The 288,358-nt window shown below is 42.0% G+C and overlaps 1 protein-coding gene and 1 pseudogene across 5 annotated transcripts; one reads left to right on the forward strand and one right to left on the reverse strand.

Moving 5' to 3' along the window:
- Positions 1-17,851: 17,851 nt before the first annotated feature.
- On the forward strand, positions 17,852-232,714 carry LOC126458335 (uncharacterized). Of its 5 annotated transcripts, none has more exons than XM_050095295.1 (5): positions 17,852-17,984; positions 117,887-121,658; positions 150,014-150,316; positions 209,408-209,606; positions 231,323-232,714. In XM_050095295.1, the coding sequence occupies exons 2-5, from the start codon at positions 117,977-117,979 to the stop codon at positions 232,365-232,367; spliced, it is 5,229 nt and encodes a 1,742-aa protein (XP_049951252.1). In that variant the 5' UTR covers positions 17,852-17,984; positions 117,887-117,976; the 3' UTR covers positions 232,368-232,714. The 5 variants fall into 5 exon arrangements, with proteins under 5 accessions (XP_049951252.1, XP_049951257.1, XP_049951256.1 ...); XM_050095300.1 differs by having other exon boundaries at positions 209,411-209,606; XM_050095299.1 differs by lacking the exon at positions 17,852-17,984 and adding an exon at positions 18,029-18,045.
- Positions 38,544-38,660, reverse strand: LOC126458944 (5S ribosomal RNA; annotated as a pseudogene).
- Positions 232,715-288,358: the final 55,644 nt, after the last annotated feature.

A 288,358-nucleotide genomic window follows, 5' to 3' on the forward strand; every position in this document is an offset into this window, starting at 1 on the left:
CGTCTCAAAAATGAGATCGACAGGGAGTGCAAAATGGCTAAGCAGGGATAGTTAGTGGATAAATGTGAGGATGTAGAGGCTTATCTCACTAGGGGTAATACAGACACTGCCTACAGGAAAATTAAAGAGACCTTTGGTGAAAAGAGAACCACTTGTATGAATATTAAGAGCTCAGATGCAAACCCAGTTCTAAGCAAAGACGGGAAAGCAGAAAGGTGGAAGAAGTATATGGAGGGTCTATACAAGGGCGGTGCACTTGAGGACAATATTATGAAAATGGAAGAGGATGTAGATGAAGATGAAATGGGAGATATGATACTGCGTGTAGAGTTTGACAGAGCACTGAATGACCTGAGTCGAAACAAGGTTCAAATGGTTCAAATGGCTCTGAGCACTATGGGACTCAACATCTTAGGTCATAAGTCCCCTAGAACTTAGAACTACTTAAACCTAACTAACCTAAGGACATCACACACACCCATGCCCGAGGCAGGATTCGAACCTGCGACCGTAGCAGTCCCGCGGTTCCGGACTGCAGCGCCAGAACCGCTAGACCACCGCGGCCGGCTCGAAACAAGGCCCCGGGAGTAGACAACATTCCATTAGAACTACTGACGTCCTTGGGAGAGCCAGTACTGACAAAATTCTACCAACTGGTGAGCAAGATGTATGAGACAGGCGAAATACCCTCAGAATTCAAGGAGAATATAATAATTCCAATCCCAAAGAAAGCAGTTGTTGACAGATGTGAAAATTACCGAACTATCAGTTTACTAACTCACGGCTGCAAAATACTAACGCGAATTCTTTACAGACGAATGGAAAAACTAGTAGAAGCCGACCTAGGGGAAGATCAGTTTGGATTCCGTAGAAATATTGGAACACTTGAGGCAATACTGACCTTACGACTTATCTTAGAAGCTAGCTTAAGAAAAGGCAAACCTACGTTTCTAGCATTTGTAGACTTAGAGAAAGCTTTTGACAATGTTGACTGGAATACTCTCTTTCAAATTCTGAAGGTGGCAGGGGTAAAATATAGGGAGCGAAAGGCTATTTACAATTTGTATAGAATCCAAATGGCAGTTATAAGAGTTGAGGGGCATGAAAGGGAAGCAGTGGTTCGGAAGGGAGTGAGACAGGGTTGTAGCCTCTCCCCGACGTTATTCATTCTGTATATTGAGCAAGAAGTGAAGGAAACAAAAGAAAAATTCGGAGTAGGTATTAAAATCCATGGAGAAGAAATAAAAACTTTGAGGTTCACCGATGACATTGTAATTCTGTCAGAGACAGCAAAGGGCTTGGAAGAGCAGTTGAATGGAATGGATAGTGTCTTGAAAGGAGGACATAAGATGAACATCAACAAAAGCAAAACGAGGATAATGGAATGTAGTCGAATGAAGCCGGGTGATGCTGAGGGTATTACATTAGGAAATGAGACACTTAAAGTAGTAAAGGAGTTTTGCTGTTTTGGGAGCAAAATAACTGATGATGGTCGAAGTAGAGAGAATATAAAATGTAGACTGGCAATGGGAAGGAAAGCGTTTCTCAAGAAGAGAAATTTGTTAACATCGAGTATAGATTTAAGTGTCAGGATGTTGTTTCTGAAAGTATTTGTATGGAGTGTAGCCATGTATGGAAATGAAACATGCACGATAAATAGTTTAGACAAGAAGAGAATAGAAGCTTTCGAAATGTGGTGCCACAGAAGAATGCTGAAGATTAGATGGGTAGATCACATAACTAATGAGGAGGTGTTGAGTAGGATTGGGGAGAAGAGAAGTGTGTGGCACAACTTGACCAGAAGAAGGGGTCAGTTGGTAGGACATGTTCTGAAGCATCAAGGGACCACCAATTTAGTATTGGAGGGCAGAGTGGAGGGTAAAACTCGTAGAGGGAGACCAAGAGATGAATACACCAAGCAGATTCAGAAGGATGTAGGTTGCAGTAGGTACTGGGTGATGAAGAAGCTTGCACAGGATAGAGTAGCATGGAGAGCTGCATCAAACCAGTCTCAGGACTGAAGACCACAACAACAACAACAGTTAACTGCAAATACCATCATTGACACAACGAACATACCATTTGTACAGTTTCTAACAAAATGTGCTGAAACTGAAAACCATCAACCTCAATACAAGCATGGCATCGGCGAACAAGATTAAGACACACTCTTACAAATATTTCGAATCACATCGCAGGCAGCTACAATTCTGGCAACTAAGTCCATTTCCGTATCCACTGGGACCTCATACACAAGCGACTTCACATGTCCTCATAAGAAATAATCGAGAGGATTCAGGTTAGGTGACCTCGCAGGCCATGAAATAGGACCTCCCCTTCCAATGCAGAGCCAGCGACCAGGAAATACTGTACCGGTACTACTCCACCGTTCTGTACTGTATGTCTCTGAATAGCACTGAGTAATGAATGTGTCTATCTACATCTACATGATTACTCTGCAAATCGCATTTAAGTGCCTGCCAGATTCGTGGATTCATAGCACGTTCTGTCATGGAACAATGTAAAAACGATACAACAGGCCACCTATGGACAAGGAAAGTGAACAAAACCTGCATCATGACTTCCGGGCAACCAGGCTCGTCCTTGCAGAAAATAACGAATGTACAGTCGTGGACAAAACGAGCGAGACCCCTCGCCTTTTCGTTATGCTGATCCGCACAGCTTTAAAGTCTGCTACACAGCATAACAGGCAAGGCGACGAAGTGCGCCCAACATACTATGTACAGACGTGAAATTGACGAACTATCCAAACTTTGTCAGACTGCTTCCAATCATATGTAAGACTATACGAGGGTTGGAACTTAGATAGTGGCAACTATTTATCCACAACCGATACAAAAGAGTTACATGTTTGCACCTGTTATTGTCCTTCAAAGTAGTCACCAGCGTTGTATAGAACCTGCTGCCGTTACTCGCTAATAACAGTATTTTGTTATTTCGGTAAACATCCCGAATGATTGTCACATAAGCGGTGACATAAAAGTAGAAAATTCATGTTTTAGAATCCAGAAAACTCTATGCAACAGAAACTGAAGATCATTTTGCCATTTTCATTGCGAAACTGCCGGCTTACTGATGTCTGGGGTAATAATAGAGGGCTGTTTGCCTGGGTTGTCTGCTAGCATAGTGAAAGGTGTTTGCTACTGCAAGGGAGGTCTGGTTTGTTTTCGGTTCTAATCTCGATGGAGGCAAATATACTACCAGTTAATCAATTTTAATAAATTCTCGCGCCCCCAATACGTTTTATTGCTACATTTATTCTGTATTGGCGCCCTGTGGATATCAATATGAGACTCTTGTAGAATTTCGTACTTGTTGCTGCCTTCCTTTTTCCGATTCTGTCAATAATTGAATTGACTTCCGTGTGGCACTGAATGATATTTAACTGAATTTCGTAATGAATCTTCACGGATTGCTAAATTTGCACACTTTCATTGTAGGTCAGCAACAGTAATCCACTATGACGGGTCTGAAAATTGACACAAAACTTTTCGCGGCCGAATGCGCATAATATTTTGCTAATTCGTAACGATCTGGGGTGCTTTGTCTTACTAGAACAGTTGTGTTATCTCGATAAGCTGAAATTCATTTTTATTAGTACAGTTCATAATAATTAGCGTTTCTTCTTTCATTTATATCTTATATTTACGTGTTGTGTTTAACACACTAATGAGCATTAAAATAGTCTTACACATGATTGAAAACAGTCTGACAAAGTTTGGACAGTTTGTCTATTTCACGCCTGTGCATAGTATGTTGGTAGCACTTCGTCGCCTTGCCTGTTATGCCGTGTAGCAGACTTTAAAGCTGTGCGGATCAGCATAACGAAAAGGCGAGGGGTCTCGCTCGTTTTGTCCACGACTGTACATGTAAATAAACAGCACAGTATGTGTAAACTAAACTTATACGTATTTTATTTGCAAATAAGCTGGAAAACAGAAATGCTAGACAAAGCAGTAGACAAATTTATTTGCCGACCGCTGTTCTAGGCGCTACAGTCCGGAACCGCGCGACTTCTACGGTCACAGGTTCGAATCCTGCCTCGGGCATGGATGTGTGTGATGTCCTTAGGTTAGTTAGGTTTAAGTAGTTCTAAGTTCTAGGGGACTGATGACCTTAGATATTAAGTCCCATAGTGCTCAGAGCCATTTGAACCATTTTTGAACAAATTTACTTCTGTATCTTCTTAAGCCGGCTTCTCCGACACCAAGTTCCCTGTTCAGTAGAGCATACAAAGGGGCAAAGCAAGCAATAGAAATCAGTAGATTGACCACAGTCACAAAGGCGGAGACGCAACAATCATCTGGCCTAAGTGACGCTGAGTGACTTTTGGGCCTGCCGTGTGTTTTACTGGTAGATTATGGTCATAAGGAGCAGACCGTCAGAGGAGCATCGTATGGGTGATTGTCCAGACCGAGGGCACCCAAATTTTTCCTGGACAGAACGCTTTGGGACTCCTGGTACTTTGATGAAACGCCATATTTATTTGGAAGGTTTTTTTTTTAAAATGAGGAAATACTTCTCATACTTAGCGACTAGCTGAAAAACCCGGCATTTGCAGGGTATTTACTTTGCCAGCATTCTGTTAGAAACGAAAACAAAAAAGGGATGTGTTTGTTTAAAAGTATCGAAAAAATATCATTTCCACGTATTCATGAAAGCACCTTTGAAATTGTCCTGGATATTCCATTGTTAATTATTGTCACGTAGAAGAAGGTGTAATTAGATGAATGACGAACACTAACTTCACTTAACGAAGATTTATTCACCACTTGCACATACAAGAGCGCAGAGCGAACTGTCTCCGGCCAGAACACATACGGTATATATACAGTTACGTAACATTCCAGTACAATGATTTTTGACATTTGTGGATACTTCTAGAATGGTCTCGAACCGAATACAGAAATTAAAATTTTGCAGTTTAGTTGAGTTTTGAACTCACGAATCTTCTATGCAATACTCTCGTATCATAACCACTACACCACGATAACTGCGCTACGCAGCTTCTTCTGCGACATTGCTCCCTCCTTAAGAGAACAGTGTCTCGGAGTTACGTCGTCCTAGTCCGGGAACGAGTCATCGGTCCTGCATACTCCGACTCCCGATGACTGATGTTCGCCCTGGAGGTGATCTTCTTAGAACTTCCTTTGCCGCTACGCTCTTCGTCACCTTTCCGCTTGTTGCCTGTCGCTGGAGCTTCGAATTTACCCTGGATTGCAGGATCCTTATAGGGCTTCATTCGAAGGACGTGGACCGTATCTTTGATATTTCGTCGTCTTGTGTCGGGGTCGAAATCTTCAACTTCATAAGTAACATCAGACAACTGTTTTACAACCTTATAAGGTCCAAAGTAGCGCCAGAGGAGCTTCTCAGAGAGACCAACCTTCCGAACTGGAGTGAAGATCCAGATGAGGTCACCACTCTGGTAGACAACAGGGCCGTGGCTGGCGTCATACATTCGGTGATCGTTTTCTTGAGCCTGCAGCGTGCGGAGTCGAGCTAACTGCCGAGCTTCCTCAGCTCTGGTTAACACCTGGCCGGTGTAATCGTCGCCCATGTCATCAGGATGTAACGGAAACATAGTGTTCATTGTCGTAGTCGCCTCACGCCCATGCACCAGGAAACATGGCGTAAGTCCTGTGGTGTCTTGTTTGGCCGTGTTGTGGGCAAACGTCACGAAAGGTAGCACCTCATCACAGTTGCTCTGCTCAACACTGACGAACGTTGATAGCATGTCGGCCAAGATCTTAATAAAGCGTTCAGTAAGCCCGTTAGTTTGCGGATGGTAGGCAGTCGTCAAGTGATGAGTAATGTTGCACTGATGGTTTATCTCTGTCACAAAATTCGATTGAAAAACTTTCCCTCGATCAGTAATTAACGACCTTGGGGCACCGTTTTTTAATACGATGTCTTCCACGATGAATTTGGCTACCTCGAATGCTTCGGCTGTTTTCACAGCTTTTGTAGTGGCATAGCGTGTCAGATAATCAGTGCAAACAATAATCCATCTATTGCCTCTAGCAGACTTTGGAAATCGTCCGAGGAGGCCAATCCCAACACGCTGGAAAGGCTTTATGGCTGGTGGAATTGGTATGAGTCGGCCAGGTGGTTTCTGAGAAACTGCCTTTCTCCTCTGGCACTCTCGACGGTGCGACACATAGTGACGGACACTCCTAAATAAACCTGGTCGGAAAAATCTCTTTCGGATTCTATGGTATGTCTTAATAAATCCCAAATGTCCGGCCTCAGGTGTCTCATGGAATTTCTGTAGGGCATCTAAGCGCATGTGTTTAGGAATCACTGGTACCCACCTGTTTCCAAATGGATCAAGTTTTTCTTGCAAAGTAATCCATTAACTACCTTAAATTGTCCTTTCACATTCTCTGACCGATTTAAGGCAATCATAATTTGTGATAACTTGGCGTCCTTCTTCTGCTCAGCAGAGAGATCCTGGAGTGCAGCGAGATAGTCACTATCTTCATCAAAGTCTTGCACAGGGGTTCTTGAGAGACAATCGGCATCTTGGTGTTTTCTTCCACTTTTGTGCACTACGGTAATGACATACTCTTGAAAACGTAGTGCCCACCTGGCGAGTCACCCTGATGGATCCTCAAGACCTGTCAACTAACAAAGTGAATGATAGTCTGTAACAACTGTGAATGGCCTTCCATAGAGACAGTCGAAATTTGCACATTGCTCAGATCACAGCAAGACATTCTCTTTCTGTAGTTTAGTAGTTTCTCTCGGCTTTTGTAAGTGTCATAGAAGCATAGGTTATAACCTTCTCTTTTCCATCCGAAATTTGCACCAGAACAGCACCGATCCCATACCCACTGGCGTCTGTGTGTAGTTCTGTAGGTACTCTCTCATCATACAGACCAAGTACAGGGTCAGTCGTCCGAACTTTTCGCAGCACATCAAAAGAATCTGGTTGAGCACCACCCCAGATAAATTTAGCATCGGCTTTTAACAACTCTTGGAGTGGCCTGGCTGTGATACAGAAGTCTTTGATAAAACGACGGTAATAAGAACATAATCCGAGGAAGCTTCTCACATTTCTAATACTTTTAGGAATAGGAAATTCCGTAACAGATCTCACCTTTTCTGGGTCTGTCCGCACACCTTCGTTTGACACAAGGTGTCCAAGTATTCTGATTTCTTTTGCTCCAAAGAGGCACTTTCTTGGATTAAGTTTCAGTCCGCCTTGTTGGAGACACTTAAGAACGGCCCTCAGTCTTTTCATGTGTTCATCAAATGTCTCTGAGAACATTGTAATGTCATCTCAATAACAAAGACACATCGTCCACTTCAGGTGACATAGAAGATTATCCATCATCCGTTCAAACGTTGCTGGTGCATTACACAAACCAAACGGCATTACCTAAAACTCATACAGGCCCTCAGGGATGATGACTGCAGTTTTCTCACGATCAGCCACATCTTCTTCGGTTTGCCAGTATCCCGAGTACATGTCCTTGGTTGAGAAAAACTTAGACCCCTTCAGACAATCTAGTGTATCGTCAATTCGTGGAAGGGGGTAAACGTCCTTTTTAGTTATTTTATTAAGCTTTCTGTAATCAACACAAAAGCGCCAACTGCCATCCTTCTTCCTGATGAGAACCACTGGTGACGACCGTGGGCTCTGCGAAGGCTGAATGATGTCATTCTTCATCATTTTCTCTATCTCGTCGCGAATTATTCGACGTTCCGTTGCTGACACACGTTAGGCTCTCTGGCTTATTGGTTGATGGTCTCCAGTGCTAAACCGGTGCTTCACCGTCGATTTGTCTAATTTGTTCTTCACCTATGGTTTGAAGCATTCAGAAAACTACTGAAGAATGGCAAGTAGCTTCCTCTGTTGTTCTTTAGTGAGATCTGGTGATAGTCCAGCTAGAAGACCTTGTCTCGTAGTGGTAGCGCCAATTTCGCCCACAGACTCGGCGTGGGACGTTTCTATGACGCTCAGCTGTTCGACAATTAACGACCCAGCGTTTGCTATGCAGATGCGTCTTGGAAGGATCTGCGGTTCTCGGCGACAGTTAACTATCCACAATTCACCGAATCCGTTCTTAAACGAGACGACAGAGGTTGAGATGATCAAGTTATGCTTCAGTGGTATGCTTCTCTTACATTCTACTACAAAATCTATGGGTTGATGCATGGCATGACACATGACAGTTACTTTTCTAGCTCTGACTGCAGGAATGATCACTTCATCCAGCATACATAGTCTCCACACACTCGGTTGCGCATCTTCCTGTCCACAGTATCTCATCTCATCTAGTATAATCTACGAGGGACCACAATCTATCTTTGCCTGAGAAGCTTTCAAAACGTGCCATCCGAGAATGACGTCATGACTACACTCTTGTAAGATGATGAATTCTAAGGGCTGTGTATGGCCACTTATACCCAAACGAATAACACATCTTCCTGTAGGTTTTACATATTTCCCATTAGCCACCTTCAACAGAGATATTTTGCTGTCGACGAATACGGTTTTCTGCAACTGGCGACGGTTCTTCTCCGAAATGACTGAATATGATGCTCCAGAGTCCACAAGAACTTGGGCTGATCGGCCATTTTTGAGGATATCGATGTAATTTCCTATCATTTTTGTAGTAATCGACGGTGGAGGATTTTTCTCTTCGGCGGCCTCACCTCCAAGGAAGGTCGCACTCTTTAATTTTCGAGGTTGCAGTGGCTAGGTGATCGGCTGGGGCTTCTAAACGGCGATGGAGACCTTGATCGGCGTGCTGGGTAGCGCCCTCTCCAGCGGCTAGCTTGCGGCGATGGTGACCTTCGTCGTCCTGCACCCACATCTTCTTATTCATCTTCGTCGTCCCGGAGTTGGAGTCGGCTAAGATAGGTCTACTGTCTTCTGGCGCGGGCGTCATCAAATATCCGCCGCATTTGTCGACAATAGCACACCACATGTCCCGGTCGTCCGCAGTGATAACATACTGGTTGGTTATCCTGGGTCTTCCAGACGTCAGCCTTCCTAGGTGCCCAAACAGGTTCGTCATGCGGCATTGTAGGAACGTAACTTCACCTGGGTCTCGACTTTTTCATCGTTTTAAAGGGAAACGAAGGACGAGAGATTGGTTTCAATGTCTGTTCCACTTCCTCCCTTATGACCTCTTGAAGCATCTCGGTTTTTTTGCTCGCCGTGCAATCCAAGTGCCATCTGAACTTTCTCTCTCACTATCTGACGAAGAACACTTTTGAAATCAGTTCCTTCCTCCATCACAGACATCAATACGACGTTTGGAAGCCTTTCAAACTTCTTGCGTGTAATTATTTTTTGATGCATTTTCTCGATATACCCTCGCCATTTTATGAAGTCGTCTGCTGTCGAAACCTCCTTCAGAAGTAGGGCTTGATACATGTCCTCAACAACACCCTTCATGAGATGTGGAACCTCATGTTCCTCCTTCATTCTAGGATCCACTATTTTACACAGCTCCAAGACGTCTTGATTGTTGGATGCTGTAGTTTCTCCTGGACGGTGTGCCCTGCACTTTAATTTATCTTCAGCCTTGCACTTCTGTCCTTGTCTGTTGCCGAAATACTTGCGCAGTTCCGCCTGGAATATTTCCCAGCTTGTGAACTTCTCCTCGTTGCTCTCATACCATCTCTTGGCAGTGCCCTCCAAGCAGAAAAATACGTTACCCAAACACACGGTGCCATTCCATTTTTTAAATCTGATACCTTGAGCCACTTGTTTGGGTCTTGGCCATCGTCACCAGAGAACCCGGATGGATGTGTCATGTGGTGACACACAGTTGCTGTCATCGTAACGTCCTTCTCTTCTTCTGTCTCCGATAGATTGCGATCTGTTGAATATAGCTCGTACTCGGATTTCTCGCAACGTAAACGGCGGCTCTGTCGTGGCTTAATGGGAGCCGCTGTGTCGCCGATAACGTGCGCTACCACAAGTTCCAATACCCAGCGTCTCCACCAGAATAATGTCACATAGAAGAAGATGTAATTAGAGGAATGACAAACACTAACTTCACTTAACGAAGGTTTATTCAGCACTTGCACGTACAAGAGCGCGTAGCGAACTGCCTCCAGCCAGAACACATATGGTATATATACAGTTACATAACATTCCAGTACAATGATTCTTGACGTTTGTGGGTACTTCTAGAATGTACTCGAACCGAATATAGAAATTAAAATTTTGCAGTTTAGGTGAATTTCGAACTCACGACTCTGTATGCACTAGTCCAGTATCATAATCACTACACCACTTTGACTGTGCTACTCAGCTTCTGCGACAGTATTGTTACGATCCATCCTGAATTTTCCATTGAAATAATGAAACGGTCTTAGAAAGAAATATGCATAATGTACAAATATAAAAGTGCAGTATCCAAATTAAGAGACATGATCCCGGACAGTTTCTGTACGCTGGATGCCTCTGCTTGGCGTGTCTACAACGCTATTTCGTAAACGTCTCTCATGCCAGTGCCTCTTCGTCCTTCTATAGACGACTATCGTTTTCGCCTACAGCCGTTTGCACTTCGCAGTTGAAAGCTGTCAAATGCGCTGCCAGTATACTGCTGTGTTTATGCATTTCGTTAGTACGGTTACCTTCCAAAGTCATGTGTGTTGTACTGGAATTCATGGCATGCTCCACATATGAGACGTGGCCGTTATTCATGAAATGACAGGTGTGATGATGTGACTTACACTGCTTTAACTTTAATCCGTGAAGATGGTCAGTGACCGAAAACGGTCGATATTTGGGTTTTAAATAAAGTAAACAGCTGAAGGTCAAACATGTTGTTGTGGTCTTTAGTCCTGAGACTGGTTTGATGCAGCTCTCCATGCTACTCTATCCTGTGCAAGCTTCTTCATCTCCCAGTACTACTGCAACCTACATCCTTCTGAATCTGCTTAGAGTATTCATCTCTTGGTCTCCCTCTACGATTTTTACCCTCCACGCAGCCCTCCAATACTAAATTGGCGATCCCTTGATGCCTCAGAACATGTCCTACCAACCGGTCCCTTCTTCTTGTCAAGTTGTGCCACAAACTCCTCTTCTCCCCAATTCTATTCAATACCTCCTCATTAGTTATGTGATCTACCCATATAATCTTTAGCACTCTTCTGTAGCACCACATTTCGAAAGCTTCTATTCTCCTCTTATCCAAACTATTTGTCGTCCATATTTCACTTCCATACAGGGCTACACTCCATACAAATACTTTTAGAAAGGACTTCCTGACACGTAAATCTATACTCGATGTTAACAAATTTCTCTTCTTCAGAAACGCTTTCCTTGCCATTGCCAGTCTACATTTTGTATCCTCTCTACTTCGACCATCATCAGTTATTTTACTCCCCAAATAGCGAAACTCTTTTACTACTTTAAGTGTCTCATTTCCTAATCTAATTCCCTCAGAATCACCCGACTTACTTCGAGTACATTTCATTATCCTCATTTTGCTTTTGTTGATTCCTCCTTTCGAGACACTGTCCTTTCCGTTCAACTGCTCTTCCAAGTCCTTTGCTGTCTCTGACAGAATTACAATGTCGTCGGCGAACCTCAAAGTTTTTATTTTTTCTCCATCGATTTTAATACCTACTCCGAATTTTTCTTTTGTTTCCTTTACTGCTTTCTCAATATACAGAATGAATAACGTCGGGGAGAGGCTATAACCCTGTCTCACTCCCTTCCCAACCACTGCTTCCCTTTCATGCCCCTCGATTCGTATAACTGCCATCTGGTTTCTGTACAAATTGTAAATAGCCTTTCGCTCCCTGTCTTTTACCCCTACCACCTTCAGAATTTGAAAGAGAGTATTCCAGTCAACATCGTCAAAAGGTTTCTCTAAGTCTAAAAAATGCTACAAACGTAGGTTTGCCTTTCCATAATCTAGCTTCTAAGATAAGTCGTAAGGTCAGTATTGCCCCACGTGTTCCAACATTTCTACGGAATCCAAACTGATCTTCCCCTAGGTCGGCTTCTACTAGTTTTTCCATTCGTCTGTAAAGAATTCGCGTTAATATTTTGCAGCTGTGACTTATTAAACTGATAGTTCGGTAATTTTCACATCTGTCAACACTTGCTTTCTTTGTGACTGGAATTATTATATTCTTCTTGAAGTCTGAGGGTATTTCGCCTGTCTCATACATCTTGCTCACCAGATGGTAGGGTTTTGTCAGGACTGGCTCTCCCAAGGCTGTCAGTAGTTCCAATGGAATGTTGTCTACTCTCGGGGCCTTGTTTCGACTCAGGTCTTTCAGTGCTTTGTCAAACTCTTCACGCAGTATCGTATCTCCCATTTCATCTTCATCTACATCCTCTTCCATTTCCAAAATATTGTCTTCAAGTACATCGCCCATGTATAGACCCTCTATATACTCCTTCCACCTTTCTGCTTTCCCTTCTTTGGTTAGTACTGGGTTTGCATCTGAGCTCTTGATATTGATAAGAGTGGTTCTCTGTTCTCCAAAGGTCTCTTTAATTTTCCTGTAGGCAGTATCTATCTTACCCCCTAGTGAGATAAGCCTCTACATCCTTACATTTTTCCTCTAGCCATCCCTGCTTCGCCTTTTTGCACTTAATGTCGTACTCATTTTGAGACGTTTGTATTCCTTTTTGCCTGCATCATTTACTGCGTTTTTATATTTTCTCCTTTCATCAATTAAATTCAATATTTCTTCCGTTACCCAAGGATTTATACTAGCTCTCGTCTTTTTACCTACTTGATCCTCTGCTGCCTTCACTACTTCATCCCTCAGAGCTAGCCATTCTTCTTCTACTGTATTTCTTTCCCCCATTCCTGTCAATTGGTCCCTTATGCTCGCCCTGAAACTCTGTACAACCTCTGGTTTAGTCAGTTTATCCAGGTCCCATCTCCTTAAATTCCCACCTTTTTGCAGTTTCTTCAGTTTTAATCTATCTACAGTTTATAAATTACTTGGCACCTGTTAATAGTCACCTTCCAAAAATGATATTTCCTTGAAGTTGAGTCGACCTGAAGAGTGGTTCAAATGGTTATGGGTAGTGTGGGACTTAACATCTGAGGTCATCAGTCCCCTAGAACTTAGAACTACTTAAACCCAGTTAACCTAAGGACATCAGACACATCCATGCCCGAGGCAGGATTCGAACCTGCGACCGTAGCGGTCGCTCGGTTCCAGACTGAAGCCACACCGGTCGGCGACTGTAAGAGTGTTTTAGTAGTAAAGAAAAATGTACTACAACTTTGTGCATGATTCGGCATTTTTTCCACGTATCTCAGTGTTTATGACGTAATATGTCTTGAACTATGCCTCGTACAATGGCATAATTTTGTAGGTACATTCAGCCGCATAACAGATCAGTGATACCCGTCATCCACTGCACTATTGTCAAGCTATCTAACAATACACAGGAAGAGCTATTTCGCCAGGACTCAACTACTGGAGAGAACACCTGAACGGTACTGCAATCGCCAGATGGAAGAGTAAGCTGCCGCCGGATATTCTTGCAAAGGAAACAACCTGCCGCATCTTGCGTGGACATCACCCAATCGTCTTAAAGTGCATTTACACCTGTTCAATCTTCCGTGCGTATTAGGTTCATGAGATCGTCGCACGAACTGGAAAGAGGGCGCAAGGCCAAGTGCAAGGTCACCCATACCTCCGACTTCGGCCGACGGGCTGCCCTGCGCAGGCGCAAGAGTCTCCCCATAGCAGACACGGAGATACGTGCAACAGTCATGCACCTGTTTGCTGTTTTCTCCTGTTTGTGCTTTGTTTTACTACGTCTCACTGATACAAGATGTACGTATTCGCGCTTTATCTTTACGTAAGTACTTTGGCCAAGTGGAATCTGGACAGTATTATCATGCACCTTCTTCTGTCTGACTGGTCTGTTTCATGGGTTATAATAACTGAGTCAAACTTATCAACTACCTACAGTTCCTCGCAAATAAGAACAACCTGGAAGCAAGATAGGGAAACATGAACAAAATAAAAAGCCTTCGTTCGTACTTCAGATGACTACTTTTTAAAGAAGAGGAGTTACTCTGATACTTTTGATTAGTCGAAGTCATCTTGGACCCTTTACAAGCCGGTTTGATTCGTAAATAGTTATCGAGCAAATAATAATAATAATAAATCTCTTGCAGAAAAACTCATCCATGAAATACGTTTTTATTTGGAAATGAAATCGGAAACCCAAAGTCTAACGTTTGGCATTTCTTCATTAGCTGGCAGCCAGTCCTCATGTTTTGCAGATCAATAGACTGCAGAAACTTCTCCCCTAAGGGGAGCGCACGTGGCTTAGCTAGCGAATCGGCGTCAACATACCAACAATAACATGTCCAGACGCTTCAGAGGCTTCCAATTGTTTTATTCTTTGAGCTCATCAAGCGAAGAAAAGAATATGCATTTGTAATGTATACTGGGCATATTTGCTGTGAGTGATTGTTACTTCTTTCCTTAATATGAAGTTTTCTAGTATTTCGAATTCGTCATTTCAGTTACACAGCAATGGTCGCAGGTTCGAATCCTGCCTCGGGCATGGATGTGTGTGATGTCCTTAGGTTAGTTAGGTTTAAGTAGTTTTAAATTCTAGGGGACTGATGACTTCAGATGTTAAATCCCATAGTGCTCAGAGCCATTTGAACCATTTTTTAGTTACACGTTTTGCGAGATAAATAAAATACACCCACTAGCACATTTTGCGAAGTAAATAAAATACACACACTAGCACATTCTTCTATTTAGTGTAAATGATGAGACTATACATTGCAAGTGCTTTCTTTCCCACAGTAAGAAATATAAGTAATACACACATAAAAAAAAAAGTTTTGCATCACTGCTGCTCCGGGAGTTCCGAAACCTGTACAGAAAATTGGAAACATTGAATTGTACAAACATCAGTTCCGCCCTTTTTATTACCCATGAAAATCACACATTGCATGTTGTACCACCATACGGTGAGACCTTCAGAGGTAGTGATCCACACTGCTGTACACACCGGTACCTCTAGTGCCCAGTAGCACGTCCTCTTACATTGATGCATGCCTGTACTCGTCGTGGCTTAGTATCCACAAGTTCATCAAGCCACTGTTGGTCCAGATTGCCAGATTGTCCCACTCCTCAACGACTATTCGGCCTAGATCCCTCAGAGTGGTCGGTGGGTCACGTCGTCCATAAACAGCCCTTTTCAATCTATCCCAGGCATGTTCGATAGGGTTCATGTCTGGAGAACATGCTGGCCACTCTAGTCGAGCGATATCGTTATCTTGAAGGAAGTCATTCACAAGATGTGTACTTTGGGGGCGCGAATTGTCATCCATGAAGACGAATGCCTCGCCAGTATGCTGCCGTTATGGTTGCACTATCGGTCGGAGGATGGCATTCACGTATCGTACAGCCGTTACGGCGCCTACCATGACCACCAGAGGCGTACGTCGGCCCCACATAAAGCCACCCCAAAACATCAGGGAACCTCCACGTTCCTGCCCTCGCTGGACAGAGTGTCCAAGGTGTTCAGCCTGACCGGGTTGCCTCCAAACACGTCTCCGAAGATTGTTTGGTTGAAGGCATATGCGACACTCATCGGTGAAGAGAACGTGATGCCAATCCTGAGCGGTCCATTCGGCATGTTGTTGGGCCCATCTGTACCGCGCTGCATGGTGTCATGGTTGCAAAGATGGACCTCGCCATGGACGGCGAGAATGAAGTTGCGCATATTGCAGCCTATTGCGCACAGTGTGAATCGTAATATGATGTCCTGTGGCTGCACGAAAAGCATTGTTCAACAGGGTGGCTTTGCTGTCCTCGGAGCATTAATCCGTAGGTAGCTGTCATCCAATGCAGTAGTAGCCCTTGGGCGGCCTGAACGAGGCATGTCATCGTCAGTTCCCGTTTCTCTGTTTCTCCTCCATGTCCGAACAACATCGCTTTGGTTCACTCAGAGACACATGGACACTTTCTTTGTTGAGAGCCCTTCCTGGCACAAAGTAAATGGGGACGCGATCGAACCGCGGTATTGACCGTCTAGGCATGGTTGAACTATAGACAACACGAGCCGTGTATCCCCTTCCTGATGGAATGACTGGAACTGATCGGCTGTTGGACCTCCTCTGTCCAATAAGCGCTGCTCATGCATGGTTATTTATATCTTTTGGCGATTTTAGTGACATCTCTGAACGGTCAAAGGGACTGTCTCTGTGATACAATATCCACAGTCAACGTATATCTTCAGGAGTTCTGGGAACTGGGGTGATGCAAAACTGTTTTTGTTATGTGTATTTGGTGATCCTCAGTCAGCCTGTAGGGGACACGTCTATGTTGCAGACTCGCTTGTGCACTTCGTCAGCTCATCTGGCTGGCTCTGATAAACAAAGCGACTGCCCACTTGCCAGCCACACAGGCGCATTTGGGCCAGCAAGTGCAGCTTCATAACTAGAGTGGCGTGCGTGTTTCTCCCCATGTGTGAATGGAATCACTCATGCGCACATGTTGACAAAGAGCCTCTACTTGCATTGTGGGCTGGGCGTTCCCCGTTGCAAGACAAACATGCAAAAACGGGGCAGCCTTACAGCTAATGTGAACGAGTCTTGCGTGTGTGGAACAACGCAAGATCTGGGTCACTTGCTGGTATGTCCTCTACTGGAAGAGCCGCAAGGCAGGACTTGATTGGGGCAAATGACAAGGTCATCAGAAAAGCTGACTCGACACGGAAATGAATGAATGGACGCAACTTGATTTTTTTCGAGATGATAACTAATATAAGATAAACATCAACAAAAGCAAACCGAGGATAATGGAATGTAGTCGAATTAAATCGGGTGATGCTGAGGGTATTAGATTAAGATATGAGACGCTTAAAGTAGTAAATGAGTTTTGCTGTTTGGGGAGCGAAATAACTAATGATGGTCGAAGTAGAGAGGATATGAATGTAGACTGGCAATGACAAGGAAAGAGTTTCTGAAGAAAAGAAATTTGTTAACATCGAGTACAGATTTAACTGTCAGGAAGTCTTTTCTGAAAGTATTTGTATGGAGTGTAGCCATGTAGTGAAACGTGGACGATAAATAATTTACAGAAAAAGAGAATAGAAACTTTCGAAATGTGGTGCTACAGAACAATGCTGAAGATTAGATGGGTAGATCACATAACTAATTAGGAGGTGTTGAATAGAATTGGGAAGAAGAGAAATTTGTGGCACAACTTGACTAGAAGAAGCGATCGATTGGTAGGACGTATTCTGAGGCATCAAGGGTTCACCAGTTTAGTATCGGAGGGCAGCGTGGAGTGTAAAAATCGTAGAGGGAGACAAAGAGATAGAAGAAGCGATCGATTGGTAGGACGTATTCTGAGGCATCAAGGGATCACCAGTTTAGTATTGGAGGGCAGCGTGGAGGGTAAAAATCGCAGAGAGAGACCAAGAGATGAATACACTAAACAGATTCAGAAGGATGTAGGTTACAGTAGGTACTGGGAGATGAAGAAGCTTGCACAGGGTATAGTAGCATGGAGAGTTGCATCAAACGAGTCTCTGGACTGAAGACCACAACAAAAACACGACTAAAACCTTGTGACTACCCCTCGTACGAGCAGAAGCGAGTTGGGCCCAGAATAGCGACCGCCGGTAAGCTGTATTCAGCGTCCACTCACTAGCCACGAGTAGTCAACTGAGAGCAGAAATTCGTCCGCCTAATAGGGGCCTAGCAAGAGGCCGCACAGAGCCAGCGAGCAGCAGCAATCTACGCTGCGCGCACTGAGGAGGCGCCTTATCAGCTCCGGATGCTGTGGACCGGCGCGCGTTGCTCAATGCGTAATCCGTGACGCCGACTGGAGAGGCACACACATCTCTGCCTGCGCCAGTCGTACGGCGCCGCGGGGAGGCGAGAGGAGCCGAAGCATCGCAGCCCGCCAACAACTCTGCTTCTCCGTGTGGGCGGCGCTGTCTGTCACGTGGCCCGCGTGACGTCATCACCACTGCTGTACGTACCAAAGTGATCCAGTCGTACACCGTCGCGGCTGCTATTGTGGCTGTCCGCTTCGGTAAGAGTGAACTTAAGGGTATCCGTGGCCTTGTCCGTTTCGTACTGCTGTTTGGAAACGGTTCACTTGATGGATGATAGGAACAGAACACGGCCGCAGGCGGTTGATACGCGTAGCCAACAACATTGCCCGTTCGTAATTTTCTGTGTTTCGTAAATGAAGCTAGCTTGTATTTTGTTTCACTTGTAGCTTTTTAAGATGGCCAGTTAGGTCCCAGCCTAACCAAAAATTCGGAAATCATCACATATTTGGAAAAAAGAAACAGCCAAATGTTCGTGACAACTAAGATTATAAATAGAGGGTATTGAAAAGAAGTATCCATATTTTCAGAGCTGGTAATATGGACCAAAACAAGAAAAAAATGTCCAGTAAACACGGGGTGAGCTGTGAGCTCTACATCGTCTTGGCTACAGTGAAAACCATCTCTTCTACTGGGGGGCCTGTGCTTTCCACATTTTGCGAAGTGGTATTATGGATCAAAACAAAAAAAGTCCGGTAAACACGGGCTCTTAAATGCATTATCTTAAGAGCTATGAGTTCTCATTCATTAGAAGAAATGTGTTTCGCAGTAGCGAAGATGAACAAGTGTTCAGAGATCTTAAAGTGTACATTTAAGATCCAGATTTACATTGGTCATTATTTTTTGTTTTGGTCCATTCAACCACCTCTCAAAATATGAATTACTTTTGTGCCACCCTGCATTATTGCAGCTCGTGAATGTACTATCAGGCTACAACCTACAAACAACATCAAAAATCGTGCAATATTCGGAAAAAATAGTCAAATATTTGTGCCAGCCAAGATTACAAGATTGAGTGTTTCTCATTGGCTACCGTATACCGTGACCTGATTGGCTGCGAACAACGATAACGAACTGCCAACAGCAGCACGCAGCGGAAGGGCAACTGACACCGTAAGTGCACTTTAACCACCGCTTCAGTAACTTTTTGTTTATTTCTTCCATGACAGCAACCCTTGTTTTTCATTTTAACTCAGGAGTCACGCAGCAAAGGAGGCATACATTATTTCGATGTATTCTCGAAGCGTGATAGTTGGTGATGGTAGTGGCATACAAAAGAAATATGGAGAGGGGGGTGGGGAGGCCGGTAGAGGGGAGTAGATAAGTATTTCCTTGGACATGTTTCATGCGCAGTGAAGGTTAATTTTATCTTGTTTTTGTTGGATGCTGTAATTGGAATTACACGTTAAGAATACATGTGACGTAAGAATGACACCAAATATCTTTTTTACTTTGTTGCCTTTTCATAAACAGTATAAAATATACCAATGGACGCACGACTACTGATATTTTTGCAAATTATGTCATTATTTTCATAGAGGGATAATGTCTATGGACTGAGCATTTAGTTGTACAGAATGAAACTTTCTTCTTTTTCTGCCAATCTAGGGTTACACCTTCCTGCCTCTTGTGGCATGACCATCTCTTCATCGGGCTTTCCGCACTCCTCCTTCCAGTAGGATTGTATTCCATTGTTTGTCGAGGTGTTCACTGAGTTAACATACGATGAACATGCTCTTTCCAATCTTGCTTTCGTTGTAGCACTTTTTCAGTTAATGGCTGAACCCCCCTGTTCTTTGCTGATTTCTTCATTCCGTATTTTGTCTTCTATTGTGCAGCTATGGACGGATCTAACTGAACTTGATTTCTGATCTTTGAAATTATCTTGGATCTTTTGACCTTAATTTCCAACTTTCTATTCCTTATAGCTCTGTGGTTACTGCCATGACTTCATAAAATTTCGTATGCGTTTCTCCTTCCGTTTTACCCTTTAAGGTTCTTCTTACCATGTCACATTTATGTTGATGTGTGTTAATTTTTTACTCACGTGTTTCTCTTCTTAAAATGAAAATCGTGGGGTGTACGTAATACATAACTGATGCATCAATAGCCCATCTCCTTACTATAACTCTACTTAATGTCTGATGCTCGACATTCATCTAGTATTCTGTAATGCTTCTGCCCCAAGTTTTTCATTTATAGCTATTAGAAATCCGCACTCACAAATGTTCAGGACTATCCGTATGGAGTATAGACTCTATATGATGCCAGGAAAAATAATTTTATACTTTTCAGTCTGATTTAAAAACATGCTACTTTACAAATAAGTTTTTATTCAAACAATTATTTTACGGTGTGCTTATTACTCAGAAAGAAACTAGCAGTGATGCTGCACATCATTTGTGGAATACGTGATGATAAAATCTGTGCTACGAAATGTACATTGGCGTCAAATAAAATAGCTGCTTTAAGTCAGCTACTATACCGTGGACGTTCTCACAATAGCTCACTCAAGTAAATATGACTGTTACTCTTGTTGCTTGTTTTTCAGCGAAATAGATACTCCCGATTTGTTCACAGTATTAGTTTTGATAAGGAAAAGGGGAGGAAGACAAGGGATTGAGGAATGCCAAAGAACTTGCGATGTGACGCTCTAGCTATCTGGTAGCTACACAGGTTGCAATTAAAACTGCAACATGTCACTTATTGCGCATGCAGTGTACATGACAGATTCGTGTACGTAGCGTTGTAAAATTACAGTAGGCTACCGTAACACTACCAAAAGAGTAGACTATGGTAATTTTCCTAATAACTTTTGTCAGTTAAGGTCATGTCCGCATTAGCTGTACGACGTGTGTGTTACATACCTATCGGGCGTTACCTTGTAACGATCGTTTTCTTCACATATAAGATCAGTGTCTTACGAGATTTCCCTAAAAACCGAAAACGGTGAATCGTCTAGAAACAGAGTGAGGATATATAAAGAACTGGGCAGTCTACAGAACATATTTGTTCTAGATAGTTATCCTCATGTCTATTGTATTGTATTGTATGTTAACCGGGGGCCTAGAAACGTCGGAGAGGCTCCGTCCCCGCCGCAGCCGCAGTGGTCCACAACTCACGAAGACTACCGCAGTCCACTTCACCCCTCCGCTGCCCCACAACGAACCCAGTGTCATTGTGCGGTTCGGTCGCCGGTGGACCCCCGCCCCCCCCCCTCCCACCCACCTGGGAATGTCTCACACTGGACGACTGTAGCCTCTATGTTGGCGTGGTAGAGTAATGGTGGTGTACGCGTACGTGGAGATGGTAATGGCTCTGAGCACTATGGGACTTAACAGCTGATGTCATCAGTCCCCTAGAACTTAGAACTACTTAAACCTAACTAACCTAAGGACAGCACACACAACCATGCCCGAGGCAGGATTCTAACCTGCGACCATAGCGGTCGCGCGGTTCCAGACTGAAGCGCCTAGAACCGCTCGGCCACTCCGGCCGGCCGTACGTGGAGAACTTGTTTGGGCATCAATCGCCGACATAGTGTAGCTCAGGCGGAATAAAGGGAACCATCCCGCATTCGCCTAAAAACCATCCACAGACTTGTCGGCTCACCGGACCTCGACACAAGGCTGCCGGGCAGATTCGTGCCGGGGACCAGCAGCTCCTTCCCGCCCGAAAAGCTGTGCGTTAGACCGCACGGCCAACCGGGCGGGGCCTCATGTCTGGACTCAAGAATAAACAGTGTATGCAGAAAAACTGAAATTATCAATGTTGCATTCAGGTTTTATTTGAAAATTGTTGAATTCAACGTGCATCAGAGTGATGTCGTAGTAACAATAAAAAAAAACCAAGAGAGATTTATCATATAGCGCTGGAAGATGGAATTTCCCCAACAAAAATTAAAAAAAAAAAAAAAAAACGCAAAACAAAAATATATCAAACATCATTTCACTACTTCGTCGAACTTATATAAAACATATTTCTGTTATTCAGAATTAACTTACGCGTTTATCAATAATAGCAGAAATTCTTGCCTTTGATCATGATGAGCAATGTTTTATAGAGTACTGAATAACAACAGTAATTATATATACTTATTTATGTTTATGCATGCAAACTGTACTTGCATCAAAAGTAATTGCTTTGGTTACATGAAAGTGCAGAAGTTATGCGATCAACTAATTTTTACTATAAAACGCCATTTTAAAGTACGCAATGGCCTAACACTGAAAGATGTGAGGGTCTAATTATTTGCAAAACGAACAAACAAACAGAAACAAAGAGAGGGTGCCGACTCCCAGTTTCTTTATTAGACATTCGTTTTTGTTTCCTTCCCTATCAACTATACTAATATTACCGGTAATCCTACCATTTCTTGCGTCCTTTGTGTAGTGTACCAAAGCTACCGAACGGTAGTTCTGGTAGAGTGAAGCTCTACATGTACGTTCGTCCCATGGTGCTTCCACTCTGCGCCAGCGTTCATCCATCATAATGTCAGTCTCTCGTTAATCCATCACCTTTCTGTGGCTAGAGATCTGGAGAACACTCTGGCTAGGGCAGCCACCAACAGTTCTCAAACGCGATGTATCAAGACAGTACAGGGAATATGCGGTCTTGCTTAATCGTGTTGAAAGATAGCATTAAAAAAACATCGAAGCCATCGGTCTTAACAAGTCCTACATTTGTTTCTTAGTGTCACAAATTATCGGTTATGTGAACCAGAGATTATCGTATTGTGCATCCGATGGCGCCTCTTCAGTCACGCCACGTGCTGGGTCCGTTTGAGGACGGTGATAACAATCTGCCGAAATTACTTGTACTCTGAGCCTCCACTCGTGGTTATGCTCATCGTGATGCTGTTTACAGGACAGAGAATAGTGTGAAGAAGAGGATGTGTCGCTCCAGTGTTGCCGTTTGGCGATGTACTGTCGCCATCTCTCTCTCTCTCTCTCTCTCTCCCTCTCTGCTGACGCATCAAATGAAGCCACAACAAAGGAGCCTAGCTGACAGTCCGTGGCGCTGCTGAGGTTGTCTCACTGTCTGTGTGGACACATTTTGAGTTGCAAACAAGCCTGTTATCTGCCCTCAAGGTCTTGTACACGACTTCGTACTCAGCGGTAAGGAGAGCTGGGCTACAGAGCAATGTGGTAGCTGTCGTCGTAGGAAAGCTGGAAAAGAACGGAAATGACTGACGAATAAGATAATACAACAAACAGAAGATTTATTTATGCAACTTGTATTCTCCAACCTTACGAAGACTCATTGCAAATAATGATGTAAGAATTAGAGTTCACCTATCACAAGGACGAAGCACAAATGAAGGTGAAGTAGCATAGTGCTCCAAGTGCCAGTGGGCTCAGCAGCGTCACCGGCTGTCCTAAATTATAGCAGCAGACGTGGCTTGTGGTGCAGAGCTGCTGCAAGTGTGGCTCAGTGGATGCGCACCATTGGGTCCAATATGACTGCTATCGGCGTGAGACAAAAATTTGCCATTCTGTACCAACCTTGATATGCCGTGGGGCGGTATCAATAAGTGATACCAAACGAGCAATATGACGTGGCTGTACAGCCTTGAATGGCTGACCGAACAATACGACTGTCGCATGGAACCGTTGAGATCCTGCGTGGCGCTGTTGATCCTATCAACTCCATAATTGACAGTCGTGGGACTCAATCAGTTCCAGCAAGAATATGACGAGACGATAAACTGTAGCTTCAACACGTCAAGATCCTGCTACTGTTCAATCCGACACCTGGTGACATGTGTTTCTTCTTCCTACAGCAGACATAACACCTTCTTATAAACATTCAAATGCGATTTCTGCCGCCTGATCTGTCCTTATAAACAGAATGAACATGATATAATTGCGTAGGCTTCCGCGACCAGAGTCAGTCGACATAAAAGTTTTCTGGGTTTGGTACCGCGTCATAATGTAAAAACTACTGCTGCTATAGAAAAGCCAACGTTTCGGCCACGATTGCAGCGGCCTTCTTCTGGGTCTAATGGCGCGTTCTAGCTATGCAGTGTCCTTTATATTTTGTTGTTAGTGTTCACTGCGCATGCCATTACGTCATAATTTCAAAAAGGTAGTTGGTTTATTGGTCGCTTAAGGAAGAAGGAGAGGGAAGTTTATTTTAATAGATTATTGCGGTGGAGGGACAACGTGACCTATGTTGTCTATTGGCTCTTGTGTTATGTACCATGATTGGTGGTCACCGTCGAATGAGAAGTTTGCTGCTGTTTACCAGCTGCTGGACGTCGGCCGCGCGGCGGCAGTTACTCGCCGGTAGTGCTCGTGCCTCGTGTTGACAGTGCGGTCTGTTGGGCTCTGATTGCTGGCAGCCAAGATGGGGCAAGCCTGAGCCCATCCTCCCTGTTCATGTTGTTAGGGTGTTTAAGTATTTCGATGGCCTCTGATTATCACATAGGCGGAGGAGGTGGAGATTAGTGTTTAACGTCCCATCGACAACGAGGCCATTAGAGTCGGAGCACAAGCTCGGGTTAGGGAAGGATGAGGAAGGAAATCGGCCGTGCCCTTTCAAAGGAACCATCCCGGCATTTGCCTGAAGTGATATAGGGAAATCACGGAAAACCTAAATCAGGATGGCCGGACGCGGGATTGAACCGTCGTCCTTCCGAGTGCGAGTCCAGTGTGCTAACCACTGCGCCACCTCGCTCGGTATCACATAGGCGCTGAGCACGGATTGCCAAAGAGCGGATGCCAGAGTTCTTCTGCGCTGGGTGGTGGTAGGATTGGGCGTGCAGATACATGTCAGTATGTGTGGGCTTACGATATACTCTGTGCCCCAGTGTGCCCTCCGTTCTCCTGTTCACTTCGACGTCTAGAAATGGGATAGTACCATTCTTTTCTACTTCCGCAGTGGCAGAACATTACCATGACTGCGGAAAAGAAATAAAATTCAACGAAGCCTGTGTGTTGGCCAAGCAGCCAATTATGACGAAAAGCAAGATGAGAGAGGCTATCGAAATACTTAAACACCCTAACAACATGAACAGGGAGGATGGACTCAGGCATGCCCCGTCTTGGCTGCCAGCAATCAGAGCCCAACAGACCGCACTGTTAACACGAGGCACGAGCACTACCGGCGAGTAACTGCCGCCGCGCGGCCGACGTCCAGCAGTTGGTAAACAGCAGCTAACTTCTCATTCGACGGTGGCCACCAATCATGGTACATAACACAAGCGCCAATGGACAACAAAGGTCACGTTCTCCCTCCACCGCAACAACCTATTAAAATAAAGTTCCCTCTCCTTCTTCCTTAAGTGACCAATAAACCAACTACCTATTTAAAATTATGACGTGATGGCATGCGCCGTGAACACTAACAACCAAATATAAAGGACACTGCATAGCTAGAACGCGCCATTAGACCCAGAAGAAGGCCGTTGCAATCGTGGTCGAAACGTTGACTTTTCTATAACAGCAGTAATTTTTACAATATGACGCGGTACCAAACCCAGAAAACTTTTATGTAGAATGACCATGATGTTACTCCTTTCTAGGTTGTACGTTTAGACTTAAGTACGCATCATTTGCATGTCAAAGCATGAACGCTTCGAGCCAGTCTGACACTTGTTACACGCCGTCTTCATGATGTTGCAGTTTAAGTGGCCAGAAGTGTAGCAGTCTCACTGTGTTTGTGTGCTTACGTTGGTCACGATGCTATACGCGTGACCGCGAGTATTGAGTAATACACAGCCTGACGTCATCTGACATGTCGGTTGCTGGCGCATCAGAGGCAACTAGGAAACCACAGAATGATTATGCAAAAGCGCCTGGCTGCCTCTCCCTCTCGCAGTGGATCCTTCAGCGCCGATAACACCGCAGTGCTTAACGAAGCCTGTTCGCAGCTTGCGGTGACCACTGGAAGAAGGAACGGAGTTGGTGATTTAGCGTCACGTCGACTACGGTGCCATTTGAGACTAATATGCAGTTTCAGATTACACAAGAATGGGAATCGGCCGTAGTATTTTCTACACGTATACTTCGCAAGCTAAGTTTCCGGGTGTGGCGGAGCGTACTTCTGGTGCACTTCGCCTGTTCTCTGTTCCACTCGGGAAAAGCGCATGGGAAGAACAGCTGCCAATAAACCTCCATACGGTCTCCGAATTCTTTGATTTTCGAATGCTTAGTTCGTTAGGCATATGTGGGAGGAAGCAATATGTTGTCCGACTCATCTCGGGATTTCAAAAGTAAACATCTCCGTGATACACAACGCATCGCTTGTGGCATCTGCCGATGGAGTTTGCTGATGTTCTCAGAAACGCAAACAGACGATCCAGTGACGAAACGCGCCGCTCTTAGTTCTCTATCCATGCCATTAACTCAATTTGGAAGGATTACTGACTGATGACAAATACTCAACAGCTATCCGAACAAGTGTTTTGCTCCTCAGTATACAGAAGACGAATAATATACAATATTTCAAAAATATAATAGCCATTGCTGAAAAATAATGACAATTTAATAATCCGTTTCACCCTTCTGATGCATCATCAGATTATATACAAGGAAATGGAATAATAAAAATTAATATGGAAAAGCAGGAAGGGGTCCTATCATGCCCCTCTACAATGAGTAATTAAGTAATTTAAAAATAGTCGTAAGGGAAAACTTACGTAGTATGCTGTAAATAAGCGTTTGTCAAAACGTACGAGATAGGCCTTGAAGCTATAAGTCAAATATCGCGGTAATAAGTTTCGAAAGAACAGGCAAAAGGAGCAAAAAAACGCTAGGAAGCCAGGGCAGACATTGCAAATTTTACCTTAAATACACCAACCAGCACCCAGAGACGTAGAAGCACAGAGCTAGGATCACGCTTATAAATCCGTAAATATCTGGCGTCATCTGTATACATAGCAGTAGTTTCCTTAAGACAAACATGTAACCATATACGTCAAACCAGAGGAAAACTGTACTCCGCGTGACGTTTAGTAACGGAAAAAATGGTTCAAATGGCTCTGAGCACTATGCGACTTAACTTCTGAGGTCATCAGTAGCCTAGAACTAATTAAACATAACTAACCTAAGGACATCACACACATCCATGCCCAAGGCAGGATTCGAACCTGCGACCGAAGCGGTCGCTCGGCTCCAGACTGTAGCGCCTAGAACCGCACGGCCACTCCGGCCGGCAGTAACGGAAACCCCAGCTAGGTGGCGTTGATACACGTAAAATAGAAATTACTGCATTTAAGATATGATGAACAGTTATAATACACAACAACAACAAAAATTACAAACGTATAGAAACGAATTACAAACAATGGCAGAAAAGATGATAAAAGTAAAAAGTACTGACGTGCAGCTTGAATGTATGGAAAAAGTGCTGCCCTAGAATTAGCAGCGGACAGCCTACGCACTAATATGTACAACCAGATACGGTATAATTATCATGATAGGGCCATGCTCCCTTTTCGTATTAATATTTTCCTATTTTCCCCTTTCTTTTTTAGGTAATCTGGCGATGCCCAAAAAGGGTGAAACGCGTTATTAAATAATCGTTATTCTACAACCAAGGCTGTTTTATTTTTGAAATACTTGGTAACGGTTGCTGTACAGCCAGCCAATGCAGTGAAAAGGTTTTAATATACAAAAGTACGAGAAACAAGAAGAATACGTGCTAATGGAAGGCTAAGAAGGTAGTACTCGGATTAGAAAGACGGGGATGTAGCCCTGCCCCCCCCCCCCCCCCTTATTCTTCAGACTATAAACTGAAGAAGCAATGACGGAAATAAGTGAAAGGCTCAAGAGTGGGATTAAATTTCGGGGTGAAATAATGTAAATGACAAGATTCACTGATGATATTGCTGTCCTTAGTGAATGCGAGGAAGCGCTGCAGGTCTTGTTGAATGGAATGAACAGTCTACTGGGCACATACACTGAGGATTGAGAGTAAACCGAGGAAATACGGATCTAATGAGGACCAGCACAAATGGCACCAACTTAACATCAAAATTAAAACTAAATTCCTCCTAAACAGGCAATGAAGGCCCAACAGCACCGACCGCCAGCCGTGTCATCCTCAGCCCAAAGGTGTCACTGGAGGCGGATATAGAGGGGCATGGGGTGAGCACACCGCTCTCCCGGCCGTATGTCAATTTACGAGATCGGATCTCAATCAAGTAGCTTCTCAGCTACCCCCTCTTGCCAACAGCGCTCGGCAGATCGGATGGTCACCGATCGAAGTGTTAGCCAAGCCCAACAGTGTTTAACTTCGGTGACCTGGCGGGAACCGGTGTTACCACTGCGGCAAAGCCGTTGGCTTAACATCAAAATTGGAGACCACAAAGTAGACAAAAGGGCTACCTTGAAAGCAAAATAATACATGATGGACAAAACAAGAAGAATATAAACAGCAGGCTAGTACAGGAAACGACGGCGTTGTTGATCAAAAGAAGTCTACAAGGAACTTCTGAGAATGTACGTTTGGAGCACGACACTTTATATAAGTGAATCACGGACAATAACCAGAGCAGCAGAGAATAGAAGCATTTGAGACGTGGTGCTATAGAAGGTTTTTGAAAATAGGGTAAAGTGATAAGGTAAGAAATGAGAACGATCTCTGACGAATAGACGAGGTGTAGAACGTGTGGCAAACATTGACAAGAAGGGACAGGTTGATACTTGTGTTAAGACGCCAAAGAATATCTACCACGATACTTGAGGACGCAATAGAGGGTAAAAATATTTAGGGGAAGACAGAGATCTGAATATATCCGACAAACAACTCAGAACGTTGAGTGCAAATGCAATTCTGAGACGAAGAGGTTGGCACAGGAGAGGAATTTGTGACGGTTAGAATATCCATGATGCAAAAAAAAGAAAAGAGATATTCTTCCAAGGATCACAGCCTGGCATCTGCATTTGCTACAGTTAGTATTTTGTGGTCATTCAACTTTAGGTCGATCCGAACGATTCGTGCTAAAGATCATACGGTAGCTACTGTCTCCAATACCATCATGCTTCGTGACACCCACGCCAAATCAGAATCTGAGTGGCCAATTTTGGCTTTGAACTACTCTGTGCAAGTAGTGCTGTTCTGGAATGCTTGTACTGAAATACTGCATAATGCGCACGTAGATGGTAAACAAAAAATTCAACAGTATTAAAAACTTACATTCGTGAAGATCTGTGTGTGTGAGATTTACGAGATATATCTCGATTAAAGTAACGCCATTTAACGCTTTACAGAAGTTTACAACAGCCGGGGATGGTGAATCCAAAGGCGAAATACTTCGGCCGAAAGACGCTTCCAGTATTACAAAGCAGAATGAAAACTGCGCTCAGAGAAAAAGAAAACCAAGAGGCTGCAAGTTATCTGCAAGAAACAAAGTCCAAGGATGGCGTGGAATAGCTGAACCATTACATAGGAATAATGTGTAGCATTTCAAGGAGAACGCGCTGGATAAGTACCATGCCGCAAATAGAGTAAAAACCTTAATTTTTAGCATACAAAGTTTCCAAATAGCCAACTTATGTTAAAGTTTGCGTTGACATGACCTTCAAAACGAGTTACATTTGGCGAATGTGATATTTTGGTGTAAGTGTAACAGATAAATGCGTGCATGATTCCGGCGCTGAGATAAAATGTTTAGGTCACCCCAACGATAAAACCGCAAAAATTTGCGAGGTTGCCGACAAGAATATTTTTAAATGTGCTACGGCTTTAGTCGCACATCCACTCTTAGTATCGGCCAGGCGAAAAACTGAAGGGTGAGACTAGCTGGTGCAGTGGTTAACACGCTGGCCTTCTCTTCCAGAGAACCTGAATTCAGTTCCTTGTCCGTCAGAATTTAAATCTTGACACCTGGTCAAGTTCCTTTCGATAGAATTCCGACTATTTCGTTCTTGTTTCTAACTGGACGTTAAACTCTGAATTTATTTCTTTTTTTCCTTGAATCACTAACCAAGGGTGGCAGCCCATTCTACTATGAGAGCAGGTACCGATGCGAGTCTCAACTTTCTGATACGTTGGCTTTTCAGAATAGGCCATGAATGTTCTTTCGCATCTACTTCTCGTATTCAGTAATAGCACCTAATTATTTGCAAGAACCGACATACAGTCCTCGGAGAATATCCGCAATCACTCGCTGTAAAATTGATTTTTTCTGACCGTCTAGATTGTTTTGAAATTTTTAGATGACTGGTTTCGTTTCTACAGGAACCATTCTTGGATCTATACATAAATATAAAATAAAAATAGACATATACTCTACGATTTAAAGCCGTGTGTTATACCGTATTATCAGACATCAAATGTACTAGAACATACATGACTGTCTCCGTTACAAGAGAAATCGGTCCAGCTTGTAACCAAAATATGCATGCTACGTCACAGGATGAAAAAGTAGTTTGCTAGAATCCTCGTTATTCATGTAGCCCGCAAGGTAACTGCCAATACGTGGCATCTGGTAAATTAGACAGATGTGAATGACAAATACATTTTAAATTAATGTTATCTTGTTGCTGCTGAAGTTCTCGGAAGTACTTGATTGAGTCTTATGATCTGTCACCTGTAAAAACATTATGAAAACTTCACAAAAACATGCAATTTGAACGGCAGATGGCTCCTGCCAAACCACAAGTTGTAATCAATTCAAGAAGAGTATTCTCAACAATAAAACCTTGTTATTAGTTTTATTTTCGATGTATTTTTCTTTCGTACGTGACAACGGGGATTCTATGATTTTTTTTTAGAAATAATTTTTTCTCCTACCAGTCATGATTTTCTTTTATTTATATCTTACACGACGCCTATAGAGAAATGACTCCCATTTTCAAGTGCGTTTTTGTCAATGTACTGTGCCATACACAAAGAAAAACGACTCGGAAACGGGAATCATTTCCCTATACGCATCATCTAAAATACAAATAAAAGAAAATCGTGATTGGTAGCAGAAAATTTATTTATAAGCAAACCGATTGTTTCCACAGTCGGAGGTTTTCATTAACTATCCATAATGGATCAAATCAAACGTGGATTCTACCAGACCGCTAATTTAGCCTGCGACGTAGCATCTCAGGTGACCTTGTTGCTGTTTGATGGAGGCTGTCCTCCATATATTAACGTTCGAATAAGTGCCTTGTTGTTTCAATGGCTGTCCCGGCAAATTGTTCTGCATCAAAAAAAAAAAAAAAAAAAAACCAAACAAAGAGATGAAGAGGTGATTCGTACTAATTGTTCGATTCTATAATTTAATTTCGTACACCGCTTGCAGATTGGTCCTTTGTGTTACATTCTCTTCTAAAGCCGGCTTGTTCCTCTAGGTAATTAAATTTTAAGGTGTTTCTTTCGTGGTTGGTGATGACATTAATGAATATCTGGTAAATTTCTCACAGTGACCAGAGATTTCTTGACAGTCTTGTCAAGTAGAATAATTTGTGTTTTGTTCCAGTATGGATGAATCGCCCTTCTCCTCAGACATTGTGTGTTCAGGTTTGGATGTTTGTATTATTTGGCTTCCACGTTCATCAATTTCTAACAAAACTTCATTGTTTCCGTTCGCCTTCAGTTTCGCTACGCTCAGTTGGCTTTATGCATCTCATCAGACAGTACAACCGTAATGCTACTTTTTACTTTGTTAATTCTCTGTGTTTGTTGTTCATCTCTTCAACTACGCGAAGAAATCTCCAAACGCTTGTACTTAATTCTCACAGCCTTTACTTCCGTGTCGTATGGTATCTTAGCCGATGTAACAGGGTCGCTTCCAGTTCTATTAAATCGTGAAGAGGTTGGGCGTGGGCCATCGTCGAATGACGACTGTTAAGTTTGCCGCACATTCATTTCTACCGTTCGTTACACACTGTGTGAAACGTGAAACTGCTGAAAATTACCTTCTGAATATTCGGAAGTTCCTGACGGCACTGCAGCACTCCATCGCTAACGAAAGACAGTAGCAGAAGACGTTCAACTTCCTAACGACGCCTTGCATACAAGGATATGATACTGTAGTCAACAAAAACTGCACGAGTGCCACACTCCTGCTGGGTTCGTTGTATTACATTTGTTTCATTTAACTTCGCATTTCTAATGTTAAATATTATAGTCGCATTTTACCGGATTACAGAACTGTTCAGTAGCTTGTAAACCGCTGTACGTCTGTTTCTCTCTGCGGCTGCTTACTCCACCAATACGTTCTGACCACTCCCTGCTTTCATATAGCACAGTTTAAATGGAACACTGAACGACGTTGACGTCAGACATCGTTTCTGTCCACACTGCTGCTAACTTTTGCCTTTTGGTCCTTCTGCCTCCATCTCACTACCGCCACTTTCTTTCTGAAAACGTCTTACGATTACGAACAGGTTTTCTCCATTCTGATCGGTGAATTTGTTTCTTTTTTCTTTGCTAATCAATGCAAACTGTGTACTGCTTCTTCTTGAATTACCACTACCTTTTCTGCGCTTTAACATTTTCCTGAATCGAACCTTAACTCTCCTAACATTACCGCAGTTAATATTTTACGTGCATCAAATAGCACAAACATAGGTTTTATCTCTTGGCTTTTTTCGTTAATGTTGCTACGGAGACACATTTATTAGGCATCATTGTTAATACCTAATGGTTCATAATCTTCACACAATAATTGCGTTCACTGTATATCACGTCTGCAGCTGTTGAAGTCTCCGCAGATGATTCACAAATCCCACGCATTTTACTGTTCTTTTTATTTTAATATCTGCTTCATGAGGAGCATGACGTGATTGTCTTCGTCATCAGACTCTATTATGTGTATGAAAACATTCGGGGCAAATTTTTATTGCGTATTAACTTGGCCCTGCTTTGCTGTGACTCAGTCTACTTAAATACAAAAGAAAGAAGATAGAAAGCGCGCGTTTCCGATGTATATGGGAGTTGGATATACGTCCTGATCTCTTTCCTTCTCCTCTCTCTGTCCATCACCCCTCCTCCTTTCCTTGTTGTCCGTCTTCTCTTGCTCCCACCTCCTCTCTCTCTCAGTCCGTCACTTCCTCCCCACTTTCTCTGCCCATTTCCTCCCACCCGTCTGTCCATTTCTTCTCTCCCTCTCCCTGACCTATACATATATAAAGTATGTATTGTAGTCGTTTATTAGTAGAATGTAAAATTTAAAGTAACTCGTACATTTTGAGATTTTTGGTAATAATGTTTTCCATTTATATACGTCCATATATTACAGAATTAGGTACCTGAAAACATGCCCACATTAGAATTCAACGTTTCGTCAAAATTTCAAAGCAATCAGCGAAAGTCATCAGAAGATCAAAACCAACTGAAAAACGATTTAGAAAGGATATCAGAATGGTACGAAAATTGGCAATTGACCCTAAATAATGAAAAGTGTGAGGTCATCCACACAAATCATCATCATCATCATTTAACAGTTCCAGTTTCCCAGGTACTGGTAATGAGCCTCTTCCACTTCGTTCTGTCCAAATACACGTGTTCACGGAGCACATCATCCACCGTCCGTCCTCTGGTCACTAGGTTAGCCGTAATCAAGTCCATCCATCGGGTTCGAGGTCTTCCTTGAGGTCTTTTCCCATCCACCTGTCTTTTCAAATTTATTTTTGGCTGTTCTAGTTGGCTCCATTCTCATCACATGCCCGTGATGTAACACATCTACTAAAGAGAATGCCTACACTACGCTTGTCCGTTTTCTTTTGTAGTACTGCTGCGCGGTCTGAGCTCCTTACCAAATAGGATTAACGGAGTATGTCGAGAAAGTTCAAAGAAGAGCAGCATGTTTTGTATTATGGCGAAACAGGGGAGAGAGTGTCCCGTACATGATGCAGGATTCGGGATGGACACCATTAAAACGAAGTCGTTTTCCGTTGCGGCGGAATCTTTTGACGAAATTTGAATAATCAGCTTTCTCCATAGAATGCAAAATGTTTTGTTAACGCCGACCTACAAAGGGAGAAATGATCATCATAATAAAATCAGGGAAATCAGAGCTCGCACGGAAAGATATAGGTTTCGTTTTTCACGCGCGCTGTACGAGAGTGAAATAATGGATAATTATTGTGAAGGTGATTCGATGAATCCCTCTGGCAGGCAGTTTAATGTGATTTGCGGAGTATCAATGTAGATGTAGATGTAGGAGATTTTTCGGAAATTTGAGACGTTGAAGAAACGAACATCTACATTTGTACATATACAGAAACTGTAAATGTTACTAATCGCAAATTTCCGAAAGTTTTTGACCGAACGCTTTGTAATTTTGAAACAACGTTGCACTGAAATACGCTTTCGTTTTATATACCTATTTTTTAATATATGTAACAATTTTTTGTAAATTTAATATTAGGAAATAGTTGTTACAAAAATCTCAAAAAGTTATACTCAGACACGCGTATGTATTAAAGAAATAGGCCTAGGTACCTAAAAACACGCCTGAAAGAGACTGAAACGTGTCAAATTTTCAAAACAAGCGGTCAAGAACTTTCGGAGACAAATTATTTTGAACAAACGAACATTTACATTTTTATTTATATAGATTTTGTGAAGGCTGTCGTATTGTCTTTTGAAGGTACAGCAACTGTTAATGGCTTATGAGTGATTATCAGTTTCATTCAGAGCGATATGTCCTCTAGTGCTTATTATGTCGGTAAATATTTGTCCTTTAACTCTTCCTCGTCGGATTTGCCACATCTTGTGTTGTGTGCAGAGCAGCGCCGCGCCGTCTGCGTCTGCTGCCGCCGTGCAGCAGCGCTAGGCGGCCGCTGCTGGACTACCCGTTAATCTCTGTATTTTGCGGGCCCTGTTAGTAAATGTCGTTAAACCCAATGTCGTACTAGACTAATCTGGGACCGCTCTGTAGAATGAACTCATAAAATTCCACATTAAAAAAGTTTTATTTTTAATGATAAGAAAAATATGTTTTCCGTTGCATCTGCACAATGCAAAAATGGAATTACAAACATCTGTCAAAATATTTTACGAAATATTTTATGTTCGAGCGAATATTAACTTACTTTCGCGGTCACTCGCCACCAAGCACACCGACGACCAACATCAAACTTTAGCCTGTACTTTTTCTTTGGAACTAAAAATATTCAAAAATAATTTATCAGGAAACTTAAGAAAGCAAATTTATTAAACCCTAGAATACTAAACTGGGGGGGAAAATGTTACACTGTTACAAAATCATCGTAAATTTTACTGTGAGTACTCTATATTTTATTCAAAGGAAGTCATAATTTATAGTTTATGCACTTGTCAATGACAATACCACATTTTGTATACCACATACAAAATACGTACAAAATGTCCTGTTTTACACCCTATACTGACAATACCAGTTGGGCACGAACCGCGAATGGGTACCAACTGCTATCGTAAATTTTACGAGAGTATAGTAATCTAAGGTTAAATGGCTCAACGAATGCATGAGACTAATAAATTCTTTTCTATCGATTTTGAAGTAGATCCTTTCGACGAATACTTCAGAATTTATCAATACATTAAGAATTAACTGCTAGCACGGAAGGAAACACTTTATAGCTTTTGGACACACTTTGTAACTAAATATTAAACTTGTGCAACAGACACTTGAAGAGTTGGTTGAGTTTTCCAGAGAAGTAGATAAAAAAAAGACGTAACCGGAAACATGCGATAGTAATGATTTCACAATGCAAAAAGGCTTTCGGTGAAAAGGAGTAAGCACTAATATTCCAATAATAAACTTTTAAACTGAAAAATGGTTCACGAAGAACTATGTTTGCAGACCGCAGCTATATACCGGTTCAAACCATGAATACTGGGAAAGACAGAAATGAAACGATTTGTGGCCTCTGAAATACCTCACTGGAACTCTGTCTGTACAGGCTGTTCTTTTATATTGAAATAAACACTTTCCTCCATTATTAGCGGTTAGCTATTCGCACCCTAGGTCATTATCATGCTACATCAAAATATAGACTGTTAAGCTGCAGCACACAACGGTGCAGGGAAAAGCAATATGCCAGCGCCGTCCCTAATAAGAGTTTCGTACAATTACAGTAGCTACTGGCACAATTATCACAGATATCAAGTCCATTTGTAAAACAAAAAAACAGACAAAAAGTATTATTCGTAAGAAGTTGTACCTACTTAAAACATATAGGCCATTGTATAAAAAGTAAAGAAAGTGACAGAGAACATACCACTGAAATTTGCTTACAGTGAGTAACTCGTCTCATGTAGTGCAGACACTTACTCTGCTGTGAAAATTGCTCTGTGTTCTATGGTGCTAGATATTTAAGATAGAGACAAACGCGTGTATGCTGGAGGGCACAATAGGATGCACAGTCACTCGATTAAATTTATCGTGTAAGAAACCGAAGAAAATACACAGAAAGAATGTTGGAATTTTAACTGAGGGTAGATGATAAATTTCACAACCGATAATCACGAAATGAAAAATAATTTGACATATAAAGCACAAGATAAAAAGGAACAGAGTTCATTGGAGCAAGGGGGTTAGTTTTCTTCAGGGAAACAAAACATGGAAGTGCAACTTGCAACAACACGGCTCTTATTTGCTAGAGGAAACGGTAGTCTTCAGCATCAAAAAGCAGTCTCAAGAACAGATTTTAAATGAACAGTATAAGTTTATCTAGAAGAAACATTTCTAAGAAATTACGTTAGTGATATATTTTAACGCCGTGTTTTACAATATGGAGCATTAAAGTTTAGCACAAGAATGATTCTGACACATACTGCCTCTTCAGTGAATTAACCGGCGGTGTAACGTTTCATCTCAATCCTTCTGCATCCCGTAAAAGTTATTTCTTATTTTGTAGTTATTGGTTGTGGATACTTCTTACTAACCTCAGTTAAACTTGCAATGCATTTTTCTGTGAATTTAATTTCATATTTTATGCGATAAACTTAATAATGTAATTGCCTATACCGCTGCGCCCTGTAGCAGATGTGCGTTTGTCTCTGTTTGAAATAGTAATATCAGAGAACACAGAAAAAAAATTTCTTCCACTCCATTAGACCGTCTGGTACAGCAACCGTATGTAGAATACTTGAATTAAAAATAGTCTTGGTTGCAACCTATTCTTTTATAAACAACGCGTTTCGCCTTCGTGGGGTACCTTCAGATTATCCTTAAGGACAACAAAACAAGCAAAACTTGGCGTACGGTCGCAGTTTGCACGATTCTAGATGTGAATAAGGAAATATTACTGGCCTTACAATTTTCCCTTCACAACATTTTAAAAACTCATAACACGGCTCTGCGCTAGACTAAAGCACACGTCGAATCACATGAACCCGCAGAGACCCACTCAAAAACAACTAATATAATATCGTGTAACCGCGGGATACAATTCTAAATTTCTATACATAAAAGGCAATGTTCTGACTGACTGACCCACTATTCATCGCCCAGCCCAAACCTCTAAGGATAGAGACTTAAAAGTTTGTAGAGGGTGTGGATCTTGTACTGTAGGCTTCTTTTAAGAAGGGATTGTTTTTAAATTCCGCTCTTAAGGGGGTGAAATAGGAGATGAAAGCCTATTTGAAAGTATGTTGCTATTAAAGGAATTTTGAAACTAGAATTACGAAAACTGGTATTTGGTTTCTCAATCAGAAAACAAAAAATCCGTGTTTCAGCATCTTTGGAAAATCAACCGCTAAGGGAGTAAAATAGTGGGTGAAAGTTTTCTTAAAATAAGTAATTACCGAAGAACTACTAAACGATTTTTAAGGCTACATCTATGGAAATTGGCATTTGACTTCTCGGTTAGAAACGAAAAAAAGAAAAAAAAAAAACAACGTGTTTCAATGCTTCTGGAAATTCAGCCCGTAAGGAAAAGAAATAGGAGATGAAAATTGTTAAGAAAATATTTTGTTACATTGGAAACATTTTAAAGTTATGTTTATGAAAATTGGTATTTTACTTCTTGGTTAGTTATAAAGAAATATTTGTTAGTGAATAAAAGTTGCTATGGAAATATCTTTGCAAGAAAGGAAAAGGCGTAGGTAACAAAAACTTTTGATTCCAGCTAAAAGCATCGGTTTTCGATCAGAAGTACATTCGGAAAAGACCGTGCTTATATGACCTTAATTCGCATGAAATTAGAAGGTGTTGCAGTTTGTGAACAACATAAAATTTCGATTAAATAGTAACAAAAAAAAGTGTTTGCAGGCCATACAGTCTACACGAACGAAGCAGCGAATGCTAAAGTAGTAAGTAAATCAACTGAACGAGACATGCGGCATTAAAGTCGTACCATCAGACTAAAATTGGGCAATGTAGGACTACAGTCACAAAGACGTGTGCACATTTAAGTACAGGACACAGAGCTGCCGCCATAGCTTCACGGCAGAAGCGACAAGTGGCTACACAAGGGAGCAATGGCATGAGGCTGGTATACATCCTGTCGTGCCGGTATGACTTCAAGAAGGGACAGCATGACAATCATTGAACTATATGAAAAAAAAACGTAAATTAGTTACAAACTACAGCCTTCACACACTTTATTCGGCATGTGCACTGCACTCCGTCTTCAGGCCACAAGTGGCCCATCGGGACCATCCGACCGCCGTGTCATCCTCAGTTGAGGATGCGGATAGGAGGGGCGTGTGGTCAGCACACCGGTCTCCCGGTCGTTATGATGGTTTTCTTTGACCGGAGCCGCTACTATTCGGTCGAGTAGCTCCTCAATCGGCATCACGAGGCTGAGTGCACCCCGAAAAATTGCAACAGCACATGGCGACTGGATGGTCACCCATCCAAGTGCCGACCACGCCCGACAGCGCTTAACTTCGGTGATCTCACGGGAACCGGTGTATCCACTGCGGCAAGGCCGTTGCCATTTCGGCATGTAGACGTCACTATATATATTTGGATTTTGGTTATGATATGTTCGACATGCCTTCCATCATTGAAGATGATGTGGCGCAGACGAATAACGAAATTCTATATGACCCGCTTAAGTGTCGGAACATCGATATTGACGATGACCTCCAGAATAGCTGTTTTCAGCTCAGCAATGGTTTTGGGTTTTTTGCTGTACCATTGTGTTTAATATAGTCCCACAAAAAGGTGTCGCATGTGTTCAGATCCGGAGAATATGGCGGCCAATCGAGGCCCATGCAAGTGGCCTCTGCGTATCCCACAGCCCGAATGCGGTCCCCATGGTGCTCCTCCAGGACGTCAAACACTCTCCTGCTTTAATGGGATCGAGATCCGTCTTACATGAACCGCATCTTGTCGAAATAAGGGTCTCTTTGTACAATGGGGATGCAATCATCTTCCAAAACCTTTACTTACCGTCCGGTAGTCACCGTGGCATCAGGAATATGACACCGATTATTCCGTGACCGGACTTTGCACACCAAACAGTCACCCGTTGAGGGTGAAGAAACATCTCGATGGCGAAATGTGGCTACTTAGTCCCCAAATGCGCTGCACCGTGACATTTTCACGTGCAAATGGCCGTCAACAACAAGGCGCATGCGCATCGTAATTCCTATCATGCCCCGTGCAGTTTGAAAGTCCTAATACAAACCTTTCAGAAGTTGCGACGATTTCACAGGGTATTTCAAAATAAATATACGGGTTTTAAGGCTTTGTAGCACGTATTACATTCACCATATAGTTATAAATAATACACCAAATGAAAGAGAAACACGAACAGTTTTTTCTTAAAATTATTCAGTGTTAACACCGATCACACATCGATTCGATAGGCGAGTTGTTCCGAAACCTTGATCAATGTGTCAGGAGTAACTCTTGCAATAACACTGTTTCTAAAGTCGGATAGGTTAGCTGGTATCGGAGGTACACTCACATGATCGCGTCAGATCGTGTGTGAACATGGAGCTCATGCATAAAGTGCTGTGTCAACAGGCCCTTTGCGCCCAATCCAACAGTCGGATACCACATTGTGTCGCGTACTGAGTTATGCCAGCGAGGCGGCGCACCGTCTTGCTCCCAAATACAGATGTGTTGTTGAGCTTCGTTCCATTGAGGCACTAGCCATAGCTGTAGCACATCAAGATAAGAAACATCAGTTACAGTTGATCTACCGAAAAATAAAGGCGGGGATATTTCTTGGGGCTAAGAGTGAAAGATTTGCACTCGTTCGACACGTTTTTTAAGTCACTCCTTGTCATTCCATACTCTCCCCATTGCGCACAGGTATGCAAACAAAACTGTTTGAATTGCTCTTTCATTTGCTGTATTATTTACAATTGTAAGTTGAACGTAACAAATGCTACAACGAGTTAAAAACGGTATGTTAATTTTGAAACACCCTGTGTTTATATAGTTCAACAATTGTTACCCTCTATGTCTTGTCCAGTTTATTTATTTAGAATTCTATTCCGCGGTTACCAGATATTACATTAGTTGTTTTTGACTTGGTCTGTGCGGGTTCACCTGTTTCGACACATGTTTGATTCTAGCACAGAGCCGATTTATGGCTTTTAAAATGGTGGAGAAGGAAAATTTTAAGGTCAGTGTGGGTTCATCTGATTCGATGGATGCTTCAGCCTAGCGCAGAGCCGTTATACGGGTTTTTAAAATATTGCAAATGGAAACTTTTACGAAAGCGATCCGATAAGTAAGGTCACCAATTTATTAAAAAATATACAGAAACCTTTATTTACAATAAATTTTACGTCGTTTTGAAGCTTGAACATTTATCGATTTTTCCACAAATGTTCAAATCTGTGTGAATTCGTAAGGGACCAAACTGCTGAGGTCATCGGTTCCCCTACGTACACACTACTTAAACTAACTTTAAATTATGGCAAGAACAACAGACACACCCACGTCCGAGGGAGGACTCGAACCTCCGACGGGAGGGGCCGCGCAGTCCGTGACATGGCGCCTTTAACCGCGCGGCCACTCCGCGCGACGATTTCTCCACTTAATCGCCATTGCGATCGATGCATTTCTGTAAATGCTGTAGCAGTTTTTGAATGCTCCTGTCATTCCAGCCCGCCGTCATGCTATTAAAGAAGCGTCGGAACTCTACTTTCACCTTGTCGTCGTCGCTGAAGCGCCTTCCTGCCAAGTGTTCTTTCATCTTGGGAAACAAGTGGTAGTTCCTGAGCACTAAGTCCGGATTATGGGGTAGATGGGTGATGATGTCCCACCCAAAGTGTTGCAGAAGATCGACGGTTTGACGACCGACTGTCGTGGAGAAGGCTTATACCCTTGCTCAACATTCCTCTTCTTCGATTCTATATCGACTGTCTGAGTTTTTTTAAATGTCTGACAATAACCGTCGGCGTTTATTGTCATCCAAGGAACCGTGAAGTCGACAAAGAATATTCTCCTTTCGATCCCAAAAGACACCAGTAGATTGTGTTCTTTTGAATTTTCGCGGCTTTGGTGAATCGGAATCCCGCCACTCACGTGATTATTATTTGGTCTCAGGTGTGAAGTGGAAAGTCCAGGTTTCATCAACTGTGACAACTGAATGCAAAAGGTTGTCCTTTTCATCTGTATAGAGTTGCAGAAATTGGCGAGAAGTCTCAACGCGTTGCTTTTTGTGGTCTTCTGTCAGCATTCCCGGGATCCATCTTGCGCACACCTTCGAAATTTCAACACTTCAGCCAAAGTCCAGTGAATGGAGCTTCGAGAAACCTCAGGAACAACATTGCAGAGCTCATTGAGAGTGATCCGTCGATCTCGAAGCACGAGTTGTTCAATCTTCGCGATTGTCTGCTAGCGAATTGGCGGTCTCCCGCTTCTTTGGTCGTCATGAATTTCAGTACGGCTACCTACAAGCCTTCCATACCACTTGCGGACGTTTTTGACATCCATACACGACTCTCCATACACTTCCGTCAACTGTCGATGAATGTCGAATCGAATAACTGCTCTAACTTCACACAAGGCGGTAGTGTCTAACAACTGACTAACCCACTGAAAGCTCCAGCGAATGTGTAGTGATTTCTGTACAGAATGGAGAGGGCAAAGGAAAAAGCAGCCACTAGCCACACAAACAGTTTTCCTGCGGCCTCAGCGCTTTGGAGACCTTACTTTTAGGATTACCATCGTTAAGGTCAGTGAAAATTCGTTATCCACTTTTAGCATCATGCAGGCTACGACCGTACCCTAATTTTTGCTTATTTATTATTCTTATAGATAATCTGTACATCTCCCACGAAGGCGTAATACGTTGTTAATAAAAGAATAAATAACAACCAAGATTGTTTTTAATTCGAAAGAGCGCAGAATAAATTACAACCAAGATTTTTTTTAATTCAAAAGAACGCTGATTAGTTTTAATAACACAGTTGGCGTTTGTACTACACGTGACGGGTTACGCATTGTAACGGAATTTTAATGGTATGTACCCTTTCACCTTCTTTTCTTTTTATACAGTAGGGGAAAGTATCGCGCCTTGGAACGTTTTTCAGACTTTCGCCTAGGCCAGCTCTGCAATAGGAGTTTAGTAAATGTTTTTCATTCCATGTTTAAATGATTGCATTCGCTTTATACGTGCTGCAGCGTTTTTTCTGGAGTTTCAAAAACTTCTCTGGAAAATTAAGGTTTTTCCAAATAAGAAACATGTTGCAATGTGCAACACGTTCATGTATGTAGGTAAAAATATACTATTGAAATTTAAAGGCATTATAATCGAGAAAATCTTCTCATAGATGTATTCAGTCTTTTATCCGTTTCATTTTTACTCTACAACAAACCAACAATCAGACTCAAATCAAATAAAGGAGACATATTATCAAAAGCCAGTTACAAGTTTAATTACTACTGAAGTCGAAGCTATTGGAAACTAACTCATAATTCTATTAAAACCGAGACAGTACAATTCAGTCGCTAATAATCTGTTTATTGCCGATATACCCATATTACAACCAATGAAATACTGTTATGAATGGTCTAGTAGGGGCTACTTGTATAGGCAAGCGATAATGATGTTTTGTTTTATATCTAACCGCACTGATGATACCCATACACTGGTTAAAATGGGAATAGGTTATTAGCGATTGATTGCTATACATTTGTCAATTGTAGTAAACACAGTAGTTGAGCACACCGGTTCCATATGGAATCGAACCTGACAAATTACCATTTTCAAGACGGGTGAAATTTTTAAGACATTAACGAAAATCAGTTAACTTGCGAATATCTCGTCTTCCGTGGTATAACACCTTCTTCTCTTTCAAGGTACAAGAGATGCACTCCTTGCGAAGTATGATTACTCCGTTCATACGTTATACAACTAGTTTTAGAAAAACGCAGAAGTCTACTTGCAGCAAAGATGTATGACTGAAGAATTAATTGTATATTGGAAATAACTTTAATATACTATACAGCACTTAAATGTGTAGAACTCGAAATGTATACACGATCTGAACAAAACACAACGTCATCTCTAACAACTGTAGAAAATGGCAGTCGCTGCTCATGGCGATCTCTAATAAACGTAAGTCATTACACTGAAGACCAAAAAATATCATGTGCTCCTAGGTACACTGTCCTCAAAATATTGTAAGTAGGTTGAACTTCAGACATATAATATTTTTCCGTCTATTTGAGTCTGAAGGTGACTGCTCGATCAATCGAAACCGGCATTTATTTTATAAATGTGAGACCAAGACAAATTTTGTGTATTAAAATAAGTTTATGTAATTGCTGAAGTAGAAACATAGAGGGCGTCGTCAATGTTTTAAAATCCAAAAACGACCTTTAAAATGTGGTGTTTCAGGACAATGGAATGTCAGATGGATTGACCGAGTATGGGATGAAAATGTCCTACAATGAGTGGATGAGAAAAAATGTCTAATAAGGTGGACGAATCAAAGAGTAGGAATGGTTGAGCACATGTTACGGAACGTGTGTTTGCTGAAAGTTGTAACTGAAGGAATCGTGTAAGGAACGAATCACAGGAAATGTCTTAGATCTGAGTAGGCAAGACAGATCGTCCATGATGCAGGATTCAGTAATTATGCTGAAATGTGGACAAGTGACAGGAATCGAGAAGAGTATCAAACCGGCTATTGGGTTCACGACCGAAACAAACAGCTCTTCAGACCATGCATGGATGCTGCTATAATTTGGAAAATATATTCTGGAAGGAAGAAAGTGAGTGATTTAATAATAAAATTTTCAGGCAGTGAACTCTTGTACTGGAAAAGTGTGGAGTTGAGTTAGGTCATGGTAGAGTATTTACGTGGACAAATAGCACAGCTCTGAGAACATTTTTCACCAATAGCTGTGTCGTCGTTGTTCGTTGCGTAGAGACGATGGAGAAGGACTACAGTGCGTCAGTATTGTTTTTGCGGTAGCGTTGCTTAGTACGGTTATTGCGATGACACACTCGACTTTCGTGTGAATTACTTCACATACTCGCTATTTTTTGCTGTTGGTGTGACAGTGACGTAATTTACAGAAACTGGAGTACCAGCTATCCTGTGCAAATTCCTCATTTCTGTGTACATAATTATCAGTGGCCAACGAATAAGGGAACCAGAAATGTGCTAGTAATTGTTCCCCACAGTTTTCCTCAAACTCATTCTCCATCGCACTACTATGCACTTAATATCAGATCATTTTTGTTTCTCCCCTGCCCCTCCCACCTACTCACTACACAAAATTTAAACTCCATCACCACTTTTTCACTTCTCTTGCAGAGTACATAAATACACAGTAACATGATTAAATAGAATAACAAATATAATGAAGTACAGAGAGCAAATATATATATATATATATATATATATATATATATATATATATATATATATATATATAGATGACAATGTTAGCAACGCCACAGAACATGATACGCACTTAAAAATATACAGATAAACAGTGAAAATTATGCTGTGTTAAGCATCAAAAGCGCATAGTTCTGCAAAGCAGAGTAAAATTAGACCACAATTACCGGTGCTTAACGAAGAAAGGAACCAAAAACGTGCTAGCAGACGACATTTGCTTATGTAGGCGAAACACCAAGCAGCAATGGCCGTAAGTAAAAACCAACAATTTGTTAACTAACAGTTTTTCAATTTAGAAAACAAATCAGATTGTAACTATCTTCAATTACAGACCACTGATGATGCTTTACATCAATAAAGCGAAACAGTTCTGGTGAGAAAAAGGCAGATTTTCATATAGCTGTATTGACGGACCAAAAATACCCTCAGATGTTATATGCAAGTCTCTTCATCTCTACACACCGACTCATCCCACATCCGCTAGAACCTGCTTACCGCACTTAAGCCTTGCTCTCCATAAGCAATTTTTATCCTCTATATTTCCCACAATTATCACACGGATGAGTCCTTAATGCTTCAGGATATGTACTATTAACCAAACTATTACTTACTCGAGTTGCGCCACAAATTTCTTTTCTGTCTTATTTGATTCAGTGCGTTGTCATCAGGTATTCGATCCACTCACGAAATCCTCAACATTCTTCTGTAACAACACATTTCAAAATTCTCTATTCTCTGCTTTCCTGGAGAGTTTATCGTCCACATTTCGCTCCGTGAAGGGCGACATTCCAGACAAATACCTGCGCAGAAGACTTCGTAACACATAAACTATCATTCTTTGGTAACTAATTTCTCTTGCTCAGAACAGCTATTCTAGCTATTGCCAGTGTACCTTCCATCGGGATTTATTTTGCAGCACAGAGAGCAAAAATCATCTACTATTTCCTTTGTCGCGTTTCCTAATCTAAATCGCTTAGGATCGTCCGATTTGATTCGAGTTCATTCCATTAAACTTGTTTTAGTTTTATTGACAGTCGCCTTATAACCCTTTTTTCAGACACTACCCATTCCGTTAAACTGGTGTTCCTGGTGCTTTGCTTCCTCTGACTGAATTAAAATATTATCCATGACCGCTTCGAGAACATTTTAGCACAGAAGCGACATATTATATGCCTCCTCCCCCCCCCCCTCCCGCCCACCATCCCACCTCCTCCTCGGAAATTTGGCTCCACTGAACCACCCCCTTCCTCAGACATTAGTGCTTTTCCTTGGGCTCTCTGTAAGACCTTTAAAACTTTTTCTTTTAAAATCCTCTTCTATAATACAATCAAATTTTTGAATGTTATTGTATTGCTTAATATTAAAAGAAGAGATAACTCATTTCGATTTAAAGCAGTTGCCGATATCTTTGAAATCTTTTAGTGAAACAACTACACCTACACCTATTCTATTTTTCTTGCTTCAATCAAAAGATGATATCTATTAAACAGAGTGGAAAGGAAGAAATACAAAATTTCTGCTATTTTTATTTTAACATTACATCTTTTTAATTCCGTAATTTACAAATTATTTCGCTTATCGTCGGAAAATATGAGACAGAAACACGGAAAAAGAAATCTAACTTGATATTGAGTGTTAAACGTAAGACACTGACGAAATGCATAAGTAGTGTTTTCCATGTGAAGAAAACTCACTAGTAAGTAGTTAAATTTTAGAAAATTCAGCATTAAATTATTTCAAAACTAATAAATATGGTCAAAATTTTTATGTATGCAAACTGACGAGGAAAACACAAAGTCAGACGGTCCATAAGTAAAAATTATTGATATACCGTAATAAGGAAACCACAAATTTGGATGTGATACGAAACAGAAATATTTTATTAATGAAGTCATGTATAATTCTTCGAGTTATGTAATATACGTACTGACAATTTTCCCCTTGGTTAAAAATCTTTCAGAGGACAGTCTAAGTCTCACGATTTGAAGGTATGGTTTCAGTGACTAAAGCTGACATTCCACATAAGCGTTCTTGAAAAAGTGTTGAACTAGGGTATGAAATTTAAACTTCAGTTTTGAAAACCTCCTTCCACCCAGACCCACGCGTCATGGATCAATTTTAAGAAATACTAAAGATCCAAAGAAGAGCAGCACGTTTCGTTACAGAATCGTTTAGTAAGCTCGATAGCTTCGCGGAAATGATCAGCCAACTCCATCGGCAGACGCTGCAAGATGCTCGTTGTGCACCACGGTGTGGTCTACTGTAAAAAGTTCCGAGAACGTGCATTCCTAACAGAATCAACCAATGTATTGTTTCCTCCTACGTATATATATCTTCCGAAAAGACAATAGAGATGAAATTAGAGAAATTCTAGCCCATCCTGAGGCTTAGTAGCAATCGTTCTTCTCGCGAATCATACACAAGGGGAAAAGGAAAAGTGATAACTGACAATGGTATACAAAGTACCCTCCACCAAACACCGTAAGTAGCTTGCGGAGTGAAGATATATGTAGGTGTAATCAGATATGGACATAGTTAAAAAGTGCACATCTCAAATACATTTTTACTCACTAGGACAATATTTGATACCGAAACCAGGGGCGGGTCGTAAACACACATTCGCATTTTTTACTGGAACGTTTTCTCTTCTGCTATCGTATACTTTCTGCCGTGTCAATTTCCGCTACTAATGGAAGACCGAGAATACAAATTCTGCACCTGGGCGCACCTTTCAGCTTGGCGCCTGTGTCGCTTGCAACTTAAGCTGTCCCTAATGTCGTCGGCAAACCTCAAAGCTTCCATTTCTCCTGCCCGAAATTTAATTCCCTATTCATCTCTTTGTTTTTCTTTATCACATGCCAAATATACATACTGAACAGTACCGAAGATTAGCTGCACCACTTTTCTCACTTCTTTCTCAGCTGTCTTCGTATATATCCTTAGCATAGTGATGGAACAACCGGCTGTTTTTAACACCGATTGGCCAGTCGATTGTCTTTTCGTTCCGTCGGTTTTTTCAGTCGAATGAATTAGCCGAATGATACTAGTCCCTGCGACCAAGTCAGCTACAGTATATGAATGTTCTTATTCACTCAGCGGGCTTTAGTGGTTTCATTCAGTGCGAGACAACCGACTGAAACAGGTGTTCGTTGGTTTGCGGCCGTTATATGCAAGTGTTCACTTAATTACCGTGTTTTGAGTGGTTTCATTCAACGCGAGACAACCAACAGAAAATTTTCTGTCGATTTGCCGCCGTTGTATGAATGTTTTCTCTCTGCCTCCAGATTTGAGTGATTTTATTTATATACTTTTTCAGCTTTTTCGGTTATAAATGAACGATTACTAGGACTGACAACTTTTTAGAGACAAATCAAGTATTTTATTCCAAGGACATGTGAATAAAAATTGTATTAACAATCAAATTTTAACACTATTTATTATGTCGGTTTCTTGTCTGTATTTTCGGTAAAAATTTTGCGCTTGATTTTAAACTAACTTCCAGATGTTGAAACTTTCAACATAACTCAGAAAAGAACAACATTGCAACATTAACTCTCTTTCCACACTGATGTTTGGCGGAGGGTACTTTGTTTTTCTGTCTGTCTGTTCGGTATAAAATTTGCAACTGATTTTAAACTCACTTTCCGATAAGCTAAAGGCGTGAAACTTTCTACGTAGCTCGGAACTGTACGACAATGTAATATTAACTCGCTTTCTTTTCTGGTGTGTGGCGGACTGTATTGGTGTAGCATTGCTATTTCCCTGTTTTCCCGTTCTAGTCGCAAATGTTTCGCATTTAAGAACGATTGGTACTAAGCTTCCGTGTGAGCTCGACCCTCTCCAACTTTTGAAGTCGGGTTCCTTTTGCGAGATATACGTAGAAGTGAGCAGCATATTGGTTGATTCAGTAGAAGAAGAACCGAAATAAACCGGAAATGCACCACATGGTTCTGCTGTAATCTCATCAAAGTATTAGAAATAAAAAATTTCACACACACAAGACTAAAAGGCAGAAAATAACTGTTTAATTAAAAAACATTTTGACTTGAAAAGAAGGAATGAATAATTCAGTCAATGTGCAAAGCTACAGCGGTGTCGAATGCTTTCATTCAATTGCTTCCACAGACTGCGTTCACTCGAAAAAAGTAAATGAGTAATAGTCCAAACGAAATGTAAAACTACCACCGGGGAATCGATTGTTTTCGTCCGGGTGCCCTCAAGGACTAGTTTCACTCAAAAGAATGAAAAAAATCAACCGATACGTAAAACTACGAAAAACCGAATGAGTCGATTATTTCCCGAATCAATCGATTGTTTACAAAAAATTGGTTCAAATGGCTCTGAGCACTATGGGACTTAACATCTGAGGTCCAGTCCCTTAGAACTTAGAACTACTTAAACCTAACTAACCTTAGGACAACATACACATCCATGCCCGAGGCAGGATTCGAACCTGCGACCGTAGCGGTCGCGCGGTTCCAGACTGAAGCGCCTAGAACCGCTCGAACACATTGGCCGGCTCGATTGTTTACATTCGGTTGTTCCCGTCACTACGCTTAGCTGCTCGATATTCGACTGAAGCAGTCGAGGTGCTCGGTCGGCCCGGATAAAATTCCCCAATGGACGGATATGCTCCCAGGGACCCGGGTCCCGAGCTCAAGACTGGCTGCGACACTTGTGGAGGAGGGGATAAGGGTCCGCGGCCATTTTAACGCTGCGATAGCGTACAGATAAACCGACGAGTTGACGACGGCGCCTGCCTCGCCGAGTTCCGACATAAACATTGGCCTGGCCGTCTGCCAACTCGTTACTGACGACAGGGAGACTTCCGCGTTCCGAAACGCAGATAGCCCACCCAGCGGCGGACTCATCGAAGCGGAGAGTCGGCTCACCGCAACCCCGCAGGTAGTACATGCACTTCGGTACTGCTTAAAGGCCACCTAATGTGGATGCGCGCCGCTTCTACATAAGGTTTTCTGAATAAGGTTTCATTCAAATAATGAAATGAAACACAATGAATATTTGTCTGTGCGATATAAAATATTATTTACCTTGATAGCAAATTTGTGTAAGGCTGATCGGGCAATCTCCTTTGGACCATTGAAATGTACATGGTCGTTCTACATTCGACGAGTTACCCACTGTAACGAAATTTTAATGAATGAAATCGTTGTCCTGCGCATGTTGTTGGTATTCATAAGTAATCATTCCGTTTCACGATTTGGCGATTTAGCTATTAGCTTGGAAAGGATCTAATTTTCTCAATTTATAACGGACCTTCCTGCCACAAATAGTACCTAGTGCAATCATCTTATTTTATACTGTACCTTCCTGCCAGAAAGCATACGATACAATTTTTTAAATACCGGTATATTTTCATATACGTGGGGACCATTCTAGGTTTTCTGTATTGTTTTCAAACCTATACTCTTGCTTCTGCATTTTGCTTTTTATTTGCACTGTAAAACCATTAATTTGCGTCATGCCTGTGCAGCGTCCCTATCTATTGGCCTCACTGGCTGTGGAAGTATTGCATACAGTCGCCTGTCAAGCCAGCAGAAGACTTGGAAGACATTCGTTTCACACCTTTATGATAACCGCTTCGTGACAGAAACAAGTTCTAGGATGCTCTTTATTGTGATTTGGCTGGCAATTTGCTCCCCATGCATGTAATAAAAACCTTGAACACTCCTCATCCTCCCTTATCTGTATGCTTCAGATGTCTCGTATACGAGATTCTGTGCAAAACTTTCGGATTAAGCATATGTAGTAATGTCTTTCACCAAGTGTGTGTTTCTCTTCCTGTAAGTTTTTATATATCTTTGACAGCACAGTCGTGCTGTTAAATTCGCTGACATGCAAGCCTTTTGACTTTAAGCTATTGACTACTTCATGCGTAATGTCATTTTAAGTTTTACATTATTTTAATGTGTAGAACGAAGGCACCGTCGAAAACTCGACATAAGGGACGCGTTTTTCTCTTTCTACATACGGATTTCATGTCTGCTTAAGTTGTAATGTCATTTGACGGCAACGTCACTTCAGATTCATATTAAATTCATATTTTTAGTGAATTATGTTAAAGAATGTTGCATATACAGGTTCTGCTCCTAACTACCACGGTCGTGAAGAATCGTTATTGAGGACGCTGGTATATGTTACTTCCTTCGCACAGATGAGTGCAATGTAAGACGCTTTATGATTACAGTTTTGTTACTATGATGCAAATGAGAGACGTGTGTAAATTTTTATGTATCCATATTTTTTATTTTCTTTCTTGTTTCTGCTTGAAGCCGCTGTAAATTTTCATATTCTTTCTACCATATCACTTGAAAATGCCAAAAGGAGGCAAAAATAGCTAATAGCAAAATCGCTGAATGATGAAATACATTGATTATTCCAAAATAAAAACAACCTTACGCAGGAAAAAGACTTCCCCAAGCATCACACAGCGGTTGTATATATACACAAAAATATTGAGATTTCAATGATTTCAAGATGATTTCCTGATCAATCAAAACTGATTATCTTAGTATATTTTTGGAGTCAAGATGGATACAATTTAACATTAAAAATTAAGACCTAGCTCCCAGTAAATTTCACAATGTCAAATCTTATTAAATTTTTCTGTACTCTATAAATTCTTACAGGTCTAAGAAACTCATTGTAAAGAATAAAAACTATATATTCTCTTATCATTAACCTTCAGTCAGCTGTGTGTATTATTTTTTTAGTCGTTTACGGTAAATTTCTAAGCACTAAGGCGATACCAGATGATGCTAGATTCCGTTTACCCAATACATTTGCTCGTCTATACGATATCGAATATCATCCTAATTTTCCTGGAAAGGAACCTTAGAACTTTACAATCGATTGTAAATCTTCTTCTCCTTCCTCCTTGCACACGTTAGGCCTGTTGTTCTGTTATGCTCTCGTCGAGAAGTTCTCCTGCCGGCTGTTCATTATCGACCTAACGATCTTATACCGTAGGCGGTGGCACTGTAGCAAGTATTTTGGGATGCTCTTTGAGCTTATTCGTTGTAGATGCTTTCTCCGATTATTTTGGTAGTTCTGTGTATGATGTGTGATAGGATCCATTTTAAATTCCTTCATCGTATCTTCATTCCTTTTTTGATTCCAGTTGGTGTAACCATCTATTCCTCTCAAGAATTTCATCTTATAGCCTTTCAGCCTATTCGAATCCTTTGCTTTTATTGTCCAGGCATCGGTGTCATAGTACAGCACAGACCTCGCTAAGGTCTTACAAAGGTGCGCCTCCCCTATGATTTCATTACATTATTAATGACACCTGCTGCTTTTGTATCCCTGGTGACTTTATTAGTTATGTTTGTTTCTTCCAGAAAGGATAGTTTACGGCCTAAATATGTGAATGAGGTCACTCCTTCCAGAATTTCATTTTGCTGACAAATCTTTCTTTGCGCTGGGTATTTCCCACGGAAGGTCGCAGTTTTTGTTTGATGGCAAATATTTAATAATAATAAAAAATAACTGCTGATAGGAGATAACATTAAGAGTATAAATAGATTTTACTCATAATAATAAGATAGTTAGCAACTTAAGTCACTAATTCTTGCAACACAACGGAATCAACAAGATTATGCAGAAACTATTTTGTTATTCAATCCTAGAATCGAATTTTTTAACGATACCTCATTTCTTCCGAAAATAAAATGGAGTTTTGTATTTTTAAAACTTAGTATTATCCTTTTTGCATTTATTCCAGGGCTATGACTATTGTCACTTCCTGTACAAATCAAAGAAACTGTTTAAATCGCTAATAGTATTTATTGTAAAATCTCATCGCGAAGTAGATTACCACATCTAGGTTACTGACATGCGAGCGATGTCGATTTTACGGTAACTTATAAGAAACATTGCGAAGTCACAGCAGGCACAGTCACAAATTAGTCGCTTGTGAAAAATATTACGTGTGTACCTACTGTGCCTTAACCACTTTTCCTCTAACTATTTGTACATAAAATGTGAGAAATATTACGTTAAATTAATAAGTAGTATCGATTCTCAATGACAGTAATTATTTACTCAATTTTGTTAATGTGATATTACGTACCGCAGGTGAAACATTCGTAAACTGCCATAAAATTACACTGTATGGCTCTCAATGACGTAAACGTGACCTTCCTTCTGCAAATGGGAGGTTAAAACTGTTGAAATGCTTTGTGGATAAAATAGATATATTTCCTATTTTGTAAATCGTGTTTTACTTTTAATTAACGTTTAATATATTTTAGAGTCATTTTATGCATAATAATTACCCGAGGGAGTGATAAATGTTTGTGAGCATAAAAGACACCTTTGGTCTTGTGACCCCTTCTTCAGAGCCATGTTTCCGGTGACATTTCACATACCGTATTCGCATATTTCAAAACATGAAAAAACCTACATGATAAATACTTATTGTTTGAATAGCTATATAATCATATACCTTCATTACAACCATTACCTTACTCCCACCGATCGTGATTTTCTATTATTTATCCTTGTTTATTCACTACTTTTCCTATGCTACTGAGCTATATAAAGCTTTTCAGTATGTTTCTTGCCCTACAGTGCCACAGCTTAGCGGACATAGTCAGCCTCGAAACCTACCGGGATACCCCCGATTTTGATCACCCCTTGGAGGTGACTGACTGAACGCGATAGTTTGTTGACTCAGTGTTTATGCATCAACACAGAGACCTAATAAATATAGTTTTACAAGAAAAGTTGTATATTCTCAAATACGTTGCAATGCCTGCTTTAAATCTAATACAGAGTGCGAGCGACATTGGCAGGGATATAACGCCGAAAGGTAATACAGCAGTACCGTTTTGTAAAAATTCCCATGAAATGCGACAGATATAAGGGCGAAATTTTTCCGTCAGATGCAATTCCTGTCCTCTCCTCCTGGTAAAAACAGGCCGAGTTTGGTCTTCAGATTGATCAGAATAACAAAATCCTCTTTGTAAGAGATAGAGTGCCGTTACAAAATATTCTTCGTTTCAATAAAAAAATCTTGTTGCATAAGAAATTTACGATTATTAACCTCATAACACACTCTCCGCTTAGGGTGCTCTTGCGGAAAATGTAGTTTTTATACCCTGTAACGTTTAAGAGCTAACATTATGGATGCCCGATGTTACGTTTGATAGTCTGTCTAGCGATGACCGTACTGTAGTCTGGGGAACGTTCTCTTAATTATTACACCACTATTTTTTAATGTCATTTGTCATCGATAATAACAGTTAGGAATGAAATATAATATGATATTCACACACAAGAAGTAAAAAATATATATATATTTCGCAGACTTGTATATGGTCTGTGTTAAAAGTCTTTAACATTCTTTTGTTTGATATAAAGCAAAATTTGAGAACCTTTAGAAATTTAAAAATAAGTGCCTTCTCTATCACTGTATTCACAAATTAACTGAACGTCTGTTACAGGATTATAAATATGCACTGTAACTCTACCTAGTGTAATGTATGTAGAGAGATTAATCCGTAGTCTTACACCACATAAATGAAATACTTTAAATCAATTACAGTCATTGTGCTTACACGCAGCGGCAGACAAACTACAGAAGAATTAATGTACACTAAAAACAGCAGTCTTGTTTTTGAAGTAGCGCATTTTCTCCTAAGTAAACTGTTCATTTACAAACACTTTATACAAATAAAGTTGACACTTATTATATTAATAATGAGAATAAATTAACATAAATTAACATAAATAACAGTTATTTGTCCCAGAAGCAGTTTTTATTTATTCATTTTGCAATTACTTCTCTCAGCTAAATGCCTTTGACTCATGCCAAATCTCTGAAGCCTTGTTGGCCTTGAAGCCCAGTTGGAGGAACTGTCTGAAGGAACTCAGCAGTTCCACTAAGTTCCAGTTTGCAAAACATGTAATGTAACAGACGCATTTACCTAATGGCAGATTCGAAACTGTACGTTAATAATTGTTGATCTCGAAGGATCTTTCCAGAAATCTCTGTATTTTTGACCAGACATTTCGATTCATTTGTCTCTTATGCTGCTTGTTGCTGATGGTAAATATATATATTCACGCTAATTGGAAAGCACATATGACTCTTTTTATTGCTCAGACGGAATTCTAATACTTTCTAAACATGCAGTCTGCAGATGTAAGTCGTGGTTTTGCCGACCGTATATGCAGAATTTACAAATACGTTTTACTGATTCGAGAAGTAAATATTTCTTATGTACACATCAGACAAACTAAAGAGAGAATATTAATACGTTCTAACAGTAATAAAGTATATAATGTAATTTAATTCTTTGTGGGAAACGAGAGAAAAAAGAAAATTAATTCCTGTAAATATTCTTTAGCATACGCTACGACTAACATTCGTGACAAGAAAGTGTTCTGTGCCAATTGATATTAATTTGGCAAATTACTAATATTTTAGAACGCTTAGCTGTTTAATTTAATTGCATCATTTCCAATACAAACATTCTTGTTATATTTGGTCCTTTTTCTGGAGCTATGGCTATCCAGATGCAAACCTGTACGTCGTTATAAACAGCAGGAAAATCCCAACAAATATTAAACATGAAGAATTTTCCTTTTGTATTTTCTTTGTTTGAAATTATTTGGTCTTAAATTCAATCTCCGAGTATTTGTGGCTCTCAATCAGGGCGCCGGCGCGGCTATAATATTATCGGAATACGGGTTTGAATCTGTCAGTCAAACAATCTACAGCACAATGTAACTTGTGTAGGGTTTGTGCTTCAGAAAATTCTTTGCAAGTAAAGGAAAACGTAAAAATGCATGAAATATAATTTCGAAAAAGTACCCGTTCATTGTACGCAAATATAGATGGTACAGGGACGATATTGGCATAACAATATAATTTGTTTCAGGTATAATACATAATCCTGAAAGTAATGGGGAACCAAAGAAATTTGATAGTCCTGATTAACTTGGTGTCACTGCTTGAATATTTAATTAAAAAACAGTAATCGTGTTAAGGTTTAAATTTGACTTTGACGGTGCGCAAAATTTCCAGTGCCTAAAACAACGCTAAGACAGAAATTACCTACTAATATCTGCTTCTTAAGAGGTCACAGTAAGAGCAGCAGATGAAATTTCCTCGAAGCTTCAGAATTTCTATTCCAAGCGAAGAAAATGCAGACACCTTAGCAACAAGAGTCAGAAAACCGTCAGAAAACATATGAAACCTCCCCTTAGAAAATTTTAAATGTCTGTGTTGATAAACCTCTTACGCTATTTGATTTTCAAACAGCTGAGTAAAACTGAACGTACTCAGACATTTCTCTCTTTACTTATTCTGATCATCACTAAACTGACACACAATATTTTTAGCGCAACGCAATCTGACTTTCAATAATCCCTACAAAAGAATCGCCGTGACTGACAATAACGTATACCTTTCATGAATCACTTACCTCACAAAAATCTTCGTCACTCGAACTACGGCAATACAGCGAGCGCCAGTACTGCCACCTAAATAAAGGATTCTAACTACTGAAGGCACTAACTACGGATAGGCATAGTTAGCAAATGAAAGATTTTGATAGAGAACAAACAATGTATTTACCTAAATAGGGTTTCAATTCTTGCAGAAGCGTCTTGGAAATGTGTGACGCAGAACAAACCCCCCTCGTCCGATCCGTAACAACTGTGAACGTACATAATATTTCTAACCCCATACAGACAGACTTGAAAATTTTTGCTTGTGGATTTTTGGACAGCTATGAAAATACTTCTAAGATCAATAATGAAAAACGTGGATTGCATGCTCCACATAACTAATGCATAAATAGCTCACCTACATGTTATACTAAAACTTTATTTTTCTACAAATGATTATTTTGCGCTTTTTAACCTTGTGTGTGTGTGAAATTTCTGAACGGATATATATATATATATATATATATATATATATATATATATATATATACAGGGTGGTCCATTTTATAGTGACCGGGCCAAATACCTCACGAAATAAGCATCATACGAAAAAACTTGTCTAGCTTGAAGGGGGAAACCAGATGGCGTTATAGTTGGCCCGCTAGATGGCGCTGCCATAGGTCAAACGGATATCAACTGCGTTTTTAAAATAGGAAGCCCCATTTTTATTACATATTCGTGTAGTACGTAAAGAAATATGAATGTTTTGGTTGGACCACTTTTTTCGGTTTGTGATAGATGGCGCTGTAGTAGTCACAAAGTATAAGTACGTGGTATCACGTAACATTCCGCCAGTGCGGACGGTATTTGCTTCGTGATACATTACCCGTGTTAAAATGGACCGTTTACCAATTGCGGAAAAGGTCGATATCTTGTTGATGTATGGCTATTGTGATCAAAATGCCCAACGGGCGTGTGGTATATATGCTGCTCGGTATTCTAGACGACATCATCCAAGTGTACGGACCGTTCGCCGGATAGTTACGTTATTTAAGGAAACAGGAAGTGTTCAGCCACATTTAAAACGTCAAACACGACCTGCAACAAACGATGATGCCCAATTAGGTGTTTTAGCTGCTGTCGCGGCTAATCCACACATCAGTGGCAGACAAATTGCGCGAGAATCGGGAATCTCAAAAACGTCGGTGTTGAGAATGCTACATCAACATCGACTGCACCCGTACCATATTTCTGTGCACCAGGAATTGCATGGCGACGACTTCGAACGTCGTGTACAGTTCCGCTACTTGGCACAAGAGAAATTACCGACGATGACAGTTTTTTTGCACGCACTCTATTTAGCGACGAAGCGTCATTCACCAACAGCGGTAACGTAAACCGGCATAGTATGCACTATTGGGTACCGGAAAATCCACGATGGCTGCGACAAGTGGAACATCAGCTACCTTGGCGGGTTAATGTATGGTGCGGCATTATGGGAGGAAGGATAATTGGCCTTCATTTTATCGATGGCAATCTAAATGGTGCAATGTATGCTGATTTCCTGCGTAATGTTCTACCGATGTTATTACAAGATGTTTCACTGCATGACAGAATGGCGATATACTTCCAACACGATGGATGTCCGGCACACAGCTTGCGTGCGGTTGAAGCGGTATTGAATAGCATATTTCATGACTGGTGGATTGGTCGTCGAAGCACCATACCATGGCCCGCACCTTTACCGAATCTGACGTCCCCGGATTTCTTTCTGTGGGGAAAGTTGAAGGATATTTGCTATCGTGATCCACCGACAACGCCTGACAACATGGTTCAAATGGCTCTGAGCACTATGGGACTTAACAGCTGTGGTCATCAGTCCCCTAGAACTTAGGACTACTTAAACCTAACTAACCTTAGGACATCACACACATCCATGCCCGAGGCAGGATTCGAACCTGCGACCGTAGCAGTCGCGCGGTTCCGGACTGCGCGCCTAGAACCGCGAGACCACCGCGGCCGGCTGACAACATGCATCAGCGCATTGTCAATCATGTGTGAACATTACGGAAGGCGAACTACTCGCTGTTGAGAGAAATGTCGTTACACGTATTGCCAAATGCATTGAGGTTGACGGGCATCATTTTGAGCATTTATTTCATTAATGTGGTATTTACAGGTAATCACGCTGTAACAGCATGCGTTCTCAGAAATAAGTTCACAAAGGTACATGTATCACATTGGAAGAACCGAAATAAAATGTTCAAACATACCTACGTTCTGTATTTAAATTTAAAAAACCTACCTGTTACCAACTGTTCGTCTAAAATTGTGAGCCATATGTTTGTGACTATTACAGCGCCATCTATCACAAAGCGAAAAAAGTGGTCCAACTAAAACATTTATATTTCTTTGCGTACTACACGAACATGTAATAAAAATGGCGGTTCCTATATTAAAAAAAACGCAGTTGATATCCGTGTGACCTATGGCAGCGCCATCTAACGGGTCAACCATAGCGGCCATCTGGTTTCACCCTTAAAGCTAGACAAGTTTCGCCCTTTGTAGTTTTTTCGTTTGATGCTTATTTCGTGAGATATTTGGCCCGGTCACGATCAATGGACCACCCTTATATACAGGGTGTTACAAAAAGGTACGGCCAAACTTTCAGGAAACATTCCTCACACACAAATAAAGAAAAGATGTTATGTGGGCATGTGTCCGGAAACGCTTAATTTCCATGTTAGAGCTGATTTTAGTTTCTTCCACCTACGCTCAATGGAGCACGTTATCATGATTTCATACGGGATACTCTACCTGTGCTGCTAGAACCTGTGCCTTTACAAGTACGACACAACATGTGGTTCATGCACGATGGAGCTCCTGCACATTTCAGTCGAAATGTTCGTACGATTCTCAACAACAGATTCGGTGACCGATGGATTGGTAGAGGCGGACCAATTCCATGGCCTCCACGCTCTCCTGACCTCAACCCCCTTGACTTTCATTTATGGGGGCATTTGAAAGCTCTTGTCTACGCAACCCCGGTACCAAATGTAGAGACTCTTCGTGCTCGTATTGTGGACGGCTGTGATACAATACGCCATTCTCCAGGGCTGCTTCCATACGACGGAGGGTGGATGCATGTATCCTCGCCAACGGAGGACATTTTGAACATTTCCTCTAACAAAGTGTTTGAAGTCACGCTGGTACGTTCTGTTGCTGTGTGTTTCCATTCCATGATTACTGTGATTTGAAGAGAAGTAATAAAATGAGCTCTAACATGGAAAGTAAGCGTTTCCAGACACATGTCCACATAACATATTTTCTTTCTTTGTGTGCGATGAATGTTTCCTGAAAATTTGGCCGTACCTTTTTGTAACACCCTGTATATATCCATCGGCTTCCCCTGTGTACGGGTATGTCACACATATTGTATGTCACACATACTGCACAAATTTCTTCCTCCCCCTCTGTCTACCCATCGTCTCTTACCGCTCTGCTCAATCGTGCCGTACTCTCACGTATCGCCTGGAACACATTATGATGCTGCCTACACAACACATTGATCCAGCAGGGCATCCAGCATGTCAGGTGTAACCAACCTTTCTCACCCCCCCCCCCCCCACCCACCCACAGACTGACAAGAGAGCGATTTAACACTGCAGTGTCATACAGTTCTGAACTATATTTAAAATTTCATGTGGCTAGCCCATTAGGGAGCTAGTTTAAAACCAATTGCAAAATTTTTACAGTCAAACAGACAAGATGGTACCCCAATAAAACACATTAATAAAATAGATTACTGTGAAAGTTGAAGGTTCATCAGCTTATTAAATAATAGCTTAGTAGTGTTTGGTGAATTGAATCCACTTTCTCCATAAGGCTTCTCATTTATTTTGAATTAGAGAAAACTTATGTCGGACATATCACTTATCATGTTACCAGCGGAAGAATATGGATACCTAACAGATTCCACTAACGGCTCCAGTAAAAGGGTTCATGTTCTCTGCCTCACGTATCCACGTCGATCCTGCTTGTTATTTATTCAAATTTTATTAGATTGTTGCTTCAATCCATCTCTTAGTTATAATTTCCATCGTCCATCTGCCGTCCGTTCGCCTCCCTACATGCACAGCCTTCTCGCATCCACTTAATTTCCCTTACGGCCATAATTACTCCTTATACACCTTTATATTCCATGATTCAGTGTGTTTGTTTGTAAAAAAAACTTTTTCTAGTACCACTAAAGATTTTCTCTATGTGTATCTTTAGCACGACTCGTTTCGGGAAATGCTTTCCATTTTCAAGAGCATTTTTGTGTGCTACGCCATTTATTCGTCATGTTTTCGATGCAAGAGGTGCTGCACTGCTCTGTTATCTTTGCTGGTAAATACCATGATCTTTGATCTATGTGATTTCTTCATAAGTGGACGACTCCGGAAGTAGAAATTTTTCCCAAATTCACCGTTAACTATATGTAAAGATCGACCATTCATTACAAAATTACGCAGGCAACACAGCAATGGGGCATCTCACACATCACGAATAAATGGCATAATAAACGAAAAATCACTTGAACATGGGAGTCATTTCTCTAAATATGTCGTGCAAAAGCTAAATAAAAACATAATCGTGACTTGTAGCAGAAAAAATTATTTTATAAAGAAACCCACTGGTTTTTCAATCGCAGACGTTCACCAGTTATTTCCAACGGATAAAATCGAATTCACTGCTACATTTTTTTCGTTTTCTGGCCTATCTAGTAATTCCCAACTTACGTAGCACCATTGCATGCTGAACAACCATCTGGTTTCTAACGTTTTTCACTCTGGAACTCTGTGGCCCCCTATTATGAGTCGAAAGTAGTAATACACGTTGATAGTAATTTTTCCGTTTCAGAAACGTCGCGAGCTTACTTTTGAAAACCTTTTGCATTCTACCAAAACCACTTCAGATAGGCCTATTTTTTAATATTCTCTTTCTATTTGTTGTCTTAATCTGCCATAAATACAAACTCACCATCAACTCGTTCTGTCAGTACACGTCAATTTGTACCCCTTTAAGCTAAGGTGCACCTGTATTGTCGGGAGTTTTCATTATGTTCTGTTGTTGCCAATTCGTTATCCTTGGTCGCAGCCAATCAGATAATAGCATACGGTAGCCAACGAGAATCACTCCGTTAAGTTCTTCCATTAGTTGCTGAAACCTACCTGCACTTCCACCTTTTTAGCTATGAATTTACAACTTTATTCCTTGCATATGTTATTTACGCTTTAATTATGTTGTTGTCTTGAAACCGAATACAGCCTCCTCCAGATGAGCAGTCACGGAAGCAGCAAACATATGACTGTCAGAGATGGACTGATTATTACTACTGTACATATCCTATTCCATTCATAATTAACCTGAACGTAAAATAGAAGAGGCAGTTCTTTGTATCAGAGGCACTTTGAATTTTCTGTATTTTCCTTATTACGTCATTCATGGTGTACTATATTGTTTCTTCTTATTTCCATAGCTGCCGCTGCAATAATACCGATGTAATGAATGAAAAATACCACCTGGATCACTATTTTTTTATTAGTAAAGACCGGTTTCGATGTGACTAGCAGATCATCTTCAGATCTAAATTGAGAAAAGGAAAAATAAGGGATACACCAGTGTAACACTATAAATGCCACCGACAATGGTACTACAAATAACATTAAAACGTGAAGAAATTGTTCATATCTAGTGCTGAAAGGTGCAGTTTGTTAGTAGCGGCGTGAACGTAACATGAATCTACGTTCCGTACAACAAATACAGTCATACAAAAAACTGGTGTAGCAATTGAACAGGAGTCACTAAACAGAACGCTCCAAATTTTTGGTGAACATATTAATGTAAACTCGAACCGGAAAAAGCATATTGATGACCTGTTGAAACAATTAAGTTTAGCTACCTTTCCTATTCGTAAAATTTCGAGTCTTTGAAATAAGTGAATCAAGCTCCTAACAAAATGCAGGAGAGGTAATAAAGCAAGTTTTAAATCTAAACTAAAATCTTTTCTTGAACTCAACTCCCTCTATTCCATGGATGAATTAGTAGTTTCTAAAAAAATGTTACACTAGTAGGACTGAACGATAATAAGTTAAGAACGCTATATCTGGGCCTGGGCTGCGGAGTTTTTGAATGGCCATCATGTACCCATTCACGGAACTTAATAATACAGTATAATATCTCGTTAGCTTGCCGGCCGCGGTGGTCTAGCGGTTCTAGGCACTCAGTCCGGAACCGCGCAACTACTACGGTCGCAGGTTCGAATCCTGCCTCGGGCATGGATGTGTGTGATGTCCTTAGGTTAGTTAGGTTTAAGTAGTTCTAAGTTCTAGGTGACTGATGACTACAGATGTTAAGTCCCATAGTGCTCAGAGCCATTTGAACCATTTTTGTAAATTGTGGAAGCAGAAGGAAATGCTTGGGGGCCTTTTAACAATTAATACAATAGCTGAGTAAGTTTTTACCACAGTTGTGTTGCATCGAATAACTACTATCAAACTACCAGTGCTAAATCCACTTCTATCATCTTTGTGCAGCAAGCAACTACAGGATTAAGGATAGGACCGTAGTTAATGGAACGACAGTAACGAAGAGATTTAGTATAGATAACTTTGCTGAAAGGCGTCGAACGGTCACTTAAGTCTACATACGCACTCCTCAAATCACAATTAAGAGCACAAGGCACTATTCATTTTGCTATATTTATTAAGGCTGAGTCCATGACTATGCTACACTTTATTTCAAACTACATCAAATTTTAGTTCGTAAACATAGCTCTCTGGGATACCAGAACGTGGCAATTTCTCGTTGAATTGGACTTCTCGTTGAATTTCAACATTTTTATAGAAACTTAATTCTTACAAAGAAATGTTATATCAGTATCTGTAGTTGCGTCCCTATTTTGCTGTGTATGTACGCAGCGTTACAGTAAAAGAAGCACATGTTTGTGAGAAATGTGATACTTATTAAACGTCGTAACAGTACTGATTTCTTGAGATCTATGCCGACGAATGAAAATCCGAGTCTCTGACTTGCAGATGAAGCTCAAGCTTCGATGTGCGACGTGACGTAAGTAAATATGCAAATTTTAGTGCCTAATTACAGAGTACTTTTTTGAATTCGCGTGTTAATATTTCATAAACTTCTGTGATATAGTTAGGTGAAGCATTTATCGAGACACTTGGACTCGCATTCTCGAAGACGGCGATTCAAACTCTGGACCTGTCATTTGATTTAGGCTTTGCGTGGTTTCCACAAACTGCTTATGGTGAAATGCCAGGACCGTTTCGTTAACAATGACACGGGCGAGTTCTTTTCACATTCATAGGCTATCTGTTCCGAGCTTGTGTATCGTCAATAAAGTCCTTCTGCAAGACCGAACGTTATGCTCAGTCCTTATTACTGTTTTCAGTTCAGTTCTAGAATGAAACGTAGGATGATGTCTTTTTGCCAGCTGATATTAATTTCATCTTCACGGTCTATAGTGTGTGACGCGTAGGGGAGTGAAGAATATTTGTGAATTTTGCTTTGAAAATGAGCTCTGACAAGATAGTAAGGTATATTTATTCAATTGCATACCAATTCAAAAAATTCGATGTTTCTGCTGCATTTCTTCCAATCACATTAGACTCTACGCGTCTGCATTGTCCTTACTTGCGCGTGGACGAAGTGCGATGGAGGGACATTGGTACGTTGGAGGGAAATCCCAACAGCACACAGGCAACCAGCTGCTTACATGTTCGTCTGTCCGCTATTCACAGACTGTGCTAATGGTTTCTAACCACGCGTTTGATTTGCAGGAGGTTTATCCAACGACTGCCAAAGCCTGCGACGCACATCGATGACAAATATTTGCTGTTCGGCGTTATACCCATTCCTATTACGATGTACTGTTGGTGCACCGACGATAAACGTGGTTCGCACTTTCGATACGCGTAGGCACACTTCGCAATGTAGCGCTGACTGGTCCCATTTTGCCTCTTTGGCAGTTAAACCTCTAGAAATTAAATGATACGTCATTACTCATTACCACAATTATACATCCTCACTCGATAAAACATATGTATTGCTGCAAAACAATGGCCGGGGTGAAAATTTATTAACGAACATGAGAATTACGGAGACAAGATACTGTAGATAAGCAGGCAGCACCAATACACGGTCATGAACCGCGGGTAAAAAGGCATGACACATATTCGAAAAAACACAATTTTAATAGCTAAACAACAAACTATGTATGTGACGACAATATTAATTTCGTATGACTCAATGGCCCGATCAAGACCGTCAGCTAGACGCCACTTCAACAACTATCGTGTACGTAACCCAACCAGGGAAAGGTGACCCACAGTTTAGCGTGGCACACGAATCAATTTTCGTACCTGGCGACTTTTCACTTCATTGAGAGGCCGAAGCTAGGTTAAAGGCAGAATAAAAGTTTCCATAGTTAGGCCAGGTTTCCAGGCAAGCGCTTAGAGATTATACCACTAGGACCGACATACCAACATCTATAGTCCGCAAACCATTCTGAAGTGCACGGCAGAGAATACTTTCCATCTTGCCAGTTATTACGGCTTCTTTCCGTTCCATTCAGTCACATGATGATACAGTGCGTCAAAAACCACTGAGTTATAAGTTTCTTCTTCAGTATTTTATCCTTCTCAGCAACTGTAGTTGTATATATCAAAATAATGAGCAACCAGCTGTACCTGTCACATTATTTGCGAGCGTCAACAGTAAGATGCATACAACAAAATGATGTGGCCATGTGGTTCATAGTGCCTGTACAAAAATGATAAAAAGAAGCCAAACAACAAGTGCAGATATCATGCCAGAACTGGTTCAGATTGTTTCAGTAGTACATTTATTTACCAGTTTTGCTGTGCCCTTAATTTAACCTAAGATAAAAATGGTAGTAGGAATCTAGTTACAGACAGTCATACACTTTAGCAATAATATTACTACATATAAAGGTTCTGCAAGATAAGAGAGTGAGGAAACATAGTAATCAGAATATTTAGTTCATTTCGCATTTTATGTCTTACAAAATACACAAACGTACACGAAAATGTACGATGTACAATTTACTATGTAGTTAGTAACTACACTTGCATTTTTAGTTTTATCTTCTAACACATCATACCCACTAAAATTTCACTCAATAGAGGAAAGTCCACTGGACCTGACGGGATACCAATTCGATTCTACACAGTGTACGCGAAAGAACTTGCCCCCCTTCTAACAGCCGTGTACCGCAAGTCTCTAGACGAACGGAGGGTTCCAAATGATTGGAAAAGAGCACAGGTAGTCCCAGTCTTCAAGAAGGGTCGTCGAGCAGATGCGCAAAACTATAGACCTATATCTCTGACGTCGATCTGTTGTAGAATTTTAGAACATGTTTTTTGCTCGAGTATCATGTCGTTTTTGGAAACCCAGAATCTACTATGTAGGAATCAACATGGATTCCGGAAACAGCGATCGTGTGAGACCCAACTCGCTTTATTTGTTCATGAGACCCAGAAAATATTAGATACAGGCTCCCAGGTAGATGCTATTTTTCTTGACTTCCGGAAGGCGTTCGATACAGTTCCGCACTGTCACCTGATAAACAAAGAGCCTACGGAATATCAGACCAGCTGTGTGGCTGGATTGAAGAGTTCTTAGCAAACAGAACACAGCATGTTGTTATCAATGGAGAGACGTCTACAGACGTTAAAGTAACCTCTGGCGTGCCACAGGGGAGTGTTATGGGACCATTGCTTTTCACAATATATATAAAAGACCTAGTAGATAGTGTCGGAAGTTCCATGCGGCTTTTCGCGGATGATGCTGTAGTATACAGAGAAGTTGCAGCATTAGAAAATTGTAGCGAAATGCAGGAAGATCTGCAGCGGATAGGCACTTGGTGTAGGGAGCGGCAACTGACCCTTAACATAGACAAATGTAATGTATTGCGAATACATAGAAAGAAGGATCCTTTATTGTATGATTATATGATAGCGGAACAAACACTGGTAGCAGTTACTTCTGTAAAATATCTGGGAGTACGCGCGCGGAACGATTTGAAGTGGAATGATCATATAAAATTAATTGTTGGTAAGGCGGGTACCAGGTTGAGGTTCATTGGGAGAGTGCTTGGAAAATGTGGTCCATCAACAACGGAGATGGCTTACAAAACACTCGTTCGACCTATACTTGAGTATTGCTCATCAGTGTGGAATCCGTACCAGATCGGTTTGACGGAGGAAATAGAGAAGATCCAAAGAAGAGCGGCGCGTTTCGTCACAGGGTTATTTGGTAACCGTGATAGCGTTACGGAGATGTTTAATAAACTCAAGTGGCAGACTCTGCAAGAGAGGCGCTCTGCATCGCGGTGTAGATTGCTCGCCAGGTTTCGAGAGGGTGCGTTTCTGGATGAGGTATCGAATATATTGCTTCCCCCTACTTATACCTCCCGAGGAGATCACGAATGTAAAATTAGAGAGATTAGAGCGCGCACGGAGGCTTTCAGACAGTCGTTCTTCCCGCGAACCATACGCGACTGGAACAGGAAAGGGAGGTAATGACAATGGCACGTAAAGTGCCCTCCGCCACACACCGTTGGGTGGCTTGCGGAGTATAAATGTAGATGTAGATGTAGATATTATGTTAACTTTTTTATTTTAATCATTTTATTTACTCTATGACAGAGTAATCTTCTGTATATCGTATAATTGTACTGGTCACTGATGTGAGTAGGCTGACTTGTGCACATGTCACACGAAGCCTCGCCCAGTGCATTCTCTTTGTGTTTACTCAGAATTCAGGGAGTCCATTTTCAAAGAACCAACTAACAATTCCTTGAGAAACTTCATTAACAGCTTATTCCGTTGCTTTATCTCAAAAGGGAATTTATAAAATTACAATATCGTCTGCAAAAAACGCCACTTACGATTTTTGAACGTTAGTTAGAAGGTCATTCACGTACACAGTGAATAGAACTAGACCCAAAATTGAACACCATGGTACGCCATTCGTCATTTCTCCCCAATCACAACAATTTTCTCTTACTCCAAAATCGTTTGAATAATCCAGCTTAACTTTTTTATTACCTTTGTTAGGTGCTATTCAAACTAATTGTTTGTAAAGCCTTTAATTCCGTTAAAGGTTTCTCTATGAACTATGGTGTCCTCAGCTGGATTCCAAGAAATAAGAAAAAAATATTATAGTAGGGTGGTGGATGACATTAGAAAACATAAAGGAGCATAATGAAACTGTATCTTTTTAGGTGACAGTGTGTGGAGAAACCCAAGATCTTTATACAGCAACCATTGTCATTTTCATCGACCACATGGTATCCAATGCCGGATAATGATCTTGTCTAGAATTTTCTGTGCATTATGGTCTTCATCTGTGTTGTGTCGGTAGCTGGGCCGACACCGTGAAGTTGAGATGGCTGAAAAGGCAAGCTAGACTAACGCAGACGGGCGTGAAGTACTGGAACAGGATACGTAATTAATGTTAGGAAGACAAGTACGTAGCTTGATTAATACTTATCTTTAATATCATTGTGGTACATCGATCTTGACGATACACAGAAGACTTTAAGTACAATCACTGTATGGCTAATGGCGCCTTGCTAGTTCGTAGCCATTAACTTAGCTGATGGCTATTCTGTCTCTCGGCTAATGAGAGAGAAAGGCTTCGTACATCTGGTCGGTAGCTAGGTTCTCGTACAACTGGGGCGAGTGCTCTCTCGTATCACGAGACCTGCCTTGGTGGTGGCGCTAGGTCTGCGATTACACAGTGGCGACACGCGGGTCCGACATGTACTAAATGGACCGCGGCCGATTTAAGCTACCACCTAGCAAGTGTGGTGTCTGGCGGTGACACCACAATCTGTACGCATTTGTGTCGCTCCTGTATGTTCTCTAATGTCATCTACTACATTACATTAGGCTGCATCTTGATCCTTAATGTTAGAATCTTGTAAAAGAACTTGTTTAGTCCATGTGCCACTTGTTCACCCGGTTGCATTACCGGCCGTCTCCATCGTTTTCTCTATCGTGATCACAATTAAGTCTTACACTCCGGTCTGTTTCCTGATTCATTTGTTTCCCAATCTCTCCCAATAATTTCCAACATTACCCTCTCCATTGTTCGCTGATTATCCCCCAATTTTTAATGATTTTCGAATTTGAAGTTCCTGTCTCACTGCTGTGAGTCAAAACTTTAATGCTCACTAGTGTAGATCAAAAGAACTGGAAGCTTCGTATTACTTTGCACACAAAGAGCACTCTAGATCATTTTCGATCTTCTTTTAATTTCTTTTTCTGTTCACCCAGTCTTCATCTTCAAATGTTCTGAAGATAGAAAGTTGTTCACTGCTTCCAAAACTTCATTTTCTTTTGGATATGTTTATTATACATCAGTTTAGTTTTATTGCAATTGATTTTAAATCATTTATTCGAGCTTACTTTAATATGGCCTTACATTTGTTGTTAAAGTTTATGTGCACCACACTAGTGGTAAACAGCACTACATTATCAACAAAAGAAAACCAGTTCAACGTTGTTGCATTAATACCTATTATTTCTCCGTTGCATCAGTTTCAGTATCTGTGAAAGTCTTCTAGGACTGCTAAGAACAGTTTTAATGATATGGAATATCCTTGCTGTCTCCTCAACCAGTTCTGAATTGGAAGCTTTAACCTTTGTGTAAGTTTTCTTCGGTATTTTAACAGAGACTGAATCATTGCTTTAATTCACAAAGGTTGTTGAAACTGAGTCGAAAGCGTTCTCAAATTCTACGAATCCGACATAAAGCAGAAACACTCACTGCAATATTCTATAGTTTCATTGTTGACTTGCATATGGCATGTGTGCTCTAACCACTTCTAAATGTAGCTTGTTTCTGATTAATGTCTTCATATTCTAGATCATAATTTTAGTGAATATGACGTATCTCTTATTGACTTTGATATGGGGGTCTTCAACCGACGTTTGTTTAATGATTTTTTTCTTATTTCGTGCACCCTTAGCTGGCATTGTTGAAAACTCACCCTCCATTGGTCGGTACCAGCAGAGGAGGCTGAAACTTTGACAGTTCGAGCGATTCGTGCTGGCGAAATGTCAGAGAAAACATTAGATAAACATGACCCAAGATCCCCAAATGCAAGCCATCAGGCAGTACATCAGCAACTGACCACGGAAGCCTTAGCATTTTTGTGAATATCTTGTCCAATACAGTGATCACTTCTACGGTTTTTTATCTTAATCTGTTCCTCTTCCTGTGAAACGTTTCGAGTTTTGGAAAACAGTCTCCTTTCGCGAAGATTATGAGAAGAATTTGTATAGCGTTTTCAGCTGTTTAATCATTTCTTTTAAAGCACGACTATTCCTCGACGATTTCCCTTTGTTCATATCTCGAAGGAATTTATAAATCTCGTCTGACATTACTTCTGGAACAGTGGTTCCTATCTGGGTGTAGTTACCGCCTGATGGTAAAACGAAATTTTGTAAGGGTCAAAACAAGGAGCTTCAATTGTGTTCCGTTACTATTATCGTTATTTCGTTACACTGTAACACTGGTTAAATAAGTTACCAATAATTACACTTTTTTCACATAAATGGTGCGTGGAACACTGTTGTGGAGGTTAGAGATTATGGAACGAAAGTGTGAACAATACCTTGCTCACATTCTTTGTACTTTGTATCATGCATCTATGACAGTAAAACTGTGACATATACACCACATATGCTTAAATAACTCACGACAATGCGTTCTCCAAATTGTAGGTAGTTCCATAAATATTATTGCGTTACTCATGTCACTGCAATACGTCCTGTTGTGCACATTATTATTATTATTATTATTATTATTATTATTAGCAGTGGTTAGATGCAAACTGTTGGCAGGCTGAAGTCTTCCAGCTGCTGAAACTCAGAACTAAAGTGTCAAGCAACCGTGTGATTTACAAATAATAAGTTCGTACGAGCCGATGCGTGCAAATAATTCGCATTCTATCCTGATTAGTCACTGATAGGTAACATGGTAATGGGTGAATAAGTAAATGCAAGTATTCATGAGTAAAAGGTACCATATTTTGAATAGCAGTCACAAATATTAGTCTCACTGTAAGAATCCATATTATTCTGTACAGTATGTTTAACTGTGAAATATATAAAAAACCAATATTGTCTTTGACAGCTTAATTTTATATTTTAAAATTTCTTAATTTTATAAAACTTCTTTGGTGGTATGTGTATTTAGTACACACATGAATATCACTCTGACTTTGTGCTCTATTAAGAGTCAGAGCAAAGGCTACTTTTATTGGACATTATTCTCTTTCATTTTCTCACAGTACACAACGCTTGCTCAAGAAATGTGAACAACTTAGACACAACAGTAAAATCAGATTATCAATAGATGGCGCCTTCTAAATTCCTTACATCGACGTGTATGACTGAACTCTCGTGATAGACTGCGCTTGGGTCAATAATCTGGACAACTGTAACACTTTTTGTCCATGTTTGTTAAACAGATTGTCAGGAGATGGCATCGTCTACAATGTTTTCATAAAAATGTTTTCAAAATAAAGTTTTTTAACGAAAAATGTAACTGTATTTGTGTATTTTTCGTCATTAGTAGTGAATGAAATCTTGAAAATGAAGTTTCAATCATTAATTTTAGTTAATAGGGAGATATGGCACACCAAGAAAAAAATTCACCATTGAGAAATAAAATATCTGACAGCGAATAAAATTTGATTTTAAATGAGGGAGCAGGGAGTTTTTTAAATAAGTATCGCTAGGGAGAGGAGGGGCAGAGAGGAAGCAAGATCTGTAACAAGTGTCTACCCTTTTATCGGAGAAGAAACTATTGGTTGCCCTTGCGATGTACTTAGAATTGCTTCAACATTCTAAAAAATGTTTTTAAAAATTTGCAGCACCAACTGCCTCGTTAGTTTGTGGTTTAGTAAAAATTTTAAAAAGTCTAATACCATCTATCTCTCATCAATTGAAAATGAAGTTTTCAAACGAAGTTATGTTTCCTTCTAAAGTTGCACTCTAATGTTAATGATGGTAGGGGAAAGACGGGGTAGGTACTAGCTATTATCTGACTTCACTCAGGGGTAATAGCATCAGGAAAATTGGTAACCACTGTAGATTCCCATTATCGGGTAATGGTGGATGTTCAGTAGCGGATGATGAGGAACACACAGAGACCAGTGTGCTGTCTGTCCACTTTATTAACAGTCGTCACGGCCTGTGCAAACCAGATATTTCTCTGCCAGTGGTAATCACTGTGTAACAAGAATGCTAGTCAGCAAGAGGAGGAGCGGATAAGAGGAGAAAGGGAAGTCACGTCCTCATCCGGAGCAAAGTGTCGACAAGGCACGGAGGAAACGGAACGGGAAACTTGTAGGCGGCGGCGGAAAGCGACTTCCTCGCCAGGAGGCAACCTTGTGGCTGAGTCTCAGTGCACCCCAGAGCTGCAGCCAGCCACCAGCCACCAGCGGCGCAGGTACGAAGCGAGTCCTGGCACGGTCGCCACTTAACCAACTGCAGTATTGCTATGGCGGTCTGCCAGTCTCTGGTATCTACTTCTCTCAATAAGCAATAGTATGCAATCGTTGCCTATTGCTTTCTGTACTCCTGACGGGTCTTAGGCAGCACTGGGTGTGGATCTGAGAGGAGCGTGTTTCAAACCCCTAATTTAGGTAGTTTTTGTAAAATTCTAAAGTTAAAACCGTTACATACTTTACACTTGTCCAGTCCTAGCTTGCATTCCAGGTTAATGAGATGTGAATACGCTATACTTGAATGTACCTCCTTTTTTGGGTTTCTGGTTTCTTATTAGGACCAGATTATCGTCATCTACACTCCAAGTAGCAACTATACCGTGGTACAGTACCTATCCTTTCTTAGTCTGCTCCTATTTCTTTAACCTATTACTTTTCTATATTTTATTTTGAGAACTAGCCTGTAATTACTCAAGTCCAAAATGTATCCGTTCCAGCTTCTTTGATTAAGGTGCATTCTATTTATTGGGTCTTAAATGATAAGTTATTTTTCCAGCATCATTACTTCTCACTCTTATCAGAGCAGAACCATTGTTTGATTAATTTACTAAGTATGACTGTTTACATATGTGACTCTCTTGTCACTTGCTTTGCTCTGTATATATTATTGGAAGCCATTATTTTAAAGACTGGAGACACATTTGTTAAGATAAGGAATTATTATTCTGCTTTACGAGAATTGCTTCACATATCGATTTTTCTTTCTCCATATAATCTAAAACCTGGAAATCTTTCAGTCATATTCGATAATGATATTTCAAGCTAAATAGTTAAAATAAGTCTCTGATTTTGTTATTTATTGACAATTATTTTTATACTTAAATGTCTCACGTCTCTTGTAGTGGCCATTTCTTTGAAACAACTGCAATTTAAAATGTCTCGTTGAAATTCTGTGTCTAGTTATGGCCATGCTATTTGTTGGCGAAATATCTGCAGGCAGTCGTCTATGCATGAACACATCGTGTCACTGGACATAAATCTTAAAGCAGTAAGTCACATTAGATGTCCCGATGTACCATCTTCTGCACAACAGTCCACAAGATTTTGTTCTTAGAATTATAATTTTGTTAATCTCTATCAGGACTTCTACATCGTGAAAAAATCCATTAGTCGCTCATAATCGCCTAACAATCTTTTCGATATCACACACAAATGTTTATTACAAATTCTGGTTTTAAATTTGTGTTTCCAAATGAAAGCATCGTCTTAAACAGTTTACATTTATTGTAGGTTAAATCAACTGAATACTGGCAGCACTTTCTTCTGATAATGTGATGCTGAAATCACATTTAATGCCTTTCACTTTAAAATTGAGCTTCGTTCTTCTTAACCATTTTATTACAATCGCTAGCTCTGCATCACTGTACATGTATTCTGCAGGTAAGTTAAGGGGAACGTAAAAAGTTCTTCGCTCACAAATATTTATCCTCTAAGAATTATAATTTTGTATGTTTCTGGGTGCAGTTTTTCCACAAACCGTGGTTTCATAGTCCGCAGCTATTGTGACATATGTTTGATAAACGCAGAGCACGCTGTTTATGGACAAGAGCGGTTTGGTATTTACTGTAGTACAAAAAGCAAATATATATATACACACACACACACACACACACATATATATATATATATATATATATATATATATATATATATATATATATATATATATTGTACTCTTACTATCCACTTTCGTGCAATCATATTGTATTTCGAAGTGATAAGCTGCATCGAAAATTAGGTCATAGGACATTATTGAGTAGAATGGTGCAAAACAGGTTTTAGGAGACTGATTCTTTTGTTGCCAAGTCTAGCAATTATGCAAAGAACAAAAACACCTGAATTTAGCTGTTTGAGTGGCTAAGTAATGTTTCTTCCAGTTTGAGTTTCCAACAGTATGTACACCCAAAAATTTAGAAGAATTTACTCTGTTTGCTGATTGTTATTCGCTTGCTACTTCAGCTGTTGGTATGGCTCTATTTTTTGTACAGAACTGAATATACTGTGATTTCTCAGAACTAAGGAAAAGGCTACTCTTCGGGCAACCACTAAATAATTCTTTCAAAAACTTCATTAACAATTTATTCCGTTTGTTTCTCTCTAATTGTTTGCAAAAAGTGCTAAATCTGCTTGATGGATGTTAAGTGGAAGGTCATTCACATATTCCTTCAACGGTCCTTCGACGCACAAGCTGAACAACGGATATGATTATCTGCAATGCTGCCTTACATCCATTTTCATGCAAACTTGTCTTCTTGATTAGCTACTTATATTACTCTCGATGGGTTTGATTCATCGATTAGGTTATTGATCTGCCTCCGTATTTAAGCCCTTATCTTCTCACTCTCTTACCACGTTTCGGCCAAGATTAACCGATTTTCCTCAGGGACTTTGCTGGAGGCTATTGCAACGTGCCCAGCACGGATTCAAAAAATATATTTCGTGTGAAAGATAATTGACTGTTTATTCAGACGAAGAAAAGGGTGCTATTGACAGGAGATCTAAAGTTGATTCTATTTTTCTAGGTTTCCAGAACTGTTTTGACACCGCTCCTCACAATCGACCTCTAATCAAATTGCTTGCCTATGGGTCATCGCCACAGTTGCGCTCCTGGATTCGTGACCTCCTGTCAGAAAGGTCACATTTCCTACTGGTTGACTGAAACTTATCGAGTGAAACAGAACTGGTTTCTGGGGTTCCCCAAGGAAGTCTTATAGGTTCTCTACTGTTCTTAACCAATTTAAACAATTTAGGAGACGATGTGAGCCGCTCTGTCATATGATGCTGTCATTTACCGTCAATTAAACTCGTCAGAAATTCAATACGAATTGCAAAACGACTTAAACATGATATCTTTAAAGCACAAAAAGTGGCAATTGACCATTAACAGTAGAAAGCATGTGGCCTTCCGCTTGAGTACTAAAAAGGACGCGTTAAATTTAGATGACGCGATGTATAATACAAATATAAAGGCATAAAGGCAGTCAGTTCTACTAAATACTTAGGAATAACAATCACGAACAACTTAAACCGGAACGAACACAAATTCGAGAGAGAGCGAATCAAAGACTGCATTCTAAGACTGCATTCTATTTGGAGAACACTTGGAAGATGCAACAAATCTACTAAAGAGAATGTCTATAATACGCTTGTCCGTCCTCTTCTAAGGTACTGCTGTGCAGTATGGGATCCTTACCAGATAGGATTGACGGAGGACATTGAAAAGGCTCAAAAGGAGGGCAGATCTTTTCACCTACATCTATATCTACGTGGATACTCTGCAAATCACACTTAAGTGCCTGGCAGTAGGTTCATCGAAACACCTTCACAATAATTCTCTGTTATTCCACTGTCGAATAGCGCGCTAAGGAACGAACACCTATATTTTTCCGTGCGAGCTCAGATTTCCCTTATTTTGTTATGATGATCGTTTCTTCCTATATAGGCCGTCGTCAACAAACTATTGTCACATTCGGAGGAGAAAGTTGGTGACTAAAATTTCAAGAGAAGATTCTGCCGCAACTAGAAATGCCTTTGTTTTAATGACGTCCACCCCTCGTTCTGTACGTATCCGTGACTCTCTCTGTCCTATTCCTCGATAATACAATCCGTGCTACTCTTCTTTGAACTTTTTCGATGTACTCCGTCAAATCCTATCTGGTAAGGATCCCACTCCACGCAGCAGTACTCCAAAAGAGGACGGACAAGCGTACTGCAGTCAGTCTCCTTAGTAGATTTGTTGCTTCTTCTAAATATTCTGCCAATAAATAGCAGTGTTTGGTTCGCCTTCCCCACAACGTTAACAATATGTTTTTTCCAGTGTAAGTTGTTCGTAATTGTAATTCCTAGGTATTTAGTTGAATTTACGGCCTTTAGATTTGATTAATTTATCGTGTAACTGAAGTTTAACAGATTGCTCTTAGCACTCATGTGGATGACCTCACGCTTTTCATTATTTAGGGTCAATTGCCAATTTTCACACAATACAGATATCTTTTCTAAATCTTTGTGCTATTTGTTTTGATTTTCTGATGGCTTTACTAGACAATAAACGGTAGCGTCATCTGCAAACAACCTAAGAGGGCTGCTCAGATCGTCTCCAACATCGTTTACGTATATAAGGAACAACAGAGGGCCTATAAAACTACCTTGTGGAACGCCAGAAATCACTTCTGTTTTAATGGATGACTTTCCGTCACTTACGAGGAACTGCGACCTCTCTGACAGGAAATCACGAATCCAGTCGCTTAACTGAGGCGATATTCCATACGCACACAATCTATTACAAGCCGCTTTTAACGTGCAGCATCAAAAGCCTTCTGGATATCTGGAATTACGGAATCAATTTGGAATCATTTGACAACACCAATGAACACTTCGTGTGAGTAAAAAGCTAGTTGTGTTTCGCAAGAGCGATGTTTTATAAATCTGTGCTGGCTGTGTGTCTATACATCGTTCTCTTCGACGTATTTTTTAGTGTTCGAACACAATACATGTTGCAAAATCCTGCTGCATATCGACGTTAATGATATGGGCCTGTAATTTAGTGGATTACTCCTATCGCCTTCGTTGAATATTGGTGTGACCTGTGCAACTTTCCGGTCTGTGGGTACGGATCTTTCGTTTTGTATTGTAATAGGGGAGGATGTGTCACGAACACGATAAGCGACTTAGAGGGGCAGTCATTGAAACAAAGGCGTTTTCACTGTGGCAAGATCGTCTCTCGAAAATTCCATCACCGTCTTTCTCCTCAGAATACAAAGATATTTTGCTGACTCCGAAGTATATAGGGAGAAATAACCGCGTCATAAAGGAAATGACGGCTCTGACAGAAAGATTTAGGTGCTGCATAGGCAGAAATGAGCACCGTCATAAGAGAAATCAAGGCTCTAACAGGAAGATTTTGATGTTCATTTTTACCACGTTCTGTTCGAGGGTGGAACGTTAGGGAAGTAGTCTGAAAGCGGTTCTATGAATCGTCTGCCAGCACTTAAGTGTGAATTGCGAAGTAGTCACGTAGATGTAGATGTAGGTACTTCCTCGTAATGGGTTTCTACCGGTGACATAAAACTACCAATATTAATGCTTTAACTTTAACTGGTCGTAAAATGTCTCCGGTTGGTCTTGGAGGGAGGGGATTTCAAAACTTACTGATAAATGGTAGCCCACCGAGAATCGGCGACAGGCTTTTGAGCGCCGTGTGTTTTCCTGCTGATAGTCGAGGAATGCGGCGCCAGTTCTGCCTGTGCAGTTTGCCTAGACGGTCGCCGCTATGTGCGACGAGGTCAATGCTACACGTCCGCTCGTGCCCTGCCGTGCTGGGACGTCGGGAGCCTGTAGTTGTCTTCTCGCTTGACGCTGTCAGGACTGCAGATGCCATTCCTATTTTGTTTGTGGACGTCCGCTGATGCCCCGCAAGTACTCGGAATTACCTGGACTTTTATCGGCTACCGACACTCACGATGGTACTCCTTTCGCAATAGACCTGTTGTGCTATCCCACTTAAATGAAGCGTTCGTATTCTGCTGTGTGGGTGCTAGCTAAGAGGCCTTCCTGTTTCCTGTATTTTGAGGGATCACACTCAGAAACGTCTCCTAAACGCCTGCAGTACTGAGACCGCTCACGGCAACTTTTGTGGCTCCTGCTAAACACGGGATCCTGCGTCCACTGCAGAAAATTGGTTTCGATCCGCCTCCGCATAAAAAAAAGAGCCTTATAGCTGACGCCCTTGACGCGAGGTAAGTCTGTTTCTAGGAGTTATTCCTCTGTTTCATGAGCTCTGTCTTCCTATCTGTGGATTTTGTATCTCTAGCTCTCCCTCTCTCTCTCCCCCCCCCCCCCCCCAACTGCCTCCTTCCCTCTCCCTCTCCCTCTCCCTCCCCCTCTCCCTCATTCCTTCTCCCTCTCTCTCCCCCCTTAGCACTCTCCCTTCCCTCCCCCCTCCCCCCCCCTCTCTCTCTACATCTGTATCAACATCTACATCGATACGCCGCAAAACACCGTACGGTGCATGAGGAGGATACCCTCTACTACTACTAGTCATTTCCTAATTTCCTTTACTCTTCCACCTGCAGATAGTGTGAGGAAAAAACGACTGTCTGTATGCCTCCTTATGAGCCCTAATTTCTCGTATCTTATCTTCGTGGTCCTTACGCACAATGTATGTTGGCGGCAGTAGAACCGTTCGGCAGTCAGCTTCAAATGCCGGTTCTCTTAATTTTCCCAATAGTGTTTCTCGAGAAGAACGCCAGCTTCCCTTCAGGGGTTCCCATCTGAGTTCCCGATGCATCTCTTTAATATTTAACCTATTGCTCGAACCCACTGGCAACAAATCTAGCAGCCCGCCTCTGAATTGATGTGATGTCTTCCTTCAGTCCGACCTGGAACGCAACCCAAACACTCGAAGAATACTCAAGAATAGGTCGCAACAAGGGCCTGTATGAGGTCTCCTTTACAGGTGAACCATTCTTTCCTAAAATTCTCCCAATAATCCGAAGTCGACTATTCGCCTTCCCTACCACAGTTCTCATATACTAGTTCCACTTCATATCGCTTCGCAACATTACGCCCAGCTATTTAAACGACTTGACTTAACCATATCCCTCCCCCTCTCTATCTGTGCCATTCCCCTCCTCCCCCCTTTCGCGCTCTCTCTTTCTCTCTGCCTTCCCGTCATATTCCCTGTTCTCCCACTCTCTCTCCTTTCTCCATCCTTCTCTTCCTCCCTCCCCCTTCCTTCTCTTGCTCACTTTCTCTCTCTTTCCCTCGCAGTCCTCGCTCTCCCAATCCTCCCTTTTCTGTCTTTATGTCTTATGTATTGGCACAGAATATACTATGTATTTCTCTCATTTCTTGTTTGGTATGCAGTGGATTGGAGCAGTCAACGCGCGCACTTCCAACACAGATGATGGTGGGATTCACCATGTACCATGGGTTAGGTTGTCCTTCATTATTCTCATTGTCAGTATCCCGTCAGGATTTCTGAATACCTTCACGTTCATGGACTAAAACACGCCATTCCTGTTCGGATACTAACTGTCTGATGGCGCTGCAGAGAACTCTGATTTTTAATAAAATCTCCCGTACCAGTTGTGTTCGTATGAAAGTAGCCTAACGCTCTTTCCACAGATGTTACCTCCTCCACTACACCAGAATTTTAACGAACGCAGATTGTCTCACTTTAGTATTCGTTTTTTACAGCTGATGACATATTCGCCTCCGCGGAAGTTATTTGGGCTTAAACTCACTAACAAACAAGTTTTCAGTGTTTAGCCAACTTGCTAGGAAGGAGGTGGAAGTAAAAAGCAAGCTGACGAAACGAATGCTAGACGGTATCTAAGTGGGCATCCCGTATCAAGGCAAACATTTGCAGAGCTCTCTTATCGGACTATGACTGGCGTTCCAAAACGTGAAAGGAAAAATGTATGCGTTTCATGAAAAAATGATTTGACTTACACGTTCCGAGATTAACAAGGGATGCCAACAGCCTGCCCCTACACTTCCCCTTACGAAAAAAAAAAGAAAACAAGGCCACAGGATCGGTTTCGGACCAGATAGAATCGACAAAACACTCAGAACAGATACATTTTGTTTCACTTGTCAGGTATGTAACCCAAGTATCTCCATCGTCAGCCCAGCCGTTCGACACCCAGTAATGGATAAAGGTCACCTCTACTTTTTCAATCTTCTGCATTCAGCCGTTCGAAACCCAGTAATGGATAAAGGTCACCTCTACTTTTTCAATGTTCTGCATTCAGCAATATACATACGTGTTTTGTAATGTAATCTACTCACCCTCCGATAAGTCATCGCTTCTCTTCTCTGTTGGAATCCAACAACGATTTTGTAATCCATCTACTCTTCACTCTCGTTTCTACCTGTCCGGCCCATGTCTTCTTCATTTTCATTGCGCCCTCTGTTCCAATCTGTTGCCTGATCCGTATGTTTTTGTCGTTTCTCTCCTAATAATATCCGACACAGATGTGTCCGTTGCTCGTTGAGTCACAATCAGTTTATGAATGATTTTCGCATAAATCGAAACTGGAAATTCAAACTGATCATGAACTTCCCTTTTCAGTCAAATCGGAAACATTTTTTTCGAAGTTAGATTTAGTGTATCAAATGTAATCCAACCCAGTTTTATTCTTCTCTTTATTGATTGTCCGAACAATATTGGCAGTTCATCTCCACGGGAGCAAAGAGTAAAATGCTATCAGCAAAAGTAAGACGATTCGAGTATGTCCACCCAACACGTGTTATTTTCTTGTTTCCGCAACTGAAGGAGCTAAAGGCTATTCTTCTAGTGGTCCTTGTAGTAAGGGTATAAGACAATCCGTGTAGTAAGGGTACAAGACAAGAATGAAGTCTTTCGCCCTCTACTACTCAATCTACACACTTGTGTAACTTCGTACCAGGGTACGACTTAACTAATGCCTACTTTGAATTGTCAATACAAAGTGTAATCTGCAATACAACGTTTCCAGTGTTGTGATGTCTATATGGGCACGTTCTCAAAGCCAATAAAAAAAGTATAATCGTACCCATGCATACACCTCTCTGTACAATGGAAATCGACGGTGACGAATGCCTTTCTTCAGACTCCAAAAATTTGGAAATCTCATGGGAAGAGATCATGAATGTATGGAGGAAACAAACTTGGCAACATGTGGGCCTTCACATGCTTTTCGACTAACGCTGCATAAGTTTCGCTGCAAAACCCTCACACATCCTCCGTACATTCCCGATCCCTACGCATCCGATTTCCAAACTTTCGGATCCCTGGAGAAGGACATTCGTGGCCGTCAATTTGCTTTGAACGAAGAGGTCCTCGCCTGGATACAATTATGGTCCTGCAAGCGCAAACTTTTTTCCACGAAGGCACTGACCGTCTTGTCTCACTGTGGAATAAACTTATTAACAATTATGACGATTACTTTTGAAATAATGAACAGTTTACTTACTTTTTTACGGTTCCGTGCCTCACTCGGTAAAAAAAAGGAACGATTACAGGGCCACTTTGTTGTCCTTCTGCCTGTACGACTGTTAAAAACCCTTTTTGTCAGGAAAAGATGGACATATTAAGTTGTAATTTACATAGTAAGATCTGTAGTCCCTTGGTGGCACAATAAATGTAAGATTCTAAATCAGTACAGTCAAAAGATATGGCTATTTATGTCGTGTATTTTGATAGTGGCGGATTCGCACATCAAAATCAATAGGGGTCCTCCCGTTGACTTTAATCATGAAATTTGGCGATAAGCAAAGTTTCACAGTAAAACTAAAGGAAAAGAAATAAGAGTATTGTTAATCTATAATTACAAACACAAAAATATTTCTTTTGTCACTTATTATCCGACTTAAAATTAAAATCTGATAGAATTAAATTTTCCTCGAGACATTTTAGTCTCAGCTTTGCCTATGATAATGATGGAAGGTCAAGAAATGAATTAAAATTTTTGCTGTTACTGGGACTTGAACCCAGCTGTCCATACTTTGCTAGGTAGGTGCGCTAGTCGGAAGAGCGCCACAACACTAAGGCTGCACGGACTAGACTAGTCTATTACCCTCCCTAACACAACCTTCAGTTCATATCTAAAGCTTCTTTTCTCCTTCTTTGATCGTCACTACTGCCGAGGCTCTCGGGTATTGGAATAGCATCCCAGAGTTGTATGTAATTTAATTCTATCAAATCTATAATCATTCTTTAAAGATTTTTTTTTAAAGAATGGAAGGGCTACAGGCATTGGAGGTATTCCTGCAGAATTATTAAAATTAGGAACAAAGAAATTAATGGAATTGTTAAGAAACCTTTTCGAAAGATGTTTAAATGGGGAAGATGTCCCAAATGATTTGAAAGTAGGATATATTTCAGTGATACATAAAAAAGGAGCGAAAGATGAGTGTAAAAATTATAGGGGATTAACAGTGACGAATACCTTCAGTAGATTATATGGAAGAATTATTAAATATTTGTTAGAACAAGAATACAAAGAAAAGGAGGCTGAAGAACAAACAGGTTTTAGAGCTGGAAGATCAACAATTGATCATATCTTTTGCCTACAACAAATTATTGAAAAAAAAATGGTTCGGGTACAACCTATACATTTAGTATTCATAGATATAGAAAAAGCCTATGATAGTGTGCCTTTATCCAGTTTATGGAAAGCTTTAATATCAATAGGAATAAATCCAAGAATAATTAAAGCAATTCAAAATTTATATAAAAATTCTATTTCAAAAATAAAAATTGGTAAATATCTATCACATGGATTCCAAGTCACAAAAGGATTATGTCGAGGATGTAGCATCTCACCTACATTGTATAAAATATATACAGAAGTAACTTTACAGAATTGGAAGAAAAAATGTCACGCTATGGGAATTCCAATAAATGATAGAACAATATACTCGTTACAATTTGCAGATGACCAACTGATTATAGCCCAAGACTATGAGGACATATGATGGGAAACAGGACAAAGAAATTAGATCAAGAATAAATTCTGGAAAGACGACAATCTCTTTATTGAATGGAATTCTCTGGGACAAACACATAACAACTGATAACAAAATAAGGATTTTTAAAACAATAGTTAGGAGCATTATTACATATGGTTCAGAAGTGTGGACAACAAAATGGCAACTGAAATCAAAATTATTAGCCACAGAAATGGATTTCTGGAGACGTTCAGCAGGAATATCAAGACGAGAAAGAATAAGAAATGAAGTAATCAGAGACAAGATGAAATGTAAAAATTCAATTATTGATTTCATCGAGCACAAACAACTTAAATGGTATGGACACATCAGACGAATGGAACAGGAAAGGCTACCAAAATGCATAATCGACTGGGTACCAATTGGAAGAAGAAAAAGGGGACGACCACCTGATACATGGATACAGGGAGTTCAGTCAGCAATGAGGAAGAACAACATTCCTGAAGATTTATGGACAAATAGAGAAGAGTGGAGAACAATAATTAGTGACTTACTGTAATCTAGAATAGGTGCTGGAAAAATGTACTCATATTGTAAATCCAGAATAATAAAAATAAAAAATCTATAATCACCTATACCTGAGGTACAGGCAGGATGTCCCCATTACATCCAATGCTGGGATGCTACTCCAACACCGGAGAGCCTCAGCAATAGTATGACTGTCTGAGAAGGGCATAATAAGTGAAGATGTGAATTAGAGTTTGTGCTATGGAGGGCACTGGACTAGTCCATGCAGCTGTGTCAGATATAGCGCTGTGGTGCTCTGATGGCTAGTGTACCTGCTTAGTGAACAAAGAGATCAGGGTTGAAGCCCTGGCCATGACAAAAATTTATTTCATTTCCTCAACTTCCATCATTACCGAAGTTAAAGTTACAACATTCTCGAGAGTCTTGGGATTCCCAGGGACAATATCTTCCCAGTATCAATGTCGGTAACAGGCAGTGAACAAAGAGATCAGGGTTGAAGCCCTGGCCATGACAAAAATTTATTTCATTTCCTCAACTTCCATCATTACCGAAGTTAAAGTTACAACATTCTCGAGAGTCTTGGGATTCCCAGGGACAATATCTTCCCAGTATCAATGTCGGTAACAGGCAGTGAACAAAGAGATCAGGGTTGAAGCCCTGGCCATGACAAAAATTTATTTCATTTCCTCAACTTCCATCATTACCGAAGTTAAAGTTACAACATTCTCGAGAGTCTTGGGATTCCCAGGGACAATATCTTCCCAGTATCAATGTCGGTAACAGGCAGTGAACAAAGAGATCAGGGTTGAAGCCCTGGCCATGACAAAAATTTATTTCATTTCCTCAACTTCCATCATTACCGAAGTTAAAGTTACAACATTCTCGAGAGTCTTGGGATTCCCAGGGACAATATCTTCCCAGTATCAATGTCGGTAACAGGCAGTGAACAAAGAGATCAGGGTTGAAGCCCTGGCCATGACAAAAATTTATTTCATTTCCTCAACTTCCATCATTACCGAAGTTAAAGTTACAACATTCTCGAGAGTCTTGGGATTCCCAGGGACAATATCTTCCCAGTATCAATGTCGGTAACAGGCAGTGAACAAAGAGATCAGGGTTGAAGCCCTGGCCATGACAAAAATTTATTTCATTTCCTCAACTTCCATCATTACCGAAGTTAAAGTTACAACATTCTCGAGAGTCTTGGGATTCCCAGGGACAATATCTTCCCAGTATCAATGTCGGTAACAGGCAGTGAACAAAGAGATCAGGGTTGAAGCCCTGGCCATGACAAAAATTTATTTCATTTCCTCAACTTCCATCATTACCGAAGTTAAAGTTACAACATTCTCGAGAGTCTTGGGATTCCCAGGGACAATATCTTCCCAGTATCAATGTCGGTAACAGGCAGTGAACAAAGAGATCAGGGTTGAAGCCCTGGCCATGACAAAAATTTATTTCATTTCCTCAACTTCCATCATTACCGAAGTTAAAGTTACAACATTCTCGAGAGTCTTGGGATTCCCAGGGACAATATCTTCCCAGTATCAATGTCGGTAACAGGCAGTGAACAAAGAGATCAGGGTTGAAGCCCTGGCCATGACAAAAATTTATTTCATTTCCTCAACTTCCATCATTACCGAAGTTAAAGTTACAACATTCTCGAGAGTCTTGGGATTCCCAGGGACAATATCTTCCCAGTATCAATGTCGGTAACAGGCAGTGAACAAAGAGATCAGGGTTGAAGCCCTGGCCATGACAAAAATTTATTTCATTTCCTCAACTTCCATCATTACCGAAGTTAAAGTTACAACATTCTCGAGAGTCTTGGGATTCCCAGGGACAATATCTTCCCAGTATCAATGTCGGTAACAGGCAGTGAACAAAGAGATCAGGGTTGAAGCCCTGGCCATGACAAAAATTTATTTCATTTCCTCAACTTCCATCATTACCGAAGTTAAAGTTACAACATTCTCGAGAGTCTTGGGATTCCCAGGGACAATATCTTCCCAGTATCAATGTCGGTAACAGGCAGTGAACAAAGAGATCAGGGTTGAAGCCCTGGCCATGACAAAAATTTATTTCATTTCCTCAACTTCCATCATTACCGAAGTTAAAGTTACAACATTCTCGAGAGTCTTGGGATTCCCAGGGACAATATCTTCCCAGTATCAATGTCGGTAACAGGCAGTGAACAAAGAGATCAGGGTTGAAGCCCTGGCCATGACAAAAATTTATTTCATTTCCTCAACTTCCATCATTACCGAAGTTAAAGTTACAACATTCTCGAGAGTCTTGGGATTCCCAGGGACAATATCTTCCCAGTATCAATGTCGGTAACAGGCAGTGAACAAAGAGATCAGGGTTGAAGCCCTGGCCATGACAAAAATTTATTTCATTTCCTCAACTTCCATCATTACCGAAGTTAAAGTTACAACATTCTCGAGAGTCTTGGGATTCCCAGGGACAATATCTTCCCAGTATCAATGTCGGTAACAGGCAGTGAACAAAGAGATCAGGGTTGAAGCCCTGGCCATGACAAAAATTTATTTCATTTCCTCAACTTCCATCATTACCGAAGTTAAAGTTACAACATTCTCGAGAGTCTTGGGATTCCCAGGGACAATATCTTCCCAGTATCAATGTCGGTAACAGGCAGTGAACAAAGAGATCAGGGTTGAAGCCCTGGCCATGACAAAAATTTATTTCATTTCCTCAACTTCCATCATTACCGAAGTTAAAGTTACAACATTCTCGAGAGTCTTGGGATTCCCAGGGACAATATCTTCCCAGTATCAATGTCGGTAACAGGCAGTGAACAAAGAGATCAGGGTTGAAGCCCTGGCCATGACAAAAATTTATTTCATTTCCTCAACTTCCATCATTACCGAAGTTAAAGTTACAACATTCTCGAGAGTCTTGGGATTCCCAGGGACAATATCTTCCCAGTATCAATGTCGGTAACAGGCAGTGAACAAAGAGATCAGGGTTGAAGCCCTGGCCATGACAAAAATTTATTTCATTTCCTCAACTTCCATCATTACCGAAGTTAAAGTTACAACATTCTCGAGAGTCTTGGGATTCCCAGGGACAATATCTTCCCAGTATCAATGTCGGTAACAGGCAGTGAACAAAGAGATCAGGGTTGAAGCCCTGGCCATGACAAAAATTTATTTCATTTCCTCAACTTCCATCATTACCGAAGTTAAAGTTACAACATTCTCGAGAGTCTTGGGATTCCCAGGGACAATATCTTCCCAGTATCAATGTCGGTAACAGGCAGTGAACAAAGAGATCAGGGTTGAAGCCCTGGCCATGACAAAAATTTATTTCATTTCCTCAACTTCCATCATTACCGAAGTTAAAGTTACAACATTCTCGAGAGTCTTGGGATTCCCAGGGACAATATCTTCCCAGTATCAATGTCGGTAACAGGCAGTGAACAAAGAGATCAGGGTTGAAGCCCTGGCCATGACAAAAATTTATTTCATTTCCTCAACTTCCATCATTACCGAAGTTAAAGTTACAACATTCTCGAGAGTCTTGGGATTCCCAGGGACAATATCTTCCCAGTATCAATGTCGGTAACAGGCAGTGAACAAAGAGATCAGGGTTGAAGCCCTGGCCATGACAAAAATTTATTTCATTTCCTCAACTTCCATCATTACCGAAGTTAAAGTTACAACATTCTCGAGAGTCTTGGGATTCCCAGGGACAATATCTTCCCAGTATCAATGTCGGTAACAGGCAGTGAACAAAGAGATCAGGGTTGAAGCCCTGGCCATGACAAAAATTTATTTCATTTCCTCAACTTCCATCATTACCGAAGTTAAAGTTACAACATTCTCGAGAGTCTTGGGATTCCCAGGGACAATATCTTCCCAGTATCAATGTCGGTAACAGGCAGTGAACAAAGAGATCAGGGTTGAAGCCCTGGCCATGACAAAAATTTATTTCATTTCCTCAACTTCCATCATTACCGAAGTTAAAGTTACAACATTCTCGAGAGTCTTGGGATTCCCAGGGACAATATCTTCCCAGTATCAATGTCGGTAACAGGCAGTGAACAAAGAGATCAGGGTTGAAGCCCTGGCCATGACAAAAATTTATTTCATTTCCTCAACTTCCATCATTACCGAAGTTAAAGTTACAACATTCTCGAGAGTCTTGGGATTCCCAGGGACAATATCTTCCCAGTATCAATGTCGGTAACAGGCAGTGAACAAAGAGATCAGGGTTGAAGCCCTGGCCATGACAAAAATTTATTTCATTTCCTCAACTTCCATCATTACCGAAGTTAAAGTTACAACATTCTCGAGAGTCTTGGGATTCCCAGGGACAATATCTTCCCAGTATCAATGTCGGTAACAGGCAGTGAACAAAGAGATCAGGGTTGAAGCCCTGGCCATGACAAAAATTTATTTCATTTCCTCAACTTCCATCATTACCGAAGTTAAAGTTACAACATTCTCGAGAGTCTTGGGATTCCCAGGGACAATATCTTCCCAGTATCAATGTCGGTAACAGGCAGTGAACAAAGAGATCAGGGTTGAAGCCCTGGCCATGACAAAAATTTATTTCATTTCCTCAACTTCCATCATTACCGAAGTTAAAGTTACAACATTCTCGAGAGTCTTGGGATTCCCAGGGACAATATCTTCCCAGTATCAATGTCGGTAACAGGCAGTGAACAAAGAGATCAGGGTTGAAGCCCTGGCCATGACAAAAATTTATTTCATTTCCTCAACTTCCATCATTACCGAAGTTAAAGTTACAACATTCTCGAGAGTCTTGGGATTCCCAGGGACAATATCTTCCCAGTATCAATGTCGGTAACAGGCAGTGAACAAAGAGATCAGGGTTGAAGCCCTGGCCATGACAAAAATTTATTTCATTTCCTCAACTTCCATCATTACCGAAGTTAAAGTTACAACATTCTCGAGAGTCTTGGGATTCCCAGGGACAATATCTTCCCAGTATCAATGTCGGTAACAGGCAGTGAACAAAGAGATCAGGGTTGAAGCCCTGGCCATGACAAAAATTTATTTCATTTCCTCAACTTCCATCATTACCGAAGTTAAAGTTACAACATTCTCGAGAGTCTTGGGATTCCCAGGGACAATATCTTCCCAGTATCAATGTCGGTAACAGGCAGTGAACAAAGAGATCAGGGTTGAAGCCCTGGCCATGACAAAAATTTATTTCATTTCCTCAACTTCCATCATTACCGAAGTTAAAGTTACAACATTCTCGAGAGTCTTGGGATTCCCAGGGACAATATCTTCCCAGTATCAATGTCGGTAACAGGCAGTGAACAAAGAGATCAGGGTTGAAGCCCTGGCCATGACAAAAATTTATTTCATTTCCTCAACTTCCATCATTACCGAAGTTAAAGTTACAACATTCTCGAGAGTCTTGGGATTCCCAGGGACAATATCTTCCCAGTATCAATGTCGGTAACAGGCAGTGAACAAAGAGATCAGGGTTGAAGCCCTGGCCATGACAAAAATTTATTTCATTTCCTCAACTTCCATCATTACCGAAGTTAAAGTTACAACATTCTCGAGAGTCTTGGGATTCCCAGGGACAATATCTTCCCAGTATCAATGTCGGTAACAGGCAGTGAACAAAGAGATCAGGGTTGAAGCCCTGGCCATGACAAAAATTTATTTCATTTCCTCAACTTCCATCATTACCGAAGTTAAAGTTACAACATTCTCGAGAGTCTTGGGATTCCCAGGGACAATATCTTCCCAGTATCAATGTCGGTAACAGGCAGTGAACAAAGAGATCAGGGTTGAAGCCCTGGCCATGACAAAAATTTATTTCATTTCCTCAACTTCCATCATTACCGAAGTTAAAGTTACAACATTCTCGAGAGTCTTGGGATTCCCAGGGACAATATCTTCCCAGTATCAATGTCGGTAACAGGCAGTGAACAAAGAGATCAGGGTTGAAGCCCTGGCCATGACAAAAATTTATTTCATTTCCTCAACTTCCATCATTACCGAAGTTAAAGTTACAACATTCTCGAGAGTCTTGGGATTCCCAGGGACAATATCTTCCCAGTATCAATGTCGGTAACAGGCAGTGAACAAAGAGATCAGGGTTGAAGCCCTGGCCATGACAAAAATTTATTTCATTTCCTCAACTTCCATCATTACCGAAGTTAAAGTTACAACATTCTCGAGAGTCTTGGGATTCCCAGGGACAATATCTTCCCAGTATCAATGTCGGTAACAGGCAGTGAACAAAGAGATCAGGGTTGAAGCCCTGGCCATGACAAAAATTTATTTCATTTCCTCAACTTCCATCATTACCGAAGTTAAAGTTACAACATTCTCGAGAGTCTTGGGATTCCCAGGGACAATATCTTCCCAGTATCAATGTCGGTAACAGGCAGTGAACAAAGAGATCAGGGTTGAAGCCCTGGCCATGACAAAAATTTATTTCATTTCCTCAACTTCCATCATTACCGAAGTTAAAGTTACAACATTCTCGAGAGTCTTGGGATTCCCAGGGACAATATCTTCCCAGTATCAATGTCGGTAACAGGCAGTGAACAAAGAGATCAGGGTTGAAGCCCTGGCCATGACAAAAATTTATTTCATTTCCTCAACTTCCATCATTACCGAAGTTAAAGTTACAACATTCTCGAGAGTCTTGGGATTCCCAGGGACAATATCTTCCCAGTATCAATGTCGGTAACAGGCAGTGAACAAAGAGATCAGGGTTGAAGCCCTGGCCATGACAAAAATTTATTTCATTTCCTCAACTTCCATCATTACCGAAGTTAAAGTTACAACATTCTCGAGAGTCTTGGGATTCCCAGGGACAATATCTTCCCAGTATCAATGTCGGTAACAGGCAGTGAACAAAGAGATCAGGGTTGAAGCCCTGGCCATGACAAAAATTTATTTCATTTCCTCAACTTCCATCATTACCGAAGTTAAAGTTACAACATTCTCGAGAGTCTTGGGATTCCCAGGGACAATATCTTCCCAGTATCAATGTCGGTAACAGGCAGTGAACAAAGAGATCAGGGTTGAAGCCCTGGCCATGACAAAAATTTATTTCATTTCCTCAACTTCCATCATTACCGAAGTTAAAGTTACAACATTCTCGAGAGTCTTGGGATTCCCAGGGACAATATCTTCCCAGTATCAATGTCGGTAACAGGCAGTGAACAAAGAGATCAGGGTTGAAGCCCTGGCCATGACAAAAATTTATTTCATTTCCTCAACTTCCATCATTACCGAAGTTAAAGTTACAACATTCTCGAGAGTCTTGGGATTCCCAGGGACAATATCTTCCCAGTATCAATGTCGGTAACAGGCAGTGAACAAAGAGATCAGGGTTGAAGCCCTGGCCATGACAAAAATTTATTTCATTTCCTCAACTTCCATCATTACCGAAGTTAAAGTTACAACATTCTCGAGAGTCTTGGGATTCCCAGGGACAATATCTTCCCAGTATCAATGTCGGTAACAGGCAGTGAACAAAGAGATCAGGGTTGAAGCCCTGGCCATGACAAAAATTTATTTCATTTCCTCAACTTCCATCATTACCGAAGTTAAAGTTACAACATTCTCGAGAGTCTTGGGATTCCCAGGGACAATATCTTCCCAGTATCAATGTCGGTAACAGGCAGTGAACAAAGAGATCAGGGTTGAAGCCCTGGCCATGACAAAAATTTATTTCATTTCCTCAACTTCCATCATTACCGAAGTTAAAGCTACAACATTGTCGAGAGTCTTGGTATTCCCAGGGACAATATCTTCCCAGTATCAATGTCGGTAACAGGCAAAAATAGTCGAGATTCCCTGTTCCCAGGATGGATGAGCTGTCTGTATACATAATTACGTTTGTACGGAGCCGTAAGAGCGCGGGTCGTACCCGCACCAGGCCAATTTTTTCCGTCTATTTCATTTTCATTTGACTGCCGCTTGTAGTGCCAAACCTAGGCCGTAATCTGAGGAACAAATTTGTGAGCATGTATGTCTGGAGAATCGAAGTGTTGGAAATGTGGTGCTGTAGAAGGGTTTTTTAAAAAAAGTCTACGTACTCCACAATCCATCAAATAGTAGAGTCATATTGTATCTTCCCATATATCGCTGCATCATCAGCAGACAGTCGCAGACTGTGCTTGAGGAGGTTTATGTGGCAAGTAACTTTACAAAATGAATGCTGGCCTATATCTCAAGTCAGCACCCTGTGTCACGGTAAATATTTGCACAGCTCTCTTATCTGAATCTGCTGGCATTCCAAAATACGCTATGAAGGATGTGCGTAGTACACGAAAAAATGATCTGAGTTAGGCATTTAGAGTATGAGAACCAACGCCAGAAGTCTGTGACCCATTTATTTCAACAGACTGAACACAGTAATCATGATGCACCCAAAAGTAAGTTGTGTAAAAGTGTTGCTGTTATTACACTTCCTTAAAAATGTAGGCCAAAGTTCATTACATAGGATCCGCTTCAAAACACATGGGATCGACAGAAAACTAAAATCAAAGAAAATTTACTTATATATCAAGCCTGTGACCATCATCATCATCGATGCGACATCCCGTGAGAGGTAAAGGTCTGCTTTACACGTTTTAATGCACCATGGTCAGCGACATACGTTCTTGTTGTTATATCATGTTTTCCCAATGTCTGCGTCACATCTTCTGTCACGTCAACATCTTGTTCTTTTCTTATCTCTTTAATTATGGTACGGAACGTTCTTGAATCTTATATATGCTTTTGGCTTGCTACATTCCCCACACACCTGTTCATTCTCATTACGTCTGCTACTCTCCTCTATCCGCTAGTACTTGTTTCCTACTAGTATAAGTGACGATCAAAAATTTCGCTTTGAGGGCTTCGCTGCAGCGTATACGCAACGATGCGCAACTCCGGTACGGTTATATAAGCACCGATATGTGGGCACGAGTTTAGTGTGGTATTCGTGTCTTTCTGGCGTGCGCGCAGTAAACGCCGAAACGCAGCCTACTGCAACCTTGTTACGAAATGTATCCAAACGGGCCCAACGTGCTGTTAGTCTTTCCTTGGCTGCCGAAGGAAAATAAACGGGAGACATTCACCAGAGAAAAATAACATGCATGGGGCAACACATATGTCGAAAAACGCCGTCTTGGGATGGTGCGGCAGGCTCCGTGCTGTTCCCGATTCGACAGCGGGCGCCAGTCGACCTTGGAGTCACACAGAAGTTACGCCAACTCAAGTGGGATACAATCGAGCAGCCCCGATCTCTCCCCAAGCGATTATCATGTCATCGATCCCCTAAAAAAGACCTTGAATGGTCGACCATTCCTGTATACCAGGATGTGCAGCAGGCGGTTGCGCAGAAGGGCATAGTGTTTTACCAAACAGGTACCTTGAACAGGCACCTGGTGCGTTGATGGCATGATTGGCTCACGGCGATTTTGCCTCGTGATTCTCAATCCAACATGTAATGGAAGAGATATGTATTAACCATGGGAGACTGGAACATTCTAGTAGGGGAAGGAAGAGAAGATAGAATTGCAGAAGAGTGTGGACTTGGTAGAAGGAATGAGAGAGGTGCAAGACTGAATGAGTTCTGCGATAAATTTCAGGTAGTAATAGCGAATATAGAGTTTAAAAATCACAAGAGGGAGAGGTGTACTTGGAAAAGACCCGGAGATACTCGAAAATTCCAGCTGGATTACATCATGGTCAGACGGGGGCTATTGGGTTACGAGTATAAGGCGTACCCAAGAGCAGTTCACGGAAATTGTACAGATAAATATAGACAAAGAAGATAACCGCAATGAAAATCTTGGGTTATCATCAAGAGTTTACTGCTATGTTAGCGAGTCATTTGAGTTTCCATTTTCTGCAAACCAATAATGTTGCTGCATGCCCTAGCCTCCAGTAGATCACAATTTAGCTGTGATGAGGAGACTGCAGTTTTTTAGAGAATCGTCCGGAAGAGTCACTGTAGAAACATGAGGGGTACTGGAGCACTGAGGAATGATGATGTCCGTCTGAAGTTATCTAAGACTGAAAAATACTTAAACCTAACTAACCTAAGGACATTACACACAACCATGCCCGCGACAGGATTCGAACCTGCGACCGTAGCAGCAGCGCGGTTCCGGACTGAAGCGCCTAGAATCGCTCGGTCACAGCTGCCGGCTCTAATCCTGAAGATACTGCGATAGTGAATACCACAATAGTCGTTTCAGGTGGAGAGGAACAGACCTATGTAAAAACAGCAATCACGGAAATTGTACAGATAAATATAGACAAAGAAAATAATTGCATTGAAAATCTCGGGTTATCATCAAGAGTTTACTGCTATGTTAGCAAGTCATTTGAGTTTCCATTTTCTGCCATCCATTAATGTTGCTGTTACCGTCCAGCGTGCCAGCCAGACCCTAAAATTTCTTTCTCTTTTCCTCTGCTTCCCTTCCACATATCGCTCTACGACTTTTCTTATAAGCTTCCCCTTTTTTCTTACTGCATGTCAATTTTGCTTCTTTTTATTGCGTACATTCAGTAATTGTCTTTGATCTCCCACTTTACTCAATACCTCTTCACTTTTCACTCTATCCATCTAACTTTTACTTTCAGTCCTCCTCCTATCCGCATCTCAACAGCCCCTCTTTCTATCTTAATGTCCATGTTTCAATACCCCTGTAGGTGGATACACTACACAAAACATTTTATTAGTCTTTTCTTCATATCTCTGTCCATACTGATCGAGAAAACCCTCTTTTTCTTACAAAATGTCTCTTTCGCTATTGATATCCTAATTTCAGTTCTATTGTTGCTCTTAGTTTTGTAACGGAAATAATACTTCACTTCATCGGAGAAAGAAGGAAGTCCAAAAATGTTCAGGAGAAGTTAAGGGGTAAAGCGATATACGTCACTTAAATAAATAGGAACTGCGAGGAAGCGAAGGCGAAATGGCTGCAGTAAAAATGCGAAATAGTTAAATGGTAATGGCCGTTGGAAGGATTGATTCAGCATATAGAAACGTCAAAGCAATTTTCGGTGGAATAAAAAAAGAACTCGTCAACATTTTGATTGCAATAGAAATTCCACTGTTAAGTGCAGAAAAGAGCGCAGATGGGTGGAAAGGGTACACTGAAGGCCTCTACGAGGGCGAGAAACTGTGACGAAAAAGACATGTCGATATGGACGACATAGGGACCGGATATTAAGACTTTAACAGAGTTTTTGAAGGCTTGCGACCAAATAAGGCGGAAGGCATAGATAATATTCCTTCGGAGTTTCTAAAGCCATTGAGGGAATTAGCCACCAAATGGCTGTTCAAATTGATTTGTAAAATCCATGAGTCTGGAGACAAATAGTCAAACTTTCGGAAAACATGACCCCGAAGTTTGTCAGGGAAGATAAATGATTGAAGTGTATCAAAATCACGAGAATAGAAAAGAAAATTGAGGATCTGTTACATGACTATTAGGCTTTAGAAAAGGTAAAGCCTCAGCGAATTGTCGACGTAGAAAAAGCGTTTGACATGTAAAGTGGTACACGATGTACGAAAAGCCGAAGAAAATAGGTTAAGCTATAGAGACAGAGAAGTAATATGCAATATGTACAACAAGCAAAAAGGAAAAAGTAAGAATGGCAGACGAAGAACGAAGTTCTGTGATTAGGAAGGATATGGGAGATAGTGTTCGAAGTATGAGTCGAACAAGCAATGCCGGGAATAAAGGAAAGCTTCATGAGTGGTATGAAATTTCGAGGTGTAGGGATATCAATGACTGAGATTGCCATCCTCATTGAAAATGAGGAAGAACTGCAACACATGCTGAATAAAGCCGGCCGCTGTGATCGAGCGGTTCTAGGCGCTTCAGTCCAGAACCACGAGGCTGCTACGGTCGCAGGTTCGAATCCTGCCTCGGGCATGGATGTGTGTGATGTCCTTAGGTTATTTAGATTTAAGCAGTTGTAAGTCTAAGGGACTGATGACCTCAAATGTTAAGTTCCATAGTGCTTAGAGCCATTTGAACCATTTTTTGCTGAATAAAATTAGTAGACTAACGACCACACCCTGAAGTTAGTAAATAAACGAAAAAAGATCAACTGAAGGAGTTTCACCACCTTGGAAGAAAAATATCAAATGATGAAAGAGACAAAGAGGACTTAAAAGGCAGACTAACATAGGCAAAGAGGGCATTCCTGGCCAAATGAAGTCTACTAGTATCAAACAACCTCCTTAACCAGCGGAAGAAATATCTGAGAGTGTACCTTTGGAACACAGCATTGTCTGGTAGTGAAACATGGACTTCGGGAAAAACGAAAAAGAAGAGAATCGAAGATCTGAGATTTGGTGCTATGTATGAATGTTGAAAATTAGATGAACTGATGACAATAGGCGATTAAAAGGGAGTGTGGAAAACGCTGACTAAAAGAACGCACACAATGATGGGACATGTGTTAAGACATCAGGGCATAACATCCCTGCTACTAGAGGTAGCTGCAGAAGCTAAAACGATAGGGGAAGACAGAGATAGGAATAAAGGAGGAGCAGATTTAGTGTTTAACGCCCCGTCGACAACGAGGTCATTAGAGACGGAGCGCAAGCTCGGGTTAGGGAAGGATGGGGAAGGAAATCGGCCTTGCCCTTTCAAAGGATCCATCCCGGCATTTGCCTTAAGCGATTTAGGGAAATCACGGAAAATCTAAATCAGGATGGCCGGAGACGGGACTGAACCGTCGTCCTCCCGAATGCGAGTCCAGTGTTCTAACCACTGCGCCACCTCGCTCGGTCAGATAGGAATACATCCAAGAAATAATTGAGGACGTTGGATGCAAGTGCCACTCTGAGATGACGAGGTTAGCGCTGAAGAGGAATTCGTGGCGGGTAGCTTCAAATTAGTCAGAGGACCGATGAGTAAGAAATTTAATACAAGGAAAAATTCTTGCAAACTAAAATTTTGAACGAAGTCTGAAAACCTTTCGCGATATGTACATAGCATTTTCTTTTCTTTTTTTTTCTTTTTGGACAAGGCGAGGTTAAATACAATATAAGCTGGAACGATCATGTAAAGGTACAAAGATTAGAATTCGAATATCACCTAGACGATTGAGGGTGAAGAGCAAGTGTAAGCCAACGTGATGAATACTATGTAAGTGATATGTCGGATAGAGAACAACAGACTCATTGGGGATTACTTGTAAGGGAAGGTGTCGTCGTTGATTGACTGTTGGATTCAGTATAATTTGGAAGAAATTTGTATCAGGTCTTATGAATGGCAGATTGCTTTCAGTGTGGATACATGGAAGTTAAAGCGAATGGGGAAGAAACATTCTCGTAACGTCCCAATGACATTCGTCATAAATAATCTATCACAGCCGGCAACTGTGGCCGAGCTGTTCTAGGCGCTTCAATCCGGAACCGCGCTGCTGCTATGGTCGCAGGTTCGAATCCTGCCTCGGGCATGGATGTTTGTGCTGTTCTTATGTTAGTTGGGTTTAAGCAGTTCTTAGTCTAGGGGACTGATGACCTCAGATGTTAAGTCCCATAGTGCTTAGAGCCATTTGAACCAATCTATCACAATTTTAGAAGAACAGTGATGGTCATACCTACAACACTAGAAGCAAAAAATGAACTTTATTACCTATTGTTAAAGCTGACTCAGAAAGGAAGTCAAGTGGCTCAGAAAGGAATTGAATATACAACTACAAAAATTCTTGATCGTTTGCCAAATAACATGTCTGACAGGAGCGAATCAAGTTTTAAATCTAAGGACTACAAATATTGAAGTGTAAATGAATATTAACACTAATCATGAATAAATATCTTGTAAACTGACTCGTTCAACATCATTTCGATAAAAGAATCGTTCAAATGATATGTGGAACATGTAAATAACTAATTAATCAATATAATATTAATGTTTTGTTGTTCGACTCTGCCAAATCGATTAAATATCTAGGCTGAACGAGCACGTCTATTCTGCCGCAGGTACGACGAATGGGCGATCACAGTATTTACTGGGGGAGTTCTGATAAAGTGTAGCCCATCTACAAAGGATGACCGCGTATAGTACGCTTGTACGACCTATTCTTGAGATCTGCTCGAGTGTTTATGATCCCTAGCAGGACGGACTGAAGAAAGATCATCAAACTAATTGACAGGCGTGTTGATAAACATGTCACTGGTCGATTCACTCAGTACGCAAGTGTTAGAGAAATACTTCTTGAGGTTAGATGGGAATCAATGGAGGGGAAAAAAGACATCTGAGGAAATTTAAAAAACCACCATTTGCAACAGACTGCAAAGGAACCCATTATTATACGATAAAACTATTGGCCATGAATCACTGGAAACAGTAAAAATTGTAAAGTATGTAGCAGTAACCGCCTGGAGCGTCCCAATGTGGAGTGGCCACACAAAACCAGCAGTAGGTAAAGCACAGTACAGGATAAGATCATGGCCCGAATCAAGGAAATCCACGAAAGAGTCGGCTCACAAAACACTTCTTCGACAGACGATTGAGTATTGTCCGTCAATTTGGAACACTTACGACGCTGGATCAACAGAAGATATACACAGGACCCAACGAAGAGCGGTACGTCTCGCCACGGGGCAGTTTAGATGCTTAACAAACTTCGGTGTCAGGCGTTACAAGAGAGGAGTAGTGCATCACAGAGTGGTTTACTGTTGAAATTCCAAGTTAGTACACTCCACGAAGAGTGGGACAACGTATTTACGTTCTCCCAACTACGTCTCGCGAAATGACCACGACGCGAAAATCAGTGAAAACAGAGATCGTACGGTGGTTCATCAACAGTCGATCTTCACGCGTCCCATTCGCAAGTGGAATAAGCAAGGAAAACGATGGCGGCAAATGACGGTGGTACCACAAGTATCCTCCGTTATACACCGGAGTGTGGCTTGCGTGAGTGTAGACGTAGAATCGAAAGCAGGTGCTGTATGACAGGCGTAATGCAGACAATTTGAAGGAAAGAGAACATTTATGCCATGAAAGCGTGAATAATGAGAATTTCGTTGTTAACGCGACTGTTCACAAATAACCATGACATCAGAGTTCGAAAGCCGTTCTACCACATATCTTCGTTAGTGAGGACATAATCATATCATAGCAAGTATTGCTTTTGTAAATTGATTTCAGTGCCACATGTCGTGCCATTACAGTACAGTGATTTCATCTCCATTCACTTAATGTCGGTGATATTAATTTAAAGGGTAAATGAATGTGAGTTTTAGAGCAGGACATTTAGGTGAAGCTAGACAGTGATTCACGGTAATGGATGAAGTAAAGAAAATAAGAGCAAATTGCAGTTTCATCCTCAGTTGAATTACTGTGAAGCGCAGGTATTCAATTGGCAAACATCTACATCTACATCTATACTCCGCGAACCACCTTACGGTGTCTGGCGGAGGGTACTTATTGTACCACTATCTGATCCCCCCTTCCCTGTTCCATTCACGAATTGTGCGTGGAAAGAACGACTGCTTGTAAGTCTCCGTATTTGCTCTAATTTCTCGGATCTTTTCGTTGTGATCATTACGCGAGATATATGTGGGCGGTAGTAATATGTTGCCCATCTCTTCCCGGAATGTGCTCTCTCGTAATTTCGATAATAAACCTCTCCGTATTGCGTAACGCCTTTCTTGAAGTGTCCGCCACTGGAGCTTGTTCAGCATCTCCGTAACGCTCTCGCGCTGACTAAATGTCCCCATGACGAATCGCGCTGCTTTTCGCTGGATCATGTCTATCTCTTCTATTAATCCAACCTGGTAAGGGTCCCATACTGATGAGCAATACTCAAGAATCGGACGAACAAGCGTTTTGTAAGCTACTCCTTTCGTCGATGAGTCACATTTTCTTAGAATTCTTCCTATGAATCTCAACCTGGCGCCTGCTTTTCCCACTATTTGTTTTATGTGATCATTCCACTTCAGATCGCTCCGGATAGTAACTCCTAAGTATTTTACGGTCGTTACCGCTTCCAATGATTTACCACCTATGGCATAATCGTACTGGAATGGATTTCTGCCCCTATGTATGCGCATTATATTACATTTATCTACGTTTAGGGAAAGCTGCCAGCTGTCGCACCATGCATTAATCCTCTGCAGGTCCTCCTGGAGTACGTACGAGTCTTCTGATGTTGCTACTTTCTTGTAGACAACCGTGTCATCTGCAAATAGCCTCATGGAGCTACCGATGTTGTCAACTAAGTCATTTATGTATATTGTAAACAATAAAGGTCCTATCACGCTTCCCTGCGGTACTCCCGAAATTACCTCTACATCTGCAGATTTTGAACCGTTAAGAATGACATGTTGTGTCATTTAGTTGAATCATTAGTGTTTTAACCGAATCTTTGCCAACTGACTGCAATAATTCGTAGGTAATAGATCTGAGGATGACCTAAAAAGGCTCGAAACAGGTTATCCAATAAAATAAAAAAGTGACCGAGGCAGTGCTTGTCTTTCTATATATTGGAAGTCTTCATCGTGCTCTATGGACATTATGTCTTCAATGGTATGTCAAGAGAGGGAGTCTGAAAAATAAGCGGCGTAAGTTTTCTACCGGGCGAGGTGACGCAGACGTTAAGACACTGGACACTCATTCGGGAAGCATGCTGACCAACTAAAGCCTTGCGATGAAGCAATGCCTCTGAAATACCTCATGATGGAGCGGCGAAATTTTCTGGCACGATCAGAATTATTTAAAGTCACTAACAGTGCCAAGCATACACATTGTCTCTTCTACTTTGCAGGCGCATTTTCGTTTACCACTGGACATTTTGTCTGAAATGAAATGCATTTTTAAACCGCCTTCACAGATTTTCTCATGGTAATTCAGCCAGTTTGATAATAAATCAGCAAGTGCTCAGTTTATTCGAACGTTAAGAAGGAAGGCCGTTGTTGAGTTCTAGGAATAGCTGGGCGCGACCCCAGAGCGATATCGTGTGTTTGATCTTCATTTAATTTCCATGGAAATTTTCAACCGATCTTTTTTTATTTTTTTTTGCGGCATCTGTGTACAACGAGGTTTGGAAAATGGAAAATGATATCTAATTTCAGCAGTCTTCGTCGTTGAGCGGTAGACCGGAGTCACAGTTTCTTAAATATTTGCTGCGCGGTGTGTTATTACTGTTCGAGGCTTTATCACGACCATTTTCGTAATAAGAAGCGTTCTCAGTACTTCTCCTTCAAACAGGTTAGACCTCATTATTCCAGTTTGTACGACTGTCTGAGATTAGTGGAAAACAGTACATTTGTGATTCATTATCAAAGTAAAACCTCTACCTTGATTTCTACCTGTTCCATGAAATGCAGACAAGGTGTTAGATAGTTACGCGGATGGCAGACAACAGATCCGTGGATACGGGTTGGAATCCCAGCTTGGTTCTAACAATTTTTTACTGTCACCGATACTTTACCTGCAGTAATATCATTGTTGTTGTTGTTGTTGTGGTCTTCAGTCCTGAGACTGGTTTGATGCAGCTCTCCATGCTACTCTATCCTGTGCAAGCTTCTTCATCTCCCAGTACCCACTGCAACCTACATCCTTCTGAATCTGCTTAGTGTATTGATCTCTTGGTCTCCCTCTACGATTTTTACCCTCCACGCTGCCCTCCAATGCTAAATTTGTGATCCCTTGATGCCTCAAAACATGTCCTACCAACCGATCACTTCTTCTAGTCAAGTTGTGCCACAAACTTCTCTTCTCCCCAATCCTATTCAATACCTCCTCATTAGTTACGTGATCTACCCACCTTATCTTCAGCATTCTTCTGTAGCACCACATTTCGAAAGCTTCTATTCTCTTCTTGTCCAAACTGGTTATCGTCCATGTTTCACTTCCATACATGGCTACACTCCATACAAATACTTTCAGAAACAACTTCCTGACACTTAAATCTATACTCGATGTTAACAAATTTCTCTTCTTCAGAAACGCTTTCCTTGCAATTGCCAGTCTACATTTTATATCCTCTCTACTTCGACCATCATCAGTTATTTTGCTCCCTAAATAGCAAAACTCCTTTACTACTTTAAGTGTCTCATTTCCTAATCTAATCCCCTCAGCATCACCCGATTTAATTTGACTACATTCCAGTATCCTCGTTTTGCTTTTGTTGATGTTCATCTTATATCCTTCTTTCAAGACACTGTCCATTCCGTTCAACTGCTCTTCCAAGTCCTTTGCTGTCTCTGACAGAATTACAATGTCATCGGCGAACCTCAAAGTTTTTACTTCTTCTCGATGAATTTTAATACCTACTCCGAATTTTTCTTTTGTTTCCTTTACTGCTTGCTCAATATACAGATTGAATAACATCGGGGAGAGGCTACAACCCTGTCTCACTCCTTTCCCAACCACTGCTTCCCTTTCATGCCGCTCGAGTCTTATAACTGCCATCTGGTTTCTGTACAAATTGTAAATAGCCTTTCGCTCCCTGTATTTTACCCCTGCCACCTTCAGAATTTGAAAGAGAGTATTCCAGTTAACGTTGTCAAAAGCTTTCTCTAAGTCTACAAATGCTAGAAACGTAGGTTTGCCTTTTCTTAATCTTTCTTCTAAGATAAGTCGTAAGGTTAGTATTACCTCACGTGTTCCAACATTTCTACGGAATCCCAACTGATCTTCCCCGAGGTCCACTTCTACCAATTTTTCCATTCGTCTGCAAAGAATTCGCGTTAGTATTTTGCAGCTGTGACTTATTAAACTGATAGTTCGGTAATTTTCACATCTGTCAACACCTGCTTTCTTTGGGATTGGAATTATTATATTCTTCTGGAAGTCTGTGGGTATTTCGCCTGTCTCATACATCTTGCTCACCAGATGGTAGAGTTTTGTCATGACTGGCTCTCCCAAGGCCATCAGTAGTTCTAATGGAATGTTGTCTACTCCCGGGGCCTTGTTTCGAATCAGGTCTTTCAGTGCTCTGTCAAACTCTTCACGCAGTATCTTATCTCCCATTTCATCTTCATCTACATCCTCTTCCATTTCCGTAATATTGTCCTCAAGTACATCGCCCTTGTATAAACCCTCTATATACTCCTTCCACCTTTCTGCCTTCCCTTCTTTGCTTAGAACTGGGTAGCCATCTGAGCTCTTGATATTCATACAAGTGTTTCTCTTCTCTCCAAAGGTCTCTTTAATTTTCCTGTAGGCAGTATCTATCTTACCCCTATTGAGACAAGCCTCTACATCCTTACATTTGTCCTCTAGCCATCATTACTATGTGATAAAAAGTACTTCTGCACGCTTATTGTAAGAGACGATTTTTGTATGGTTAAGACAACCTCGTCTTTGTGGGAACTCCGTTAAGTAGACAGCTTGTAAGGTACCCGTTATTTGCGGATAGAGAGCATTTTACTTTATTTCCAGTGTTGCTATTTCACATACATGAAGTGAATGTATCAGCGCCGAAGTACGTACGGAGTAGGGAGCAATCGGTAGGTTCCGACGCTGTCTAGCAAAGGCCGTTGGCCATCTGGCGCATTCAGAACCAGTAGGATGAGGTGCCAAGGCAGAAATCGCTCGTGACGTCAGCAAAGAGCTACGTAGGAAAAGTACGTTCATTCTGGTGGGAGTCAAGTATCTGTTCTTGATCAATATTTGCTAAAAAAGTTACTTTTTGCCACTCAGACATTAGGAGGAATCTACGGGTCACAATTTTACGACGCCAGTAAACGTTGGTATTAATAAATAGATGAATAACTTTGGCATATCCGAAGACGTACGATCTTATACGAAATATACCGATTGTACGCTCAAGTTAAGACTGTGCGCCATATTCTGCATCGTCGATAGGATGCCTTTCGACCTAGTCATGCAGTAGACCATGCTCTCGTGCGGTTAATAATTAGCTTATACTCAGTACGAACAAGTTCATTTTGCTGTGTTTCTTATACAGACGCACTTTAATGGCATCCTGTGTAAAAATCATTTGCACAAAAAAAAAAAAAAATTCTTTCCGCTTCATTACGTAAAACGTAGACAGTAGTATTGCACTTTCAGAAGCCGACGGCGCTGCTACGGCTCTGCAAGAGGATATAAAACTACGAGAGAATCTCGGCTCACTAAGTCAACTAGAGACCGGACTGGCATAATCGTCTCAAAACCCGTCTGGAAAATCGTGCCCAGTTATACTGCACGCCCGTTAAATCAGTGTCTACGGACTCACCGGCTAAACTGAGACGTTTCTGGAGGTCTGAGTACGACTGGGGGGTTGTTGCATGCTGCAGTAAAATTGGAATCGGTTCTTATAATGTGCTTCATTAGCAGCATGATGTGGATGTTGATAGACGTACTGAAACGAGGAGACCTCCAACAAAGATCTTGCGAACCTCAACTCGCCCTGTTCACTCATGAGATAAAGAGCGCCGTAGACAAAGTCGTTCAGGTTGGTACTGTGTTGATTTCCAGGTGGCACTCGATACAGTTCCGCACTTCCGCTTGGTTAACAAAATGAGCTTGCCAAGTATCGGATTAGATTTATGATTTTATACAGGACTTCCTTGCAGATAGAACTGAACACGGCGTTCTTAACCGCACAGAACCGACAAATGTGAAAGTTATGTAGGGAGTGCGCCACGGGAATGTTATGTTATAGCAGCTCCACATTCTGACCATGATGGGCCAGTAGGGACCGACCGACCGCCGTGTCATCCTCTGCCAAATGCGTCGTGCAGCTGCGGTATGGAGCAGCATGGGTTTAGCATATCACTCTCCCGGTTTATATAGAGCAGATCCAGAGAAGAGAAGCGTGTTTCGTCATAGGATGGGCGGTTACTTTCTCCCACATGTCTTCCAAAATGACCACGACGAGAAAATGAGAGAAATTTGAGGAGGTCGTCGAAGCCGTGGGGAGAGGTTTCTAGGCCCGAAGCTTGTTTTCAGTAAGTGTAGACCAATTGGCATGCCACAGCGATAAAATGCACTGACAAATGACCCTGCTAAAATCAGATGAAGGCACACAACAAGAAGTTGTCCGAGGCTGGAGGACCGCAGCCTTGGCCGCGGCATCTGCAGCTTCGTTCCCTGGGATACCGACATGGCCAGGGACCCACATAAAGGTAACCGGAAAACCGTCGTCTGCCAGCTGCTGATGAGAGCGTTGTATCCGTGCACGAATGGGTGAACCGGATACGGATCACTGAGGCTCTGGATGGCGCTCAGGGAATCAGAGCAGATGACATAAGCAGAATGTCGGTGGCGGCGGATGTAAAGAACAGCCTGATAGAGGGCAAATAGCTTAGCTGTGAAGACCGAACAATGGCCATGGAGCCGGTATTTGAAACTGTGTGCCCCGACAATAAAAGAACACCCGACACCGTCATTGGTCATAGAGCCATCTGTATAAATGAAGATCGTATTAATGAACTTCGAAGTCCGACAAACCGCGAGCGGTATACCGAAGCTGGGGTAACCTCCTTTGGGAGCGAGCTGAGGTGAAGGTGAACGCGAACCTGAGCCTGGAGCCAAGGTGGCGTTTGGCTTTCGCCCACTCTAAAGGTTGCAGGGAGTGAAAAATCAAGGTGCTGAAGGAGGCGACGAAAGCGAACTCCAGGGGGTAGCAGGGCAGATACATACAACCCGTACTGACAGTCGAGAGAGTCATCAAAAACGGAACGATAAGACCGGTGGTCGGGCATTGATAATAGCCGACAGGCATGCCGACAAAGCAGTATATCGCGCCGGTAGGTTAGTGGCAATTCACTGGCTTCGGCTCCCATAATCCAGCACTGCTATACTAGCAAAAAATGGTTCAAATGGCTCTGAGCACTATGGGACGTAACATCTGAGGTCATCAGTCCCCTAGAACTTAGAACTACTTAAACATAACTAACCTAAAGACATCACACACATCCATGTCCGAGGCAGGATTCAAACCTGCGACCGCAGCAGCAGCGCGGTTCCGGATTGAAGCGCCTAGAACAGCTCGGCCACAGCGACTGGGAGAGGGAGATTGTAGTACCAGAATTACGCTCCTCCACAAAGCGTAGCGTGGCTTGTGGTGTATAGATATAGATGTAGACCAATGAACAAGCTTTCGTGTTATGAGTTACACGTGCTGGGAATTACAAACCAGCATAATATTCTTCTGAACTGATGAGACATAGTGCCAGACTGGTTAGTCGTGTTGTTTAAAATATAAGAGCAGTCGTCTTGTTTGATTCTAGATAGCGTTCGGAGTTTCTTGTCGCACAGGGAAATTTTTCTCTCTGTTTTATACGAGCAACAGATTCTGGAAATCACAACATTCAACGTACAATGGTGGTTCAAGTCAGCGAGCTAATTTTGTCACTGTCGTCCTTCAGTTTCGTTCTTTCTTTCGTTGTCATAAGTAGATGTAAGAACACACTATCTGTGCTAAATGAACAAGTCCTGTTTTTTCCGCGCCCCTATTAATTGATTTACGAAGGTCGGGTACGATTTACCACATCAGCTCAACCGAAAACACATTTTATTACGTTCACAATGTGGAAAAATGTAGGGAGGGTTGTGATGCAAACACTACACAGTTTGGTTGGTTGATCTGGGGGAGGGGACGAAACAGCGACGTCATCGGTCCTATCGGATTAGGAAAGGATAGGGAGGAAAGACGGTCGTATCCTTTCAAAGGAACCGTCCCCATACTGGCCTGAAGCGATTTAGGGAAATCAAGGAACACCTAAATCAGGAATGGCCGGATGCGGGTTTGAACCGTCGTCATCCTGAATGCGAGTCCAATTTGTTAACACCTGCGCCACCTCGCTCGCTACTCGTTTAATTCCAGTAAGAATTCCTACACATACTGTAACATTTCTCTTGTTAAATGAGAATGCTTGCTGTACTCTGTACATTAAGAAATACAACGCCAAACTTGTTTTCTTCATTTGCAGTATCTCGTCACCAGTAAATTCGACGTGAAAATGCTTAGAGGCTGTTAATCGCTACCAGTAATTAAACACGCCAAAACAGCTAAAGGCGACGTTCTCGGAAAGGTTTGGATCACTGTGTCTTAATGGTCATTATAAGGAGGGAGCACGCGAAACGTATTACCGATTATTGTAACAATAGAACCAGGGCGGCGAGGCGACAATATCGCACCCGGTTTCCGCGGAAACGGCCGCTCAACAGAGCCGCAGTGGCTATATAAGGCGACGCGCTGTCCCTGAAATTCAGTCGAGTCCGGCGGCAGGAGAGGGCAACACGGGGTGGCGGTCTCTGCGAGTTGTCATCTGAGTTCAGCCAAGTCTGCGACTCCACAGGTTCGTCGGCGAACCCGCGCCTGCGGCTCTTCACATCTAAGGCTCACACGACTGCACGTTGTCGACTTACCGCGTCGGTGGTCGACACATCTGTTTGGGACCTCTCTTCCGTCACTTCTATATGTGTGGCACAGTGCGTCTGGGACTACCATTTGTGCTACAGAGTTCTGACATAGAAATATTTTGTGACTGCTTATCTAAGACTCCTACGTTCCTGAACTCTACTTGTCTGTGAACCAAGTCGTTGAGGACTAAGCTGAGCGTTTCAGAATCTTCGCCAGCTGTCTGCGGTCTGTGAGTCTGTACTATGCATCCACAAGTCTATGTACCCGCGACTCTGGACCACGCGTCCGCGAGTTTACGCTGCGCATCCTAGAGCCTGCGATAACGTCCACGAGTCTACACTGTGTGTCCACGAGCTTACGTGATGCTTCGGTCAGGAGAACACTGCGCGAGAGGACAGAAGGCGTAGTTCGTGGACGTGTAGCGTAGGCTGCGTAGCGTAGGCTGCGTAGCGTAGATTCACGGACCTTTAGTGGAGAGTCGTGGACGCTTAGACTTGTTGATGCATCGTACAGACTTGCAGATCGCGGACTGGTAGCTGAGATTCTCTGACGCGGAGCATAACATCCCCAACGACTCGAATCATCGATGTGTAGAGCAGACATGGAGGAGGATTCGGTGTGTGGTCCTAAATGTGAGTCACAACCCTGTAGGCAAAACTTGTGTCCCAGATGTACCGCTCCAGACATGTAGGAGTCAGAAGAGCAGTCCCAGACAGATGTGTTGAGCCACAGGCGCGTAAAGTCGCCAACGCATAGTCATGCAGTTGTGTGAGCTGCAGATGTGAAGAGTCACAGACACGAATCCATCGACGAATCTGTGGAGTCACAGGCTTGTCTACACCCAGATGAAAATTCGCAGTTGCCATCACCATGTGTTGCTCTCTTCTGCTGCTGGACTGGATTAACTTTCAGGGGGCAGCGCGATACTACACTACGGGTCAGTGGCAGTCTGGTACGCATCGACCACTCTGCGGGACACCTCATCGACTCTGCGGGACACCTCATCGACTCTGCGGGACACCTCATCGACTCTGCGGGACACCTCATCGACTCTGTGGGACACCTCATCGACTCTGCGGGACACCTCATCGACTCTGCGGGACACCTCATCGACTCTGCGGGACACCTCATCGACTCTGCGGGACACCTCATCGACTCTGCGGGACACCTCATCGACTCTGCGGGACACCTCATCGACTCTGCGAGACACCTCATCGACACCACGCGACATCTGCTCAGCGACGCTGCCCCCTGCAGTGCCACGAGATGTCTACGGGCAGCTGGGCCCTCAGTTCCGACCAAGGTTTTTGGGAGGTTTTCCTTGGTTGTAAGGCGAATGCCGGAACTGTATACCCCCTCCCATCGACACAAAAAAGTGGAAAAATAAATTCTAAAATCTTACTTCCTCTTGTCTTTTTATTCAATTTTGATGTAAATAGAGCAATAAGTGACACCATTTAAGTGACACAATTTACTGTACCTGTAATTGCAGTGTATAGCTAGCTGACTGCATCGCTGAAGATGTAGTATGTAAAAGAGATCAGTGGACACACTGCAGTTGCGAGAGTACAGTGGCACACAGATTTCAGTTCAAACACACACACACACACACACACACACACACACACACACACACACACACACAGAGAGAGAGAGAGAGAGAGAGAGAGAGAGAGAGAGAGAGAGAGAGAGCTTTCAGAAAGGTCGAACAAAAGGGACAGAAAATTGTCTTTTTCTGCCTAATATCTTTCCCGCTGCTGCTTGATACCCTTTCTTATGATACAGTATGAATATTAATAAAATCAACAAACAGCAGACGGATTCCAGTCCTGACTGGCAATGGATGGAAAAAGGTCCTATGAACCCGGAAATGCATCGTGGCGACGGTAGATGTTCCTCCGACCAACTTGCCGCGTGTTCCTTGTGTGTTCCAGGCTGTGCGACTGACGCAGCGTACTGTAAGCAGCAGAACGGTCTGGCATTTATGTCGGGAAATCAAACCGTGATGGAGTTTGTGTACGGCCATGCAGATGCAAACGGTCAAGAGGCGGTAATGTGATAACAAAACAAGAGTCCTCACAGACACGAAGCACGTCACAAAACATTTGAAGCCCTTTTTGGGCGTTAGGGCTTTGTATGTTCATTTCAGAAAGACGAACCTGCAGGGAGGCGGTGGACTGTGCGTCACCAGATTTGGAGGACCAGGTTGTACACGATATTGAGACAAACCACAGTACACGCTCCAGGCCACTGCCCCACCAACTTGGTGTAAGCTAAAGAGCGATTATGTGTATCCTGCATGACAACCACTACCATCCCTATCACGTACAGCTACTGCAAGGATTACCAGCAACGGATTTCCCTCCATAGGAAGGATTCTGTGAATGGGTTTTGCACCAGACCATCGCAATTATGGGATTTCTGTCATCAGTCCTCTTACCGACGAAGCAACCTTTACCAGAACTGGCATCAGTCTGCATAGTCATCTGTGGGCTGCAGACAGGGTAAGTGACCAAAGGAACTTTCATTCGTCAGCGCCATCTACCGCGATAATGATACATTTCCGGAAACATGTTCATAGGAGTACTTTTCCTCCGTATCCAGTCAGGAATCCGTCCCTGCAGTTTGTCGATTTAAAATTATTGTTCACTCTGTATATTCAGCGAATGCTTTTCGTAATATTCCACTGTTCAGAGCTCATCGAAGCGTCAGATTTTATCTCTGGACTACAGCAATCTCTGGAAATCCAGCTTTTACTGGTGTACCTTAAAAGAGTTTCCTGTGTGTTTCACAGTAACCATTCACTTTTACCGAGAGAAATGGTACGGCGCGTGTAGATTCTTACTGGAACCAAGCTGATGTGCTAAATCGTATTCAGCCATCATAAAGCAATAGCCTGTGGCGCTCTGAAAAATAGAAATAGGTCCATTTAGTTTAGCGTCCCCTTATGCAGGGTGCGGCAGCGTTCCTAGTAGGATATTAAAAACACACCATCAGGCAGTAACTGTAATTTATTTATTACATGAAAGGTCAGGTAAGAGAGGCGGCCAGGAAATGTCATCAAAACGGGAAATTAATCTACTGGGATATGTCTGTCGCAAGAAACTCATGCAAATTCTGGCCACCATCCCTGAGTTGGATCGCATCAGAAGTGCCGTCGGTAGTGGCCAAGGGAATACGTTACGCCGAGTTATGGAAAGCTTCCAACAACGCCTAGATGAATGTGTCGTGCAGAGGGGGCATCATTTGACGGGAGTCATATTCAAAAAGTAATTCACGTAATGGACAGTGACTTACACATTAATAAATGGCATACCTTTAACTATTAATTGACATAAGAGGTAATAAATAAATTACAGTTACTGCCTGATGGTGTGTTTTTAATATTACACTAAGAATGCTGCCGCACCCTGTATTTACTTGTCACCGTAATCGAGGCCGCTAACGCATGCTTATGCGATGGCGCTCGACTCTGAGAGCCGTCGGTTCGAACCCTGGTGGTGTAAAATTTTCACTGCCAGTATTTGGCTGGTAAGAGGAAGAGAGAGATGGTGTAAAGTTCCTGAACGCCAGTCCATGCGGCAGAGTCTCATGAAGTAGGGCCACGTAAACCTGTTGATGGTATTCCGTCCGTCGAATACGGAAGTTAAGCTGGGCGCCCCCTTTTGGAGCTATTCTACGTATCAACACCGGGTTCCACCCTCTCCCTTCGCTTCGTCCATGACAACACAAACCGCACCACTGTACATACAATCATCACTCCCCTAGATATATTCTCTGAGTATGGGACTTTATGTCACGTAGGCGCCTTACATTTACTTACGACAGGGGGCTTTATGTTATGTATGTGTCTTACATTTACTTGTGACAGTGAGAAATGATTAAAAGATAACACACACTGCGACATGTGAAACACAGTCAGTGGACAGCTATCGTATGCAGTACCGAGGTGACTGTCGTGAAACATTATTCGAATGTCCAGTTACAGAATCAACTGCTCGTATAGTGCCGTGTGAAAATTTTGCCCCGCGAGACAAGAAAATAACTCCCCATCTCGAATCAAATAGGTGCGTCGTATTATCGGCCGCTGCCCTTGTATTTTAACCAGTATTGTACTTGATTGCGATCCCTAAGACATAAAATTGATACGAAAGGCTTATTTATCGGTCTAGCTGTAAGTCTATGTCTACACTCCGCAGATCATCTTACGGTGTGGGGCGGGGGTATCCCTAACATTTCCTAATATTTGGCGTTGTATTTCTTAATGTACAGAGTACAGCAAGCGTTCTCATTTAACAACAGAAATGTTACTGTATGTGTGCTTCTAAAATCCTTGTCCTCTGTATATTTCGCATGGAAACGAAATACATCATTCGATTCGTAATATTTCTGAAATGAAAGACCTTATTGTTTTTAAGAATGTTCGTACAAGTTTTCATTTCGTTGTCTCCAAAATAAGCACATTACTTACATTCGAGTAGATACTTAGAAGTTCATACTACATTACAGGGCGAACACACAACAAACAAAATGCGGATTTTTGTCTAAGCTTTCGAAACGTTTTCAGCAATTTCGGTGTGTGAGATGAAACGAATTCGCGTAGATAATACACTACTGGCCATTATTGCTACACCAAGAAGAACTGCAGATGATCAACGGGTATCCATTGGAGAAATATATTATACTAGAACTGACATGTGATTATATTTTCACGAAATTTGGCTGCATAGATCCTGAGAAAGCAGTACCCATAACAACCACCTCTGGCCATAATAAAGGCCTTGATAAGCCTGGGCATTGAGTCAAACACAGCTTGGATGACGTGTACAGGTACAGCTGCCCATGCAGCTTCAACACACTACAGTTCATCAAGAGTAGGGACTGGCGTATTGTGACCAGCCAGTTGCTCGGCCACCATTGACCAGACGTTTTCAATTGGTGAGAGATCTGGAGAATGTGCTGGCCAGGGCAGCAGTCGAACATTTTCTGTATCCAGAAAGGCCCGTACAGGACCTGCAACATGCGGTCGTGCACTATCCTGCTGAAATGTAGGATTTCGCAGGGATCGAATGAAGGGTAGAGCCACGGGTCGTAACACATCTGAAATGTAACGTCCCCTGTTCAAAGTGCCGTCAATGCGAACAAGAGGTGACCGAGACGTGTAACCAATGGCACCCCATACCATCACGCCGGGTAATACGCCAGTATGGCGATGATAAATACACACTTCCAATGTGCGTCCACCGCGATGTCGCAAACACGGATGCGATCATCATGATGTTGTAAACAGACCCTGGATTCATCCGAAAAAATGACGTTTTGCCATTCGTGCACCCAGGTTCGTCGTTGAGTACACCATCGCAGGCGCTCCTGTCTGTGATGCAGCGTCAAGGGTAAACGCAGCCATGGTCTCCGAGATGATAGTCCATGCTGCTGCAAACGTCGTCGAACTGTTCGTGCAGATGGTTGTTGTCTTGCAAACGTCCCCATCTGTTGACTCAGGTATCGAGACGTGGCTGCACGATCCGTTACAGCCATGCGGATAAGATGCCTGTCATCTCGACTGTTAGTGATACGAGGCCGTTGGGATCCAGCACGCCGTTCCGTATCACCCTCCTGAACACAACGATTCCATATTCTGCTAACAGTCATTGGATCTCGACCAACGCGAGCAGCAATGTCGCGATACGATAAACCGCAATCGCTATAGGCTACAATCCGACCTTTATCAAAGTCGGAAACGTGATGGTACACATTTCTCCTCATTACACGAGGCATCACAACAACGTTTCACCAGGCAACGCCGGTCAACTGCTGTCTGTGTATGAGAAATCGGTTGGAAGCTTTCCTCATGTCAGCACGTTGTAGGTGTCGCCACCGGCGGCAACGTTGTGTGAATGCTCTGAAAAGCTAATCATTTGCGTATCACAGCATCTTCTTCCTGTCGTTAAATTTCGCGTCTGTAGCACGTCATCTTCGTGGTGTAGCAATTTTAATGGCCAGTAGTGTAGATACTTAGAAGTTCACATGGCGAACACACAGCAAACAAAATGCGGATTTTTGTCTAAGCTTTCGAAACGTTTGCAGCAATTTCGGTGTGTGAGATGATGATCGTGTAATAAGTCAGAACATGAAGTCCAATGCTTTACCACTGAAACTAATTCGCGTAGATAATGTACAGGCAATATGACGTAGCACAATAACAGTATGATCTGTCTTTGGTAGCAAACTGGATCAGTAGGAACAGGTCCTCTGGGTCAGTTTATTGTGTTGCTAATAAATTCTGGAGGCACAGCGACATGTTGGAAAACGGTTGATTTATATCCATAGGATACATCAGCTCCGGGATGGGTGCATGGAAACATTGTGCGTAGTTGTAACAGCGCAGAACGGTGCGTAATCAACAAAAGACTAGAATGAGATTTTCACTCTGCAGCGGAGTGTGCGCTGATATGAAACTTCCTGGCAGATTAAAACTGTGTGCCCGACCGAGACTCGAACTCGGGACCTTTTCCTTTCGCGGGCAAGTGCTCTACCATCTGAGCAACCGAAGCACGACTCACGCCCGGTACTCACAGCTTTACTTCTGCCAGTACCTCGTCTCCTACCTTCCAAACTTCACAGAAGCTCTCCTGCGAACCATGCAGAACTAACACTCCTGAAAGAAAGGATATTGCGGAGACATGGCTTAGCCACAGCCTGGGGGATGTTTCCAGAATGAGATTTTCACTCTGCAGCGGAGTGTGCGCTGATATGAAACTTCCTGGCAGATTAAAACTGTGTGCCCGACCGAGACTCGAACTCGGGACCTTTGCCTTTCGCGGGCAAGTGCTCTAGAGCACTTGCCCGCGAAAGGCAAAGGTCCCGAGTTCGAGTCTCGGTCGGGCACATAGTTTTAATCTGCCAGGAAGTTTCAACAAAAGACTAGATTTAAATCGAATGCGTGGTCATGGAGAAAGCAGTCTCCTTGGTTTCCCCCAGGGGAAAAAGTTGAATGTTAGATTGTTACAGAGTAACGACTTCACGCTGTACAGAATTTAACAAAAACAATATATTTAAATGCTGCATTTAAAAAAATAAAAATGAGAAATAACAGGTTCGGCGGATGTAATCATCTATGAACCTCCCATACAGGAAGATACTTACAGTTTTTGTAAAATAATGTTTCACTCATAGAGAAAGGTATCACGTCATGACCAATTTCAGCCATTTGACATCCACTAAGATCTTCTGCTACGTGCGCCCGCATTGTCCATACCTGTTTTCTAATATCATCTACCTACATTTTGTTATGTTGTAGTCTTGGACTTTTCTTGCATCTTTGAATCAGTCCACCAGAGAAATTCCTTGGTCTAACTTCCAACTATTCGCCAGACTAAATGCCTGTATCCACATTATTATCTTTACAGTCATAATTATCTTTTCCATTTCAGTCAGTGCAACGATCCACTCGTCCGTAGTAACCCCAAACACGCGTCTGTCCATTTTTCTCCGAGCATCTCACATATTTTGAATGGATTACATGTCAGAGCCATAAATCGAAACTGACAAGACCTAGTGTTTCTAAATTTTCAGTTTCAGGCACATAACGCGTCTCTTCGCGTGGTTTGCAGTTGCATATATGACTGGCACAACGGCATAAAATTGTACCTAAGGCAATGAAGACCTGCACGTCATCTACGCTCTGTGCAAGGACTGGAAACTGATCCTCGGAATAAATAAATATTAAGCATTGCGCGTAAATGGACAGAGTGATTTAATGTGGACCAGCGACATAAAACTAGATGTAGGAATGGTGGATGCTGCGTTAATTAATCGAAAGGCTTCTTAGGGTCATGTCGTTCATCTCTAAAACGATCTTGATTATTAAACTGTGGTGTGCAAACTGAACACCAGGTTGATTTCCGGAAAGTATGTGACTCGGTGCCGCACTGCTGACTGTTAACAAAAATGCGAGCATATGGAATAAGTTTGATGATGTGTGACTAGCTCTAAATCATTTTAACGTAATAGTAACGAGACAACTGAGTCGTTGGGAGTGTCCCAGGGAAGTGCGATGGGACCGCTCTTGCTCGCTATATACAATTTTACTATAGTGATCATTCCTTCCTTCGCAGGTGAGCGCCAACAAAATGTTTTCATACTCCAAGGAGAAAGTTGGTGATTGCAATTTTATGAGGAGGTCCTGCCGCAGCGAAAAACATCTTTGTTTTTATGACTGGAGTCCCAATTTGTGTGTCATATCCCAGGCACTATCTCCCCTATTTCATGATAAGACAAAACGAGCTTCCCTTCTTCGATCTTTTCCGATGCCTCGGTCAGTCTTATCTGGTGCGGATCCCACAACGCGCAGCAGTACTCCAGAAGAGGGCGGACAAGCTTAGTGTAAACAGTTTCTTTAGTAAATTTGCTTTCCCATTACATTATCTTTGACATCGTTCCAATGTACGTTATTCGTAACTGTAATCTCTAAGTATTTAGTTGAGTTTACAGCCGTTAGATTTGTGTGATTTATCGTGTAACTGAAATTTAGCGGATCCTTTTTGTGCTCATGTGGATAACTTTACACCTTTCATGTTTGGGAATCAGTTGCCACTTTTTGCACCGTACAGATACCTTGTATAAATCATTTTGCTATTAGTTTCGATCATTTGATGACATTACATGACGGTAAATGACAGTATCATCTGCAAACAATCTAAGAGGACTGCTCAGACTGTCTTGTAAATGATTTATCTAGATCAGGAACAATAGGCCTGTAACACTTCCTTGGGGAACGCCAGATATTACTTCTGTTTTACTCTATGACTTTCGGTCAGTTATTACGAGCTATGATCTTTCTCACAGGAAATCACGAAGCCAGTCACACTATTGAGACGACACTCCATAGGCACGCAATTTGATTAGGAGTCGTTTGTGAGGAACTGTGTCAGAAGCCTTATGGAAATCTAAAAATACAGAATCACTCTGACGTCCCCTGTCGATAGAACTCATTGCTTCGTGAAAATAAAGAGTTAGTTGTGTTTCATAAGGACGATATTTTATGAATCAGTGCTGGCTATTTGTTAACAGTTAGTTTTCTTCGAGGCTATTTTTTATGTTCGTGCACAGTATATGTTCCACGATCCTACTGCGGAATCGAAGTTAGTGATATGGGTCTGTAATTCAGTAGATTACTCCTGTTTCCTTCCTTGGGTATTAATGTGACATGTGCAGCTTTCCATCCTTTAGGTACGGAACTTTCGATGACGGAGCGGTTGTATATGACTGTTAAGTATGGGGCTATTGTATCAGCATACCGTGAAAGGAACATGATTGGTGTACCAATCTGGGCAGGAAGCCTTGCCTTTCTTAAGTGTTTTAAGCTGCTTCACTATACCAAGCACATCTACTTTTAAGGAATTTCAAAAAACAGTTTTTAGTAACTTTGCTTCAGAGTAGCTGTCGTCAATAACGTCACGATTTTTATCGTGCAGTAATGGTATTTATTGCGTCTTGATCTGGTATATTATATACATATGACCATAATCTCTTTAGGTTTTCTGTCAGATTTCCAGACAGAGTTTCCTTGTGGAAACTATTAAAAGCATCTCGCACTGAAATTTTCGCTAAATTTCGAGCTTCTGCAAAACTTCGAGAATCTTGGAGATTTTGCGTTCTTTTAAATTTGGCAGGCTTTTTTCGTCGCTTCTGCAATAGTATTCTGACCTGCTTTGTGTGTCATGGGAGACCAGTACCATCTCTTATTAATTTATTTGATATACTGTTTCTTTGAATTAAAACCACATCTGGTCATCGCTTGCATAGTCAGATTAGATGGAGTGGTGACTGTATCTTAGGAAGGTGTCAAGCGAATTTTTATCTGCTTTCTTAAATTTCCGTTTATTTTTGGTAAGTTTGCATATTACGATATTCACTCTAGCTTCAACAACCTTATGGCTACTAATCCCAGTATCTGTCATTATGCTCATTATTTGGTCAGGATTATTTATTGCTAAGAGGTCCAAATATGTTTCCACAACAATTTACTCTTAGAGTTATTCAAAACAATAGTCTGAGAAAGTATTCAGTACGATTTCGGACGACGTTTCATGCCTACAACCGAGTTCAAACACGTATTTTCCCCAACATATCGAGGGTAGACTGAATTCACCACCAACTATAATTGTAGGAGTGAGGTACCTATTTGAAATGACGCTCAAATTTCTTTGAACTGTTCAGCAACTGTATTATCTGAGTCGAGGGGTCGAGAAAAGAAACCAATTAGTAATTTATTCCAGTTGTCAAGTATAACCTCTACCGATCTAAATCACAGGAATTACCTTCGTCAATTTCACTGCAAGTTAAACTGTTTCTGATAGCAATAAACACTCCACCACCAACTGTATTTCACGTATACTTTCTAAACATGGTTAGTTTCTTTGTAAAAATTTCTGCTGAACATATTTCCGGCTTTAGCCAGCTTTCCATTCCTTTAACGATTTGAGATTCAGTGCTTTTTATTAGCGTTTGGAGCTCTGTTTTTTTTATTTTCCAACATAGCTACGACAGTTTACAACTGAATTATTGATTGTTCCCATGTCGACCCTCTTACTGTGGTCGTCCTACACCCATTGAGACAGAAGCCCTTTCTACTCTTTCCCAACATCCTCTAACCTAAAAAACCACCCATTCCCTTCCACGCAGCCCCTACTTCCTGTGTATCCGCTTCCTGCGTGTAGTGGACCTCTAACTAATTTAGCGGAACTCAGAAACCCTCCACCGTATGGCACCTACACCATCGCAGAACCGTCTGAGCCTCTGATTGAGAACCTCCACCCGGCTCTGTACTAAAGGACTGCAATCTATTTTGTCAACGATACTACAGATGGTGAGCTTCGCCTTCATCTCGCCAGCAAGACTGGCTATCTTCTACCTGAGCTAGCCATCCGAAACCAGAGAGAATTTCTTCCGAACCGTGACACACTGCCTCTGTTTCTTTAGAAGTTTCTCTACAGTGACTGTTTACCATGAGGTGTCAATGGGTCTCGGTTTTTTGTGTATTTCGGCAAATAGACCACCTCCATTTACCAATAGCCAAACTTAAGGTATATATTTTTACATTGTCCCTAAAAATCTCACTGCTGTCAATTTCGGGATGTAAACAATTTTCTGCACTTTGTATTTTGTGAGCTCCACTGTTTTGTAGGAGCACTTGAAACTCTGGAAATTTGTTGCGAATGCTTCGGGAATTAATTGCCTGAATTTTAATAGTGTCGCCGGGTCCAGAGCTATATGTACAGTAGAGAGAAATTTTTTAGTTAGATATGTTTGGATGGTTGCGGGGATGCAAGTATTTAACGATTAAAAGAATTAAAAAACTGGCTTTCTGGCTACCCACGTAATTTATTTGATGTTTCATCACATAATCTTTTTGGCTCCTCCGACAGATTTTGCATCCTAATTATAGTGTAAATTTGTAATTTCTACTTGTTGATACGTATAACATACTTGTCAGGGATGTGTTTTCTCATATCATCCTTGTATTAGATGTTTCGCATTGTAATACAGACAAAATTGTGTTTTCTTGTTCTTGCTTAGGATGGTTTTAATGTGTATAATCAGTTCGACGCTGGAATGTATATTCCGAAACCGATCATACATGTTGTACGAACAATTAACATCAATATGTTATCTTGTAGATACGAGATATTTCGTCTTTTACAACAAAAGTTTTTTTTTACTTCTGATCAAACGTTTCGCCTCTTCCTGCTAGCAGTCATTAGTGGTTCTCATTTTTCGATTCTTTTCATGTTTCCATCCGTTTTTCTGTAGGCACTAGATGCCCACAGTACGCGTTTCCAGTTCATCGTAGGTCACATTTACATAATTCACTAATCTAATCTTTTGAATGGCTGCAAATATTAAGAATAATATCCATAAAATGCAGCCTTTCTTTCACATAATAAGACCTCATAGGCTTAGTGTACTTTGGTTAGGTTAATTTTATATATTGGGTAATTTTGGGCAACTAAATGACACACACTTCATTTCTTGTTGCAGAGAAGCATGCCTTGGACGATGATCGCCCGCTGGTGCTAGGGAATATGGTCTCTCAACGCCAGTGCAACGGATATTTGTACAGTTACACAGATGCTTCCATTGTCACCAGAGTCACCGCTTGATGCAAGAGAGACAATGGATTCAGTGCCAGAAGCAATGAATCTGGTGAAATCTGGTAGGAACGGCGCCGGATCCCCTGCTAATGACACCCTGCGTGGTTCCACAGCAGTGGAGGGCAACGGAGAACTGTCTGTGACAGTTGTAACGCGTTCGAGAGAAGACGTTCAAGTCACAGAGGGGTTCAAGCAGAGCTCGATCACACACGTTGCAGTAACTGCCACTAGTACTAATGGCCAGACTAATCGACAGGGGATTAAGAGATATCTCTTCCGCGAGCCTCCACAGTTACAACCGCAGTCAGGCGCCGAAAGGAGAGTTTCTCAGGGTGAGATTGTCGGGACTGAAGACCAGGTTTCTCAGAAGACAGCCGCAGATGGTGGGAAACTTAGGGCAATGGAGAATGGCCGATGGATGGAGATGTCTGCTGCTCGTCCCGACGGAACTGACGTCCGAGTGTCGGCCACGAACATGACCCGGGACACCAACAGTGACGACGAATACATCGATGTCGAAACTTTCGACCCAGTCGAGGATCGACGCCAATGGCTGCTGGAGCAGAGTAGGAGGCTGGTCGCATCCAACCGGGTCCAGTACGAAGACATCACTCCACATCCTGAAATACCCTCTTCTGCTGAACAGATCAGTAGAGACACCACTGAAGCAGGAGGAGAGCACACTGCTATAGATGATGACCGCGTCCCTTCGCTGGACAGTGGCTGTTATTCTGATGAGGAAGTCAGAGTCAGGATGAGGGTATCCAGTTCTGACTGGAGCGACTCAGTTGGCGAAGCACACAGGAATAAAGAGAGTGGAACAGGAAAGCTTTCTTCTTCCAGTGTGACACCTGAGGATGCTGACAAATCTCACAGGCATAGCTACCGAGGGGTGTATTCTGTGAATGACGACAAGATGGCATTTTCACCTCCAGAGCCGACTAGTAGCTCAGACCGGCCAGCACCTAATCACGAACTTCGGCAAGTAGCGACTTTGAAACACAATGGAAACTCCACAATACATTCTCCCATCCACGTCCCGTACGTCAAGTCGTGTGGTGGATACACACTATATATTCCTGGAAAAGTCCTGCCGCCTGAGAAGGATATTTCTGTATCCAGCAATGGCAACGTGAGAGTTTCTGACACACTAAGTGGCCCAGTAAGTCGCAACAGTACCGAAGTGGTGTACACAATGGATACTTCTGCAGTGAGGATGTCTACCAGCACATCATCAGCAATTGACTCACATGTACTCCTTGACAACGTGAAATATGCTGCGGCAGTAGTTCAGCGCAAAAGCGTAGTGGTATCGACAGGTGATGATAGTACTCCACAACGAGAGCTCAACAGGTGTACTCCAGAAGAAGCTAGAGGGCATGATGAAATTCTAAGAACGAAATCTGTTGACAGGGCTAATGTACAGTTGTTACCTAACAACAGAGATGAGGCGCCGAATCGATATTTACAACAATTTAGCAGTTACAATCCAAATCGTGCAGTAATTATTCCAATTCCGAGTGAAAAATCAGCTTTCGTAAACACTTCACATAGTAGCGTGCACAGTGGATTAAAAGCTGTGGTCGCCCCGGGAAGGTATCTTCGTGTGGAAGGAAGTGTGTCTGAGACTAGAAATTCCAGGGACAGGAATGCTGTGGACTTTGAAAAAATGGCACCACCCCTGGAGACAGTGCACAGATATATTCCCAGTGGAACATTTATTCCTCGCGGTTACATTACTCCCCCACCTAGAATGGTAGTGAAGAACCCAGTAAGTAGTCGAGCTGATTTTAACGCAGCAGTGATAGGAGGTACAACACACCCAAATGGCGTCAACAGCAGCAATGCGCGCCGTAGATCTGATGCCAGAATGACACCTGATAATTCAAGAGATAGCGAGTATGCATACCACCACAGCAAACCCATAAGGGTTGTTTACACCCCAATAAGTGACATAGCTGACGACGAACCTCCAAGAAAAGTGTCCAGGTTTTCTTACGGCAACGAAAGGCTGTTATCAATTGCCGAAATCGAGCACGAATCTCAAACTGCTGTGCGACATGCTCGCTATCTGACGACAGAAGCCATGACTGTCGGAGCGCAATCGCGAGATGCTGAACTAAGATCGATTAATCATTGGCCAGTCGCATATGGTTCTCATATCCTGAAGACTTACCTAAGAGGGCAGGATGCGCTCGGCCAGGAATCGGTGCACCGCTCTAATAGTCCCGCATCTAGAGATGCAGTACCCGATTCGGAAACCAGCTCTGTCAGGCAGTGGCGCATGAGATTTGGGGATCGCCTACGTGCAGAAGAGGAATTTAATCCAGTTGACAGGAAGGAACGGATTTCAAGACCAGAAATTGAGAGCGTCACTTACGAAGGTAGTTGTAGGAAGCCATTGAACGACTATAATTCTAAGGGCGATGTGAATGGCACGCTCGACCTAAGTAAGAAAGATCTAGTCCAACAGAGGGACGGGGCTGTGTCTGCGAAGGAAGCGGTCCATTTTGAACGTGGGGAGTCACGATACGTTAGTTCTGACGAGCGTTGTTCGCCAACTGAACGGAACCCAAAATCACACAGGGACCCGGTGGTGACTCCCGCCAGTGTGATAGTGACAAGTGGGGCGGGAGGCAGTGGAAAAGGAGTCCACTCTGGTGGAGAGCACTCGAGACAAGTCGTCAGGACAGTTATAGTTTCAGCTGACAGTCGGAAGGTCGGTAGTGGGCAGAAGTCGTCGCCACTCCAGCCCGAGGTGGAAACTGAGCGGTTTAGAGAAGTGAGGTCCGAGGGTCGCACCGCGGAACCTTCTACGGTGTTGGCTCCAGAACCGGGTGGACAGAGGAGTAGGTACATGATAACGAGAGAGGGAGACGGAAACAGGTTCGTAATCCGTGAGGTCGGAAGTGATGTGAGGACAGCAGCAGGACAGCTGATTGCGATTAAGGAAAGGATAGAGAGTGAATTGGGTGGAAGTCCAACTGGTGCGGTGCAGGGGAGGCGCGTGCTGAAAGATGTGAACAGGGGTGAGGTGGGTGCCGTCCGTTCCTCAAAGAGTCCGCCAGACGACCGGCACCGCCCTCCAGCCTCGGTCATCAGGACGGCACCCCGCGCACCGTCTCGGGAGAGTCGACCGGAGCAGCAGAGACCGACCGAGGGAGACCTGTCGGACGACGAGGTGGTGGAACTGTACCGCGTGCGACGGGTCCTCCCCGGCGGGATGCCGCACTTCGAGCCCACGGCCGGCGAGTGCGCGTGGGCGGACGCCGAGTGGGCGTCCGGCGGGGGCAGGGTCGAGGACGAGTCGGTGTACGGCCCGTCGGACAGCGACGAGGACCGCGCGCTGCGGCTGCGGGTGTCGGTGATCCTGTGGGCGCTGCTGGGCGGCGAGCGGCTGCGCGCCGTGGGCTGGCCGCGGCAGGCGGCGCGGCGCGTGCTGTGGCGCACCGTCGACGTGTGCTGCGCCGTGGCCGGCGCCAAGAGCCCGGCCGCCGTGCCGCTGCCCGCCGACCACGACTGCGGCGCCGACATGGCCTGCTTCCGCGACCACGCGCACCGCTTCCTCGAGGTGTGCGCGCCGACGCGCGACCACTGGAAGCGCTACGGCTGGGCCTCGCTCACCATCGACGCCGTCGTCGCCAAGGTCTACAGGGAAGGTGAGCCAAGCGCGAGCGCACACAGACTCCAGGAAGGCATTAGTCACGTATTCCTTTCCTTACCCTTAGGTTCACAGACGAATGGGAAAACTGGTAGAAGCCGACCTCGGGGAAGATCAGTTTGGATTTCATAGATATATTGGAACACGTGAGGCAATACTGACCCTACGACTTATCTTACAAGGGAACCCCCCCATCGCATCCCCCTCAGATTTAGTTATTAGTTGGCACAGTGGATAGGCCTTGAAAAACTGAACAAAGATCAATCGAGAAAACAGGAAGAAGTTGTGTGGAACTATGAAAAAAATTAGTAAAATATACAAACTGAGTAGTCCATGCGAAGATAGGCAACATCAAGGACAAAAGGAGTCAAGGAGCGCAGTTTGAATGCGCCGCGACAGCGGCTCGTTCGTTCGTAGCGCAGCTCTGCACCACGAATAATATTTAAAGAGCTGAAAATGTTTTAAAAGGATGGGATAAAATACCAGGCAAGCTTATTACAAATCATAATGCAAGTTCTCACTAAGTAGCTCTATTCAAAACATTTAGACAGATTAAATTATTACACATCTTTACGAATCAGTACCCAATGGCGTCCTTCTCTCAATCTTGACAAAAGAATGCTACACAAGCATACAATATAGCGTCACAGGCTCTTCTTACTCACGTAACTCCAAGAAGACGACAGAGAAATTAATTCTCGATCACTACTATTTATACTTGTTATGACATATTCTCACCTTTGTTTGATATTTAATAAGTATCGTCTGTGGCGGTTTCAGTACTCGCTGACACAGATATCTTTAAAAAAATCGTTACGTAATTCTATACAAGTATAAAACATGGCACATAATGGTTTTCTTTATTACATAAAGTTCACACAATCGTTGTCCACGCAATTACAATCATCCAGTTCAATTATTCTTTTCTCCTTTATTACCACATATAATATGTGTTTTGCTAGGAGAAGTTACATTATGTAAGAAAAAACATACAACAGTGACGTACACTGCACCTCCACCCCACACTCACTCCTCACCAGATAGGTTTTCCAGTATTTAATTAGTGGCACTCCTTCCAACCACAGTACAAGAATTTCCGACTATATGAAATATTCCAGAAATCTGACCTTTTTTGATCGCTATTGACTGGGCTGTGATGCCAACAGCACAGTCGGCTATTTCTTTAACATTATTAATTTAAACGTGCCTGTGACTTTTGTAAATGTTACCCTAAAACTGATTACGTTGACAATTTGATCCAGACATAACCCTAATAAGCAAAGCAGTTTCGTAGTGAAGGCTTGACGAGTACAACTGTGTACAGTTTTGTGAATTTCACACAAACGTCAATTTTTACAGGTTAGGAGTGCTCGTCTAAGCCGGTGGCGTAACAACGGCAGTCAGTAAAGACCAAAGGATGTCGAAAGTTGGAAACCATTCGTACAGTCGCAAATTTTTTGTGCAGTGGTAGGACAAAGTGCCATTGAAAACATAGTAGAAATCCTGACCGGTGGGGAGCTGAGAGTGGGAGTGGAGGTGCGTTTGGAGGTCACTTTCGTACTTTTTTCTTGAATAACTGGGAAAGTACAATTTCTAACGAGAAATTTCCCCAAGAAAAAGTCGTTTAATTTTTTCTGTAGGACTAAAAGACTGCACGTAGCCAGCGAGAGAATACGAAAATCCCACACGTGTTTTATGAAGGCCAGATGTAATATTTCGGGTTGCATAACACGACAGTGGTAGGGGACGTGGAATCACCCTTTGTTCGTACATTACGCGTATTCCCAGACTTTATTCATCTGGTATTTGAGAACAATATCACTTAGTTACCTGCAAAAAAATTTACGTATAATTTTAAACCTTTATGAAACTTTTTCTTGCTGAAATCCTCCACAACAAGAAACACGTGAATTGCTTACTACAACATTTTTGTTGTTCATGCGTTAAAGCTGCCGCATCCGACATGATGTTTAAATTTATTACTTATTTGCTACTAACTATATTCGCAATACATTACGTAGACAGCGGGCCGGAGTGGCCGAGTGGTTCTAGGCGCTACGGTCTGGAGCTGCGCGACCGCTACGGTCGTAGGTTCGAACCCTGCCTCGGGCATGGGTGTGTGTGATGTCCTTAGGTTAGTCAGGTTTAAGTAGTTCTAAGTTCTAGGGGACTGATGACCTCAGAAGTTAAGCCCCATAGTGCTCAGAGCCATTTGAACCATTACGTAGACAGTATCAACATATGCCGCTGAATGTACCTGTCATATCATTATACGACAAAATGGTTCAAATGGCTCTGAGCACTATGCGACTTAACTTCTGAAGTCATCAGTCGCCTAGAACTTAGAACTAAATGAACCTAACTAATCTCTGGACATCACACGCATCCATGCCCGAGGCAGGATTCGAACCTGCGACCGTAGCGGGCGCTCGGTTCCAGACTGTAGCGCCTAGAACCGCACGGCCACTCCGGCGGCCATTATACGACAAATATTTCAGGAGATGTGACGTCAAAAACATTGAACTACGTGAAAACGCAACTGCAGGACGAATTCGCTAGCTATAGAAGTGAAATGAATGTACAAGTACCAGTGAAATATGTTGAATATATTTGAAAATATGTGACATGAGGTTATGCAAGAGCAAAGCCCCGGATAAAGTACTTCTCCTAAACTCCTGGATGATTTCGCCCAAAAGCTGGTATACATATTTTTACAATCTGGAAAGAAACACTGTGAGAGACACAAGTAGCAACCTGTTATTACAGTTGAAGTGGTATCGGAAAGAGGACAGGGGAGGAGGTGATGGACAGACAAAGAGGGGGCAGGAGGAAATGGACCCAGACATAAGGGAGGAGGAGGAAATGACAGAGAAAGGGAAGAGGCGGAGATGCAGAGAGAGAGGACTGGGGAGGAGATGAACAAAGAGTGAGAGGAAGAGGAGATAGAGATGGCGCGGACGAGATAGAGGGAACAGAAGGAGATGAAGGAGGAGTAGATTGAGAGAGGAGAAAGAGCACACGGACAGAGGGGGACGAAGACTAGGTGCTCCGAGAGAATGGGGAGGAGGAGATGGAGCCGGCCGAATTGGCCGTGCGGTTAAAGGCGCTGCAGTCTGGAATCGCGAGACCGCTACGGTCGCAGGTTTGAATCCTGCCTTGGGCATGGCTGTTTGTGATGTCCTTAGGTTAGTTAGGTTTAACTAGTTCTAAGTTCTAGGGGACTAATGACCTCAGCAGTTGAGTCCCATAGTGCTCAGAGCCATTTGAACCATTTTTGAGGAGATGGACAGAGAGTGTGGGAGTAGCAGATGGCCAGAGAGGGGGGGTAGAAGGGGATGGACGGCGGATGAGGGGTGGAGGAGGTGGAGAAAGAGAGAAGGGAGAAGGACAGAAATAGGGCCGGAGGAGATTGACAGATAGAGCAGGAAAAGGGGGATGGACTAACAGAACTGAAATAAATTCATACCCAGGCATTGCCGAGTATTCACCTAATCTCGAATAAAACACATTGTTCCATTGAAGCTGTCTTGTTGGTCTTCAGTCTGAAGACCGGTTTGATATAGCTTTCCCCGTTACTGTAACCTGTGCTATCCTCTTCATCTTTGAGTAACTACTGCAATCTATATCCTATTGAACGTGTTTACTTACTCATCTCTTGGTCTCCCTCTATAATAACCTTTAATTCTGTTGCGCAGTGCAGTTGTGACTTAATAAAGCAATGAAGTACAGCTGAGAAACAGTTATATCGTGAGATATTCCTGAGCTCGTTATAGACGTAATTGATTGGAAGTGCATATGTTTTTACCGTGAACTTAGGACAGAATGCCCTATACCAATCGAAAGCTGTTACAAGTTCGTTCAAAATAGTTCAAATGGCTCTAAGCACTGTGGGACTTAACATCTGAGGTCGTCAGTCCCCTAGATTTGAACTATTTAAACCTAACTAACCTAAGGACATCACACACATCCATGTCCGAGGCAGGATTTGAACATGCGACCGTAGCAGCAACGCCGTTCCGGACTGAAGCGCCTAGAACCGCTTGGCCACAGCGGCTGGCTACAAGTTCGTACTAAAAATATATAGTGAACTGTATTTTATTCAGCTGTAGGGATATAATATTTTTCAACGAAATATATTGAAGTAGAATCATGTATTCCATTGTCTACGTTAATGTATACAGAACCATTTTCTGAAACTTAGGATGAAATTTTCCTTTCTTTCTGAATGTCTATGGCAACAGCGTGCTGAAACGAGTAACGTGAATATATTCTAATAATTAGTGATCCTGATGTAATAAAAATGACAAAGGGGGCAGCATGATTCGCTACTGACATTATGTCTGTCTTTATGTAAAATTAGGACGTGGACAAAGAAGCTGATGTACTGCTGCGTATTTGGTTTGGACCAGACTTCAGCTTTAAATTCTCTAACTCCTTCCTTCTACGTCATTTTGGACGTTCCATCTTAGTTGGAACATACTAATTATTTCAAACATAACAGAAAACGTCAGAATTGTTTCGTTAAAATAACACGTGTGTAGTCTTTTGATTCTACACGGAGATGCTGTAATATGATTAGTTTATATCAGGGACGTTTAAGTCGTCTGACTTGTTCACTTCCACCTTTAATTAGTTTGATGGAGGTCGATCTTCTGGCCTCCTTGCCTGTCTTGCGCTCTGCTGCCCTGGCAGCGCTTATTTACTTACTGATAATGTATTAAAAACTATTGACGTTAATAAATATTGGGGTTATCTGGCCACCCATTACGGGGCAGTTAACGTTCTCATTGTTCCCGCTGGAATGACATGTGAGTACGATACGTTAACTTGCTGACGTCATAACACAAATGTCGAGGTTCCGCAGAGTCTGTCTCCTTCAAATAAAATATTATATTCGTCATTACTGACCAATTTCGACTATTTGCTCATAATCATCTCCCATGTAGAGCATATCTTTTGACACATATGTACTGATAATGTATAACAATGTTTATATGCCACACGTAAAGTGTACCAGGGTTGGACAAAAATATGGAAGCAACACGATAAATTCATACTTGAACATAAACGCAGACGCTAGACAAGTCTGCAGATGGCGCTGATGTATTTGCAACGAACGGGACCTGTGCGACGCCTTCAATTCGTTGTAGATGTCAGTCACATTCAGGACAGTGTTCTGTGTAGTTGTGAGTGCATTATATCACAGCTGAGTGAATTCGAACATGCGATGGTGCTCTTATGGTGTGTGCTTCCTAACCAGGGGAGCCTAAGTGTTTGGTGTTTCAAGGAGCACCACATCAAACATTTTTACCGCATGCAAGGAAAGCGGAGAAACTTCAATCCCTGTCAGAATTCGGACGAAAGTGTGTGTTGAGTGATCGTGATAGAGGGTCATTGAAAAGCAATGTTCCGGGAATAAGAGGACGATAGCTGCAAACGTCACTGAAGAACTTGAAACTTCTTAGTGCTTTCTTAAACTGCTGAGTGCAACTGCTGCTACTGAGTGAAACTTCTGGTCTTTACCGCCAGATGAAACTTCTGGTGAACCTACTGAGTGAAACTGAACCTACTGTCTCGTTACTTATTTTTAACATTTCAACACTGACCTACGGAATTTTCCCTGACAAAGACATCACAAACGTAACCTGTTCATTCATTAGCCACAATATACAAGCCCAACATAATCTGACTGCTATAGAATAACAACATGGCTTCAAATAATTAACACAAAAGAATGGCTCTGAATTGGAAGCAATCCTAACAATAACCCATACTTTTCTTAAGTCACTTACCTCACAGAAAATCTTCATAACACGACCTAAAGCAATTACAGCAAGCATCAACTACAGCCAGCTAAATAAAAATATTCTAACTACTATAGGCTCTACCAACTAGGAGGCATGCTGTTGTTGTTGTGGTCTTCAGTCCTGAGACTGGTTTGATGCAGCTCTCCATGCTACTCTATCCTGTGCAAGCTGCTTCATCTCCCGGTACGTACTGCAGCCTACATCCTGAATCTGCTTAGTGTATTCATCTCTTGGTCCCCCCCTACGATTTTTACCCTCCACGCTGCCCTTCAATACTAAACTGGTGATCCCTTGATGCCTCACAACATGTCCTACCAACCGATTCCTTCTTCTAGTCAAGTTGTGCCACAAACTCCTCTTCTCCCCAATTCTATTCAATACCTCCTCATCAGTTATGTGATATACCCATCTAATCTTCAGCATTCTTCTGTAACACCACATTTCGAAAGCTTCTGTTTTCTTCTTGTCCAAACTATTTATCGTCCACGTTTCACTTCCATACATGGCTACACTCCATACAAATACTTTCAGAAACTGACACTTAAATCTATACTTGATGTTAATAGATTTCTCTTCTTCAGAAACGCTTTCCTTGCCATTGCCAGTCTACATTTTATATCCTCTCTACTTCGACCATCATCAGTTATTTTGCTCCCCAAATAGCAAAACTCCTTTACTACTTTAAGTGTCTCATTTCCTAATCTAATCCTCTCAGCATCACCCGATTTAATTCAGCTACTAGAAGGCATATGATTAGCAAAAGAAAGAGTTTGTTGAAGAGCAAACAATGTATTTAGCGGATTTTATCTTATTCATGTGACATCCAGTTCCAAAAATTATATAGTCGTCAATAATTCCACTACCCAAACATTACCAACTACATCCATCCTCATTTTACAATGCATGTCCTACCAACACTGAGTCTCCGCGAAGGACTCATGTTCAAGCCGTCCGTTCACTAACTGCTAACTGCTAGTCCGTCTAACCACAGAGTCTTTTACCGAGAGCGCAGAGCGCTGTCAGCGATGTTAATACAGTCTGCAGGGCTGCCAACATACACACATATAAACAGACTGCTTACAAAATGAATGTTGGACTCGCGAGCCCTGTCAGCACCAAACCAACATGAAAGCGGCTCCATAATTTGGGAACTGCCGGGCGAGCTAGAATTCCAAGTCCACACATCAGTGATGCAAAAACCCTCAACAGGAAAACGTGATTTTGAAGCCATGAAACCTGGACTGCAGAGTCATGGAAGGAGCTCATTTAGTCGGATGATTTTTATATCGAACCGTTTCCAGGTTCTGATTGGCTTTTCTTCCAATGAGCGAAACATGGCGGGTGTTCGGTGAGGGTCTGGACAGTCATATCGTGGTATTTCACGATCCCCTTAGATACTCTCCAAAGTCGCATTACTGTCAAGGATTACGTCGCGTCTCCCCAGGCCACCTACGTCACCAGTTCTTAGTGTTACTGAGCGTTTGTCGTCCACCGTAGAACGAAGGATGCATGGTCGTTAACTACCTCCATCACCAATCCTCGAACTTGCTACTATTTTGTAAGAAGAATGATACAAGATTCCCTCGAAAACCATAAACAAACTATATTTATCCATTCCTATACGACTGGAGCCGTTGTGAATGCCAGCGGTTTTCGTACACTGTATTAGTCGCGGTAATGTTTTAAGTTTCTGGTGTTTTCCTATTTTCGTCCAGCTCCTGTAACTGTTGTCAGTTGCACTGCAGGTATCGCCTGATGACGACCCTGAGGTCACAGATACCAGAGGAATAAAGACGTTTCAACAGCAGCAGCGGTGCAGAAAAATTGTATGATTTATAAATTTTTTTGTAGCTGTGGAGTATAAAAGGCATGAGACATATTCGTTCATTACGACAAATGCAATGTCTCCTTTCACCTACCTAGTGTAGCGCAGATTCGTCTTCGCCGTTCACGTCGCCTTCTGTAGTACTTCGGAAAAGGCTCTGGTGCCCGCATTGATTGCTGTACTTAGAAAGCTCGCTGTAGGCACAGGGATAACCACTGTACCATTCGATCTTATCTGAAAATAAAGAGGGTATGTCACAGTAAGACAAACAAAGAGATGCGTTTCATACCAATGTTAACATGATTACTGGAGGGTAGCTTTTAGACAATTCAGCTCATGTGATTCGCTGTGGATTCACACAACACGTGAATAGTGGCCAAAAAAATACGAGGTCAGTTGACATGCGATGCAGTATTTAAGTATCCTGACCAACGAAAATAATCGAAATATCGAGGATCACTCACAAAGTAACTATCGAATTTCCTTGAAACTGCTGAATAGCCCGCCACAGAGTTGAGCCAATTTTCTTTTCATAGGATGCATGTAATCCTTGATTTACTGACTTTGAAGTCTAGGGATCGACTGCCGATGACAGTCTCAGTATTTTATGGGGTGAGAAGTAACGGGAATTCTGCAACATAGCACGTTGTATTCGCCAGATTCGCGGCATTTTTTCCATTGTTCTGTTAGTAAACATGTCCGAAAAGTGCCTATACAGTTTTAGCTATATTCTGTATTTATATGTTGTTAGCTGTCGACAATGTTACATGTGCTTTTGCGGTACTCGCGATTATATATCTCTATATATAAAAGACAATGTCCTGAATTACTGGCTCTTCATCCCCTAGCCCATACTTCATCTACATCTACATCTACATTGATACTCCGCAAGCCACCCAACGGTGTGTGGCGGAGGGCACTTTACGTGCCACTGTCATTACCTCCCTTTCCTGTTCCAGTCGCGTATGGTTCGCGGGAAGAACGACTGTCTGAAAGCCTCCGTGCGCGCTCTAATCTCTCTAATTTTACATTCGTGATCTCCTCGGGAAGTATAAGTAGGGGGAAGCAATATATTCGATACCTCATCCAGAAACGCACCCTCTCGAAACCTGGCGAGCAAGCTACACCGCGATGCAGAGCGCCTCTCTTGCAGAGTCTGCCACTTGAGTTTATTAAACATCTCCGTAACGCTATCACGGTTACCAAATAACCCAGTGACGAAACGCGCCGCTCTTCTTTGGATCTTCTCTATCTCCTCCGTCAACCCGACCTGGTACGGATCCCACACTGATGAGCAATACTCAAGTATAGGTCGAACGAGTGTTTTGTAAGCCACCTCCTTTGTTGATGGACTACATTTTCTAAGCACTCTCCCAATGAATCTCAACCTGGTACCCGCCTTACCAACAATTAGTTTTATATGATCATTCCACTTCAAATCGTTCCGTACGCATACTCCCAGATATTTTACAGAAGTAACTGCTACCAGTGTTTGTTCCGCTATCATATAATCATACAATAAAGGATCCTTCTTTCTATGTATTCGCAATACATTACATTTGTCTATGTTAAGGGTCAGTTGCCACTCCCTGCACCAAGTGCCTATCCGCTGCAGATCTTCCTGTATTTCGCTACAATTTTCTAATGCAGCAACTTCTCTGTATACTACAGCATCATCCGCGAAAAGCCGCATGGAACTTCCGACACTATCCACTAAGTCATTTATATATATTGTGAAAAGCAATGGTCCCATAACACTCCCCTGTGGCACGCCAGAGGTTACTTTAACGTCTGTAGACGTCTCTCCATTGATAACAACATGCTGTGTTCTGTTTGCTAAAAACTCTTCAATCCAGCCACACAGCTGGTCTGATATTCCGTAGGCTCTTACTTTGTTTATCAGGCGACAGTGCGGAACTGTATCGAACGCCTTCCGGAAGTCAAGAAAAATAGCATCTACCTGGGAGCCTGTACGCTACAGACGTCGCTGAAGAAGGGATTTTCCGAAATTCAGTCTCTAAAGGGGTGAAATATAGGATGACGGGTTGATTTAAAAATGTCGCTATTAAGGCAATTTTGAATCTGGACCCACGAAAATTGGTATTTGCTTTCTCAATCAGCAATAAAGAAATACATGTTGCAGCATTTTTTGGAAATTTTATCCTATGGGGGTGAAATAGTGAGTCAAAGCTATCTTTGAAAATATAACATTATTAACGAACTACCAATGTATTTTTAAAGCTTCATTATGAACACTGGTATTTGACTTCTCGGTTATAAATATAAAAAAATACATGTTCAGTGTTTTTGGAAATTGACCCCTAAGGGGGTTAAATAGGGGATGAGATATTTTATGAAAATATTTTATTATGAAAGAATTTTTAAAGCTAAATCTATGAAAATTTGAATTTTGCTTCTCAGTTGGAAATAAAAAAAACTCGTGTTTCACTGTTTTTGGAAATGCAGTCCCTATGCGGGTGAAACGGGGGATGAAAGTTTTTATGGAACTATTTCATTGTGCAAGCATTTCTGAAGGAAAATCTAAGAAAATTTGTATTTGGCTTCGTGTCACCGTTTTCGGAAATTCAACTCCTAAGGGGCTGAAATAGGGTTACACTGATTTACTGACTCATCATCGCTCAACCCAAACCGCTAAGAACAGAAACTTGAAGTTTAGAGAGGGTGTGGATCTTATACTGTAGGCATCGTTTAAGAAGGGATTGTTCGAAACTACGCTCCTAAAGAGCTGAGACAGGAGATGAAAGGATTTTTGAAAATATGTCACTATTAAGGCAATTTTTAAGCTAGACTTGCGAAAATAGGTATTTGGTTTCCCAGTCAGAAAATAAAAAAAATCGCGTTTCAACATTTTTGGATATTCAGCTAAGGGAATAAAATAGTAGACGAAAGATGTTTTGAAAACAAGTAATTACTGAGGAGGTGCTAAACGATTTTTAAGGCTACATCTATGAAAACTGATATTTGACTTCTCGGTTAGAAATAAAAATAGACGCATTTCAGTGTTTCTAGAAATTCAACCCCTAAGGGAGTGCAATAGCGGATGAAAATTTTTAAGAAAATATTTCGTTACATTGAAAAAACTTTAAAGCTAAATTTATGAAAATTGGTATTTCACTTCTCGGTTTTAAAGCTAAATTTATGAAAATTGGTATTTCACTTCTCGGTTAGGTATAAAGAAATTATTTTCAGGGGATGTTAGTTGCTAAGGAAATATATCCACAAAAGCGCAAAAAGCATAACTTCGGGCTCCAGCTACCAGAATCGCTTTTTGGTCAGAACAGCAGTCTGAAAAGACGGCCATAATTAGCGTAAAAAAGCTTAGAATGTGTTGAAGTTTGTGAACAGCATTAAAATCGATTAAATAAAGAAGCAGCGGTCGCTAAGCTAGTTTTGTATAAAAATGAATCAGAGAATTTATACTAATTTTGATGTAATAGCGAAGTAAAGTGCAGCAACCTCTGAAATATGTTAAATATTGTGAAAGTTAAATACTGCTTTTGCCTAGTTTGCCGTGAGTGACTTGTTTACGAGTGGTGTCAGCCCTTTAAAGAAGGCTGTGAAGTCGTTGAAAATGCCAGCGCACCATGGACTTCCTAGCACATTATCAATCAAGTGAAAGAAATGATTATGAACAATCTCCGAATCATAGTCTCAGTAGTCAGTGATGACGTTGGCATACCAGCTGGTTCAGGCCATGAAGGTTTTCGGGATGCTTTAGGCATGAAACGTGTGACAGGGAAGTTTCTTATAAATTTGTAGAATTCCGAACCAAAACGCCCAACTGTTCAAGTGAAAGCATTCTATATAACGCCACAGAAGCTCGATACATGCTGTCACATATGAAGTTCATGCTCACTGTATTCCTCAGTTTTAACGAAATAACGCACGACGAGTTCTTGCCACAACGTCGAACGATCAGTAAGGAGTATTACAACTTAATGCCGTTTGCGTGAAGCGGTTTGACAAAAATGCTAGGATTTGTGGCTTTAGCAATTCGTTAATACACCCGGCTAACACCTCGTTGCTTGTCGTGATTTTTTTTAACTGCAATGATACTCAAGTCTCCATATTCGCCAGACATGCCCCATGAAACTTTTTTCTGTTTCAGAAAATAAAGAAAATCTTAAAGAGCCGTTATTTCAGAAGCATAGACATTAAAAACGAGTCGCTGAGAGAGCTAGAAGCTATACGAAAGATCCAGTTCCAGAAGTTTTTCGGGGCTTGGAAAAAGTGTATAATTTACCAAGACTACTTCTAGACCCTCGAAGTTTCTCGGTATCCTTTTCTGTTCATAGTGCATCGGGAACTTGGGTTAGGTTGAGTAAATTATGTTAGCTTATATAAAATTTTCTAGAGCCACAAAATTGTTCACCTGCATTGAAAACTAAGAAAACGGTGCTCCAAAGATAACTTCTGTCGAAGAACACACGTAATCTCTATAAATATGGAAATATTTGAGTTACACGATAAAATTAAATGAATTTTATGAGTAGAAATTATTCGCACAATAAATTCCTCTCTAGTATGCGGTGTCCAAAATCAATATTGAAAGCATAAACATCGACTAGTGGGTACCTTTTTCTTGCGTATAAACTCTGCTTGTGTATATCGTCTCAGTTCTAACTTGAGATTGTCTCACTCCTCCATTGCTTATACGGCCTAGCCATGAGACTTCTACCACCTCTCAAAGAAATCTCATTGCGGTTATTTGAATTCTGCTTCTGTCTTTAGATGTCGTGTTCCGTGTCTCACTTCCATAGGTGATTGTTTGTAATGTCACGATGAAATCTACTAAATTTATATCAGAAGCCTGCAAGATTTAATTACGCTTGTGGGTCAAACGAAAAAAATCCAGAAAAAAATGAAGTCAGTCAATACACACAAATAAATGCTGATAAATGGTACAATACGCCAGTCACTACACTTGATGAACTGTGGTATCGTGTTGAAGCTGCATGGGCGGCTATACCTGTACACACCATCCAAGCTCTGTTTGACTCAATGCCCAGGCGTTTCAAGGCCGTTATTACGGCCAGAGGTGGTTGTTCTATGTACTGATTTCTCAGGATCTATGCAACGAAGTTCAGTGAAAATGTAATCACATGCCAGTTCTAGTATAATATATTTGTCCAATGAATACCCGTTTATTATCTGCATTTCTTCTTGGTGTAGCAATTTTAATGGCCAGTAGTGTATTTGAGTACGAACCGCACCTGTGGAAAGTCCTCAATAAATTGCAAGAGTCAGTCGCGGTCAGCACAGTGTAGGTGTGAGTGAATTACGACGAAGCTAAGTGAATCTTAAGGTGGGAATATTGTTGTTACTCGTATGGTAGGCGCTGCCGTAGCCAGGGGAGCCGAAGTGTGCTCGATGATGATGTTGGCAGCCTTATTTTGGTGTTCCATGGGCCCCATGATTACTCTGTAAGGTCGCATTACTACCAACGATTATGTGACCATTTTGGCTGATCAGATTCCTTGGTATAATGTTTCTTATCCAATGGTGAGGCTGTGTTCCAAAACACCTGGTCACCTGTTGACACAGCTTGCGTCGTCCAGTACTGGTTTTGTGAACACGAAGGTGAATTGCCGCACCTCCCGTGGGCCACCTCAGTCTCCAGATCTCAGCATCATTGGGCCTTTGTTGTCAATATGGAGAGAGGGGTGCTTGTTTGCTATCAACCTGCTTCATCATTACCTGATTTTCTCACCATTTTGCGGGAAGAATGGTTTAAGATCCCCTTGAAAACGGTAGAGGAACTGTATTTATCCATTCTGAGATGGCTGGAAGATGTTTTGAATGCCAAAGGTTTGTCTATAGTCTACAACGTATTAGGCATGATAATGTGTTGAGTTTCTGGTGTTCCCATTTTTTGTTCAACCCCTGTGTGCCGACAGGCACTCATAAACAGTAAGTTAGAGGCAAGAAGTGTGCACAGTTTTCTTTTTTATAGTTAGTACTCCACTATGCTACATACTTCAACTTCGAGTTTGAGGGCAGTTGGCCATAGAGGTACAAGAGGGAGGCGGTTGGAATCCTGTCGATGAAACGCATTTCAATCACAACGACTTGGTCAGCGAGCGAACAAGCGCTGGCGTATACACTACTGGCCATTAAAATTTTCAAGCAGTTTGGGTGCATAGATCCTGAGAAATCAGAACCCAGAACAACCACCTCGGGCCGTAATAACGGCCTTGATACGCCTGGGTATTGAGTCAAACAGAGCTTGGATGGCGTGTACAGGTACAGCTGCCCATGCAGCTTCAACACGATACCACAGTTCATCAAGAGTAATGACTGGCGTATTGTGACGAGCCAGTTGCTCGGCCACCATTGACCACACTTTTTTAATTGGTGAGAGATCTGGAGAATGTGCTAGCCATGGCAGCAGTCGAACATTTTCTGTATCCAGAAAGGCCCGTACAGGACCTGCAACATGCGGTCGTGCATTATCCTGCTGATATGTAGGGTTTCGCAGGGATCGAATCAATGGTAGAGCCACGGGTCGTAAAATATTTGAAATGTAACGTCCACTGTTCAAAGTGCCGTCAGTGCGAACAAGAGGTGACCGAGACGTGTAACCAATGGCACCCCATACCATCACACCAGGTGATACGCCAGTATGGCGATGACGAATACACGCTTCCAATGTGCGTTCACCGCTAAACATGGGTGCGACCATGATGATGCTGTAAACAGAACCTGGATTCATCCAAAAAAATGACGTTTTGCAATTCGTGAACTCAGATTCGTCGTTGAGTACACCATCGCAGGCGCTCCTGTCTGTGATGCAACGTCAAGGGTAGCCGCAGCCATGGTCTCCGAGCTGATAGTCCATGCTGCTGCAAACGTCGTCGAACTGTTCGTGCAGACGGTTGTTGTCTTGGAAAAGTCCCCATCTGTTGACTCAGGGATCGAGACGTGCTTGCACAATCCATTACAGCCATGCGGATAAGATGCCTGTCATCTCGACTGCTAGTGATACGAGGCTGTTGGGATCCAGCACGGCGTTCCGTATTACCCCCCTGAACCCACCGATTCCATATTCTGCTAACAGTCATTGGGTCTTGACCAACGCGTGTAGCAATGTCGCGATTCGATAAACCGCAATCGCGATAGGCTACAATCCGACCTTTATCAAAGTCGGAAACGTGATGATACGCATTTCTCCTCCTTACACGAGGCATCACAACAACGTTTCACCAGGCAACGCCGGTCAACTGCTGTTTGTGTATGAGAAATCGGTTGGAAACATCCTCATGTCAGCATGTTGTAGGTGTCGCCACCGGCGCCAACCTTGTGTGAATGCTCTGAGAAGCTAATCATTTGCATATCACAGCATCTTCTTCCTGTCGGTAATATTTCGTGTCTGTAGCACGTCATCTTCGTGGTGTAGAAATTTTAATGGCCAGTAGTGTAGTTTGCAGCATCCCTCGGCTCCTATACATATCGATAATAAGTCGTGAACCGTATGTTCCTTAAACATGTATTTACACGCAACCGATCAGCGACGCGAACTCTAGTTAAAAGGTGGATATGCTGAGAAAACCTATTTTACATATAATTACTTCAGAATCATTCTTTATCCTCAGCCTAGGCTCATTCGTGCCCATTCGTCCCTTGATATGTCCTTACAGTGGCTAGCACGTTGTGTACAGTGGATTTTGCAGGTGTAGACGAATGTGATGATAAAACCATCACTTTTAGCCACATTCTCATCGTAAATATTTTAGTATAGGTACTAAATTCCTGGAAAGAATAATCCAACCTCCAAATAGAACATGAACTGATACTGAAGCCACGTGTCGGCAACCTCCGTAGGAAAAGAGAGAAAGAGGAAAAGGAAGTTGTGTTATAGGAACAAAGACTCAAGGTGCTGTGTAGGAAATATGCAAACATTGTTCGATGGCGCGGAACTGTAGTGAACGCAGCAGACACCAACAAAATCCCAGGCAACCTTCTGAATACAGTGTCATGAAGAGCTGATAAATTGCCGGCCGGGATGGCCAAGCGGTTAAAGGCGCTACAGTCTGGAACCGCGTGACCGCTACGGTCGCAGGTTCGAATCCTGCTTCGGGCGTGGATGTGTGTGATGTCCTTAGGTTAGTTAGGTTTAAGTAGTTCTAAGTTCTAGGGGACTGATGACCTTAGAAGTTAAGTCCCATAGTGCTCAGAGCCATTTGAACCGTTTTTTTTTTTTTTTTTTTTTTTTTTTTTTTTTTTTTTTTTTTTGCTGATAAATTGCGCAGTTGTTTACTGGACTCCTGCAATAGCTTGCGGAAGAGAGGCCTTTATCTGCGGGCAACTTTTCCTCGTCAGATACACCGCACGACCACCAGTCGGCCACAAGGAAACAACCAGCGCTAAGTGTTGATAAACAAGCGCGCGTGTTTGTACCGATAAAGTTTCTACGACGGGAGTCCTGCTAGGGAATCAGATAGCACAAGGAAGCAGATAGACGCCACCCGAAGAAGCAATTAAAAGGGTGTGGCGTGCATTATGTAGATACTGTGTGCGGTTACGAATATAACTTGCACTCAGCTCCTGAGTTCTACGCTGCAGATATTTTGAGCTGGTAGATCATATTGCTGGAGGCGGAACAAAGTGACATCGCCAGTGTTGCGTTGAAAACGGTAGCAGAGGTGTGACGTACAGATCTATTTATGTTAATAAAATTTGTATTAATAAAAAACCTCAAGAGTTTTCACATAAAATATTTGGAGGCATTACTTTTCAGTATGTCCGTGGAAAGGCTGAAACTGAATAAAAATTATTTTAAAATATAGAAATGTGTTTGTTCTACAATACTTTAAGGTTATTTACCTGGAAAACTTTGCCCTTGTGTGCAATTGATGTTTAAACATTAACGAATCTGTAATGAAACATGTCCACATATTGTCTTTATCAAGAGTTTGTATCGTTGCGTTCCGCTGTATTATAATCATTGAAACTCCACATTTTCACGTCGAAGACGAATAAGATGAGAATGTACAAAAATACAGCAACTTTTATTTTGCGAAATACACTGCCTGACAATAAAACAGAAGCACCCGGAAGACACTGGCGGATGTCAATGTAAGGAGTTCAATATTGATGCAGCAACAAAAATTTTTGATCATTTCCCCATCAACATAAAATGTCTGACAGGTAGCAAAACAAGTTTTAAATCTAACTTAAAATCTTTTGTGCTGGACAACTGCTTCTGTTCCATTGACAAATTTCTACTTAAACACTGCCAGACAGAGAAAAAGGAAATATTATTTCTAAGTGAAGTTGCATGAGTAGGCTCATTAATGTCAACACAAATCATGAACAAATATCGTGTAAAATGACACTCACCACATCATTTTGATAAAAGAACCGTTCAGGTGATCTATGGAACATGTAAACTAACTAACTAGCGCCGGCCGGGGTGGCCGAGCGGTTCTAGGCGCTACAGTCTGGAGCCGCGCGACCTCTACGGTCGCAGGTTCGAATCCTGCCTCGGGTATACATATGTGTGATGTCTTTAGGTTAGTTAGGTTTAAGTAGTTCTAAGTTCTAGGGGACTGATGACCTCAGCAGTTAAGTCCCTTAGTACTCAGAGCCATTTGAACCATCTGAACTAACTACCGTCGTACACATACGTGCCATCAGAGAGTATGTTAAGTGATTTAGAGTTACAGCTCTCTGTGACAGGTGGAACAGCCACCAGAGTGCACTAATGTTGCGGTACCTAATGTTGTTACGAGACCTGGCAGGGCATACAAGGGGCTGAACAGCTTCTGATGTTGAGTGATCGCCTTGCGATGCCTCGTACACGTGTGAGACAGCGTTATCAGCACTTGAGAAAGTTGGAAAGGGCCCTCATTGTTGATCACCATTTGGCCGGCTGGTCGAAAGATACAATATCAAGATTTGTGAGGCAATCAGATGTGACGTCAGCCCGATACTGAAGTGTGGAAGGAACGAGAGGGGAGACATACTCGTCATCAAGGTTCCGGACGACCACGTCTGGCCACCAGAAAGAAGGATCACTGTATTGTGCACCAGTCACAACGTAACCCTTTCTTATTTGCCATGCGAGAACAGGCAGTGGAGTCCCTGCAACATTCTGGGCCATCCGTCGGCATTGGTTGGAGACTAGCAGCATACGGACTAGGAAATTACCATCCTGCTCATGGACTGCGGTTAACACCACAACAGAAACAGCTGCATTTGGAGCAGCGCCGTGGCTGAGAAGCGCGGGCTACTGGTGAATGGTATCATATTGTCCTCAGGGATGAATCACGGTTCTGCGTCACTTGGATAACTACCGTCGGCTAGCATGGTGGCGATGTGGAGGGAGATACTATTATTCCAATGTTTTGGAGAGGCAGAGTGGTGATACTCCTGGCGTTATGGTGTGGGGATCCATTGTTTGGTTGGTTGATTTGGGGGAGGGGACAAACAGCGAGATTATCGGTCCCATCTGGTTAGGGAAGCACGGGGAAGGAAGTCGGCCGTGCCTTTTCAAAGGAACCATCCCGGCATTTGCCTGGAGCGATATAGGGAAGTCACAGAAAACCTAAATCAGGATGGCCGGACGCGGGTTTGAACCGTCATCCTCCCGAATGCGAGTCCAGTGTGCCAACCACTACGCCACCTCGCTCGGTGGGGAGCCATTGGGTATGACTTCAGGTCACGGGTGACAGTGATTTAGGGAACTATGACGGCATATGTTGAGAAGTCCTGCATCCTCATATGTTAACTCTCAAGCGTTCTGTCACTTTACAACAGAACAATCCTCGTCCACACATAGCATGAATCTGTATGAACCGCCCGCGTGATGTTGAAATATTCTTGTTAGCAGCAGGATCTCTAGATTTATCCTCGATAGAATATGTTATCAACATCTGCATTATTCCTATCAGTTTGCCGGCCGGGGTGGCCGAGCGGTTCTAGGCGCTACAGTCTGGAACCGGCTGACGGCTACGGTCGCAGGTTCGAATCCTGCCTCGGGCATGGGTGTGTGTGATGTCCTTAGGTTAGTTACGTTTAAATAGTTCTAAGTTCTAGGGGACTGATGACCTCAGAAGTTAAGTCCCATAGTGCTCAGAGCCATTTGCACCAACCTATCGGTTTGTCTACGCAAAATCTGTGTCTCTCTAGCTCTTCGTCTTTCATGCCGACCCGTTAATGTTCTTCTTCGAGGCATAGCCTAAATCAAACGTAGTTTCCTTATAGGATGGGACGTTGTAGCAACTCAAGGTGAAGATACTGAAAACTAGGAACACTCTGAATTTTGTGGTGACGGCAGAAAACAAACACAGAGTTAGTTCCGTTTAACAAAGTAAGTGAAAAACGACGATAATAAACAATGTTTGTTGTCCACGGCGGCTTCGTTACTAAGTTTCGTTTTCCACTGTTGACAACATCAGTGACATAGCAGTTGCTGCATTATAGCTGCCCGGTATGCGAGTGTTAATGCAGATCAACCATCTGCAACATTTAAACATGAACGTCCCTTCAATGCAACTTCACGAAACCTTGTTACCTCCGTGTGTTGTTTCTACCATAACACCCGGCCGTTACGCGTGATAGAGGTTGGTAGCAATGTCAGAGGCCCGCGAACCTCCCCCTCATGTGTATATGTCTACTTCCTTCTACTTCTCCTTATGGCTATGCATGCACATGATTTTTTCTTTTGTGCACATCTGCGTCAAGCTTCCATTCAATCTTCATTCGCCTCCTTGTATAATTAATGTTAAAAATCGGTTCTTCAATTTTCGATGCTCACATATTAATATTATGGTAATTAAATAAAACAGATGAATTATCGTTGTGAATGTCCATCTTGGTATTTCTCTACGCAAAAATTTTGTCTGTCTAGCTCTTCGTCTTTCACTCTGACCTGTTAGCATTCTCCTTCTCGGCATACCCTAAAACAAATTTACTTTCACCATAATAAATGAAGTCGGAAGACGTAGTTAGTCAAAATGAAGAAATTAAATATTAGGAACTTACTTAAATTTTCTGGTAATGGCAGCAAATGGCCGCCCAGTTACTCTTATAGGAAAGTAATCGAAATGGCGACGCCAATATACAACGTTATTTACAGACTTCGTTACTACAGTATGTTCACTGTTACTGCTCGCAACATCATCGACTTAGCAGTTGTCGCATTGTAGCTGCCCGATATGCACTATTTACTGAAAATGAACCATGTAAACAAGAAAGCCCCAAGAATGCGATTTGTTTCTTTCATGTGTCATTTCTATCACAGCACCTGATCGGTGTGCGGAGCAGAGGTTGGTAGCTCTTCAATCTTCGATGTTCAGGCATTAGAGATTGTAATGTGTGATAATGTAACATCAGTGTTATGAATATGAAAGCTTCTACTTCCTTTTATCACTCTTAAATGCTACATACCCATTATTTTTTCTTTGTGCACATCTATGACAGAGTACGTTGCGAATTATGTAAGGATTATTGGCAATTAATCATCCGCAGTTAGTATTAAAAATCAGTACTTCAATTTTCGTGTTCACGTATTAATAGTATGATGCCCTCTCAACTAGTGAGGTTTCATTTCGTTTCCTCGTCGCCCTGTGGATGCTTCACTTTTTTCACTTTTGTGGTGTTGCAGTACCGCATATGTTAACGGTTTAGCTTTTAGCGAAGTAATATCTTATTTACGACTCTTGAATCTGCTATTCATAAGTAATTTTACAGATGAAGGGCTTATATTTGTGGAAGAAGATACACATCTTGGTATTTTAAAATAACTTTTGTTCCAAATTCAAATGGTTCTAATGGCTCTGAGCACTATGGGACTTAACATCTATGGTAATCAGTCCCCTAGAACTTAGAACTACTTAAACCTAACTAACCTAAGGACATGACACACATCCATGCCCGAGGCAGGATTCGAACCTGCGACCGTAGCAGTCGCGCGGCTCCGGACTGAGCGCTTAGAACCGCTAGACTACTGCGGCCGGCAACTTTTGTTCCGTTTTAGCCGTTAGAGCTAGAGTATTTCTCAGGTAAGGCCGAACATTCTGATGCTCCTGGAGGAAAGTAAATTCTCTCAAAGATTCGGCGCGGATTCGGGATGACCCACTCGCGTAAAAACAAAAGTTTTTCGACATTTAAAGAAAGTTGCCGATCTTACCGCAATTTTTATGAATGATGGAGCAGTTTTTTTCAGATAGTACTTCCTTATAGATAACTGCATCATCTGCAAAAAAGGCTGAGGCTACTGTTAATACCGTCTGCCTGGTCATTAACATGCGACATGAACATTAAGGATTGGAACACGCTTTCCTGGAGGATACCTGCACTCTGAATAATTCTCTGTCAAAGATAACATGCTGCGTCCTCACTAACAATAAATCCCTCAACCCAGCCGCAAATTTCGTTTGGTATCCCAAATGATCGTACTATCGTTAGTAAGCAGGAGTTGGGTCCCTTGTGAATGGTGTTTCCGGAATCGCTGCTCTTTTGTAGGCTCTCGCTCTCGGGTTCGGCTGATTCTCACTCTTTCAGCGGATCTTGAAAGGAAGTTACAGCGTTCGCCACATCGGTGCTCGGTTCGGTGTGAACAGTACTGAGAACAATCACTTTGTGCTTTACAGATTTTCACACGCGAACTACCTTTGATTTTCGACGTAAATCGTATGGGCGATGGAGCAGTCGGAGGAGAATGTAATAGAGGTCAGACGTAATGTCTTTCTATGATTACAAATATTTATTTCTAAGGAACTATTCTAGATACGGCTAACAGCTTCTTGCAAGTCGTAGCTTAACTCAAAAAGCTTTTTATGCATACACCTACAGATATCTATGAGACTGGAGTGCCTGTGTTATTTACGATGCATAGCTCCTTCGCACATCGTAATTCAGAATAAGAAAAATGGCTCTGACAAGGGAACCTCCCCATCGCACCCCCCTCAGATTTAGTTATAAGTTGGCACAGTGGATAGTCCTTGAAAAACTGAACACAGATCAATTGAGAAAACAGGAAGAAGTTGTGTAGAACTGTGAAAAAATACGCAAAATATACAAACTGAGTAGTTCAAGGGAAGATAAGCAACAATAAGGACGACAGGAACGCAGGAGCGCCGTGGTCTCGTGGTAACGTGAGCAGCTGCGGAACGAAAGGTCCTAGGTTCAAATCTTCCATCAAGTGTGAATTTTAATTTTTTATTTTCAGTTTATGTGACAAACTCATCACTTTTTTGGGAGTGACTATCACATCCACAAGAAAACCTAAATCGGGCAAGGTAGAAGAATCTTTTTACCCATTCGCCAAGTGTACAAGTTAGGTGGGTCGACAACATATTCCTGTCATGTGACGCACATGCCGTCACCAGTGTCGTATAGAATATATCAGATGTGTTTTCCTGTGGAGGAATCGGTTGACCTATGACCTTACGATCAAATGTTTTCTGTTCCCATTGGAGAGGCATGTCCTTTCGTCTACTAATCGCACGGTTTTGCAGTGCGGTCGCAAAACACAGACACTAAACTTATTACAGTGAACAGAGATGTCAATGAACGAACGGACAGATAATAACTATGCAAAAATAAAGAAAGTAAAATTTTCAGTCAAGGGAAGACTTGAACCAAGTATCTTTCGTTCAGCAGCTGCTCACGCTACCACGGGACCACGGCGCTTCTAAACACACTTCGTCCATGATGTTGCTTATGTGGCCCATGGACTACTCAGTTTGTATATTTTGCTTATTTTTTCACAGTTCCACACAACTTCTTCCTGTTTTCTCAATTGATCTGCGTTCAGTTTATCAAGGCCTATCCACTGTGCCAACTTATATCTAAATCTGAGGGGGGTACGATGGGGAGGTTCCCTTGTGAGCACTATGGGACTTACCATCTATGGTCATCAGCCCCCTAGAACTTGGAACTACTTAAACCTAACTAATCTAAGGACAGCACACAACACCCAGTTATCACCAGGCAGAGAAAATCCCTGACCGGGCCGGGAATCGAACCCGGGAACCCGGGCGCAGGAAGCGAGAACGCTACCGCACGACCACGAGCTGCGGACTCAGAAAGAGAGGCACTGCAGTATCGTATTTATATGCCGACACTGGGCAAGCGAATTTCAAGTGAAATGTGTTACCTGTACGGGAATATACGTGATGGATATACGGGTACAGGCTGAAGACGCATGGATGACGACATATGGAAGTTAGGGGCTGGCCGTGAGTCGCGCATGGATAGCCAAATGGTAGCCGGCACGGTAGCTCAGCGTGTTCGGTCAGAGGGCTGCGTGCTCTCTGTAATAGAAAAACTGAGTCAAAGAATCAGCTATCAACTTGAACGGACGTCTTGTGACGTCCGCCCAGGAGCGCAGACCAAACGCAACGAACTATATAGAAATATAGAAAAAAAGATGGTAAGGCGACCGCTCGCAATGAGCGGGAAATCCGGGCTCGAGTCCCCGTACGGTAAAAATTCAGTTCTACAGCTGACGGTTGTCCAATTGCGAATACATTTAGTGAATTCCTAGTGTATGCATGGTCTATTTCAATGAGCCTACTATTACCGCACCAGCGGCCTTGCCGCAGTGGTAACACCGGTCCCCATCAGATCATAGGAGTTAAGCGCTGTCGGGCTGGGCTAGCACTTGGATGGGTGACCATCCGGTCTGCCGGGAACTGTTGGCAAGCGGGGTGCACTCAGCCCTTGTGAGGCAAACTGAGGAGCTACCTGATTGAGAAGTAGCGGCTCCGGTAAACTGACAAAACGGCCGGGAGAGCGGTGTATTGACCTCATGACCCTTCATATCCGCATCCAGTGACGCCTGTGGGCTGAGGATGACACGGCGGCCGGTCGGTACCGGTGGGCTGTCCACGGCCTGTTGGGACGGAGTTTAGTTTAGTTTTACTGTTACGGCAACGTTTTACCTGGACAAGTTGGAACTTGAAATTGCACCTCAGTTACCAGAATTTAAACAATTCAAACTAGTTTCTACAAGGTGCTGCACAGACAATTTATGTTTGCAAATTTTTCGATGAAACGTTTCCGGAAAGGTAGACCACAAAGACGGTAAAACACAATAGAACCGCGTTCATCAAAGGCAACCTCTCTTAACTTTTTTGTGGGGTTGCCTTAAGGATAAAGTGTTCAGTTGAGCAGTCCCTGGTGGTGCAGACTCTTACAGCAGGAATACGGGAAGCCGTAGAGGCGGTGACGGAAGAGATGTTGACAAAGACATGAAAAGAGATTGAGTATCACCCAGACGTTCAAAACGCAACAAACGGAGTGCATGTGGAAGTGCATCTATAAAAGACTTTGTGATTTCAGCTACCATTTGCAACAAACGGCATAGCTGTATCCAACAAAGTTCCTTAGAAATAAATTTTTGTGATCAGCGCTGGACTTCAAGCTCAACCTCTAGAATATAAGAGATGTTTCTGCCAGCCAAGACACCTACAGCACAAGACAGAAAACAAATAATAATAATAATAGTAACAGTAATAGTAAAAGTTCCAACTGAGGAAAAGAAGAGGGAGTAAACTAAGTATTTGCCTACGTGAGGCGGGACAGACTAAAGAGGGCAAAGGCCAGGCAATAGTCACTACGAAATAATACTTAAGACTAGTATGAATGTCACTGGAGAATGCTAAAAATCCGTTAGTGCTTTCTCCACCTGATATTCTCTGTCGGTAGTTTGTATTCAATTCCGAAATTAACTCCTCAACTGAACTGAGCAACGAGTGATATACCTGTAAAGTTTTGATTGGTTGGTTGGTACATTTGGGTGAGAGGACCAAATAGCAAGGTCATCGGTCCCATCGGATGAGGGAAGGAAGTCGGCCACGCATTTTGAAAGGAATCATCCTGGCATTTGCCTGAAGCGGCAATCTAAATCAGGACGGCCGGACGCTGGATTGAACCGTCGTCTTCCCGAATGCGAGTAGCGTGCTAACCACTGCGCCACCTCGCTCGGCGCAAAGTTTTGGAATAAGGCTATATAGAAGGCTGAAGCTGCAATTAAGTTGTCAGTGCCCTGCCAAAAAATGCTTCAAATTTCATACATCCTGCTGTTACTTTTCCTACGACACTTTGCTTCCTTGATCCACTAGGACTGCTCAGCGGATCGGGTTAACTGGTAAGAAAAACGGAGTGTACGACTAGTGCGCGCCTTGCGGCTATCCCCGATACTACCGCACGGGGGCGACGGACGAGTCGCAGACCGGCGAATGGGGCAGTCATTTGAGCGGAGTGTGGCTGCGGTTCGATCGGATTATCCGACAGCTTATCTACAGTGCTATCATAGATTGCGATGAGGAAATGACTGAGGCTGCCATTTGATGAAGGGCAGCGGGTGGACCACGTCACAAAGAGGTGCAGGTATGATGAGTTTTACAAAGACACTAGCGCTTTACCTGATAATACTGTAGAATACTGCAGCACATGTGTACATTTGTTTGTTGATGGGGTACATAGATAAATACAAAGTGCATAAATATCTTTTTGACGTGATTCCAAGGTTACTAACATTTTTCTGAATGATTCCATGCCATCTGCAAGTGTCAATTTTTATTTTATTTTGTTTTCTATACTCTTACTCAGTTGTAGACTTACGCCATTTTCAAGCAGATTGTTGGAAACTTTTTTTAATGTAAACAACGATGGATATTCAGTATGTTATTTTTTAGTTAAAGTTAAAAGCAATGATTAGCCGTCATTTGCTTGGCTTTGATGCATTTATAGTACACTTTACCCCGTGCCTGATGGGGCAGTGATTTAATAATTTTCTTTGAATGTAGGTTCATAGCATCCACGAATTTTTCAATGACTGCATGCTGTCTGCAACTGTAAACTTTTAGTTTATTTTCGCTACCGTATTGCAGAATTTCTGCTGGTATAGCATTTCTTTTTTACAAAAAAGCCGTGTAATGGTGCACTTTAAAACGTCGAAACTCAGCAGTGGCACAAAAAACAAGATAAATATTAGCAGTTACCGATAGCAGGGAAACATTTAAAAAAATAAAAAAATAAAAAAAAACGTGTCGGCTCTTCGGGTGAATAACATTTTTGCTACACTTGGTCGAGGGTCGTCTTCACAAACGCCGTCATCGAGGTGAACGGATGCTCGAAACGTGCAGTGCGTTACGGACGCAGGATGTTGGGAGCAGTGTTATTCTGTGGGAAACATTTTCCTGCGCTTGCATGGGACCTGTGCTAGTAATGGAAGACAAACTGACAACTGCAAACCACAAGCATATCTGAGCCAGAACCGTGCTACAGTGGTTTGAGGAACATTATAGTGAACTCTCGGCGACCAAATTTGCCTGATTTAAATCCTATGGAACCCATTTGGGTCGCTATCGGGCGCCATCACCGCGTACGCAAATCGGCGGCTCGTTATTTATGGGATTTACATCTAATGCCACATAACTCCACAAGCCTGCCAGCGAACTGTCGGATCCCTGATACGCAGAATCAGTGACGTATTTTGTTCCAAGGACGGACAAACAACCTATTAAGCAGGTGGTCATAATGTTTTGGCTCATGAGTGTATCAGAGTTCCCTTCACAATATTCGCTCGGAAACCGGTTGATAATGGCCTGCATTCACTGACACCAGAAATTTATGTCGTGTTTGTAAACGATTTTCGTTAACAAGGCGTGACACTCGTTTCCGTTTCCTGTCGATTAGGATATTTTTTATAATCACTTTTATTACGACATATTTCATGTGGGACATCATTGTTTGCAGACGCGCTGGCAGTCGTCACTGATACAGCAATAAACTGTGCGGCTTGATTCACGGTGTGGTCACGACCAAGTTCAGTCACGACAGCTATTTCACCCATTCTGGCCCGTCTTTACCTAAATCCGCCTTAATAGCCTACAGTCACATAGACACCATATCAGTGCCATGACTTACGTTAGTGTCGAGGGTCAGTTTAACACAGCCGGCCGAAGTAGCCGTGCGGTTAAAGGCGCTGCAGTCTGGAACCGCAAGACCGCTACGGTCGCAGGTTCGAATCCTGCCTCGGGCATGGATGTTTGTGATGTCATTAGGTTAGTTAGGTTTAACTAGTTCTAAGTTCTAGGGGACTAATGACCTCAGCAGTTGAGTCCCATAGTGCTCAGAGCCATTTGAACCATTTTTTTTTATCAGTTTAACATCAGTTCTGGATCATTTACAACGCTATAAAGTGCCACTTTCTGTACAGGATGTTTAAAAACAACGTATTCTATTTCGCTACATATAGTAGTATTGGTCAAAACACGAAGAAAAGCTCCCATAATGAATGTCCGGAAACCAGTACCTGTTGAGTTATTGGCCAATCTATCTTCTCGTTGTTATCCATCTGTTACGTAGAAGTAGACACTACAGGCTTTGCTGCATGTGGTTCGCTTACACATTGTTAAGCCCTTCTTTGCAGTGAATCACACACTCTTCACATATAGGTGGCTGCATTCGGATTGTGTCATATGCAATGGTCACGCGCTCCTGTTACCTCCATATGTGGTCGCAAGAAACAACAACAGAACTTCTGCTTCAAGGCACGAATAATTCCGTACACTTGCACAAAGACGACTATGGTTTATGCATGACGAGGACCCACCATATTTTCTACGGATCGTGCGACAGTACTTCACCGAAATATTTCATGGACGATGGATTGGTCCGTTCAGTTTCTGACTAGGGAGACACACAAGGCATTGGTATCAGCCGAACCAGTCGACAATAACAGATGTTACAAGGTGGTGGTGGTTAGTGTTTAACGTCCCGTCGACAACGAGGTCATTAGAGACGGAGCGCAAGCTCGGGTTAGGGAAGGATTTGGAAGGAAATCGTCCGTGCCCTTTCAAAGGAACCATCCCGGCATTTGCCTGAAACGATTTAGGGAAATCACGGAAAACCTAAATCAGGATGGCTGGAGAAGGGATTGAACCGTCGTCCTCCCGAATGCGAGTCCAGTGTGCTAACCACTGCGCCACCTCGCTCGGTGGATGTCAGAAGAGCGTGTGACGAGTGCATGTGATGTAGTCTGAATGGATAGTGTATTTGAAAGAGTCCATCTGCGAAGAAAGGCTGTGTCAGGACGTGTGGTAACCAAGTTGCAGCACTGCCTATAATGTTTGCATTTATGTGACTGATGGGAATGAGAGGATAGACTGAACAGTATCTGAACAGGCATTGGTTTCCAGTCATATCATTATAGGAACTTTTCTTCTGATTTCGACCAAAATCACCTCCTGTAGAAATATGTTAGACTTTTTTCATTGTAACTTGTCCTGCAATAGAATCGGTGGCTTCACGAGAAAGCAAAATTTATAAAATGGTGGTTTGAGGGTGAAACTACTGGTACTCAGAGAGTTAAGCATGAGTAATATTTTATCCTGTGAGCCAATTACTTCCTCCTACATACTTCTCGTCCAGTGACCACATCGAGAAAATTAGAGCGACCAGCAGAATTTTTCTGCGAGTGTTCATTCGCTTGTGATGGCACGCAAGCAGTGTGTTACGGAACAGTCCAGTGAGGTCATGTATCAGTGATCATCATAATCTTCGGAAACCGAGTCCTCGATAAGGTCCACGTTCACGTACTCATCCACGCCTAGTCTGAGGACACGTGTTCTCTATTCGTCTCCTAGATAGGGTGTTAGTCGCTATCTGCAGGGCGATGAAACTACAGGCAGCACCTGTTGCTAAGACGGCGTGTTTTATAGCGCGCGGTGCGTGTGTTCGCAGACATCGCGCCGTGGTTGCGGACGCTGCCGGACGAGGTGGTCCCTGCAGCGGTACGCAGCTGCGTGCGGCAGCTGCAGGCGATGCGCGCCACCGACTCGCCGCCGCAGGCCACGCCCCCTCCGGCGCTGCCGACGCCGCCTCGCGACGCCACCCCCGCCGCCTCCGCCACCCCCACAGCGGCCGGCCAGTTGCAGAGCCCGACGCTGGGTCTGTCCCCGGCCGTCGCCGCAGCGTCTGAGGCGACGCAGGACGCCAGGAAGAAGCGGGGCCGCCCGGCCAAGCCTGCCTCCAAGGCCGATGCAGGTATGTGCACAGCCACAGTACTTTCTGATCTTGCTACACTGCGCTGAAACTCATATCTAGTCAGAACTCTTTTTGTTGGACCAGCAGGAGAGGAGTGATTCTTCAATTTCTCCAGGCGTATTTTATGACGAAATAAATCTCGGGTGAACAGCCTGGTATGAATGTGCATATGACACAATATTTCGGAAATCGACTACGTTGTCATCATCAGGTGCGCTGATGTACTGACTCCCGCGTTGGCAAGGTATCTGATAAATCCCTGATTTACGTAGACCAAGGTTGTCCTTGACACTATCAAGAAGGCCCTTGGTTTTCCTCCAGCAATGCGGGAGTGTATACATAGGTCAGACCATTCATACCATTGAGGACCGATGGCGAGAACATCAACGGCACACTAGACTGCAACAGCCCAGTAAGTCGGCAATCGCTGAGCATTGCCTGTCGGAGTTCCACAGCATGGATTATGACCAAACCAAAGTCCTGACACAGACTTCCAACAAAGAAGTCATAGAGATTAGAGTAAGGGAGCTACAGCTAAATCGTGACAGCGGTTACATCCTTAGCAAGGCGTGGGAACCCGCGATCACCCGGATTAAGAAGAAAAAGGATATTTCCCAGAGTGTACCGACTTCGGGGGGGGGGGGGGGGGGAGGGAAGAATAACGACAGCGGTGCCGGCAGACCCTCCTGAATGAGGAGACCTAGGACGCAGCGCCCAGACGGCGGGAGAACGGACGCTGTACCTGGACCGCGCGCGGGGCGCGGACTGCACCGACTCATAGGAAGCGCTTGAGCGAGGACGGGGATTGTCCTGTATATACCTGGCGCCGGCCCACCGCTGCAGTACATCAGCGCACCTGATGATGGCAACGTGGTCGGTTGCCGAAATATTGTGTCCTATGCACACTCATACCAGGCTGTTCACCCCAGATTTATTTCGTCAGGAGGAGAGGAATTGGGAGAGAAAGTCCTCTGTTTTCTGACTGGTTTGATGCAGCCCATCACGACTTCCTTCTAAACACTTCATCTCATAGAATCACCTATTCCCAACGTCCTTAGTTATTTCTTTGCTATTTTTCAGTCTCCATCGTCCCCTGCAGTTTTTGCTCTCTCTCGTTCTGTCAAGTACCATTGGAACTTATTTCATCTTAGCTCACTTCCTACCATGCTGGTTGATGATAAAATCTACTAATACATTTGGCCACATCAAACCTCTCCACTGCCCAACGTTTCTATCCCTCTGTTGGAATCTTCTTCAGGATTCGACTGGGGTCTCTGGATCGCTGAACACTGTCTATCCACGGGTTTTCGATCCCTCTGTTGGAATCTTCTTCAGGTTCGATTGGGATGCCTGGATGGCAGAACACTGTCCATTCAGAGGTTTTGCATCTTCTCAGGGCTCCACTGGGGTCCCTGGACAGCTGAACACTGTCCTTCTAGGGGTTTTATATCCATCTGCTGAAATATACTACTGGCTTCCACTGGGGTCCCTGGATGGCTGAACACTGTCGATCCAGGGACGCTAGAGGAATTCTGAAGAATACCTCAGCAGCGGTTCGAAACGCCGAAAAGTGAAGAACTTTGAAGACGAATGTTATGTGGCCTTAAGATTCATTAATGACAAAGGCCACAAAAGCGTGAAGGGTATATCATATCGCCCTATACATTCTTCTACTCAGTGAGATCCTTTTATCGTCAGTTCTGTGGATAACCTCATTTTTTACCTTATCATTCCACTTCATTTCGCGCATTCTGCTGTAAACCACTTTCCAAACGCTTCGATTTTCTTCTTTTCTTGTTTTTATACCCCAGGATCCACTTTGGTACACTGGTCGGATATAAATGTCAGAAATTTCTTCCCCAAATTAACGCCTATGTCCGATTTAGCTCAACGGACAAAACAATAGTTTCCCTCTTAACAGAGCACATTTGTCATTTTGGAGCGCTGTAGATGCTGCAGAACTGGTACCTGCAACTAAGACAGACCTCACCGCTGGTGTTGGTCATGGTAGTAAAATGTTGTTTACGCGCCAGTTGGTTGTATGGAATCAGCGTATTAAAATGGTTCTATGTGGAGACGTAACAGAACTGCGGAAATACCATGTTTTGACGTGCCTATGGACGCATCATGAATGAAGTCCCTCGATTTGTTGGTATTTCACTGTGGACTGTCCAACACGTCTGCAGGGAATGGTGTTGCACTAGAAGCTATATAACACAACGTAAAAACAATGGTCGTAAAGAGATACTATCCGACAGGTATCGAGGTTGAGTGTCACTCATTGTCAATAACAGTCAACTCATAACCATGCAGAAACTGCTGTTATCAATTAATGCAGGCCCATCTCAGTCAGCTTCCGAGCGAATACTGCGAAGAAAAGTGCATACAACGGTCATTAATACTCAAGTACCTTGCGAAATGCATTTGTCTTCGCGATTTTATAATGACAAAAAGCGAGGTACGAACCATAGGTACAATGAAGCGTGAGTGGAGGATGTAGTTTATGACGAAGGTCTTTCAGTGATGTTTTGGCGGTGTTTTATGCACCACAACTTAGGCCACTCACTTAGCTTTCCATGACCATGAACCAGGATGTTTATTTCAACATTCTCGGAGACGAAGGCTTAGCCTTCACTCTGTGTCTGCATAATGGATATGCTATTGACACTGCCGTTCTCCAAGGTGATAGTAGTCTTTGTCACATGCGACACGTGTATGCTGTTGGTTTGATAAAATCTTAGGCACGATGTCGCATCTCGACTGTCCTGATAAATCAATCAATCATAATCCCATAGAAAATGTTGAGTGTTTGGAAGATCGGATAAAACGTATCGACTGGTAACGCATTTTATTATGATAAAACGATGTGTTTTCATGCAGCCAGTCAGTGATTCCTCTCTTGTGCCAACGTTTCACTTATACCCAACGTCCTCAATTATTTTTGGGGTGTGTTCCAGTCTCTGTCTTCCCCTATAATTTTGACGTTCTGCAAGTCCCTTAAGTACCATGGATGTTAGCCCTGACGTCCTAACACATGTTCTACGTGCTGTTCCTTCCTCTTGTGAGTGTTTAACACATGGTTCTCTCCTCAATGATTCTGCGCAAAACATTTTCTAAATATCCTCCACGACGTTGTCTTCTAAAACGTTAGAGGAGGCTAAGAAACTAAAAGAAAATGAACCTTCCATTATAAATGTAGCTAAAAGGCTTGGATGTAATGAATTCACATTACGTAAAAGATTTAAAGAAGGCTATGGAATGTCATTATTGGGACGTTTAAGGAGAGTTTTTTTCTGAGTCAGAGGAAACAGAATTGGTGGTACACTGTGTCAGTCTGGATTGTATGTTCTATGGCCTTACCTTTAAATCCTTCCGACATTTAGTACATTATTTGCGGAAAGTAGTGGTGCAAGCCACCCGTTTAAAGTGAGTTCGCTCATTGATCGCTCATCATAATTTGAGTTTAAGCCACCGGAGAAAATCCTCCATCTGGAGGGTAACGGAACTTTTTTCCAGCAACTTGGAAACTTTGGAGTCTAACCATAATTTTCCATCCCATCGAGTCTATAATGAAGACGAAGCAGGAATCGAGTGTACTGGGAAAACTGCAGAAAAGTGTGGCAAGAAAAGGCCAAATAATAATATTACAATGTGTTTTCTTGTTTTAAAATATTTTGTATTTAAATTAGTGATACGTTATGTCATGTTTCGATGTTGAACGCGATCAAAACGATGGGAACAGTGATGATGATGATGATTGTGATGATGGTGTTGATTTTGATGCAGTACAACATTATACAAGTGAATAATGCCAGTAATTGGCAAATACTGTAATTCTCCTGTAGTCTGTTATAATTATAATAATTTTTTTGTGTTGAATTTTGTCCTGTAACAATAAGATGTTTACCCGAGATGTCTAGTTTCTTCATTTGTAACATTTTGTGAAATATAACTTTAATACATCATACAAATAGTCTAGAACTTGTCGTGTCGTGTAAAGTATGATCCTAGGAATATTGCGTAAAATGTTCATTGTCGGTAGAATGGAAAAGTAGAAAAGCATTAAGTATGCACCTTTGGCCTCAGCCTACCCTAACCCAAAACGAATGACTTTGGGTCTCTACTTTCATTTAATCATTTTCCTACTGATAATAAACAAAAAAGCAACCACGCACCCAACCAGTGCTCACCGCTATATTCCACGTAAAAGAAAGTATATTTTTCGGTTTCTCAGAAGACGCTTCATCAAATGTACAAGATGGGTCGTAAGACTGTTTGAATATGAAGACTGTGTAATTTGGTGCTCATGGGTAAAAACTGCAAGTTACAGACACTTTCACCACATTTCACCGGCCACTGTGGCATAGCCGTTCCAGGTGCTTCAGTGCGGAACCGCGCTGCTGCTACGGTTGCAGGTTCGAATCCTGTCTCGGGCATGGGTGTGTGTGATGTCCTTAGGTTAGTTATATTTAAGCAGTTCAAAGTCTAGGGGACTGATGACCTCAGATGTTAAGTCCCATAGTGCTTAGAGCCATTTGAACCATTTTTTGAACCAACATTTCATTTCGCAGTCAGATTACATCATATAAAGAGGTAGACATTTCAAACACATATAGACCCATCATTTTTGTTAAAAAACAATCCAGATCGCAATTTTTTTAATTTTTAAGTCTGGTTACCTGTTTTGGTCTATAAGATCATCGACAGATCAAAACTCCAGATGAAGTGAGGAGCTAGTGATCGGAGCCATTGTGTAGTACCAACTTGTACCCATCGCCAAACTGCAGGGAATGCTTTTTATTAAAAATATTTTGTCCAGTCGCTGTTCTTGAAAATGTTATGAAATAAGAGCGACTGTGAAACTCGAAATTACGAAGAATTGTCCGTTGCTGGACTTCCTCCTTTTACATGTCCACCAGTTGTATTTTGTTTAAAATGTCGTCACAATAATTTAAAAGTTCACCAATACGCAACTGAAAGACAGCTGTTTCTTTCGTCATTGTTTGAGATGAACTAGTAGCATATTTCATATCCTTCCTATAGTGAAATTTTGCACAGTTTGCTTCAGGCAGGTAAAAGCATCAGGCCAAGTCACTTCTCTCATTTCTGAAGACATGCATCGGCCAGTTGAGGAAGTTGTTACTGATGCCAAACAAACGCGTCGTGACTCCCCAGGCACAGTGTCTGTACCCAGCTCTGCCACGACTTTCGTAGCCCTTCTAAACTTCAGTAATACTACCGATTATTAAAGCACGGTAAGATATCGCACCTGTTGAGCAGCAATGAACTGACGAGTGACTGCCCTGTCTATTCCTTATTACAGTCCACGAGACTTATAGTGATCCTCCCATGGCTGGTGTCCATGGCCGTAGACTTTTTGCCTGAACCGAGGTACTCCTGGCAAACCATTAAAACACTGGCACGTAAAAAGAACAATACCTGCAAGAATCAGTGTCCCATGCATCGAGCACCTATATCCTGATCATCATTAAAGATGACGATATTGTGCGTGTCGCTCATCCTGCGCCGTACTGTCATGAAAACGGACAGTACAATGTCAGTAGACACCTCTGCCGAATGACATACCACAATGATTCATTAGCTGTAACAACAGGAATCGAAGTCAAACGGCAGTTTGCTAATGGGTATGACTCTCATATCACTCCGTTTCCCACACAATTTGGAAGTGCTCAGCTGTACATTCTTGATGGTAATTGCTCAAGGTCAGTGCTTCTTATTTCGCAAGAATTTAGAATTGTTGTGTTCCAGTGTCATTACACTACATCTCACTGATTAACCAATAAACATGATTTACGATCATAATATATACTGCCTGACAAAAAGGAGGAAGAAGGAAGCGAAATGAAACCACTGGTTCAGACGGTATGTTGTGTTACTTCATTCATTACAAATACGAGGTGCATTCAAGTTCTAAGGCCTCCGATTTGTTTTCTAATTAACTACTCACCCGAAATCGTGAAACTGGCTTTACTTCTCGACGTATTCGCCCTGCAGACCTACACATTTTTCACAACGCTGACGCCATGATTCCATGGCAGCGGCGAAGGCTTCTTTAGGAGTCTGTTTTGACCACTGGAAAATCGCTGAGGCAATAGCAGCACGGCTGGTGAATGTGCGGCCACGGAGAGTGTCCTTCATTGTTGGAAAAAGCCAAAAGTCACTAGGAGCCAGGTCAGGTGAGTAGGGAGCATGAGGAATCACTTCAAAGTTGTTATCACGAAGAAACTGTTGCGTAACGTTAGCTCGATGTGTGGGTGCGTTGTCTTGGTGAAACAGCACACGCACAGCCCTTCCCAGACGTTTTTATTGCAGTGCAGGAAGGAATTTGTTCTTCAAAACATTTTCGTAGGATGCACCTGTTACCATAGTGCCCTTTGGAACGCAATGGGTAAGGATTACGGCCTCGCTGTCCCAGAACATGGACACCATCATTTTTTCAGCACTGGCGGTTACCCTAAATTTTTTTGGTGGCGGTGAATCTGTGTGCTTCCATTGAGCTGACTGGCGCTTTGTTTCTGGATTGAAAAATGGCATCCACGTCTCATCCATTGTCACAACCGACGAAAAGGAAGTCCCATTCGTGCTGTCGTTGCACGTCAACATTGCTTGGCAACATGCCACACGGGCAGCCATGTGGTCGTCCGTCAGCATTCGTGGCACCCACTTGGATGACACTTTTCACATTTTCAGGTCGTCATGCAGGATTGTGTGCACAGAGCCCACAGAAATGCCAACTCTGGAGGCGATCTGTTCAACAGTCATTCGGCAATCCCCCAAAACAATTCTCTCCACTTTCTCGATCATGTCGTCAGACCGGCTTGTGCGAGCCCGAGGTTGTTTCGGTTTGTTGTCACATGATGCTCTGCCTTCATTAAACTGTCACACCCACGAACGCACTTTCGACACATCCATAACTCCATCACCACATGTCTCCTTCAACTGTCGATGAATTTCAATTGGTTTCACACCACGCAAATTCAGAAAACGAATGATTGTACGCTGTTCAAGTAAGGAAAACGTCGCCATTTTAAGTATTTAAAACAGTTCTCATTCTCGCCGCTGGCAGTAAAATTCCATCTGCCGTACGGTGCTGCCATCTCTGGGACGTATTGACAATGAACGCGGCCTCATTTTAAAACAATGCGCATGTTTCTATCTCTTTCCACTCTGGAGAAAAAAAATCGGAGGCCTTAGAACTTGAATGCACCTCGTATAGTCAAATTTACAGAACACTTGGCACTATGAGTCCACTTATCAGTATAATGTTGAACCTCCACCCCTTATAGCCTGAGTGAGAGCAATGATACTGTTGGCAAGGCTCTCATAAACCCGTTGTACCCTCCGCTGGCTGGTGAGTGTTGCAACAAGTCCTTCACATCCTGGATTCTGACACCGGGCAAAGACGACGTATGAGCTGATGCCACACATGTTCAGTCAGGGACAGATCTGGTGATCCTACTGGACAGAGGAATACCTCAATGTCACGCATAGGTTCATAGAGAAATGTGCCATGTGTGTACGAGAACTGCCCTGTTAAAAATGTCACCACATTTCTGTCACATGAGTCGTAATGCATGAGGACGTATTACGTCCTTGGCATACGATTGTGCCAATAGAGTTCCTTCAGTGACTACTAGCCATGACCTGAAATCATAGCCGATGGCTCCCCACAACATAACGCTGTGAATAAATCCGGAGGAAAGACTGCCCAAATCAGTAGAAAGGGACGTTTATCAGGTCTCTGATATACTGCCCGACGAACGTTGACAGTGGTGGTGGTAGAGAGCCGTGATTTATCGTTTAACATAATGTGATGTCGAATAAAAATTTCTCGGTTCGCTTGTTGAGTCAAATTCGGATAAAATTCTAAGCTTTCGATTATATCTACAGGCATATTCGTCAGGGACCAAATCTGACTGTTGTGAACAGGCAAGGTTCCGCTATTATGTCCAAAGAATGGCATCTGACTGGCTGGATTACGTCATGATAGCGCGTACAGTGGTGGTGCGCTCTACGTTCAAAAATTTTTGCTTGCGCTCTCTACCTATCGTTGATTGCAGCGCAGTCCATCGTATGAGGCGGTTAACTGCGAGAAGTATTCCTCTGTGTCTTTTCCTTGTCTAGTGCACGTTTCCATGCAATACTAAATCCATAGCCAGTGTCTCTGTTGAAAGCGTTCTCACAAACTCTGCTTTCAACAGCTTCTCTGATCACAGAGAACCAATACTTCCAAGCGTAAGCAATTATTCTCTTTAGTTAAGAGAAAATGTTGTGCTGATTTTACAGGTTGTGCTCTGCCGTCGCTGGTTAATCCAGATGCTGTATTTCAGGTGACATTGATGCTCGACTCAGCGATCTCGTAGTTTCTGTAAGATGAAGCTGAACTAGTCTTATTAATACTTAATCACTCTGTGTGAAACAGCGAACAATAAATTAACGTCAATTAATAATGTAAATAAATCTATGCATTTAGTGATCAAACCGAAGAAACAAAAGACAAATGTTTTGGGGCAAAGGTATGCATGCGGTTTGTAGGATCTTTGCCTCATGACACTGGTTTCTGAGCTTCTGGTATCAGCTGCCATATATGGCAACTTGTTGAACTAACAAGTAAGCTTAATGTGCGAGCTAGATTGTGTACTTAGATACAAAATATTGGTAAATCTTTGTTTTTTCTTTTTGTTTTTTTTTTTAAGCAGACAGATAGCTATCAATTACATGGTAAATTTTTACATCCGAAAATTCCAAAAAACTAAGTCACATCACCTCTCGAAAACTTCAAAGCGCAAACTATTAACACAACACGCCTGATTCTTCCACCACACAAGCTCTCAAATGAGGGTGCAGGGATGCCACACCACGCCTACAAGTAGGAGAAACAGTAGATTCGGATATTTCCCCTGTGCGCACCTTTCCTCTGCCCACTGTATCGATTATTATTTCCACTTTTCGGCGGCACCAACTGTAAACATACAGAACTAACACCGATTAAACGACATCGATTTCTCATTTTCTACACTTTATCGAACAGAACTTGCTCATTACCTTACGTGCAATACTCACACATTTCTTACGCCCTCGATATTCTACCCCAATTTTAATTTTACCTATGTTTTTCATGCATTTCCACGTCATCCATCGGCGATTCCTCCAGTGCTACGGACCGGCTCGCCCGGCGACGCCGCTCCCTCTGCTCTGGCTGGGGAGGTCTCCACTTAACGCCGCACGCCGCGATCACGTGAACAGCCCTTAGGGGCTAACGACAACAACAAAACATGTGCCTTTTACGTGACTGCCAGAAGAACGCGACACTCTTCTGGTCAACAGTTTCTTTCCTGTACGGTACATTTATAATAAAATAACTACATTAAAAGGGATACTTAGTCCGGGGCCTAGTTTAAATATTCATTAACATATTAATGTTATCTTACAATGTCAGTACGACCAATAATTCGACACATGTAGACGTTCAAAGTCAATAGTTTCTCAATAGAGCACAAAAAAAGAAAATTCATGTAAACAAAGGACCAAACGAAGCAACGTAAGACTGAGAATGCTCTGTGGTAAACAAAAAAGTGGTAAAATGTAATATAGATGACAACATTGCTTCCTACGATACTGACCGTATAAAATAAAGGTGTATCACGTGGGAATTGTGTGTCAGTTCCCTGTAGCCTGTTCCGAAATACTACATAAAAATAAAAATATATTCTACTTCTTCTGCTTCTTTCTGAAGTAATAAAGCACTGCAAGTACTTGTAGCTGTATTTCCCCGTTTTTCTTCTTTATGTTCTTTACCGAGCGTCTGGAATAGTTAGCAGTTCCTGCAATTGGTGAATCTCCCCAGCTGTACGCTCAAGGTCCACGAAACTTTTTCGTTCAGGAGTCACCAGAATCAGCAGCATGTATAAACATCGCAGCTCTGGACAAGTCAGGAAGGATAAGACTTCATGGGCCACTGTCACACAAACCGATGGACTCACCAGGAGCTAAGGTGTCTGCTCCTGGTTAGTTCCTGCAACCCTTTCAGGCATAGTTTTCAATGAAATTTTTGTTTCTCTCGTCTGCCTTTTCCGGTGAACACATGCCGCATAAGAGAGAAGTTCCTCAGCACCTATGATGCACACAGACTGGTCAAAAGTATCTGGGCACCTATTAGTAAAGACGTTAAGATGGAATATGTTCACCCTTCACCTTTATCAAGACTTGAACGCTGCTGGGACACTTTTAATGGTACGCCTGAATGGCTGTGGGGGGATGGCAGCACATTTTTGCTCAAGAGCCGAAACCAGGGAAGGTAGTGATGCGGGTCGCTGAAGTCTCGAGCGTATCAGAGGTTTTAACTCATTCCAAAGGAGTTCCACTGGATTAGATTGGGACTAGTGGCAGGCGAGTCCATTTCTTGAATGTAATTGTCCACAACCCATTACGTCACACATGGTGCTTTATGACAGGGTGCATTCTCACTCTAATACAGCCATCATCTCCGAACTGTTCCCTACTGTACGCAGTACACAACAATTAGAAAATGCGTTCATATCCTTCCGCGTTTAGCGTTTTCTTAAGCGCAATAAGGGGACCACAGCCTAACCACGAAAAACGTCCGCACATCGTAACACCACCTCCTCTTTACTTTTCTGTTGGCACTACACACGATGGTAGATGGCGTTCTCCAAATATTCGCCAAACCCAAACCCATCCATCGAATTGCCGCTCCCAGTTACTCATGTCCAGTCATTCACCGTCTAGCGGCCTCAGTCTACACCACCGCAAGCAACATTTTGTACTGACTACATAAACGTGTGGCGCATGAAGTTATGAGCAGCTGCACGGCCATTGCACCACACCCTTTTTGACTCTCTGCCCCCAGTCACTGTGCCAGCTGGATTTCTGGTAGCTGACCGTTGTGGCCGAGCGGTTCTAGGCACTTCAGTCTGGAACTGCGCTTTTGCTGCAGTCGCAGGTTCGAATCCTGCCTCGGCCACGGATGTGTGTGATGTACTTCGGTTAGTTAGGTTTAAATAGTTCTAAGTCTAGGGGACTGATGTTAAGTCCCATAGTGCTTAGAGCCATTTGAACCATTTTGATTGCTGGTACCACTTTGGAACTCAAGACTGATTCATTCCGCGAATGTCATGCGACTTTTTACAACCACCCTCCACCATTTGTGACGTTTCCTGTTCGTCGGTACATGAGGTCTGTTTAGTCAACCACATCACCAACTGGGCAACTTCAGAAGAGCTTAAATATCTCTGATGGATGTTGATCAGGTGACGTGCAATGACTACTACACGTTAGAAATCACTGAGCTCTTCTGACCCACTCAGTCTGCTACTACTGCTCTCTGTATTTTTTTACGGCACGATATCTTCGTCTCCTTTTGTACTGGCGTGTTCGCTTTTTATGACATCTAATGGAGAATTCCGCATTATACAGTTGTGTCTGAATGCTTTGGATGACGTACTGTATGCACGAGGACTGTTCAACACAGAATGATCATAATTTTTTTGACAACATACCTTTATTCATCTCATAATTTTGATGGTCCTTTTCAATGTAGTCTCCCATGAATGCGGTGCACTTGTTCCAGCATTTCTGCCAGTCTTCAGACACATGCTGAAACAATTTTTTGAGAGGTCCTTCAAAATCGCCTCCGCAGCCTTCACCACTGCTTCTGATTATTAATACTGCCTCCCAAGAAGGCGTTTCTTCATGTTAGGGAATAGGAAAACGTCACATGGGGCTAAATCCGGACTATATGGAGAGTGAAGGATGCACTTCACGTTAATTTTTGCAAGATATTCAGCAACAACATTGACAATATGCGACCGCACATTATCGTGGTGCAGCATCCAGCATGCTTCACGGAAATGTGGTCTTTTGCGACTGATGTGGACTTGCAATGTTTTCAGGACATCCCTGTAGTATTGTCCAGTTACTGATGTGTGTGCAGGTACAACATTCTGATAAACCGTTCCACGAATATCAAAGAATGAGATGACCATAACATTCCAAGCAGAAGCTACCACTTAACCTCTTTTAGGGGGTCGGTGATGAATATTTCCACACTGAGCTTTACTGTTTGCTCACAGGCTCAAACTGGTGTAGCCAAGTTTCATCAGCAGTGATTACATCTGAAATAAACTCGGGATCTTCCTTTAACATCAACTTTAATTGCATGCAGACCTTCATGCGAATGTCCTTTTGTTCGGGAATCAACAGTCTTGGAGCCCATCGCACACAAACACGTGTCATGTGTAATTTCTCTGTCACCAACGTGTGCGTAGCACCCGATGAAATGTTCAGTATTTCAGAAAGTGATCTTAAGGTAATTCGTCAATCCTCTCTCACAATGACAGCAGCAGTGGTGATGTTTTCTTCCGTAAGAGCACTCACTGGAGCACCGGGTCCACATTCCTTTGAAACTGATTGTCTCCCCTATTTAAACATTTTAAACCACCTTCGAGCTGTGCTGTAGGGAAGAACAGACTCTCCGTAGGCCTCCTGTAACATTGTGTAGGCCTCAGATGAAGATTTGTTGAGACGAAAGCAGAATTTCAAAGCCGCGTATTGTTCCTCGCGTGTTACCTCTATTGCAGCGGTAGGCGATACTGAACATGTCTGACCTTGCCTACCTCTCACAGGCGGGAACCAGGAGTCCCAACAATGAAACTACTAAGGCGTGTTTCATGCACATAAGCTAACAGAATATCATAAGATTAAATTTCAGCACAAGAAATTAAGGCCATAAAAATTGTGATCATTCTTTATTGATGAGCCTTCGTATATATGAAGAAAGATATTTGAGAGTAGGACTGTCAGAAAGACAATGGGTGCAAAAAAAAGCTACGGATAGTTGTAAATTAGAAATAATGAAGAGGTGCTGAATAATGTGCAGAAAATGTCAGAAATAATGGCAAAGCCAAGGTTAATCTTCATCTAGACATCCCTATCGAATGAATAAGAACAGGCTTACAAAATAAATATTTGTGTATTTCTGGAAAAATAAATCGACAGTAGCATAGCGTGCAGAAATAAGAAAAGAACTAAAATAGTACAACTTCAAAGAATCGGCAATAATACAAAAAAAATCTTTTAAGGAATAAAATAATAAATTTAGAAGGCTTTCAAGAAAGAAGAAATCGGGAACAACATGAACAGAAAAAAGGGAAAGACGGCAAGGGGAACAGAGTAAGGAGCACAAGAAAATAAGAAGCGTAGGAACTGAAGTTGTTGATTTAAGAACATTCCGAATTTTTCAGATGTCTTTCGGCCAATAAAGTAGTGTGAGAACTAAGAGTATTGGAAATAGCAAGAAATTAAAAAAAAATAATTACAAGTTTCGTTTGACACAGGATACCTCCTAGTTGCTTTCTGGAATACAAGCCGATGAGAGTTGGTTTGCGACCTAAATGGTGAAAAAACACATTCGAGCCAGGAAAAAGGATCCCATCCACAGATTACTGCATAAAGAGTGTAACAAAATGACATTTCAAAAATTTGGGAGGTTGTAGAGGCTGAAATTTTGAACATTTTGATGCAAGAAGCCTGTAGTCTTAATATGTGAAATAATGTTTCCAGAGTACAACGAACTCTTTCTCCGCATTTGGTAGGCTAAGTGAATCACCAGAATAGTGTGGCTTGGAAAATGTTTATTGAGAGTAGAGTACAATTAAATAATGCAAACCGAATCGGTGATTTCTCTGCTGTAGAGTAAATGCTCAATGCGACGACTACGAACTTCGTTACAACAAAGTGTAACGACGAACCATGTTTCATTTGATTCTCTGAAAGATTCCTCGCTCTCATCTGATGGCATCAAACGCTGTAAACATACACTCGATAAGCTCAGGTACTGCCCCTGCTGGTGTTGAGTTCGCAAAGGACTTTATGTAACCGCAGAAGAAGAAGTCAAGAGGAGGGAGGTCAGGAGAGCGCGCAGGCCAGGGGACTGAGCGTCCCCTTACAGTTAGTCTCTCCCTGAAGCTGTTTGTGAGATAGGCCCTGGCCCGACGATCAAAGTGCGCTGGAACACCATCGTTCTGAACCCACAGACCAGTGTGTAGTGTAAGTGAACTGCTTCCAGAAGCTCAGTCTAGGCATTGTCCAGAACGTTCAAATACCATGCATCATTAAAACGATCTGGTACGATGAGTGGACCACTAAGATGACCTCCAAGAATTTCAGCCCAAAGTTTCACTGACAATCTCACCTGGTAACTGCTCGTACAGGAAGTGCGTGGCTTTTCAACAGCCCTGTGATGGCTGTAGAAACTTTACTTCACATTTCCGGCTATAGGTCCCTTAAATCAAAACGTTCAAAATTTCTTTCTCTGAAATCTTCCAAATTTTTAAAACGTCTATCTGTTACACCGGTACAGCATTACCCACATGTACACACTCGATCTTACTGCTAAGTCAAATACTGATATTTCTGAGTGTATATTTTGATTTCATGCCTCGCAAATTACGACGCAGTCAAATTTGTGTTAGTTCGTTGCTGTTTTCGTTATTAAGTCACTTGCGTCGCATAGGTACTTTTCAAATTTTGACGAAATGCTTTTCACCGAATTTCAACTTCTTGGTACTTATGAGAAAGCGCTGTAGTAATTACTAATTTAAACAAGTAATCATTGTGGTATTAAAATATCTAACAAAAAAAAGGTGAAGCACCAGAAGACATGGTCGGATGTCAACCAAACTTTGTGCACGTATACATTATCAGGTGGTATTTAAACGGTTAGAATTACAACTGTCTCTGTTGCAGGTGTGATTATGACGATTAACGTTTTAGTGCGCTAAACGGTGAGGCCATCAGAATCCTATGTGACAGGTAGAATGGCCACCAACGTTTATTCTATTGTTCGTGTTTAGTGTTGTTACCAAGCCAAATAAGGTACACAAAGCACGTCGGACGGGGTGTAGAGTCGTACTTATTGTTGGGCACATATTACCATGTTCTTTGTAAATTTGACTGGATTTAGTGACCACGGTAACAGCATCACATAGCACCTCACCCTGCAAAATTTTATTTACTTTTCTCGTCCACTTCTCGCTGCCTCACTTCTTTTGTCAGGCAATGTATTTTATATTGGAAATTTGTGGTAAGGACTATGTGACCAAACTGCTGAGGTCATCGGTCCCTAGGATTACACACTACTTTAACTTACACTAAGGACAACACACACACCCATGCCCGAGGGAGGACTCGAATCTCCGACGGGGGAAGCCGCGCGAACCGTGACGTGACGCCCTTAGACCGCACGGCTACCCCGCGCGGCCGTATTTTGTATGTTTCATTAGTATCAGTACTAAAGTCTTAGGCATGTGTGACTAATTAAAAGTTACGTGTGACAGTAAGTTATATTTGAATTTGGGGTGTGGGGGCAGGGAAGGAGGAAAAATAGTAACACAACTATCAATTGAGGATAGAATCCTGAGATCCGTCTGAGGAACCTACTGTTGTATCATATTGCATCTATTTGTTGGCCTGCAGCACCCTTCTCGAGCTTGTACCTTCAGAAAGTTAATGTACTACCCTGTCGGTCTCAGAATGTAGCAGAATGGTTTCAGAAACTCAACGAAAATGAAGGTATTAGGTAAAATCTTCTAGGTTGTTGGACTACGTCATATTCCCTTCCAGTTTCTTCATCGCGATCAATATTTCGATCCCACTGCTCTGATCTTCTTCAGCAAGTTGTTGTGTTCACAGCTAGCTCAATACAAAGGATCCTGACGAAGATTCCAAAAGTAGGATCGAAATGTCAGTCGTGAGGAAGAGAACAGATGCTTTTGAAATGTGGGGCTACAGAAGAATGCTGAAGATTAGATGGGTATATCACGTAACTAATGAGGAGGTACTGAGCACAAACGGGGAGAAAAAATATTTATGGCACAATCTGATTAGAAGAACGGAAGCGGAACATAATGCGGCCTTACAACCTAGAAGATTTTACGTAGAATGACAACGACCACGAAAGCCTGTAGACTTACGTGGGTTGAGTGCCCCCTTCCCTTTCCACATCACATGGCCTCATTCCTAGTAAGGAAGTCTGTTGTTGTTTTTGTTGTTGTTGAGGGCTTCAGACCAAAGACTGATTTAATGCAGGTCTCCATGCTACTTTATTTATCCTGTGCAAGCCTCTTCATCTCAGAGTAACTACTGCAACCTACATCCTTCTGAATCTGCGTACTGTATCCACCTCTTGGACTCCCTCTACGATTTTTACCCGCCACGCTTCCCTCCAGTAGTAAATTGGTGATACCTTTGATGTCTCAGAATACTTCCTACCAACCTATCAGTTCTTCTAATCAGATTGTGCCATAAATATTTTTATCTCCCCGTTTCTGCTCAGTACCCCCTCATTAGTTACGTGATATACCCATCTAATCTTCAGCATTCTTCTGTAGCCCCACATTTCAACAGCATCTGTTCTCTTCGTGTCTAAACTGTTTATCGGCCATGTTTCACTTCCATACATGGCGACACTCCACAGAAATACTTCCAAAAAAGACTTCCTGACACTTAAATCTGTTCTTGATGTTAACAAATCTCTCTTCTTCAGAATCGTCCTTCTTGCCATTGCCAGGATTCCAAGGTGCCATTTATCGAATGCCTTGGAACCATCTCCGACAAATCTCCTCAGGTTTTGGGCAGAATCTTATCGTTCATGAATGTCGATAGCTCTCCAACGCTTTCAGTCCTTCACCTTCAGGCCATCTGACAACGCCTCTGTGCCGCCATCAGGGCGATTGGGGTCCTACACGTTACTAGGAAGGTGTCTCTAAATCAATCACTCGCTCGTCTATCTAGGAGAATGCCCGTAGATACAGTGGAAAAGCAGCTATTTAGATAAACCTATCTCCTGTCCTGTGGAATATTTCATCACTCCTCCGAATGACGGCGTTATCTCGAAGAGGAATTGTCTCCACTTGTTTTAAGGCCTTCTTATCTCCAGACCAAACTCGAGCTCTATCTCTTATCGCGTCGGCTCTGGCGCCTCGCCAGATATAATATAGGTGTCTCTTACCAGCTTCTCCATCTCATCAAGTTTTTAACGAAGAAATGTTCTGAGGTTCTAGGGTCTTCTTCATATTTTGTATTTTTCCAACCTGTGGTTTAGCAACCCATTCGGCAAATCGAAATATTTTCCTCGATAGTCAGCACTCTTAAAAATGGGACGTCCCCTTTTATCAGTGCTTTGAAGTTTTCCTCTTACCCATCAGGCGGACACATAAAAGATGGCTACAAAAAGTGAGTTTCGCATGTCGCCCTACTCTGAGACCATTGCGAAACAACAGCGACGCAGTGTCAGAAGAGGGTACATGTTCCGGGTTTCGTACAAACACAGTTGTACTGCGATACGTGTAACAGGTGCATCACACGAAGTGCGTGAATGAAACGGAGTGGCAGCTTGAAACTTTCTCCAAAGCTATTCGTAGTAGCCTACAACCAACCGACACACATACGGCACTTCTTGATGTGTGCCACACTTCTATGACTCTGTCTTGCCATGAAGACATAGCAATATTTTTTTTAATGTCCTACTCTCTTTTTATTACTAGTCCGTTACGATGGTACAAATACAAACGCATAGTTTATTGTGGAGCATGTCTTCATAACCTGTGCTCTGTGGATCAGAAGATGGAAGCTTAGTCCTGCCGAAATTATTAATTAATCCAATGTACATAACGCCGTCAAGGCAATAAAAAAGTTCATATCGGAAGTTTTCTTTACATGGAATTAATTGATCGCCCTCCAACCGACAACCGACAATGTCAGGAGTTTCTTCTCCTGCCAGAATAATGTGTAACCTACACTTTTAGGTCGCCTCGTACATGACAGACATGCAGTTGTGCCATGGGTTTATGGTTTTCCTTTGCAAAATGTGCTTCTCAAAGACACTATCAATCTGGGAAATCCCTGCAGTAAATCGTGATAAGGTAAAATAGTCTGCCATGACACAAATAAATCGTAAGATTTCCTGGTCCGAATCACACTTTTCACTAACACAAACTGACACTTTTATTGTTAACGAGTAGTACGTAGTAATAAATTATCTGTTTCCTGGTTATTTTATATCTATTACTAACTGTAAGATCCAACTCGGGGAACGTGACAGACATTACTGTTACTTTTTGTGCCGCCTGTCAAAAGAACATCACTCAGCCATAAGTTTGTGCACAAAAAGAACGTAATTGTCTTAGCTCGACAGATTTATGACCAGCTTAAAATGGCACTGCGAGATAAAAAAAAAAGAAAAAAAGAAAAAGAAATCGCTTAGTGGAATACAATATTTAAAGAATGATATCATGGATCCACCAAAAGATGTTGCGTACTTATTCACAGAAAGATAGTTCCGGACAAACGACCATATTCTAGTCACAAACTAACATCACATCAAGGTAAAAGAAGGTTCCTTCGCGTTAATACGAAATTGTTTTGAGCTGCAGCACCTGTTACACGTACATCTACAGTCTCATAGGCATGTGACTGACGCAGGCAATGAAACACTCACGTTTTTGACGCCTCTAGCTTGGTGTAGTGTTAATCCGTGACTTGAAAATCACCACCTGCTGAACTCGTTGTATGTGGGTAAATGTAATTACTTTTGGTGGTTCAATGACGCCGTTCTTTAAATACGTTGACTCTGTGTACACTATTCACAGTCAATATTTTGGAGTGAAATAATTCGCAATATTAAGCGCTGTCTTGGAGACAATAAATCACACACATAACGCAAAAGCTAATGCTTTCCGTGACCATGACAAGGCCTTGTTTATAAGGATAACATGGCTACACTCAAATTCCTGAGCCAAGATTTTTCTGCACTGTATGGTATACATAAACTAAAGCAGTAAAATAGGAACGAACGTTTTTCGTTAGTTACAAAACACGGTCTTATTCGAGAGGGCTATACCTTGCCTTGCTCTGAATTTTCAAATGATGTATCCATGTAGGACCAACGGTTTAACACGAAAGACGAGCCAAGGCAGAAAGTGGCATTTTTCGCAAACCCAAAACATTGTCAAAAGTGAGAGGCATTACCGGCACACGAGTCTCGTACCTTAACTGCTCAGCTGCCAGTATGTAACCAGAAAAAAAGGGTTGTTAGATCCCACCGATATAAAAAAAGACTAGGAAACATAAAATGCTCAGATTCCTTATCAGACTATCATAAAAACATTCTTAAAAGGGTACCAAAATGAAGTCCGATCAGAACTACATATCACTAACAGCAAACTATTATATACATGAATTAGTCTACCGGCAGTGGAGTTTGAACAATTTCCGCAGATTTATCAAGAAAATTATGTGATAACGGATACCACCGACCAGGGAAAAAAACATTATGAAGGGAGTAATGAAGTAGCAACGAAATAAGCATGCTCTAAATTTAGAAATAGACGAAGAGATCGCAGAATCGGTTAACCTTGATGCTGAAAGAATGCAACAGACACTACGTCGATAGGTACCCTTTCACAGTTTTTCTAATTAATAAACAGTAGGCACTAAATTCATGTATATTCGTCTTAGAGTTGTGGTCAACACAGAAACCATGCAAGCAATGCATCACTACTGATTTTCTTCTCGAGTTATTACACTATTCGTGCGTTTTGCACATGGCAGTTATCGTATTACTGCAACAATCCACTTATTACTGCCGTCAACGCGTTAGACGCATACCAGTCTCAATCTTCAGGCTCTGTACGCAGCAGAAGAGTAAGAAACTTGGCTCCTCCAGCGAAAAATAGGATACACATGCATTGATCAATGACACTGATTGGAGCGAAAATCTGCAAATACGTCCACACGGTGCATCCACTAGGTCAGTTACAAGCGGCGGACTGTACTGGTGGGAACTAACAATTGGTTAATCACTTCTGTCACTAGGAGTGGAGAAGCGTGGTGGGAGGGACTTTCCCTCGAGAATCAGAGATAACGCTGGGCAGAGTGCTGTAGCTCGTTGCCAGCGCTACCTGTGGGCGAACACGCAGAATCAATAGTCCATCGCATTTCTTACGAAACTCACCTGTGTCGAGATAACTGGGTATTTGTGTTGTCCTCGTCATTTCATCATCACTCACGAAAGTGGCGAGATTGGGCTGAGCAAAGGTTGGGAATTTGTACGGGCGCTGATAACCGCGCAGTTGAGCGCCCCACAAACCAAACATCATCATCATAATCATCATCATCATCATATCATCATCATCATCATCTTATGAAACATTCAGTAGATTTATTGCGTGACCACAGTCCAACTGTTTACCTGTGGAAGCTTGTCAGATATCATCATGATGTTTTTAATGTCTACAGTTAAAAAAAAACTCTTCGGATATAGCTCTTTCTTCACTCTAGCCAACAATTACAGGTGCAAATGGATACTATATTCCCCGAATACTTCACTGTACCCCACTCTTTACTTTCTGATAAAACCAGTTGTTGTTCAGAATACATCTTTATAATATCTAGATAGTTACTGTAGGACAGGCCACATGCAGATCCTTCCTCCACATAGATTACTGTCTCATTGATCACATTTTTCGTATATAACCAGCTAACTAACCTACCAAAATACCTCAGAGTAGCTCTTGACCCTAAATTATCATCGAAAGGCCACGTACTAAACACTAATCTGAGACCCCACAACTTATTGAAGCTGCAGTCTCACGTGTTTACGTTCCGCAAAATCAGTCCCTCCAAATCCTCAAACGCCATTAACTTTACCTAGTTTTCCATATCTACCTACCTTACTTACATGGATTTTTTATATTTATAAATCAGAAGCACAACAGTGTGAAGTTTCTATAGTATGTATTTATTTAGTTAATCGATTTTCGGCTTGAAAGGACAAGAAAATCTGCATGTACAGCCGTACTCTGCAAAGCACTGTGATATGCGTAGTAGTGGGTACTTTCTATTGTGCCAGTTACTAAGGCTTTCTGGCGTTCCATTCACGTATGGGGCGCGATAAGGATGGTTGTTTAAATGCCTCCGTGCTTGCTGTCGTTAATCTAATCTTGACCTACACGAGCAATACTTCTGAAATGTAGTATATTTCTTGACTCGTCATTTAAAGACGATTCCTGAAACTTCGTAAATAGGCTTTCTAAGGATAGTTCGCATCTATCTCCAAGAGTCTGCCAATTCAAGTCCTTTAGTATCTATACGACAGTCTCCCACGGGTCAAACAAACCTGTGACCATTCGTGCAGCCCTTCTCTGTATACGTTTAGCGTTTAGCAAGGGGCCCCTCACTCTTCAGTAACATTCTAGTGAGTGATTTGTAACCAATCTTCTTTTTGGATTCATTACATTTCCCTAGCCCTCACCGAGCGAGGTGGCGCAGTGGTTAGACACTGGACTCGCATTCGGGAGGACGACTGTTCAATCCCGCGTCCGGCCATCCTGATTTAGGTTTTCTGTGATTTCCCTAAATCGCTCCAGGCAAATGCCGGGATGGTTCCTATCAAAGGGCACGGCCGGCTTCCTTCCCCGTCCTTCCCTAATCCGATGAGACCGATGACACGCTGTCTGGTCTCCTTCCCCAAACAACCCTACCCAATCCCTAGCCCTCTACCTATAAACCGAAGTATTTCTCCTACTTCCCAAGTGATAGTTCCTTTTCATATCTCTGCGACTTGTTACACTCAAAAACTCGATGAGCTGATCGATTCCAGCTGTGAGTCGTTGATATTGTAGTCAGAGGACACTACGATTTTTAGATTTAAAGCAAGGAGCCAATATTTGCACTGCCTTGAAATCTTATCTATATCTAACAGAATATTTGTGCAGCTTTTTTCAAACAGTAATTCGTTATAGAGAACTGCATAATCTGCGAGAAGTCTGATTTTACCATTAATATTGTCTGCAAAGTCATTAATATACATCATTAACATCAGGGGTAACAATATGCTCTGTCATCCATATTAAAAAAATCTTCAAATTACTCACAAATTTTGCTTGACATTCCATAAGATCTACTTTTGATAATGAGCGTAGATGTGCAACGGAGTCATATGCTTTTCGGAAATCGAGAAGTACCACATCTATCTCACAGGCTTGATCCATGGCTGTCAGTATGTCATGTGAGGAAAGTATGAGTTGGGTTTCACTTGATCGATGTCTTCGGAATCCATACTGCTTGGCGTGAAGGAGATTATTCTGTTCGAGATACGACATTAATTTTGAGCTCAGAATATGTTCTAGGATTCTACGGTGGATATCAAAAAAATTGAACAACAGTTTTGTGGACCACTTTTGCTACCCTTCATGTAGGCGGGAGTGCCTTTTGCTTCCTTTCAAGTAATGTGCAAGGTTTTTTGTTCGGGAGGCGTACAATAGACACCATCTACCGTAGATTATGGTTAAAAGAGGGGCTAACTCAGTCACAAGTCCTCTTTCTCTTCTGTCCCATCTAGCGCCAATGCAGCACTCAGTTCTTTTTTTTTTTCTGCATCTACGCTAAATGTTTTCTGGTATGTTCCCTTTGCGTTTGCTTACTGTTTGATTTTAATATTTTCAATTACGTCACCACTGCACTGTGAGGGTTGACGTTTACTCTGTTTTCAGACGTCATTGTTTTTGTGTAATATCTTTTTCAAATGTATTCACGACTACAGTATCCTCTTTGATGTCTATAGTTACAGTCTGTTAATAGCCTTGTAATTCGAAAACAGATCAACAAGCCAATTAATATTGCAGAACATCCACAATTTACCGCTTTTTTCCTATAAGTATGAAGTTGTTGTACCAAGTAGCATTGGAGGAATCAATTATCGCTTGTTTTACATGGTGTCCAGTGAATCAGCACTGGAAAATTTAATGTTGTGGTATAAATTGCCTATGTCTCCGAGACAATGAGAATGCTATTTGGTATTAAGATATCAATGAATTACTGTACCAGAAGGGAATGGTCGACCTAAATCTAAATAGTGTAAATGACTTCGTAATCAAATGGTGACCTAATCTCGTAATGTTACAATGATTGAACTTAAGTGTGTTACTCGAGAGTTATTAATTCTCTGTGTGGGATTCTGAGGTGAAAATGAAATTAAATTTACTGTGAAACTCAGAAGCAAATAAAACTGTAATCATATACTCGCTGTGAATCGTTACTCATAATGTAAAAAACAGGATCAAGAAAATTAAAGAAACGTCATTCTCTGGTATTAAAATAGATGCCACATATAAACAGCATCAGTGATGTTGAATAACAAGTGTGTATGCACCCAGAGACCATCGGTTTAGAAAACATGGGGATGGAAGTCGGCCATGCCCTTTCAAAGGAACCATCCCGGCCTTTGCCTGAAGCGATTTAGGGACATCACGGAAAACCTAAATCAGGATGGCCGGACGCAGGCTTGAACTGTCGTCCTCCCGAATGCGAGTCCAATGTGCTACTGCGCTACCTCTCTCGGTCAGTACAGGCTGTTTGTAAATCGGCTCATTTAATGAAGTGTTTATTTATTACATGACGAATCAGAATCTGAGAAACATGACCAATGCACAAAATGAATGGGAGCAGCTATGACTATTATTTTACTAACGAAAAATTGTAGGGAGGGTTGTGAAGCAAACAGTACATTTATGTATTGGTACTGTCGCAGTGAGAATGTTACCTTAGAGTGACAAATTCCAATATGACAGCTAGAACAAAATTTCATTTTAAAGCGAATTCAAGTACTAAATTACTTTTGCAATTTAGAACAGTTTTTCTATGGCAGACTTTTTCAAAAATCTCCGCTATGACTGCACTTCATCTCGTTGCAGTATTACGAGAAAACGTGGCGACAATGATTCTGGTGTGTGGCAATAATGCGTTGGAAGTAAGGTCTCCAGATCCGCTGTACATCTGTTTCATCTAATGATAAGACTCCTTTACTGTCGCACGTGTCATTCTGAACTTGATGTCGTGGTACTGCACTTCGAGACTGGACATAATTTGAAACACGCAGCACTAAAGTATAGGCGAAGTATATTCGCCTATATGACGTCCTACTCCGTGGCACCCGCGAGACAGTCTCAATTCTGTGACTGATACGACACAGTTCAATGATTATTCACATCAATGCAGAGTCCATGAAACGTGCAAACCTGATCTCGCGCACAAGCAGTGTTCCACCAGTAACCCACCGATTTGTAGCCGTTATACATGCGAGAACTGTTTTAGGTCATTACAAATAAAAAGTGCAGCATACGGTTCACTCAGTGTTAATTACTGCCTTTTTGCGGTTCACGTCGATACAGTGTACATTTTAATTTAAATGATCAGTCCGTATCCTCACACGCGAGCAAGTACATCAACCACGCCATCACGTTACCAATCAGTACTCTTCTAGTCATCGCCCTACAACTTGATTGCTCACTGTCGATAGTAGAGAACAGACTCTCTTATAGCAGAGGTATATACAAATACATTGTAACTTTTACGTTTTGACAGATATGTATGGAAATTTATTAATAAACATAACGAGTAAAATAAAATAATTAAGGAAAAAGATATTGGTATAGGTCCCCTATACATTACTAACCAAACTCCACTAGTTATATAACAATAGCGTTTTGAATATTTTGTGACAAATGAAAATTTTTGACAGACAGAGATTCCAAAGAGAGTCCACTGCACACCGCTAGCATGTCTCCAGAACCGATTCCCCTGAAATGAGTTTAAATAACACCGCTGAGTATTGATGCTTAACTAGTACAAAATTAGTACTCCAAAGTACTTGATCGAAGCGTCAACCATGACTTTAGCAGAATGAAGTACCACATATGATGTACTGTCGTACAGTTAAGGAAGTCCGCAGCTCGTGGTCTCGCGGTTGCGTTCCTGTTTCCCGAGCACGGGGTTCCGGGTTCGATTCCCGACGGGATCAGGGATTTTCACCTGCCTCGAGATGACAGGGTGTTTGTGTTGTCGTCATCATTTCATTATTATTCATGAAAGTGGCGAAATAGGACTGAGCAGAGGTTGGGAATTTGTACGGGCGCTGATAACCGCGCAGTTGAGCGCCCAACAAACCAAACATCATCAACAGTTAAGGAGACTGGAGAAAAGTGAGTTGGCGCTGGATTGGCGAGGACAGTGGTTCGACTTTCGTTTTCCATCGTTTCCCCAAACTGTTGAAGATGAAATTTGGGATATTCTCTTTGACCGATTCTCTTCCTCATTGTTGTGCTTCCCGAGCTTACACGACATCATCGATGCAATTTTATGCTCTAATCTCCTCTCTCCCCCTCCCCTCGTCATTTCTTTAACTATCGGTAAATACGATCTTTACGCGAACATTTCAAAGCAAGTCCGTCTGAGTCATATCTGGAAATGTGAGTCATATCTGGAAACTGAGTACGGCACAGGACAACCGTACCGCGACCAGTCCATCGGTGACCGAACTGCACGCCAAGGTGGTTCCAAACATCACCACATAGTTTATCAGCGGCGTATATGCAGAGAAATGAGGCAGAGAACGTTTGTAAAGCACTGCCCTTAAGATGTGCGTATATATTGCACAGCGCGTATTTGTGGAAAAGTCTATGTTGGAGTGATCGGACAATCCAATACTGTTATGATCATCGAACATAAACGCGCTGTGGAATCGATCGCGTAATGAAATATAAAATTCGTCGACGCCCAAATTCCTGAAGCCAATGAATGGCTGTAAACCAGAGGACCCAGTGTATTCCATTTAAATACGTTATGGAGCTACTACGCCCGTGTGTTCTGATAAGCCATTGAAATTCTGGAACAGGCAATAATTTTAACAGGAAAGGAGACAGCATCAAGGTAAACGGATCCTGTATTTCTATGCTGCAGCGAACGACCGTTGCAGGTAACAAGGGAGAACAGCAGCAGTAATGACTAGGGGGAGGCCCTCGGATGTTACCGTAACAGGTACACTTCCAGGTACGTACAAGGAGGTGACTGAAGTCATGGGACAGCGATATCCCCGTATACACGTGGCGGTGGTATCGCGTACGTAAGGTAAAAAGGGCAGTGCCCTGGAAAAGCTGTTATTTATATTCAGGGGTTTCACGTGAAAAGGTTTCCGACGCATTATAACCAAACGACGTGAATTAACAGACTCTGAACGCGGAATTCTAGTTGGAGCTAGACGCATGGAACATTCCATTCTGGAAATCGTTAGGGAATTCAATATTCCGAAATCCACGGTGCCAAGAGTATGAACACCACATTTCAGGTATTACCTCTCACAAAGGACTACGCAGTGGCCAACGGCCTTTACTTAACGACCGAGTCAGCGGCATTATCGTAGAGTTGTCACTACTAGTAGGCAAACAACACTGCATGAAAGAACCGCAGAAATCAGTGTGGGACGTACGACGAACGAATCCGTTAGAATAGTACTGCGTGATTTGGCATCAATGGGCTATGGCAATAGACGAACGACGTGAATGCCGTAGCTAACATCTACATCTACATTTATACTCCGCAAGCCACCCAACGGTGTGTGGCGGAGAGTACATTATGTGCCACTGTCATTACTTCCCTTTCCTGTTCCAGTATCTCATGATTCGAGGGAAGAACGACTGCCGGAAAGCCTCCGTGCGCGCTCGAATCTCTCTAATTTTACATTCGTGATCTCCTCGGGAGGTATAAGTAGGGGGAAACAATGTATTCGATACCTCATTCAGAAACGCACCCTCTCGAAACCCCGATAGCAAGCTACACCGCGATGCAGAGTGCCTCTCCTGCAGAGTCTGCCACTTGAGTTTGCTAAACATCTCCGTAACGCTATCTCGCTTACCAAATAACCCTGTGACAAAACGCGCCGCTCTTCTTTGGATCTTCTCTATCTCCTCCGTCAACCCGACCTGGTACGGATCCCACACTGATGAGCAATACTCAAATACAGGTCGAAAGAGTGTTTTGTAAGCCACCTCCTTTGTTGATCATCATCATCATCATCATCATCATCATCATCATTTAAAACTGATTATGCCTTTCAGCGTTCAGTCTGGAGCACAGCCCCCCTTATAAAATTCCTCCATGATCCCCTATTCACTGCTAACATTGGTGCCTCTTCTGATGTTAAGCCTATTACTTCAAAATCATTCTTAACCGAATCCAGGTACCTTCTCCTTGGTCTACCCCGACTCCTCCTACCCTCTATTGCTGAACCCATGAGTCTCTTGGGTAACCTTGCTTCTCCCATGCGTGTAACATGACCCAACCATCTAAGCCTGTTCGCCCTGACTGCTTCATCTATAGAGTTCATTCCCAGTTTTTCTTTGATTTCCTCATTGTGTACACCCTCCTGCCATTGTTCCCATCTACTAGTACCTGCAATTATCCTAGCTACTTTCATACCCGTAACCTCAACCTTGTTGATAAGGTAACATGAATCCACCCAGCTTTCGCTCCCATACAACACAGTTGGTCGAAAGATTGAACGGTGCACAGATAACTTAGTCTTGGTACTGACTTCCTTCTTGCAGAAGAGAGTAGATCGTAGCTGCGCGCTTACTGCATTAGCTTTGCTACACCTCGCTTCCAGTTCTTTCACTATGTTGCCATCCTGTGAGAATATGCATCCTAAGTACTTGAAACCGTCCACCTGTTCTAACTTTGTTCCTCCTATTTGACACTCAACCAGTTTATATTTCTTTCCCACTGACATTACTTTCGTTTTGGAGATGCTAATCTTCATACCATAGTCCTTACATTTCTGATCTAGCTCTGAAATATTACTTTGCAAACTTTCAATCGAATCTGCCATCATAACTAAGTCAACCGCATATGCAAGACTGCTTATTTTGTGTTCACATATCTTAATCTCACCCAGCCAGTCTACTGTTTTCAACATATGATCCATAAATAATATGAACAACAGTGGAGACAGCTTGCAGCCTTGTCTTACCCCTGAAACTACTCCGAACCATGAACTCAATTTACCGTCAACTCTAACTGCTGCCTGACTATCCATGTAAAGACCTTTAATTGCTTGCAAAAGTTTGCCTCCTATTCCATAATCTCGTAGAACAGACAATAACTTCCTCCTCGGAACTCGGTCATATGCCTTTTCTTGATCTATAAAGCATAGATACAATTCCCTGTTCCACTCATAACACTTCTCCATTATTTGCCGTAAGCTAAAGATCTGGTCCTGACAACCTCTAAGAGGCCTAAACCCATACTGATTTTCATCCAATTGGTCCTCAACTAATACTCGCACTTTCCTTTCAACAATACCTGAGAAAATTTTACCCACAACGCTGATTAAAGAGATACCTCTGTAGTTGTTACAATCTTTTCTGTTTCCATGTTTAAGGATTGGTGTGATTACTGCTTTTGTCCAGTCTGATGGAACCTGTCCCGACTCCCAGGCCATTTCAATTATCTGTGTAGCCATTTAAGACCTGACATTCCACTGTATTTGATGAGTTCCGACTTAATTTCATCCATCCCAGCTGCTTTATTGCACTGCAATCTTTTGACCATTTTCTCCACTTCCTCAAATGTGATCCTATTTCCATCATCATTCCTATCCCATTCTACCTCGAAATCTGAAACATTACTGATCGCATTTTCACCTACATTGAGCAATTCTACAAAATATTCCCTCCATCTGCCCAAGGCATCCACAGGATTCACCAGCAGTTTTCCTGACCTGTCATTTCCTTCTTACCTCCCTTTCGAAGACTGCTAATTACACTCCAGAATGGTTTTCCAGCAGCTTGACCCATAGTCTCCAACCTGTTTCCAAAGTTTCCCGAGATTTCTTCTTGGACGCTGCAATTATCTGTTTGGCTTTGTTTCTTTCTTCAACATAACTTTTTCTGTCTACCTGAGTTCTAGTTTGTAGCCATTTTTGATACGCCTTCTTTTTCCTTTTACAGGCTGCCTTGACTGTGTCATTCCCCCAAGCTGTTTGCTTAATCCCACTTTTACACACTACTGTTCCAAGACATTCTTTAGCCACTTCTAGTACTGTGTCCCTGTACCTTGTCCATTCCTTTTCCAATGACTGTAATTGACTACATTCAACTAACTGGTACCTTTCTGAGATCGCTGCTATGTACTTGTGCCTGATTTCCTTATCCTGAAGTTTCTCCACTGTTATCCTCTTACATATGGACCTGACCTCCTGCACTTTAGGCCTCACAATCCCAATTTCACTGCAGATTAAATAATGATCAGTGTCATCAAAGAATCCTCTGAATACACGTGTGTCCCTCACAGCCTTCCTGAATTCCTGATCTGTTATTATATAGTCAATGACAGATCTGGTTCCCGTGCCTTCCCAAGTATACCGGTGAATGTTCTTATGTTTAAAAAAGGAGTTTGTGATTACTAAGCCCATACTGGCACAGAAATCCAAGAGTTGTTTCCCGTTCCTGTTGGCCTCCATATCCTCTCCAAATTTACCCATAACCTTTTTATACCCTTCTGTTCGATTTCCAATCCTGGCGTTAAAATCACCCATGAGCAGAACACTGTCCTTGTCCTTTACTCTAACAACTACATCACTGAGTGCCTCATAAAAACTATCCATCTTATCTTGATCTGTCCCTTCACAATGCGAATATACTGACACAATCCTAATTTTCTTGCTAGACACTGTCAAATCTATCCACATCAGTCGTTCGTTTACGTACCTTATTGCAACTACGCTGGGTTCCATTTCTTTCCTGATGTAAAGCCCTACACCCCATTGTGCTATTCCTGCTTTGACTCCTGACAGGTAGACCTTGTATTCTTCTTTGTTGATGGACTACATTTTCTAAGGACTCTCCCAATGAATATCAACCTGGCACCCGCCTTACCAACAATTAATTTTATATGATCATTCCACTTCAAATCGTTCCGTACACATACTCCCAGATATTTTACAGAAGTAACTGCTACCAGTGTTTGTTCCGCTATCATATAATCATACAATGAAGGATCCTTCTTTCCATGTATTCGCTTTGCATTACATTTGTCTATGTTAAGGGTCAGTTGCTACTCCCTGCACCAAGTGCCTATCCGCTGCAGCTAATAGCACAACATCGCCTGTAGCGCCGCTCCTGAGCTCGTGACCGTGTCGGTTTGCCTCTAAACGTCTGGAGAACCGGACCCTAGTCAGAAGGATCCTGATTTCAGTTGGTAAGAGTTGATGGTAGGGTTCGAGTGTGGCGCAGACCGTGGATGCAAGTTGCTAACAAGCCACTGTGCAAGCTGGTGATGCGTCCATAATGGTGTGGGCTGTGTTTACATGGAATGGATTGGGTCTTCTGGATGTTTTGCTACTTGGAGACCATTTGTAGCCATTTCTTCACAGTGATAGCTATTCATTCTGGTGAAACATCAGACAAAACATTAAAAAAAACTTCGGCTGAAGTTTCGAAGACAAAAGCCAACAGGAAACTCGTATTGTATGACACACACTGCTTACATACAAAGCTGGACTGAAGAACGACAATATTTTACGCAAATTATATACCAAGAGCCGTTAGAGAGGAAATGAGGGAAGGGTCATGAGAGAAAAAAAAGTATCACTCATACGAAGTTATGTTACGTGTCAAGAGTGAGGGATTTAGAGAGCAAATAAAATTATTTTTTTATCTAATCGGTAGAAGGAAAGTGAGTAACTCATCCACATCCCGGATGATGTAAGACGCTGACTGTTGCAAGGTACTAAAGACACCTGTCACACGCTCTCAGTGGAAGACATTATCTCTCTTTACACACAGCTTAAACGCTTTCCCTACAGCATGAATTTAGCTTCACATCTTGACTTCTGATCGATTCTGATAAATATCCTCGGTATCGTTTAATAAATAAGGTAAATGCTTCTGGCAAACCGTTCAGATGTTCTACAGTGTTTAATGTCAGGAAGCTTCCAGTACGACGCATTTGATTTAGTAAATAATGGCTATCGAGAAACGCCAGGGATGATCAAGAATCTTATTTGTGAAACTTTCGGATGAATTATTTATCTATCGAACATAAACGAACATAAACAAAGGATAACAGTAATAAAGATGTATAGGTAACTGAAGTACGAGTCGTATTCAGGAAGTCTTCAAATTGTTTCTTGGGGAGTCTCTCTGAATATGTCTGATTTATATACTGGATTATCCCCCCCCCCCCCCTCCGGCTGCAGGCTGGAGCCGTTTTCTTCCGATTGACATGTTGTCCGTATGGTCGTACCACTAGGGCCGAAGGATGAAGCTCGTCCATTGCAACCAGTAACATCCGACACACGGTCGGCAACTGAACTGAAGTCTTACCTGATGAGATCATTCCTAGTGTCAAATCTTGGACCAATGCAGAAACTACTTTCAAAAAGTGTCTTTCTAATTGTCGACAGGGGATAGAGTGTACGTTTGAAACAAAAACTGGTAAATGAAAACTGCTGCAAAGTAGTACTGAAATTGATGACTGCATTCACTTGCCAACCAACACAGTTGACAGAAATATATTACGCTTCTGTCGGCGAGAACTGTGGTGTCAGTGCGGTGTATTCAATACGAGATAAATTTATGACGTTTATTTACTCAGTGGAAGTGCACAACGGGAAGTGGGATGAATACCTTGCAGAATACTAGTCACAGACGATCAACAGTGGTTGAAGGTGTTACTGTCAATATTGTTTTTAAATACAGTTTCTGCAATTCTTTTAAACGCGTTATTGAATGTACACTATAGGTCACGTATTAGATACTGAATAAGTCTGATCGGACGTTCTTATGTTTTTGCTACATCATAATTAGCTTTTCCGCTTACCTTCAACACTCTTATCCTCTGCAACTTACAACCATAGTTTCCTCTGTGAGACGCGATGGTAGTAGGTGCACCACGTGATCAAAAGTATCCTGACATCTGGCTGAAAATGACTCACAAGTTCGTGGCGCCCTCCATCGGTAATGCCGGAATTCAGTATGGTGCTGGCCCACCCTTAGCCTTGATGACAGCTTCCACTGACGCACGCATTCATTCAATCACGTGCTGGAAGGTTTTTTGGGAACCTGCAGCCCATTCTTCACGCAGTGCTGTTCTGAGGCCTGGCACGAAGTCAGCGTTCCAAATCATCCCAAAGGTGTTCTATAGGATTCAGGTCAGGACTCTGTGCAGGCCAGTCCATTAGAGAGATGCCACTGTAGTGTAACGACTCCGCCACACGCCGTGCATTACGAACAAGTTCTCCATCGTGCTGAAAGATGCAATCGCCATCCCCGAATCGCGCTCTTCAACAGCGGGAACCAAGAAGGTGCTTAAAACATCTGTGCTGTGTTAGTGCCACGCAAAGAAAACCAGGGGTGCAAGCCTCCTCTATGAAAAAGACGACCACACCATAACACCACTGCCTCTTAATTTTATTGTTGGCAATACACACGCTGGCAATTGACGTTCACCGGGCATTAGCCATACCCACACCCCGCCATCCGATCGCCACAGCGTGTACCGTGATTCGTCACACCACACAACGGTTTTCCACTGTTCAGTCGTCCAATGTTTACGCTCCTTACACCAAGCGAGGCGACGTTTGGCATTTACCTGTGTGATGTGTGGCCTATAAGTAGCCGCCCGACCATGAAACCCAATTTTCTCACCTCCCGCCTAACTGTCGCAGTACCTGCAGTGGATCCTCATACGGTTTGGAATGCCTTCTGATGGTTTGGATAGATGTCTGCCTATTACACATTACGACACTCTTCAACTGTCGGCGGTGTCTGTCAGTCAACAGACGAGATCGGCCTGTACGCTTTTGTGCTGTACGTCTCCCTTCACGTTTCCACTTCACTATCTCATCGGAAACAGTGGACCTAGGGGTGTTTAGGAGTGTGGAAATCTCGCGTACAGACGTATGAGAGAAGTGACATCCAATCACCTGACCACGTTCGAAGTACGAGTTCCGCGGAGCGCCCCACTCTGCTCTCTCACGATGTATAATGACTACTGAGGTCGTCGATCTACATCTACATCTCCATTTACACTCCGCAAGCCACCTAACGGTGTGTGGCGGAGGGCACATTACGAGCCACTGTCATTACCTCCCTTTTCTGTTCCAGTCGCTTATGGTTCGCTGGAAGAACGACTGCCGGAAAACCTCTGTGCGCGCGCGAATCCCTCTAATTTTACATTCGTGATCTCCTCGGGAGGTATAAGTAGGGGGAAGCAATGTATTCGATACCTCATCCAGAAACGCACCCTTTCGAAACCTTGACAGCAAGCTACACCGCGATGCAGAGTGCCTCTCTTGCAGAGTCTGCCACTTGAGTTTGCTAAACATCTCCGTAACGCTATCACGCTTACCAAATAACCCTGTAACGAAACGCGCCGCTCTTCTTTGGATCTTCTCTATCTCCTCCGTCAACCCGACCTGGTACGGATCCCATACTGATGAGCAATACTCAAGTATAGGCCGAACGAGTGTTTTGTAAGCCACCTCCTTTGTTGATGGACTAGATTTTCTAAGGACACTCCCAATGAATCTCAACCTGGCACCCGCCGTACCAACAATTAATTTTATATGATCATTCCACTTCAAATCGTTCCGCACGCATACTCCCAGATATTTTACAGAAGTAACTGCTACCAGTGTTTGTTCCGCTATCATATAATCATACAATAAAGGATCCTTCTTTCTATGTATTCGCAATACATTACATTTGTCTATGTTAAGGGTCAGTTGCCACTCCCTGCACCAAGTGCCTATCCGCTGCAGATCTTCCTGCATTTCGCTACAATTTTCTAATCCTGCAAATTCTCTGTATACTACAGCATCATCCGTGAAAAGCCGCATGGAGTACCTGGCAGTAGGTTGCAGCACAATGCACCTAATATGAAAAATGTATGGTTTTGGGGGTGTCCGGATACTTTTGATCACACACTGTATCTTTTGTCTTGGATATTCCACAGTGACTTGTTCTCATTCACGTGACTTATAAACTTCGCTCCGTCCATAGTTGATAATTAAATCAGAAACACACCAAGGCACAAGCAAGAACAGGTGGTCGCTTGCAGCTGCTACTACGTGCGACTACGTCTGATCAGATTCATTTCACTGGCATCCGGCCGTTAGATGACCGTCCGGCCAACTCGGTCGTGTGCAGTGGACGCATGCCACTGTCGCTACGTCTCTCGGGATTAGTCGCCCGTGTGCAGTCGTATGCGGCCGTCCAACTAATCCAACGAATACACCTCCAGTGGGCGCTCAGCCTTAGTTTACAGTTATACAATGAAATCGCACGTTTACCATGTTCGGTTCTGTTTCCGTTAAGAATTACGTAGGATTTTCTTATGATATCAAAACCAGTTGGTTTTTCATAGGTACAGTGGAATTTGTTTAGATCCACAGTTACGGTATCTTCCTAGGCTTCATTCCAGTAATGAACAATTGCAAAGTTGTTATTTCATAAGCGTATAGATCCGTTAATATTTGTTTCTAGAGTGGACTGATTTAATACTTAAGTAATCGTAGAAGGAATGAAAAGAAAGTTGTTAATTGTTTTCAGTTTTTCTAAATTCTATAAGAAGTGCTTGGTGCGTTGGAACCGTGTGACATAGGTTTGATAGCCAGAAGGTGGGAGTGCTCTCAGTGGTGTCCGAAGTCATTGGTACTGCGTGATTTAGGTCGATTTCTATTTTCTTGCTGTGACGATTGCTAAACTATATGGGGCAGCAGTATTCAGCTACCGAATAAACCAGAACTAAAGCCGTGGTTCCTAAGGTAGACAGCGAAAAGCCGCGTGTAGTGCCACACAGCCTCTGTATGTTGTTGTTCGTTGTATGGAGTTTCTCAGGTCTTCTTTACAGCTTAAGCCTGAGTGTAAAATAGCTCCTAGATATTTAGGAGTTTAAGTCTGAGTTAAGGTGAACCTGTTATAAGGAATTCCAGGTTCCATGTACTCTAGTTTATTGTTCTGGTTCTGGTTTTGTACGAAACGTCCGCCATAGTTGAACTGGACTGGAGTCTCCATTCACGGTAATAGTTACCAATTGTAGCTAATTCCCAGTCGTTAGCGCATCCAAATTTTAAAGATGCCGATGTTCGTATATCAGCAGAATTCATGTTAACGTGCAGAGGAGCTAAGACAGAACGTTGAGGAAGACAGTCATGCAATTTAGTTTGCTTACTCAGTGCATTCCTAATAATCACTTTGAACTATTGCTAAGCATGTTTTCTAGCGGTCTTGCGACGATAGGACAGTGATAACCACGAAGGAACTTACATATTGATCCTTATCTCCATATATGTCATATGCTGGCGTTAAATTTAAAAATACCACTGATGATTTTAGTTGCCTTTGAAATCCACTTTCAGTATAAGTAGTTAACGAGAGAAGCTGGTCTGAGCATCTTCTGTTTCGTCGGAAGCCAACTTGTTCAGACGGAACTGACTGACTCGATTATTTTATGGCCGATCCTGTTCAGGGTGATTCTTCTTGACACTTTGCGGATTATGATGAGTAATGGAATGGGCAATGGCATTGAGGTCCTTCAGTTTCTTTCTCGAATTTTAACACAGGTACAGTTTTTTACTTTTTATATTTCAAGAAACTCTACTGGAGACGCTGACAGAAATGAGTCTGTTTCCTCCATAAATATCTCTCCACATGCACTATATGATCAAGACTAGAGAAAATGAGACACGAACAGAAGGATACGGGCAACCCTTTCTGCAATGTTACATCACAGATGAAACACGAAGAGTAAGAATGACAACTGATATAATGTACTCTCTGCCACGTACATTACAGTAGCGTGCTGATTATTTATGTCAATTTAGGTACACCAGTGGAAGAGTGGTTATTTTCTTTCATGTTGAAAATGCTAATGACGATGCACAAAGACATAAATTCTGGGATTCTCTTGAGAATGGGCAAATATCAAATACCCCACATGAGAGCCAAAAACCGTCACATACTCTCGCAAATAAATTGTAGATAATCAGGGCAAAACACTGCATACAACACTGCAAGAAGGAGATGCAGCACCACTCCTTTTATGTGACACTAATTCAAGAAACAGTTAAGAGTGGTTAAAAAAAGGTATGAAGATGATTTAGTGGTATGGTAGCGAATTGGAATTTAAATGTAACAAAAACTGTATGACTGGAATTTGCCGTTGAGGTGAATTAAGCGAGAACATTGATATTTGCAGCCTTTCAACACAATTACCTCATTAGCTTCAACTAAGAAGACATCTGCGCAACTGTATAAATTTTAAAATCTTGAAACTGTTCCGTAACTAATTACTAATCCCCAGGAGAAATCACTTGATTACGAAAGAGGGGCACAGTTTTATCCACTTAAACGCGTGCTCTTGAAAACATTCTTTTTATAACAATTATGTACCCATAAACGTGAAGTAAAAACGACTTATTGCGTTCATAACATATAGCAAGGAATGTCATGAGGGACACACGAAATAAGAATGGTTATGTTAGCGCTAGCTATTAATATTTTTTTTCGTATTTTTTGTCATATATAAGCATGAGAGACGAACTCTCGAAACAAGTTATATACAAGTAAATGGTATAATGATGGCTGTTCGGAAATAATTTCCATCATGTTTCCTTCTTGATATCTGTTACCACGCACAGACTAGAGTCTAGGAGAGATACCAGTCATCTACAACATATGAGCACCATATTCTCAAAAATAACGGCTCGTAAGTCTAGGAGGTACAAGATAAGTAATGGCACATACTCCAGCAAGCCTATGTAGAACAATCACTCAAAACTACCTGTGACGAGTCAAGATTAAAATCATGCAGTCAGGTGGAAAGAATATAAAAAGAACGGTCAGGAAATGGCTTGAGATAGAAGATAAGCGAGCAAATGAATAAAAGATACATCGACGAGATTAGGACATGGAAGGAACAGGATGTAAATGTCATCTGGTTACAAGTGAAGAAGACTTTCTGAAAAACAGTAGATAGCCACAATTCACTGCAGAGGAGTAACTGGGGAATTAGATAACGTTGTTCAGAAAATCTGTGTATTGTGTGCTGTTTTCCAGTTCGTGGTTTTAACGTTATGTTAAGTGAGATGGAACGTCATATACGTATCGATACAGGTACTATCACTGAAAACCTTCGTGTGGTTAAAGATATTAACAGGTGAAACTGGTAGGCATAACAAAGATTTTCATAGCAACAAACGGCGCAACAGCTCGGAAAAATATCTGCAAGCTGTGGGTACCAACAAATGAAAAGTGTTTTTGTTTCTTTATTTTGATATTGGAAAATTTGTCCGTACATCCAACATCAAACAAACGTTTAGTGCTTCAAGGAAACATTACAGGGCGCACCATATAACATAGGTACATTCCACTGATCTTAAGCCTGATTACTTTACTAAATGAGTTAATGTGTTAAATATTTGACGTTAAGCACATGAAACGTTTACGGCTTAATATGCAAAATATTAAGTAACATATGTGGGTACTGTCTACATAATTTGTTGCAAACAGAATTAGTAGTAAAGAAGCAATAAACTAAAACATCTTGTCTGATGCTGTAGCTTTACCGTACGAAAAGCGAAAATGTAATGAGCGATAAACTTTATTCCTGTCGTTATTGTTCGTGTGTGTGTGTGTGTGTTGGGGGGGGGGGGGGAGTGAGGATCAGAGAGAAAAAGTTTCGAAATGGTTCGATATCACGTGTAAAGTTTGTTGGAAGTCGCTAAGTGCTCTCTTCTCATTCTCAAACACTGGATGAATATAGTCTGGGTAATTTGTGCGCTGTGAGTAAGGCTGTCGCAAGATATATACACAGCAATACTTGCCTTATTGTGTTAAACATCGAATGTAAGATTGTACTTATTAATTAGTATTTATTTTCTTTTCATCGCATTACAGAAAACACGAGTGTTTCATTAAGAATCTTAAACAAATTGAGCCACTGTACGTTGCGTGGCAGATGACCCCATGTAGCATTACTAGTGATTTCCTTGTCTGTTCCAGTCGCAAAAAGAATGAGGGAAACACTACTGTTTACATTATACATGTGTAAATTGGTGGTGGAAAGGGAAGACAGGAAAGGAAAGGGAGGGGATTACTGACGTTAGCTGCATAGGGACATTACCGGTACGCGGAATCAGCGGCGACGAGAGAAAATGTTTACCGGGCCGGGACTCGAACCTGGGCTCTTCTGTTTATTAGGCAGGTGCGTTAACCACTGTACCATCCGGCACACAGCGTTATCGCAACTGCGCTGACCATCTCTGCACGCCTCACGGCCGACCAACACTCCCACCGGGCGTCATCTGTCAGCAGTCCATATCGATTTCCTCCATGCTCTCTACTCTGAGATTCCCACTGGAGGTTCCGCATACTTGTGTATCCACACCGAAGAAGGCTGATCCGTTGCCAGTCTCGGCGAATCAGTTATATGAATGCGTGATGTCTGTTCTTTTGGATCTGTTGGAGAAAAAGACACCACGCGGGATCCATAGCTGCTATACATTATCTTATGCAGCTAACATCAGTAATCCCCTCCCTTTCCTTTCCTTTCTCCACCCTTAATTTACATGTAATGTATCGCAGCAACACATTCGTATGACTATCTATATGCCTCTGCATGAGCCCTAATTTCTCGTGTCTTATCTTCGTGGTCCTTACGCAAAATGTATGCTGGAAGCAGTAAGCTCGTTCTACAATCAACTTCAAATATTGGTTCTCTAAATTTTCTCAATATCATCCCTGTAAAGAAAGTTGCCTTTCCTCCAGGAATTCCTATGTCAGTTCCCCAAGCATCTTCTTTTATGGCTGCGAGACCTAGGCCTTGAAAGCTAGTAACAAGAGCTCAACTGATGCCTCTCAGATGTGGCGTTGGCGGAAGATGTTACGCGTAACGTGAACAGAAAGAAGAACCAACGCTTTCATTACAGAAGAACTTAGCGTCACAAGAATTTTATCTTCCCCTTCCAGCCAAAAATACTTAGAGTCCGTTGGATACATTTTGCGAACAGAATTAGATGATTTAGAGGAGATCATCCTGCAAGTCAAAATCGAAGGCAGAAGACCACTAGCAAGAGCAGCAAGTAGATGATTGGGTGAAGCGAAGAAGATTACCAGCCTACCTCATCACATTATATTAAGAAGAGCTGAAGATTGCTGTGAAGTCAGACGTCTAGTCACTGCGGAAATGAATAAAGACATGAGGTCACGACATTGAGCAATGCGTAAACAGGCTAATGATAAGGATGAAGAAAAAACCTAAACTATGTTCCGGGCTGCTACGTCTGCCATTTACGCAATCCTTTCCCGACGCTCCGTCGGATAGACGCGGTGGCGTTTCCAAAAGACTATGCCTTCACGTGATGGTCACAGACCAAAGTAGTATTCCACACATCTGAGACGTAAGAGGACGGATGCATTTCTCAGCGTCCCGTCAAAAGGCTTTGAGGCCCGGAAGTGTGACACAACGCCGGCGGAAACCGGGGGATTGTTTTTTCCGAGACTTTCCTCTTCCTGTTTAAGTCGTCGTCACACTTGTGAAACCCAGGGCACTCCCTAAGTGAATGGCAGCTTGGACATCGTAACTCATAACGGAAAACGATAAACAGCTAAAATTCCGTCGAGAGACGGCCTCTTAAATCAGTGATAGTGGAATAAATTTTCTTAGGCAAAATTTTATCTCCACGAATCAGATTGATCTGTATAACAGGTGTTTTAAAAGAGTGTCGCGTATTCCTACTGGAGACAGTATTGGCCAACATTAGAAGAAAGTTCGTATAATTGTATCCCCGGAAACCAATACCTGTTGAGATATGTGCAAATCTGCCACGCCTCCTTCAGCTCTTTCAAATATTATTATTGCGTCACATACATTGGTCACACGCTCCTATAAAGTCAGAACATTGTCACTGCGTTGGGCATAAACCACTGCCTTTAAATGTCTCCGTAGCGGGAAATCCAAACGAGTCAGGTTTGGTAAAAGCGGCCCATAGCTCAACAGGTACTGGGCTTCGCACATGTAGGGCCTTGTCTTCTGGTTTTGGCCAATACTACTTCTTACAGGCATAGGTAACAGTTATTTTTACCATCCTGTGTAGGTACTAAAGACTGTTCGTCAATCTCGTTGCGTAAATAAGAAACCTTTGCCCAGCTTGTCACTTCTGGTGGTGACCCTAACATCAGATGGGAAAGTGTTCTTTGCTTCTTTCCAAGTGCATTAGGCTATGGTCCAGCGTCAAATCTAACACATTCACAGGCTTTTTCGACAATACTTTTCGTTCCGTAGGTCCAAGTTGAAGAGACCCACAAGGGTCTAGAATACCTTGAGGAAAGTGAATTTCCTCCTTAGGCTGTTTTTTAATAAAAAATTGATATAATGTTTTTGCTTTTAGCTAATTACGGCCCATTTGGCATTTTCAAACTATCTGTTGCAGTGAAAAACTGTAGCCACATAATATCTTATCTTCCACACCTTTGTGTAGAGGAAGCGCATTAAGATTTATTATGATTACGGTGATAACGAACATACCTATCACAGGTTAAGTTAGGGATGTATTTTTCTCATTCTGCATAAGGAATTCGCATTTGGCTGAGCATAAGACACCTTTGTTAAGGATACCATTAGATCGAGCTTTCTCCACACAAATGTGTGCTTATAGCTTTTCATTGTGACAAATATCCAAAGGGAGCGGAATTAGCTAATAGTAAAAGCATGAAATTACATGTTTAGTTTGGATGAAAAATAAAAGGTACCTGCGCAGGAAAATGACTTCCATCGAAAAACTCACAGTGGCTTCGGACTTATGTAGACAAATGGCTATTGATATAGAACATATCATAAAAGCCGGCCGCGGTGGCCGTGCGGTTCTGGCGCTGCAGTCCGGAACCGCGGGACTGCTACGGTCGCAGGTTCGAATCCTGCCTCGGGCATGGGTGTGTGTGATGTCCTTAGGTTAGTTACGTTTAAGTAGTTCTAAGTTCTAGGGGACTTATGACCTAAGATGTTGAGTCCCATAGTGCTCAGAGCCATTTGAACCATATCATAAAAACAAAAAGTACATGGCGTATATTTACTAACATTTGCGTATGACATCGCAATCCTCTCCAGTAACAGGTCAGAAACAATCCATTCTCTAGAGGATCTCTTTGAAAAAGCGAAAAACTGTAGCTCGCCCTTTCATACGTTATTCCTTAGAGTTTTATGAACCGTTATTCTTAACAATATGATTTCCACAACTTGTAGTTGGCAGTTATCTGTTTTAGTTTGAGTACATTTTTTGTGGTCTGTGCATAGTAACATATATCAAGAACTTTAAACCCCTAATCGAAAAACACAAATTTTCAGAGACGCCTATCCACCAGAATTCAGGATGGACGCTCCAGCCATTGACAAAACCAGACTGTCATTGACGAAGTGGTTTGCTCAGTAGTGGCAGAGTGGCAGTGTCTCGTGATCTGCATATTGACAGTGGTGGCCGAAGCTGGTAATTTCATACCGAAATTTTGTGATATGGTGCCAGAAAATAAATTATTTTCAAAACAGGATGTAGGGTTGAGTGAAGTTTTTCAAGGTTTCCCTAAAACGCCTGAAGCGAACACCGGAGTGAGTTTTTTGAAAAAGGCCATGGGCGATTTTCTTCCCCATCTTTTTCCATTTCGAGTTCGTGCTTCATCGCCGACGAGGAATTACACTCTAGCCCTCCTTCCTCCTACTAGCTGCTCCCTCGAGAAGATTACGGCCTAATAATAGCGCAGAAATGCGTCACAGTTTCAAAAACCCGCCCTTAACAGGTAACACAATGCTTTCATTAATCAGTATATACCGCTAAATGGCGTTCTTCAGTTAAAAGGCGTTGTCTCAATTAGTCTGACATAAAAAAGAACTTTATCTCGAATTTTCTCACGTTACAATCGGCCGTAAATAGCCACATCGTAGCCCCACGCGCAGATTACCCATCACCGTTCATTCATAGCAGATTACTAGGCGCTCGTGATGTTCTATGACAGTTCTGGGGAAGTCTGAACATCGCAACGCGATACGCCGAAACGATGACTCCGCACGCCCGCGCCCATGCGTACCTCTCAGAGGTTGTCCTCGGCCTCGTTACACAAGAGCGCGGCGCTGCAACGCCTGGCCGGGAGATAACTTTTCCGTCCGCACAGGAAACCGTCTCTGATAGCTCGCATCTCGGCAACACGGCACTTCGAAACCGTCTCCTAGCGTGGGTTATCACCAGATAACACGAAACTGCGCCATATTCTTCCACGCTACGCGAACTGTTTGATCACTGCCTCCGCTAGTGAATTACTGAGTTTCGCATAGAACCCGATATTGTGAGTATCTTCCTCCACTAAAAACTAGAGGAGCGAAACAGTGTAGCACTACTTTCCGAAAGGCACAGAAAAAGTCGCAGAACAGCGATCCCTATCGATTCGATGGACAATATACACTACTGGCCGTTAAAATGCTACACCAAGAAGAAGCGCAGATGATGAACGGGTATTCATTGGACAAATATATTATACTAGAACTGACATGTGATTACATTTTCACGGAATTTGGGTGTATAGATCCTGGGTGTATAGATCCTGAGAGAAAAACCACCTCTGGCCGTAATAACGGCCTTGATACGCCTGGGGCATTGAGTCAAACAGAGCTTGTATAGCGTGTGTAGGTACAGCTGCCCATGCAGCTTCAACACGATACCACAGTTCGGCAAGAGTAGTGACTGGCGTATTGTGAAGAACCAGTTGCTCGCCCACCATTGACCAGACGTTTTCAATTGATGATAGATCTAGAGAATATGCTGGCCAGGGCAGCATTCGAACATTTTCTGTATCCAGAAAGGCCCGTACAGGACCTGCAACATGCGATCGTGCATTATCCTGCTGAAATGTAGGGTTTCGCAGCGATCGAATGAAGGGTAGAGCCACGGGGCGTAACACATCTGAAATGTAACGTCCACTGTTCAAAGTGCCATCAGTGCGAACAAGAGGTGACCGAGACTTGTAACCAATGGCACCCCATACCATCACGCCGGGTGATACGCCAGTATGGCGATGACGAATACACGCTTCCAATGTGCGTTCACCGCGATGTCGCCAAACACGGATGCGACCGTCATGATGCTGTAAACAGAACCTGGATTCATCCGAAAAATGACGTTTTACCATTCGTGCACCCAGATTCGTCGTTGAGTACACCATCGCAGGCCCTATAGTCTGTGATTCAGCATCAAGGGTAACCGCAGCCATGGTCTCCGAGTTGATAGTCCATGCTGCTGCAAACGTCGTCGAACTGTTCGTGCACATGTTTGTCGTCTTGCAAACGTCGCCATCTGTTGACTCAGGGATCGAGACGTGGCTGCACGATCCGTTACAGCCATGCGGATAAGATGCTTGTCATCTCGACTGCTAGTGATACGAGGCCGTTGGTATCCAGCACGGCATTCCGTATTACCCTCCTGAACCCACAGATTCCATATTCTGCTAACAGTCATTGGAACTAGACCAATGCGAGCAGCAATGTCGCGATACGATAAACCGCAATCGCGATCTGCTCTAATCCGCCCTTTACCAAAGTCGGAAACGTGATGGTACGCATTTCTCCTCCTTACACGAGGCATCACAACAACGTTTCACCAGGCAACGCCGGTCAACTGCTGTTTGTGTATGAGAAATCGGTTGGAAACTTTCCTCATGTCAGCAAGTTGTAGGTGTCGCCGCCGGCGCCAACCTTGTGTGAATGCTCTTAAAAGCTGATCATTTGCATATCACAGCATCTTCTTCCTGTCGGTTAAATTTCGCGTCTGTAGCACGTCATCTTTGTGGTGTAGCAATTTTAATGGCCAGTAGTGCACTATCCTCTCCTTTATTCTACGAGGACTGTTCGAAATTGGAAATTGAAACCACAGTTAAAATCCGGTGAAGCTTTGCACACATATATTGGGTATTGTCTCTAGTATGACCATCGATCTTTTCAGTTCTGAGTGCACAGAGAGCGATTAAAGATACCTGGGGAATAATGTTTTCCTCCAAGTATCGGTGTCTGCCGAGAGACTTCCCCTGATGTCATGCAGCCCACATAAATGTCATGCAGCCCACATAACACAAGTGTCAAGGGTTTCCTCCTTCTTGACAGTTCTCGGCCGACTCTGCAGGGGTAATGAAGATGCTCCTACAGCCTTTACGTTGGGAAGTGTTTGATCACCCACAATACAGCCCGTAATTGTCTCTATCCTGAGTTTCATCTCTGCTCCCTCGAACTGCTGGCTATGAAGACAACATTTTAGCATCGACAACGAGCCGTAAACGAGCGTAGAGAATTGGCAGAAAACACAGGCTGTTGGCTTCTATGATGCGTGTTTTGAAAACTTGCTACAATGTTACGACAATTGTCTAAGTCGGAGCGATGATTATGCAGAGAAGTAGCTGGAAGGTGTAGTAAAGGTATTGAAAATAAATGGTTTTTGATTTTCGCAGTGGTTTCAGTTTTGCGAGTAATCAGAAAACCTTACTTTCCGAATAGACGTTGTAGAGCTGAAGATAGCCTAATTCGGAAGAAAACATTTAAATAAAAATAGAACATGCTTTGCTTATAACATTATAAAAAAAGATCAATATTGTCGCCGTCGACACAATGCGGCCTATCTATATGCTATCGAGTCAGAACAGGCGTTACACTAGAAGATGGACTATGTTATTAAATTAAGTTTGAAAATGTGAATAGCCCAAGAAAAGCGAAAAAAAGGATGCATTAACTTGCTTAATAAAACACGTATTTTACGGACTAAAGGAATCATTTTTTTCTTCAAATAATTGCCTCCAAAACTCAGTTGCGTCTTATACCCGAAGTTGATATAAAAATGTCTAGTGTTTGATTTAAAATTCCCGCCAGTCTTAAAAATGGCCATATATTCGACACCGCGGGAGACTTGTCTCTGTCTGGCCACATTGGATTCAACTGGAAGCAGCATTGCGCCGATGCGAGGAACATAAGTTGCAGGAATGTACAAGCTTGCTAACATGGTCTCGCTCCTGCCCCGTCATAACAAACCCAGAACATTGTCTAGCTTATGAGGAGTCGCTGCAATCTATGGGCCAGTGAACTTGAATTGAAAGTGATTTATGTTATCGGTAACAGTACAATATATTTTTAGTATTAGTAAGTTTCGTAATGAAAAAAATAAATAAATAAAAGCTCTTCACATGATTCGGGCTATAAATGGAAAGTAATAGCGTATGCAGAAGAAAATGGAAACATAGCAGGTGAGCGGCATTTCGGCCCTCCACCACCAGAAAAAACCATTCGCCATTGGCGGGCTAGTAAAGAAGAACTCAAAAAATGAGTAAGACTAAATGTGCGGAATGAAAAATAGCCAAAACTATAAAATGGATGGATTCAAGGACGCAGTCAAAATGGCATTGGAATTAATACAAAAATGATTCAAATACACGCTGGTGAGCTAGCGCTACAGTGGAACTTAACAGACTTTAAGGATGGAGTTGGTTGGTGCCACAGGTTTATGAAGCACCGTCTCAGATGACGATTTTCAGGGATTTTAAAGGTCAGTTGAGTTTTATAAACTAAGAATTTTTTTAATCTAGCTTTGCAATCTAACAATAAAAATGGTAAAAATGTTATTTTCTTAAATTCCCTAAAAATTAAGTTGCGTCTTATAGTTCGTAAAATACGGTAGACAGGATGTTTCAATCTCTTTGCGTCAGACGTCTAATGGTGATAGATTGCTTCACGGGGAACAACTTTTGTTAGAGACAAAATATTCCCTGATGCTTCCCGGCAACATTAGGCGCCTGGGACGACGAGATTTCATCGAACTTGCAGGATCTAATAGGCAGGTGTGCTATATACTACCTATCCCAATGAACTGATGCCTGATTTTCAAAAAGAGAACCTTAAGAATGAGCGTGTCTGACAAGGGGACCATCAGACCTGTTAATCATGGACTGTGATGAGTCTTAGATATGCTGTAGAGGGACATGTCCTGAGTGCGTGGCTAGCTTTCATCGCCTATTTTCCGAGGAAACAGGTATGGAAGTCTTATGCCTATTTCCTATGGCTGTAACGTTAGTCATGATTATATCAAGCGAGCGTAGCGCAGCGGCAAATTTTTGGCGCCGATCACGTTAGCGGTACGGGTTCGAATAATGGCCGTGTACGATTGGTCCCATGCAGAAGAAGGCGCGAAAACTGTCCCTGTGCAGAAAAAAATATTTGAACATTATTAGTCGTTCCTTCACAGGACAGTATGCTGTAACTACGTCAGGAAACATATTCCCTTACTTCTTCTTATGTTTGGGAGAATCATTCAGAAAATTTGGTTGGATTGTTCAAAAAAGAAGTGACCCATAAATTTTAAAAAATGTGACCTGCACGAAATCAGGTAAGTTCACGAGAGTACTGTATTGAGAGTTTCAAAAATCTGTCATTCTTCTGTACTTGGGACAAGATAAATTTGTTTTTTATTTTACATACTTGGGGAGGGCTGACTGATCAGACAGTATAGAGGTAAATTAAAGATGAACCAAAAGCCTGCACCGTAAAAATTATCCCACACAGATGTATCCCACTTTGTCATCCACTTGACTTTTAATTTTACAGGCAGGTTAAAATATTCACGGAAAAAACTCTAAATGCTGAAGACTAGAGAAATCGGTTCGAGGGAAGAGTTCGTAAAAAATACATTTTCTGCTGTGACATTAACTTAGTGCAACTGCTTTTACAGGATGATGTGCATCGTAGTAGATCGAAGAAAGAACTGTCTTTTTCAGTTTAAACTGTGTTTTGTGGCATCACATCTGAAAAATCCGTGTGCCTGCAAGGCAATAGCTTTATTAAATGCGTGTGATGGTCTACAAAATTCGAGTTTCGATTGCTTCTACAACAAACGCCATCCGGAAAACAGTAATACCAGAAATTGAGTCCGCCTTGATGCAAAACACCTTGTTATTCGTTTATTTCTTTATTATCCCAAACTAGTTTCGGCGACAAATATCACCATCATCAGTGGGGTTTTTTAATCTAAAACATACTACCTTATTTATTGTATGTTACGGCATGTTTTAAGCAATTATTGGCGCTGTTTGCGACATATTTTCCGTGCTCTTTTTTCTGTTGCCGTTTTTTACTTAGTGAACATCATCTCATCTGCAACCATGTGAGCGGCTGTTAGTAAACAAAATACTAAAAGGTGAATTTCGTATGTCAGCAATATATACCTGGGGTTGTGGTAATGTTGTGCTTAAAACATGCTGTAACATACAATAAATAAGGTAGTATGAAAGTATCCATAGAAAACTATATTTCAAAAGACGAATAGTAAAAATGTAATAATGTTTTACTGTGTTTGTATGACCATGCTATTTTCTGCATGTTTTAGATTTTAAAAAACCACTCATGATGGTGATATTTGACGCCGAAACTAGTTTGGGATAATAAAGAAATAAACGAATAACAAGGTGTTTTGCATCAAGGCGGACTCAATTTCTGATATTACTGTTTTTCTATGCAAACACGGGCCAAATGGAAGAGTTCCAAGATAAAATCATTGCCATCCGGATTTCTATTCTAGCAAGCAATAATGAGTGAGACGATTCCGTAATATATCCCGTAGCAAACTCGATACGCATCTGAAGAAAGTTTGATTGATTTATTAATGAAATTACCACGGCGAAAGTGACTATTCTTGCAAAATTTTGAAGGACATGTACTACTTAACGATACTCTGTACGATAATATCGAAAAAAATTGAAAATAAAGTATAAGAAAGAAAAAAGCGTAAGTATACGTGCAGGATTAGAACATTTGCCGCCAGCATGATAGTCCCGATCGTTACCCAGTGGGCTGCACTAACTTGGCCAAAAGGCGATTAACGTTACAGGTATAGGAGGTACGTATAAAACTTCAGCATCGATGTTCTCAGAAACTAGATGCAGTCGCGTGAAAAGCCGCTAGCCAGGACTCAGGAGAGGTATCTCTGCAACATACCTAAGACTCATCAAAATATATGATTAAGAGGTCTGTAAGTGGGGGAAGATCTTTAGAAGAGGTGAATCAGGAACTTTAATTTTTCTGAGCCTGCTCCTTCCACGCAGAGCAGATGACTGGATTATGGGCAACACACAAGGCATGCAGACACAGTAGAGTGCCTATGCCTTCATGCCTCTCAGGGGCATAATCAATACAAAAGGAACCTTAGCATCACCAGGAAGCGTGAGTGAACATCTTGTCTCCAACAAAAATCGTTCCCCATGATGTGATCAGTCGCCCCCTAGATGTTTGATGCAAAGACTTTGAAACACCCTGCACATAATGTATTTAGTGTTTAACTGTTGCTGATAATTTAACAGTATTGTTTGCAGACACGACAATAGCAAAAAGAAAGACCAATATTTTGAAAATATTGCAGAAAAAACGTGTTTTCAATGATTTTCCCGCCAAAATGGAATACATGATGTCTTTAAAAGATTATCCGACCTATTTGAACCCAAATTACTGAAAGATTTCAAAAAATCGACAAAATAACAGCCACGAAAGAGAGCCAATAAGCTTAGGGAAATAAAGACGAAAATGCATTATCCGTTGAGAGAGAGGAGAACCTCAAGAGAGATATTGCGACCACCAGAATTCAATGATGGATGCAGGAAGAGAAGTAATGACGATCTTTACAAGAAAATCATGTAACCAAATGCAACCGTGAGAATATGCAAAACGATATTTTACAGGCATCTGGTTCGGATAATTAAACACTAGGATTGCAAGAGGATTGTCATATACATCAACCAGAAAATATTTACCTGGTAGAGATGAATCCGGGAAATCAGAAACTGTATGAAGAAGATGAACGTCGATGTCTGTGCAATACATATCGAAAGAAGGTTTTAGAATTGCATCTCCAAGAGAAACCAAAAACAAAAACTCGAATGTTATTGTTAGTAATAGGAAACGACAACACTTTGAGTCAATTAAACAATATTACAATAACGTAAAGTTCAATCAGAAATAGTTGTTCACGTGATCCAAGGCAAGCCCACATAAAAGTGTAGATAAAATATTGTGAATCGACTGTCATAAGACTTCCAGTTAGCTAAAGTGCCGACGATGTAATACGGCATGGATAGAGAATTAAAACGTGATTCCAGACTGGCTATGTTTGATTGGAGATGTTAGACATGAACAGAATTGAAACTTCCTGGCAGATTAAAACTGTATGCCTGACCGAGACTCGAACTCGGGACCTTTGCCTTTCGCGGGCAAGTGCTCTACCATCTGAGCTACCGAAGCACGACTCACGCCCGGTACTCACAGCTTTACTCTGCCAGTACCTCGTCTCCTACCTTCCAAACTTTACAGAAGCTCTCCTGCGAACCATGCAGAACTAGCACTCCTGAAAGAAAGGATATTGCGGAGACATGGCTTAGCCACAGCCTGGGGGATGTTTCCAGAATGAGATTTTCACTCTGTGAAAATCTCATTCTATGAACAGAATTAATAACACTTACGTATCCCATAGCATGATGAAGACTAGCCGCGCTTAACATAGAACGATGTTTAATACTACTCATCGGGGGGGGGGAGGTAGATCTACTCACAAGTGGTGAATTTCAATTTTCTTGTAATGCTGTTCTCGAAGCAGCTGGTCTGGAAATAAAGACAGCGAGCCGCAACATTCGCTGCCTTGAATAATTCTAGATTTACTCCTATACTCCATAAACCATCCTGCGGTATCTGGCAGTGGGTGTTCCCACATCATTGTCAGATTCCTCTTCTTGTGTTCCAGTCTGGAATAGCACGCGGAAGGAACGGCCTTTGATTTGCCTCCGTATGACCTGGAATCCCTCTGATTTAACTGACAAGGTATTCTCGCGAGAGATAAGGCGGAGAAAACAATGCAATGTTTGACTCTTCCAGGAATTCATGCTCTTGGAATTTTAGCAGTAAACCGGACCGTGACGAACAAGGCATCCCTTCTAGTCTACCGCTGGAGTAGGGTGAGCATCTCTGTGGCGATTTCGCCCTTACTAAGTGAGACTGTGATGAAGCGTGCTGCTCTTTTTTCCAGTCTTCTCTATTTCTTCTATTAAGTCTATGTGGTTGGGATCCGAAACTCAGATACTGATCGAAAGAGAATTTTGAAAACTATATCTTTCATGGGCGAAGTACACTTCTTGAGGATTCTTGTAATGAATTTCGGCCTCATATCTGCCTTTCTTACGATTACTGAGTATGACTGTTTCAAATAATTGTGAGGAAGTTATACAATTAAACAGAAACTGATCTTTCAACCCATTTATCCGCAATATATACGGACTGCATTAATAATCAGTAGCGTAAACACAGTTGAAAGTACACGATACTCGTAGCAAAAAGCTCTCGGTAAACACGGTCTCAAAAGCTCATATCCTTACACTAAAAGCAATGACCATTTCTTCACTTTAGTTACTGTGAAACAAATCTGTTCTTCTGCAAGCTCATTGATTTGCATATTTTGGGAGGAGGTATATGGACGTGTAGAAGAAAAAATGTCCAATAATGATGGGCTCCAAAGTGCATACCTTAGGAGGTATGGGCACTTTTTCAGTAGAGGTGATTTTCACAGTAGCGATGATGAAGAAGAGCTCATAGCTTTTAACGTATGCGCTTTGGAGTTCACGTTTAAAGGACAATTTTTTCTCATTTTGGTCCAGACCACCATCTCGCAAAATATGGAGTGGACTGAGCATGCAGTAGAAGACGTTTGTTTCACAGCATCGAAGATGAAGAAGTGCTCATAGCTCTTAAGGTATGCGTTCTGGAGTCCATGTTTACTACTCTTTTGCTTGAAGTATCGTGTACTTTCAACCGTATGCGTTTACGTCATTAATTACAATATACCCTGTGTATAATTATATCCGTTAGATTCCTAGTCATTCACGAACGAACCGTTTTGCATTCGCCAGGGGATGACGTTCCTCAGGGTGAAATACTCACCTATCATAAAGAAGTTTAACTTGTGCATCTCCCTATATTCACATAAACCGTACATATTGCCACACCCTCTCCCCTTTCATAGACACTGCTTCACGTAAAGGATGTTCAGATAACCGGACTTCTTTTTCGCTCACATTATTTGCAAATAGAATCGACGACAGGGGGAATGATGTTGGTGCTAATTGCCATCACCGTACAGTAAGCACTGGCTTAGAAAGCACGAATTTAACTGTAATACGCTGCGGAAAAGCTACGCGTTTGTTTCAGAGTGCAAGAATTGTCAATTTTCTGGAATTCTTCCCCCTCTTGGTTTTCGGTGTGCTAACCTGCGAGATCTGCGGAGTATGGAAAGGTAACCACGACGTTTGCTCATGATTTCGTTCTACGCAGTATTTTCTCGCTCAAACTAAGGAAATGGTCCTTGGAAGTGAACAGTAGCAGTGCTGCTTGGAACCAGTGTTCTGAGGTTCGGACGACACACCACGTGTTATTACACCTTCAAGAGTTTTCCTTCTACATCTAACCTCTGCAGAGGTATGATTCGCAAAAGGGATACGGTGGCAGCCAGAGAAAACAATGAGATATTGTTGCATCTCCTTCTGTGGGAACCTTGATATCTTCCTAACCTTGTTTGTCAATTTATCATTCCTTTCACACACCATGCACGTAAATAGGTATAGTAAATAAGTAGAACGTCAAACTCACCCGTTTGACAAAAGAATAATTATTTTTAGCCTCTGCAATGTTTTGTCATTTAAGATGTGTTTATTCAAGTGGTCATCGAGTAAAGGCGGCGGAGTACTTATCATCCATTTATTCGCTCCTTCAATACAAAAACAGGCCTACTGATAACACTGTATATAAGATAAACATCAGTGTTACGAATCTGAGACACGTTCACAATGGCAGCTACTTGAGTAATATGCTTGGGACGCATAGTGTCTCTATATACAACACCCTGACTTCTGCTGCGACAGATGTTTTCTAGTTATGGCTAGTGGCCTCACTGTTTCGACCAGCATGCGAGCTGTACCTCGTAATGACGACCTGTCCTTAGTTAATCTTCTTCTATTTTCTATCTACCTATTTATTTTTCTGTCTATCTATTTATCTTCTATCTATTCTATACATATACAATGCGTACAAAAAGAATCACATTTTAGAATGCTTGTAATTGTCTCCCATTGCAACACATAGTTTGAAATATGGGTCAAAGGTGCCTACAACCTTCCTCTGTGATGGTGCAAAAGCGTGGCGCCCTGTAACGTCATCTTCGGGCTTGAAAACGCTTCGAACAGCAACTCTAAACATTCTGCGTGGTGTCTGTTTGTTCTATATCGTGTCTCCCTACCACTTTCGCGCAACGACGCTCTGAGCGTGTTTTTTAGGGAATTGACTAGTTTGAACCTGGGACCTGTTGCTGGTAAGGAGACGTCAGACCACACATGACATGTAGAATTCAGAAGAGCTCAGTGAGACTAGCGATGATATAACCAAATACTTAATGATTTCAGCGTCAGCTCCACCGCACTCCCTGTAAAGGAATCTTAATACTAACTAAATTTAGTGGAAGGGGTTCAAGGCTTTCCTATTTTTAGTTAGCTGGTAAAATAACGTCGAAAAAGCAGTTAAGTTTACCATTGGAAAATTTATTCTACTCACAAAACATCGTTTATAAATTGCACTATTGATAAAAGGAAATGTTTTAATACAGGATGGTAAAAACCGACTGCATTCAACAAAAATGTGAACGAATATTCCCTGAATGGGTTTCCAAGTTCTACAATGGATCGAAGGATGACCTATGCCATATCACATCTATAATCTAGGTTTAAATTAAGTTTCACAAAAGAGAAAACTATCAAAATGGTCTACAGTGACCCTCAATTATCTTTAATTACTTATCTAACTTGTCGTAAATTACAGTGGCTGATGTGGCTTCTCAATAACTATGTAACAGAAAAATCATCGCGTTTCAGATTTTAACATCAAGTGGCAAATGTGAACACCATGAGCTTTAATTGACGATCGACACTAGTATTACGCAAAAAGGGGATGTAACAGATGAGACTTCTGCAGTTCTGAGTGAAGCTTTATGCGCTGTTATGCGGCATCGCGTGCGTTCATTACCTTGTCGGTGTTTGTCAGGGGGCGGTGGGCAGCACAGCTCCGCTCACCTCGCCGTCTATCAACTATCAACTCTCGAGCTACTCCCTCCTAACTTCTCCTTACTATAATTTACCGAAGTTGGTTTTAAAAAAAACTATCTGGCTGTGTTTTCATCTGACCAATCAGGGTCTCAATGTTAACCTTAAGCTCCAACTACAAAAATTCTGTGTATCCAATGAGAAACGTTATACTTTTTGTGGTGGGGCAATGTTTTTAAAGTTTGCAACGTAACAGAGACGCAAAAAAGTCTCACGCTAAAACTTGCAGCTGGTGTGGTCCTTTTAGCGGTATCGTAAGATCTATACTGTTCTTCTGGAGGGCTCTATCTTCTAACATGGGCTGGGGGGTGGTTCTAACGTAACAGAGACGTGAAAAAGTATCACGCTAAAACTTGCGGGTGGTGTAGCCCTTTTTGTGTTATCGTAATATCTATACTGTTCTTCTGGAGGGCTCTAGCTTTTAACATGGGCTGGGGGGTGGTCCTAACGTAACAGAGACGCGAAAAAGTCTCACGCTAAAAACTTGCAGGTGGTGTGGTCCTAGCGGTTAGCTGGCGACGTGGGTGTCCGTCTGTCCCTTATCGTAGGGCCTTCCAGCTTAACACGGTTCTGCTCTCGGCTTCTGTTCTCGTTTCTCCCCTCGAAACTGCGTCTGTCTCGCGGTGGGAAGGTATGACATGCATTTAGGCATTCTTGTGTTAGTCTGTGGTATTCCATTTGCTCACTCGTTACTCGTATTACTTTGGTTAATTTAATGTCACGATTTATTCAGAGCTATGTGACATACTACTGGATTTGCTTATCATGTCAGGGTTTTCATGGAAGGTGTTGGATTTGCCTGATACCTTAAACAACTTGTCGACAAATGAAAAAAAAAAAGATCCACACAGCTCAGAAGTTCATTTGAGATGTAAGGTGGGTTAATTATGTCGCATTGGCACCAAACTTCACTAAACTTCAGCCCGTTGTGGACGTGTCACACTATGAGAAGGTCCTCATACCCCTCTTACTCACATTTTACCATTCTTTTGACGCCTCTACGATAGAGGTCAGAACCGCGACACCCAGCGTTGAAATCGCAGGGCTTTGGCTGAAGAAAGAATTTCAGACACACCGCCGCTCATAACTGACACGAAAGTATTCAACAGGTGCCCTTCCCTTGGGATGTTGATTCCCCACATTTCGTGGTCGAAAACGATAGTTGTTGATCTTTGGCACTGCTCACACCACTGGACGATTCAACTCAATGCCAAGGACATCATGCTGCTGTGGCCCTATCCAATGCGATCTAACCACTTAGGAGTGTGTGCGATTGCAATTTTTGCTCCGGTATACAGGGTGGAACCACTGAGTATTATTTAAGCCTATTCTATGAAATTTGGACGTGATCCGAAGCAGCCAATGGTGTTTATGCTTTTCCAGCCCTCTTGTTTCGCACCCACCTGTGGCATCATGAACGAAACGGAAAAAGGCTGTCCAAGCCCCCCTCCCCTCCGCCCTCCCAAAGTTCGCTAACTACATTGCTACCCACAGACCTTTGTTAAAAATTAAAAATTTTCCTGTAAGAAACTTCTACACACATTCAGCTTAGTTGTGCTTTGTGGGTGCTCTAGTCCCTTCGACACCCATCAGGTGGAGTTGCCTGGACCCAGGCGTTAGAGTAGCCTTGAGACACCACTCAAGTGACTGGATGTCAAAGTACCTGACAGGTACACTTCTAACGACCTCAACAAGTCGTCAGGATGGCACCGAGGTTTTTGCCATACTGGGAGGTCTTAGAGGGATATTTTGGCATTTTATTCATGTACATGTCAATCCAGCACACCTTCCATGACCACACCACAGGAGGACGTGATACAGGAGCATAGAAAAAGCATAAACACTCTTTACTGCTTTGGTTATACTCCAAACGCAGTTTAAGTATGGAGCAGATAACATTTTGTGCTGCTTAAATGATTTAAGTTATATTGAAGTAATGGTATTTAGTTAACTAATGTTCTTCTTTGAATTGTTTCATAGCTGTATGCAGTGGCCTGTAAGTAAAACTACTGCTATGCCAGACATTTCATCCAGCCATAGAAATTTTACGCTATCTGTGTGAAGCTGGGACATGTCACTAGCACTTAATCATTTTAAATTTTTTTTTAATTTTTCACGTGTACGAATAGTTCTGTGGGTTCAAACTGAGGAACAAATCTCCATCATCATGGATCGAAAACTGAAACAGATAGAATAAAATGTAAACAGGGGCTATACAGATGATAAGCCTCAAGTATCTATCATCAAAATCAACATTATAACACAGGAATTAGCTTAAGTTTTTTCCAAGAACTCCCCAACAGAACAGAAGGGGTGATCCATAAGGAAATTCTTCTTTTAGAGTTGAACGTGCGAAGATCGCTGTTAAGAGTTTTTAATTATTGCGGTAACTTGTTGGAAATGGATGCAGCAGAATACTGCGCACCTCTCTGCACAAAATCAAGAAGGTACGATCCAAATGCAGTTTGGATTTCTGCCTAATATTAACTGATTGAACGCTGCTAATTCTTGGGGATAAGCTCATACAAACGACATTACAGAAAATAAATATCGAGAGGCCAATATCAGTATTCCCTGACTCCTGAAAAAGAATCTACAAGAGGTTCATGAACTTACACCTCGTAGTGCTCGATTTTGCTCGTTTCTGAGCCAAAAATATACCCTTTGTGAATGGGAAAATATGCAGGAAAGACCAATTTTCGATTGGGACCCTCACTTATTGCAGCTAGTGGTAAATATAGCAACACTGAGTTTTTGAACAAGATCCTGAACATAGACTTTCCATGAAATTTTACTCTCTATTTGAACGTCTAGAAATCTGAACTGTTCAGACTCTCTAATTATATGCCCATTCTTTGTAACCAAAGTGCCAGTTTAGTTGAACTGTGTGTTGCAAACTTTAAAAACTGAATTGTACTGTGATTTAGCACCATGTTATTTTGTATAAATCACGAATCTGTGTCTTGAGTTGCATTATTTTATTCGCTGCCTGTTCTGCACCCAACTTCCGTCATCACTAAGCTAGCATCATCAGCAAACAGAAATATTTTAGAATCACATGTCATATTAGAAAGCATATCATTTATAAACATAAGAAACAGAAGCAGTCCCAGCACTGACTCCTGAGGGAACCCTCACATAACTGTGCCTCACATAACGCCAGCTGCTTCCCACAGTCCTGAACAGGGGTGGAACTGCCTGTTTCTCAACCAAAAATACCCTTTGAGGATTTCTTCTGGAAAAGTAATTCTGGTTGAAGTTCGAGCTACAACTTAATTCAGTGACTACAGGTAATCTGTCGCATGGTGCCGATTCTGTATACATGCTACATACGTTTTCGAGATAGTAACAGAAACCGAGATGGCATGAGGATAGTACTAGAAATATAAAAATATGTAAGATAATATTATCAAAATAAAAAGTAAGTGGACTGTCTTCGTCATACATATTACACAGTATCACCCGATCTCAGAAATATGTGTGTTGAATCATGTATTCGTTAGGCAGCGTATATGAAAATTAATCAATATTTCTGTTTTCATGTTTTAATTAATTTATGTTTAATGGTAAATGTTCATTGTGTGGAAATCTGGGCATCTTAACCTATTTTGTCAGAGATAATTCATTTACACTGGCAAATACCGAACACTACATTGTGCAGTACTTTCGTGTTAGAGGTTTGGTGCTATCAGTTCATGGAAACTATTCTACGAATTATATTTTCTCGCTGTGAATTTATGTTTCCAGCCTTCGGAATAATATTAGAAGGGAAATAGACACTGAAAACTTGAATCATATGCGTAAACGTTTTAAGTGAAGATATGTAAAGTGCTTAGTACCAACCCACGAAGCAGGAAATTAGAATCAGTAATGTTCTGTATTCAAAATTGCATATTATGCTGCATCAGAGACAACTTGTCTTATGTCTCAATTTTCTTAGGAAAATAAAGAGCTTACAGTCGGAAGCAATCGATCAGTTATCGATCGTGTGCTAGCTACCAATCTGTGGATACAGAAAGTGGTACATTTAAGATCATATCAGAACCTAATAAATAGTTAAATCTAAAGAATACAGAGCCAATGTAAGGTGTGCTCCGTGATGCTCAGGGCAATACGCAGTAATTGGGTTTACGACTCTGTTTATCAAAATGTGTACATGCACATGCATAGAGCTTCAGATGAAACTTCTTTAGGGGACAGTGACACCTCCTGGGAAACAGGGCGAGCAGTAAAACTAAGGTACTACATCTGATCTGATCGAACAGTTGGTTGATAGTGAGAAACACAGACAATGAGCTGAAGTTTAACTGTTTAGCCTTTGTAAATTTTTCTTTGATATGGTAAAGAAAACAAATTCTATGTACGCACCAGAACACCTCTGGGTCTAAAAATTTTCTGAAGCGTTCTAATCGTTGAACAATCAGAACGGCTGGTGAAAAATCACTTAAGATGTCGTGAAAGTTCTTCACCGATATCAACATAAACTCACTAGATAGCTTTCGCATACCTTCGATCAACGCCACTTCATCCGGGGGTTACTTTGGACCTGAAGACCTTAAATCCCACCAGAGATTCTTGAACAAAGAAGTTATCAAGCTGCCAAAAAAGACTACCCTCCATTGAGGAGATGCCCAGTTAGAAAACGTGAAATGAAGAATTAGGAGTCCGCTGAACTGAATTGGAAAGGAAGTAGCACCAGTGAAGGCAAACCTGATCGAGTGGTGCCTCATGAATGAATGTGACAATAAATGTGACTGTGGCGAATATCAGCGTACGGAACATCTCTTGGTCTATCCTAAATGTACTAGTAAATGTACCCTCCACCAATTATGGCAGAAATTCAAGGAAGAATTGCACATAGCCCAATTTTGAACCGAAAAAGCTTTGATCTCCAGACACTAAAAAGTAAAGTAAGTATTTATTGTATAATCTAAACCTATGCTGTCCGATTCTGGACATATGTTTTACAAGTATAGAAAATTTGGAGGATGCCTAGTAGGGAGACATGTAAAAACAACAATATGAAAGCATAAGCGATCTGAAGAGAGGAAATGCCCCACAAGACACTAGGATTATAATGAAGAGTAATGGCGGAACCGTCCGCTTATCTGTATTAGTGTTAGCAATATCTTCTATAGGGTGTCCCAGAAATGTAGGGTCAAAATTGTACAGATGGTCAAGGACCTTAAGATGAGTGCTGTGAGAAAAGGAACTAATGGTTGGAAAATGGATATTTAGCTTTGTACTTATGTACACGTGGTTAGGACACTACCAACCTCTTTCTCTCCATAAACATATTTTGTTTCAAACAACACTTTTCAGATGGGTACAAATTATTGATTATTCGTCTTGTGTTTGGAACTAACTAGTCAGCAGGAATTTTACACTGACACACATCTAAGTTCACACATCTAAGTTAGCGTAATGTAGACTTTCTACAAATTTCAAAATTGTTTTTGCCAAGGGGAAAGTAAACACAGTGGGGCTTAATAAAACAAACAGTTCATGTAGTACGAATGGAAGACCAACTGTACATAATCCACGCACATATGACGGTAGTATGGCTGAGCCTCGTATTTGCCAGTTGGATGTGAGATCCATATCAACGCACACTGTGGAACACCATAACACATGGATTCAGTACAGTTGGCCTTCTTACACCAATAACTTCTTTTAATCTCAGTGTTAAGAAATTCATCTAGAATACAGACGACAGCGGGGCCACCAATGTCGGTGCTGAAACGTTAACACTTTGGAAACATGTGCCCCACGCCTATTTCAAATTCATGACCTAGTAATGCATTCCCGACCAGTGGTTCCTCAACTCACAGTACTCACTTTTGGAGTGATCCTGTACTGCCTGTGGGATTTTGACCCTAAAGGTTTTGGACGGCTTGTGGAACGTGTGTGATGACTTTTCCGGCGGTGGGGCTTACGAGTGGTTTGTTCTGTCGGTGGGTAGCAGGCCGCGTGGAGCGGGTCATGCTGTGGCGCTTCCTGCTCAACCTGCTGGAGGACCCGCGCAACGAACCGTGCATCCACTGGGTGAACCGCGACCAAGGCATCTTCCGCATCCTCAACACCGACTGGCTGGCCAGGCTGTGGGGCCGCCGGCACGGCAACCCGCGCATGACCTACGAGAAGATGGCCCGGGCCATGAGGTGAGGTTCCTCCACTTGTCCTGCACGAGACTCACTCAGCACCCAGCTTCTGCTTTCGCACTCACTGCTCGGCTCTGGCTCTCCCAATCACTTTCCACTCCTCCCTGCATGAGCAAGGGATACTCGGCAGCATGTCACGAATGCACAGCTCTCCTTGACCAGTTCCTCTGTGGCTATTCCGGTGATGCCTTGCTTATATTCATATTTCAGCAGGGCTACACATTAAGTTGGGAACTGGAGGTCTAGCATGGCCTAAACAAGAGCGTCTGATACTTTTGCATGTTGGAATATCATGGGAATAGGGCATAATCTCAAGAATGATACACTTCTTATCTGGAAAGTAGGAACCAGAAGCTCCAAATGTTCAAATGTGTGTGAATTCCTAAGGAATCAAACTGCTTAGGTCATCGGTCCCTAGACTGACACACTACTTAAACTAATTTATGCTAAGAACAATACACACACACACACACATGCCCGAGGAAGGACTCTAATCTCCGTCGCGAGGGGTCGACCAGAAGCTTGTTCTCCACTGTCAACAAGCGAGGAAGAGATCTTAATCTGACTGGGATCATGTAAAATGTTGGACACCACAGGGTTCTGTTCTGGACCGTTACTCTTCTTCATATACAACGTGATTGTTTTCACTTGACAGTATGAAATATCTCGAAAGCGACAGATACTACGAAACGAATGTTCTACGTGAAAAGTTAATATTAGTAAAGGGGACATCTGCCAGTGGTACAACTGGCCACCTCCTAACCACCTCTCCTTCGTGGGTGGGGTCAGCTTTGATTTTCAAATGGAAACCACCCCATTTTATTGCACATTCGGATTCTACGCCAAAAAATACTTACGGTTTACCAAACCATTGTTTGCCATTAGTGGTAGATAGCGCTGTATCTACAAATATCAAGTGTGCCTGTTTTTGCAGTTGAGATCAGAGGCATTTGATTCTACATATCATTTACAGTGTAAATTTAAACCTTTGTGTTCTAACGCCTGATATTTGTATTCAAACGGTACTAGAAAGTTGCAAATTTGATTGTATAATACAAATAACATGGCTAGAAATTGACATTTCCGGCAAATGAGCTACTTGTATGGCAACGTAGTTTTCTGTTCCCCACGGAGTTCATTGCGGTGAGTCCCCAAACCACTGGATGCTTTATTTCGGTAGCCGCCCTCGAACCCCGCCATCAGGGTGACTGATGTCGGGGTATGTTACCATCCAACAGTGGTAACTCTGGCGCTGGCCGTTACACGGCGATCGGCAGAATACGAACGACAACCACTGTAATGACGTAAAATGTTCGTGAAGTGACAGTGAAAGGCACACCTGCCACGGATGGTCACCGAAATCAAGCATCCCGATGGAGAGAAGCAAGGGGACTCACCGAAATGAAGCATCCCTATAGAAACCACAAAAGTATTGCGTCCATGTCGTTGTTCCTCGATCACATTACACGTAGTTTCTAGCCACACGATGAAACGGCTAACCATGTTGTACTGTGCAGTCTCATTTCCAACACTCAAGTAATGCCTGAACATCAATCTCAGCCGTTAGAACCCAAAGGTTTACATTTACATCATAAGTGAAATTCGTAGGTTCTTAATTGCAAAAACAGGCGTACTTTACATTGTCGATTACAGTGCCACCTACCACGAATGGAACACAACGATTTGGTAAACTAAACGTATTTTCTTGTATCCGAATACGCAGTTAAAATGGGGGGGGGTTAACCATTTGAAAATCCAAAATTAACTCCGCCCACGTAGGAGAAGTTGTTAGGAGGTGGCCAGCTGTAGCACAGAAAGATGTTCTCTTTAATAACAATAACTTTTTACCCAGAACATTCGTTTCGTAGGATGCGCCTCTTTCGAGTTATTTAGTTGCCTCAAGTTAAAACAAACACCCTATATAGTATTGATATCGCACTTAAGATGACATTTATCTTTGCAGACGAAAAGAGTATTGTGAAAGACTTGGAATGTAATGTAAACGGTGTAGCAAAGAAGGTGGTCCATTACACTCGAGGGAAGTCATTTTCCTGCTTAGGCGGTTTTTATCTTGAAATAATCACTTTATTTCAAGATTTAGCTATGAACTAATTTCGCCCCTTGGGTATTTTCAAGTTAGAAATAACATCAAAGGTTACATCAGCTTCAAGAGGAAACAAGAAATAAAATAAAACATATACAAATATAAAAATTTACTCATATGTGTTATGTGCATCACAGTAAAAATTGTAAACATAAAGCATCATATAACCCACACGTCTCTGTGCATGCCGTAACATATCCTTAACAACGGTTCCTCTTAGTCATGGTAGTTACGCGCACAACATGCATATGCAACACTGTTGAGCATAATTCACATGAAAAAAGTAAAAATATGAATTTCGTGAGATATTATTGTCAAATTATGTTACAATTTAGTATCTGTGATGTGAAATCTATATGAAGAATGAGAAAATGCAGCAGTTATGGGGTTTTGTCAATGTGTCAACGCACAACACATTAAAATACTTTAGTGTAACATTAAAGTGAAATTACACACGGCGGGCAATGTCTTAAAGCCAAATTTGACAAAACAACTGCACCATCAAAAACCTAAGAAACCTTACACAAAAAGAATACACACTTGATCAACGATGTTACTACATATACTTAACCTAAAAGTGTGGAATATATGATACTGTATGCTTACAATATCTTACTGTGATGCAATTAACAAAGCTGTGTAATTTTTTTTGTATGCATATTTTTTATTTAATTTTTTTGTTTCCTCTTGAAGCTGTTGTAACTTTTGATATTGTTTTTATCACGAGGTAGGTTGAAAATGGCCAAGGGGGAGCAATTAGCTAACAGCTAAATCATGATATAAAGTGACTATTTCAAAATAAAGCAGCCTGTGCAGGAAAACGACTTCCATCAGGAAATTCACAGTAGCTTTGTTATACAAAAGACTGACCCGTAATATCAGCACCTGTCTTTCAGAGAACAGAAATGCTTAACTGCAGCTATAGGTAGTGCAAACAGTTTAAGACACGGAACTATTCTAAAATCGAAACTGAATGTAGATGAAAAGATTTCCTGTAAGTATCACGTTAACAATCTTGTGCACAAACGTAATGCTACTACTTTCACTATAAGAATGATCTCTACCGGCTGTGACATTTTGCATACTTGCACCCCGTTATTTCGTGTGGTGTTATATTTTGGAAGAACTCTTTGCACTCACCAAGAATAGTCTTAACAAAGAAAATCAGACTGATCCGTGCTGCGACCTTGGTGTAAAGCGTTGTTCAAGAATCTAGGAATTAAAACTCTGCCATCCTCGTGCATATATCTCATTGTTAGATTTGTTGTTGAAAATATTAAGGCATTCGAAAAAAATAAACTGTAACATTCATTCAGTGAACACTAGATGGAAAAGTAATATCCACCCGGATAGCACCTCTTTAACTAATGTACAGAAGAGGCCTGTGCACTATTCAACAGGCTTCCGGCATAACTGAAAAAAGTTGAGTGATAAACCCCAAGCATTCAAATTTAAATTGAAAGGTAAATAACAAAACTACAGTAGACTCTAAGCTTTGTCCGACGTGAGAACCGTACTAATACTTTAAAGTAGATGCAGCCGGGTACAGTAGTACAGTGCAGCCAATATTACGACAGGTCACATCTAAATCAAAGTACTAAGTGTACTTAGATCTGTTTTACGTCTTCTACTTTATTGACAACTGACGAAGATAGTGAAGACAGTAGCTATATGGTAAGGAAGCTGTTTGCAGAATATGAAAAGTGAGATTTAATACTAAACACTATGATAAATAGGTGTATGACACTGGGTAGTGACGAATAGCATAAATCAGGTACTGGGAGTTTCAGTATTAACTGTTATTCTTTTTTAAATATCTGTATACTATATGCTAACGGCCATGCCGCAGTGGTAACACCGGTTCCTATCAGATAACCGAAGTTAGGCCTGTCAGGTACCGTGGTGCACTCGGCCCTCGTGACGCAAACTGAGGAGCTACTTGATTGAGAAGTAGTGGCACCGGTCTCGTAAACTGACTTACGGCCGGGAGAGCGGTGTGCTGACTACATGCCCCTCCATATCCGCACCCATTGATGCCTGTGGGCTGAGGATGACACGGCGGCCGGTCGGTCCTTTGAGCCTTCCAAGGCCTGTTCGGACGGAGTTAAGCTTTTAGTTGAGGTGTAACTATATAAATGGAATGAATGTAAAAGATACTAAAAATCGTATTGGACAAGTGTATTCGCCAAAATAAACTCAAAATTTTGGAGCAATAAGATCACAAATAAAAGATTATCTGCGAATCAAAAGGGAAACAGTATGTATGTGAGAGTCATGCTCTTGAAAAACAAGCAGCAGAAAAGAAATGCAAGTGACATCTGTTGAACTACATTACTGGAAACGAAAACAGAACATCAAGGGTCTAAAGAAGAAGGTAGATGAGCTAAACTATGCATGTTCTACACTACTCCGAACACCACATAATCACAGGAATAGAGAAGTTAAATGCCAGGGATTAACGACTAGCATTATTTTCGTGTGGAACCAATACGGAACGTACATAAAAGTTGTCACAATGTCAAAAATATTGAAACAAGCAGTTTTGTCTAAATCTAGCCTAGGAACATGTACTTATGAGCTGTTACTGCAGAATACTTATCTTATAATTCTAAGAGTCTACAGATCTGCTGCAGGAAACTTTCAGCTGCTTATTTCACATTTAGATTCTTTATTGAGTGACGCATCACACAACAAGAAAAAGTAATTTGTGTAGATTTCAATGAAGGTTTCTTAATATATTCTGACAGAAAAAAATGTACTGGTATCATTATTTTCCTATTTCAATCTGATTTCAGTACTTAATTTTCCAACTTGTGTGCAGTAAACTAGCAGAATCCTGACTGATAACATTTTTGTAGATCATGCTCAGTCTGAAGCAATTAATGTGCACTCAATTATTGCAAATGGAGAATTAATGGAAATAAGCAGTGTGTCTTAAGAATAAGATAATAGAGACGGTTGGGATAAGGTATTTTTGGAAAGAGATGCTGATGTGAAACTCTATCAAGTAAATAGTAAATTTGTGTCAATATTTGAAAATAGATTTCCTAAAAATATTAACTAGGAAGTGTACTTCTTACTAGGTCATTTCACCTGCTCTGGTCAACAAAGTTCAGCCATCTCTTCCAGGGTCTTCCTCTCCATCTAGACCCTCTAGGTTTGTGACAACGAATTTGTCTTGGAAATCCATTCTTATCCATAGTAGCTACACATTCCCAGCATCTGTTTCTGTGCAGGTCTATTTTCTTAGGCACTGAATCAACTTGTAATTCATTTCTAATGTCTTAATTTCTGAAGCAGTGTTCTGCAGTGCCCTTTAACACTACAGAGCCATCTTATTTCACAGCCAGGATCCTGCTCACATCCTTTCGGTAGGAACCCAGGGGTCAGATCTGTACAGCATAGTAGACAGTGCAGTAATTTCGTAAAAATTCATCTGTGTTTCTTTCGTGCCTTTTTTTGGAACTTATGTTTTATTTGTTCCGCATATTGTGATAAATTTTATGTCCTTGTTATCAATTTCATTGTCGAAGTTTCGTTGCATTTTATAGCCGAGATACTGAAAGTGGTTTACCTTTTCCAGTATTATATCATTTATTACAATTTTAGATCTTATAGGCGATTTTCTCTTGAATGCCATAACCTTTGTTTTCTGACTGAAGGTGTTTGTTATATTTGGAAACCAACAAATTAAGGTGATAAACAGGTTATTTTCATTTTCTTGAATTATTATTTGATCATCCACTTACAGCAGAGTATTAAAGCATTTCTTCCTGTTGATCTTTATGGCGTAGTTCATATTTTGTCTTTGAGCTCCAGTCAGTGCATAGGATACCGTCAGAATTGAAGTGAATGCCAAAGTTGTTACTGTTTTTTGCTGTTTTTAAAAATCACTTTCTAAATGCAGCAGCAAAAAAATACTAATGATTCAGGTGATGAAGCAACAAAATGTATTTAAAATATCATTTCACTGGACTTTGAACAACTAGAAGTAAAACAAAGATCTTTCCCTGAAATTAATCATAAAAATTCTCTAAAGCAATGAAAATCTTCTAAGGCGTTGATGGAATTTCAAACAGAATTTTTAAAAGATGTTTTAATGACCTTAGTGGTAGACATAACACGTAACTGGCAAAGGGAATTTTTGCAGGCAGGTTAAAATATGCCACTATTAAACATCTGTAGATGAAAGATGATAAGAAAGGTTTAAATATCATAAACCAGTTTCTTTACTGAAGTCTTTTTCCAAAAATATGGAAAAAGAAATGTGCTCAGAAGTACTCTCACATTTAATTAGAAGCGATCACATCACATATTAGATTCCAGGAGCACTGCTCGATTGAGGGCAATATTTATACATTCGCTCATCAAATATTACAACCCTTAAGTAATAAAATAACACCAGTTGTAACTGTTTGTGATCCTTCCAAGCGCTCTGAATGTGCAGATCATGTTACACTCTTAGAAAAATTCCAGTTTTAGGGAATCGATAGCTATACATACAATTGATATGAATTACACTTAATAAACAAAAGGCAAAAACTTTGTGCTGCTGCATAATCCAAACAATTTTTGGCAGTTAGAATGTTTTGGTGGCTGGGGAGAGATCACTAAGAGTGTCCCACATGGTTCAATTTTGAGTTCACTCCTATTACTTATGTATGTAAATAACCACTAACTCAACATTCAACAAACAGAGTATTTATTTTTTGCAGATCATACTATTGTTATAAATGTACCCATTAGAGAGAAAGCAATACAAGAGATTGTTACTGTCACTTTTGAAAGATTTATTAAGCGATTCTCTGAAAATGGGCTCTTCTGAAATATTGGGAAAACGCAGTATACTCAGTTCTGTACAAAAAACAGAGTCATACCAACAAATGATGTAGCACGTGAAATGGAGTCACTAAATAGGGTAGAATGTTCCAAATTGTTGAGTGTACTTGCTGAAGAAAACTTGACCTGGGAGAAGCACATTACTGAGCTGATCAAACCATTAAGTTCAGCTACTTTTTCTCTTCGTACAATTTCTAGTCTTGAAAATAAACGAATCTACGTCCTAATACATACTGCTTATTTCCACGCGATAATGCCATATGGAATAATTTTCTGAAGTAACTCAAAGTTCTGACCTCACAAAACCGAGTAGTAAAAACAGTATTTGGTTTTCTCCCTCAGTCATCTTGTACGTTCCTCTCAAGAAGGTATGCATATAAATTTAAAGAAAATTGTTGTATAAAATCCATCAGATAGTGAGATTCATACCTACATGACCAGAAGAAAAAAACTGTCTTTATTATGCGTTTTTGAAGCTGTCCGTCGCTCAGAAATGTGTTCAGTATCCAGCAACAAAAATCTTTGATTATTTGCCAAATAAGATAACAGCAGCAAAATAAGTAATCAGTTCAAACAAAAATTATTTCTTCTAGACAACTCTTTCTATTGTACAGACGAATTTTTACTTATAAAGAAATAATTCTAGTATTTTTTGGATATGCATGACAAGGTCTGTAAAATATAGATTCATTAATAAAAAGTTGAACACTTATGCATATGCTGTAAACGGATTCGTTCCATATCATTTCGAGAAAAAAAAATCGTTAAAATGATCCATGGAACACGTAGCTAACTAACGAAGGGCTGTAGTCTACACAGTAGACCATATCAGAAATAATTAAGCCAGGAGTATCATGGAAGCTGCTAAAAGGAAAGGGATGCTGTCGCCTGGATGTCTAAACCGAGTGTATGATAATAAATGGCCTAAGAATGTATGAAGGTGGATCCCAAAGGCAAAAACAGAATGAGATTGATTGACTGGAAGATGCGTGAGAGACTTCAAGGAAGATATGGAGTCTAGGACTGCCCAAGAGATTGTAAACTGAGGATCGAGAAATGAAATTAGCTGTAATCGATATATAGTACGTGTGTATGTGAGATTTTATCACAGTTTTATCATTCTTGTGTTGGAAACTTATCTGAAAAGTACCGTGTTAGCCACTTCGATGTTTATTTAGTCTGTTGTTAAAAAATCGATCAGAGGATATGTATTAAATTTTGCAGCAAAGTTTTAGAAATGTAAACTATTGCCTATGGCTCGTCTGCAAAATGACTGGTATAAGCGTTTCGAAGGAGGTCCTCTACGCACCAGCATCCCACCAGCAAATCACAAACCTACGAGGTTGTGGAAAAAGTGAAAGAAATGATTATGAACGATCGCCGGATCGAGAAGTCGCTGATGTTGTTGTCATATCAGTTAGCGCATTCCGTGAAACTTTTTCGAATGTTTTAGAAATGCAACGTGTGAAGGCAAAGTTGGTTTCGCAGTTGTTAAATTTCGAGGAAAAATAGCGCCGAACGCAAGTTGCTTGCTGATGGCTAAATGAAAACGACAGCGATGTAAAACAACCGAAACATATCATAACAGATGACTAAACATGGGTTTACAGATATGACGTCGAAACTGAGGCTAAACCATCAAGAAGCATTCTGGGTCGGCAACACCGAAAACGGCTAGATAATTGCTGTCAAATGTAAAGAGTACACCCACAGTTTATCTCGATTTTAACGGTGTAGTGAACCATGAGTTCTTGCCACAAGGTCGAACCATGAACAAGAAGTACTGCTTAGAAGTTCAACAGCGTTTGCGTGAAGGAGTACTATAAAATCGGCCAGATTTGCGGCAGATAATTCATGGCTATTCGTTCTGAACAAAAAACAACACTGTTATGATGTCGAAGCCTCCATATTAGCCAGACATGGCCCAACGTGACATTTTCCTGTTACCAGAAGTAAACAAAAAATAAATGAACCGTCGTTTTACAAACAAAGCATCGCTGAGAGAACTAAAAGTTGTTCCAAAGATCGAGTTCGAGAAATGTTTTGGGGACTGAAAAAATAACTAACATAAGTATATAACATTATTGTGACGGAGTTAACAGTGATGCAGACGAAGGAATAAGTTGTTTCCAAAACACAAAAAATCCAGTTTTTAACACAAACACACACACACACACACACACACACACACACACGCACACACACACACACACGGACACGGACACGTCCGAAAGAACAGACACCATATCCATACAAGTATATAGTTCTGGCCATACCGGCCATGACCTCCTCCTTCTGTGCGGATGCACACATATTCCCCGGACTCTTACGGGACTTGGTAAGAATGTCTTCCACTAGTAATGAGTGTGTTGGGGTGGGACACTACGAATGTAGTGTGTGGACATACAAGGTGAGAATGTGGATCTCGCGGGAGGCGTGCGCGAGATAGTCCCTGCAGTCGCACTATCCTCTACGCCTTCGGTGGCTCAGATGGATAGAGCGTGTGCCTTGTAAGCAAACGATCCCGGTTTCAGGTCCCGGTCGAGGCACACATTTTCACCTGTTCCCGTTGATATATATCAACGCCCGTCAGCAACTGTAGGTATTAAAATTAATTCTAATTACTGCTTGGACTGTCACACATTGACTGAGTAGCAGGTCGCGATGCACTCCTTACACACACACACACACACACACACACACACACACACTGTAAGCAAACATAACAACATCGTTCCTAACAACTAAGCCGGTTGAATTGCACAGATAAGTGTCGGTGAGGAAACTTTCCAAAATACGATGTCTCGTAAAAGGCTTGCAATAGACTTCTGCATAAAATACGATTGACATTCTAATTTACCCCACTTTTGGTTTGTTGATGTGAATAGGCATTATTCCATTCAAAAAAGTGCCTGTTTGCACAAAAATATGCTTCCTAGGTGTTAATACAATCTGTTTATCGGCTATCAGTAGGAGCCACTAACTATCAATTCATTCTGCGAAAACCGCACATCGATAGCACTTTCCATTTCCGCAATATTTGCGGTGCAAATTTTAGGTGTCTTGAAGCTCATCACGTTATGGCAGTCCCATTCTTAAATAGCAGTGGAAAGTAAAAAGCGATTACAGTTTAACGTCACGTCGACGACAAAGTCATTATAGGTGGAGCACAATCTGGGATTGAACAAGAATGGAGAAGAAATCGGTCGTGGGCTTTTCAGAAGAACCAACCAGACATTCTCCTTCACCTTTATAGGGAACACATGAAAACTTCCATTTGGATGACCGAGCAGGAATTGGAATCTCGTTGTTTCATAATACTAGTCCACTGTCATAGCCGGACGCGGTGGCCGAGCGGTTCTAGGCGCTTCAGTCCGGAACCACGCCACTGCTACGGTCGCAGGTTCGAATCCTGCCTCGGGCATGGACGTGTGTGGTATACTTAGGTTAGTTAGGTTTAAGTAGTTCTAAGCTCCAGGGGACTGATGACCTCAGATGTTAAGTCCCATAGTACTCAGAGCCATTTGAAGCATTTTGAACCACTTTCGTAATCACTTTCGTCGGCATACACCTGAGTGCAGAAACATCCAAGTGTTTTATTGCTGCTTACAAAGTGTGACTAGCAACATGAGAAAACATCCGTTACGAAGGAAATACGAAACCTGTTGAAATGGACGAGGAGGAGGATATAGACAGTGTAGCATTTGTGATTGTGGCTCTCTACCACTGGGTAAACCGAACCACTCTGGAATTTCCTTCCTCCACGAGATAGGCTAAAGCTTACAAGTACTTGAAAGATTCTCCTTTGTCCCGTGAAATTCGAACCGCTCATCTTGTAGAAGCGTCACGTGTACTGGTCGTGATACAGAGGCAGCATCCGATATCCGCTATCTGTAATTTCTTTCGCTTTATCAAGGAGTGCTCTAAGGTGATGCAAAGAATTTGGAGAGCTCCCACACAAGATTACTGGCCTCGTGGTGGTATCGCTGCTCCACGAGTTATTCCCAAGAGATCCGTATAGCAAATGCTGTGGATCATCTGTAGATAATACCCTCGTATCAAACATCTCACACTCGTTCCGCTAGATGAACAACAGTTCTCCTTTAGTGAAGGTTTTTTTTTTTTTTTTTTTGAGTGCTTCTGAGCGTCCGTGATAAGGTTACCTTCTCGTCGTGTTGCCCTTTGGCCAGTGTGATCGTCTGGCGATAGGAAATATTCTTCAAAAAAGTGTCGTCGTTTGACTTTTCCCATGATCAAATATTTCCACTTCAGTTTCTGCTTATTAGGCAGTACAGGTCCCGCAACCATAACCGAAATGAAACTAAAGCACGCCTGCGGCGCTCAACCCGGAGGTAAGCCGGTTCGAATCCCGCTGGTGGACGAAATTCTTCATTGGGCCGGTAAGAGGTGCAGAGATGGTGGCGTTGCGTTCCTGATCGCTAGGCTTTGCACCAAAGCCATGGATTTAATTGCAAATCTCTCCTCAGTATGTCATGAACTGAAGGTATGCGTCACTGTTGACTATGATCCGTCCATCGGATGGGAATGTTAAGCCCGGCGCCACCCTTTCTGCTATTTGGGAGAGGAGTAGCTTACGTGCTAGCACGGGGTCCCGTCCTCGCCCTTTCCTTCATCTACAGCATCACGAACCCAGCCTCACACTATACAACCACTCGTCACAATCCTCCACACGACACATAACGAGTAGGCGGAAGCAATGACAAACCACCTCCACTAGGGTCTTCCCAAGAGCGGCTGTGCAGGATTCCCGCACCTGCTTCATTACGGTCATTCCCTGAGTGTGGGATTACTACGAATTTTGACTCAGAACGTGATAAGAAACATTTCCAGAAAATTAAATATCGTTGATAAAGCACATTCGGATGAACAGGGAGTATCGAACTAATGACATTTTTTTCGAGATTTTCTTTACTTGGCGATTTGTAAGTAACAATTTTCCGAAAGTGAGAGAAGTAGTTGGTTATAGCCATAAACCATGTCTGGTTCTTCAGGAGGGTTGCAGAAACCTAAGATATTTCGTTTATTTGAACTACAAGGAATATCGAAAATGATTTGTGCTACAGGCGTATTAAAGCCTTGGTAATGGAAATAGTCTCAACTGCTAATTCTTTGTGACACTACTATGCGTTCCATAAGTTATTTTTGATTCGTGAGAATGTCGCACACTTGTTTATCTTCTGCTTAAGTTTTTTTAGAGTTGGACGTTTCGTTGACTTTCAAGTTAAAGTGGTGGAAAAGGCAGTAAACCATGTGCCACTAATCATACTGTAGATGCAGCTATGTTTGATAACAGTCTTCTTGAAGATAACTAGGCAGCTGCTAGAAGAAGGAAAGGATAAGGTTTAAAAATGAGAATATTAGCTGCAGTCTTTCTTGCTCGTTCAAAAGGCAAAAGGAGACTTAACAGTGGCCATGTCCCCTTGCCAGAGTCGTAGCTGATGTGGTGATATGTTACCCTCGACAGATCAGTCATTTTGTTATCAGTATAATATTGTCACGTAGATGGCAGCAATATGAGACTATGAAGTGTAGTGTCTCTCTATGTATTACTACAGACACTGTTATTTTTCTAAACAGAGTTTTGGGGTACTCTACACTAGATTTAATGCAGCGACAATTACTCAGTTTTTCAATATAGCTGATTACTTATTTACCTACAAAACTACATCGTAATTAAAAACGAAATAAATCCGATTTACGACCGTGAGATAAATCGTTGGCGAACTTTTTTAAGTTTTCCAACAGCAACAGGAAGTTACATTCCGGACAGAAAAGTTCATGGATGCGCGTCCACCAGCGTTCCCCCAGAAATAGAGTACTGCGTATAGCTGCAAAATAGGAGATGATAAGAGATTTCAGTTCTGTTCATTCACGAAACTGTAAAGAGGTTACTGCGTTTGATTTAATCATCAGAACGGCGAATTACTCTCAATAGTTTTACAAGAAATAAATTTTCAACATGCAAATAACATATTTCATTTGTTCCCACACTATTTTCGGAGCATTATAACTCACTTTTCAATGCAGCCATCCTTGTCATTAACTTAGGGTCGCACCATGTTCCACTAGAACATTCTGCTCTGATGCATCTAGAATATTCTGCACAGAACTTTCGCTTGTAACCTAGAATGTGGAACCGAAATCAGATGATCAGCAACTGTGCGCCACTATCCTGCTATCCAAACATTACCGAAAGTCATTTGCACCTCCAGGGGAGGTGCGCTACCGCATCAAAATTGTTTAACAACATGAATTGCAGGAGCACTCTATATGAACAGATACTACTTATTATAGTGGAAAAGAAGACCACTAAAAGGTCGAAACACCCAGAAATAGCCCTTTAGAGAACCAGGCGCTCACGTTCTTATCTAGAATTCAGAAGAATCCATCATAACGCCTAGATAAAGTGGAAGCAGAAGCGTTCCTCGATACCTGCAAAATTCTGAGAAGTTGACACCCCACTAGATGCTCTAGTGCCGAGAAAACATTAACAAGAATCCTTTTGTGACTAAAGCGAGATAAGAGATTCCTAATTTCGGTATCAGTGTCAGTCGTTTGATAAGATAGGTGGGTACCGACGAAAGATGCTGGCATCTCATCTCGTCAGCTAAAGTAGTGTGAAAAATAGTGATCTGTAGGTGTCATATTCGGCGTAAGGCAATATACCTCTGTAGCGTATAGTAAAGTGGTAGTTTCAAAAGCGACAATATTTCGAATATTTTAAAGCCATTTGAGTTGACTGCGAAATATACAGCAGAAGCTACAAATAACGTGTATTAGCAGCACTTTTGTAACTTGGCTTTTACTTTTCCCGTTTCACTTCTTTTCCTTTCTCACAGATAAGTAATGTCTCCCCTCCAGTATATTTCTCCTGTCACCATGACAGAGGCAGCATTGGACTTCAAGTCTTACTGCAGATGGTCCTGCCCAAACTTGATGTGTGAATGCACTGGGACAGGATGCATGAGTTACAGACAAGAAACACTTAGAGAAATTATAGTTGATTTTTCTACATTTGTCAGCACGAATGAAAGCTGAAACAGCTTTTCCATCGTCAATCAATAATACGCATTATTAGTGGAAATAATCCTGTTATACATTGGTAATTGGTAAAACAGATAAAAAGTATGAAAAAGGTAGAACAGTTTCTTTATTGCAGCTCATAGACTCAGAGGGCCATAGACACGGGTTCCTAGGTAGATGCCGTGTTTCTCGACTTCCGCAAGGCGTTCGATACAGTTCCCCACAGTCGTTTAATGAACAAAGTAAGAGCATATGGACTATCAGACCAATTGTGTGATTGGATTGAAGAGCTCCTAGATAACAGAACGCAGCATGTCATTCTCAATGGAGAGAAGTCTTCCGAAGTAAGAGTGATTTCAGGTGTGCCGCAGGACCGTTGCTATTTACAATATACATAAATGACCTTGTGGATAACATCGGAAGTTCACTGAAGCTTTTTGCGGATGATGCTGTGGTATATCGAGAGGTTGTAACAATGGAAAATTGTACTGAAATGCAGGAGGATCTGCAACGAATTGACGCATGGTGCAGGGAATGGCAATTGAATCTCAATGTAGACAAGTGTAATGTGCTGCGAATGCATAGAAAGAAAGATCCTTTATCATTTAGCTACAATACAGCAGGTCAGCAACTGGAAGCAGTTAATTCCATAAATTATCTGGGAGTAGGCATTAGGAGTGATTTAAAATGGAATGATCATATAAAGTTGATCGTCCATCAAGCAGATGCCAGACTGAGATTCATCGGAAGAATCCTAAGGAAATGCAGTCCGAAAACAAAGGAAGTAGGTTACAGTACACTTGTTCGCCCACTGCTTGAATATTGCTCACCAGTGTGGGATCCGTACCAGATAGGATTGATAGAAGAGATAGAGAAGATCCAACGGAGAGCAGCGCGCTTCGTTACAGGATCAATTAGTAATGGCGAAAGCTTTACGGAGATGATAGATAAACTCCAGTGGAAGACTTGCAGGAGAGACGCTCAGTAGCTCGGTACGGGCTTTTGTTGAAGTTTCGAGAACATACCTTCACCGAGGAGTCAAGCAGTATATTGCTCCCTCCTACGTATATCTCGCAAAGAGACCATGAGGATAAAATCAGAGAGATTAGAGCCCACACAGAGGCATACCGACAATCTTTCATTCCACGAACAATACGTGACTGGAATAGAAGGGAGAACCGACAGAGGTACTCAAGATACCCTCCGCCACACACCGTCAGGTGGCTTGCTGAGTATGGAAGTAGGTGTAGATGTAGATGTAGAAGTGGGACGACAATATAGCTGCCGACCAATTAACTAACGTGTGTGCATAAGAAAGAAAATCGTGCGAATTTCAAACGTACTCTGGGGAAACCGTACTGAGAGTGAATAGGGTTGTTAACTAGCCGTGATAGTTCTAGGGATTCTTCGCAAGTGGCGGCATCGGCCTTATTATCCGCACATAGGCGAGCGGAAAGTCGCTTCGACTCGAGGTGTGCATGGTCTTCACTCTGGCATATTCTCACGATGTGACGGAATTTGTAGTGAGACTGACTCGAAGGTAATGGATGTCAGAGCAGGCTGTTATCTAGCACGTCAGATGACTGCTGCACCGAAGTGCTGTGCCCGTTGACACAAGACACGCATTTCACAAATGAGATGAAACGAGTCAGTGAACTGCGCGAGTGAGGGGGCCGAAGATTGACGCGGCAAGAAGTCCGAGAATGTTTTATACGACTGTGCCGTCGCGAAAGACTTAGTTCTCATAAAAACGATTCATGCTACTCACAGAATGGTTCTGATATCAATGTTTAATAGTTCAACCTTTCCATGGTAGTTTCAGAATTTCGCTCATAACTGATTTTACCAGAGAGATTTGCATATTAAATTTATGCATTTGCTTAACATATAAGAGGACTTCAAAAAGTAGGTGATACATTATTACTGCAAGCCAAGTAAGTTTCTTTGTGCGCTGCATTACATTTAAAAGCTGCACAGATACAATGAGATGACACAACTCGTGACATACCTCCTAATACTGTATCAGACCTTCTGCCCGGTGTGAACTGCCAGGTTAGCCGAGAGCGTAAATGCGCTGTTTCCTGGAGTAGGGTAGGCACGCCGGCCCCAGATCGAATCCGCCTGGCGGATTAACGACGAGGGCCGGTGTGCCGGCCAGCCTGGGTGTGGTTTTTAGGCGGTTTTCCACATCCCGCAAAGTGAATACTGGGGTGGTCACCACATCCCACCTCAGTTACACGAGTTGCAGACATTTGAAACACGTTTGCACTGCTTCATGATTTACACTAAACACAGACAGCTGGGGTACACTGATTTCAACTCGTGAGGGGGGGGGGGGGGGGGGTTACGGGGTGCCAAATCTGATTGTAACAGTGCCGACCCTGCTCAAGCTGCGCGACCAAGGCTCAAGCGATACATACATACATTTTGCCTGGTGTAGTGCAGCAACTCGACATGGTGTGGACTCAACACATCATATAAATATTGAGCCATGCTGCCCATAAAGCGGTTTATAACTGCGAAAGTGTTCCTGGTGCAAAACTGTGTACACGAACTGATCTCTCTATTATGTCCCATAAATGTTCGATGGGCTTCACTTCGGGCAATCTAGATAGCCGGAGCTTTCTCTCGAATTGTCCTGTCCAGAACGCTCTTCAAACGAATCGTGAACAACTGTGACCTGGTGGCATGGTGCATTGACATACATAAAAATTCCATCGTTGTTTGGAAACAAGTAGCCTAACGTAACGATTTCCAGCCGCTGATCAGTTAAGGTGGACCAGAGGACCCTGTCCATTCCATTTCAACACAGTTCAAACCATTATGGATCCGCCACCAGCCTCCACAGTGCCTTGTTGACAATTGGGTCCTTGGCTCTGTGGGGTCTGCGTCACATTCGAATCCTACCATCAGCTCTTACCAATTAAAAACTGTGGTTCAGCTTACTAGGCCACGGTTTTCCAGTCGTCTAGGGTCCAGCTGTAATGGTCATGATCCAAAAGGAGGCGCTGAAGGCAACGTCGTGCTGTTAGCAAAGGCACACATGTCAGTCGCCTGCTGCCATAGCCCTTTAACGCCAAATTTCGTCTCACTATCGGATACGTCCGTCGTACGGGCCACATTTATTTCTGTGGTTATTTCACGCAGTGTTGCTTGTCTGTTAGCACCGACAACGCAAATTCCGCTGCTCTCGGTCGTTAAGTGGAGGTAGTAGCCCGCTGCGTTGTCCATGGTGAAAGGTAATGCCTGAAATGTGGTGTTCTCGACACGCTCTTGATGCTGTGGATCACGGAATATTGAACTTCCTAATGATTTTCGAAATGGAATGTCCCATGCGTCTAGTACCAACTAACATTCCGCGTCAGTTTTATAATTCTCTTCCTGCGGCCATTATCACGTTGGAAACATTTTGATGTGAATCACCTGAGTACAAATGATTGCTCCGCCATTGCACTGTTTCTGTTTATAGCTTTTTTGCGCTATACAGTCACCATCTGTATGTGTGCGTGTTGCTGTCCCATTATTTTTTGTCACCTCAGTGTTCATTCAGCATAGTTATCGTGTCCCTGGAACCAACTGTCGGAGCGACCGACCAGTCGTTCAATTCCTAGACGACAGAAATCTGCTACTTGGTCACAGAGGCATTCGACAACCGCTTTGTGAGCGCCCTCATCGTTATAAACTGTTTTTCTTCCCAAATGTTCTTTCAGCTTGCCAACAAGATTCCCTGGACATTGTCGTCTGTGGCTGATGTCGACGACCTTCCTTCTGCATTAGCATCATCCATGTCCGTTGGAAACTGATCAAATTGTTGGCACCTTTTAAATAGGACTGGACCAGACATTGGATTTGGTCCACATACCGCCAGAAGATCACGGTGAATAGCTGTGCAGTTTAGACGTTTTCTCAGCAAACATCGTACTCTTTCCTGTGCTGTAACTTTGGAGTATTTTTTTAGTTGTCGCGCAGTTTCATTCACACTCTGTGATTCACCTGGTTTCCATACTTCTGCTGAACTGTATCTCCTGGAAAACCCTAGAACATAGAGTCTCTTCTGACAATGTGACAATGCCTCACTCTTCTTACACAGTGGTCTTAGCGTTGGATGACATCTTTCTGAAGTCCTTGCGTAGGATTGGGATAAGCAACAAGAAACATTTTCCCTGGTTTACAAGTAAATGAAATATTTGTCAGAGAACAGAAGTATCTGTGACACCAGAAAATCAGCGTGTCTAAATAATGCATTTTAGAACATTTGTCGCTTCATCCTGTCTGCGGTTTCTCCTTTGCCTTTATCACACAGTCGGTTGCACCTACCACGAAACATTTCTTACAGCGCTGGATATTTCTTACCGCAGTCTTTTTTGCTGCATTTCTCAACGATAGCAGAAGTTGGTGGTTCTGATAAAATCTATTTGCTTTAAAGGGGTTTTCAACTGGCCGCTAGATACTTAAAGGAAACTCTCAGCAATATTTTCTGTAGGCCGATTCATTTTGCAATCTTATTCGAGTTCTTGGCAGGTCGTTGTCAAGCCGCTACTCTAGTGCCACTTCTAGACGTGATAACGCTGCGTATTCAATGGACCTACTTTTATCATTATCGCGGTTTCTCATCATCCATTCTCAGGACCCCATCACCAGATTTTAAAAACTTAACTACTGTCACCTGTATCTTTATGATGGTACAACGTTCTGCCGTGCAAAGAGTACTGTAGAATCCTTTTAGCAGGTCTTAGTTAACTTGATTTCAACGTCAGTGCTCCTTACAGACTTCTCCGTACATCGCAGTCTGTACGCATCCATGTGCAACGCATTTTTTTTTTCGAATGGTCTCCACCAACCGTCCATCACTTCGTCGTCATCTCTTGGAAAGTAATTTCTTGATACATCAACCATCGTCTTGTCTGGCAATACGTTGAGACCACCTCCGTTTTTATTGTGGTCATAATTACATCTTTCCCTTAGGATGATTCCATGATCCTTGCCTTTCCTTTCCAGGCTCTCAGTGGGTCACCATTAACGTCCAAAAGTACTGCATGATATTTCTACTCTTCCGTTTATTTCTCTTCCTGTTCACCCATCTTATTCAATCACTCTACACAAAATATCTCATCACTTATTTTTAAGACTCATTGTTAATTTTTAGTATTGTCTTTTCGATGTGTCGTTTGTACATTTCTGTAGTCTCATATGCAAATCATTTCCAGGTCAGTTTTCAAACTTTCCCTACTGCGATTTTCTGTTTGTTTGCCTGTACTAGTTGCGAACAGTAGAACGTCATTAATATAGCGTACGTGGTTCACATACGGCTGGGTCTTTCTCCGTGTTCGTAGTCTAAGGATCTGCTGAGAATTGTTTTGCTGATATGGAATCTCTTTGACTGGCTCCTCCCACTATTCTGCTGATGTGCAATTGTAGCAGTAGCATTTAAATACACATTTTTTTAGTATTTATGTCTTTTTTAGTTTCGTAGACGCCTTCAGGTGACTACCCGAAAGGCTCTTTAAAGAAAGTCACTACGCACTTCCTGTTCAGTCCTTATCCACCTGAGCTACTGTCCTAAAATAACAAACCTCCGTCCCAATGTCAAGGGTATCTATAGGACACAGTAGAATACCGAAGGATAGATAGATCCGTTTTCTTCAGCCAATATCAGACTTTTATTTGAATCTTGGTTGTATAGTGTAGGAGGATCCCATCGAAAGAAAAGGAAGGGATATTTTCTGTCTGTTATAGAGTCGAGTAGGTATCACAATTCTATCGAAGAAGTGATCATAGAAATTTACCGCTGTTGATGATTAATATGCGGAAACGAAATGAGTTTTCCAGAGAGACAGACACGGACCTGAGATGTCAAAAAATATAAATAAAGAAAGATACGAAGTGATCTCTTGTACAGGCACGAAGTCTGCTTCCTTTTTAAAAAACAACATCGAGAGTCCACCAAATTGAACGTTCCCATCCGAACTGTTTACCATCAGGAATGTCACACACCGTCATTCGATAAGACATTGAAACGTAATTGCTTTACATTGGGACAAGGTCTGTTTATATACGCCATCACTTGCTCTCCTACTGCCGGCCACGCATTTTCCCTCACCATCTTGGTTCAAATTGTCCACCATCGTATCAAAATCACCACACCACTATATGATTCTAGCTACTTAATTAAGTCAATCAGTGTATTAGCTAATGTATCATATTACAGCATAAAGTATTTGGAGCTTCATCATTATTTATTTTTTTGGTTAGGCCTGTGTGCCTGTTCTAGCCTATTATCATCCCTCTTCCCTCGCCTTCCGAATCACGTGTTCCTATTCGGTTGTTATTCTACAGCCTACATGGGTGGACACTACTGTCCATTTGTAGAATATCTTCATGTTATTTTCACCTATATCCTCCGATTTTAATCACTTATTTAAAATATATTCATTGAATTGTTTTTTGTCTATTGCTAGTGTGATACTATTAGTTATTGTTCCAACTTCATTCATAAACTTCAAGTATGAGTCCTGAGATAGGATCCTGCTGAGGACACACGCAACTCAATCCATACAGAAGAGTTTTGACTGTCAGTTTTATACAGGGTGTAAATTTTAAGTTGTCAGACCAGAATAACTCGAAAAATAAGCTTCACACGAATAAATGTGTAGAATCCAAAGTTGATTATTTTCGAGGGGGACATCTTCTGGTGCTAAAATTAGCCCGCCATCCCAGACCCTGGGGGTGGGGCGGAAGGCAACTTTAAAATTTCAAATGGGAACCCTCATTTTTTATTGCAGAGTCAGATTCTACATAAAAAACTACGTACATTTTGTCTTAAACATTTGTTTTGATTCTTGGTAGTTGGCGCTCTAATTCAAGAAAATCAATGTTCTCATTTTTGCGTGGAAAATGGGTACGGATAGATGAAATATATTTATTTACTTCGTAAATTTTGATTCATTAAAACTAAAACTTTTCCTCCCTCCCCATAGGGTGGGGTTCGAGATAGAGGAATTAGAGTTTTACAAATGTTGATCCACATATTATTTTTTTTCGCAGACTCGCATATGTTTTGTTCGTTTCGTGGTCATGAGGCCACACAACTTTTAATTGTCAAACAAATCATGTGACTGGCTAACTAAACTAACCAAATATCCTACTTACTAACGAACAAAAGTTGTGTGGCCTCACGACCACGAAACAAACAAAACTTATCCGAATCTGCGGGAAAAATTAATATGTGGATCAACATTTGTAAAACTCTAATTCCTCTCTCTCAAACCCCACCCTATGGGGAGAGAGGGAGAGTTTTAGTTTTAGCGAATCAAAATTTATGAAGTAAACAAGTATTTTTTATTTATCCATAACCATTTTCCACGCAAAAATGAGAAAAAGGATTTTCTTGAATTTGAGCGCCAACTACCAAGAATGAGAATAAATGCTTAGGACAAAATGTACGTAGTTTTTTTTAAATGTAGAATCTGACTCTGCACCAAAAATGGGGGTTCCCATTTGAAATTTTAAAGTTGTCTCGCGCCCCACCCCCCAGGAGGCTGGGGTGGCGGGCTAATTTTAGCACCAGCAGATGTCCCCCTCGAAAATAATCATCTATGGATTCTAGATTTTTTTCGTGTGAAGCTTATTTTTCGAGTTATTCTGGTTTGTGTTATGTGAAATATATCCCTGTTGGCCTTCTTTTTTTCTGTATAGCTACGAGACTAAATCAAGCGCTTTATCTGTGCAGGACGTACTACAGATCCAAGGTGCTCCAGCCAGTCCCAAGGTCTCCCAACCTGCCACGGAAGCTCGTCTACAAGTTCAACCCAGCCGTCGTCCAGAGGGTTGCCGCGGCAAACAAGCTAGCCCAGCAGCAGCAACAGCAGCAGCAGCATCACCAGCAGCGGCTCCGACAACCCAAGCACGCCCTGCAGTACGAGGCTGACCAGGCACGCAAGATGGGCCCCGACCCTCAAACCCCACCCCAACCGCAGGCGAAGGACCGCAGCCAGCAGGTGATGCTGCTCGGCCACCAGCAGCTCAGGCAGCTGCCCCAGCATGAGCACTACTACCTCAGCCAGAGGGGTCAGCACCACAAGCTGCAGCTGCACCAGGCTGGCGACTTTCTGAAGCCTCTGGAGAACGGTAGGCATTGGGAACCTCATCACCACGAGCAGGTGCTTCACCAGCCTGAAGACCATCGGCTCTCACCCGAAGATGGCAATAAGGAATTGTTACAACTGCGCCTGCACCAATACCACCAACATCAGTTACAGCTCTATCAGATGCGTCATCTCAACGATGAACAAAAACCGCTGCTGCGTGAAGTCCACAACACTGTACATAAAGAAACCCATCAACTGCCGCATCACCATCAACAGTGGACTCATCAGATACACAAAAATACAGATCAGCACAGTCCTCAGTCACACGGTGATAGTCAGCACTTGGAGGATCACAAGCAGGATCACCAACAGCACCTACGAGCATCTGAAGGAAACAGTCATCATCAACCGGCCAGGTCGCTTTCTGATGATCAACACAGTCACTCACCCAAAGAACTGCATAACCTTCAAGTGATGCAGCGAGTATCCGCCAGTCCTGACGATCGCCTAAACCCCACAATCAAGGACAACCTTCGCCAAAAGGGAGAGCAGCTCCAACTGGAACAAGCTCGTACTCAACGTGAAGATTCTCGCAGTTCCCCTGCGGAGCACGACCTTAATGACATTCAGCGACAGCAGGTGCCAAACGAAAGAGAGTCTTCATCACCTGACGTTCAACAAACCTGACCATCAGTGATCAAAATCCTGACAGTGACTATTGTGTACACGACTCAGTCTTCGGAAAAAGCAGAAACGGACAATAAGTTTCGATTCATACTGTTCTAATGTTTATTTTCTGAGTACAATAAATACGTTGTGGAGTATGTAGATGATCTCAGATTTCTAGTTTCAGTGACAATTCAGCTGACTGAGCTATAGTGGGTGATCACGACAACCTCCATTCGAAGGACTAATCTAAATGATTCTGAACGTTTGAGTGAAATAAAGATAGTTCCTAAGCCAAAGAACTTGTAGTCAGTCTGTACTTAAGACCTAAGTTTACTGCCAATTTCTTATTAATATATTTTAACTATTCAAAGATAATTAAAAAACAAAAAATTAAATGAATCTGAAGTGTTTCCACGAATTTTCTTTACCAAGATTTTTAACTTATTTAAGAAGATGCACGTAAATGCTAGTTTACGGAGCAGCCTGAACGGTTTATTGTCTCTCTGTACCCTCCTCAGGTCTTATGTAGCATATGTCCTGCAAACAACTTTTACAATTTACTAGCTAAGAGAATAAACCAAACTCGCTGTGACAGACTGTAGTATATACCGGGTGACGACTATTAAACTACACGAAAAAAACGTAAATTAGTTACAAACTACGGCGTGCACACACTTTATTCAACATGTAAATGTCACTACAGGTATTCGGACTTAGGTTATGACACGTGCGATGGTGCGATGGTGTGGCCCAGACGAATGGTGAAATGTTGTCGATGACCTCCTGAGTGGCTGTTTTCAGCTCAGAAATTGTTTTGGGGTTATTGCTGTACATTTTATCTTCAATATAGCCCCACAAAAAGTGGTCTCATGTGTTCAGATCCAGAGAATATGGCGGCCAATCGAGGACCATGCCAGTGGCTTCTGGGTACCCTAAAGCCAAAATTCAGTCCCCAGAGTGCTCCTCCAGGACACCAAACACTCTCCTGCTTCGATGGGGTAGAGCTCCGTCTTACTTGAACCACACTTTATCGAAATCAGGGTCACTTTGGACAAAGGGGATGAAATCACCTTCCAAAACGTTCACGTACCGTTCGGTGGTCACTGTGCCATCAAGGAATATCGCACCGATTATGCCGTGACTGGACACTGCGCACCACACAGTCACCCGTTGAGGGTGAAGAGGCTTCTGGCTCACGAAATGTGGATTCTCAGTCCCCCAAATGCGCCAATTCTGCTTATTGACGAACCCATCCAATTTAAAGTGCGCATCGTCGCTGAACCAAACACCAACGCGCATACTAATTCCCATCATGCCCCGCAGCCAACCGTGTAGTTTGAACATGTTAATGCAAACCGTTCACAAGTTATGACTATTTTATTTCATGTAGTTCAATAATTATCACCCTGTGCTTTCCACCAAGAGATTTCGTTCTACATGTTGCCAGTAGGTGGCAGCAGCTGCCTGGACGAAACTCCTCATTGCAGTTTCAGCATGTCTTCGAGAAATAAAGTAAATTTTTGTTTGCTTTTTGTAATTTTCCACCAGAAAATGCTGTAATTTGCTTATACACCCTACTCTTTCAAATAAGTGATTGCTTATTTCATCACAACAGTACAGCGATATATATTTTTTTTTCGATGTTGCACTATATCTACATTCGGCTGCAACCAATACCTTTTCGCATCCAGCGGCATTCTTTCATAATTTTCAGGTGTTTGACATTGAGTTTCCTGAGTACTGCACATATTTCAGTTATTTTTTGACGCAAGTAGTATTCATTTTGAAAACATCCTAAATTTTTGATCAATCGTAGCAGTCTTTTTACAGTGTGTACAGATGTTCTGTGTGTCTACCATCAGTCACAGGGCACACACCTAATCGGTAGTGCAATTCTGTTCATATCAGGAGCACATCAGGAGCAACGGTAAGAACAGTTACTGCGATGTGGTTTCGCAGATCTGCGGTAAAGATGGAACATAAACTCAGCCCTTGATTTAACTCCACATTAAAAAATCAAAACGCATCAAATCATTATTTTTTAGAGTGTTCATTCATTTGAAAAGATGGTGAAGGGAGCTTATGGTAAGAGAGTGGTCATCCAGTGACGATGTAAAAGGAAAGCGGAATTGCTATGGACTACTGGTCTGAGTAATAGCTATCGTGGGCGGCCCCTCCAATTGTGTTAAGACTGGCGTGATTATGATACCATACGTTTCCCGATTGGGTTATGTACATTTATGCTCTCCTCCCGCCCACCTCATGAAGGGTGACAATTATTGAACTATATGAAATAAAATTGACATAGCCTCTGAAAGGTTTGCGTTAGGATGTCCAAACTGCTCGGGTGGCCGCGGGCATCATTGGAAATATATGGTTTGGTTTAGCGACGATGGGTTTCTCAATAAGCAAAATTGACACATTTGGGGGGCTAAGAATCGGCATTTCGCGATCGAGAAGTCTCTTCGCCCTCAACGAGTGACTGTGGCGTGCAGCGTCCAGTCACGGAATAATCGGTGCGATATTCCTTGATGGCACGGTGACTACCGAACAGTACGTGTAGATTTTGGAAGATATTTTCGTCCCTGTTATCCAAAGTGACCCTGCTTTCGAGAAGATATGGTTCATGCAAGACGGAACTCGACCCATCGAAGCAGGAGAGTGTTTGATGTCCTGGAGGAGAACTTTGGTGACCGTATTCTCGCTCTTGGGTACCCAGAGGCGACTGGCTTGGGCCTCGATTGGCCACCATATACTCTAGGTCTCAACACATGCTACCCCTTTTTTGTGCTTTATTAAAGACAAGATGTACAGGAATAACCACAGAACCATTGATGAGCTGAAAAGAGCCACTCAGGTGATCATCGACAGCATCGATGTTCCGACACTTCAGCGGGTCACGTAGAATTTCGCTATTCGTCTGCGCCACATCATCGCCAATGATGGCAGGCACATCGAACATGTCTTAACCTAAATCTGAATATCTGTAGTGATGTTCACATGTTGAATAAAGTGTGTGCACACAGGTAGTTTGTTACTAATTTACGTTCTTCTCAGATAGTTTAATAATTGTCCAAATACATAATTTCAGATTCTATAAATGATTATTTACTGTACGGATGGTTTAACATAAGCTAAGCGGACGAGATACGTGTCAACCTACGACCTGCAACCACTCTACATGCGACCTGAAAGGAGTGTTGGTCTGTTGTCGTCGAAGTCTTTTAGCTCCTTCTCAGTGGTGACCACACACCCGTGCAGTATGTTCCAGTTTTTTGCAAAGTTCGATAGTAAATATCAGGAAAATGGCAAGAGATGGTCAATAACTACGAGGTGCGGCTAGAAAAAAACCGGACTGATGCTGGAAAAAACATTTATTTACAATTATTTACAATTTCATGTTATCTCCTTCAATGTGCTCTCCTCCTCGGTCTCTACACCGCTCCATTCGAATTTTCCACTGTTCATAGCAATGCTGCAGATCATTTTCGGTAAGTCCATACATTACTTCCGTCGCTTTTTCTTTTACTGCTTCAACAGTCTCAAATCTAGTTCCTTTCAAAGCTGACTTGACTTTAGGGAAAAGAAAAAAGTCACAGGGGACCAAATCAGGTGAGTAGGGTGGATGATCTAAGATGGGAATGTTGTGTTTTGCCAAAAACGTCTTCACTGACAACGCACTGTGAGCTGGGGCATTATCTTGGTGAAGGATCCATGACTTTTTTCTCCACAAATCGTTCCGTTTCCTCCGTACTCGCTCACGTAGGGTAGCCAGGACGCTAATGTAGTAATGCTTATTCACTGTTTGTCCCTCTGGTACCCAATCAATGTGCACAATCCCTTTGATGTCAAAAAAAAACAATCATCATTGCCTTGAATTTCGATTTTGACGTTCTTGCTTTTTTTTTGTCGTGGAGAACCAGGAGTTTTCCAATGCATCGATTGGCGTTTAGTTTCGGGATCGTAAGTAAAAAACCACGATTCATCGCAAGTAATAACATTTTGTAAGAAGGTGGGATCACTTTCAATGTTTTCCAGGATGTCAGAACAAATCATTCTTCGGCGTTCCTTCTGTTCAATTGTGAGACACTTTGGAACCATTTTTGAACACACTTTGTTCATGTTGAAACTTTCATGAAGAATCTGCCTAACACTTTCCTTGTCAACTCTTGTTAACTCAGACACTGCTCTGATTGTTAAACGGCGATCTTGTCGAACAAGTTTACCGATTTTTTCAATGTTTGCATCAGTTTTTGCTGACAATGGTCTGCCAGTGCGAGTGTCATCACTGGTGTCTTCGCGGCCATCTTTAAATCGTTTAAACCACTCAAACACTTGTGTTCGCGATAAACAATCATCGCTGTACACTTGTTGTAACATTACAAACGTTTCACTTGCAGATTTTCCTAGTTTGAAACAAAATTTGATGTTAACACGCTGTTCTTTCTGTACACTCAACATTTTCCGACGCACAGACAAAACGTCAACTACTTAAAACAGACGCCACGGGCAGACTGAGTGCAGGAGGCAGATGAAACTCGAGCAGTAGGCGGAGCGAGAGTCACGTGACAGGCCACGCGGCTTTCAGCCTTATTGCATTCGTTTTATTGTTTCACCAGTACTAGTCCGGTTTTTTTCTAGCCACACCTCGTATAGCAGACACTGAAGCTTATTGCCAGCTTAATTCATTCTCACTTATATTAAACCTCTGAATATTGGTAGTGGTACGAAGAGCAGTGACGAAGTCTGAAAGAATGGAGGCCTGTCTAAACTCACTGTTCAAGAGGATCGATCGACGAAAAAGTCAGCCATCGGAAATCCGCTGATTTAACACACAGACTTTGAAAAGTATGTTGCACACTTCGTTCCCGTGCTAAGACCGTTGCGCAACGAGAGTGTCATATTCTCAGAAGAGAGTGTACATTACTACAGATTTCCTGCAGAAGTAGTTATGCTGCGAACCAATAACAGCAACATCGTAGTGTGGGGCTGAAATGGTGCAACAACTGGAAACGTGCTACAAAGTTGAAGTACGAGGGACAATACGAGTCTTGTGGGCAAAATGTCTAAACTGCGCACAACTTCGCCGTGCGAGTCTGGCTGTATCTGGAACAAATTCAGTCTCGCGCCCTGCCGTAGTGGAAAGGAACATGGCCGCACAGACGTGGGTGACGCTGGTCGGAAAGGCACGCCATTGACTTCGACTGCAGACATCCAGGCAATCGAAGAAATGATTCACAGCAGTCGCAGGTTTCCCAACGATGAGGACGTACACACAGTTCTCGAATGCCACCGTGACCAAGGAACGGACTTCTATTGTCGAGGAGCTGAACGATTCGTACAACGCTCCGACCGCTAATTACAAAGACTTGGTGACTACCCAAATCCGCGTCCGACTATGAAGATTTACATTTTCCGTGATTTCCCGAAATTCTTCCAGCAACTGCCGGGATGCTTCCTTTGGAAGGGCGCGGTCGATTTCCTTCCCTAATCAACGAAAATTTTGTATTACAGAAACTAGAGTCGGGATGTGGTCGGTGTCTCAGCGGCAAAGTGCCAGACTATTTATGCAAAGGCATCGGGTTCGATCCCCAATCAACCCCAGGATTTTCACCTGTCACTTATCACTTCTTTCACGTCTGGCACTATATTTTATGTACAGCTGGATTTAAATACCTATTATTGCACTCGCCAATCGTGAACCTCACTTGTTTATAGCAAATTGTTAATACTAAACGCAGTGGCCACTTCAGTGGTTTTAAAAATGTGTTTATTCTGTCCAAAATAGTTCCCATGTAAGTCATTTTAGTAAATTGTCTATTGTGAACTACAGAATGCTATTGGACTGTTGTAATTTATGAAATAACGTATCAACTAGATCAGTGTTAAAATGATTGACTGTGGCAATTTGCTTTAAAATATCTAACCCTCCCCGGATATCAACGGCTTTAAGGGCCGATCCCAACACTCTATGAATCATAGATCAGTAATATGATTTTTATGCTTAATTAGGTCACCAAGTGACGCATTTATGATCACTTCACATGCAGTTGACTTTCTGTAAATTGTGAAACAATGTTTAGCATTGCAATCTGAGACTGTCAAATCAAGAAAATTTGTCCTTCTATTATTCTCAAGTTCAGTTGCAAACACTAATTTGGAATGAATACCGGAGAAAATATTAGTGGCAGCATCTAAATCTACTCTGGGGCCGTTACATAAAATTATCGAATCGTCCATATAATTTTGTAGAGAAGAAATTTATTTGCTGTAAAAAATTGTAATTCAATAAAATTTACAAAAATAACAGCCACAATTCTGGGCAAAGAATTACTCCTTGATAGACCATTTTTTTGATAATATGTTTTATCATTAAACGAAAAACAACTGAAACTGAGCGCATTTTCGAGTAGAAAGTCTTCTATTTCATCTTTTTTCATAACTTTACCCTGCAGTAAATTCTCTCTAATTATGTTAACGGTATCGGAGATCGGCACATTTGTACAGAAATTTTTGATATCTAAATTGCCAAATCTTGCACTGTCAGGGATGTCAATGTTGTATATTGCTTTTATTGACTCGTGACTGCTCTTCATATTACAATTATTTCCATATATGTAAAATGATTTAAAATCTCTTTCAGTTTTTTGTCTAATTTATATGTGGGACAATTTCTACAATTGAGAATTGCCCATATTGCCAAATTATGCTTATGAAGCCTTAATTGCGATCTTAGCTTCGGCAGACTAAATAAACTTCTGTTGCGATCGAGACTGTTTTACTGAATTTTAATATTTTATACCGATCGCCGTTGACACTCCATTAATAGAATGCTTTCTAAATCATAATGTTGTGGCTGAATGACTGGAAGGCAGGGAAGGATAATTTATAAAATTGACGCTCCACGTTCAGACTTTTAGGAAACGCTCAAGAGATAATATTGTCAATGCAGTACCCAAACAGTTTTCTTTTGCATAAAGAACACAATTTTCTGTTTATACGTTTAGCTAAAAGTTGGCAACAGCCTGCAGTTTCTGTAATTAGTGTGCTCCATTAAGTCCTGATTATGTTTTAAAGAATTTTAGTAAAATATGTGTTACAAGTGATGTGGAATAGGAAGAGATTCACACTGAAAATTCCGAATACTGAAACGAATATTCATTCAAACTTCCTTCCATAAGTCCTCAAAGTGAAACTTAAACTGATACTATGCACGAAGTTTTCAACACCAGAAACTTACCTTCTCTACAGAGTTGCCAAGACACCGTAACCAAGCAGAGCAGTAGGAGTGTGTGTGTGTGTGTGTGTGTGTGTGTGTGTGTGTGTGTGTGTGTGAGAGAGAGAGAGAGAGAGAGAGAGAGAGAGAGAGAGAGAGAGAGAGAGCTATACTCCGGCTACACATTACAAAAACATAAGTGCAAATATATGCCAAAAAATCAGGGAAAATGCGCCTTACATGCGCAAGCACATGTTTTCTGCAGCTTTAATCGGTGTAGCAGGCTAGAAAACTTAAAAAGGGATTTTGTGTTCTTGAGACACAATAATAATTGCAAGGTTACTCGAAAATCTTATACATATACTTGAAATTCATATTTTTCATAAATTCAGGTAAATGAAACACAAGTTTCGTGAGATAATGATATGATCACCCATTAGGCCCTTGCACGAATGTTTTTTGCGGAAGTAACTAAGCTATATATTTCCGTGTGTAAGTCAATCAATGTTTCACTCAGCATCACTTCTGCTTGTAACGAACAGATCAGAGGTAAGCCACTCTTTGCATCAGTAAGTTACTTTCAGATCAGGGAGTGACGTTTGCCTCAAGAACTTCGAGACGGCAGCTCTGCCACATTCTGATTAGATGCTTTATCATACTCTAGTATTTCAAGCTCACCACGACCAAGTATAACCATTTTATGAATGAATGCACAAGTTTGGGTCCGTGTTTTGTTAATCACGGGAAAAGTAAACGCTATTATGAAGATTCAACTTGCTTTCAGTTGGGGGGAAGTTAGCCAGTGGGCAATATCAAATTATTTCTGGCATGAAATATAATGCCCGTTGTACTATTTAAGTATTGGTGTTTGAAGAACCAGAACTGAGCTTAGTCACATTCTGTTATGCTAATTTATGTGGGCATTTCAGAAGAGCAACCTTATCTCGGACTTAAAAACAACTGAGCGTTGCAGTACAGAACACAAAAGTCAAGGCATTATACAGACACCAAAAAGCCTCAAAGATACAGATAGCCGTACTGTACGTCTAGTCACAATAAATTTGTATCTTCGGAGAGGCCAGACAATCTTGTAGCATCCTCAAGAGGGGCGGTAGCCTTTTCAGTACCTGGAGAGGTAACATTCTGAATGATTGTTTTGCTGTACTGGTGTAGTGAACGACATAAAGCAAGGAGCAAAGTACAGACGCTATTTTTACCGAGGAGAGACAGCTCTGCTGTGTGGTTAAATGATGATGGCACCCACTTGCATAATAGCGAGGAGGTAAAACAGTCACGCATTGTTATCTCCGGACGGGGACTACTCAAGAAAATTTCATCGTCAAGGGAGATGTGTCGGCCTGCAGAACGTTAAATTCCTTAATCTGGTAATTAGGCTAGAGAATTTAAAAATGTATAATGGATAGCTGAAGTTGGATATAGTTGGAATTACTGAATAGTGGTGGCAGGAAAAACAGAATTTAAGGTCAGGTAAGTCCGACTTATAAATACTCTACTGCTTGTGAAAACCGCGACACCAAGAAGGAGACTTAACTGCAAAGATTACCTCAGTGACAATAAATGAATGGAATTACAGAACTGTAAAATCAGTATGGCCAAGAAAATTCTGTACGGATCGACGTCGCCACGTGGTGCAATCAGAACCTCTAATCATCGAGGCATGGAGTCAAAGAGGACATGGACATGCTGCAGGCTGTTTGTGGCCGCTTCCACAAATTATCCACAGTGGTTGAAGAAGGACCAGAACGAACAAGTTGCTGACAGACTATACCCCAGATATATTCGATGTGTGACATGACAGGCGAAGTTGCAGGCCTGAGAAGCAGGGGTTCACTTCGTTCTTCGAAGAAGACTTGCACACTTCTTGCGACATATGGCTAAGCATTGCCCCTCTGAAATATGACTTGGGGAGCTACCTGCAGGAGAGGGAGTTTCTCTGGCTGTAAGGCCTGTCTGATGTAGTTGCTGTTCAGATTGTTCTCGCTATGCAGGAGGCGACGTTGCGTGTTTTAGCCAATGGTGCCGCCAAACCATTACACTTTACTTTTGTCCGCTGTGTCCCTCAACAGAGCATTTTATCCGATTGCGTTTACCAAGGTTGCGTCTAACACATACACAGCTCTCGCTATAAAAGTTGTAGGACTGGTCCGAAAAAGACTACGCTTTGCCTCCCAGCTCGCTCCATTGTAGTCTGAGGCCTTGATGGTTTCTGGGCACTGGAGACAGACGCAACGGAATTCGCGCAACTAGCCTTCAGATGATTCTGTCTGAGCCGGCCGCTGTGGCCGAGAGGTTCTAGGCGCTTCAGTCCGGAACCGCGTGACTGCTACGGTCGCAGGTTCGAACCCTGCCTCGGGCATGGATGTGTATGGTGTCCTTAGGTTAGTTAGGTTTAAGTAGTTCTAAGTTCTAGGGTCGGCCGGAGTGGCCGAGCGGTTCTAGGCGCTACAGTCTGGAACCGCGCGACCGCTACGGTCGCAGATTGTAACTAACCTGTTACTACGGGTTATCACGTTATTATTGGGAATGGAAATACTTACTGCTTATGAAATTAACGTGAGAAGATTAGGGTCGCCACCGACTCTAACCATTCAACTAATCAAAGGTTTGGTCGAGTCGAAAAATAAATTAATTTGATCACAGACCAAGAACTCACAAAAATGCATACGTTGTGATGTCGCTCATAGCGGATACGATGTAATTAACAGTATTCCCCGTGCACTGTTCACGACAATCAAATATTTAAAATAAAATAGAAAGTGCATGAACACTGCATAAGATCAGCTCCCAGCAACACACCTGAAAATAAGACTTAATCTAAAGCATTTGTTATAAAATACAAGGGGAAACTAATCACTGGACCTGTGTGTAAGGAAACGCGTTGGATGTGCTAACGGGAAAGCTACGAGGTGAGTGGCTTAGGTGCAAAAACGTAACCTCGGTACACAAGAGAAAATTGTAGATAAAATCATTTATTCCTAAGATAAGGATGTGAGGCATGTACACAATTCCTGATAACATTAATTCCTAAAACATTAAGAAAAGCATCGATACATACACCGTTATAATCTACACCTAAAATAATTGGTGTGAATCATTCATACAACTGCTGTTGCCTGATAACTGATCGCAATAACTCGTGAACGGTGCACGTTTCGCAGTACACCCGCGTGCCCACGTGGTTTGTGGAGACGCAGTTTCTAGGTATCGTGGCCAATTTGCAACAATATCACATCACACAATCATGAACAGTTAACGTTCTTTAAAACAAACATGAGACCGGACAGTTAGTGATGACGGTAGCCCAACAAACTCTAATGTTCAACCACCTGGTCGGCTCCCCACGGACGAAAGATACATAAAGCAAGGAAAATTTACGAGAAGGCAAAGCTATTACTATGTAGAAAAATGAAAGCTTATACAGGCACAGCTGAAGGCAAACAGACATTCATACAGAAGCGAGTGCTCACTTCTTATCGACACCTTTGTGTGGCGCTCATCCGGTGGATCCAAGTCTGTTATAGAAATTTACTGAAAGAAAAATATGCCAAAGTTTTGGATTCCTAGCTGCGACAAGGCAAAGCAATCTTTCAGAGCTGAAAAGCGAGACCAAAAGCTAACAGCTCTCCCCTCGCCAAGTAACAACGCGCCACGCGGTCAGTCTAACTCACCCTTCTTCGACTGGAGCACAGCTGTGGACGCTTCCCGTACCGGCGGCAGACTGCCTCCCATTTTCATCTCCAGCCTCCTCCACGCTCCGCGTGGCCCGGTAAACCCAAAGATGCCATTTCCGCCACCAACCTAACGCAGGTGGATTTCTCACAAGTAGCGCAAACCTCTTTGCCTACTTGACCACTACGAGAGTTGGCTATTCTGTGCAACTGCTGCTGAATCTGTACGACTATCGCAGACTTCCTGCAGCAGACTACGCCACCGTCTAGCAACGTGACACACAACCACATTCATTCAATCACACCACTATGAGAGTTATGAGGAAAGAGAAATAAGGAAAAGAAAGAGAAATGCTAGTGAAAATGGGCTACCGGACTAATGAAAGGTGGCTACAGGACCCTTTCATCGTTCGAATCCTCCCTTGGGCATGGATGTGTGTGATGTACTTAGGTTAGTTAGGTTTAATTAGTTCTAAGCTCTAGAGGACTGATGACCTCAGAAGTTAAGTCCCATAGTACTCAGAGCCATTTGAACCATTTTTTTAAGTTCTAGGGGACTGACGACCTCAGATGTTAAGTCCCATAGTGCTCAGAGCCATATTTGAACAAATTTTTATTCTCTCTGACCGTCGACGCAGATATGTCCACATCTGTTCCACTCCTCCGACATTGAGCCAACGTTGGGCAGGAAACTGTTCTTTTGGTTACGACCATGTGGACAAGACAACAGTCGCTCTGCGCTGTGTTCACATTGTGTGGTCAGTAGCTACTCGTCGCTGTGCACGATATTCTTGCACCCATTGGTACCACAAATGCAATACTGTCGTACCAGCGTTCCCTGTACGAAATGCAACGTCACAGTACAACAAACTCGTTTCCCAGAGGCTAATCATTCTGTCCCGCTGTAACCCTTTCACAAGCTGATATTGTGGTCTTTGTCATCGACGAGTTATAACGGCACTTGCTTCCTTGCTTGCACGTTTCTACGCCGTTTGGTGGCTCTGCCCCGACTGAGTGTGGTGTAACTCGCAAAAGAGGCCGCTGCTGGGTGTACGTCCACGCCTCCTCTCCTTTGGAGTGATCGCGGCTATAGCTCCTGGGTGATGTAATTTTCACAAACATTATTGTACTAAATCAGACAGGCGTAGCCCAGGAGTAAGGTCAATGACACACCTGACAATAGGAATGAAAGTAAGCTTCATTGAGTAGAATAGTGGATGCATTACAGTATCCAAGAACGACACGTAGCCAACAACCACCAAATACTCGTTTATGAACCAATTAGCTTAGCAGGTGAGGAGTTTCAAAGAATGTATATGAGGTATAATAAATCAATTATATATTTATTTGTGCCCTGGGACTGGAATACAATAATCTGAAAAGGAAGTGAAAGGAAAATAGGAGAACATGGGCAGCGGGAAAAGAAAAAAAGGAAGAAGCCCTGTGATAGTATCATGACAGAATATAATTTAATCATCGCTAAAACTTGGTTTCAGAATCATATAAAAAATTTATATACCCGGGAAGAGACCTGGAGACGCTGGAATCTTTCAGATAGGTTATATACAAGACAGTTTTGGGTCTTGATACACTTTTCAGACTTCCACCTCTAGCCCGCCCTGTAATAAAAGTTTAATATATTTTGTTACTTCATGTTTGTCCTCAGCTTGTGGTCTCACGGTAGCGTTCTCGCTTTCCGAGCACGGGGTCCCGGGTTCGATTCCCGGCGGGGTCAGGGATTTTCCACCTGGGTATTGTTGTGTCGTCTTCATCATCGTCATTCATTCTCATTACGGCCGGTGGAAGGCAATGGCAAACCACCTCCGCTAGGACCTTGCCTAGTACGGCGGTGCAGGTCTCCCGCATCGCCTCCTACACTCTGTCGAGGAGTTTAAATGTTTAAATGACGGCGTTCACTTTTTATGTGCTGCAGTCTTTTTTCGAAATTACAAAAATTGCTAAGGACAATTAAGATTTTTCCAAATGTTAAAACATATTTTAAGGTACTACATGGTAACGTACCTAGGAACAAATATTCTTTTGAAATGTAGAACCGTTGTATTCGAGAAAATTTTGTCAATGCTGTATTGAGTCTCTATTACATTATTAGTCTGTTACACACCAATAATGAGTAAGTGAAATAAATAAAGCACGAGACTAATCAAAATCCAGTTACAAGTTAAATATCTTTTAAAAGTGAAGGTATCGGTTACCAACAAAAATTACCATTTCACAGTAGGTAAAATTGTTAAGACATTACCGAAAATTTGCAAATATTACATGTTCCATAGTAAGAGACCTTCTTCTGTTTCAAGGTACAAGATGGTACACGACCGACGAAGTTTTAAAAATATACTGAATTCTACTTGCCATGAAAATCTGTAACTGAAAAATTAACAAAATATTCCAAATAGCTTTAATGTATTATACGGCACTCACATGTGTAGAACACGAAATATTTACAAAAGCTGCACGGACTGTACTACTGGACTACGTGGTAAAAGGCCTGGGTGAATAATGTGCAGAGTGACGACTTCAAACACTTATTAATTAGAAACATGCAACTAGTAAATAAAACAATTTTTTGAAATGAAGTTTATATGGGCAAGAATTAAACAAAATTTTACAGTTTTGTTAGTAAAATGATCTTGAGAAACCAGGCTCATGGCCTGAAAGAAGAGTCTGAAGGTGACAAATTAACTTTCGAAACCGGTAAAGATAATAAAACTTATTATTTGACTGAAAATTATTCTGAAAAATCATCATACTACAAGAAATGGTGCTGGTAGGTAGTTAGAGGGAGTGCGTCCTCCAGATACAAAGTCACTGATTAATTTCCATATGGGACACTGTAAGAGATTACGTAGGGCAATAAGTCTGTTCACCTGAAAAACAAGAAATACTAGCATTCATCAAACAACGATTACAATTCTTATCGTACCAATTTGGACATGTGGCTATTCATTCTTACACCACCACGTCACTAGCTACTATAATCAAGTAACACTTGAAATTACTCTTAAAATTACTGTAAGAACTTCATAAGAAGTTCCTCAACATTATGTACAGTAAGATATGTAGCAACTGACGCCGGGCAAGTTAAAATTTTAATGAGCAGGAGAACTAAATAATTTAAGATTTTATCTCATGAAGGGAGTAACGAAAGGAGTTCCACTTACCATCTAAAATATATCTGTAACCCTGTAAATATAAAACAATTCATAACATTCAAGATAGCAACAATCAAAAAATATTTCTTAAAATATAATCGTAATTCTTTCATCATTCTTCCTTGACACCATGTGGTCAATAATATTCGATCAGTTTAGCGTATGTGTGGCTATGACTTACACTTCGTGAACTGGACATTAGTGTCAACTGCACACAGCGACAAAATCTTCAAAAATAAGAGCCCCAATGTCTAATTACACAAGTAACTACCAATTTAAAAGCGGGGGTGCCGCCTGTAATCTCTGTACCAATTACTTGTTTAACCGAATGGTAGAATACGACAGGGAAATTTAAATGCAGTTACTGGAGTCACGAACTGGGGAAGGCAGCACCCGAATACAGTTCAGCTAAATCAAGCACTTTAAACCACAGAAGAAACGTACCGATAAATTTAATGTTTCTTTTATTGCATGGTTCCACAAGGAAAATAGTCCCCTCCTGGAAATTTAGCTGTGAAGATGTAATTCAGCACCGTATCTAGTTACAAGACGTGCTTGTGGAACCGCACTGCTCTCCGGCTCACAACGTACGACCCATTTGTCCAAGCTCCGGTCACGTCTAGGCGCAACATCCCACAGGTGACCTCACAGCCGCGGGACAAATATACTCATCGCAAATCGAATGTGCCGAAAGTTGGCAAAGAGCGCAAGCCCGTGTCTAAGAACAACAAAAACAGCAGAAAATGGAGGAAACTGCTTAGGGTAGTCTCTAGTGGGCATTCTTTCACGTATTGTAAAATCAATCACTAGATAGGAGTACCTTCCAAAATCCTTCATGTACACCTAGGTACACTATCCTCTAGTTACAACACTGTCCCATAACGGTAAAACACAGAATTCATAATCATAATCAAGTGCACCAGATCTACGTGAAAAGGCCAGGACAGTGTTACAGTGGTTTTAGATGCATGACAGTGAAATTCTGAGGCCTTGGCCTCCAATTTCACCTGATCTTAATCCGATGGCAGTCATCTGAGACACTCACGCGCGCTACCTCCGTGTCCACAAAACCAACAGCCCGTAATTGTCAGGGATCACGTGACCTGTGTAAGGGCATCAAGTACCAAGGACTTTCTGCTCGCATTTTTGATTCGATACGATATTGCAGTGCCTTTGTTGTTCGGAGCCGGCCGCTGTGGCCGAGCGGTTCTAGGCGTTTCAGTCCGGAACCGTGCTGCTGATACGGTCGCAGGTTCGAATCCTGCCTCGGGCATGGATGAGTGTGATGTCCTTAGGTTAGTTAGGTTTAAGTAGTTCTAAGTCTAGGGGACTGATGACGTCAGATGTTAAGTCCCATAGTGCTTAGAGCCATTTGAACCATTTGTTGTTCGGAAGTACGATGCGAACGAACAGGCACTGCGGCAACTACACCTGCTATGAAATACTCGCTCATGAAATTCCATCAGCTGTATAATGGAATGACGGCAAGGAAAATTTGTGCCAAACCGGGCTGAAACTTTGTGCCTGGGGCCCTATTCGTATATCGTTCATACTGATCGGTGCAGCAGGTTAGTCTCGGCAGTGACATCAGGTTTTGAATTTCGGTACGGTTCTGTCGTTCGGTTAGCCGTGGTTTATTTGCACCTGTAATTTGTTATTTTAAACACAGTGAGCAATTTTAGCTTGGGTTTTAGTGATTACGTTTCTAAAGAATCACCACAGGACGCATCCGGCTGGAAAGTGAGTTCATAACAAACTATATTCCTTTGTTAGGAATATGGTTAGGTTAGGTTGTTACTGTGAATGATTACAACATCCAAAAAATGTTTTCCGTCAATATTCTCTCAAAATACCTGTTACTTTATGCAATTAAGAGACACCGAATCTGCTTACGTATATTACATGAGTGTTAGCTGAAATTACTAGTGACTTCGCGTACACTTTTCCGCAAATAATTTACTTATTAACTATCGGAAAGTGTTTAAAACTTTTAAGTAACAATGCAAAGGAATTTTGTGAAGCCTGATAGAGGAAACCATCCAAAATTTCATGCATTTACGGCTTACTCCCTCATCACTTGGCAACGAAGTCAGCCTGCGTCTCTCTCAACTGGTTACATAAAATAAAGAGCCAGTAGTACGCAAGCTGTATTAACGTAGTTGATAAGGCGACCAACTGCCGTGGCAAAGCACATAGGATTGTGTACTGATGGATGCGAAAATATTTTTTTCCCCTCTTCGTGTTTGCAACGCACTCTGAGACTTCGTTAATCGTCAAAGTTAAACATTTTTTTAAAAATATTCGTTCTAATTTACACGTAAGAGCGCGCTTTCTCAGTAACGAGTATCTCCGATTTCGTGACTGCCATAGGTTCCAGAAATAAAAGAGGAAATTATTGTGCTTGAAACAACTGACAGTGACATTTATAATTCTTTTTGTCACAAATAATTCACCACTTTTTGGGAACACGTAGCTATTTCCGAGAGTGTGGTCAGACAGGAATCTAAGATCACAACTTAAATTAACTGCAAATGAAACTAGCAGCAACCCTCTTTATACTCTAGCTTTTCACAAGTATTTATCTTCGATCGAATCGTTAACAGCAGTAGACAGGGATGAAAGGTTCCCACCACAATATTTTCCGACTATACCACCATATAGGAAACATTTTGATTCACTAGATGCGTGTTATAAACTACAACGAACTTCTACAGCTGCACGTGCCACACGCTCTTGAAGAGGCAATTTTTTTAAACTTTGTTTTTATGAACCAAATCGTTAATGTATCATATGGGGAAGTACGCTAGTTCTTCATTTGGATCTCTAGGAGCGACCTTCAACCATATTTTATTCATCTTCTTGTTCTTTGACACTCTCTGAAACAATTTTTCGGGTTCGTGGAGATGTGTTCTGTCCAAGCAACTAACTGAAGGCTGTTTATTCTCATACGTGTTTCGCATCTTTTATTTCTGAAGCATCACGAATAAAGGAAGTGGAATGCGTATTGCAGTAAACAAACTGCCTTCAATTAGTTGTGTAGACCTCCATGATTTTTCAACCAACTAAGGAAAGAACTGGGTAGATCACATAACTAATGAGGAGGTATTGAATAGAATTTGGGAGAAGAGAAATTTGTGACACAACTTGATTAGAAGAAGGGATCGGTTGGTAAGACATATTCTGAGGCATCAAGGGATCACCAATTTAGTGTTGGAAGGCAGCGTGGAGGGTAAAAATCGAAGAGGGAGACCAATACACTAAACCGATTCAGAAGGAATTACACTCCTGGAAATGGAAAAAAGAACACATTGACACCGGTGTGTCAGACCCACCATACTTGCTCCGGACACTGCGAGAGGGCTGTACAAGCAATGATCACACGCACGGCACAGCGGACACACCAGGAACCGCGGTGTTGGCCGTCGAATGGCGCTAGCTGCGCAGCATTTGTGCACCGCCGCCGTCAGTGTCAGCCAGTTTGCCGTGGCATACGGAGCTCCATCGCAGTCTTTTAACACTGGTAGCATGCCGCGACAGCGTGGACGTGAACCGTATGTGCAGTTGACGGACTTTGAGCGAGGGCGTATAGTGGGCATGCGGGAGGCCGGGTGGACGTACCGCCGAATTGCTCAACACGTGGGGCGTGAGGTCTCCACAGTACATCGATGTTGTCGCCAGTGGTCGGCGGAAGGTGCACGTGCCCGTCGACCTGGGACCGGACCGCAGCGACGCACGGATCACGCCAAGACCGTAGGATCCTACGCAGTGCCGTAGGGGACCGCACCGCCACTTCCCAGCAAATTAGGGACACTGTTGCTCCTGGGGTATCGGCGAGGACCATTCGCAACCGTCTCCATGAAGCTGGGCTACGGTCCCGCACACCGTTAGGCCGTCTTCCGCTCACGCCCCAACATCGTGCAGCCCGCCTCCAGTGGTGTCGCGACAGGCGTGAATGGAGGGACGAATGGAGACGTGTCGTCTTCAGCGATGAGAGTCGCTTCTGCCTTGGTGCCAATGATGGTCGTATGCGTGTTTGGTGCCGTGCAGGTGAGCGCCACAATCAGGACTGCATACGACCGAGGCACACAGGGCCAACACCCGGCATCATGGTGTGGGGAGCGATCTCCTACACTGGCCGTACACCACTGGTGATCGTCGAGGGGACACTGAATAGTGCACGGTACATCCAAACCGTCATCGAACCCATCGTTCTACCATTCCTAGACCGGCAAGGGAACGTGCTGTTCCAACAGGACAATGCACGTCCGCATGTATCCCGTGCCACCCAACGTGCTCTAGAAGGTGTAAGTCAACTACCCTGGCCAGCAAGATCTCCGGATCTGTCCCCCATTGAGCATGTTTGGGACTGGATGAAGCGTCGTCTCACGCGGTCTGCACGTCCAGCACGAACGCTGGTCCAACTGAGGCGCCAGGTGGAAATGGCATGGCAAGCCGTTCCACAGGACTACATCCAGCATCTCTACGATCGTCTCCATGGGAGAATAGCAGCCTGCATTGCTGCGAAAGGTGGATATACACTGTACTAGTGCCGACGTTGTGCATGATCTGTTGCCTGTGTCTATGTGCCTGTGGTTCTGTCAGTGTGATCATGTGATGTATCTGACCCCAGGAATGTGTCAATAAAGTTTCCCCTTCCTGGGACAATGAATTCACGGTGTTCTTATTTCAATTTCCAGGAGTGTAGATTGCAGGAAGTACTGGGAGATGAAGAAGCTTGCACAGGATAGCGTAGCATGGAGAGCTGCATCAAACCAGTCTGTGGACTGAATACCACAACAACAACAACAACAAGGAAAGACGGAAAACAGAAAAAACGACGAATTTTTCGGGTGTTTCTATATATGTATTTATACAATGTGGTACTACATTTCATTTCTAACGCATATTCAGAAACGTAAAATCCAAGACGAGACGTCGATGTGAATGAGAATAAAATGACGTAATGTGACATTTATGACAGTTTACAGAACACAGTCAATATTCTGTCATTATCATGCATTCATGGAAGCCTGTGATCAGCGAAATTTGAACAGTATTACTCTAACCAAACTTTTCAGTACTGTGAAGAATTTCATGCCTGTGTCGGCTGCCAGCCACTTCGAGTTCGAGCCGCTGTGGCGCTGCAGTGCGCATGTGCGTATCTGAGGCAGATTGCTTTACATTGGTTGGCGCGGGGAGAACTGACAAGTTCACTAGGACCCTTTGGCATCGCTTTCGAAATGCTTACTGAATAGTGTTGGGGCTCTGTTTCGAAAACAAGGCCGTTCGGTGCGCTCGCGTACCGAAACGATCGGCAAAATGGCGGAAAGATACAAAATAGGGCCCCAGGGCGGGAGCCGCGAAGCATGCTCCGATGGTCTAATGGGAAGGCGACCGCTCGCGATAAGCGGGAAATATAGGTTCGAGTCCCAGTCCAGCACAAATTTTCATTGTCGCCATTCCATTACACAGCTGATGGTTGCCGTATTCGCAACTGCGAATACATTTCATATACTGCTGTATTTCGTTCCAAAGGTGGACCAACATACGATTAAGGAGGTGGTCATCAGCGTATCTGTAGAAAATTGTCGTTTTATGGTAGCAAGTAGAGCACCTCTTCCCATACGTTTTCCATGTACACACTGGCAACCACCAGTGATGGAGTGCTGTCCATAGGCACGTCATCGTTCTGTTTATTGATGGTTGGTTGCTTGCTTGATTTGGTGGAGAGGACTAAGAAGCGAGGTCACTGGTTCCATTGGATTAGAGAAGGATGGGGAACGAAGTCGGCCGTGCTCTTTCACAAATGAACCATCTCCGCATTTTTTTAAAGTGATTTAGGGGAGTCACAGGAAACCTAAATCAGGATGGCCAGACGTGGGGTTGAACCGCTGTCCTCCCTTATGCGAGTCCAGAGTGAGAACTCCTGCATCATCTCGCTAGGTACAGTTCATTGTAATACCTACTGAAGAAGCGGTATGTGGATGTCAGTAAAACACTTAAAAGTTTGTGAATGTAGAGTCAAATTTCTTTCTAATTAGACCTAATGATTCAAAAAATGGTTCAAATGGCTCTAAGCACTATGGGACTTAACATCTGAGGTCATCAATCCTCTAGACTTAGAACTACTTAAACTTAATTAACCTAAGGATATCACACACATCCAGGCCGAAGGCTGGATACGAATCTGTGACCGTAGCAGCAGTGCGGTTCCGTACTGAAGCGCCTAGAACCGCTCGGCGACAACGGCCGGCCCTAACGATTCCTTGGTTGGGACCCCCACGAAGAGTGAAGCAACGGAGGGGCGAATCTGGAGAGTACATTCTCGTGATCACCGCTGCTAGCAACTATGTACAGTGGCTACATTCCTTCTAAATCTTACTTTAATTTCGCAGAAGGAAACTCCAGCTTCCCGTAGCCCTATTACACGATCTCGTTCAAACTCAGTGAGGTGTTAATACTGGCGTCTTTATAACCTTAAAAGCATTCTTGATTAACATCAACTCACCACGTACAGTCTCAAAGCCAACTAACGCTCACGACCGTTACAGCATGTATTCAAAGCAAACCTGATTTGGGCCGTCAAAGAGGCGCTGCTAAGGCCGCTGTTATGCAACTTGCCTGAAATTAGAACAGACATCGTCTTTCAGATGTAGAAACACGCCTACCAACTTTCGTTTATGTCACGCATTTCCTTCTTGGTGTTGGGATTTTTTTCCGTCAGTGAATAAAAGTGCAGGCAATGAAGGGGATAAACTCTAATACAGACAACGAATGACATTAACAGGGAGGATACTCAGGTAAAGCAGGAAATTTCAAACAAATAATGCAAAGCAACTGAAGTGTGAATTACTGTGGCAAAGAGCGAAGCAGAGTTAAAGAGACCTTTTGAGGAAAGAGAATTAATTGTCTGACTATTAAGAGCTCAACCAGTCTCAAGCAAATAAATTTGGGAGGAATATATTTAGTTACACGAGAGAAACGCCGGAAGTCGATATTACAGAAAGGGAAGAGGAATTCGATGAAAATGGGGTGGGAGTATGATACCGCGAGAAGATTCTGACACACTGAAATGCGTAAGTCGAAACAAGTCATTACTGAGAAATATGAGGGAGCATACCACGAGAAGAATATTCCACTTGCTATGACAAATAAAAGAAATAGGGAAAATACCCATAAACTTAAATATCACTGTGATAACTGCATCTGAAAAACATGACAGGTGTTTGCAAACGACATAAGCCAAAAGGTAAGCACTGAGTTGTAAAATAAACATCAATGAAATGATAATTTAATCGAAACCCTTAGCTGCCGATAGGTGTTGTTGACATACATCAATGGGGACAACTGAAAATGTGTGCTCCGACCGGGACTCGAACCCGAGATCTCCTGCTTACATGACAGACGCTCTATCCATCTTTTTTTTCTGATCTCATTTTGCTCGTAATTGTTCGTTGGATATGTTCGGGGAGGGGAGGACGTCCCATGACACCCCATAAAGTTCATCGTTGATCTGTTCACCTTTTTTTTTTTTTTTTTTTTTTTTTTTTACAGAGGGCGGCTAACCCTCTGGGAACGTGGATCTGACGGGAAGCGTGCAAGGAATAAGTCCCTGCAGTCGCACTATCCTATGTGTCGTCGGTGGCTCAGATGGATAGAGCATCCGCCATGTAAGCAGCAGCCGGCCGCGGTGACCGAGCGGTTCTAGGCGCTACAGTCTGGAACCGAGCGACCGCTACGGGCGCAGGTTCGAATCCTGCCTCGGGCATGGATGTGTATGATGTCCTTAGGTTAGTTAGATTTAAGTAGTTCCAAGTTCTGGAGGACTGATGACCTTCGAAGTTAAGTCCCATAGTGCTCAGAGCCATTTGAACCATTTTGTAAGCAGGAGATCCCGAGTTCGAGTCCCGGTGGCCGAGCGGTTCTAGGCGCTACAGTCTGGAACCGCGCGACCGCTACGGTCGCAGGTTCGAATCCTGCCTCGGGCATGGATGTGTGTGATGTCCTTAGGTTAGTTAGATTTAAGTAGTTCTAAGTTCTGGAGGACTGATGACCTTCGAAGTTAAGTCCCATAGTGCTCAGAGCCATTTGAACCATTTTGTAAGCAGGAGATCCCGGGTTCGAGTCCCGGTTGGGGCACAAATTTTCAGCTGTCCTCATTGATGCATATCAACAATACCTGTCGGCAGCGAAGGGTTTCGATTAAATTATCATTTGATTCTAGAGAAGCTGCACGGTCATCAGTGGTACATATTCTTTCGGGAACAGATACCATCTTCATATATAAATAAACTTCATGTTATCCTTTTAGCGAATTTGGAAGTCTTACATGATACGCTACTTGGTTTTGTTTACTAGTTTTTCGTTCGAGCGCAGGATGCAGAATTAGTTGTGAGAGGTCTGTTATAGACTGACGTAACAATAGGCAACGTGGTAGCGGCTGCGAGTTGTGATGTTTTGTCACACGATAGAGGCTGGCACGCTCGCTTTCGAGTAAAGCCGTAGGCACATGGGAGGAGTAGGAGGAGGAGATTAGTTCTTAATGTCCCATCAACAACGAGGTCGTTGAAGATGGAGCACAAGCTCGGATTAGGGAAGGATGGGGAAGGAAATCGGTTGTACCCTTTCGAAGGAACCATTTGAAAATAGCTTCCCGCATAAGCTAATCAAAAGGGAAATTAAACAGTGTCGTAAAAGACCACGGATCACTAAGGGGATTAAAGCATCTTTGGAAAGGAAAGGGGAAATGTATCTTTTTGCAAGAACAAGTAGAGACCCTGCAGTAGTTGCGCACTACAAGAACTACTCAAAATTACTAAGAAAAGGTATTAAGAAATCAAGAAACACGCAGCTAATGTCAGAAATCAGTACGTCTGACAACATAGTTAAGGCAATATTGAACATAGTGAAGCAAGAGACAGGACAACCAACCACAAAAGAGGATAACATTACTATTGATTTGAATGGACGAGCTATAAATGACAAGGCACAGGTAGGAGATGTATTTAATAATCATTTCTTAAACACATTAGAAAGCATGGGGACCAACAGTTCAAGAGAAAGATCACAGCAATATGTTGAAGAAGTAACTCTCATAAAATTACATCAAATGAATGTACCACCAACGTCTACTTCTGGAATTAATAGGGTCATACATTCTCTTAAGAATAGAAGCTCTTCTGCTTTTGATGGTGTTTCCAATATAGTATTAAAGATTTGTTCCCATATAATAAGTCCGGTATTGTCCGAAATATGTAATGCATCACTAACTCATGGCATTTTTCCAGAGAGACTAAAATATACCGTTGTTAAACCCCTCTTTAAGAAAGGCGATAAGAGAGACGTCAGTAACTACTGACCTATTTCACTGCTGACATTATTTTCCAAAATTGTTGGTGAAGTGATGCATTCTAGAATGATATCTCACCTTGGTAACAATGATATCCTCTGCAAATCACAGTTTTGGTTTCAGAAGGGTTGCTCTACTGAGAACATTTACATGTACGCACACAAGATATTACAAGCATTAAATAACAAAGTAGCACCGGTAGGTATTTTCTGTGACCTATCCAAGGCATTTTATTGTGTGTATCATAGCATACTCCTAGATAAATTGAAGTTTTATGGGACTGATAGTGTAGCCAACCAATGGATCATGTCATACCTAACCAAAAGAATGCAGGAAGTTGTGCTTAGTAGTAACTCTACCAACAGAATCCAGGGACATAATTGTGACTGTGGATAAATCACATATGGGTTTCCCCAAGGCTCAATCTTAGGTCCACTACTGTTTCCCATATATGTAAATGATCTACCGTCTAATGTACAACAAGCAGAATTATATCTTTTTGCAGGCGACTACAGTATTGTAGCCACTCCAAGTATACATATAGCTATGGAAGAAATGGTGAACAAAGTTCTCAGATGTATCATTGACTGGTTTTCTGCTAATGGTCTCAAACTGAATTTCACAAAGACACATCATATTCAGTTCTGGACATGTAAGGGTACTGCACCAGTGATAAGTGTAACAGATGGTGATAAAATAATACATAGGGTAGAAACTTCAACATTCTTAGGTGTCCATATTGATGAGAATTTGAATTGGAAAAAACACATTTTGGAACTCCTAAAACAACTTATTTCAGCCACATTTCCATTTAGAATCATAGAAAATTTTGAGGAGAGGTAAAGCAGTAAGTTGACGTATTTTGCTTATTTTCATTCATTAATGTCATATGGAGTAATGTTCTGGGATAACTTACCTTTAAGAAAGAAGGTCTTCATTGCTCAAAAATGTGCTGTAAGAATAATACGTGGTGATCACCTGCGATTATCTTGTAGAGATCGGTTTAAGGAGCTGGGCATTCTGACTACTGCTTCACAGTATGTTTATTCCCTCATGAAGTTTGTTGTAAATAATCTACTACATTTCAAAAGGAATAATGAGGTATATAATTACAATGTCCGCAGCTTGTGGTCTCACGCTAGCGTTCTCGCTTTCCGAGCACGGGGTCCCCGGTTCGATTCCCGGCGGGGTCAGGGATTATCACCTGCCTGAAAATTTTGATTCAGATGTACCATCGTCAACGTGCTCGTAGGTTTTTCAGGGGCCATTCTCCATCGATTGTCATCCCGATCGTTGTAAGTCGATTTTCGATGCCTGCTTGTCTTCTTCGCATCTTTGGCGGATGGCTATTTAACTGTGGCGAGCGCGCTCTGCTGGGGCTTGAGTTCGGGTGTCAGCTGTGTGAGCGACAGTGACGTGTGAGCTGTGGATGTATGCTGCGTGGCGAGTGGCCGAGTCGGTACGACGGAGGGGCGTGGGCAGCTGCTGCGGCGTGTCTAGCCGTTAGAATGCAGATCCGCGGCCGACGATGATTGGGAATTCGTTGAGATTTTAAGGACAGATTTCCTTCGCGTCTGTCACATGTTACTCAAAGAGAATTAACTGGAGTCGTCGAATTGTTCCTTGGTGGGTTCTATTCATGTTTATTAAATACCCGAGTGCACTGAAAACTATCTTGATTGTTTCAGTTACTTATCACTGTATTTGGTATGGCTGCCTGATGCGTTGACGGCGTTTAAGGGACTGCTAGCTACGTACAACAGACGTGAAGCCGCGCTTAATGCGTAGCTAGAGGTCATACCAAGTAGTGCGTAAGTCTGTGCCTGGCGTTCGAGAGCGGGCCAAAATAATTTTCCCTATTTCCTTTTTCTATGTTATTATTTTATTTGTTTGTTCTAGAGAAATGTCTAATCAAATTTTAAGAGTCGTTACTGGGCAAGTGGCCACGTAGATTAGTTCTGCTTGGGTTCATTTTGTACAGTGTATAATTAAAGCTTTTCTTTATAACCAGTTGGGCAGATATGTTTTGTGTATCTGATGCGCCAGAATGTTGTCTGCTGCTGATGTGTTTATGTTTCAGATAATTGGCAGTGGTCGACGCGAGCAAACTCCGATCGGGATATCACGGTGGAAGAGGGGAATTTAAGGACCTGGATCGGTGTCTATGGTTAAGTTACGTTAGCGGCGGAGCGTTGTGGTTTTCCCGAAGCTTAATTGTAGCTCAAAGTTGAGTATAGTTCTACTTCACCTTCCGGTCCGTGAATCTCCTGTATCTGTTAGAACCTTTCGGTCTGCTCGCGTCCATCTCTAATTTTCACGGTAGAATTGAAACGGCCCCATTTTAAGACTATTTAATATGCTATTATTATATTCTGAGGATGAAATGTATGTGAAACTCGTACCTGTAAGTAATACTAAAGAGAAGCCTAGTTGAGTGTATTAATCTGATAATATTTTTAATTTGTTAGAATTGCTTAAGATCAGTCCATGGAAGATGTCTTATGTGGAAGTAGTTTTAGAATTTGATATGAGTTATGTGAAAGCCAGTTTCTATGTAAATCATGAAGCATGTTTAAAAGGTTTGTGTGAATCAGTTATGTCAGTTAAATTTGATTAATGGTGGTTTTATGAACATTGTTTTAATTGGTGAAAATTGATTGAGTAAATTTTGAAAGATCTGTGTCTATCGGGTTTTAATGCATTAATGTTTTAATCTGAGTCCTGCTGGCGGTTCGGTAGGGCAAGTGTCTTTTATTATAATCGTTGTTTCTATTAATCTCATTAAGAGCACGTGTTTGTAATAAAGAAATGTATGGCAACTGCAAACTGGTTACGTGTTTAATTTCGATGTGTCGAAGGGAATAACACATCGGCTATATAGCAGCTGGCTTCAGGGTGTAACAGACTTTGGCCATAGATAGTGGTCAGTAACCGAGACTGAAGGTACTGAAGTTATCTCTTTCCGAGCTTGATGTTGTTGACGAGGCAACTAGCTTTCTTTTTGCAGCAGAGGGATTGTCTTACAGAAATATATATTATTCGTGTTCATTATAGCAATAAAAGAGTCTTTTGAGCATGCAGGTTTATTCATAATATGTCGAAAATTGGACCACAAGCAAAATACAGCAAAGCAGACAATGATGAGGCATGTTTCATGTTTATTTTGTCCATCCTACGCTGACCACTGGCAAATACTGTCACAAAATGGTTTCTGCTCGTGAGGAATGTATTGTAGGATTCTCCTTACATCGTCTAGTTTCTTCTTTATTTACTGGAAATGGTTCACTATACGTGGCCCCTTCTCTAATCAGTATCCTAACGAGCACTTCTGTTGGTGAGACATGAGTCCCTTTTACGTCAGACGATGGGTACAGATATAAAGATCAGTTATCTCTAAAGATCAGTTATCTCCGGTAAATGTAATGTGAAAACAGAAAAGTGGACATGATCCCTTTTCCAACTCATCGATTCAGTTGTAAAAACGGAATTACATGAACACATTGGACATCGTCAGCATGCACCTAACGAAACAGCTACTCTCATTACTCAACAAAACACCGAGATTATTAGAATTTAACGTGACTTTGTCGCACGACACAATGAAATTACATTGTTTACGGGTGTTCAGACGATACACGTCACTCGAAACTAAACTAAATTTAACAGTGTTAATGGTATCACCGACAATCATGGCAATAGTTGGAATGGTCTGACTGCGAAATATTAAAATGGGAAATTAACGCGTGTTTTGAACAAAAAAGTCCTGATTTAATAATGCCGCTGTTATACCAATGAGTTAGTGGTTACTCCAGTTTGCAAAAATTTCAGAATTCTATTCAGGAAATGCAACACATTCCGATGCATTTTGTTCGGAGTAGCATCAAAACGCCTGTATCCATTTAAATTCAAACACGAGAGGGATTAACGTATGTTCCAGCTAGACAGTTCAAACCCTGAAAAACCCAGCTGAGCTTGATAACACTGTATCTGTGGATTTAATTGATATGGTTGATGAATAAATATATACATATTGTCTTCTTGTTGTTGGGGTCTCTCCTTCATTCACAGATTTACAAGGTTAATGAGAAAGATTCTGTCTTTTGCGACTTCATAAAGTCTTATTCGGATCAGATGTGTTTCTCTTTATTTAAAACACCTTCGTTCCTACATTGTCTCCATACGGTTTTCTACACACAGCGTACATGAGGTGAAAGTGGATATACAGCGCGAGCAACAATTCGCGCATTCATTACATTCTAAGATTACAAAAATGTTGACAGAATTTCGTCCTATGCATATTTGTGATAGAAAATAAACATCAAAGAAAGTCAATTTGTCAGCGGTGTAATCACAGTGTGATAAGTATTTCATTCAATAGTGTCTTGCTATGCTACCGACTTAGTGCAGTGATAAGAGCACTACGTTGGAAGACTTGAGATCGTGTGTTCGGTTCCGGGAGTAGGTGTATTTTTTATTTTTTATTTTCTGATTTGGTTCTGTTCAATAGTGCTGTAGTATACGCTGTTTCTTAAAAGCTACGTATCCTACGACTATAGTTCTTCTAGCATTGAACATGACGTAAGGACCCAATTACGCAGTTTCTCTGGCATTAATAGACAAGATTTTTCCAGGTATCTATTGATTTCGTCACTAATAATAACCGACTGAAAGACGAAACACGTAATTGGTGGTTACATGATTATGAAAATAAAAGTAGTGCCATAGTTTGGTGAATAGTTGTGAAGCGGTTTGATAACTGTGCTGGTGACGTAATGCCCAGAGAAATGTAATGGACCGGAAAATGGAAAACATGATAGTTGGTACTAATCAGCAAAACTAATAACAGGAGATAATAATGGAAACTACGTTTTAAGTAATGCGAAACAACATATTTAGATGATGTGCATGGTTTCACGGAAACCACGTAAGATAAAATAAGCGGGAATCGACCGTGAAGGAGAAGGTGGCGTCAGGTTTTTTTTTATTTTACTTTAGGAGAATGGGCATAGCTGAAGAAAAGGAAAGAAATGGCGATAGTGGAATAGAAAACATGGAGAACTGCAGTGTGTTTAAAAGCACAGAGTGAGCTTTTAAAGGCAAAATACGCCGTTATAAGTGGAATACTAAAGAAAAATCAAGACACGTTCATAGGATCTGTCGACCTGGAAAAAGCGTTCGACAGCGTAAAATGGCGCAAATTCTAGGAAAAATAGGGGCAAGCTATAAGGAAAGACGGGTAACGTATAATATGTCCAAGCCAAGAGAGAACGATAAGAGTAGAAAACCATGAACTGAGTGCCGGGGTGTTGTCTTTCATCCATATTGTTCAATCTATACATCGAAGACGCTATGACAGAAATAAAAGAAGGGTATGGAGTAGAATATTAAAATTTTAGTGATAGGATATCAACGATACGACTCGCTGATGACATTGCTACGCACAGTGAAAGTGAAGAATTACAGGATGTGTTGAATTAAATAAACAGTCCAATGAGTACAGGATATGGAGTGAGAGTAAACCTAAGAAAGACGAAAAGAATGAGATGTAGCACAAATGACAACAGCGAGAATCTTAACATCAGGCTTGGTGATCACGAAATATGTGAAGTTAAGGAATTCTACTACCAAGGCTGCAAATTAATTCATGACCGACAGAGCAAGGACATAGAAGGCACTGTAGTACTGGCAAAACGGGACTCCTGGCAAAGAGAAGCAAAGAGAAGCAAATATAGGCCTTACTTCGAGGAAGAAATTTCTGAAAATGTACGTTTAGAGCACAGCATTGTATGATAGTGAAAATGGACTGTGGGAAAACCAGAACAGGAGAGAAACGAAGTATTTGAGATGTGGTGCTACGGAAGAACATTAAAAATTAGGTGGACTGTTAAGGTAAGGGATCAGGATGTTCTCTGGGGAATCGGCTAGGAAAGGAATATGTGGAAAACACTGACAAGAACGGTCAGGATGGTAAGACATTTGTCAAGGCATCAGAGAATGACTTCTATGATACTAGAGGGAGCTGTAGGGAAAGACATAGATTAGAATACATCCAGCAAATAATTGAGTAAGTAGGTTGCAAGTGCTACTTTGAGATGCTGAGGTTGGCACAGGTCAGGAACACTTTTCTCGGTTAGTAAAGGCTGATCAACTGAACGTGTGTGAACGATATCGTTTAGTAAAGTTGGTAAGAATGTTTAGTCGACCCGATCCAGTAAGGTGAATAGTAACAGGGCAAGTAGCTTCCCCCCTCTCCAGCGTAGCTTCCCCCACCCGAGCTCACTTACCACGGTGCGCCCCATTAGACACGAGTGAACACCTGTTTAGCAGAGTGCATGGTTGTCTGTTTTCTGTCCCATTCCTCTTTTCAGTCATTTATTTCTTGTCGATCAGCAACATGGCTCGTTGGAGTGAAGATTCAAAGGTTAAGTTTATTTCCATTTACATAGAATTGGAGTGTCTGTGAAACGTGAAACGTCCACTGTACAAAAATAAAGCAGGCAAGGCAGCTGCAACCACACAGCTGGAAAAGAGGAGGGGAATACCAGGGTTTCAGGGGGACGAGATTAAACAGAAAATTGAAAACATCAAGAAAGTAATTGGTGTTTACTTTTAGATTCTCAACATTGTAACACAACGAGCAGATCGGATTTAGATTCTAATATTGACTGTACCGATACAGTATTAAAATTATTACATTACATATTCCTAATAGATCTACCTACTCGCAAGAACTGAAGAACATGAAGGAACCAAAATCGGCAGGGGTGAGCGCTGATGCAGCGTATGTGCCAAATGTTTAATGGTCCATGATACTGGACGAACGTTGCAGAAACTTGAATACAGAAACAAACTTGGTAAGACAATCTTTAACATGCATGTTGATCGTTCAGGCTTTAAAATACGTGTATAAAGAGTTTGAAATGTACGTTGATACCACTAAAATTGTCCACGAGTTGTCTGCTAGGAAATCATACGTGACTGCCAAAGAATCGATCGTTTCCCTGCAAAGTAACCGACGTACTGTTCTCCAGAAGCTGTGTGATGTATGATGGGATGAAGTTCTTAGTACTGACTAGAGTCCATTGGTCTGTGGCTGGTCTCTCAAACTGCCGTCAAAGATTGTTCCTGTCTGAATATTTTCCGCGTCCACAGGAAACTCCATAAGCCTGTTTTGTAATGTAGTTCGTCTTAGCCAGTTATGCAGAGCGCAGCAGACTTTGACAATACCGATTACTTTCTCACGCGCATAGGGTATTGGCTCCTCAAATATTTGAAATCCAGCTACCAGAATGCCAAAAGTATTTTCTACAATCCATCTAGCCCTTGATAATCTTTCGCCTGGTCGCAAGCTGACTTCCTGAAATGGTTTAAGAAGGTAACATTTAATGGTAAATGCATTGTCACCAAGTACAAAGGAATCTGCTGGCAGCATACAATTTTCGAGTGCACGATATAGAGTGCAGTTTTTAAATACACCGACGTCACTAACCCTCCCATTGCATCCTATATCCACGTAAGAAAATAAGTACTTAGAATCTACAACTTCCATTCGAAAGATACTGTTTGTTTGCTTATAGGTAGGAACTCCCTGAATCACGAGGGCATTTAATGATAACATGTTTCCCATCAATAGCTCCACAGCATCCTGGGAAATTCCATTGTTTTCGAAAGTCATCCTCAATAGTAACCCACTCAGTTGCATCAGGGACCTGAAAGCTTATTACAACAATATATCGATTTTTCTGGCCAGTAATGCCCTGAGTAATAATGTACTGCGCTACCTAAAATCTTTTCCGTTGCTACTGGCTCTGGAAATTCAGGAGTACATTCAACTTTGTCTAAACAAGATTCGTCGACAGCATATATTAAATAAGTCAATTGAGCAAAACAAAACAGAGATCATCACGCACACTTCGATGGAATCGCCTTCTTCTTATTCTCCAATCCAAAAAAGCAATAACTGCACTGAAACTGGATTAAGGACGGGAGAAACATTCCCTTCATTCGTGTGGGATAGCACTATGTGTTACAGCACACACCAGACTGTGAACAGGAAATGTCAGAATGTACTGAAACACGACGACATGCTTCTCATTAGTCACTGAACTCAACAGACGTATTATGTCAAGAGTGATAGCTGATAAATTCAATTTCATTCGATGATGTGTGATAAAATCTTTTTTTAAATGTGTTTTGTTGTATCTTACAATAATTACTTTGAAAATATATTGTACTAAAATAAATAAAATAATAAATACGAGTATATAAAACCATTCTGGGACGATTGTTGAGTCCTTACCTTCATGAATTCCTTCTGCGCTTCATTAATAGCATCACAAACGTCTTGAAGGAATAAGGAAATAGTTGACATCCTTAGTCGAAAGAGGCGTTTCAGGGTCCTTAAATTACACCCAGTAACAAAAAGATACAACACCTGCAGGGATGGCTTCTCTTAGATGAATGTCAGTACAATGGATTTTACTGCACAATTTTTCTGATAGAAAACTGAAGCAACTTTCCGATATTCGCAATGTTGAAAAGTATTTTTTTCAGTCTTCAGTCACGAGAACCTTGAGAAACACTTTGTATGCCCCATGCAAATCGCTTCGGCCAATCCATTTTCGTACCCAATTTCTATTCCTCGCAGTTTCAGTCTCTTCCAGCATAATCATTGCTGCATGACGTATAGCTTGGTTAACAGTAGCCAACACTTGACTGCCAACTAAATCATGTGTGAAGGCGCAGCTGCCTCTTGTCGTTCAGCCGTCAAGTAGAGCTACCAAATCACTTGCTACTTAACTAAATTATTGGCCTAGTGCGAACCAGCTTTAACAAATAATTGAACGCGTTTTGTATAAGACCTGCTGTAATTCCTGTATACCAATTAAGAAGCCAGCCACCATATCACACAGTGAAGTGCGGAAATAACAAAAAAATGCTACTAGACCCGGAACCCAACTCTCGAACTCGAGTCTTACAACACAAAAATGTAACAACTACCCTAATTCAGCGCCTTCTAAATGAAATTGCTTGTTTTACATGTTTTTTAATGTCAGTTTACTACCGAATATATACACGGAACGAAATTTTGCTACAGATACTTTTATAATCTTAGTATGCAAGGAATCCAGCTGCAGCGTCAAAGTGGTTCATATTTCATATACAGAGTGATCCATTGATCGTGACCGGGCCAAATATCTCACGAAGTAAGCGTCAAACGAAAAGACTACAAAGAACAAAACTTGTCTAGCTTGAAGGGGGAAACCAAATGGCGCTATGGTTGACCCGCTAGATGGCACTGCCATAGGTCAAACGGATATCAACTGCGTTTTTTAAAAATAGGAACCCCCATTTTTATTACATATTCGTGTAGTACAAAAAGAAATAAGTATGTTTTAGTTGGACCACTTTTTTCGGTTTGTGGTAGACGGCGCTGTAATAGTCAAAAACATATGGCTCACAATTTTAGACGAACAGTTGGTAACAGCAGGGCTTTTTAAATTAAAATACAGAACGTAGGTAAGTTTGAACATTTTATTTCGGTTGTTCCAATGTGATACATGTACCTTTGTGAACTTATCATTTCTGAGAACGCATGCTGTTACAGTGTGATTACCTGTAAATACCACATTAATGCAATAAATGCTCAAAATGACATCCGTCAACCTCAATGCATTTGGCAATACGTATAACGACATTCCTCTCAACAGCGAGTAGTTCGCTTTCCGTCATGTTCGCACATGCATTGACAGTGCGCTGACGCACGTTGTGAGGCGTTGTCGGTGGATCACCATAACAAATATCCTTCAACTTACCCCACAGAAAGAAATCCGGGGACGTCAGAGCCTGTAAACGTGCGGGCCATGGTATGGCGCTTCGACGACCAATCCAACTGTCATGAAATATGCTTTTCAATACCGCTTCAATCGCACGCGAGCTGTGTGCCGGACATCCATCATGTTGGAAGTACATCGCCATTCTGCCATGCAGTGAAACATCTTGTAGTACCATCGGTAGAAAATTACGTAGGAAATCAGCATACATTGCACCATTTAGATTGCCATCGATAAAATGGTGGCCAATTATCCACCCTCCCATAATGCTGCACCATACATTAACCCGCCAAGGACGCTGATGTTCCACTTGTCGCAGCCATCGTGGATTTTCCGTTGCCCAATAGTGCCTATTATGACGGTTTACGTTACCGCTGTTGGTGAATGACGCTTCGTCGCTAAATAGAACGAGTGCAAAAAATCTGTCATCGTCCCGTAATTTCTCTTGTGCCCAGTGGCAGAACTGTACATGACGTTCAAAGTCGTCGCCATGCTATTCCTGGCGCATAGAAATATGGTAAGGGTGCAATCGATGTTGATGTAGCATTCTCAACACCGACGTTTTTGAGATTCCCGATTCTCGCGCAATTTGTCTGCTACTGATGTGCCGATTAGCCGCGACAGCAGCTAAAACACCTACTTGGGCATCATCATTTGTTGCAGGTCGTGGTTGACGTTTCACATGTGGCTGAACACTTCCTGTTTCTTTAAATAGCGTAACTATCCGGCGATCGGTCCGGACACTTGGATGATGTCGTCCAGGATACCGAGAGCATACATAGCACACGCCCGTTGGGCATTTTGATCACAATAGCCATACATCAACACGATATCGACCTTTTCCGCAATTGGTAAACCCTCAATTTTAACACGGGTAATGTATCACGAGGCAAATACCGTCCGCACTGGCCGAATGTTACGTGATTCCACGTACTTACACGTTTGTGACTATTACAGCGCCATCTATCACAAAGCGAAAAAAGTGGTCCAACTAAAACATTCATATTTCTTTACGTACTACACGAATATGTAATAAAAATGGGGGTTCCTATTTATAAAAACGCAGTTGAGGGTTCCTATTTATAAAAACGCAGTTGATATCCGTTTGACCTATGATAGCGCCATCTAGCGGGCCAACCATAGCGCCATCTGGTTTGCCCCTCTAGCTAGACGAGTTTCGTTCTTCGTAGATTTTTCGTTTGATGTTTATTTCGTGAGACATTTGGCCCGGTCACTACCAATGGACCACCCTGTGTATACAAACATGCAAACGAGTAAATATCGACTGTCAGAAAAAATCGAACACCTGTGTATAGGAGAACGTATGGATAATGTAGGAGTTAAAAAAACTGAGCGTTGAAGATTCTTTCAATATACTGTAGTATATCTGGTCGAATTAAGGCTTCATATACTGCCAGCAGAATAACTCACATATGACATATAATTAACGTATAATTATTTACAGTCAAATTCTCCTATCTCGGCGACTGTTTATAGGGAAATTTAAAATTATATTATGTTCGCACAGTGCACATCATCTCCGCTGAATACTCAACGGAAGTATTTCTAAGGGTATACGACACGTTCCTAGACACAGTGAGCTGAGACTTTTCCACTTTGGTTTTTTCGTTTTACATGCCAAGTGTAAGAAATTAGTCTGCAGACGACACTAGTCCTCTTAAAAAGAAATGGAAACACACTGGCTGCAATTATGATTGTGGTGAGTTAATTATAAACAGGCAACGATTTGAAACAACTGGAACTCAAATAAAAATAATAAGAACAGCGAAACCAAAATGGCTCAAAGTGATAAAAGTACAGCATATAAAAGGTCAGCTAATGTAAATTGAGTCATATTTTAAGCAGAACAACACAATTAACTTGTATAAAGCAGTCAAAAATAGTTTAAAGAAGTTCACAGTACCAGGTTTGCAGTTTACATATAAAAAGTTAGTAGTGTTGTTTATAGAATCACTGCGAGCTACTTCAAAGAACTGCAGAACTGCGATCCACAAAAAGAAGTATTTAATTTTGGCGGCAGGATCCAAACAATAGAAGAAATCATAAAAGTATCAAAGCATCAGGAAATGACAGCATATTTACTGATTATGGAAACACTCCAGTGATAACATTATCCTTAGTTTAACAGAAATCATTAACTGAATGTAGACAAGAAATAGCTTATCTTCAGAATGGATCTCGGTATTAATACATCCACTACATAAAAAGGAAAGAAAATAGAGCCTAACAGAGTGGTCTCTCTCTTGCCAGTGACGAATAACACACTTCTCAAGAGAGCTGAAGATATACTCAACACACAACTAAGAAAATATCTAGTACGATTTAGGAAGATCGTGTAGACTAGACATTAAATTTGAAGTACGTAATAGAAACGAGGAATATCAGGAACCTTAATCACGTGATAATTCTGCAGAAATTAAAAAGGTGTGTGACTCAGTCGACAGAAACACACTAATCATCATTATATAGGAATTCAGACTCGGTCACGAAGCAAAATAAATAATTACAGCCGCTAACAAGTACAGCATCGAAAGTAAAATTTACGAACGAACTGTCAAAGCCTTTTAAAGTAAAGTCAGGAGCTCTGCCACCTGTACATTCCTGTTGTGCAGCGGAGAAAATAGTGACAGAATGGAGGAATTCCATCAATTCTAGGTGTATTCAACTAGGAAGATATCCAAATAAAATCACCACAGACTGTTCAGTTCTTGCAGACCACATGGCATTAGTTACTGACATACTGGATAGTGCCAAAGACCAAATCATAAAACTACAGAAATGGGCTACTAAAATAATACGGACAAAAATGTAAAAATATCATTTCAGTAACACAGCTCTTGAAAAATATCAGTGATGCCCCCAAAAATCTTAAAATTCATAACAATATAACGCCTAAAATTTAAAATTGATATTTTTAAATACGCAGGAGAATGGATAACATTCAATACAACAGAAAGATAGCAAGACAGACTGCATAAATTGTGAAGGTTATTCCACATGACAAAAAACACATACAGCAAAATGTCTTCGTTCTGGAATACACAGCAACGGCCCCATGAATAACTGTATACAGCAGATACAATTAAAACTAACAACATTTCAGAAAAAGTTGGAAGGAAAATACTGGGAACTAAAGGTGATAGTAATGCTCATTCACTTAATACCAAACATAGTGCACTATTTAGAAAATAGAAAAGCTAACTGATTAATAAAAAAAGGAAGAATACACTTTTATTTCCATATAATCTTTGACCAAAAAACAGACTGCAAATCTAAACCTACAAGGTTCACTGAAATTGATAAAGATATGGAAAACATCCCCCCCCCCATGAACCATGGACCTTGCCGTTGGTGGAGAGGCTTGCGTGCCTCAGCGATACAGATAGCCGTACCGTAGGTACAACCACAACGGAGGGGTATCTGTTGAGAGGCCAGACAAAAGTGTGGTTCCTGAAGAGGGGCAGCAGCCTTTTCAGTAGTTGCAAGGGCAACAGTCTGGATGATTGACTGATCTGGCCTTGTAACAATAACCAAAACGGCCTTGCTGTGCTGGTACTGCGAACGGCTGAAAGCAAGGGGAAACTACGGCCGTAATTTTTTTCCGAGGGCATGCAGCTTTACTGTATGATTAAATGATGATGGCGTCCTCTTGGGTAAAATATTCCGGAGGTAAAATAGTCCCCCATTCGGATCTCCGGGCGGGGACTACTCAAGAGGATGTCGTTATCAGGAGAAAGAAAACTGGCGTTCTACGGATCGGAGCGTGGAATGTCAGGTCCCTTAATCGGGCAGGTAGGCTAGAAAATTTGAAAAGGGAAATGGATCGGTTAAAGTTAGATATAGTGGGAATTAGTGAAGTACGGTGGCAGGAGGAACAAGACTTCTGGTCAGGTGACTACAGGGTTATAGACACAAAGTCAAATAGGGGTAATGCAGGAGTAGGTTTAATAATGTATATGAAAATAGGAACGCGGGTAAGCTACTACAAACAGCTTAGTGAACGCATTATTGTGGCCAAGATAGATACGAAGCCCACAACTACTACAGTAGTACAAGTTTATATTCCAACTAGCTCTGCAGATGACGAAGAAATTGAAGAAATGTATGATGAAATAAAAGAAATTATTCAGATAGTGAAGGGAGACGAAAATTTAATAGTCATGGGTGACTGGAATTCGAGTGTAGGAAAAGGGAGAGAAGGAAACGTAGTAGGAGAATATGGATTGGGGCTAAGAAATGAAAGAGGAATGCGCCTGGTAGAATTTTGCACAGAGCACAACTTAATCATAGCTAACACTTGGTTTAAGAATCATGATAGAAGGTTGTATACATGGAAGAACCCTGGAGATACTAAGAGGTATCAGATAGATTATATAATGGTAAGACAGAGATTTAGGAACCAGGTTTTAAATTGTAAGACATTTCCAGGGGCAGATGTGGACTCTGACCACAATCTATTGGTTATGAACTGTAGATTAAAACTGAAGAAACTGCAAAAAGGTGGGAATTGAAGGAGATGGGACCTGGATAAACTGAAAGAACCAGAGGTTGTACAGAGTTTCAGGGAGAGCATAAGGGAACAATTGACAGGAATGGGGGAAAGAAATACAGTAGAAGAAGAATGGGTAGCTTTGAGGGATGAAGTAGTGAAGGCAGCAGAGGATCAAGTAGGTAAAAAGACGAGGGCTAGTAGAAATCCTTGGGTAACAGAAGGAATATTGAATTTAATTGATGAAAGGAGAAAATATAAAAATGCAGTAAATGAAGCAGGCAAAAAGCAATACAAACGTCTCAAAAATGAGATCGACAGGAAGTGCAAAATGGCTAAGCAGGTATGGCTAGAGGACAAATTTAAGGATGTAGAGGCTTATCTCACTAGGGGTAAGATAGATACTGCCTACAGGAAAATTAAAGAGACCTTTGGAGAGAAGAGAACCACTTGTATGAACATCAAGAGCTCAGAAGGAAACCCAGTTCTAAGCAAAGAAGGGAAAGCAGAAAGGTGGAAGGAGTATATAGAGGGTCTATACAAGGGTGATGTACTTGAGGACAATATTATGGAAATGGAAGAGGATGTAGATGAAGATGAAATGGGAGATACGATACTGCGTGAAGAGTTTGACAGAGCACTGAAAGACCTGAGTCGGAAGATGGCCCCCGGAGTAGACAACATTCCATTGGAACTACTGACAAAACTCTAGCATCTGGTGAGCAAGATGTATGAGACAGGTGAAATACCCGCAGACTTCAAGAAGAATATAATAATTCCAATCCCAAAGAAAGCAGGTGTTGACAGATGTGAGAATTACCGAACAATCAGTTTAATAAGCCACAGCTGCAAAATACTAACACGAATTCTTTACAGACGAATGGAGAAACTAGTAGAAGCCGACCTCGGGGAAGATCAGTTTGGATTCCGTAGAAATACTGGAACACATGAGGCAATACTGATCTTACGACTTATCTTAGAAGAAAGATTAAGGAAAGGCAAACCTACGTTTGTAGCATTTGTAGACTTAGAGAAAGTTTTTGACAATATTGACTGGAATACTCTCTTTCAAATTCTAAAGGTGGCAGGGGTAAAATACAGGGAGCGAAAGGCTATTTACAATTTGTACAGAAACCAGATGGCAGTTATAAGAGTCGAGGGACATGAAAGGAAAGCAGTGGTTGGGAAGGGAGTAAGACAGGGTTGTAGCCTCTCCCCGATGTTATTCAATCTGTATATTGAGCAAGCAGTAAGGGAAACAAAAGAAAAATTCGGAGTAGATATTAAAATCCATGGAGAAGAAATAAAAACTTTGAGGTTCGCCGATGACATTGTAATTCTGTCAGAGACAGCAAAGGACTTGGAAGAGCAGTTGAACGGAATGGATGGTGTCTTGAAGGGAGGATATAAGATGAATACCAACAAAAGCAAAACGAAGATAATGGAATGTAGTCGAATTAAGTCGGGTGATGTTGAGGGTATTAGATTAGGAAATGAGACACTTAAAGTAGTAAAGGAGTTTTGCTATTTGGGGAGCAAAATAACTGATGATGGTCGAAGTAGAGAGGATATAAAATGTAGATTGGCAATGGCAAGGAAAGCGTTTCTGAAGAAGAGAAATTTATTAACATCGAGTATAGATTTAAGTGTCAGGAAGTCATTTCTGAAAGTATTTGTATGGAGTGTAGCCATGTATGGAAGTGAAACATGGACGGTAAATAGTTTGGACAAGAAGAGAATAGCAGCTTTCGAAATGTGGTGCTACAGAAGAATGCTGAAGATTAGATGGGTAGATCACATAACTAATGAGGAGGTACTGAATAGGATTGGGGAGAAGAGGAGTTTGTGGCACAACTTGACCAGAAGAACGGATCGGTTGGTAGGACATGTTCTGAGGCATCAAGGGATCACCAATTTAGTATTGGAGGGCAGCGTGGAGGGTAAAAATCGTAGGGGGAGACCAAGAGATGAATACACTAAGCAGATTCAGAAGGATGTAGGTTGCAGTAGGTACTGGGAGCTGAAGAAGCTTGCACAGGATAGAGTAGCATGGAGAGCTGCATCAAACCAGTCTCAGGACTGAAGACCACAACAACAACAACAAAATGGAAAACATTGGAATTAGAACGGACATAATTGATAACGTAACTCTTTTTACAGATCAACATAAAAGGCAGGATTTCAGGGAAGAAAGAGGTCAAGAGATGGAAGGAAGTGAGCCGAGAACGTAGAGGAACGACGCTCCCGAAGAATGAAGAAAGTTGAGGAGTAAAGAAACAATCACAAAGAATAAAAGCCAGAGCTGATTTACCGCAGCCCCCAAAAGGATTATTCGAAGAAATAAATAAAATGAGGAGGTTCTCCATAGAACAGACGAGGACACGTGTTAACAAATTATGGAATGACTCCCATTGTACTAGATCGTGTCGTACTGGGGAATCATAGTAGAAAAAGATTAAAAAATTTACTACAAATAACCGAGGACTTTGGTTGTAGGTGCTGCCCTGGGAGAATGAGATTGGAACAGGAGAGGAAATCGCACGTGCCGCTTGTAACAAACCAGAAAACTGATAAAACTACAAGTAAACTAAAAAGACAGGGCGTGGCGGCCTAGTGTGAGATATTCATGCTACGGAACGATTGACAAATCAGTTTCTGACAGCTGCTACCTCTTTATCTAATTGACGTTGATCATTATGTATGCTCTTCCCATGTCTTGAGAATCTCTCACGTCAAAGTGTACTTCTTTGAAAGCATAAAACTACCGTTCGCAACTCTTCAATGCTGATATCGAATAACAAACTCTCGAATCAGCAGTGGTAGCAGTGAAATATTACTTCGGAAATTCATTGTTTTGAGCATGTAATATCTACCTTATCACTGTGTACATCGTCTAAGTCTTCCCGTAGTGGAATTAAACATGAATTCCATGTGATGTTCTGTTTGAATATGACAGTCACTTATTTCGAAAGTTGTTTTTTACGTTGTGTGCATATGGTTCGTTGCTGATTTCTCGTTATGATCTTCTCCAGTATGAATTCATTCCTCGGTAACTACCGCTTCCTGGGAAAACTGGATGAGTGGAAATATAGTATTTTATACAGACCTTTCCTGCAGCTTCAAACGCTGTTTTGGAACGCGTATGGTTTTTGTTTTACGTGTTCACTCAAATGCCGTTGTCATCGTGGACGGTGAAAGTGTATCGGGTGACGTCTGCTTCCTACGCTCTTCTGTTTGTAGAAAGTACTGCTAAGGGCTATTTTGCTCATGTTTCGGTGGTTACTTATTCTCTCTTTCCTTCTCTCTTTTTTTTCTTTTTTTTTTGTTCCAACAGAACAATGTATCCTTTAGCTATCAAATGCATACCAGTATCAAGGCCCACTAAACTCTCACACTATCAAAGCTTTTTTAAGCGTCAAAGTTACCCCTCGTGTGTGGTTTCTTTGCCAAGACATTGAAATACAACTTATGTCAAATATGTAAGGCAAACAGGTGACTCTGACATCATTTTGATAGAAAATATTAATATTTTATGCATTATACAGAAAATTAAATAAAAAACGAGTTTTGACAATCAAGTCATCATTTTTATTAACGAAATACTTAACACAGTAATACCAAACACTTACGGCGGAATAACAGGAACATTCTCTGTCTTGTATTTAGCTTTGATTCATAATTAACTTTAGCGTTACTACAAACAACTTTAGCAATATACTTAACTAATAAACTAAACAAAGTTGAATAACAATAGAAGGAGCTATAAATAATTGCTAATCCGCATCCTCGCACACCATACATTCGTAGGCAGGCTTGGTTAAGCCTTTGTTACACATCCAACAAATCCAATTTTTGTGAACGAGACAGAAAATCCAGCCAGCAGCATGGTGGTAGAACCGGAAATCACACTTACAAATATATCAAAGGTTGTAGTCCTCTTGTTTGCCTGTCTTCTTGCCATTCTTTTTGTTTGTTATTTCCTTCTCGGGAGGCAAATCACTCGGAGGTATCTCTACATTGTAAAAAGTCTGGTCTGTCGCAGGTGGTACAGGAGAAGTTGGGAGGCATTAAGAGGAAGGTCGAGTCATCCTCGACAGCTGAGACAGTTTCAACAACTGAGACATCGGTTTCGATACCTGTGGCATCATAGATTGTTGCAGATTTTTGTGTACCTGGTTTACTCTTCTATGTGAATTCTTTCAGATTTGTAGCCCCTTGTCTCCATTTAAACCTCCAGCAGATTGCTGTCAAGGACGTGTCCAGTCTCATCTGAGCAATATACTGGGAGCTTTTCGGATCAGAAGAGCAAAGACCTGTAGTTCTGAAGGAGTTCTGTAGACATTTCTTTATATTAAGAACCAATACATCCATCAGCCTCTTTATCAGTGTGGGAAACTTTGGCTTTGGGGTGGTACCTCGTGTTCTTGATTCTTTTCTCGAGTTATCCACACTGCTTCTTTAAAGGCCCGTAGATACCGATGTCCAGTGGTTACATAACATGCATCGAGTTTGGTGTCAGAGTTGTAAAATAAATGTTGTTTTCTAGTGCAGTTTTGATGACTTCTGGTGCAAAATCAGAAAACCAAGTTGCCCTCAATGAGAATAGCTTTTTCATTTCCTTCTCTGTGTTCCTGGACGAGCGGTAACAATATTCTGAAGAACGATACCTCGAAGAGGTTCATATTAAACTAGCCGCTGCTACTGTTCCTGTAAATAGTTCCAGGTGGACCACATGTTGTCAGCTGTCGAAAATATGCTTCGATTTGTAGACAGCCATTTGAGTAATCAATTGCCCTTCAGCTGTGCCACGGAACGAGATGCTCATAGATGATTTCGAATACTCCTGGATTCCTTGAACGCGTTTGTGCCCTCGGAGATCTAGGACTTTTATCGCCCGTGGGTCACCTGTAATATCTGTCTCACCATAATTATAATTTAGAGCAGGACAGGTCTCCTCTAAACCTGATCTCAAAGTCTCAAAAAACTCTCTGATCTCGTTAGATCCCACTGATGCCCTCGAACTTTTAATGTTCAGTCTCAAGTAACAAATTTGTTCACAAAGACATAACCCGGCAAGCTGTCTTTCTACTGGTTTGTGTATTGTGTGTTAAACTGGGTACCTAGAAACGATGGAGAGGCTTCGTCCCGCCATGGCCCTCTGTGGTTCACAACTGTACAATAGTACAGCAGTCCACCCACCCTACCGCCGCCTCACACCGACACCAGGGTTATTGTGCGGTTCGGCCCCCAGTGGCCCCCCGCGGGAACGTCTCATACCAGATGGGTGTAATCCCAAACGTATGTGTGGTAGAGTCATTATGGTGCACGCGTACGTGGAGATAGTGTTTGCACAGCAATCGCCAACATAGCGTAACTGAGGTGGAATAACGGGAACCAGCCAGCATTCGCCGAGGCAGATGGAAAACCGCTTTAAAAACCATCCACAGGGTGCCCTGCACACCGGACCTCGACACTAATGCGCCGGGCGGATTCGTGACGGGGACCAGCACACCTTCCCGCTCGGGAAGCAGCGCGTTAGACCGCGTGGTTAGCCGGGCGGTGTTCCCTTGGTTTACAACTCGACATTTCTCGCTGATAATCATTTCAACGGTGGTTCGAATGTCGGAATTTGTCAAAGGAAAATCTTAGTCTGCAAGTACACACAATATACCTGCTATTGATCTCTCACTCTGAGGCTTGAAAACAATGGATTGGGCTTGTTCGTGATGCATCCTATTAAGAATGGTGGTCCTATTGGTTTTGTACTTTTGGCAGCACCTGCCTGGTTAAGTGTTCTCTTGCTCACTTCCGCAACGGGTTTTGCATGATCTTCATCGCTATAATTTTTGTAGTTTCGGGCATCGGGTTTTCTATTGTGCGTTCTGATCTTTGTGATGTATTCTTAATGCAAGTAAACACAAGGGTAACCTGAAACAAATGGATAAACCATATAGACCTCTAATTAACTCATAGACGCACATGCATACGTCTTAATCTACCCAAATCTATATACGTTCACGTAAATAATACCATAATCTTACCAAAAACTAGGCATCCAAACAGTACGAAGCCGTATGTACGCACCACACTACAAACGCCAACGATGGACACGCCTGGACTTAGCGAGTCACGTGATCGCAACGCAACCCACTCTGCGCACTGCCCTCCTGTCACACAACGGCACGCGAGTTCGTTCCGCATACGTTTACTCCGTGTTTTGGCATTCAGTTAAAGCATCCCCAAAACTGTCAAAGAAACGACGTTTTGCGGTACTTACCACTGGCTTCTAGAATTCTCGAAGCCGAGTGAGCTTTTTCTCTGGCGAAGGTACAGTCTTGCTGTTTAACATCAACAACGTTCACCCCCGGTAGTTGAGTGGTGCCAGCACGGTAGCTCAGCGTGTTCGGTCAGAGAGCCCGTTGGCCTCTGTAATAAAAAAACTGAGTGGAAGGATCAGCAAAACGAACTTTAACGTATGTCATATGACGTCCGCAACGACCAAACACAACGATCAACAACGGGTCGGAGATTTTCTCCGCTCAGGGGCTGGGTGTTGTGTTGTCCTAATCATCATCATTTCATCCCCATCGACGCGCAGTCGCCGAAGTGGCGTCAGATCGAAAGACTTGCTCCCGGCGAACGGTCTACCCGGCGGGAGACCCTAGTCACAAGACATTTACACTTTTACCTCAACAACGCCCGAGCGCTACTGGTCAGGCGCTGACTCAGTGTGCGGAGAGTTGTGTTGATGGCTAAGTAAGGAGCGGTCGCGCGCTGCTGCGTCGTGCATAGCAGATCGAAAGAATTTGCTTGGAAGTCTAATCATAAGTTGAAAACATTACGTCGGTTAGTATTGTAAATGTATTTCAGTGATTCGGTTTATTCGCGGAAAGGCGTGCGGAATTAGTTATAAAAAGTTGTGGTCGAAACAGCATTACACTTGTTAATCAGTAACTTCGGCAGTGGAACGTACTGCTGTTAGAACATAGTGCAGAAACGTTTCCGTGATCAATGATTGCCTGCTAAATTTGGAAACGCAATACAGCGATGGTTTCTTCGGTACCCATAAGAAGTGATCTTCACCATTAACACAAGAGTGGACGCACCTAGGCACTGGTACAGGGTGTGTTACCTGCCAATGGAATAATGAAACGAATTAATATTATTTTGGACTGTTATTACTTCAAAGTGACATTCCGTTCATTTTTCTAATTGAGAATATTTTGTTGCAAGGAGATACGCATTCGTATTAGACACTTGGTTGAGTTTATTTAGTAAGGAAGCGTGTTATTTATGTAAAGCACCCATACTCAAGTCCGATAGCCAATAAATAACTAATATAACTAAAAAACATCTTTACATGGTCAGGCAAAAAGAAAAGAACATATGAGGATCATTCTGACAGTAAAAAATGTTTCTTTCTCCAGACTTTTTAATCAAGATAATGAAGGAAAACATATTTTGATATCTTCGCAATTTATCCACGTAGCAACCTCTCCCATTTAAACATTCGTCGTAGTACTTCACAAGCTTTCCAAAGCCTCCTGCATACTCTGTTGCCGCCAAGCTGTTGAACCAGTCACTAACTACCTCTTTCATTGCGTTGTCCTTCCCATTGCGCTTTCTCCCAAAAAATCCTTTAGTTTGGAGCTAAGATAGTAACACTCGGGGCCAAGACCGGGCTATAAGGTGGATGTTAAAAAATTTCCCACTTAAAATACCGAAGCAAATCTTTTCTCAATGCAGCAGACTGAGAGCGACCATTAACGTGCATAAATTCATTTCTGCTCATTTCTGAAAGTATTTGCATGGAGTGTAGCCAAGTATGGAAGTGAAACGTGGACGATAAATAGTTAGGACCAGAAGAGAAAAGAAGCTTTCGAAATGTGGTGCTACAGAAGAATGCTGAAGATTATATGGGTAGATCACATAACTAATGAGGAGGTATTGAATAGAATTGGGGAGAAGAGGAGTTTGTGGCACAACTTGACTAGAAGAGGGGATCGGTTGGTAGGACATTTTCTGAGTTATCAAGGGATCACCAATTTAGTATTGGAGGGCAGCGTGGAGTGTAAAAATCGTACAGGGAGACCAAGAAATGAATACACTAAGCAGATTCAGAAGGATAGGATGTAGGTTGCAGTAGGTACTGGGAGATGAATAAGCTTGCGCAGGATAGAGTAGCATGGAGAGCTGCATCAAACCAGTCTCAGGACTGAAGACCACAACAACAACAACAAGCTCATTGCGACTGGACAACAATCCATGCCCTCTGCTTTCTTCGTGTAAGTACCCCATGATGGATGAAATGAATTTTTTTAGGTATAAGAACTGAACGGTTCGATTCTGTCTCAGTCACGAAACTAAATTATTTTCAAAAGATAATTACTACACACATCAAAAAAATTTTTGCATCACTCTGGTTCCCAGAACTGCTGAAGATAGACGTTGACTGTGGATATTGTATCACAGACACAGTCCCTTTGACTGTTCAGAGATGTCACTAAAGCCACCCAAAGATGTAAACAACCATGCATGAGCAGCGCCTATTAGACGGAGGGGCTCAGACAGCCGATCAGTACCGAGCGAGGTGGCGCAGTGGTTAGCACACTGGACTCGCATTCGGGAGGACGACGGTTCAATCCCGTCTCCGGCCATCCTGATTTAGGTTTTCCGTGATTTCCCTAATTCGCTTCAGGCAAATGCCGGGATGGTTCCTTTGAAAGGGCACGGCCGATTTCCCTCCCCATCCTTCCCTCACCCGAGCTTGCGCTCCGTCTCTAATGACCTCGTTGTCGACGGGACGTTAAACACTAATATCCTCCTCCACAGCCGATCAGTTCCAGTCATTCCACCAGGAAGGAGGTACACAGCTCGTGTTGTCTGTAATTCAGCCATGCCTAGACGGTCAGTATCGTTGTTCGATCGCGTCCGCATTGTTACTTTGTGCCAGGAATGGCTTTCAACAAATGAAGTGTCTAGGCTTCTCGGAGTGAACCAAAACGATGTTGTTCGGACATGGAGGAGATACAGAGAAAAAGGCACTCTCGATGACATGCCTCGCTCAGACAGCCCAAGGGCTACTACAGCAGTGGATGGCCGCTACCTACGGATTATAGCTCGGAGGAACCCTGACAGCAACGCCAACACGTTGAATAATGCTTTTTCGTGCAGTCACAGGACGTGCTGTTACAACTCAGACTGTGCTCAATAGGCTGCATGATGCGCAACTTCACTCCCGACGTCCATGGCGAGGTCCATCTTTGTAACCACGTCACCATGCAGCGCGGTACAGACAACAACATGTCAAATTGACCACTGAGTGTCGCACATGCCTTCAACCAGACAATCGTCGGAGACATGTTTGGAGGCAATCCGGAAAGGCTGAACGCCTTAGAAACACTGTGCAGCGAGTGCAGCAAGGTTTGACGTTCCCTGCTGTTTTGGGGTAGCATTACGTGGGGCCGACGTATGCAGCTGGTCGTCATGGAAGGCACCGTAACGGCTGTACGATACCTGAATGCCATCCTCCGACAGATAGTGCAACCATATCGGCAGCATATTGGCGAAGCATTCGTCTTCATGGACGACAGTTCGCGCCCCCATCGTGCACATCTTGTGAATGACTTCCTTCATGCTAACGACATCGCTCGGCCAGAGTGGCCAGCATGTTTTCCATGCATGAACCCTATCGAATATGCCTGGGATTGAAGAGGGCTGTTTATGGACGACGTGACCAACCAACCACTCTCAGTGATCAAAGTCGAATCGCCGTTGAAGAGTGTTACAATCTCGACCAACTGTGCCTTGATGAACTTGTGGATAGTATGCCAATACGAATACAGTCATGCATCAATGCAAGAGGACGTGGTACTGGGTATTAGAGGTACTGGTGTGTACAGGAATCTGGACCACCACCTCTGAAGGTCTCGCTGTATGCTGGTACAATATGCAATGTGTGGTTTTCATGAGCAAAAAAAAAGGGCGGGAATGATATTTATGTTGACCTCTATTCCAATTTTCTGCACATGTTTCGGGACTCACGGTAGCGAGGTAATGCAAAACTTTTTTTAATGTGGGTATTATCACAATCTTGTAAGACACTACTATTGTTTATATGAGATATAAATAATTTATTTCTCAATTAGTAGCCTTATTGCAGTGCAGTTTACAGGTTCCTCGCATAGTCGACCCAGTATATACATATATTGTGCTTTGTCCCGTACATCGCTGCTGATAAAAGTGAGATGTACTCGAATACATAACAAATGCTAAATATCTCAGGAACATATCTTCTCCAAGTTGTAGATAGTACCTGGAATAGTCAGATATTGCTTCATTACTCGCTTCAAAATAGATAAATGAATTAACTGACAACACGAAACGGCAGTGACTACATAAGGGCTACTATAGTGTTGTAAACATTATTATTACCCTTTCTTTCTTTTCTCAGACGTTATGTCTGGTCAAAAATGGAAAGTGACGCGGACCTTGATCAAGCGTGACTTCCTTTTAACTGTGCGGTATATGTTATATTGCATTTAGGAACTTTCGGGTGATTGAACATGTATCAATAATTACGGATTTCTGTAGTTGTATATATAAGTTTGGATGTAGCTGTATTGCATTGATGTACTGGTGGATATTGTGTGGTATGACTCCTGTAGTTGATAGTATAATTGGTATAATGTCAACTTTATCCTGATGCCACATGTCCTTGACTTCCTCAGCCAGTTGGATGTATTTTTCAATTTTTCTCCTGTTTTCTTTTGTATATTTGTTGTATTCGGTATGATATTTCGATTAGTTGTGTTAATTTCTTCTTTTTATTGGTGAGTATAATGTCAGGTTTGTTATGTGGTGTTTTTTATCTGTTATAATGGTTCTGTTCCAGTATAATTTGTACTCATCATTCTCCAGTACATTTTGTGGTGCATACTTGTATGTGGGAACGTGTTGTTTTATAAGTTTATGTTGTAAGGCAAGCTGTTGATGTATTATTTTTGCCACATTGTCATGTCTTCTAGGGTATTCTGTATTTGCTAGTATTGTACATCCGCTTGTGATGTGATCTACTGTTTCTATTTGTTGTTTGCAAAGTCTGCATTTATCTGTTGTGGTATTGGGATCTTTAATAATATGCTTGCTGTAATATCTGGTGTTTATTGTTTGATCCTGTATTGCAATCATGAATCCTGCCGTCTCACTGTATATATTGCCTTTTCTTAGCCATGTGTTGGATGCGTCTTGATCGATGTGTGGCTGTGTCAGATGGCTCTGAGCACTATGGGACTTAACTTCTGAGGTCAGCAGTCGCCTAGAACTTAGAGCTAATTAAACCTAACTAACCTAAGGACATCACACACATCCATGCCCGAGGCAGGATTCGAACCTGCGACCGTAGCGGTCGCTCGCCTCCAGACTGTAGCGCCTAGAACTGCACAGCCACTCCGGCCGGCTATCGTGTAAGTATATTGAGTGCTTCTAGGTCTGTGTTACTCCATTTCACTACTCCAAATGAGTAGGTCAATATTGGTAAAGCATAAGTATTTATAGCTTTTGTCTTGTTTCTTGCTGTCAATTCTGTTTTCAGTATTTTTGTTAGTCTTTGTCTATATTTTTCTTTTAGTTCTTCTTTAATATTTGTATTATCTATTCCCATTTTTTTGTCTGTATCCTAGATAATTATAGATATCTGTTTTATCCATCGCTTCTATGCAGTCGCTGTGATTATCCAATATGTAATCTTCTTGTTTAGTGTGTTTTCCCTTGACTATGCTATTTTTCTTACATTTGTCTGTTCCAAAAGCCATATTTATATCATTGCTGAATACTTCTGTTATCTTTAGTAATTGGTTGAGTCGTTGATTTGATGCTGCCAGTAGTTTTAGATCATCCATGTATAGCAGATGTGTGATTTTGTGTGGGTATGTTCAAGTAATATTGTATCCATAATTTTTATTATTTAGCATGTTGAATAGTGGGTTCAGAGCAAGGCAGAACCAGAAAGGACTTAATGAGTCTCCTTGGTATATTCCACGCTTAATCTGTATTGGCTGTGATGTGATATTATTTGAATTAGTTAGGATATTAAGTGTGGTTTTCCAATTTTTCATTACTATGTTTAGGAACTATATCAATTTAGGATCTACTTTGTATATTTCCAATATTTGTAGTAACCATGAGTGGGGTACACTATCAAAAGCTTTTTGGTAATCAATGTATGCATAGTGTAGCGACCTTTGTTTAGTTTTAGCTTGATATGTCACCTCTGCATCTATTATCAGTTGCTCTTTACATCCTCATGCTCCTTTGCAACAGCCTTTTTGTTCTTCATTTATAATTTTGTTCTGTGTTGTATGTGTCATTAATTTCTGTGTAATGACTGAAGTTAATATTTTGTATATTGTTGGTAGGCATGTTATGGGGCGATATTTAGCTGGGTTTGCTGTGTCTGCTTGATCTTTAGGTTTCAGATAAGTTATTCCATGTGTAAGTGTATCAGGGAATGTGTATGGGTCTGCAATGTAACTGTTAAATAATTTAGTTAGATGTGAATGTGTTGAGGTGAACTTCTTTAGCCAGAAATTTGCTATTTTATCTTTTCCAGGGGCTTTCCAATTGTGAGTAGAATTAATTGCTTGGGTGACTTCATGTTGCAAAATTATCACTTCATTATTATTATTATTATTACTATTACTATTAGAGTTATTACTATCACTATTGGTGCCTATGGTCAAGCACAAAGCATTGACAGCCTGAAGTCTTCCAATTTCTCCCAGCTCAGAAGTAAGGAGCGCAGCAATCAAATGATTTACGAACAGTAAGTACAGTGCACATATTTTAACTTCGTTGATTTTAAAAGACTTGCAGTGGTGCAGGTCAAGCAAGTGATGAAATGGAGAGAAGTAATGCAGGGGAAATATGTTCCGTAACAAGTGTCTACCCTCACTTTGGATATGTAGCTTTCTTCGCTGATAAGGAGTTGCGGAGGCACTTTTGTTGCACCTTGGATTCCTTCGTCATTTCTTCTCTCTTTCGCACACTCACACAAAACTAAATATCATACACCATTTTAAAAATAAAAATCCTGCAAGAAAAGTCTTTCATCCTACTGTTTAGTTAGATGCTAAAGTTGGTGATTATGTGGGGTCGGGCAGGGGCTACAGACGGCAGGGGCGAGGGGGAGGGACATGGCCAGGGGGGGGGGGAGGTCAGGGTGAGGGTACTAGCTAATGAGTAATTGGACTCAGGGGTAATGGCCAAAGAAAGGTTGGGAACCATTGGCGTAGTCGGTGAAGTGTCTGTATTTCTGGTCCCTCCACATAAACTCGCCAAGCCGGATGCCACAAGACGGGGTGTGTAGAATCCAGCTGGACACTTTGCCAGGGAGCGACACTACATTATAGTGAGATCCTCTCCTGGGAATGCAGAATATATAGCAGAAATAAGTTGATAGAGGAGCAGGAGGATAAGATCTGTGCCCATCAGGTGCAGCTACAATGCGCAAAGGAGGAACTAGACAGGTTGAGGCGGGTGATGAGTATTGGGAAATGTGAACAGGCAGTTGGCAAGAAGGCAGCTAGGAGGAGGAGGTATTCAGACAGTTATACTTTGCATATATGCAATTGATTTGACCAACTGTCAGAGCTGAGTAGAGAGGAGCTCTTGTAGCTGTAGGTGTAGGAAACATACAGCAGTCCTCAGTCGTTAGGAGGCCTAAGACAGTTGCATAGTCTAACAGAAGGAAGAAGCTTCTGCTGCTAGGTAGTTTGCACGGTAGAGATGTGGTCCAGCAGTAGCAAGAAGTGTTGGGGAGAGAGTACCAGATCACCAGCATAGTGAAGCCTAGTGCAGGGTTGGCTCAGGTGACTGACAGCATAGGGGAGTTATGTAGGAATTTTATGGAGGAGGCTCAGGTAGTGATAGTGGGTGGAGCAGGGAAAGGTACCGATGGGGACAGGGAATATGATGTAGGTGGTGGCTTGGTAGAGACAGCTACACAAACTGTTGGCGCTAATGTGCATTTCATACTACTGTTCCAGCGTCATGATCGGCCTCATCTTAATGTGGCTGTTAGCCGCATTAACATGGGGCTGTAGAGGGCACGAATGCAGGGGGCATGGGTCACATCGCAGTGGTGCCAGTTAAGTCTACCAGCAGTTCGGGTTTCACTAGGCATGGCTTGCACTTCATTAGTATGGGAAGGGGAGGCTGGCAAAGTTTATAAGTGACAGTGTAGTAGGGGGTGGTGGGATCACTCGTGGAAAAATTCCTGCAGTATTTGGTGTTAGAGCTGCACGTTTTTTAGACTGAAGTTAGCTGATAGGTATACCTGCTTAAAGGAAGTCCCTCTAAGGAATCACCTTCAGAGGACGTCATGTTCCCAAGTAAAGAAGAAATTAGCATATTTCATCAAAAAATAAGAGGTATTAGAGATAAAGATAGTGCACTGCTTATAGATGTTGACTCTGAAATTATTGGTATATCGGTGCACCACTTAATTAATTTGACAATCCAGAGGTTTCCATTAGCAGGTTACAGATTAGCTGGCTGTTTTTCAAGGAGTTCCTTGTGGGGTGGCGTCATGGCCATGTTCGTAAAAAAAAAAAATAAAAATAAAAAAATAAAAAAAAACAGTAGTCCATTTGAGTCCATAGACTTTTCACGGCACTGCACTGAATAGATATTTGGATATTGTGCAAACGCAGTTAAATTTAATAAAACTAAACTTCTAATTGTTGTTGTTTGTAGGTTGTAGGTCCCCTAACTCTGACTTTAGGAGCATTTCTGCTCAAGCTAGAGAGCGCTCTTGATTCACTTTATAGGAAGCACCAGAAATTAGTTATTAGGAAGGCAAAGAGTATTTGCTGCGCAAGTAGAATAGCTAATTAACAGGATGAAATTAAAACCATGTGGTCAGTTGTGAAGGCAGCGTCTGGTCAGCAGCACCAGATCGACGATATTAAGTCAGTTCGTAGTAAAAATATTTCTGGTACTGACAAATCAGACATATGCACAGTATTTCCCAATCATTTTCTGAGCATTGCCGGTGAATTAAATAAAAATTTAGTTTCTACAGGGAGTCATATAACTTTCTTGGCAAATGCCTTTCCGAGGTTGACGTCTGAAATACTCCTCTGTGATACAGACAAGGGGGAGATTGAGTCAATAATTAAATCACTGAAGACTAAAGACTTTCATGGATATGACGGAATGCCTAGTAGAATATTGAAGTACTGTGCTGCACATGTTAGTCCTGTACTTAGCCATATTTATAATTTTTCCTTTAGGAATGTTCAGCTTCCTGAACGATTGAAGTACTCAGTAGTAAAGACGCCATATAAAAAGGGAGAAAGGAATAATTTAGACAATTTTGGACCTATTTCTATGTCATCAGTGTTTGCTAAAGTTGCTGAAAAGGTTGTGTATGTAAGGATAATTGATCGTTTCATATCACATAATTTGCTATCAAACGTACAGTTCGACTTTAGTAGTCGTTTAACAACTGAAAATGCTATATTCTCTTTTCTCTGTGAGGTAATGGGTGGGTTAAACAAAAGGTTTCGAACGCTAGACATATTTTTTGATTTAACTAAGGCGTTTGAGTGTGGTGATCACAAAATATTGTTCCAGAAGTTCGACCATTATGGAATATGGGAAGAATCTCACAATTGGTTCACTTCTTACTTTAACAACAGACAGCAAAATATCATTATTTGCAGTGTTGAGAATGGCTGCTATGTGGGGTCTGAGTGCAGTACGGTCAAATGGGCTGGTGCCCCAGGGATCAGTGTTGGGGCCACTCCTCTTCCTTATTTACATAAATGATATGTTCTCTAGTATTATGGGTAACTCTAAAATATTTGTTTGCTGATGACACTAGCTTGGTAGTAAAGGAAGTTGTGTGTAACACTGGCTCGGTTTCACATAGTGTGGTTCATGACGTAAGTTCATGGCTTGCAGAAAATAAACCAACGCTAAATCATGGTAACACTTAGTTTTTACAGTTTCTAACACACCATTCAACAAAACCTTCACAGAATGGGCATATGATTAGTGAAACTGAACAGTTCAAATTTCAAGGTCTTCAGATAGACTGTAAACTGTTGTGGAAAGCCTACGTTCAGGATCTTGTTCAAAGAATTAATGTTGCCATTTTTACTATTCGAACAATATCATAAGTAAGTGATCGTTCGACATGAAAATTAGTCTACTTTGCTTATTTTCGTTCGCTTATGTTGTATGGTACCATATTTTGGGGTAACTCTTCCCCTTATAAAAGGATATTTTTAGCTCAGAAACGGGCGGTTCAGGCAATAAGTGTTGTAACTTCGCGAAACTCTTGTCGATCCCTGTTCACTAGTCTGGATCTTTTGGCATTGGCCTCTCAATCTATATATTCTTTACTGTCGTTTGTTGTTAAAAATACTAGCTTATTCCCAAGAATAAGCAGCTTTCACTCAGTTAATACTCGGCAGAAACCCAAGCTGCATTTCGATCGGAATTCCTTAACTCTTGTACTGAAAGGTGTGCAGTATACTGCTGCAACAATTTTCAATAAGCTACCTCAAGAATTAAAAAATCTTAACAGTAATCCTCGCGCTTTCACATAGAAACTGAAGAGTTCCCTCATGGTTCACTCCTTCTATTCTGTTGAGGAATTCCTTGAAAAAATAAGCTGATTCTTACGTTATATTGTTGACTGCATTTACTTAAATTTATAGCTTAACTTTTTCTGGGTTCATAACATTTGATTTTTATCTGTTATTAGTTTTATGTTGTAATTTCATGTACTGACACGTTCCTTGACCTTGGAGAGTTGTTCCTCAGTTTGGTCCAACGAAACTTGATGTGTAAATAAAATAAGATAAGGGCCCGACTGACTTGTCTCCTCTGCCGAGGGCCAGAACACTAGCGGCGACTTTCATACCAAGTCTGGTTCAATCAAGCCTAGTATTCACACTTCAGACGGACCAGGAGTTTACGCGACTTCTGGCTCAGACCACGTGAGAAGAAATCAGACGTGCTAGCGCACATACAATCACATAGGCTACTGAGCACACCTCTGATAGCAAAGCTCCTGGTCCTGATATCATTCAAAGCCATGTCCTAAAGGATTTCACGAATAAACCCACAGTATATTTAGCACACATCGTGAATGCAACCCTACTACAACAACACTTCCTTGTCTTTTGGTAGGCGACCAAGGTCCTGACGTTCAGGAGGCCACGGAACACCACTCCGTCCCAGAAAATTACCGGACCAGTAGCGTGCTGAACTCGCTCAGTAGGAGTGTTGAGAAGGTGATTCTAAAACGACACTCCGAGACCGGTGCAATTCAGAGTCAGGAAAAAAGGACTGTATTCGTGGGTATCGAAAAAGTCTTCAATTGGCACAACGGCCTCATCCGAAAACTCGGCGACACTGGTTTCCCCGACGGATTCCTATGTCTCCTATACTCATATCTCACAAACGTAATTTTCAGCACTGGTATCAACAAGCCCGTTTACCCAAAGGCAGTATCTTGGGGCCCCTCTTGTTTAAGCTCCACATTAAAAAAGATATTCCAATGACACAAAACAAGCTATCTACATAGGTGACACAGACATTCTAGTGCAAGACTGGAAACCATCAAACTTAAAACTCTCCACTACAGACACAATTCAGAACTGTAGATCCTTGTTTGGAGAAATGGCAGTTCTATTTACACATAGGCTGAAAGAGCTACACAAACACAAACACTGTGAACAAATTATTCTACACCCATACCCAATAAGTTTTCGTGAGGAAGTCAGTTACCTCGATATGCAGTTGGATCGGAAGCTCTCTTTGGTACCAACACACATCATGTCGCCAACACAGCACACGCAAGGCTCAATAGTTACACCCTACGCTTAAAAAGCAAAGCACACTGAGTAGGAAAGTATCGAGGTCCACATACGAGGGCGTGCTGAAAAGTAATGCCTCCGAATATTTCAGGTGAAAACTCTTAAGGCTTTTTAAATAAAACAAATTTTTATTTAAAAACCATTAACAATTTTCACATCTTTATTCATCTTAACAACATATTTATATTTCAACATAGGCAACCTGACACAAACACACGTGGTTAGACACTGGACTCGCATTCGGGAGGACGACGGTTCAATCCCGCGTCCGGCCATCCTGATTTAGGTTTTCCGTGATTTCCCTAAATCACTCCAGGCAAATGCCGGGATGGTTCCTCTGAAAGGGCACGG

This window comes from Schistocerca serialis, chromosome 2 (genome assembly GCF_023864345.2).
Source record: "Schistocerca serialis cubense isolate TAMUIC-IGC-003099 chromosome 2, iqSchSeri2.2, whole genome shotgun sequence".
In the NCBI taxonomy this organism is placed as follows: domain Eukaryota; kingdom Metazoa; phylum Arthropoda; class Insecta; order Orthoptera; family Acrididae; genus Schistocerca; species Schistocerca serialis.

Coding starts and splice junctions, on each gene's coding strand:
- LOC126458335 (XM_050095295.1), top strand. CDS start 117,977: ATGCTTCCATTGTCACCAGAGTCACCGCTTGATGCAAGAGAGACAATG. Junction 150,317..209,407: donor TGCCTCCAAGGCCGATGCAG/GTATGTGCACAG, acceptor GTCGGTGGGTAG/CAGGCCGCGTGGAGCGGGTC. Junction 209,607..231,322: donor AAGATGGCCCGGGCCATGAG/GTGAGGTTCCTC, acceptor TTATCTGTGCAG/GACGTACTACAGATCCAAGG.